Genomic DNA, 249,938 nt, shown 5'->3' on the forward strand with positions numbered 1-249,938 from the left:
TGTTGTACAGATCAACAGGGAAATTGAAGCCGCGTATTTATATCCCCATTATATTCTTGAACGTTCCGCAGATAAAACGATTCGCAAATATTGCCAGTAGTTCGACTCCTTCTCTTATTCAAGAACGTTCCTTCTCGCTCTAGCCCCTTCCAGAGATTTAAAATTACAACGAATCGCCCTACGTGTTGCGCTATCCTTGTTGTGCAGATTCCAAATGCTGACAAGTCTCTACATAGTGTTCAAGTTCGCTGCGACAACACCGAAAGCGCAAAAGAAGCTTACGTGCAATATTATCAACAACAGGGTTATAGAACATTCTCCGTCTTGTCTTGATAAGTATTTCTCTCCTTAAATTATCGTCACATTATTGAAGAAGAAAAAAACTAATTTTATGTAGTGTAAACTTAAAAATTTCTTGATGGGGATGGGGGGGGGCTCGAGCCACCTGATCCCCACCTTGGTTTTGATTGATTAATTGATTTGGAATTTTAAGTCCAGTTTATGCACAGTAAGGCTAATCGAGACTGGACCTACAGTTTTAAGTGGGATCCGAACCACTATGTGCCTCCACCGAGTATCGAACCCGGGACCCCTTGATTACAAGGCGACGACGCCGCTACCACTGCGCCATCGGGGAGGCCCGATCCCCACCTTGGATACGCGCTATTAACAATAACAGGGTTACAGAACATTCTCCGTCTTGTCTAGATAATTATTTATCTTAAATTATCATCACATCATTCAAAAAGCCCAAAACCTACGTAATTGTATCTAGTGTAAACAAAACAATTTCCTGAAGAGGGGGGCCCGAGCCCCTGATCCCCACCTTGGATACGCGCTATTAACAATAACAGGGTTACAGAACATTCTCCGTCTTGCCTCGATAACTATATCTCTCAAATTATCATCACATTATTCAAGAAGCCAAAAACCTAATTTTATCTAGCATAAACTGAAAATTTCTGAAGGGGGCTCAAGCTCCCTTATTCCCACCTTGGATACGAGCTATTAACAATAACAGGGTTATAGAATATTCTCCGTCTTGCCTCGATAATTACTTCTCTCCTTAAATTAACGTCACATTATTTAATTTAACACCACAAGAAACAAAAAATCTCATTTTATCTAGTGTAAACCGAAAACTTTGGGGGGGGGGGGGGAGGCTCGATCCCCCTAAGCTTCCTTGAATACGTGCCTGGTCCTTGCATCTGGATGCAATACTGTACGCGATTCCCCATTGAGTTTCGAATTCTTTCGAACACCCCCCGGTTCATTTCGGAATTGGTCACAAGCATGTACAATTCTCTGTATCCTGTTAGGGTCCCTGGATTAATGACTTGACGTCATATACGAGTACTCGCGATCCATTCTCCTTATGGAGAACTGAGATTTACCTACAATCTGGCGTCGTCTACCAACAGCTGATTCTGGTAATGCAAGAAAAATTACTGTAAGTTTCTTTATTTCAAAGTAAGAATAATAAATTGATGACTAAAAGTGGTAAACGCTATAAGTGCCAAAAGCGAAAGTGTTGGGAAATCGCATCGTTTCGCACATCAGCCCGTAAGAACGTTCACACTAGTGACCTCTTTACACGCCCTTTGAGCTACTTGGAGGGCTACAAAACTGGAGGAGGGGGGGGGGGCAAGGACAGTTTATTGTCTCTTGGTAGATAAGGCAAGGTTGTTAAAGGTCCAGGAACCGATAAATTATAATGGGTTATATTGGGAACATTTTTTCTCGCACAATTTAAATTCAGTTTAAGCTACCTATTGTTTTATTGAAAAAAGGTTCCTGGACCGTAGCCTAATTAAATTTTTGCGAAAAAGAGGTTGGTGGACCGCATTTAAATTGGTCCGGAAAAAAGGTTCCTGGACCGTATTTCAATTCATCCGGAAAAAAGGCTCCTGGACCAAAATGAAATAATTATTTTACAGACAAAAAGGTTTTTTACGGTCCAGAACCCATTTACGGTTGCTGATTTTCTCTCCCGGACCAGAATTCCTGAGATATGATTTATCATAGTGCTGGGGCAAAGGTGGCAAAAAGTGGGGTCAACTGCCCCCACGCCCCCTAATCACCGCCACTGATTACGCCTATGCCTATCCTATGTGTAAAACATCGAATTTGCAGGTTACCGTACGTAATTAGTACGTGTGATGTGTATCGGAGAGCGAGTAACCCTTTGTGTAACTTTAAACATGTTTAACAAAACATTTTGTAGGCATCATTTTTTAAATATTTACATATTTATTAAGTTCGTTTCTTCATCTTTGAAGTAATACCCCAAATTTGGCCATTACATTCAAGACAATTTAAAAAATTAAAGTTTCGTGATGCCCTGTGTTCCATAAGAACCAATGCTATTAGAAGCGCCAACCAAGGATTTTCACCCACAAAATGGCGGTCGCGAGTACATGACGTCAAGTCATAATACATCCAGGGGCTCTACATCCTGTTTTATTACAACGCCACCTCTCGGAAATATTCCGTTTTGTCAACAAAGAGCAAACCTCGGATCACGCAAGGAGTAAGCACTCGGTGTTTACAAAATGCAATCAGTGACGGCTTGTAACCACACATTCGCGCACATTATTAGCACTTAACCAACTAGGACGACGTTTAAAAACAACGAAGTCAGTGGCGTCTTGTAACCACACATTCGGAATTATCTCGGAAACGGCTCGTTTGCGGACGCACGTTTACTGAGACTTTTTTGGTTCTATTGTCGTGTACTTTCAACTGTGCCAGTTTGCGTCATTACGTATGATACACCCTTTATATAAATGTAACATATTAAAAGGAATTTTAAAAATATAGAATCATATTCAAGTTAATCACAAAATAGTGTCTGACAGTATTTCAAGCTAGGCTAGGCTAGGTACACCATAGTGTACAGTACACTCGCATCACATAGTAGTGGAGCAATTCACTTCTTTATACAGTATTTTGGTTCCAATGTACAGTTCAACAGACATTGAACCAGAATGCTGTTGTATAAATAAGTGAATTGTGGTACTGCTAAATGAGGTGAGTTGGCTTGCTAAAATAAGTTATAGCTAAATTGGGTCCCTTACAGAAACTGAGCCAAACTACAGCACTTAAGATGGCCACAGGACGAAACTGTCGCTTGTCATTTGTTTCTTCTCTTGAATCCTTCAAGGAAAATGACTTTAGATAATTATAAGGTCCTATCATCAATTTCATCTAATCATCACTCATTATCATCGTTACGATTAGTAGACAGTTGCATAATAGGGACACAATTAAAAATTACCATTCTATGATTTGTACTTACCTCCAAGTGATACAAAATTGCCTCTTCACCCACATCATTTTGTGCAAATATTTCATAAAACCAGAAAAAAAGCAGAAAGGTTTTTGCACGGCGTCAGTCAACGTGTTTATTAAAGTATGGAAACTTCCAAAATTTGCTTCCCTTAAAAATATTCTAGTGGAACTGATTTGCTGTTTGCTATTCTATTTTGCTGATATTTCCAAGATAATCACGGTTAAAATTAAGTCATCCATATTTTTCCGAATACCCCCTTTTTTAAACCAACGATAGCTTGTACACCACATTTAGAATTGACACATAGTACGTAAACTGCTAATTAATTAATCTATACACAATAACCTAACAAATTATGTACACTGGAACTCTATACCTCTACCACAAAGTTAGCTACAAGAGATGTATGCTTAAAAAGAAACATCACGGCCGCTATATTTGTCGGCAATCCCAAAGGGAACCAAGGCAGGGATTTTCTTCCTTAAACTTTTAATAAACGTAATGGAGGCTACACATATGTAGAACAAATTCAAGTTTCTTTGTGTCATTTCGAGGTTTAAATTCGAAATCTTTCTACGCTACGAGAGGAAAACACATGGAATGTACTCTCTTTATGTACGTATGTATATATTTAACACGAACAATTTATAAATATATTATTTTCTAAACAGAATTGTCATAGCTATTCATTGGGGTTGGTATAAAAAGATTCCTCGTGGTTCTCAATCTGGGTGAAAATGTTCGAAGTCCGAAGTTATCTTGACGTTGCAATGTATGGAATATCGGGCCAAGCCTGCGACTCCTAATTTGGTTTTTAACTTGGGAGTGATGTACGAGTTTGTCATCATGGATTTCGTCCAACTGCTCATTTGCTGAAGGAGCCGAGGTGTAGTTTCGGACTGGGGACTGTAGATTGTATATTGTGGGGGGAAAGAATTCTGCGCCCTAGGCATGGCGTATGTCAGTCTTTTGACTGGTTGAGAGGCTATGCTGCGTAGGTACTACCTGGTTCACATAATTGGGGTAGCAGCCCAGAATCTTTGACATTGGAAATGATTAGTTGTGGTAATAGGGTAAGTATTAAGTATTCGTAGTTACTCAACCGGCGCTTTTGTAGTTCTCCCCGCAGACCTGGAATTCTCCACTGCAAGGCCTCTTTTTGAACGGCAGCTCCCCTGAGAAGCATAGCATATGGGAATCTAATGTCCAGGAAATCATAATCAAATAAGTACGTACATGTACACAAACATGGCAATCACACATAAACACAAATTTTATATTTTTCCCTTTTGTAGCAGATAGCTATTAATGAACATAGCACAAAAGCTAATAGAGATCAATCCGATCTTTACATACTTCTCCCCTTCAAAAGAAACAATAAAAAAGAAACAAACTACACCATACTAATAAAATCTTTTCACACAATTACACAACCCACGAAATAAGAAATTAAACTGATGTAATGTATATGAAATTGAAAATAAAGGGGTCACTAGTTCATTTACACGTAGGGCGCGGATATATAGGCACCGAAAACTTCTCAAATAGGTAGGTAAAAAGGCACCAAAAATGATCAAAATAGGCACTTAAAAACGCGCTATAAAATAAGAGAAGGCACCCGAAAAAAAATAGTCATTGAATGTGAACTTGTTTCAATTTTCTTCTTCTAATGCACAGTTATACGTTATACTCAGGGCGTGTCCAAAAGGGGAATTGGTGATGGTCATTACCCCTCCTGCCTCCTTTGACCCAGTATTCCTAAAAAAAAAATATCATAAAAGGCAGGAAATGGTATATGAAATCCTACCTTTCGTGGCCTGGGCACGCCACTGGTTATACTGTATTAGCATACAGTTTATAGAAAAAGTGCACTAACGATTCGCAAACTATTAACACTATTTTTATCGAAATTCACACTTGCGGGGAATCGTCAGTTGAAGTAATCCTCACATACAGAGCTTGTGCTAACTATTGCATCAATTTGAACAAATGACCCAGTTTTATGTCCAATTCAAAAGTGATGAAATAACACATACACCTTTTTTATCAAAATAATAATAATAAATTAAAGGATGAAACAATTAAAATCTATCTGAAGAAATGAACTTGTGTTACCCATTGCGCTGATTGCGCACAAACGATTCACATGCAATTGACAATAGTTTGAATGAAATAATCATTGTAGGAAGACATAAATAACACAACCTAGTTAATTTTATTAAAGTTTTTGCATTATTTTGAACGAATATGTAAGCTGTTTGTCTGTGAATGGCAATACATTTATTTTAGAATAAATAGCATCGTTTGACTTAGTGTGTTTCTCTGTATCCAAAACACTACGTTTTCACATAACTTCTATTCAGAAGTGAGTAAAGCAAGATGAATGTTCGTCACAGTGTGCATTGTTAAACATTTATCCTTGTTTCCGAATAACGCGAGAGGTAGGAAAACATTTTAAACAGGAGCCGAAAATCACGTCAGCAAATGATCAGCATGCCTGGCCTCTTCCAGGATCTGCACTCTGAGATGTTCCAGTAGATCAGAATATACTTTTCGGTGATGGTGTGACCCCTTTCAGGGCAATCAATCAGCTCATAATGGAAAACCTAGCGAATCCCAAAAAACTGATGCCATCACCTTCTAGGTTGACGGGGTGAACTTGACCTTCATCGATTCTTCTTCTCTTTCCGGCTGATAGTGGTGGAACCAGCACTCATCCATTTTAATGAATCGAGCAAGAAAATTGTCCACATCTGCTTCAAACAGTTCCAAATTTTCTCTTGACATCTGATGATTGCGTTTCCGCTCAGGAGTCGGAATATGTGGGACCCATCGAGGAGCAGAAACGTTTGAGAAGACAAGCTCTTTCTTCAACGTGTAGTCCGCTCTCTCCTATGAGATCCCCAATCTGTCTGCTACTTGACGTGCTGACAATCGGCAATCTTGCATGATGATCTCCAAAACAAGGTCATTGTCTCTTTGGTGACGACAGTTGCTGATCTCCCGAACCTCCTTGCCACTCTTGAACTGTTGTACCCAGCGTTTGACTGTGGCACATCAAGGGGCATTGTCATGTAACCCATTGAGGATATCTTGATGAAGTTCTGATGGTGACGTTCCTTTCAGGTGAAGGTATTTGATCATCACGCGATAATCCACTTCTTCAATTTTCAACAAATCGCTGCACCTTCTTCAATTCAAAACTCTGCAATAAAAAAACGAGAAACGTTAGAAACATGAGCATGGGACATACTAATCAAGGGTGCTGCTATCATAACTATAATTTCGTTCTTAGCTACCCATTTTCTGCGTTAGGCTCAAAACGTTTCAAGCTCCCGTCGTACATTTGAAAAATACGCCATACGTCCCAATCGAATAAACCGCAGCACCTGATAGATATACCTTTGTATGTTACAGCTTATCGTACAAGAATAACAAAACTTTAAATATCTAAGGTTGAAGCTATTTTTTATATTTTCAATTGAAAGACAAAAACGGTTAAAAGCAGCAAGCGCAAACTACAGTGCAAATGACAGATATAAATACACTTTAATCACGTAAGTTTCTAGTGCTCCTTATACAATACCATATATACTACGTGGCTAGTCTTCAGACATGGAAACTGGAATGTAACAATTAAGTTCGGATTTGGTACAAGCACAATACTGCAAAACGGAATTTTCGTTTCGGTGATTCAACTGCAGCAACTACAAAACATATTGTTAAACTAAATGCTATTGTTACTGAATAACTGAAACGTGTCTGTGTGGAATACTCAACCAACACTAATATCAATAAGAATACTTTTGTCTTTACATTCGAACTGCACTATTTATTTTTGTTACGTATATTTTATAGTCTACTACAAAAAGTAACAAAACTTACTTTAACTTCCTGCATTCCTTCATCTGGGAGCCTTCATGGTTGCATGATTAGACGCAGATTCCTGCCCTTAATCTTTTGCATATAAATTGTTTTCCCTTTTGCCATGTCGCCGCGAACTGAAGTTCCACTTTTTGATAGGTTGGTTCCTCAGCCTTAGATGTTTTGGTGAGTCAATCGCACACCCATCCCATCTCCCACCCTAAATCCCTTGAGGGTCCCCCGGCCCCCTTTTAGAGACCCCAGGTCCCTCTGGGGGGAAACCAACACCGAAGAGGAGGTCCTGGCCAATGGGAGACTTCCAGGTCAGAGGGGACGTGGGGGAACTCCGTCTTCCACCCTGCTTCCCACCTGTTCCCTCCCGCCACTTGGGGATGGATCCCCCGGGTTTCCAGACGCTGTATCGGATGGTGCAGTGGTGGAGCGCCCAGAGAATTACCCGCCGTGGCCAGCGCCGCAAGGGGCGAGAGAGGCTAACACCAAGGAAGGATATGAAAGGCTACAGTACTAATAGAATACAGAACGGAAAGTACTAACAGAACAAAGGACGGAAACTACTAATAGAATAAAGACGGAAAGTACTAATAGAATAAAGAGCAGAAAGTACTAATAGAGTAAAGAGCAGAATGTTCTAATAGAATAAAGCCGGAAAGTACTAAGAGAGCAGAGAACTAAGGGAGGAATTGAGAGAACTATGGTGACTCCAACCACCTACTGGCAGTCGAAGAGCATCCTAATGACAAGACATTCCGCTTCACAGAAGAAGTGGTAACACCCAAACTCCCTCGAGTACTCTTAAAGCAAATTTGGACCTAACTCTTTGTCATTGTCCCTTCCCTCTTGTTAGGAGTGACCGTCCCTAACCACGAATAGATACTGGAAAGAATCAGGGTAGAAAGCCATGTACGCCTACAGAAGGAGAATACCTATGTGAACGTCGAATTGACACAAGCTTGACCAATCAAGCCAAACATTCTCATCTGAAGCAGAGGAAATATTGAACTCTTACTTTAAAATTTCTTAACCTAAATGTTGTGAAAAACTATATAATAACATTTTATACTACGTGTAAATAAATGCGGTGGTGGAGTGGTTAGCATAGCGATTCACGAAGCCAAAGATAATATGTTCGAATCCTGGTAAGGACATGAATACCTGATTATGTTAGCCTTATCATCTGTCATGTTATTGAACGCGTAATAACCAAGAAAATTTGCCTAAGAAAGTAACGTACATACAATTGACTGGGGAAATAGGTGGAAGTGATTAAAAATGCAAAAGAGAAATAACTGTCTGGATGCGATAGGAGACAGTATACAAGCAACTCTTCCCCTACGGCGCAGAAGCGGAATGTTTCCTACCATAACTAAGAAGAAAAGAGGATGGAGAACGATTAAAGCGGCGACTGGTGGGTCCGAATTAGATTCAGAGCTAGTAGCTAAATACTACTAGCTCGTCACCTATAAGGGTCAGTCAGTGGAAAACAGGCCACTTCGTATATCTCGACGTGCAGATCCCACGGCTCCACGAAACTCCTGCTGCCACTGGAAGGGGGTTCCGTTGTCGTCCGGAAGATGACAGTGGAGTCGCACGCTTGTGTGGAGCAGTGAGAATGCAAGCTGTGTGAAGTGCAGACATACAGAGACTTGTTTTCCGGCACATCGTGGAGGCCAGTAAGGAAGAGCAGCGAGCAGTCGTGCGTTTCCTGGTGGCGGAAGGCGCTAGTACGCGTGACATTCACCGTCGAATGACGGCGGTGTATGAGGAACATTGTTCATCTCTGTCGCGGGTGGAGGAGTGGAGTCGAGGATCATTCGAGAAGGAAGAACGTCACTTCAGGATGACCAACAACCTGGACCATACGGTCAATGCTGTCCGAGACATGTTACATAGATTTCGATGGGAAATACTCAATCACCCACCTAACAATCCGGACCTGTCCCCGTGCGATTATGCTATCTTTGGTAAGCTGAAACGGGCACTGCAAATTGGCCGGGTTCAACTTGGACACTGAACTCAAGTATGCAGTGAGTGACTGGTTGTTGCAGCAACCGCCTACCTTCTACATGGCTGCCACTGACCTCCTGCCAGGACGTTGAGACATATGCCTCAACGTCTATGGGGATTATCTTTAAGTTGAGAACATAGTTTAATAGTTATACAGTGTGGTCTATTTTCCATTGAATGACCGTTATACATATAAATAAACACTTGATATGCGCATGCTCTTCAAATTGATAATTTAAGAGATTTAAACCCGCGTGGAATTCCTGTTCTCAAATCGGGGATTCCTCAAGTAGCGGATAGAGGAAAGCTCACTAGATATACATGGTACTGGGCAATCAAAATAACCATGGCGGACCAAGACCAGGACTACTGCCTTGTAGTTAGTAGAGGGTTCTACAAAGGCTAGGGGAAGAAAACCCTGAAAACAAATCACATGGCCCTCCAGATTGGGGTTTGAGCATAAGGCTGACGCCATTAACTTGTAAAAGAGCAACTCGTTGAGAAGTCAAGATACGAGCCTCGGAAGAGTGGATTTTTAAGAAGAGGGCCAGAACAGACCAGAAATATGAGACAGGTGAACACGAATGAACAACTACATTGCAACTTGGAATGTACGCATTTTAAGGAAACCAGGTGTACTGAGAATCGTTAAACAACAGGCTGAGAAATATGGGATCAACATTATGACAGTTCGAGAAACAATATAGAAAGGGCAGGATCCCACATAGTGTTTAATAGTGGCGGAAACGGAAGGGCATATGGGGTAGGTTTAATTGTACATAAGATTATGAAGGACGCTGTACTCAATTTCACACCGATAAACAAGAGAATGTGCACCATGAGAGTCAAAGGAAGAATGTTTAACATCACAGTAATCTGTGCATATGCACCAAATGAAGAGATGAGATGAGATCAAAGATCAAAGATGAGTTTTATGATAATTTGCAGTATGTTTATGATACAGCACCACAACATGATGTAAAATATTTACAAGAAATGTAAATACGAAAATAGGAAATGAAGACATTTTCAGAAAAATAATTGGTAATTGAAGCTTACACACTGATAGCAAAGCAAAGAGATGAAAGCAAAAGAATGGTACTTAAAAGTACTCAGTTGCAAAGAAAAAAACATTGAGAAGGAGACATGGATCTCACCAGATAGAACCATAAGACACCAAATAGACCACGTGGTAATAGATGATAGACATTCTTCAGATGTAATAGATGTCAGTAGCTGCAGAGGTGCAGACTGTGGATCTGACCACTTTTTAGAAAGATTGAATCCAGACAAAAATTGATTGTTATAGAAATAGCAAAGTAATGAAACAAGAAATACATGAACATGATACAACAAAGAAATAAAAGATGAAATGTATAGAGAAAGATGTAAAGAGGTATTAAAGAAGATATTGGAACAGAAAGATGAGGAATGGTATTATTCTGATGTAGAGCAAAAATTGAAAACAATAAGAGACAGCATTTAACATACGACAGATAAAGTACTGGGTAAGAAGAAACCAAAAAGAAGAGAAAAATTGTGGGAACAGGAATGTGATAAAGCCATAAGAGAAAGAAAAGAAGCAACGATGAAAATAATATACAGCAACACAAGAGAAAATAGAGAAATGTTTAAGGACAAGAGAAGAGTGGCAGATAAATTATGTAGAAGAAACAGAAGAAAATATGAAACGCAAAACATAGCAGAGATAGAAGACACATGGAAAACAAGGGAAAGGACAGAGTAATTCTGGAAACTGAAGCAAGAAAAGAATGGATTTCAACCCAAGGTTTCCTTATGCAAAGATAAAGAGGGAAATCTGATAGGACACAAGGAAGGCATACTAAATAGATGGCAGAGTATTTTAGTGAACTGTTGAATAAAAGCAATAATGGACAACGAAATGAGTATATTTAAAATAGTGAGGAAGAAAGAAGCTTGACGGTAGAAGAGATAGAAGAAAAGGACATGGAAATTGAGGACAAAGATTAATCAGAACTGATCAAAGCCCTTTCGAGAAAAGAGGTTAAAGAAGCAATTGGAGAACAAAGGTCCAATAATGTCCCAGGAGATGAAAATATAAAGGCTGACCTGCTGAAGGCAGGAGGGAACATCATAATGGAAAAGTTAGAATAACTGTACAAACAAATATGACAAAAATAAAAAAAATATCACAACAATGGGGAAGAGGGATCACATGCCCAATACATAAAAGTAAAGAGAAAACGCTATGTGAAAACTACAGAGGAATTATACTCAATATGGCATATAAAGTATTTGCAAAGATACTAGTCAGGAGACTTTCCCCAGTAGTAGAGAAGATGATCGGAGAATACCAGTGTGGTTTTAGGAGAAACAGGTCGACCACAGATCAAATTTCTTCAATTAGTATAATGGTATAAGTCATATGAATACGATATTGACACTTGCATCACCTCTACATTGACTTCAAAGAAGCACATGACAGAATCAAGAAGAACAAACTGCTAACTATCATGAAAGAGCCGAAAATATCAATGAAACTAGTAAGATTAAAAAGAAGGACATTAAAAGAAACAACAAGTAAAGTAATGATTGATGGAGAATTATCAAGAGAATTCCAAATAGAGAGAGGAGTAAGGCAAGGATATGTCATATCAACCCTCTTATTTAATCTAGCACTAGAAAAGGCTATCAGACATCTGAGTATAAACCCAGGAGGAACAATCTATAATAGGATGTGGCAATGGCTAGCATGTTCAGTGGCATTGAAGAAGTTTTTCTCTTCCAAGAGATAAGAGAAAAAAAATAATATATACAAAACAATTGTACGCCCAGATGTAGCATATTTGTCAAAAACCTAGACCTTAGGGAAAAGGCATGAAGAGGTGTTAAGAAGATAGGAAAGGAAGATCTTGATAAGAATTTTTGGAGCAGGGAGAGAGAACGAAACCTGGAGGATATGAACAATCATAGAAATCCAAGAACTGTATAATAATCAGGACATTGTAACAGAGATTAAGTGTGGACGAATTACATGGTTAGGGCATGTGTAGGGTGAATAGAAAATTGCAGGGTGCCAAAGAAGGTATTAAACGGGGGATCAGGTAGAAGAAGAAGGACAGGAGGACCTTGGAAACAATGGCTCGACGACGTGCGGGAAGACCTGAGAAGACTGGGAGTCCGGAGATGGAGGACGAAGGCAACGGATAGAGACGACTGGAGGCTGGTTGTGAAAGAGGCCAACGCCCTACATGTACTGCAGCACGAAGAAGTAAGTAAGTAAGTAAGTGAGTGGAATAGAGATCAATCATAATGTGTATTTAATTCGTTAAAGTTATGTGTTTTAAAGTTTAACTTTAAAAGTTAAACAACATGAAACTGAGTGCCAAAAGGGCCAGATTTAGAGTGAAATGATACATAGGGTAACTTAGGGTGAATCGGATTATAAGGTGAATAGGGGCACTTTTGAAATTGCCGACCCCTGTGGGGGCATCCCCATCTTCGCAAATTAGCCAAAAGTGGCACAAGAAAGAGAAGGAAAATAGAGCAAATCAAATCAAATCAAATCAAATCAAAAATCAAATCCTTTCAAATTCTCTCTCACTATACAAAACGAAACAAAGTCAAGGATATGTATCGATGTGGCAGTGAAGTTTGGAACTTCTAGCATCTAGTGAACGTAAAAACTACCAGCAAATAATAGTGTATTTGAAACTGCTAAGAAGTACAGAAAATACTCGTGTTAAAGGAAAGTGGAGAAGTAAAACTGTGTTTCAAAAATACATATGTGTATGTATTAGTGTTATACTGTACAATAGCCGGTATTTTAAAGACCATTTCTGCGTAAGATGGTATTTAGTTGTGGTAGAAGAAGTCATGATATTTCCCTTAATTCTTGTCATCGTTACATCCAACTGATGAACAGAAAATTCTTGCGCTTTGGGGGATTAGGCTCAACAGTATACATATGTTGCTGTACTCCACCAATAGTAATGTTTAAAGTAAAGAAAACCACGCATAATGTTCTGTTTCTCCAATGCTTCGTTGACAACGTTCGGACCCACCACGTTCCTGAATTCTGTTTGATTCTTTTGAATGGACATGTGACACACAAGAACTTAAATACATAGAAGTTTTATGAGAAGAACGACATAAACATGATATGTCTACCAAACCATATGACACATCGACTACAGCCTTCGGACTTTCCTTCTCCGAGCGCGATAACTTCATATGCAATACAAGATGGTGAGATAAACAAATACATTAACTTTAAAAGCATTTCGAAGGCAGGATGGCTAATGGTAGCGACTCCAGCGATCGCAGAAAATGGTTTAAGTCCCATATGTGTTTATCCTCTGATTCAACAGTCTGCTGAAGAACTAACAGTGTTCAAATGTGTGCGTGATCAAGGAAGGAAAAAGTTTATTTGTGTAAGGTGTGCGAACAAAAAAAGGTCCTGCACTCTGAATCTAAGATTAGTATTGGAAATTAAAAACTAATATTGCTTATTTCAATGTTAGGTAATTGACCCGTGTATCCCTCACGTGGGACCCAATTCACACAATACTCTTAAGGGTGAATAGGGTCATGCAGGGTTGTAATCTAAATGCTGTGAGCAAAAATAAGTTAAATTAAAAAAATATTAGTTGCTGGAAGTTATTTATTTAAGATCTATTTATAACTATATAGGTATAGAAGTGCGAGGCGTGTTTTGAAAGTAAAACAAAAGGGATATACATCTAAGGAAAAATATCGTCTAAATCTAAAGTTGATTTAGAGGGGATGAACGCTCAGACTATGTGAGAGCCTGGTGTTAGAAATAATGGCTGCGAGAGATACACTTGTACGATATCTAAGACATAAGTTGAAAACACTGACAGTAAACTTGATCCTTAGTCTTTCCGGAAACGTTAATCAGACAGTGCTGCGCTGAGTCTTCAAAAGTCACGCGTGCAGGAAATGGCTGCGGCGATAAAGAATCCAGCCAAATGCGTGGCGCGGGTTGTGATGTTGTTTCTGCAGCAAGCGTAACTCATAAGAAAAGTGTTTACACTTTACGTACGTTAAAATAAGAAAAATAGAAGGTCGTAGTTAATAATATGGAATATTGTTATACTGGTGCTGATGTTGTTTGCTCTCTCTTACAGTGCATCAGTATGTGTATGATAAAAGTTGCTGGAGTCGTATTTTTTATTCTGAACCTGTCCCTTCAAGCACTGAGTTTCATGTTGTTTAACTTTTATGATATTAACAGATAACTTTACCGTAGTAAATGTACATTTTGATATTTGTCTCTAAACCTCTTAAATTCTCAATTAAGGAACATGCGCATATGGAGTGCTTATCTATAATGTATAAGCGTCAGTTATTAAAAAAAACCTGTATAACTATGAAACTAATTGCTCACCTTAAAAGTAATCTCTGTAGAAGTTGAGGATTTTATCCCACCGACCTGGCAGTAGGTCAGTGGCAGCCCTGTAGAAAGTTGGCGGTTGCTGCAACAACCAATCACTCACTGTATTCTCCAATTCAGCGTCCAAGTTGAACCGACAACAACGTAGTGTCCGATGCAGCTCACCAAAGATGGCAGAATCGCACGGGGACATGTCCGGATTATAAGGTGAGTGCTTGAGCGCTTCCCACCCATATCTGAGCAACAGGTCCCGGACAACATTGGCCGTATGGTCAGGATCGTGGATCGTCCTGCAGTAACATTCTTCCTTCGCGAAGGAACCTCCGACTCTACTCCGCTACCCGCGACAGAGATAAAGAATGCTCCTCGTCTACCACCGTCGAATGACGGCAGTGTATGGGGAACATTGTTCATCTTTGTCGCGGATGAAGGAGTGGGTGAAGGAGGTTATTTCGTGAACGAAGATCGTCACTTAAGGACGATCCACCACCTGGACTATACGGCCAATATTGTCCGGGACCTGTTACTCAGATTTCGGTGTGAAGTACTCTAGCATACACCTTACAATCCCGACATGTCCCCGTACGATTATGCCATCTTTGGTGAGCTGAAACTGGCACTGCTGCAAAATCGCTGGTTCAATTGGAACACTGAGCTGAAGGATGCAGTGAATGACTGGTTGTTGCAGCAACCGCCAACCTTCTACAGGCATGCCACTGACCCACTGCCAGGACGTTGGGACAAATGCCTCGACGTCTACGGGGATTACTTTCAAGGTGAGCACATAGTGTCATAGTTATACAGGGTTTTCCATTGACTGACGCTTATACATTATAAATATCGTGTCATTCTATAGAATGAAGGGATCTGAACCAGTTAATTGATGGGGTGATGTAAACTACTCATCATTCATCCTCTTGATGAGACCACTCGTCATTGACATGACGAGTTATTGCTTGGCATGCGAAAGGTACAAATTACACAAAGGAATTAAACTACTGAAAAGACAATGGCAACTCGTTGGATTTTGTGAACCGTTGAACCTGTATCATGGCTGGGTGTAGGATAATTACCTGTCTAACTGAAGTCTCTGAGCTGAATGAAAATAGCGAAGTCCTCTGTAAGCTTCTAACTTGTTGACCAAAGCGTGCTTCCACTATCGACCTCCTGTCTTGCTGACCTCCTCTCTCTACCAACTCAATTCCCAAAGTCCAGTCACTTCCCAGCTTGTCTCACCTCTCTATTCCCTGGCCATCGAGCTCTTCCTCGATGCCGAATCGCCGAATCGTGTTTATTATAATTGCTACCATGCAAACCGCTGACACCAAACCCAGAAGTATTACCTGCTTCCTGAATACTCAGGAGGCTTGCATGGCACAACACAATGCATTGTAAACATGCCTAAGAGGCTTGAGACAGCTGAGAAAAACAAGTGAATGCCCTGGTCAACATGAAGCGTTCAGAGAGACTTAATAAAATAAACATACAATCTTAGGGATTGATACGTTCGCGCCCTCTAGGAAAAATTTTCTTCTTTGAAAATTTAAAAGTCAAATCGCAAAGCTTGACATGACTCAGGTTCGCCAATTCCATATATTTTCTTAAAAAACCCAAATATACAAAAGAAAATCCACCAAAACATACCTTCCCTTGTTTGCCGTAGCCTGAAGGAAAGAAAAATTTTTATTCCCTAAACTCTATAATGAATAATACCCTTAATATTAACAAATTCGTATGTTTATACGATGTAAAAAACAATAATATATACTATTATAGGACTAGAAATCACAAAGGTTCGTGTCGTTAAGCGAAAAACTCTTAATGTACCACATTTTGTGCGTACGTACTGTTTATTATGTATAATTGCTCATCCATTTGCTCCGAGTCAAGAGTCTGTGATGCCTCGCCACGCGGTAACGACTCTGTGTGTTCCGCGAAGCTAACGGCTGGAGGGAGCGTCTTGCAAGATGGAACGGAAATCACAATGTTTGTTTATATTGCCGCTCGATATAAACTCTTCAAACTAAAAAATACCTTGAAAAGGTGCACAAGTAAGTACACGTAAGTAAGCATGTAAAACATTGTCACATCTCACTGTTTTGTCCGTGTAAAAACCTGATCATATCAAAATGCGTATGTTTTACGAACTACGTAGCACTGCACTCCTAACATCGCCAAATATATAAACTTGCATGGCTGTGTTGCACATTCCAATGTATTATTATACAATATTCAAATGCATATAGTGAGTTACACTGAAAACTGTCGCTGGTAAAACTTAAGTATAGCGTTCAATTTTCTTTTCTACGTTTAAACTGTACACTGTATACACAACTATGGCGTGGTGAATACCTTTGTATGACTGCACACAAAATTAATAATCTTCCAAGTGACAAAACTATGTGCTTAAGTTATAAATATCAAAAATGTTTTGCGAACAAATATGTCGCTTTCAATATTCCATGTTGGTGAAAAGAAAGAGATAAAAAAAAAAAAAATAAATAACAATAATACCTGCATGCGACAAACATATGCATAAAATATTGGCACTAAAGCATTCTTTCTAAAATGTTCGAAAGTGCTATAATTATGTTATTTGTATTGCTTGCATGTCCATTTATTATTCGAAGTGCAAAATTTCATCGTAAAAAAAAAATTATGCACTAATTGATGCGAACACTGGTCACTTGACACCACTGGTGCTTGTCGCTTCCTTGTAATATACTGTAAACTTGAATGCATATAAAACTGGTTCTTATGCATGGCACAAAACTGAAAATGTATATAAGGACTATGGAAAAGTACTGTTTCCCATAATGCATGTTAAATAACCAAATAGATACACATGATAGGAGCTCGCATGTGTATGTGTAGAAACACTGTAGCACAATTCTGTAATTATTGTTTGTGACCAGAACTGCTGTTTGTAGAATGTATGTTTTGTCTGCTTCCTCTTCTTTCTGGATTGCTTGTCGTCTTGACTGCATTGGGGCAATGTAAAAATGTAGTAAATTACCCGTAGAACTTAGGAGATGGGGAAAAGTTGTTGTTTGAACTGCAGTGTGGAGGGAAATTTTATCTAGCTCCATCACTAGCTGTTGTTGATAATGTGTAGTCTGTTATACTGGGAAATGTATGGTTGACTACATCCTTCCTGTAAAAGGTAGTCTCCGTGTAGTAATTAGAAATGTCTGCATGTCTCCCTCGTAAAATGGTGGTGACGAGTCTCTTCTTGAAATAGTACTTAAAATGTCTGCATGTCTCCCTCGTAGAATGGTAATCAGTCTTTCTGCCTGGTAATGGACTGCCTGCGGATGTCCGTCACGAAAAATGCCCATAGATGGTGTAGGTATTGCTTGTCCATGGCGCTCCGTATAGACAGGTTAGGTTGAATAAAGGGAAAAGTATGACAAAGAAAGGAAATTGCAATAGGATGGGTATATATAATTCAAGTATGCATGTACACAAAACCAACTAATTTCCACTGCCTTTTCTTTAAAATTAAATTAAATTGTCTCATCAAAAATAAAATATGATTAAAATAAACTGATAAAATAATTGCCATAACTCTTTGAAAATAAATAAGGAAAATTTAAATAAAATATCCAACCGTAATTAAAATATTAAAGTCCATGATTAATGTGTTGCCTTAACCTATTAATTATTACTGCTCTGCTCTGAATTAATCTGTTTCACAAGCTGATGATGCTTATAAAAATAATATCCTACGGTTGCGGTTAACAACACATTCCAAATAACAAAAACTAATATAGACATGGGCAACGGGTTTAGAACTAATTCCTGAAATGAAATGTTTTTACTAATTGATTGATTAAGTTGTTTTAAAGCAAGTTCAAGCGAAGTCCATTGGGGAATAGTGAAATCAGATAAATTCTTGGGGATATTAAGTAATAACTCAATTTCCTGCATTTTGACTTATTCGAAAGCTAAAATTCTTGTGTGTAAAATTTGTTGATCCACAATAATTTGCGAAAAATCCTGATAATTAAAAAATAGAGATTCCCCTTCGTTAAGCTGAATTGATCTGTGCGTGTTCAAATTATTATTCAAATTCTGAATAACAATAAATTGACCTGAACCTGATATTAAAATACCATTACGTGTCCTAATAAACTGGAATAATTTATTGTCAGTAATAGATTTCACTTCAAAATTACAAAATGTAGAATAAATAAACAAAAATAAGTGTTGCAAGCATGTTCTAAAGTCTGTTGAAATTATAAAATAAATTATTATGTTGTGAACCCTTAAAATAAATATATAAAATTTGAGTTGCGCAAAGCAAGCTATTAGAGTGCTAAAAGTTGCTTTGACAAACCTCTAATGGCCTCCTAATAAACGATAGGCCGGTGCAATTTGCTGTGGTTCATATTATGCAATGTAAGACAAAAAATTCAGTAAATGCTACTTCTGAGTTTCGTTGAAACTCCAGGTGGTAACAAAATATAGCATCAGGGAATTAAAAAAGGTGATGTTCAAATTTTAAACACAATAAAAATAATAAAACTTTCTCAATTTCAAATTTTCTTTAAACAAAAGAAATTTATCCACTCAAAACTTCTTGAGTCCGCCGTATACCTCAAATCACTTGGTCGTGTAAACAGACCCGACGCGGAAAAGTATACTTGACCCATATAAAAAAAAGTGTGTCAATCCCTTAGGTATGTTTAAACAAAATAAATAGAGAATAGTTGTGCAATATATTAAAATATAAATAGAAATTACTAGTTATTACCTACTGTACTAACATTAACACGAAGTTAATCAGTAAGAAGTAATGAATTTATTACTGCATTGTCGAATAAGGTGCAAATTGGGTAAGTGAGCTAAATTTCCTAATAATAAATATTAATAATAATAATAAATTCCCAAATTATAACATTTGTGGTAAACCACACTGTTTAAATTTGGAAAGGCTAACGATGCCGTGGCGACTTTTGCTGCACATGCCTGTGCCAATCACCGAGGCTTAGCCTGGCATGTTGCTAATAATCTTGATTACTTTAAGTGCTAAAATTGCCCTTTTGTAGAAATTTCCCTGATTTTATCAAAATTTTCGTTTATCTTTATCCTGATTTAAACCAACTGTACGTCGATTTCCCAAAAAATTTACTTACTATAAATATCTCTATGAAAAACGGGAAAATTTTGCGAGAAAAACGCAAAAAAAAATTCGTCTTGTTGTTCCTTTGAAAAGTATTGGTCGTGATTAGTCTGAAGTGCATAAATGCGACGTTTTACGGAAAAATTTATCTATATAGAACAAAATATCCCTAACATTGTTTACATGAACTTCTATCGTAAAAATCAAATTCTGATGGCTATATGCGTAACTAAACTGATCCCCTAAAATTGTAACGGACGAACGCCACTAACGCAAAAAAAAAAAAAAATATATGCAAAGCCTGTGGTAAGTGTTTCTGAGCTTCTAGCGTGTTCAAAGTACTCGGAAGAGAGCTTGAGTGCAGCAAAGGAATTTGCTGATACGAGACATTCTAAATTGTGCAAGGTTGCATTTGTGGTCGCTGGACGTAACTGAAAATTTCTCTATGGCGACAACGAGAGCTCTGGCAAGTTCGCTGCCGTGATCGGCGACTTCGGGTACGTTCGGGTGCCGTCGGAGAGGTGGAGGGGAAAAGGTCGCTGCTTCGAGCAGCGGGCAAAGGAACGGAGGAAAAAAAATGCAACGCCATGATTCGCTGATACATTGAATGACGCGTAACTGTTTACAAAACTTTAAATTACTACGAACAAAGTCTAGTAAGCGCTGCGGGAGTTCGAAATAAAGTCAAGGACTTTGAAATGACGTAATAAATTGGATGGAAAGGAAAAAAAACTTCGTTGCGCTTACGACAGCGTGTTACTGGAACACTTCCGTGCTGGTAAAATAACAACAGTTGGGAAACTGTTAGCAAACTAAATGACTAATAAACCTTACATAAGGTACAATCAAACGTAAAAAATGAATTATACTTAAAATTTAAATCGTAATGAATATAAAATTCTAGGCGAACATGAAGTCGTAGAAAATATGGTCTGTAAACAATACAACAGGTTCGGGAACCTGAAAATTTAACGTACTTTCTGCTTTTAAAGTAACACTTGAAACTTTCTCAACTTTTACTGGTGACTGATTCGCAAATAACTCTTTAACTTTTACAACTGGCTGAACACAGTGTGGAATAGGCAATTCACTTTCCATTTTGCGATTGTTTTGAACAAAATTAGGACCCTTGCTTACGGCAAATTTCTGAACTCTATCTTTAACGGATAAAATATTCTTCGGCAAATCTATACTGTCGTCTTTAGTGACTAAACTATTTCTGGATACGTCTTGAACTTCTTGTTGTACCCTAGGTTGAATAATAATGGACTGAGGGAGTGGAAGAGGAATTGGCGGGTGACTCGTTTTTAATGGTACCACTTCAATAATCGGTGCAACATCGTCGTAAATCGGATCAATGGACGGTGAATCATTATTAAGTTTGCTCAACGGTAATTCGTTGGTACACTCATGGTCATAAGTAATGGATTTCTTGCGTTGACATTGAAAATAACAGATTATGAAAATTATAAAAATACTAATAATAAATGTTGTTAATAATAAAATTGTAATTATATTATAAGGATAGTCAAAGGATTTGTTCAACAGATAAATAAAATTATAAGCTTTTACGTATGGAAGAAATCCGTTTAAAATAACTAAAATCGCAATGATTTTCATGTTGCTTAGGCAATCAAAACAAACAGTTCTTCAAAGCTAATACGTACTTTAAGCCTGCCTAGTCTAAGTTAATAAATATTTTAACTCAACTTTTAATTATTTCCGACTCTAGGCTCAAATTATCTGCGTGATTTATTTATTTAATATAATTTATTTATTCTCTAAATTTATTAGCACTGGTTAACTTATCTTATTTTAAATTTTACTGCAAACTTCTCTTATCTACTTTCAGGTGTTATTTCTATTCTTAAATACTTGACATCAATTGAACCGTACTGAGGTACAAGGTAAAGGAAAAAATTGAGTCTGATTTACTCCTGACTACCTGAAAAATAATAATTATTATTTATGCGATCTTTAAATGCATTAAAATACTAACATCACTAAAACTTGAAGAATCTTTAATTCTCTCTACTCATTCTAAAATATGCTTAGCATATTATTGTGGCAAAGCTTTAAACTAAAACCGTTGTGGTTTAATCATTATCATTCTGCGATGGCAGAATGGATTTCCAGGATTATCGGTAGCTATCCAATATCCGAAGGAAAATACTTGTTAGTGGAGCGCAATAAAATCTTGACGTCGACGTCTACATATTCATATAATATAAATATTCTCATAACTGGCGCTTAAAAATAAACTTTGCTAATATAAATCATATACCTTCTTCTGAAGAGTAACTATAAAATTCTAGTGATGTATTCGCTGAGCTAGTATTATTACATACTGCAAAAAAAAACTTTTGTGCCTAAAGCACATTATTAAATAATAAGTCTGCTTTTAATCTTTAATATTATTAGTGCTATTCTATTATAAATTATTATTATTATTATGTCATGCAAGTAAAATTAAAATGTTAAACCTGTTACTTATATGAATTTTCAATTTTAGTGACCATTATCCGTGCGTGAGTCCACGTTGTCCTCTTGATGATCTTCATCTTCACCTGCCAAATTCTCTTCGCCTTCACCGTCATCAGGCGCATAATATTTTTTGAGTCTCTGGACGGCAATAGAGTCCACTACTGTCTTTCCGCGCTTGTTTTGGAATTCCACCAGGTATGTATTCGGATTCTCTTCTCGAATAACTGTGGCTGGGCCTTTATAAATACCTGAAAAGCACCGTGCGGTTCCAATTTTCTGGGTGCTGTCAAAAATTAATACTTGATCGCCTGGTTGAAACTTGATCTGTTTCCTCTTCTGATCATAATATTTCTTCACTTCAACATGTCGTTTTGCTAAGTTATCCGTAGCATTGGTTCTTGCTTTCTCCAATACTCGGAACCGTACATCATTCTCCACATTTTCACAGCTTGGTGTGTGTAATGCAAGCTCCCAGGGCAAAGTGGGTTGGAATCCATGTACTAAAAAGAATGGGCTATACCGCAAATTCTGATTCCTGGTAGTATTGTAACTAAATACACTTGGCTGTAAATATTGGACCCAATCTGTGTGTTTTGAATTGACATAACACTTCATTATACTCTGTAAGACCCCGTGGTTACGTTCCGAAAGACCTATCAAATTATGAAGACCGACTGGTGAAAACTTGATGTTGATTCCCAATTTATTGCCAAGTTCCTGGAAAAGCTTAGATTTAAATGCTGATCCGCGATCCGTGTAAATATCCTGTGGGACTCCGTAGCGTAACACTATCTCTTCATACACAAATTCTGCTGCTGTACTGGCCGTGCAATCTGCAACTGGTTTGGCTATTAAATAGCGCGTCCCAAAATCTGTGGCAGCGATTATGTATCGATGACGAAGATTGGATGAAGGAGGATATGGACCTGAAAAGTCCAGGCAAATCCGCTGAAATGGCTTCTGTGCGGGAAAAGTGCACAGTTCCCCTGCTGGTAGACCTGGACGGCGTTTATTCTGCTGGCATGTTATACATTCCCTAATTTTCCTCTGTATAAACAACTTCATATTTGGAAAATAAATTCTTGGTAAGGCCACATTGTAACACTTGGTAAACCCAAGATGAGAACCTCCTATGGGTGAAGCATGGAGTGTCTCAATGACAGAATCACGTAATGTCATTGGAATGCATAATAATTTCTTGGTAGTAGCTCCTAATTTCTGTTGTCTATATAATAATCCATCTTCCAACACATGATGATAAACCTACCTCTGTAGAGGTAATGTTCCATCGTCCCTGTCTGGGTCCTCCAAAACTTTAATAATTGGGCCAAAAAATGAATCCTGTCTCTGATGTTCCGCGACATCTGTGCTTGCATCAAATAAAGTAAGTGTCCTGGGTTCGGGAATGTCCTCTTCAATGTTGCCATCCTCTATGTTTTCTCCACATTCTCTGCTGAGGGGATCGGCGATATTCTCCGTAGTTTTAACATGGATCGGTGTAAATGAAAAATCCTCCAAAAGGTTACTCCATCGAAGAAGCTTTGAGCTCAAATTACGGGATGTCCTAATGTACGTAATTGCTTTGTTGTCCGTATATAAATCAAAATGGCGGCCAACAAGATAAAATCTAAATGATTTGAAAGCATATAAAATTGCTGTTAATTCTTGCTCAATAACACTCAATCTTTTTTCAGTGTCGGTCAACGTTCTACTGCAGTACGCACATGGCAAGTACTCTCCTTCTGCATTGGGCTGCATTAATACGCCACTGACCGCATGAGATGAAGCATCGGTGAAAACTTTGGTGTTCTTCGCTGGATCGTACGGTAACAAAACAGGTGCAGTAATTAGAGCTTCCTTTAATTTCTCAAATGCTGATCGTTGTTCAGGACCCCATGTAAATTTCTTGCCCTTACGAATTAAACCCTGTAATGGTGATGCGATATCAGAAAAATTCTTGACATATTTCCTCACGTAGCTGCACAGACCTAAAAACATTTTAACCTTCTTCGTGGTGGTGGGAACCTTATAATTCTTAATGGATGACAGTATTCTATCACTTATACGATAGCCATATTTGCCCACATTGTGGCCCAAGGCAATTGTCTCATAATATCCAAATGAACATTTAGGTACAGCCAATTTCAATCCGGCAGATCGTAAACATTGAAACATTTTCTCTAAATTGACCAACATATCCTTAAATGTATTGGCAAAAACAAACATGTCATCGATATAAAAGGCGAAATTATTGTCGTTCATCCCCGCTGTAGCGAGCTGAACACATCGGGTCATTGCCGCGGGAGAAGTTACATGTCCCATAGGTGTAAAGTTCATAGCAAATTGTCCCCTGGCTGGTATAGTAAAGGCAGTGTACTTTTTCGATTGTTCTTCTAAAGGTATTTGAAAAAATCCTTGTTTCAAGTCAGCACTACAGTAGTAGCTCTTACCGGCCATATTGTGCAATATCTCTGAGATGTTTCCTATAGAAACTGCATCGAAAACAGACCTAGCATTTAGTAATCGGAAATCCTGCACCATGCGATAAGCTCCTGATTTCTTCTTGACAAGAAAAACTGGTGAATTGTACGGTGATGTTGTAGGACTAATGACCCCTGCTTCTAGCAAGTTGTCAATTTGCTGGTTAATTTCCTTACGCAGGTGAACTGGTATAGGGTAGGCTGGGACGTGAAATTCCGAATCGTCCTTTAACTTTATACGATGCGTATAATTAGTGGCACAACCAATGTCCTGCTCGGACCAAGAAAATACATCTACATATTTCTCTAATAATTGTCTAAGTTGCAACTTCTGATCGGGTTCTAATGCTGGATTTATGTCAAATTTAGTAATGTCATGCACTGGTTTTGTCACGGTGCCAGTCTCCTTGGTCACCATAACGTTAGGTCCTTCGTCGTCTACAATATGACGCGAAGCTGGTACTGGATTTTGCCATGCCTCTGCGGTACCTAAGCGTGCCCCTTTCCTAATTTTAATTTTGTAAGAATTTGGATTAGTAATCCAAATTAAAAATGACTCCGGATTTACAATGGCTCGAGGCACCATTAAGCCTGTGTCCATTTGAAACTGTAAATCTGGTTCCAAATAAGTTAAGTTTTGATTACTAGAATTTGTCAATTTGACAGGAATACACAAATGAGATCTAGGTTTGATTCTAATTTGTCTGGAAGTTACAAATTCCGGCACATACAAATCCCTGATCAGACTAGCAACTTTAATGGAAACGTCAAAGGTCTTTCGGTGTTCCGTCCTTAACTGGTTCCGCGGAGGAGTACCAAATCTCCTCAATGTGAGTCGATTTTGATCAAAATCCAAATTTGCTTTATGAGCTCTTAAGAAATCGTTTCCCAGGATTGTCCCATGTTCAAAATTTGGAATCATCCGAAAAGGATGGGTAAAATTGCGGCCGTTTATTGCAAAAGTTAATAAGACAATCTCTTTAATTTCAATTTGTTCTTTTGCTACTCCCCTTATGGCCGTATGAATTTTAAATCGTTTGGCGGTTGAAGGAATGCCTCGATCACTGGTGACGGATACTTGGCTTCCGGAATCCACGAGAAACCTCTGACGTTGTCCCCCTAATACTGCGTTAATATAAATTAATTCCTCATAGGGGAAAGTAGAGACTGATATCTGTTTGCCAACGAAATCTGCGCATACGTCTCTTCTATGGGCAGTCATTGTTCGTTTAAAGCCTCTGTGTTCTGAAAACAAGTGGCTGCTGTATGATTAGGGTAATTACAAATTGAGCAGCGTGGTCTCCCCCGTTGCTCTTCCCTGTTTTCCTGGTCTCGTCCTGCTGAAGACGAGGAACCCCGCGAGTTCTGTCCGCGGAAATTTCCACGTCCTCGCCATTGTTGGGTATTACGATATCGCCTATTGCGATCTGAGTCGTTGCCATTATTATTACGTCCATTCCTGTACCCCCTATTGAATTGTCGTCTATTATTATTACCCCGATAGGAGCCTCTATAATTATTACTTGACTGATAATTATCCTTATTATAATGTTCTCTAAATTGTTTTGGAGTAGATGAGTCGGTGCCAGGGTTCTGCTTTTGATCCTCCATGCTATCCAATCTCAAAGTGAGACTGGCTAATCTCGCTTCCAGACCAGTTTCCTGAGCCTGGACTTGAGCTTTGGTATTGTGAGGATTGTTAAATAATTTTAGTTGCTCAACCTCCTTTTGCAATGCTTTGAATTTTTCCTCAATGTCTGAAGTGGGTCGCGCTTGCGCTGACTCAGCAGTAGCCAGATTGTTACTCGGCAGTAAAATCTGCTGCTGTTGCGAAAGTGCTGATGGATTATGCAAAGGAGAGAATAAACTCTCTCTTTGATCTTCGTACCTCAATTCCTTCAGCTTGCGTTGTCTCATCAAAAATTGGAGTTTCTCAAAGGATTTTAAATCTTTAAGCAACCCATGCACGGACTCATACTCTTTATGGTGGATATCTTTCATGTAATCCACCTGTAAACCCAATATGATCTGTTTGATCTGTTGTTGAATACTCATTTTAGGGTCTGCCTTGAGTAGAAGTAATTGTTTGTCCCGAACATAATTCGTAACTGGCTCAGTTTCTTTGTGTAATCTATATCGAATTTGCTCCTCGATCTGGAGTTGATCCAAGGACCCTGTAAATTCGTCTTTAAATTTCTTCTGTATCTCCTCGTAAGTAACTTCCTGATTTTCTGTACCATCTTTCCAGGTCTGGTACCATCGTAATGCTGGCCCGGCCAGAAGGGCTGGAAATAATTCCTGTTTACGGGCATTATTCCATCCATTTAATATGGCAAGGCTATCCACTTTATCTAGAAATTTTGAAACGTCCTCCCCGGCTATCCCCTGAAATGGGATACCCTCTAAAATAGTTGGGGGAACAAACTGCGACTGAGCCATTGTTGCGAATTGTGTTTGGTCTAAATCTCTAAAATCCTGATCTTGTTGCTCTAATTGAGGTTCACATTTCTGTTTTTCCAATAATTCTCGCTGAAGGCGTCTAGTTAAAATTGGGCTACGTTTAAACTTGGGAGTGGAACTTGCAGCTGGGCCGCTGACATCTAAATGAAAACTTGTAGTCCCTCGTGCTATATCTAATAATTGATCTAACGTTTCGTCGAGTTCATCAGCAAGGTGAAAGCTCGACATCTATCATGGCACAAGTAAATTCTTCTCCCCCCATTAATTTTAAAACCTTTAAGCCCTATGTATTTTCAAAATTAATATATGGCAAGGCTATACCAAAAAACTAAACAAATGAGCAAAATTTTGGGGTGGGATTTGACCATGTGTCAATATTTGGGGTGGGGTTGAATTTAAACTGGTTAACAAACTCTTTTCTCATTGCATTTCCGAAAAAATGCATGAGAAGCCCAAATCTCCACCACGTGTCAAAATTTTGGGTGGGGTTTAAATTTAATTAAAAACTGGCTAAAAATTTCTTTCCATTTCTGAAAAAAAAATGAAAAGACCAGCTAATCTCCACCACGTGTCAAAATTTGAGGTGGGGTTTAATTTAAACTGGTTAAAAATGAACTGCAACTCTTTTCATTTTCTGTGAAAAAAATGAAAAGGCCTCAAGCACTCCACCACGTGTCATTCTATAGAATGAAGGGATCTGAACCAGTTAATTGATGGGGTGATGTAAACTACTCATCATTCATCCTCTTGATGAGACCACTCGTCATTGACATGACGAGTTATTGCTTGGCATGCGAAAGGTACAAATTACACAAAGGAATTAAACTACTGAAAAGACAATGGCAACTCGTTGGATTTTGTGAACCGTTGAACCTGTATCATGGCTGGGTGTAGGATAATTACCTGTCTAACTGAAGTCTCTGAGCTGAATGAAAATAGCGAAGTCCTCTGTAAGCTTCTAACTTGTTGACCAAAGCGTGCTTCCACTATCGACCTCCTGTCTTGCTGACCTCCTCTCTCTACCAACTCAATTCCCAAAGTCCAGTCACTTCCCAGCTTGTCTCACCTCTCTATTCCCTGGCCATCGAGCTCTTCCTCGATGCCGAATCGCCGAATCGTGTTTATTATAATTGCTACCATGCAAACCGCTGACACCAAACCCAGAAGTATTACCTGCTTCCTGAATACTCAGGAGGTTTGCATGGCACAACACAATGCATTGTAAACATGCCTAAGAGGCTTGAGACAGCTGAGAAAAACAAGTGAATGCCCTGGTCAACATGAAGCGTTCAGAGAGACTTAATAAAATAAACATACAATCTTAGGGATTGATACGATATACACTTTATATGCACATGTTCCTTAATGTAGAATTTGAGAGGCTTAAACATCAATCATGATATACATTTACTACGGTAAAGTTATCTGCTAATCACTAATCTGGGGTTAATCGGGGTCATTTCGGACAATGCTGCATGCACAGAAAAAAAGTTGGAGGACAGAATTATGGAAGCTACGATAAGAAAGATTTGGAGAATATCACAAGAGATGTGAAGGCTGGAAAATCAATACACAACAGAGTACGTAGACAGCAGTGACAAATCAGAAATGCAAGATCAACAAGAGAGAGAGAGAGAGAGAGAGAGAGAGAGAGAGAGAGAGAGAGAGAGAGAGAGAGAGAGAAAGAGAGAAAGAGAGAGGGAACATGTCAGAAACCTACAATCGTGTTCTAGAAGAGGATATGATGTGCTTGTAACATGCGTAATACATACACAGATAACAAAAAAGAGCAAACACGAAATTATGTTGAGGTTGTAACTGGTGGAGCAGCAAGAAATGTTCATGTGAAATTTCTATGTCCTTATAATAACAGTAGAAGAGTTTTTGTGTTTCCTACCGTAGATGAGGATTCCATTGGAAAAGATCAAATCATGCAGCTTCTTTCAAAGCCGAAAGAGAAGAGGGGAAAATTCACATTTGGATATGATATTCTGAGACTTTGTACTGGAAGCATGATTTAATAAAGAACAATTAATCACAAAATGATGTGATTGTCTTGTATAATATGCAGATTATGTAATGGATGTTTGTATCTATGCATGTATTTTGTCTCTATGTAGCCCTTTGCGTTTTTAAAAACTAATTTTTGTCAGAAATCTCCCGTAGAATGGTAAAAAATCAGACAAACTGTTTGTACAATTGTTTGTCCGAAATCATCCCAAAACGTGGGGTGACTTCGGACATCATATATGTTTAATAAAATTTGAAGTATGGCGCTTTCATGGAATATTTTATATTACTGTAGTTGAGTTCCCCATAAATATACCCCTCAATGCAATAGCGTAAGAATTGTCCGTGCTCAAAAGCTTGTATGATATACTTATTAAAAAGTCACCAAAGCGTCCGAATTTACTCTAGATTACGGTAGGTTAAAAGTTAAACAACATGAAACTCATTGCTAGAAAGACCAGATTTAGAATGAGAAGATGCATAGGGTAACTAAGGGTAAATCGGGTTACAGGGTGAAAAGGGTCACTTTTGATATTCTTGATATTCTCTCTCCTTACACAAAACCAAACGAACTAATGGAAATGTTTCGATCTGGCAGTGAAGTTTGGAGCTTCTAGCATCTAGTGAACGTAGAAACTAGCAGGGAGTAGTGTATTTGAAATTGTCAAGAAGTACAGAAAATACTTGTGTTAAAGGAAAACAGAGAAGAAAAACTGTGTTTCAAAAATGCCTATGTGTATTTACTAGTGTTGTACTGTACTATATTCGATATTTTAAAGATCATTTGTGCGTAAGATGGTTTTTAGTTGTCTTAGAAGAAGACATGATATTTCCATTAATATTTGTCGCTATTACAGTGATTCCAACTGATTAACAGATAATTTTTCCGGGGATTAAGCTGAACACCATACGTGGCTGTATTCCACAAATAGTAATGGTTAAAGGAAACGATGGCGCAGTGGTAGTGTAATTAAGGGGACCCAGGTTCGATACCCGGTGGAGGCACATAGTGGTTCGGATCCAACTTTAAACTGTAGGTCTAATCCCGATTAGCCTTACTGTGCATAAAGTGGACTTAAAATACCAACTCAATCATTCAATCAATGGTTAAAGGAAAGAACACCATCCATAATTTTATGACTGTTTCCCCAATGCTTCTTTGACAACTTTCTGACCCAACACGTTTCATGAAACCTGTTTGATTATTTTGGATGGGCATGCGCCACACAAGAACTTAAATACATTGACGTTGTATGAGAAGAACAACAAACACATGATGTGTCTACAAAGCCAGACTACACATCGACTACAGCCTTAGCATTTTTCGTTTTTAATGCCTCCAAATCACATATTTCTCAGAGTGCAACAACTGTAAGCTACATGAGGTGGTGAGAACAAGAAATACATTAACTTTGGAAGCATCTTGAAGGTAGCATGGTTTATGGTAGCAACTCCAGCAATCGCAGAAAATGGTTTGCGTCCCATATGTGTCTATGCTCTGATGGAACAAAGTCTGTTTGAAGAACCACAGGTGTGCTAAAGGAAGAAGAAAGTTTATTTGTTAAGGGTGAATATGGTCATGCAGAGTTGTAATCTAACTGCTGTGGGCAATAGATAAGTGAACTTAAAAAAATATTAGTTGATGGCAGTTATAGTCCAAGGATCTATTTATAACTATATAGGTATAGAAGTACGAGGCGTGTTTGGAAAGTAAAGACGGATATATATCTGGGAGAAAATATGTGAGACATGAGTTGACAACACTGACAGTAAACTTGATCCTCATTTATTCCAGAAATGTTAATTAGACAGTGCTGAGCTGAGTCTTGTACGAGTCATGCGTGCAGAAATGGCTGAGGTGATAAAGAATCCCGCCAAATGTGTAGTGTGATGTGGTTTCTCCAGCACGCGAGACTCACAAGACTAGTCTTTACAGGTTACGTACGTTCAAAAAAGAAAAAAAGGTGGTAGTTAATAATATGGACTGGTGACTAATGTTGTTTGTTCTCTCTTAGAGCTCATCAGCATGTGTACGATGAAAGTTGCTGGAGTCGCATCTTTTCACTCTAAATCTGGCCATTCAACAACCCAGTTTTATGTTTTTTTAACTTTTGTAGTATTAACAGATAACTTTACCGTAGTAAATGTTCATTATGATAATTGATCTCTAAGCCTCTTAAATTCTCAATTTAAGGAGCATGTGCATTTAAGTGTTTATTTTTAATGCATAAAGGTCATTCAGTCGAAAAAGGCCAACCATGTATAACTTTGAAACTATGTGCTCACCTTAAAAGAATCCCCGTAGACGTTGAGGCATTTGTTCTACAGTCCTGGCAGAAGGTCAGTGGCAGTCCTGTAGAACGTGGGCGTTTGCTGCAACAACCAGTCACTCACTGCATGCTTCACCTCAATGTCCAAGTTGAACCGGCAAACATGCAGTGCCGATTAAGACCACCAAAGATGGCATGATTGCACGGTGACATGTCCGGGTTATAAGGTAGGTGCTGGAATGTTTCCCACCGAAATCTGAGCAACAGGTAACGGACAACATTGGCCTTATGTCCAGGTAGTGGATCGTACTGCAGTGACGCTCTTCCTTCGCGAAGGAACGTCCGACTCCACTCCTTCACCCGCGACCTAGATAAACAATGCTCCCCATACACCGCCGTCATCGACGGTGAATGTCTCGCGTACTAGCGCCTTCCACCACCAGAAGACGCACGACTGTTCGATGCTCTTCCTTACTGGCCTCCACGATATGCTGGACGGCAAGTCTCTGCACATCTGCACTTCACACGGCTCACACTAGCACTGCTTCACACAAGCGTGCGACTCGACTGCCATCTACCGGGCGACAACGGATTCCCCTCCCAGTGGCAGCAAGAGTTGCGTGGTGCCGTGGCATCTACATGTTGAAATACGAGGTGGCCTGTTTTCCAACGACAGGCCCTTATAATTCGGACCACCAACCGCCGCTGCCTCCCCGCCCCACACGGCACCAACTGCGACGAGCAACCCCCGGAGCGCCACCACCGCTACACCGTCCAACACGGCGTCCAGTTACCCAAGGGACCCACTCCGTGTGGCACATGAGGGTGGAAGTGTGGAGTTTTCACCAACGAGTGCTGTTCAGCAGCCGCTGGTGCCTACGTCCCCACCGACTTGGGTTACGTATCTCACTGGCCATTCACCCTTCCGCAGTGCTGGTTCTCCCCCGTGTAGGCGTGGATTCCATGAAGCCCATTTTGACCTGTGGCCCGTGTCCGAATCCGCAGGTGCAACCCTCGCTCGAAGTGGGAATTACGATGCTCTGTCCCGGGAGTCTCTGGAGCAAGCAAGCGACAACAAGTCTCTGCGCAAGTAGTGACTCGCTCTCTCCCATTCTCTAACGTTATGGGAGGCCTTGGTCAACAGACAGAGTATAGTTGGGGGATGCTTCTCCGAGTGTATGGATGGTCGTATGGATCAACCTGGAGACAATGAAGCAAGTGGGGAATGCTTCAAATTATCTCAGCCGAGTGGACGCTTCCCTCAGATTTTCTTAACTGGAGGAAAATCATCCCCCGTGTCCCCCCCCCCCCCACTTCGAGCTCTAGGCGCAACACTCCAAAGCACCTTACTACCCGTCGAATCCCCGTACCATTCTTCTCTGAATCTGCGCCACAGGCAGAGTTTGAGAGGACAGGAGGAAGGTGCGACAAGTGCACCCTTAATAAGACTTTTAATGCTCTCCCCGAAATAGGCAATAGTTAGGCTGGATAGTCCAATCAACTAACCGATTCTCTAACTATACACTGGTAATGACAACAGACAAACTGCCTCCGATAGCGAATTGCTATCGACAAGTGCACCCTTGAGTGTGCGGTTGACGTCTAAACTTCCACCTGGCGGGAGAAAGCGGCAACAGTGCTGTTCTTTAGGAGTTAAATCAGGACGCATTGAACGGTAGGGGAAAGCGACGGGAAACAAAACTGATTCGAACACAGATTTAAGTCTTGGGTCAAATGTGAGGACGATAGAGGAAACGTGGGTGGGGGAAATTTACTGATAGGGCAGTCTCATTTGATGTGTCATACAAATTAAATAAATTCCTTTCCAGAGTGCATATTTGAGACAAGGCTCTTTTTGTTGTGGAGCTTTTTTGATTTTCGCTAATGGACACATCGACCGGTGTCGCCCTTCTCCATTCACACCCTTCCCCCAGCCCCTTGTGGCCACGAGCCATAATCCTCCCACGGGGCGATAAGTCGGTTTCGTTTCGAGAGGCAAATGGTTGCAAACTAACTCAAAATCCACCACCTTCAAAGCAGTGGCGTGCTCAGGGTTTTCGGAGGGGAGGGGTTACATAATCACTCTTAGTGGTCATATCTCATTTTGTAATCCTCTCCTCCCTTTAGAGTTTTTTTTAAATACTAAGGCCAAAAGGAGGGTAATGACCCCTACCAACTCCCCTTGGGCACGCCACTGTTATGCAGCAAGGTTCTTGCTTTCGAACATGGAATCTCCATTCTGACTGGCTGGAATTTGTCAGCATTTTGCATCTTTGTTAAGAAAACTCCGCTGTGGGAAGGGCGTTTGTTGATCCAACAGCAAGGTGGATCTATTATTGTCGCTTCCACCAAACCGTATTTTGCTGCCCCGTGGGGTTTGACCCAGGACTTAAACCGAGCTTTAAGCCAAAATAAGCTCCATGGAACCCAGTGCCTTGTGGGATCTGTGGGCCTCACCCTCCCCTGCCCTTCCCTTCCCCCTAAGGCTGAGGAGACCCTTAGAAAATGGAACCCTAGTTTTTCCCTCTGGCCAAGCAGGCCATTCATCGAGGGCGGGTTTTCTTATTATTAAGGGCATCAATCTCTTTATTTTTTTGACGTCTATTTGAACCTGGAAAGAAATGTACTCATTTTAGTTTATGAAAAACGATAATAAACAAAATAGCTATACGAGTTCCACAATGTTTAATGCTTTGTTAATTGGGAATACACGAGAGGAATTCAATAAGGGTTTTTTCCAATCCACTTCCGGTGTGCGTATGGGAATTAGAGTGCCCTTGGGAAAACTCTTTACACGTGATATACTGCCATTTGTAGCCACGAAGTAATAACTGTTGTTGTTTGAGGGATGTAAAGCGTGAGGGTGGAGCTATAGACGACAGAGCAGTTCTCACGTTCTTCTTCCTGAAAAGCAACACACCCCAAAAACTTTCCCAGGAGATGACGACGGTGTATGACCCAGATCCCCTATTCTGTGAGGCCATAAAGCACTGATTGATTAATTTGTTGTTTTAAGTCCACTTTATGCACTGGAAGCCTAATCGGGACTGGACCTACAGTTTAAGTGGGATCCGCACCACTGTGCCATGTGCCTCCACCAGGTATCGAACCCGGGACCCTTTAATTACAAGACGACGACGTTACCACTACGCCATCGGGAGGCCCCTATAAAGCACTGGTATAGGCAATTCTAATGCCTGTGTGGAATGTCCTATTCTCGGGAGACCACTGTCGGCCATTGAAACACCCAGGCTGCGAAATCACTGAAGACTAGTGGACGAGAGGACCTTAATGCACACGCTCGCACCAAAATAATGTCTACATTATTGCGGAGGGTTTTATCTTAGCGTGAACTGGTTTGGTCTCGTTCTCGTTCCAATTTTTACGAAATCGTCTCGGTCTCGGTTCTATCACTCTTTTCCAACACTAACAACGACTTTTATCCTTTCCCTTATAACATATTTTGCTTTCCTGAAAGTGACTATCTCCTGCACGCCTAGAAGGGTGTATCACGTGTCATGTGAATATGAAAATCCACTTCGCCATTTGATTTGCACATTAAATAATTAGAGGAATTATATAAATAAAAATCAATTCTTACCTTCTGCTCATACAGTACTCCTCTTGCAAGGTGCTGTTTCTTCTGTTCTTCTATTTCATTGGCTTCTGAGGAGGCTTCGAAGTCGAACTTCATGCGTCACCACTCTGCCAGTCCTCTATTGGGGGTTCTCTTTCCACTTGTCGAAGCCTTCAACTGTCATCTGAGAAATAAAAATGCATTCGTTTTACTATCCCATTCCTACCACACTGTAATCAACACAAGAAATTGAGCAAAATTGAGCTGTTATTGTAATGTTTTGCATCAGAACATACATTAAATTATATACGCGTTTGGATTATTCAAACAAACATAACTTCCTAATATTTCTTCTTACATATGGTGAGTCTTCAAATTTATTTATTTACTGTCTCAACAGAGGTAAATCCTTCAAATTACGGAAGGGAGATAAGCAATCACACAAAATATAAGTTTATACACAAAAAAATAAGCAGGACCAATACAATTAACGTACGTACATACACAAACCAATAATACAAGTAATCAATTACATAATCATAAATAATCAAATTAACCATCCTTCTATTGTAAGGCTGCTCTCAAAATTTTGATGGCGGACCACGCCTTTTTGGCACCCTTGTCTGAACACCTCGCCAATCATTTAAAGCGCCACAGTAAAAGGAAACGCTTGATCAACGCTTCACCGTTAAAACTGTAAAGAGCCAGATAGGTAAAATGACTTTGTCTTTGTGTATGAGTGACCTTTTGTTAGTAAATACTACAGCGCCTTGAATAACGTAGTGTGGAAAACGACCCAAGGTTCCCGAGACGATGACAACATATATGGCAGTGCGATCAGCACAGCTGCTAATTTTCTAATGAAATTAATGGGGTTCAGTTAGATTTTGGAATATATTGTGTAGATTTGTTTGTCTTGAAAGGCGGTACGTGAATTGATGGAAACAGTTATATTTGTGGAGTGATTTGCAGTCACGAAATGGCATTAATTTGGAAAGAAATGTAAAATAAAATTAATAAATAAATAGCATGCGTAACACAAGAAGAAACATCGCAAATGTGATTGCGGACGTCAGTAGTTGGATTGTGTACTAGAATTTATTATTCTATATTATTAGAATATAAATAGTATCCTAAAGATATTTCATACCGAGGCGACAAGCCACAAGTGTCGCTAGGAAGCGAGCCGTTGGTAATCAATGCAGCCTTTCGAACCGTAGGGACACCCTTAAGAAGATTTTAGATCAAAGCGACACGCGACAAACGATACTGGTATTTCACACTAAAGCAACACGGGTCCTTCTGTCCAAGGCAACTTTCATACCGAAGCGACACGCGACATATGTCACTTGGAAACGAGCCAATCAAGAGCAACATTTCACATCGTAGCGGCATGACGGGCAGCACAGGCTAGCGTTCTGTTGGTGAAATCCTCAAACGATAAGTGTCGCGTGCCGCTTGTCGCTTTGGTGCGCAATCTCCCTAATGCAAGACACTCATTGCATCTCGAATGCGCGAACTACAAATCAAGGCAAAAAGTTGCAAGCTATTGGGGAAAAGGGCCCAGTATGAGCGACACGTGTGGCTTATCGTGTCGCCTAGATCTGTTGTTGTAACATGCGGTTTATCGTGTGGGCTAGATCTGCTGTTCGCATAATTAGCAGCAAACGCTTGCTAATAGACTGAAGGCACCATATCGCTTGTAACTTAGTTGGGAACTCCATTTATTTCCATTATAAGCAGGCGAATACCATGCAGCTGTGCCGATACCAGCTCCTCTAGCGGTATCATATTCGAGTGGAACCAGCCAGAGAACCCAGAACAGTGCAGTTTTCCACACTACGTTATTCAAGGGCGCTATAGTAAGTACTATATAAGTCAACGCAGGAGATGCTAATTTAAACGAATGTCTTATTTGTTTACGAACAAACATGCACGCTTGTAATGATAACCTACATTATGTGCAATTTGAAAGAGGGGCATTCCACGAAAAATGGTCTTGCTCCATGTAAATTACAAAATGAATTAATATGCAAATTATATTTTTGAAAAAATGCATTAAGGTTTTGAGGTTTGTGAATGCATATAGTTTGCACATTCACCAATAAATGTTGCTAGCATCTGCAGCCTGTATGCTTGACAGACAAATGAAGTCAAAATTTGCTACATTTTAAAGCGTCACACACGTAACGCACCTGTGTTAAAGCTTTTCATGCATTCAGACTACGTCAGCATACTAAAGTTCTTTTCATTTGTTAGCAGACACCACAAAGTATTTCATCGGATGGGTCCAAGACAGTCGAATCAGTTGGTTGCGCCTTCGTCCTAGACTCTCAAAGTTCCAGTTTCGCGCTACATCCTGCCTGTTCCATCTTTACGGCAGAGTTGTACGCCATTCTAAAGGCACTGGACTTTGCAGACGTGAATGGGCTGAAGAAAGTCCTTGTGTGCTGCGATTCGACCAGCGTGTTGCAGTCTCTGGATTCGCCGTATTCCCGGCATCCGGTAGCGCAACGCATATTCAGACGGCTTGTGTCCTTATCTGCCAGCACAGATGTACACTTCTGTTGGGTCCCTAGCCACGTGGGCATCCAGGGGAACGAAGCAGCTGATGCTGCCGCCAAGTCTGCTGATGCAGACGGCGACGTTCTCGTCCACCTTTTGCCAGCTAGCGACCTGCAGAATGTGTTCCGTTGTCGCCTTCTTGACACTTGGCAGACCGAGTGGGATGTGGAAACGGGGAACAAGCTTCACTCTGTTAAGCCCACCATAGGTGCTTGGCGTTCCTCGTCTCGTCCCTCTCGGCGAGAAGACGTTATTCTTACCCGCATGCGTCTAGGACACAGCCGTCTCACGCATGGTCACCTACTGCAAGGGCTGGACCCTCCGTTGTGTCGTGCTTGTAATGTTATTTTAAGCATCCGACACATTCTCGTTGAATGTGTCGATCTTGCTTACCTCCGGCAGACTTTTAACCTTTCCGGCTGTTTGTCATCCCTCTTGGGTGATGACAGCAGTATTTTATCACGTGTTTTTAGTTTTTTTGCGAAGAGCTGGACTCTTCCACCGTCTGTAAGGAGGTTTTTAGTTTGTTCTGACTTTTTAATGTGTCGTGTTTGTCTCGTGCAGGTCTCTTTACAACCTTGCACTTTTAGTTTTTCCCAAGGGGCTATCTACACCCCTTTTTTAAATCTCAGTCAGAATTTTAGATAAGGGGACATTTCTCCGTATACACAGAAGGGTGCGAAATGGCCTTAAGTGCCGACGCACCCATAAATTTTAACTCAATCAATCAATCATTCATGATTCTATGAAATCAGTTCATTGTGAATATTTGAATTCAATCTCACGTCTAGAACCCTAAATCTTGTCTAAAATGTCACACACTTAACGCTGAAATGCCCCAATAGCGAATTTTGGCGCTTGTTGTATGCTTTCGTGTTGGTTCTTTATTTTATATATTCATGGACGAAATTATCACAGAACTTCTTATTATTAAAAATTGATCACTAATAACCTTTATCCAATGCAATCGCGAATGTTAAAGTTTGTGAAAAGCACACTTACTTGGTTTTCCTTCATAGATTTTGGCTTTCAACTTCTGCCCGACTGTGAAATTTGTTTTTCAGTCACCGATTTTTTTTTTCATTCATAGCTATTTTGGCAAGACCATCTCTGGGGAAACGGTTAACATGTCGCCATTATTGTTCTGGTATATTGATATAAGACAACAATGTAAATGTTAAGGCTCGGTGGAAGGGTGACGACGTTCTAAATTGTTTGAAATCAGAGTAGCAAGAGAAAATTGTGACAGGCAGTGGGGAAGCGTGGTATCGCTGGAAGGGTAGGCACAGGCGTGTGAACGGGGGGGGGGGGGAGTTCATGTTGTTATTGCTGTGTTTTTTTTAGATGCAGTAATTCCATTGTCCCAGAAAGCTCGATGATAAGTACTGTGTACCGGTGTTTCAAATTTCCGAGATAAATGACTGTCTATGGTTCCAGGAATTTGTGATAAAAACCGTGTGTCCGGGTTAAAAAGAAGACGAGGTATTAGGTGGAGGTAAAAAAAATTACAAAGGTTAATAACAGAAATAAAGTTATAACTACAGTAAAAATTGCATTACATCGAAAACATTTTGGTGTATAATAGAGGAACCAGGTTATATTTTATATTCTACCATTTAATCCAAAGAATAAATGGATCCACAGCTTCCAAAACTTAGTTTTCTTTGTGAGAGGTCACAGAATATAAACTTTATGAGTAAAATTTCCCTATAACTGTTAAAGCCTTTTTTGAACTATTGTGTAAAAGTTAAAATACAATAACTATGGTTTTCAATACACTAAAGCTACGTTTCCATTCTGACAAGTTCCAGGCTCGTGACACCCAACATGCGCCGGCGCATGTTGCTGTTCATTTAGTGCAGTGTTTCCAATTCAAAACTACTTCTGCAAAATACGCCCGCAACAACACTGGAGTGAAGGACCGCAGTGTACAGTTGTGCAGTGCTTTAGAGTAGTCAGTGTTTCTTCTCTTGTACTGTAATAAGTTGGTGGTGATTTAACTTGTGTAAAGATGGACAATACAGTTATGGCGGGTTTTTGTGGTTATGGCAGGCGCGTACCATGAACTTCTGAAAAACAGGCGAAAACGACCTAAATGGTGGATTATTAGAAGTTTTCTAGCGAAAGAAAAACTCGTTCATGAGAGACTTTTGTCTTCAAATTGGATACGAAAACTATGTAAGAATGACTGCAAGTGATTTTGAATTGTTATTAAATCTTGGTGGGCCAGACATTGTAGTCGCGTCGTCTGTTTCTACTCTAGTGCACATGCCCGTGCCCCAGGAACTTGCTGCAGGCTGTTTCCATTGTCCGCGGCGCATGTTGTGCGTCAAAATCGTTTGGGGCAATTTTGTCCCCGTCACCTGCGCCGCGGCATGTTGCAAATTTGTGGTAATGGAAACGGGGCTTTACTGTACAAAATATAAGAAAAATAATGGACAACAATTGTGTTAGATTTTCACTGATACGGTGGATTGAGTAGCAAAATTTCTCCATTTATGTAATTATGACAATAAATTTTAATTGAAATTGGAATATTTTTAATAACATACAATCTTGACCCTCTTGACAAATATTTCTGGTGACGCCCGTGCTGGTAAGGGATAAGCGCCATCCCCCCCGAAATAAAATTCTCGCTACGAGCCTGTGTCAGTTTTCATACTTTATTTATCAATGGACCGACCAATGGCGCCAGCCTGGGAGCTTTTTTGTAACACCTCTTCACCCGACGACATTGAAAAAAAGTAACCAACGGATAGAAATTCAGACCCGTAGTAGGATGCAATTGTTTTAAGGGTAAAATTACTCTTCCAGAATGATTTTAAGTGGTGCTTGTACCATAGCTAGGAAATGAAGGGTTCGGGTGTAAAACATGGTAAGTGACATTTTGGTAATTTTTTAGTTACAAAGTAAAACGTGCCATCATTCAATTTTCGAGTGAAATTGCCATGTCATACAATTTGCATTGGACTCAGTGAAGCCTTTTGAAATTGGTAAACACAATACGGAAACAATTTATCTACAGTATAGCTTCTAATAAACTTATTTCTTAATGAACTCAAAAATGACCAAAATGTCACTTACCATTTTTTACACCCGAGTCCGTTAAATAGTATTCCACATGTTTTCAATTCCACTGGGGGGGGGGGGATAAAAGCATCCCTACAGTTCCAATCTTCTGTTTCGGTATAACAATTTGTATGTGGAGGAAATCCCCGGCACTATGAGTGTCCCCTCGTCCCCTCATTAATTTCATCATATCATCACTCGGCCTCGCGAATAGCCAAAAGGGGCAGAAAAGCAAGTAAAATAAAGCAAATCAATCAATCCTGTTGCTGCTTGTCTGCGGCTCTTCCCACCTAACCACAATTTCTGGTGGTCCTTCCCCTATCCGCAACCCGGGAACGCGCATGGTTGCCTCTGGGAATGTTGTCAAACCCAGAATGCTGATTCTTACATTTTGCATTTTAGCATTTTTAGCTGAATGAACAAAAACTTCCAGAAAAATTGCTATCAAGTGATTATGGGACAAGTGTGGGTGAATTGCGTTCATTGTAGGTATGTGCTTCTTATTTAATACAGTTTATAGTACCTCCACCGGGTATCGAACTAGGGCTTTTCTGGCTTTCATCACAAGGCGACGACGTTACCATAAGGAAGTACCCTCGCGCTTGTGAATCGTTTATTCCTTCAATTCTTGAGTAAGCAAATGCAAATAGAAGTAAAGAATGAAGCCCGTATTTGCGATACAGCCACATTTTAAACCAGTGCACTACTACAGAAAAAGAACAATAAACTGAAAAACATTTGGTAACAATCAATTACACATTATTACTGTGAAAATATGCTGCGAAAACAAAGACAGTTGATTTTCTTCTTACAAAAACAATATGTTCGTTTTTGACAAATACGATGTCATGCCGCCAATCAGTGGCGTCGGTTTCCCCCCTCCCACATTTTGTCAATTTTCCCCCAACATTATTCTAAACCTTATTTACCAAGGGAAAGTAAACTGGCCCCCTTCCGTTTTGGAACCCAATCGCCGCCACTGTCGCCAATTCATGAGACTATCTTTCTAGATTCTGCTCGGCATTTCGAACCTCCGGATATAGAAAAATACTGTTTCAGATGTGCTAGGCTTATTATTATTGTTTGATGGCTTATTTTGAAATTCAATATATGAATATAGTTTCTTAGTGTTATTTCACTGTGTACTAAACGCTTATTTGCTCCAGTTACGTTTTGTGCCACATTTCTCTCTCACATTTAGATTAATTGCATAGAATCTCGCGTTCCCTATTGCTGCAAGTGGCAGATCAGGTTTCATGTAGTATATCTGTCGCGTATTGCAAACTCTATGCATGTCTGAAGCACCTAACGCGAAAGAAATATCTGGCGAATATGGCTAAACTGAAATGAAAAGTTCCTCGTTAAGATCATGCAGCATAAACTCCTCATCTACATGCTTGAAAGCACGAAGAAAACCCTTAATATTGAATTTACAGATGACTGCATGCATGTCAAATAATAGTAACGCTCGACGGAGCGTAAACATTACCCCCCCCCCCTTTTACAGCAACAATGATTTCTGGGTAGAGTATTGTGTTGGATTATAAAGTAAACCATTTTCGTACCATTGAACCAAGCGTGGCGGGCTATAATTATGGGTAAATTTTGGGGATGAAACCTGTCCTGTGGTGTAGTGGTTAGCACAATACCGATAGGTTGATCTCTCATTTCATTCATGACGTGAATTCAATAAAACGACGCAAGGTAACTCAAAACATAAAAATATATATATGTGTTCGATTGAACATATTTCTACTCCAGTTGAATGTTATACATGCCCGCCACCTAGCGGTATTTGTTCGAACTAACATGCTCAATTCGACTTCCCTGTGCAAGGGCATTATTCATTCTGCTCGTTCTCATGAGTTTGTCGATCAATTTCTCATCCATTTGGTCTTCCTGTGCTAAATGCGGGTAATAGTTTCTTACACCCACCTACCTTGCCAAAGGCTTTCCAAGTTTAATGATTCAGATCACGAAGCACGTACTGTATATGAAAGTTCCACTTCGTCCTCTTTACGAGTTCATCAACCACCCCACCTCTTAATCCGAAAGCAAACAAGTTCAGTTTGAATTTGACGGAAATTCTCACGCTAAAACAGTGACAGGAAATGCTTTTTTAAAGTAGGTTTCCACTGGCCTTTCTGGCACGTTAACTCTCAACTGTAACCAGTGGCGTAGCATGGACATTTCGGGTGGCAACGCCAAGTCCGAAGGAAGAGTCGGCCCTTTCTTGCTTAATAATTTACTTATGGTATTAGTAGCCACAGGTATTATTTGCCTGAAGTAAGTTGGGTTTTCAATAAAACATCATCATTGCATGTTTTAGCTAGAAAATTAGATGCCTCACTATGCCACAGATGTTTTGAACTCTGGTGTTCTATACCTTTTTTATATCTTTCTGCATGACGCAAGTCATTAAAAACCTACCTGAATCACAAGCGCCTCTGCACAACAGTAGACGTCATTGTTGTGGGCGATCCAACTACTGATTGATTTGGTTTATTTTACTTCGCTTTTCTACCACTTTTGGTTAATTGCGAATATGAATATGATGAAGATGATGATATTGATGAAGGGACACTGACAAAGAACACCCGTGCTCACGCCGGGATTCGAACCAGGGACCTCTGTCGTCTTGGCGCACTGTGAAAAGCAGAGTGGATGATCCAAATATCGTACACTACTGACGTAACAGTGCCGATTAGTAATTCAGACCACTGCTTATTACATCTTGAGAATGCTGATAAACATTTTAAAATAATTTTCTCCAGAGACCATTCGATGTTAAGAGTTTTCAAATGAATGCTAAACATTTCCATTCACACAATATTAAGTAGTTAGATAATAACGAAAAAATACAATAAAAAATAATATTTTTGCGGGTTAAGTGGTAGAGCAGCCACAGGCTGAATTTCTATCACGAGGACTTCACCAACTTATTTGACAAAAACTGTGTTGATCTTTTAGTTTCTAATACACATCGCTGTTCGTGCGATAAATTATACAATGCAGTGGCCATTAAGAAGCAGTATATTTGAGATTGGTAAAGTTACGTCAGTCAATATTGCGCATTGGAGCATCACACAACACGAGTTGCATGAGCGCGAAGAGCGAAGAACCGGGTAGGAATTCTGCCGCTGTCGTCTGCTTCAGAAGGCAGGAAGGGTCACATGAACCAATCACGGTAGACCTCTCGTACGCTGGCGTATGAGAGCCCATTTACGCGCGTGCTGTAGAAATGGAAGCTTTCCTTCCATAAAGGCAGCAAGGAATATAGGAGTCCTGTACGCCGAACCTGCTCGGCGTCCGGCCGGGAAAGGCATTGAAAAGAGATGCTAGAACGAGTGTTGAGAGTGGAGCGTTGCAAGCGGATCGCGAAAAATAGCCATTATAATGCCATGAAGGTCAAACATATATGAAATTAGTCACGTTTTACTTTATAATCACAGCATTTAAGCATTTTTGAAATTTTAAATCTGGGAACCCCGGGCGTACGGGCGTACTATAACGCTACGCCACTGATGTAACACTTTAGAAGTAAAAAACAGCTTTCTTCCGTTGTGACTTTGTTCATAGGCGCCGACTCCATGGCGCTTGGGGGGCTCGAGCCCCCTCAATATTAACGATGTGGGGGCGGAGCCCCCAAATAATTTTGCTTAAGAGGATCTAATGTATTATTTTTCTTCTCTTGTAAAGTTTACTCTGAACTGTGCCACATGAACTTAACTTTAAATACACATTTGAAATGTTCTAGACCATCAACTTTGGGGGCCTTTAACCGGAGACTGCAAAACACATGACTTATTACTATATACTAAGTATATAATTATTATTTACTATTATACATATATTAATCAGAGACATAATGAATTTAGCCAAAGACTTGTTAAAGACTGTTTGGGAATCCCCTAAAAGAATGTAAAGATTTAGGAATATTTTTGATGTGAATGAGAAGGCTGGCCATACTGGACTGCGACCACTTTGTCCTCGTGGGTGGACGTTGAGAACCTCCAGTATGCAACAGATCTTAAGGAACTATGAAAACCTTCTCAATTTTCTTGAGAAATTTTCTGAACAAGATTCTACTGACGCAGCATCAAAATGTGCTGGATGATTTCACGACAAATGCGGACAGAGGAAATTCCGCGTCAAAAGCGGACAGAGGAGGGGGGAGAGGGAAGAGCGGAGACGATACTCAAATTTTCACCTAAGACATAAGCGGACAACACCTGCACATGCCAAGATCACAAACAACTTGCTCGCGTATTCGCGAGGATCAGTCAGTTGAAGACACAGCTTCTATTGCAATGAAAGTTATCAACACTAGCAAGGGGAAACCATCAGCACATTACATGGGATATGCTTATAGGAAACATGGTGAAAATACAAAAGGAGTTATTTCCTGGGCATGCCTGAAAAAAAAATCTCGGAACTGTAAAGCAAGAATGAAAAGTTCTGGTAATATCGTTTTGGAAACCACCGATCATCAGTGTGGACCACCGGAAGAAGCTCAATTGGATGTCAAGAAACAAATTTTCAAGGTACGTTGTACAATCAGTACTTATCGATTTATTTTCAAGTTTTCAAAGAGTAGATTAATTGTTGTTCAGGACGGGATCATTTGTGTGTTTTATCGTGGTCTGTTCTGACAATTACAAGTTGTTTTTTTAAAAACTGTACCTTGTAATATTATATTATAATATATAATATTGTAATATTATATACTTATATCATATATTTGCAGGTAAAGAAGAGAGCACGGGAGGAATCCACCCTGTGCTGAAGAAATTGTTGATGTGCATAATAGAGGTTACGACTTTGTTACTGAAATTTCATCACTTCTCCACATTAGGAGAACCTTGCAGAGGAACAGGTGCGCTGCCAGAGGTAACCAGAAGGAACCGACAACACGCGACGAAGTTGTTCTGGACGATGAATGTTTGAGAATGACTGATGGCAGCAGATTTCTTTTGAGTGATGACTCCTCGGATGAAAGGATTTTAATTTTCAGTGGCGAGAAAGGTAGAGAATGTCTGAAGCAATCGACGGTATTTTTAATGGATGGAACGTTCAAGAGCTGCAGCAAGCAATTTGAACAGATCTATACAATACATGCGGACTTCGAAAGTACGAAGGAAGAAACAAACGTTTATCCAGTGGCGTTTGCCCTTTTGCCGAACAAGAGAAAGGAAACTTACGTCCGTATGTTTCGTCTTATCTTGGAAGTCATTCCTGAGTGGAAGCCACTGAAGATCAATATTGACTTCGAATCAGCAGCAATATAGGCTATTCGACAAGTGTTCCCTCTCACAGATATCAATGGTTGCCACTTCCATATGAAGAAATGCTTGTGGAGGAAAGTGCAGGAACTAGGACTCAGTACTGACTACCGCGAAGATCAAAGACGTCAGTGTTCACGTTAGGATGTGTGCAGCCCTTGCCTTTCTACGGTCTGAACACGTAGAAGAAGGTTTCGTCGAGATTCACTCCACAGCTCCGTGTAATGAGAATCTCACGAAATTTTTTGACTATTTTGTCGATCAATGGGTAGAAAATGCAGATATACCTATATCGATTTGTACATGTTATGAAAGGAGACACAGAACTACCAGTGCTGTAGAGGGTTGGCACAACAAAATTAACATTTTTTTTCATTCAAAACCTAAAGTAAAAGACGTCGTTCAGTGTTTGAAGACAGAAGCTGAGGCCACAAATTATATGTACATGAGAATGGAATTGGCCATGGACGGCAAGAAGAGGAAGAGAAAGTACGTTAAGCTGAATGACAGGATTGGAAGAATTGTTGCAAAGTATGAGTAAACAGGCGACATCAGATCATGCTTGAAAGCAATTTCTTATATTCAAAAACTAGATGTGTGAAAAACAAACTTTGAAGTGACGAAACATTTTATGATGAATTTGTAAATAGTTCATTATTTTATTGACGAAACAATTTTGTGTTGAATATGACGAGGCAAAAATCTGATTTTAAACACGCCAAAATGTTTGTCAGTATAATGGTAATCATTTTGTCTGTCCAAAGCCAGGAGAAAGTGTTATGGGAATCAGTTAGAGTCCAGCGCAGATAATTCTGCCGTGCAATGCGCGACAGAACTAAAGAAGCAGTGTTGCTAATGGAGCAGATAGAAAAATCGCTGCGGTGCGCCGATGCACAGCTGTTACGTACAACAATAAAATTAGAGAATTCAGGTCTATCTAACGTTGAGTTTTAAACGTCATGCATTATACCAGGACTAGGATTAATATGTACTAACAAGTGACTATGTATGTAGCTACATACATATGGACTAAAAATTCGCAAAATATGAACTAACACATACGTAAAAATTACCAAAAATGCTGCAAAGAAGACTTCTTCATACGATTCCTTATTTGAGTGATTTCAAACAAAATAAAAAAATATATATATTATTTTTCATTGCATTAATGCACTGGTGGCGTTCTAACTTTTCACTCCCAAAACCCGTATACACTGGTATGGAACTGCAACGGCAGATAATAACATGGCAACGTGTTAAACCGCTTCAATTGCACCATAACACTCCTCCTGAAGCAGTATTATTATTTCCTCTCTGAGATCGGCGACAGTCGGTTGCCTTTGTTGTACATTTACAAAGGATGCCGGCTTCCACAACAATAACAAGTACATATACTGCCACTAGACGATAAGCTGCGCGGCTTTTTCTTTTGTTATGAACCAGGGCCGGCGCTAGTCATTTTGCCTCCCTGGGAGGTGGCGGCAGATGCCGCTCTATTTCGACCCCCCCCCCCGGTCATTACGCAGCAAGGGAAAATTGAAAATCAATATATTCCTAACTAAAACATCAAAATATAAAATAAATAATGAGACTTCTTATGCTATTTCAATACTATTCAGCGCAAAAGAATATCTCGCTCGATCACAGTTTTCAATAGGCTTATTTTTTTCTTCTCTTCAAATTTTGCCGCTCTGGGCGATGGGACGGTTCGCCCTCCCCTTCCGCCGGCCCTGCTATGAACTTGGTCACCCATCAAAGCATGGCAATTTTAACACAGAAAACAATATGTATCGCATTAAGCAGCAAAAATGACAGCCTCCTCTATGCAATTTCTACAAGAACACGTGCCGGAGCCAGAGTTGAAATGATGTTGGAGCCACATAATTTATTTATTTTGAATAATTCCAAAATTATGAAATATGAACAATTTGTTGCTGCTGTTCGCTGCTCTCTTGCCAAAATGCTTTATTGGGATGCTAACACCATGACTGGCTTCCTCCTTCATGAACTCGTGCACGTTGCTTAGAATTTCCCGAGCTTGGCTATGCAAGGTTTTTGATTTCAACTTCGACAGAACTGGAGGCATTATGGAATTTAACGTTCATTAGCAAACACACACTTTTACATACACACACGCAATACACGCACACAACGTCAAACCGGTCAAATACTTAGTATAAAATAAAAATATGGTGCTTCCAATCCAACAAAACTCACTGCTACTTTACCTGCCTTTTCCCCTTCCGTGACAGAAATAGTGCTTCATTATTACAGTTGGCAACACTAGTTACTAGCTAGCCAATGAACATGCACTGCATAAAAGAAGCAAGCACTACGCCGTGCTATATTGCCACATTAGCGTCCCTACCGAACGGTGGGAACCGCGAGCTGAAGCGCTATTCAATTGTTTTCAATGATGTTTGCGCGAGTGTGTCCAGGAATGGAATGACAATGTGGCAACAATAGCGAAGGTTTTCGAGCAGGGTAGAACACATAATGCTAAGAGAGAGGGAGACGAAACGAAAATTCGTTTCTACGCAACGGCAAATTTACGTGTGTGGCACTCTAACATAAATATATGTTTGCAACATTGGCACATGCAGGTGTTGTCAGCTTACATAGCATGTTAAAATTTGAGTGACGTTTCGCTCTTTCCCCTGCGGCCCTATACCGAAGCATTGTCCGCTTTTGTCGCGGAATTTCCTCTTGTCCGCATATGTCGCTGTCCGCATTTATCGCGACTCCGTACCTGGAGACAATGCTTCACTTCAAGACATTTTTCTTTCTCTCCCTCTACTGCCAATAGAAGAGGTAAACTGTAAGATTCAGTTTCCACGCTTTGGTGCTACAGAAGTAGAATCAAAACCAAAATACTTGACTGACATCTTTCAATAAAAGCGAATGGGTTTTGAACAGTTCTGGCAGAAATGCACAGAGGGCAAACCCATCGTCGTTGATGAGCCAGAATTGCCCCGGCAACGTCACGTCCCTAAGAGACTTGAAAATCCTGATGCTGGCAAAACTCACAAGTTCTACACTCCAAAATAGCATTATAAATCGATATACACTGACGTCTGTGACACAGCAAAATCATGTGTTAAACAAGGACATGAATCTACAGGACTACAAAAAGTAACAGCCGTAGAGAAAGAATGCATCTCAGCTATGAACAGTTGCACAAGAAACTTTCAGCAAACGCGAGAATCCTTTCGCCAAGATTTGGATGCCATAGGCTCTTCTTACACATGTCCATGCTTGGTGATATCGCCAAACAGAAGAAAGTGGTTCTAACTACCATGCGTGACATAAGGAAGTTTCTTTTGGAAGACAACACCCTCCAGGAGCTTCTGCCTGAAGTTGCCAAATTCATGATGGTCCTCCGCACTGTGCCAGTGACGACAGCCACAGCCGAAAAGTCATTCAGTGCTATTCGCCGACAAAAGACATATTTGAGATCTACAATGGGGCAGAAGAGGTTAAGCAGCTTAGCGGTAGTCCACATACATCAAACCGTGCTTGATAATTTGGACCTGAAACCGCTCGTTATTGAGTTCATAAAAAAATAACCCAGTGCGTAGAGCAACTTTTGCTTTATTTTTAAATCATGTTCATATGTTTTTGTTGTGTATGTCACTTTATATCTTAGTGTACATGCTAATTTTTTTATTATTGCAAAATTCAATTTAAAAAGTAGCAAGAACAAAATAGTAAATCTATTTTCCTGCGATTTCTGTTAGCATTTATGTTAATAATTAAATAAAACTGTTAAATTGTAAATATTCGTTATTTTATGAGTACCTCAACACTAAGGTTATTTTCAACCCGTCACATGTCTGATGCGGACATTAAAACATACACCCATGCCCTCACCGGAACTCGAACCCGAGACCACTGGATAAAAGCGAGTTGAGTCGACGAACCAACACACTCGTCTACCGAGGCCGGCATAAAACTGTTAGGTTGTCCTCGTAATGTAAATACATACTTTTCAATAAAAATGTTAATTATCTAAAAAACAAATGAGCAGACACAAAAGACATAAAAATACTTTGAAACATTTTCTAAACGTTTTTCAAGTTACATTTCATTTGCATGAGGAATATAATAGCTGCTTAAAAACTCCTATAAGAAGACGTAACTTTTATTTTTATAAAAGAGAGGGAGTTAGTGATTCATTCATTTATTTCAGTGATCAGAGCCCTCCCCAATAATTTTGACAAGTCGGCGCCCCTGACCTTGTTTTCTATGAGGCATGGTTGATAATAGTCGCAGGAGAGGGAGGCACCTGTAATTACGTCATGGAATGGCGTGTTTGCGTCGAACATTATCTCTCGCCTCCAAACATTTTTGTTGGTGTGAGGGGGAGGAGTACGATTGATATTCAATGTTGGAATCAAGTGTAACGAATAAAATCATATACACGGAGTCTAAAGAGTATTTGCACGCTGTGATTTTTTAAAATTTAAAATGGTATTTTTAGCAGGAAACTCGGCGACAATATCAAATAATTTTTTAAAGTATTATGCCTGTAGAAGTCAAAGTTATGATTTGATTCGCATAAAATAGTCGCGCCCAGTGTGCGAACTAACCGGGGGGGGGGGGGGGGAGGTGCCGAGGACCCCCACAAAAATGTTATCCCGGTAAAAGAAAACTATTTTCATCCCTGCCAGGGATGTTTTCATCCTCCTCAAAGAAATGAGATGGAACAAAATAGTATACAATTTCTTAACTATGTGACAAACACAATTTAAAAATCATTCCTGTCATATTTCAGCCACCAAAGATTTCTCTGCCGAAAAGTATGCAGAATTATTCCCGATTTCCCTTTCTTCATACTTGATGTACACATGTACGTGGTACCATTTGAAAGCCTGTTCTATTCTGAAGAGAAAGACATATGAACCATTATACTCGGGTGAATTGTGCTGAAGCAGTAGCTACTTAAAAATATTACTACGCAAACTCAGGAAAAAAATACGCAGAGCGGGAAAGCATTTTGTCAGAAAATTAGACTGGGAAGAGTGTTCACAAGAAACTTGTAGGTGAGTTAGATGGACGTAAAAGTTTGAACTTCGCAATTTAAATTTGGTGCAGCTTTCGATTCTACTAACACAATAGCTACAGGGTTTCTCAAAAGTAATAGCGCAAACTGACACAGGTGAAAGTACACGATAATAGAAGCAAAAAAAGTCTCAGTAAACATGAGTCTGCAAACGAGCCGTTTTCGAGATAATCGCGAATGTGTGGTTACAAGCCGCCACTGACTTCATTGTTTGTAATCGTCGTCCTAGTTGGTAAAATGCTAATAATGTGTGCGAATGTGCGGGTACAAGCCGTCACTGACTTCATTGTTTGTAAATGTCGTCCTAGTTGATAAAATACCAAGAATACAGTATGAAAAATCAGGAGATCTCTTTGTAAACAAAGAACAAACCTCGGACCGCGCAAGGAGTAAAGCATCGATGTTTACAAAATGCAATCAATGACGGCTTCTAACCACACATTCACACACAGTATTAGCATTTTACCAACTAAGACGACGTTTACAAACAATGAAGTCAGTGGCGGCTTGTAACCACACATTCGCAATTATCTCGAAAACTTGTCGTTTGCGGACCCATGTTTTCTGAGACATTTTTGCTTCTATTATTGTGTATTTTCACCTGTGTCAGTTTGCGCTATTACTTATGTGTATGTGTTTCTATGTGTTTAGGTTTTGTTAGAGTGTAGGCCACCCCGATGTCGCAGTGGTAGCGTCGTCGCCTTGTAAACAAGGGGTCCCGGGTTCGTTACCCCGTGAAGACACAAGTGGTTCGGATCCCACTTTAAACTGTAGGTCCAGTCCCGATTAGCCTTACTGTGCATAAAGTGGACTTAAAACAACAAAATCAATCAATCAATCAATCAATGTTAGACTGTAAATATACTGTTTCATGTAAATGTGTAACTAATTAGGTGGGTAGTTAAATAATACGTAAAAGAGAAGACGTGAACTGAGGCCGTGGAATCAAAATTAAACTCACCCCAACCAAATTGTTACAATAGTTATTTTGTTTGAAGCTAGTGACGTGTTTTTTGCACAGTCGCCTCAGTCTCGTAAGAGAACCACAAATCGGGACAACCCAATTGATTGAACATAAAAAGAATGCCACCAGTATTAATGCAAGGAGATGCTAGTTTCTCTAAAAAGGCACTGTAATCTAGAACAGAAGTTGAGGGTTCGTTCCGTGTACAATTCTAATAACCCAAGTTTGATCAAGAGTATAGTTTCTAGAACAAATAGGTAACACAATTTATGATTTGCGACACGTGGGCAAATTTTATTATAATAGTCCCGCAACGAAGAATGACTATTATTTTCCCAACATCAAATACAATATAACAACAATTAGACGAACCGGCGTCCATTGAATAGTTTAACCTTTCACGAAATTATAACAATAGATTGATCTATTTCTTAAAATTACTTCCAGGTGAAATGACATCAACGTGTTCCTTATTAAACCATTACTAAATTTGACGATTCATTAGATTATCAGCGATTTCTATAAAAAAAATTCTTCTTATAAACTATGAAGACCTAATCATGAATCTTTGGCCTTTAAACGACGTTATACAAATATATATTCTTTGATGCTCTTACAAGGTATTTCTAAGGTACGTTGCGTATCAGTTTCCTACCAATACATCGGCGTGAAATTACGTAAGTGCATTTTAATTCCTTTTAGATACTCGTAGCGAACATGTTTCTTCAATAATTATAAAGCGTAACACTACGATAATACTGTACACGTGTAGGTCGCCAAATTAGGCAAAAGTGGGCAAAAAAAAGGGGAGCAAAAAGTCGCACCTCGTCACTCTGGGCCAATCGTGACGTTCCTCTTGACAGTTGCGAAGAGAAAAATGTAACCCTTTCGTTTACACTCTTTACAATATTTCTTGATAATTCACACGTGCAAATAATCCACCATGACTATGTACGTTCCACGATGACACTTCGTTATTCACTACCGACTACCACAAAAAAGTACATACCTCAACGACAAGTCGTTCGACTCCGTGGTTCCTTGAACAATTGTAACGTCAAAAGTCAATCATCCTCTCCCTAAGCGTTGTTTTGACCAAACACGTCCCTTCTCAAAACGACGCCCACACTTTGCACCAGTGAAGAAAAGGCGAATAGTTCAAACTTGTAATCGCTCCAACGTCAGCATTCTAACCAGACTTCACGCGATGTAACTTGCTGGCGACAGCTTCTACCCTTCCCTCGAACATCGTCGATTACGCTCGCCTCGTGCGTAAACTTCGAGAAAACAGGAATCAAAGTGGGCAACAGTCAAACACTTCGTATCATGGACGTCCGCAGGATTTTTTCCAGGGAGGGGCAAGGAAGGTATTTTTTTCCAGGGGGGCCAACATGGCATATTTTCCTCAAAAATAGTGTTCATCCCTCAAAAAACATTGCTTAAATTTGAATTTATCATGTTCGTGCAATATTTAACACACATTATTTTGGCTGAAATTAAATTATATGTGTGAAATATGTAATTTTTGGTTAACTTTCATTTTCCAGGGGGGGCCACGGCCCCCCCTGCCCCCCTTTCGGACGCCCATGCTTCGTATAGTCCCAATACCTCGTTGATTCCTTCTAAACAGCAGCAACTCTCTCAGGTATTCGTCACAATACAGTTTCGAAAGAACTTCTTTGACGTGATCCGAAAGTGGGAGTTAAACGTAGGCACTGTTCTCGAAGGTCGAACAAGAGGAGGAGGAAGTATATCGTGACCAACGTGTCCTGTGTTCTTTCGAGTCGAGACTGCTGTGTCTATGCTGTGTCTATGCGTACTCTTCTTCTTCTTCTTCTTGATTATGTCCCTTATCACCTGAACTAAGGCGATCTTGGACAACGGTGCTGAAGGGTTAGGACAGACAATGTCTGACAACCCGCACGAAATAATCGTTTCAAAGACCTTCACCTGAGTATTCCAAGATCCGTATCCATCCTCTCCCGGAGGACACGCACCGGACGTCTGCGCTATTTTCGATACTCACTTGACCTTGAGGGTAGACAATGTTGATCAACAAAAGCGTGTTTACAACCAGGTATTGTGTTTACGGAGAAATCCGTATAGAAACCACAGGACAGCAGGGCCGGGATTATGGAGTAAAGTCGAAATGGACAAAGGAAATGGTGTTCCTATTCTAGTAAGGCACTGATAAAGTGTGGTTCTAACTTGCTCCCGTAACGGGCACTGGAAGAAAATATGATTGATCGTTTGGGTATCTGCACCGCAACCGCACGAAGGATTAGATGCTAGGTGCAATCGTGCCAGGTGTTGACGAGTTTGTACATGGCCTGTGCGTAGGCGAATTGCAAGGGTTATAACTTCACGAGGCAAGTGCAGAGAACGAAACCAGGGTTCCCTGGTGCCGAGTTGCGCAACCCATTTATAGGTTGTGGTATGGGCAAGTTCGTGAACAGACCAATTTGATTGGATTTTTTCCGTACTGGTGGGAGTAGATCGGTGTATGGCAATCGCAGTGGTATAACATGCTCTGCCACTCGAGCCCTTTTCGCATAGGCGTCAACTCGATCGTGAAGGACTTTAAGATCGTTATGTCCTTTGATAAACGTAAAGGTCACCCTACGACCATGTAGACAGATTTTTGAGACTTGCTGTACTATTAAGAAAATAAAGACAGTCATACGAAAAGACGCTGCTCCCGTACGTGCCAGAGTTTGGAGGACACTTAGAGCGTCCGTCAGAATAAGAGTATGAGGGAAACCCTTGTTGTAGGCATAAATCAAGGCCCGAAATATGGCATAACTCTCCGCCGAAAATATTGAAATATCGGGTGGCAAGCGATATTGATGAACGTCATCCGTCTCCACTACATAATAAGCGCAGCCCACTTCATTGCCGATCTTAGAACCGTCTGTATAGATAAAATTTGCTGTGGGCCATCGTTCCCGATAAGAATGATGTGGTCCTCTATCTATGTAATGAATATCCGGGGGTGTGACAAGGGGAAATGACAGCTGATAAAGCAATGGTTGTGTATATGTAAACAATGTATGATAAGCCGCCCGATCTATGTTGTAACAATACAGGAAGTAATAGGAAGGATCAGCGGAAGTGAGAACCTGAGCGGTTTCCCATTGACGCTGTATTGCAAATGCCTTGTTGAATGGATGAACGTGATTTTCCCATGTTTTTAATAAGAAATGGGTAGTAAGCGATTGACGACGTTGCGTTAGGGAAACTTCGTGGCTTTCCATATAGACACTAATGTTAGGACTAGATTTCATTATGCCAAGACAAATTCTTAGAGATTGTCGTTGCAAAGCATCCAGTCGTTGAAGATGTCGGACATGAGCCCCACCATATGCGGCCGCGGCGTAATCAAAGAGCGACCGAAAACAATGTTTGTAGAATAAAAGCATCACATAGGGGTGGCTCCCCCATCGAGTAGTGGCAAGGCATCTTAAAATATTATTGATTTGGCGTCCTTTTTGGGCAAGGTAGTTGATATGAACTTTCCAATTCAATTTCCGATCAAACCGGACCCCCAAGTATGTACCGGTTTCTACGGTTGGTATGTCCCCGATCTGAGTTATGGTGTTTGGATAACAAGATCGAGATCGTAAGTTAAATAGAATGATATGGGATTTGGTACGGGAAAAGGTCAAGCCCAGGATGCGAAATTTGTTGTCTAGGGTTCGAAGTAAATGTTGAGTGGCCAATAAGTCCTGTGTGGCGTCAGGAATAGTTAAATAAAAACAAAAATCATCAGCAAATTGAAGGATTTGGAAATGCCCAAGTATCGTAGTGTGGAATCGTTGAGTGTAAATATTAAAAAGTAATGGAATGAGGGGAGATCCCTGAGGTAACCCGTGACTTTGTTGTCGGGGGCCAACCAGTCTGTCCTCAAACCAATAGACTAAAATGCGTGCATGATATAATTGCCATAAAATGTGGGCGAGATTGGGTTGAATGTGAAGTTGGTCAATGTGAGTGCAGAGGAGATCAATGGGAACGGAATCATAAGCTTTTTCAATGTCAAGAAAAATACCGAAACAGTAATCACGTGTCACATGACTATTCTGGACGGCCACCGTTAGTGTAGAAATGGCATCCTGGCTGCCCAATCCCAGCCGGAAGCCCATTTGAGTAGGGGGAAAATATTGACGTTTTTCTAAGTTCCAAGTAATTCTGGAATGTAGAGTTTTCTCGAATAATTTCGCGAGGACTGGTATAAGGACAATAGGTCTATATGATGTAGCTTCATTCTTGGGTTTGTTGGGTTTGGGAAGAGGTATGACAAGATGTTTAGTCCAGTCCACCGGAACCTGTTCTCCGCGGTATATATCGTTATATATGTTAGCTATGATTTCCAGGCCAAAATCAGGGATATGACGAATAATATCATATGTAATTCCATCATAGCCAGGAGCAGTATTTTTGACCGATTGAAGTATAGAGCGAAGTTCCGAAATTGTTACTGCAGGAAATTCTGTTGTGAAGTTAGCATCAGGGGATGCGCGGAAGATAGGTCGCGAGGCCACAAAAGGTGGTGTAATAATATCCATGAATTCCGCTTCCCACTCATGTGTGAGATTGTGCTGTTTGACAATTTTAGGTTTGCGAAAGTTGTTGAATTTTCGCCAAATTGTTCCTATGGATTCACGGCGATCGAGCGATTGACAGAAGCGTTTCCACTCTTCTCGTTTCGCTTTCAAATATGTTTTTTGTGCTCGTGCTTGTAATCGTTTTAGCTCTATCCACTTGTCTTGCGTTGGGGCCCGACCATAATTTTGCCACCGGAATTTTTTCAAATTTTTTATTTGAGCGCAAGCGCTGTTCCACCATCGAATAGCAGGAAATGTATCTTGTTTAATAAACGATTGACGCTTCCCACAGAGATCGAGAGTGGTAGTAAGCAAGTTGATAAAGTGAACATAAGATATGTCAGATTCTGAAGAATCACCGTCATGGAGATAAAGATGCTCAAACGTTGGAGCGAATAAATCCCACTGAATGGTGGCTGGTCGCCAACTTTTCACCGGGACATTGGTGCGCTGCTGGACTGGGTTATGCGTGGAGCTCTGAGAAGTGAGCAGAAAATTTGGGGTATGATCACTGTCCCGAAGGTCAGGATCTTTATACCAGAGAAAATGGGAAAATAATTCCGGGGATGAAAGGGTTAAATCGATACTGGAAGGCCGATTGCCATTTCTCGGGTAGTGCGTGGGAGTACGATCATTGTAAACAATAAAGTCATTCTGTTGAATCCAGGTACGCACAGCGACCCCAAGGTGATCCTCTTTGTCCCCTCCCCCCCATAGATGGGAGTGGACATTGAAATCGCCCATGATGATGATGGGGCCCGGTAAGGCGTTCACAAGTTCTTGTAAAATACCTGGCGTGATGCGTTGGGAATAATAATGCGAGGGAATATATATGGAAACTATAGTTATGTATAGATGCCAGGCCTGGACGCGAACTACTGAAATATCAACATGAAATTCTGTAATTAACTTTAACCGAGGAGGAAGTCGTACGGGCGCGTGACAAACGCTTTCGTGCACATAGATAATGGTGCCGGTGTTCGTAATGGGGGAACCGTACATAGTATAGTGTCCCAACCGATAAGTTTCTGAGTGCGTACCTTTCACTTCTTGGAGGCAAAGGATCTTTGGATGAAAATCCGCTAGGAGATCCAGTAATTCTAATTTTCGCGTGGAAAAAACTGAGAACGTTCCATTGTAGTAAATCCATAATGCCGAGAGGGGAAAAAAAATAAAAATAAATACGAAAGTTGTTAGGAACACCAAGCTGGAATAGGATGGGAAATCAACCTGATAGTATTGATAACAAATGAGCAGTAAGTACTTGGATTCGCTGTATGATGATCGCTTGTTCACGTATATTGGATATTTGTTTCACTGATGCCCATAAATTCGGGATAAGATCCAATAAAGATTTGTATATCGTTTGGTGGTCGGAGTGCAGAGTTTGAAGTGTGTCCGAGGGCGGAGATGAGACCGTGTCCGGGGGGACCCGCTGGGCCGGTTGAGCTTTGCGCCCAATGGGAGGAGAAGTGGTAAATTCTTCGTCCGAAGTCGTAGAACTGGAGATTGCACGTGCATTTCCAACGGAGGTTCTTGTTGCAGCCTCTTGTGGTTCCGCATGTTGCTCCATCGAGTTGGAAGGGGGTACGGGAGTAGCAAGCTTTGCAGTCCGGCGGCGAAGATGGTTGTTGTGTCTTGGACGAACTGTCTCCACTGCCTGGGGCATATCTTTATGTCGAACGCCTGAGATTGAGGGTTCTGGAGAAAGATTGGTCTGTAACTTGTGAAAAGGGTTATCCCATACACCAGGGTGACGTGCTCCAATCTGTGGGGTCAGTAATGGCTTAGGTGACAATGTGGGAAAGTCTCGTTTGTTGATCGTTCCGAGTTAATGGAGGAAGGAAGGTGCCAAGAAGTTTGGCCTTGGCTTCGTAGTAAGAAATGTTTTCTTCTGCCATACGGGTTTGAATTTTTTGTTCACGTTGCCAAATGTCGCATGTACGGTCACGTGCCCCATGGGGGACCTTACAATTAATGCAGTAAGAAGGGTTGGAGCACCCTTCCCCATGTCGTTCTTTGCCACAATTTGCACACTGGGGTTTAGACCTGCACTGGGACTGGGAGTGGTTGTACCTGAAACAAGCGGTGCACTGTAAGACCGATCGAACTCGCGGTTGAACCGTTAAAATTTCCCTATTGATCAACACTTTTTCTGGCAAATATTTGCCATGGAAAGTTAGGCAAATCAACTTCGTGTCCACTAGTTTGAATGTTCCATCCCCTTGCCAGATTTTTTTCTTGAGACGTTTGGCACACGTAACACGAAAGGGTGAATCTATTCCATCGAGAATGTCCTGTTCCGTCACATCGAAGTCGATCCCGTACACAAGTCCTTCCCTTTGAATCAAACTATGCAGAATTTTCGCTCGGACACCAAGGGAGTCCAAAAATGAAGTGTTCCGAACAAAAGTGTTAGCGTGATCTGCAGTTTGGAAAGTGGCCCGAACCCTATTTTTACCGCATTGCTCCACTAAGCACACGGGAATATCAGCCTTCCTGAATTTGTTTCCCAGGCTACCACTGGAAAGTTTTCCGATGTTTTGATTCAGTCCTTCTAAATGGTCTACATAAGGGCCGGGGACCTCGGCCGAGTACCAAAGGTTTGGGGGTCGGTGTTCCGGTTGTGAGGGGCGAAACATTTTATCTTGAGTACGGTCGGCGTCACTCACCTCGTCCATGGACCTTTTACCTGTCCGTTGCGCGAATTCAGTCATTGAAACGTCATCATCGTGTTGGGATAAAGAAAACTCCGTTGTGGCAAGGTCAACTAAACCTTCCGCTGCCGTTCTCTCCCTCTGTTCGAACATATCTGCATCATGGGTTGGAACCGGCTGCCCGCCGGAATCCACGACGATCTAATGGGGCAATGTCAAGAACGAACACAAAAGTGAAAGGAATAACAAATCGAAGCACTACACACAATGTTATATTAAAGGTGATAATAAGCACTAATAATCTGATCCTATCACTCGCGAATATCAGCTCCGTCGGATATGTATCACTTTTCCTAGGGAACCTATCTCCAAGAGAGCTCGTACGCGACTTTTCTACGTGATTATATACAAAGGAAGAATTAAAAGAAGAATTGAAATTTATCTTCGCCTCTCAGCTCAAACATCGATAACGAACGGAAACGATACCTCTCTTTCGAGCTCGAACATCGATAACGAACAAAAACGATACCTCCCTTTCGAGCTCAAACATCGATAATCGTGTCTATGCGTAATAGCGGAAACAAGTGATGAAGCTGAGGACCTCTAGCGGCGATTCAGATAACTATAAACTTTACAAAAGAGTGACGCAATGCGTACCGAAGCAATGAGGAAAAAAGAGGATTTTTCACGCGGTAATATAACGTAATGCTTTTATTATTAATCCGCGTAGAAAAATGTCACAAATGTTATCATTGACCTAGCTTAAAACTAATGTTCTAAGTACTCATAACAGAACCGCGAGGTAATAGTTTAGTTTGCTAACTGGTAACGTATACAAATTTGCACATCCAATAAACCTACCTCCCGAAATGAAATCACAATTACGCCAATGACTGGGTTTCCGCCCCCCCCAAAGCAAACAGGTCAATTCGCACAGTGGTGGCGCCAATGCAAATACACATAGAGAAATAAAATATTCAAGAATGGCGCGGAAATTAAGTTAAATTAATTAAGGAATTTATTCCTCTTGTTTAGTCAATTGTTTTCCGTAACGTGGGATTCAAGGCTTCAAGCATTGCAACGAAAAGTACGAATAAGCAATTCCATTCCCCAAAAGCCTCCCCGATGGCACAGTGGTACCGTCGTCGCCTTGTAATCAAGGGGTCCCGGGTTCGATACCCTGTTAAGGCGTCGTTCGCATCCCACTTAAAACTGTAGGTCCAGTCCCGATTAGCCTTTCTGTGCATAAAGTGGACTTCACATGTGCATAAAGTGGACATAACACAACAATTAATTCATCACCATTCCCCAAAAACAATCACAGGATGAAGAAGAGAAGGAACTAAAATAGCGATGGACAATTTACCTTTTCTGTGAACTTTGCGGTTGGCTGTACTCCTTAATTCAAGGTTCCAATTTGACGAATGATGAAAGGAAATGCATTTCCGATCTGGGTTTAAATGTATGTGGTTGTAATAAGGATAATGCTAGGCAATAGTTGTTTAACAACCTATCGTAAATGACAATCGTTTTATATTATAAACATGTGGCCGCGGTGGCTCAGTCGGTAACGCGTCTGACTACCATGCTCAAGGTCCCGGGTTCGATCCCCGGCCGGTTCAAATCCGGGAACTTTTCTAACGGTGGAAGCGGCCCCGGCGCCCACCCAGCGTAGAATAACATGGGTACCTGGGGGAAACCCTGGGGGGTAAAGGCGGTCAGGGGCGTGATGCTGATCACATCACCCCCACTCACGACCGGATCAAGAAAGTATGGGGCGTTACCCCCACACCCCCTATACGCCTTCATGGCGTGGTGCTATGCACAGGGGAACACTTTACCTTTTACCTTTTTTATTATAAATCATTACATACAAGCTGACCTACATCAACATTACCAAGGAAACAATAAAATGATACATCTTGGTTCGAGTTTTGATTATTTCCTCTTTTAAAGGTAGCAATCATTGCATATATCCGTGTCATTCAAACTTCATATTTTTTAGTGGTAAAATTTATTGTGAATGCGTACAAATAATAAAAATGAAAAAAATTGTTGTCTTGTTACAGTTATACGTGCTAATTATGCGAAGATAATAGCGGGTAAGAAAGTTATGACAATAAAACTGAACATGCTCGTCAAATTCGCATTGTATGTGTGTGTCTAATTTCCGAACGTGTTTGCCAACAATGCAGTTCCTTGCGAAGTGTAGTAACAACATACTATTGTGACACTCGAGAAAATTGTGAACAGCGTTTACGATCTAGAAAGATAAAAAAACATGACCGTTCCATTTTTCGATGCAAGTCGTGGATAAGTGTATTTTTCTATCTCAGTACTAACTTTCAGAAAACCATATAAAGGAAGCATGGGAAAGTAATGCAAATGCGAACGCCTCAATTACGTAATTTCACATTTCCACAAAATGTGTTGCTTCAGCAATGTAGAGTTTTATGAAAACCGTGGAGGTGAGAATCATTCAAGTGCACGATTTATGATTTTCAATTTACACTTACATGTTCGATTTGATGGTTTAACGTTGATGGCATAATAAACGCATCATTAATAATGGCACGTGACACAAAATTATATTTAAAATTAGCGTTTGTAATTAATTAGCCAGAACCAGAAAAGTTCATTCCAATACTGTTACTACAACTAACTTGCTGCACATTGTGCTATATTTAAAATGTGCAGCGTCTTAGAAATGCAGTCTTTTTTAAGTGTAAGCATAATTTTTACCTTCTACGGTCACTCATTACTTTACCTGTGTTGAAGTATTCATTCTTTGCATTTACCGACATTTTTTAGTTCGGAAATTTCTGTGTGGATTACTCTGTAGTTCTCCAAAACTTGCATAAAAGGATTGTTCTGAGATGAATTAAAAGCTTTCCAAGGATTATTTAACGCAAATTAACGCATATGTAAGTAATGAATGGGAGAAAACTGAATATTATTCTTCAGTAAGCAAGAGCCTGATCGTGATGTCATCCATCAGTGTTCGGCGAATATGTCATTGTATTTACAGCACACGGAAACTGAATTCTATGCCACGTCAGCAAAACAATATGAGCAGCTGCATCATTAGCCTGTAAATACAGATATATATTAGGATTCAGTGGTCTTGCCACCTGACTGTAAGAGAGAAACACAGCAGCTCTGATTTGTCATGTGGTCTTACGGCAGCGGTTTTCAACCTTTCCGAGACTGAGTTCTGGTAAATTCATTTTTTAAAACAATTGTACTCGCAACTACCTTTCTAATACTTTAACCTATTATGGCACAATCAAAAAGGGTAATAGTTCGATTAATATCTAGGCTTATTGAAATGGCCGTATATAAGGTGACGGTTTCAACCCATCGCAGTGATTTAGTAAACATTTTACACTAATTTTATAACTAAATAAACAACATTCCAAAATTTCTTTAAAAACCACATACAATCAATATTGTTGAAGTTAGTACATTAAGCCAATATTTACAACCAAATTGTTTTAAAAAATAATTATTTATAATTCAAGCATGATCATTAATATCGACAAATATGTAATGATAATTACTATTAAAATTGTACTATCCCTGGGCTAATGTAAGTCGAACCCCGCCAATTACTGCAGTGTACATATAAAGTCCGACCGGCCAAAGAACAAACTTAGGAAACCCAGACTTCTCGCCTCCAGTTGTGGGAATTTCAAGAGGGTAAAAGCGGTGTTGCTACACACCTCAATTTTGTCCAGTCGTACACGACACCTTATGCTGTCAACATGTTCCCTTCGCTCGCATTTCAGGGAAAGGCAGGGAATCGGAGACCCATTCGCTTGCTACGCTGTGGCAACCATTAGGCTTCGCCGTGCTTGACCTTCTTGAGGGTGCAACCTGTTTCGAAAACGACTCGAAACGAAAAATATGGCAACGCAGAATACCACGAGAATTTCCCCTCATCACCGCAACTTGACCAAGCCGATTGGTTCAGCGGTTCATGTGACTATCTCTGATAAAGTCCATAAAAGTTAAGAAAGGAAGCATAGTACTGTAGAAGAAAGTTTAATTTTGTTTGAACGACTGTTTTCGGCTGGCGAATGGTACTGAGCTTGGCACTCTACAGTTTGCTTAGGCTACCTGTCGTGTCAAATTTTCATCGAAAAGTTTTGTTGCCACACAAGGACATCTTTAACAATAGCAAATGGCTGCACGCAAGTGCCAAATAGAAGGTGAGACCGGTGGTTCCGAGAAGTACAGTCATGGAAAAAAGTTCTTCCCCATAAGGCTTTAATAGGAGCAAGTAATGCAGGAGGGTAGGCAACACATATTGCACCCTTCGATGATCGGGTGATTTTGCCTGTCTTAACACCGAGAAATGTGTTCCACGCGAAGGTCAACATGACAGGAAAGCAAAGAGGGTCACGTGACTATTGGTTACGTGGAGTGTTGTGCTTCTCCACGTCCCCAGTTCTTGATCCACATTGCAGAAAAAGTAGAGATGCATGCAATATATGAAAATAGGTTGTTTTCAACTACACGCTTAATTATGATTTTCCCAATTGTAAATCTATCAGACGTGTCTCCCGATTTAGTCGGGACAGTCTTTTACTTTGAATTCCTGTTTGTCATAGGCGTAACTTGACGGGAGCAGAAAGGGCATTTGTAACCCCCCCCCCCAAATCAGGTTTCTTAAAGCTGCTAAAACAGGAATTAAATACTATGATTTGACGCGTCCAAAAAAAGTATTATATTGAAAGATTTTTCCCAAATACGTAGATAGCAATTTAATACTTTGAAAGTGTCTCAGATTTGTTTATTGTCACATCTTAGTGTGGCACAGGTCTACTACAAAAGTGGAATTTAGTAACAGAAATATGAACCCACTCCTTTTATTTCGTAGCCGATTTAACCTTGAAACTGAAATTAAGAATATTAGTTAACAATGTCATTGGTAAACAATAAAAAAATGTGTTACACCCAATTCTTTAATACCTTATCATAATCTTTATCGCAAATTAAAATTTTCTTGTAAGTCCACTTTATGCAAAAAAAAAAAAATAATAATAATAATAAAGTTCTTACCTGTGCTTGGCGCTATGCCATGAAGGCGTATAGTGGGTGTGGGGGTAACGCCCCACACTTTCTTGATTCGTTCGTGAGTGGGGGTGATGTGATCAGCATCACGCCGCCCCACACTTTCTTGATTCGTTCGTGAGTGGGGGTGATGTGATCAGCATCACACCCCTGACCGCTTTTACCCCCAGGGTTTCCCCCAGGTACCCATGTCATTCGACGCTGGGTGGGCGCTGGGGCCGCTTCCAACGTTAGAAAAGTTCCCGGGCTTGAACCGGCCGGGAATCGAACCCGGGGCCTATAGCATGGTAGTCAGACGCGTTACCGACTGAGTCACCGGCACAGATAGACTAATCTGAAGTGCATACAGTTTAAAGTGGGATCCGAACCACTATGTGCGATCACCTGGTATCGTACCCGAGACCCCTTGATTACAAGGCCTTACCACTACGCCATCAGTGAGGCGCACACAATCTTTGTATTTCGACATTTTTAAACCTATATGTATCATATAAGAGGTTGTTTAACGTTGCTATGCCTCTATGGATTATATTTAGCCAGTATTCGAGCACATAGCGTCAGGTTTCATAGAATATAAGCTTCTCTACCATGTTTATGGTTTCCTGTCTGCAATAGAAAAACTGGCAGGTTCCCATAGCTTTTCTTTCAATAGTCTCCCAATGGTTGCATATCATATCACTCAAATTTGATTAATTCGTTTCGAACACAATCCCCGATGGTGCAGTGGGATCGTGGGCGCCTTGTAATTAAGGGATCCCGGGTTCGATACTCGGTGTAGGAACATAGTGGTTCGGTTCCCCTTTAAACTGTAGGTCCATTCACGATTAGCCTAACAGGACATAAAGTGGACTTAAGACACCAAATCAAGCAACCAACACAATCCCGTTGTTGTCCAGATTATCGAATCCAGAACCTTCGTCGCGAATAACATAAGCAGAAAGATAATGTGAAATTACCGAACAGAAACAGAACCTAAAACCCACATCGGATAGATTGGATTAAGTCGACGATACAGCACGGGTTCTGAAATGAAAAAGAATACGAAAGTTGAAGGACCTCTATACGCACCCACTTTTCCTCCACTCAATGGGGAAGATATCCTTCTAGATGAGAAGCCTTTACGTAGGAGTGCCCTGAGGGAACTTCAAGGCCACGACGATAAAGTGTTCTACGTGCAATGACGGGACCAAAACATACGTCAGATAGCTGTGTTCCTCCTTATTTTGTACGCCATTGATAACTGGAACACGTGACCTCGTCTTTGGTAGAGCAGAAGCCTGCTTGCTTGCCACCACCCTTTAGTTCAGTGACCTTCGTCCGTAGTCAGCAAGAGTGAATGACTCACCATATACTTGTTGTCTGTGAGGCTACACAAGAATAGATATTTCGTTAGTGGCTGTAAGTATTGTTTCATCTGCAGTTATATCAGTTAACATTTCAATAGTTTCCTTCCTAATGGTTACGTTAGTGATAAACATGTAAATTAGTTCTCGAGAGTGAACGTTTTATCTACCTAGGTATTTGAACGGGGGATTTTTATACAGCCTGCATGTATTATTTTTTCCTGAAACAAGAAGAAATTCGAAGACGCAAAAAGAGTTGTATAAGAGTAGTTAACAAAAGGAAAAAAGAAGAAGAAAACGAAAATGTAAATGCTGAAATAAATTATGGTAGAGATCGAGTGAATAACATTTTGTCATGGGTCCTCCTCGATGGCGTAGTGATAACGTCGTCGCCTTGTAATCAGTGGATCCCGGGTTTGATACACGGTGGATGCACATAGTGGTTAGTATCCCACTTTAAACTAAAGGTCGAGTCCAGATTAGCATATCTGTGCACCAAACCAAAACTAAGAAAGAAATTGTCACAGTGCAAGAAAATTTCATGTTCAACCAGATACGAAACAAAAGGGAATAATATATTGCAGGTTGGAGTTCACATCTGTAGCATCTAACCAGCACAATTATGAATCGCAACATATCGTATCAGATCCATTTTTATTATACATGTATGATAATATAAGAGAAGTAGAGGAAAGAGAAAACCAAGCGAAACACGGACGCCTTCTCCAGAATTTCAAATCTCGTTACATAAGGTTCTGGGTTGGAGTCTAGAACAAGCATGACTTTCTTGTTCTTGCCCTTTTATCTGCTTCATTTCATCATAATTCATCGTTATGGTTTACCTGCAGGGGAAGAATGATGACAATAATTGTCAATACAAAGCCAATGACAAACAGAACAACTCGATTACGGAGGTGCCAAGAAGAAACGAGACTTTACAGTTTCTCCGTCTCTCGGTTTGTCGAATTGAAAATTGCTCTCCCGTTCTCGGTCTCGATTAGTTAAATATAGAAATCGAAAATGTATGTGAATGAATATACATGTATTTTATATATTCCGGTTTTGTAGGAGACTTCGTGAGAGATGAAATAAGTACTCTTCCATCGTATTTATTTTTATAATTTTTATTCCCTGTTCGATGATCGCGACGATAAGGACGAGTGACCATTACATGAAATTGATGACGAAATAATCAAACACGCCCGACAAGGACGGTACTCAAACCCGGGAACTTTTGCGACGATATCGAATGTCAATCACTTAATGAGCTTGACTACCGAGCCTGCTTAATGTTGTTTCTGTCAGGTAATTCGTAATAATATCCCACATTCACTATCATTTGCTTCATAATTTATCTTATTGTTGTGATTAACCTGAATTCAAAGAATTAGTTGAAAGGCAAAAATGCAAGATTGTATGTCTCTGATGTTACTTCGTGCCGAATAATATGACGTGGTATTATGATATGAATTTATTAATCATATAATATGCCTATTCATTCCATTGATTGATCCCAATTGAGCACACAAAATATGCTATAATGTCCACTCCATGGAGGAGTGGTTAGCACAGCGCGCTACGATGCCATGGGTCCCTGGTTAGAATCTCGACTTGGGCGTGGGTGTCCTTGGTGAGTGTCCCTTCATCAATTTCATCATAGCATCACTCATCTTCATCGTCGCTATTTGCCAAAAGTGAAAGAATAGCAAATCTAAATAACAAACATCCAATCAAATCGAACATCTCTACCGATTTAATTCTATACGGTACCGAATTCCCACTTTATTACTGCATCTTAAGTCATTTTACAGCATCTCAATTGTTTTCCGATTCGAAAACATTTGGAATGTTGTTTTGTGCAGTTGATTGTGCATTGTTTCGTTGTTTGGATTGTTTAATTAACGTCGCATTAATTAGTTTTAGACCAATCGTGACGGGGGAAGCAAGAGCACACAGAAAGCGAAACAAGGAAGAGACCACGGCTTTCTTTAAAGATAGCATCCCGTGAATACAACTCAAGTGACTGCAGAATATTATGAATAAAATTTATTTCGCTTTTTCCTTTTATTTCTGTTTCAGTTATTTTACTTCGCTTTTCTTCTACCACTCGCGTTACTTGTGTCGGCGAGGAAGAATTATAAACTCGTGAAATGGACGATGGTACAAAAAAATATATGCCTCTCCCACGGTTCGAAGCTGTCAGTACAAAATATTGTCTTATTTTTAAAATTTACGGGCAAATATGGTTTGTCACGTAGCAATTTTCGCTTATCTCTACTCAAGGGGTTCCATTACCTCTCTGATGTCGTAGTGGTAACGTCTTCGCCATGTAATGAAAGGCTTCCGAATTCAATACCAAATAGAGAGGCATTTGGTTCGGATCGCATTTTAATCTGTAGGTCCAGTGCATGAACTGGACTCAAACAATTAACGTGTGGCATGTGGTCTGTGATGAGAACCATCATTTCAGCGAACCTTCTTGACGATGACTCTAATATCACTGGAAAGAATAGTATTTCCTTACGAGTAGCTCTTGTCAAGAAACCAGTTCCTGAAATTTTCTTCTGGAGGCATCGTAGCACCCAGCTGTTTGTTGTGGCTGGGGCACGAGTCTTGTGACTCATGCTATCAAAACGTGCCCCATACAGACGCCTTGCAGCACGGCTATTACAGTCCGGCCATGGGAGACGAAACCATCTGGGATGGATTATTCCAAACGCGAGAGGGGAAGCAGGTAGAAGCACGCTGTAAACAATGCTGCGGTATTTCGTTTGAATGCGTTCGCTTGTTTAGTTTATTTTCGCTTGCTGTATTGTGTTCGCGATTTGTGAATTGTGATGGCTCTTTCACCTGGTAACAAACCGTTTCGAAGTGGAACTAAAACAATTCTGCAGAACGTAATTGATTTTTGTGACAGAGAAGCAGAAAACGGTGAAGTTTTGGTTCCTGTTACTCACTCTTCGAAACGGGCAAGTCAGATTGCTGGTGTGTCATTGTCGGCAATAAAGAAGATTCGTCGTGAAGCAGGCAAACAAGAGGTTCCCGAATTTAGTTCTCCCAAAAAACGACGAAAGAAGGATATTCTGGAGACAACAGGAATAGATGAATTCGATTGCGACATAATTAGGCGTACGGTGCATGACTTCTATGTCCGAGAAAGAAAGGTTCCGTCCTTAAACAAATTGCTGCCAGTTTTAAAGGACAAAATCAACTTTACCTGGAAAAAAGAGACGCTAAGAAAAATTCTGCATAAAATCGGTTTTAAATGGAAACGATGCCAAAATAAGAGGAAAGTCTTGATTGAGCGGGATGATATCGTTTTAAAGAGGATCCAATTTCTGAGAAACATAAAACGATTCCGAGAAGAAAGAAGACCTCTTGTCTACATCGATGAAACTTGGGTCGACAGTAACCTGACGTTTGGTAAATGCTGGCAATCAGATGAAACTGATGGAATTCTACAAACGGGAAACGCTTCACGCAGAGTCATTGTTTTGTGTGCGGGCGGGCTGATGGGATTTATACCTAACACCAATCTCGTGTACAAGGCAAACACGACCACAGGAGACTATCATGGGCAGATGAACGCTAATATTTACGAGAAATGGGCAAAAGAAAAACTCATCCCAAATTTACCACAAAATGCCGTCGTTATAATAGACAATGCTCCATATCATTCCGTTCAGATTAATAAGACACCAAATTCAAGCAGCACCAAAAAACAATCACAGACTGGCTTGCTACGAATAACATCCCCTATTCACCTGATTCCCTTAAAGTTGAGCTGATGGAACTCGTGAAATTACACGCTCCGAAAGTGAAAACATTTCGATTTGATACCATGTTATCAGAGCATGGATTTACTACACTTCGGCTTCCACCATACCACTGTGATATAAATGCTATAGAATATGTGTGGGCAGAAATAGAAAGATACGTCCGCAATATTAACCCCACAGGTGACATAAATATGGAAAAACTTTTTAAAGTGACAGAAGATGCCATACGCAGCATATCAGTTGAAAAATGGCGCAAATGCTGCGAACATGTAATTAAACTTGAAACCAGCTACCGGGAGAAGGACGTAATTATAGAAGAAGTGTGTGAACCAATCCACATTTTATTGAATGACAGTGAAAGTGAAAGTGACTGCAGTTCGACAGCTGATTCTAACATTGATGAGGACACTTTTTAGAGGTATGCCAAATTCCTTACAGATATTTTCCTACATTTTCTTTAATTTGCGATATTTATAGTGCTTAGATATTATTAGTGAATACTATTCTGATTAATGACACATTAGGTTGTTCTATTATAGCCTACTATTTGTCAAGGAGACCAGTTTAATTGAATTATCTCAAATAAAGTTACTGGTTTACATACAATGTAAACTTCTAATGTGAAGCTATGAATACTTCCCAGACATATTCCGTTTGCTGGTGTAGTATACGGTTAGCTTTTATTTCATTCTGAAGCCTTCCACTATACGTGAACGTCTCTACTTATTTTGCCGACGATATTATTGCGCTTGAAACTTCATTGTTGTTTCCGCAGCAGACGATTTTCCCGCAGCCCGCTTCTTGCGCCGAACATACTTTCTGCCGTCACCCCTATTTTGCCACTGAACACGTCCAGTTGGCGCATGCGCACTTCCGTCCATGGTCTCAGCTAACGTAGCCAGACAGTACCTCCAGCCTCCCCATCAATCAGATGCATGTCCGCCAGTTCTTTGGGACGTGTATGCAGCCATCCATTATTATTATTATTATTATTATTATTATTATTATTATTTATTTATTATTAAAGTAGGGTTACAATTAAGCTTACATTTTTTTACATTAATTCCGAACTACAAAACCAGATTTTTGCCCTACATGAATTAGTATACAGTTATGCTATTTGTTTATAAGTATACATAAAATGGAATATTATACATTTATATAATTGAAAAATATAAAAAATAGACTAAAATAAACATTTTTTGCAGCTACGTTTTATGAAGGAAGGAATGAGGTAGAATAGGCACAGTGTCAGTATTCATAAATTAATGTCCTAATCTGTTGTTTAAATGTGGCCAAATTTCTCTCCTTTCTGCAATTTACAGGCAGTTGATTCCACGCTTTACTTGCCAGTGATGACAGGGATTTTGATCCGTATCTTGCCTTGTTACATTTTGGTACTCGGATACTGTTGGTGTTGTTGGATCGCAGATTGGGATAATGTATATTACTAGATATCATTACTTTGTCCTTTAATAAGTGGTGGTGCGTGTTAATTGCCTGGTGAATTTTTAGTAGAAATGCATTTTTTCGTCTGGATTGCAGCGTGGGTAATTGGAGTTCTTCACTGCTTGCACGTGAGGTCGTGTGCGCTGTATTTCTTATGCTACAAATAGCCCAAATTTGCATTTTCTCTAGTTTCGTGGTGTTATTTCTATTAATCCCATAAAGTACAGAGGAACAGTATTCAAGTAACGGCCTAATAAATGCTTTGTAGAACGCTAATTTGTGGACAAGGTGTACATATTTGCAGACAAATTGAAACTGCTTGATTCTAGTAGCTGCGCGTGAACACATTCTTTTTACATGTTGTGAAAAGGATAAACTTTTATCTAGGTGCATACCGAGATATTTCAGAGATTCACATGGTTTTATATTGAAATTTCCTATTTTAATGTTGTCAATTAGCGTATTGTTATTATTTTCACTGGATAGTATTAATACTTGCGTCTTAGATTCGTTCACTTTCAACATGTTAGATTGATACCACTCAAGAACTTCGGGCATGTTTTTCTCAATATTTGCAATTACTTTTTCTAATTTGCTTGACGCGCAGTACAGGAGACAGTCATCTGCGTACAAATATAATTCAAACCCAAATTCCCTGTCTGCGATGTCATTCACGAACATGTTAAACAGTTTAGGACCTAGAATAGATATCTGTGGTACACCGAAAGATACATTTAAAATGTTTGAAATCGAGTTGCCTACTTTTGTGTCGATACTCCTATTCCATAAATAACTTTCGATCCAGTTGCATGCAAGGGCAGAGAAATTAAATTGCTGATGCAATTTCTGTATTAATAAATTTGGATGAACACTGTCGAATGCTTTACTGATGTCTAGAGAAATAATGCCAATGTATTGCTTTCCTTTACGATCTAATATATTTCTCCAGTTATGTATCAGTTCAAGCACGAGTAATTCTGTCGAACGATTTTTTCTAAAAGCGAACTGTCTGTCTGTCAGTAGATTGTTAGAATGTAAGTATTGTTCTAATTGCTTGTCTATTACCTTTTCAAGAATCCTGCTTAATGAGGAAGTTATTGATATGGGGCGATAATTATTTACTGCGTCGGGGACATCCCTTTGAATATAGGCGTGACCCTCGCGTGTTTCCAAGTGTTAGGAAAGATTCCTGTTTTTAAGGATGAATTAATTATATCTGTGAGAGGTTCGACAATCCACGGGGCGAGTAGATATATTATGCGATTACTTATTTCATTGAAATCTGGACCTTTTCTGAGGTTAAGTTTTTGAAGAATTTTCATAACGTCATCTCTTGAGACGGGCTTAAAACTGAAGCTGGTTTCTTGATATTTAGCGTCTTTTTAATTTAGTTTGTTACTTTCATTTTTCTTCGCCCTTAAATTTTTAGTGAATGTGTTGGATATTGACGAGCCGACGTATTGACGTTCGACACCTTCGCATCTTCCGTAATTGTTTCATTGTTATGTTCAATAGATGCGATGGATTGGCTTTTCCAATCATTTCCAGTTAAGAACCTGAAAATCTTGAATTTGTTATTGCCTGAATATTTATCGGAATAGGTCTGCGTAAGGATATAATTTCTTTTTGCATTTTTAACTGTTTTTGTTACGTAGTTCCTTAAGGTCTTATATTATTCCCACGTGTAATTATTATTATTTGGACTACGTGCGCGCTTAAACATCCGGTTCTTGAGTGATATCAATCTAAGAAGACCGCCAGTGATCCAGGGACGATTGTTGGCCCTAACACGAAATGTTTTTATTGGCACATAGACATCCAGAGCTTCGGTTATTAATGACTGCAAATATGTCACCTTATTGTTTATATCCGGCATCATTGTTGTTTTGTGAAAGGGTAGATAAGAACAATGATCAACGAACTGTTGTTCAGGGAAATTTTTAAAAGAACGCTTAGATACGAGTAGGCCTATTCTTGGAGATCTTTGTGGCCTTAGGTTAATTGAGGTGTATATCAGAAAATGATCGCTTAAATCATGCATTACTACGGCGGATTTATCATGCAATTCTTTCTTGTTGGTAAAAATGTGGTCCATGAGACTCTCACTCGTGTCGGTGACGCGTGTCGGCAAGCGAACGAGCTGCTTGTACCCCCTGATTCCATCGTATCGAAAAATGCATTGTCCGCTGCAGTTGGTTTCATGACGTCATGATTTGTATCCCCGACGACAACCGAAGCGTGGCAAGCCGGAAATGACTGCAAGATATTTTCTAGTTTTTCATTAAAAGTGACGGGGGCCTTGGGATGTCTATATACGCATCCTAGAATTAAAGGTTTGTCGTTCTGTTTGAGTTTTAAAGACACCCACAATCCTTCAATATCTACAGATGGGGGACAAAATAATACGAACACCTGTGAAAAAGTATGCCACATTTCACACCGGCAGTACAGCAGCACCACCTGGCACTGAATTCTGCCACTTAGTGGCTATGAAGGGGAAGGTATTAGTTTGCCAACAGCAGTCATTGGTGGTGCATTCGTCTATCATACGCTCTCAAGAGACACTGCAATGTCAGACCTGACAGAGTTCCAAAGAGGCATGATTGTTGGAGCACGTTCAGCTGGAGCCACGGTGACTGAAACCTCAAAGCTTGTTGGGTGTGCAAGGAGCACAGTATCGGCCGTTATGACAGCGTACACAACACAAGGTAAGATGGCATCTTCAAAGCACAACAGTGGACGAAAGACAAAGCTTGCTGCTCGGGATAGGAGGGTGTTGAAGCGCATAGTGGCCCGAAAGCACAAGCAATCGTTATCCGAGATAACATCTGAAATGAACAGGCATCTCCAGGACCCCAGTTCAACCAAAACTGTCAAAAGGGAACTCCATGCTGCAAACATTCATGGCCGAGTGGCAATTCGTAAGCCATTGGTGACATCACGTAATGCTGTCAAGCGACGCCAATGGTGCAGAGCTCACAGAAGTTGGTCCCCACAGCAGTGGCAACAAGTCATCTGGTCTGATGAATCAACATTCACGTTATTTCAGACCACGGGGCGCGTTTATGTGTGGAGAACGCCTCGAGATGCATTTCATCCTGACTGCCTCTTGCCGACTGTGAAGCATGGAGGTGGGTCCATTATGGTATGGGGCGCGATATCTTGGCATGGTGTGGGACCACTTGTTTTTCTGCATGGGAAGATCAATGCCAGTCACTATCGCAGCATTCTGGGGGATCATCTCCATCCTTTTGTCCAGATTTTATTTCCTGGGGACCGACCGCTTTTTCAAGACGACAACGCTCCTATCCACACTGCTGGGTCTGTCCAAACATGGTTTGAAGAACATGACGATGAAGTAGGACATCTTGAATGGCCCCCACAGTCTCCTGACCTGAACATTATAGAACATTTGTGGGGATATTTGGAGTCCAAACTTCGTGCTCGAAGTCCGCCTCCAGCCACACTTTCGGAATTGGAGACTGCTCTGGAGGAAGAATGGCTCCATATTCCCTTAAACATTGTGCATGACCTCTATGCATCCATCCCACGTCGCATACAAAGTGTACTTCAGTCACAGGGTGGTCCAACCCCCTATTAATAAAGATTTTCTCTACATTCACAGGTGTTCGTATTATTTTGTTCCCCATCTGTACATCTGACACAGAATAAATAAGTTCCGATATTACAGCTGTTTTTACGTAAACAATAATACCTCCCCCTTGCTTAGGATAGTCTCGATCAAGTCTGTACATTTTAAACCCTTCAATTTCAACGTGTCTGTCTGGAACGGAATCATCGAGCCAAGTCTCGGTGATTGCAACGCATGTGAAGTTTATTATATGTGAAGCTGCGATTTCATCTATTTTATTCTTTATGCGGTTAATATTGATGTGGCCCACCGTGATATTTTCTGTGTTTTCGGGGAACGTGCGGATACAAGTTTGCAAGGAATCTGCGGTTTGCCACGCTCAGCTTGTGTAACGTCGCGGGGGGGGGGGGGGTTGGCGGCACATTGCCAGGCGGGGAGGGAGCAAAACGGGCTACAAGTGTTTATGGCCGTTAACACTAGTACACTTCACAGAACACGATGGGCTGTGTGGCTCAGAATTAACACGAACACTGCTAGGTCAAATGTTAGCCCAACACTACTATCCAAGAACCTCACGTCTTTCTATTCAACCGTGAATGTTTAACAACCTGCTGCTAGCACAGCACCTGAAGCAAGAATGGCACAGACACGTGCGCTCCTTCATGAGGAAACCTACACTGTTGGAAATGTGGTACTTAACGTCAGATCACACGGACACCCATCTGCCCTTCAGGGTATGCAACCTATGGCAGTTCATTTTTTTCGTTTTTACGTCATGGTGCCCTTCGCTCAGGAAATTTTCTTTGTTTTTTGGGGCCATTCAACACATGCCAATTTTCGTGGATACCAGCTCACGCAGAACGCACACTCACCCCACTCCCGTCAACATCTTCGTTCGCGTCCTTTGGGGAATCCCTTGCACCGACATTGCACAACATTGCCGCGTGAATTTTTGACAAGAGCGTACCCAATATCTTAGTGGACCGCCCAACACCGACGACTTCTCTCCATCCGTTTTGCCATTATTCACTTCGGAAAATCATTTTCCCACGTTTTCAAACGTCAATAACTCGTCAACAAAGCCATTTCCGGAATTTCGTTAAATGAATTTCCACCTTATTTTCACTCCCTTCACTTATTTTACAATCACCTCCCAAGCGTTGTAAACGATCTTACAAAACACCCTGTATATACGCTACATATATTAAAATATAAACACATACATACACACAAACACCCCCACACACACACACTCACCCCCACTCACACACACACACACACACACACACACACACACACACACACACACACACACACACCCACACACACACACACATATATATATATATATGGCTAATGTAATATAAATTTGGAAAAATACTGAATCATAAGTCACCATATTAATGCTAAACTCAGTCTCACTTTCGTACGTTTTTTGGACTGTTCAAATTTTGCACTGCATGAGAAAACGCGAAGACTATAGCACAGCACATATATTTATTTTACTTCATTCTTATAACCTTGTACTCAGTGTTGTAGTCCCAAAATTTCCAAAGTTCCGTGAAGCATTAAGCGGAGACCAAATTTCCATCGACTTTGGTTTATGTCTTTCCATTAAATATGGATAAAATTATTTCGCTCTTGAAAAAAACAGTTATTGATGGTAGACTACTGATGATGATTGTTGGCATAAAAAGAGGCCTTATTAACCCGCCGTCAATTGTTGCGGGAAAGAGAGACATGACAATTGTTGAGACATTCGCTTCTTTACATTGGTTCTGATAACTTGTAGTATTAATACTCACGACCTGAACAGAAAAAACCAACCTAGAAAAAGTTCTGCAAAAATTAACTGTACACCTTGTGCGCATTTATACAAAATTATTATAGTAGTCAAATGATGGAGATAAAACGCTGACGGACATCATGTATTCATACCCCCTTTTCAACATTATTTTCTCGATCACGTGAAGCCAGAAATAAGTATTTGGTCGGAATAAACTCAATGAAGTAATGGCCAAACTACGTAAATAAATATAAGAAGAATGAAATAGAAGGTATGTGCATTCTAGCAGAAGGTTATCGAGTAAGCGTATATCGCCGTATACCCTCCGCTTGTACTGTCAAACAGCAATTTTGCAGAATACAGTAGAGCGTCGATTATCCGAACGTCGGTCAACCGAACGACCGCTTAACCGAACTGTGTACTCGCTCACTTTCAGATATCTGTAATGAAAAAAGTACGTGACTTAGCTGCTCGTAAGCGTGTAGGCTTGCTTAGACAGACCAAAATAAAGGATTTTTTTAAACGTTAATTTTGTGTACTGTGTGTATTGTTCATGCAAAATGCGTATGTAATATGTACATATTTTTGTTTAATAAACTGTACCACATACTATATATTCCTACTAAAGTTGCCTTTGTACGTTACTTTGTAATACATACTTAAAGAGATGCCTGTTTTTATGAATAAATTTACTGTACAGTACTTCTTTTTGGCAAATAAACATGTACAGTTCGATTATCCGAACAAACCAGTTTTCCGAACACCCATGTCCCCCAATTACTTCGGATAATCGACGCTCTACTGTACTTTTATAGCTATTTTGAAGATATATATATTTTTAACACGTGTCAAAAACAGATTAAATTCCGAAGTAGATAAAAGTATAGGCCTCGTTCTGGGCTCCTTGATATTGAATGGAACATAAAATCGGAAATTTTAAATATCAAAGTTGGATTTCAACACAGAATGGTAGCGAGACAAGACATGACTTGTATGAAGAGGTTTATCGATTCGTAAAGACCAATCTCGGTCTCAAAGGGCAAGTCTAGGTTTGTTTCGAAATACAGGGTACAAGAAATATATACAGCGTATCAACATTTTCAAAGTAAATCAAACATCCTTTCGGCATAACGTTTTCTTGTCTGTTTTAAGACTCGTCTCGCTGCGAACTCTCTGAAAACTTAATTTTATCCTGAATATTTCCAACCATATTGCAGAAGTTCACAATTGCCACACTTTGTAATTCCGATAATAAATAGAAGACTAAAATTGGTAAACGCTGTAAGTGCCAAAATAATTCAAACACCGTTTTACACGTTAAACTGTGAAATGTGCCATCCTTTATAATGTGGTAAACGTATATTGAGGCTGGTAGCCCTCTAAGTAGTTCAAAGGGCGTGTAAAGAGGTCACTAGTCTGCACGTTCTTACGGGCCTATGTGCTGAACGATGAGATTTCGCAACACTTTCTCTTTTGGCACTTAAAACGTTTACCACTTTTAGTCCTCAATATACACGTATGATCAGTATATCCGCTTGGTATGCATGAATAAATAGGATAGTAATTTGAATTCGATTTAGATAAATTTTTCAAATATCATACTAAAGTCGCGAAGAGACCTAGAGGCTTGGACACTGAGTATCGTCTCGTCTTTATTTTACAATGATTTGTCTCGCTCTTGGCGTCTTCTCGGCAAGTATTGAAGGGTCTGGTCTCATTCGCATTTCCACTTCCGAAAGGGTGAACTTCCGGTTTCGTCTCGGATGACAGAAACTTGTCTCGTCTAGTACCATCTCTGTTAAAAAATGTTGTTTTCGTGTGTTTCACCTCAGGCTATCACACTACGGCACTTTTAACGACAATGGAGAAATATGTTCGAGAATAACCAACTAAAACGTCTGTTAGTGACACGTGACAGCAACAGTGTTGCCAGTGTCCCTCGTAATATTGTGGAAACATCGATTTTTGGAACAGCCCATTTATTCCAGTGTGCAATGTTTTTGAAACTTCATCAAAGTTATTTTTCTGTCAAATTCAATAGATGGCCATCCAAGTTGTTCGTTGGTATTGTGAAATGTTGCAATAATTTAGCTCAGTGAGTTCTGTGCATCAATACACACGATTTGCAAAATTATTTTTTTCCGCCTTTGGCAACACTTTGCTTATTTATTATTAAAACATACATGTTCTTATATAGTTTGTGTCTCTAAATTTTCCCAATATACAGGGCTACTCGAGGACCAAACCGAAATCCCCGAGGCCACGTTCGCGACTGCACCTACCCCTGCAGCCAACACTGTCCCATCGGCACGTGCAAGTCACACCTTGGGATAGGTTTTTTTTATCGAGGTTGTCTCCTCTAGCAGGACCCTTAGTTATAGGGAGGTCAAAGATATGGAGATGAATGACGTGATGGAATGGTGAAAACATGAGATATGGATGTGAAGAATGAGTGAAATGATGAGATGAAAATGGCCTCCCTACCATACTTATAGGGAGGTCAAAGATATGGAGATGAATGACGTGATGGAATGGTGAAAACGTGAGATATGGATGTGAAGAATGGGTGAAATGATGAGATGAAAATGGCCTCCCTATTAAGCCCCCTCGCTTCGTCAAGGCAGTCCTACATGGAGGGGGAGTTAATTTTATAATTTTGCTTGACTTTGTTATTGTTCATGTTATAATTATTAATAAACTTGTTATATCAAATTAATTGTTTTGGGAGAAAGCAACAGTAGCTGTAAACTCAGTAATAAATAAATGCAATGTTTACAAATCTGCATATTTGCATAGTACTTATCCTAGTTGCCTCAAAAAGAAACTTCTGCCCAGTAATAATCGTCAGTTATTTTGAATCTATTATTCTGAGAATCTCCACTCAAGTGTTGACATGTAAGCTGATTTGAGCTTTCACGTCAACCAAACTTTACAAATTCATCTGTTCATTCTCGAACCTTGCCACAAAGAAGGTGAAAAGCGCACATGTCATTATAATCAGCAACTTATTGTATGGCTGCCTGTCTGCAACACCTGTTCCTCTCAACCTGTTACGGAAAAGCTAACAATTGTCGACCTAAGTACATTTTTGTTGCGCCATTCCAGATTTTACAAGAGGTAATTTTCATCTGATTTTCAAGCAATGTGTTTTTAATTTTTTTAAAGTAATTTTCCGGAAGCACACTGACACCGTAGCTTGCAGAAGTATACGTTCTTTATCATAACATATCTGCAGAACTTGAATCTTATAATAGAATTGCTTAAACATAATTAGTTGTGTTACTTAACATCTTCTGTATATTCCAAGTTAAATGAAAGATTGATTTCGCTTGGGGAGAGAGTTAGAGAAACTACAGTAAGCATATCTAAATACATTCTACAACATCTATAACCAGGTATGTATCGAGTATATTATTATAATTAATATTTAGATTATCATAACAAATAACAACCATTTTCATTTTACAGCTGAACACTACGTTGTAAAAACATAGAAAACTAATAACAATACACTTTTCAAGACTAATCTTTCAACGAATACTACTTCAATATTTTAACCAAGCTAAAACTTTGTCTGTCCTCTCTCTTGTAACGCAGTACAGCAGAAGATAAGATTAGCTAACATTGAAAGATGTTGAGTAAATGAACGAATGAGTTAATTTTTTTGGGTACGCGGGTAACATTTTGAACCCTTCAAAGTACACTAGAAAAATCCTCCTATCTGACTGCAGATTGAGGGAAATATTTTAAACTTCCATGATACGCAAAAAAAATAATCTGGACTATATTCGAACTTGTTCAGGCTTAGGGATCTACGCATTCTTTGAATCGTCCAGAATGATTTATTGATTGAGTCCACTTTATGCACAGAAAATCTAATAGGGACTGGATCTACAGTTTAAAGTGGGATCCGAACCACTATGTGCCTCCACCGGGTATCGTCCAGAAAGAGGAATGCTAACACCACTCGTCAGTAGTCAGTAACACCCCTAGTGGTTGCTCCCAGATGTCCATTTATGAAATACTGCATGTTCCCCAGAAAGTTTTTCACATGAGAGTTACCACTCTGGGAGTCGAACCTGGGTTCTGCGTGGTAGTCAGACGCCCCCTGTGGAACCTAAAATTCTGTGATAGAAATTTCACAAAAATTGAAAAATGTCTAAAATGAATAATAATAATAAAAAATACGAATAGTGTACAAAAAGACTATCTTAAAAAGACATTCAACATATCTTGTCGTACAAATACAGATGATGCAACCATCAACTATGATGCTTTGCAATGAAAATTGTCCACTATTTTATCGGGAGTGACGTCGAAATCTTGGTGAATGTGGTCGATCAGTCGATCCTGATCGTTCCAGCAGCTTCACACTCGACATTTCAATCGCGATATACGACAATGAGATATGAAATATAAAATAAAAACTGTTGCGGAATTGTAGTTTTTCATGAATCTAACTTAAATGTTTGAACAATATAGACGAAAGTAAATACTGTAGGCAGCGAAACATTGACTTTGATAATGAACTACATGAACAGTTTGGTGTACGTTCCATATCCAGCGCCCCAAATGTCCCATACACACATTGACGGCGCCAGGTGAAAGTGATGGTGGGGGGGGGAGCAGAAGGGGGAAAATATCGTAGAGGGGCAGTTACATTACTTGCACACAATGTATACGTGTGCATGTACGATCTCTCGTTGAGCTAATGCAGCCTGCAAAGTATATTAATACTAAAAGGACTAACATATTCAAGCAAACTTAGTATTTCATTAGGCCTACAGGGGGTTGAACTGAACCTCTTGATTGTCGGTGTTAACTTAGCATCACGAGGTAAATTGGAATATACTAGATAGAAAGATTTCGATTGATTGATTTGGTGTTTTAAGTAAACTTTATGCACAGTAAGGCTAATTGGGACTGGGCCTACAGTTTAAAGTGGAATCCGAACCTCTATATGCTTCCATCGGGTATCGAACCCAGGACCCCTAGATAGAAATGGAGTTGCGATGGAACTCAATTTACTGTTCATGTGTCACTCAATGAATAGCCATTAAAAATATACTCTGGGTCAAGGACTTGACCCATAATTTACTTTTAATGTTAGTGGGCCTTGATATTTCTAATTATAATTTTAACATGTATTTCCGATATATCCTGAATATACCGGGTATACAAAAAAAGAATGTCCTAGTTTTGAACGTCTGTTATTTCATACATATTTGGCGTACGACAATGATATATATATTAAACGAAAGAGTAACACTCACAGTTTTTTTGGTTCACAAATGTTCAATGTGTGACCCTTTTGTGACCCGGCACACATCCAAACGATAAGACAGCTCTTCCCACATTCTAACAAGCATGTCTGTTGTGATTGAGGTTACAGCTGTTCGTATTCGTTTCAAATTGTTTATACCAACGTCTTGTGTTCTTCGGAAGTGGAGCTTCAACATGGAACTTCGCACGGAAAGCAGGCTGCACAGATATCACTGATTCACATTTTGCAAAGTTCAGAACTCAGAAGGACTTCTGCTTGGGACTCGCCATCTCGCCTATTCTATTCCTTTGCTACCCCAGCGCCGCCAACCTGGAAAACGGAGAACTAATGAACACCAACAAAATTTCAAACATTCAAGTCATGAATGAACACTGAATCAACACTGTTCACGTATTCTACAAGAAGTTATAATAATTTGAAACTAGGACATTCTTTTTGTACACACTGTACATTTCTTAGACTTCCTCATGAAACAAGGTTCTTTCTTTAATAGATCATAATCAAAAAACACCCGTAACACACAGGAGAAGAAAACTGGTTTGACAGAAATGTCAATACAATCTTTACTATGGAAGAAAAATAGACTTCCCAAAATTCTCCAAAAATGATGGTAATATTTAACTCTAGAACATGCAACTTATTATCAATGTTTCTTAGGGAAGGTAGGAACCTCCACTGGATCAACCTCCTCCAAGTTTTTGGGTCCCTTACAAGTGTTAAACAGAAATCAACTACTTTGTCATAGTGTAGCTAAAAATTGAAAATAATATGTAACACATAACAGGTGTGAACCAGTAGCGTAGCCACCGCTTCCGAACAGCAGCAATGTGTGTGGGGGAGGGGGGTGGTTAGAAGCCCTGCAATGTTCTTCATATGCTTATACAATTAATAATAATTCAAGAAATTCTACGGCCAGTGTCTTATGTAGAAAATGTAGAAAGTTTGATTTACAAAACAGATATAGGCCATCAATGACACAATTCCAATTGGAAATTCTTTGAGGTTAGCACTAAATGGAAAGACTCGCTTTTGTTGTTTACTGTTGGTGAACAGTGGCGGCGATTGGGTGCCAAAACTGGGGGGGAGGGGCAACGACACTTTATCTTGGTAGACAAGTCTTAGCATTGAGGCCATAGTGCGGAGGAAAAATTGACAAAATTTTTGGCGGCGACCCCCAAATTGCTGCCACTGTATGAATTTAGTCGCACTTTTGGTTCGAGGTAAAATTTTCGTCCTATTATTGATTCTCATTTACTACAGTATCGAACGAGACTCTAGCTTTTGTTTCGAGAAGTCTCGAAAAGCCTGCTCTCGATTTTTGAACGCTTATCTAGACCTCGTTTCAATTTCGAGACCAGAATGATACTCTTCTCGATACCGTATACTGTTATACCAATGCCAAAACCACAAATGTGCAAATTTTGACTTTTCACTTAAGTTAAGATTCTGACTATTTTTGGTTGATAGATTCCTATCCTAACGTAGGTTATATGACCTAATAAACATCCATAAGTTGGGACATATTTTACCTATTACATCATTTATCCATATGCAAAACTTTTTTCAAAATCATTTTTTAGGAAACTAAACTGGAATATTAAAATGATTTTATATCTAAAGCAAGATTTACCAGGTTCGTGGGTCTGGAATTGGTGCGACGATATATCTAATGGTAGTGCGAACAATTGTTAAGAGTATATTATACAAATGAAAGATATTTAGATTAAGTCTGATATTAAGAAATTGAGTGTAGTATCTGCGTTATTCTGTATTGCTGACTCCGAAATAAACCAATCTTTTTCTGTGCAAGACATATTTTCATTATACAATAAGAGAGAGTAATTTGAGTTCTCCTTATCGATAACCTTCACACCGAAGTTCAAAAAGATTCCAAAGGTTAGCAGTATCGTTGAGGAGATGTGAGTAATTTTACAAACTTCGAATGTATAAACTTGGCGTTTAAATGAGTGTAATTTTGCTTTTATTTTGAGTTTTGTAATGGAATTCAAAGGGACATTTTTAAGGATTTGAATTGAAAATCATGTATGACTTACAATGTTTATTTTTACATACGCGTCAGTATGTATCACGTTTACATTTTTACAATGTTTACATTATTTAATTACACTCTACAGAAATATTTACATTTACACAGGTATTTACACGATTTACAAAGTCCATATTTACAAGTATTCACATTTCTCGGAACATATTTACAGATATTTACAAGAGTACAATGTCTATTTACAACGGAACAGACAGCTAACGATGTCAAACTTGCAGGAACCACGATTTCCGTCGTATTGCAAAGTTCTTGGCAGGGCTGGAGGAAACTCGTGACTACCACCGGCGTTTGTTCAGGCTCCCGCCAAGAGCCCTTCCCCTCGGACCTGCAGCTTCCAAGGGATGAGTGTTGGAGTCGATGAGACAGTGTCCGGTGCCGAACTCCGGCCCACGGAGTAGAAAACGTCTTCTTCTCTCGCGCAGCATCTAGCCAAGGTGTTCGGGAGTCCGCCGGCATGTTGCTTTGCACGGGGAATGCGGCCAAAGGAATCACCCCGGCCTCTCGATCGTTTCCACGATCCGCAGACGTTGTGCTACCTCCTACACTGAAGTGCGGGGTCCAACTTTGCACAGACATCCTCGCCTCCGGCGCTGACGAACGTAGTTGCAATGTTTGGTACGTCAGCTGGCTGCTTTCACAATTTTCGCCATGTTGGCGACGTTGCTTAGCGACGAACACCAAATTTGATTATTAGAAAAAAAGCAATTATTGCTATCCAAAACATTTTGTAGGTTCGGTAGCTATAGTACCGGTACAAGGAAAGATGAATCTCGTGAATAAAACCACCTGCCTAGTTCACAGTCTCGTCACCAGTTGCAAATCTTATTCTGGACTTAGCCCCGTCTCCATTTTCGAAGAATTTTGTTGTTAATTTTACTTCAGGAGTACATTAAGAAAACATAAAACGTATCTGTCGAGGAGTCTCAAAGGCGCTCAATTTTAATAGGTAGGTTAACCAGTAGTTCTATTACGTTCCGAACATCCCCATCCTGCCCAAGTCAGGTTGGCGAGCCTACCAACAGAGTAGAGCGTGAGCAAAAGTTTAGCGATAGGTGCTGTGTCATAGGCTCACCTGCTGCTTGTTGGCTTCGGGAGTGTTGACTCCCTCCCAAGCTGCCAATGCAGAACAGCAACAATAATCTCGTCGTACTAAAATTTTGGGAGAAAAGGCGATGCCATAGAGGACAAGGATGTACTGAGGATTGAGGAGAGGTTCAGTAATCTTGGTTCCTAATATTAAACCCAAGGTGTGTTTCTATTCAGACATGAGAACTTGAGGAGATATCTATGATAAAAATAAATGATATGCATGACATAGAATTTAAAATTATAAAATACAAGAATAACATAAAAGAAAAATTATAAGAATAAGAATATAATATAATAGAGTAAAAGAAGAAAGAAAGATAATATACTTATATGTTTTAAGGTCCTTAGACCACGAATTTTTTGAAACCAGCAGGTTAGCTTGTGTACAATACAATTATTGATGTAGATATGAATTTCACAAATGTACATTCAGTAAGAAGTATATATGTCAGAATAACTTTTAGATGAAGCGAGATTATTTTAGTGAGACAGTCTTTAGACTAGTTGTTTCCAAAATAAAAGGGGAATCTTTTTAAGAGCAGGACATCCGAAAATGGATGTTCCTTAGTTTCTTCTTCTTACCGCAGAATTGGAACTGGAGCAGGGACCTGGCATCTTCTTCTTTGTCTTGTATCAGACATGAGATGATCCCAGTTACTTTCTTCTCATCTTGGGTAAGATCCTTGGTGACTCTCTACATCCTATGGGTATTCAGTCCTACTCAATATCTTCTTATGGCTTCTTCTTCTTTCACTAAATATACTCACTCAACACTGTATCCTTTGTGTGATGTATCCTTATAAGTTCAGATAGGAATACATTTCATTTTGCACTATCACAGGTTTCCGACAAGTTTTACTTGTCCTCCAAATCCAGGGAGATTAGGATCATGAGGGTCTCCCAAGATTCCTTAGAGACGTAATATAATACCGTCTTCTGTTTATGGACGTTGGACCTTCTTCATAAAACTACAGATCCTGTTATTTCTCTTTTACATCACTCACACCACCAATCACTTCACTACATCTTGTTGGTTTTGGTCTCGAGCTTCGCCTAACACAGGTATCCTCCAAGTCTGGTGTTGAAACCTCAGGTGGAGTAAGAGTCCTCGGGTTGGGACTATAAAGTTCATACTCACTCTTGGAGATTAATTCAGGAAGTCTATTGAAGGTTTCAAAGTACCATAATAGACACTAAACAAAAAAAAAACAAAAAAAAAAAAACGGTTGAGGTACATGGAAGAAATGCAAGATCGTCGTATACCCGGGGCTTAAAGCGTAGGTGCTGCAGAGCGAAATTTATTTCAATATCTTCAGAATGGCACTGCTACTAAAAAAGAGACCCGACAATACAAGAGAGTATCAATTTTTCCCCATGTTGCAAGTGGGAACGGTTTTTTCAGTTCATTATTAAGCAAGACACGATGCATGTAAATTGTAATGAATAAGAATTTACAGAATCCCATCCATTCCTTGTGAAGGAAAAAAAAAGCAACAACTTCAACTTCAAGTTGCGGCTAATCAAATGTGAGTTTCGACTTTTCCTTACGACAAGTAAAATCTTCAACGTGCAATCTTTCCGTTCATGTAAAATAATACTGCCATAATCGTAATGATAAATTTTCTCCCCCTCCCCTCCTACAAGGTCGGTGAGACTGTTTAAAACATCGCGTCTGGCTGGACATTGAAACTGATTCTCGTGCCCTTAAGTGAGCCGGAATGCATTTGAACTCAATTACGGCAAATCAGTTTGGTGCCGGAACTCAGTTTCTGCTGCCATACTGGACATACATGATATTTGCATAATACACTACACAAAAGTCCATCCTGTGTTACGTTAAATCTTGTAAACACTATATTAAATGGAAAAGATAAAGTTCTTCTACTAAATTTGTCTCCTGTTAGTGGGCGGCCCGCAAATTTAGAAACTATAATACCTATATTACGATTGATGCCTTTCGTTTAAGATGTAAATGAGAACCTAATATCCTCAAATGACAGACGTGATAGAATTTGTATTCATATCTTTACATTATATGCTACAATAATAATAATAATATTTGAGTGATTTTTTGGCGGTATTTTTTATAGATGAAAAAAATCCTAAAAATATTTTATTTTAACGAAATAAATATTTGTTCGCAGTGGCGGCGATTGCATTTCAAAACTGAGGGGCAAGGTGCCCAAACTGAGGGGCAAGAACAGTTAATACATACAGTTTAGTATAGTGCGGGAACAAAAGTGGTAAGAAGTAGGGGGCAACTGGCCCCCTAATCGTCGAAACTGTGTGTGTGTGTGTGTGTGTGTTAATATTTTTGGCTTTGGTATTTATATAAAATTTCTTGGGGTTCAAATCAAAACTCTATACTGGATAAAAAATATCAGTTGGGTTCAGCAGTGTGATTTGTGTGTGAGTGTGTGTATATGTGTGTGTGTGTGTGTGTGTGTGTATGTGTGTATGTGTGTTAATATTTTTGGCTTTGGTATTTATATAAAATTTCTTGGGGTTCATATCAAAACTTTATACTGGATAAAAAATATCAGTTGGGTTCAGCAGTGTGATTTGTGTATGAGTGTGTGTATATATGTGTGTATGTGATTTGTGTGTGTGTGTGTATATGTGTATGTGTATGTGTAAAGTACATTAATGCAAGCCAACTTGAAAAGTGCCGAACCCTTTCTTCTCAGAAAAAAGCACTATTAATATTATTAATAATATAAAGTAGCATTGTTATTTTAATAGGCATTGTTGTTATTATTATTATTATTATTATTATTATTATTAGTAGTAGTAGTAGTAGTCAGTGGCGGCTGGTGGTCTGCGTCTTAGCACCTCAGCACGTCACCTCAGGGTGAAATTTTTTCTTAGCTCTTAAGTTATTATCGTAAAGGTTTAAGGAGGCCCTTTCAAAATATTTGGTCGAATCCACATTTTAAAATACTACATGTAAAATTAGTATTAGTGGTAAAAATTCGTGAATTACCACGTTTGTTTGTTTATTATGTGGCAGTATGATAAGGAACTGAATCATCCCCCTGGATCCATAACTGTAGAAAATTTACACTCTGTAAGATCACAACAAACAGAGCACAAAAGTATGACATGATATTTTCGTCTCTCTGTGAACCAACACATTCTCGATCTAGGCTATTTTGGAGGTGATGTAATCAGTACCACTCTCCAGCCGCCTTTACCCCCTATGGTTGCTCCCAAGTACCCATTTATTTAAGGATGGGTGAGTTCCAGAACCGCTCTATGCGAGTACAAGACCGGAAATATTCTGAACTTAGATCACTCATCCCGGGAATGGAACCCGGGTCTCCGGCGTAGCAGTCAGATTTCATACCGACTATTAAAATATATTATATACTCTATGTTCTCCATGGAGAAAATCAGGTACACGAAGATACGCAACAACTTCCAAATGAAAAACTGGTTCTGCACATTATGCACATAGAAATGCTCCACTATTTCATACCTTGGTGCATTGACCGGATCACCACCATAGGTTCAGAGAATGTATCATAGTACCAAGAGGATCGGACCCACACTCCGTATGGTTTGATTGATTGATTGATTTGTTGTTTTAAGTCCACTTTATACACAGTAAGGCTAATCGGGACTGGACCTACAGTTTAAAGTGGGATCTGGTCCACTATGTGTCTCCACCGGGTCACGAACCCGGGACCCCTTGATTACAAGGCGACGACGCTACCACTGCGCCAGTGGGGAGGCCCACATTCTGTATGGAAACTACCAACTTGACCATCCGAATTATGGCTGTTTCCTGAAATAAAGGTCTCTATTGTCATAGATCATTGTGTATCATATGTACTAATGTGAAGTTCTTTTTCAGCAGGGAGAAACTCATGTTCGTGTCAGTTGTCAATAACTGATTGCTTGTAGGAAGGTATAATCACTTTGATCTGGGTAAATTTAATGAAGGATAAAGGGGTAGTCATATTACATTGACCTTTTGTGGTGATGTCATGCTGAATTAAAATGCAATGTGATTGTGTGCCAAATCCAATCCAGTTTGAATTTGTGGGAACCAGTATTCATCATACCTTTCAGTGCTACTCACCTCGGTCAGCTGTTCTGTGTGAGGGGCGTTCAACAAGTTAGCATCCTATTTAAAGTTAATTATTTGGTCATCTTTAAATATTGGAATTTGATTCATTATACAAAGACCAGTTGCCGGAATTGAGTTAATTGAAGTAAAACAGGGGAACAGATAGGAAGAGCTCAGGATTTATTCGAGGGTTGTTCAATGAGTACTCATATGTCAACCACACAATAAATCAGCTGCAATTTCCTCGTTTTGGATGTATTTTTATAGAATCAGTTTTTAAGGTGTTTATTTTCAATTTCTACACCGGTGAGTCTCCTCCAATTCTGCTACTAGCGCTGTAGGCGAGACACGCAAAGACCGTGATAGATAAGTGGAATTTTAAAGGTTTCATTAGGGGAATGAGTTGGCGATAGGGTTTGTGATCTTTGTGGTGCGGGTGGTTGGCAAGGCGAACACACTGTCAGCACACCGTCTCATTGAGATAACGAGACTCTAGGATTGAGCGCTTGCTGGTTGATTTTGAGAATTTGTAATTAAAAAAAGGGGATAACAGTTTTTCTTCTTATTTTTTCTTCCATTGACAAAATGGGTTCGGGTCAATAGACAGTCACATTAGAAGCACTCTTGCTTTAATTGTTCAGAGTAAACAATAGTCTAAGGAGAGACTTGATGCTCTCGGCATTGCTCAGTTACAGTCTTGTGAAGATCTCAAGTCAGAGTTCAGCGCTGAACTCGAGGGAAGTCATGAAAAGACTGATGAGAGACTGCGAGCTCTTTTTCGATGCTCAAGAACAGTCTTGCTTACAGCTCAAAAGGGAGCTGAGAAACGATGTTTCTGAAATAAAAAGGGAGATGGCAGAGGGTGTTTCTGACCTTAGGCTTGAAACGGAGAAACTTCGTCTCTGCGTTTCGCAATATCGCGTTGAATTCATGTACAGGTTTGGAACAGTCGGAAGAAGAAATGAAGCCTTGTCAAGTAAGCTAAGTGTTGAGGTACAAGGTGGGATACAGCGACTGGGTGATCTTTCCTCATTTCCAATTGTTATGGCTAATGGTGTCTTACCAGATGCTTCACCTCGCTCTACTCTTGACCATGGCAATTTACTGATAAAAGTAGATCCTGGTTCAGTGACTAACGATGAGCAGGAACTCAGTACAACATGCGGCAATAGTAATGGGGTTGAACCTAATATGGTCCTGCTTGACGAGTTGGGTGATCATAACGTACGAAACACTTCAGGAAATATGGACGGGTGGGGCAAAATGGCAGTCAACTGTAAATCTCCTGAAGGTTTGTCGGTTCATGTCTGTACTGAAGCGATAGTAGCAGACAAAGGGATTTCGGCATTGTCGGAACCTAACAATGACCTTTCAGTGAAAAAGGTGACAAATGCGTCAAAAATACTTACCTACCCAACCTCCATTCTTGGAAAAGGCTGTAGCATGATCCGTGTGATCTTTCAAATATGCTTTCGGGTTTGAATCGTTTACGGTACCCATGTCGATCAAAAAGATCAAGGAAAAGACCTCCACGCAGAAAAAGAGGCGGGAAGAAGTCGGCTTACATCTTCTCGGTAACAGTAGTATAAGCCGGAGACACATTAAACTCGTTTGTTTTCAAATAAAAATCATTGCTACTTACCTCATATACATAGCGGAAGATTTTTCAAGCTGGGGATCACTTTTTCCCCATGAAAAAAGCGTTATTTTTAACATTATAATCATTTATTGGTCGTTGCTAATTCGGCGGGCAAAATTTGACTCACGTTGTCTATCGTCAGCTGATATGCAGTATCGTCAGCTGATGTGCAGTGTTTCGAAACTTATGAACCGATAAATGCCGCACAAACTATTCACAAAAGGTTTTTAAGCGAAAATTGAGGCTAGACTCTACTTTACGTCCTTATCTGCATGGTGATTGCTTCTTTGCGTTCGCGGTGCGCGATCGTGGTGCGCACCCGGCATCTCTTTGGATAAGTACCATTTTTCTTTTTACACTTTCTGTTCACGATAGCCCCACTATCCATTCACGGGGTCGAGGTATGCCTACGAGGTTAGTTTAGGCCTGTTAGGTTAGGTTCCATTAGCACTCATTTCACCCCTAAATATGTGCTTCATCATCTAAAAATATTCCTCAGTACGTTCAATTGCGCATATCCGGACAACATTGGTTTTTCTCCTTCAGGAAATTTTTGCTCGCTTTGGGATTTACGTTGTTGAATTCCTTATAAAATAAGCTTTCCAACGATATATGACACGTATTCCTTATGAAAAGGACGTAAACTAGAGTCTTACCTTAAATTGAAAAAAAAAACCGCTCACACGTTATCTTGTCAAACTTCCGCGTGGTTGCTACACTGTGAGGGGGTTACATAACCGAACGCACGGAACATTTGATTCACGTAGTCGACGGTAATGGCGGCACGAGCTATCGTACAACGGAGATGCATGATTGACGAAAAATACCTTATTTACAGGCAAAATACGTTGCACGATTCTAAAAAACAATTTCCCCGGCTTCAGAAAGTCCTCAAGAACGCAATTCCGTAAGTACTTTCTCGTCTTTTCTCCTGTAAATTTTAAGAAATCCGTCTCCGGCTTACACTATCGTTACCCACATTTTCAACCTTTTCTGCCAAAGTGTTTCTGCATCCTAGCCTTGTAAGAAAACGACATGCAGTATCAGGGTCTCGGAAAGTAATAAGTGACTCAAGTGATTGTATCGCTGTCAAGCATTTTTCGAACATTGTAAGGTTACCATTGTTTCTTCTCTGGCTAGTTTTGCACATAACTCACGTGAAAAGAAAAGCACGTGAGCAAAAGGTAGTTGTATATACTGACTCGACAGTAAACCCTTACGGGAAGGGTGGAGCAACGAAGTTTGAAGGGAAAGCAGCTACTTTGTTCTGTATAAAATGTAAATAGTTAAGTAATTAGTACGATTTTAGCATAGGCAAAGAGTGTGTGATATAAAATGCTATTTTCCTCATAATGTTAATTGGATGTTTATGGAGATCCATACTAACTATGGTACAACTGAAAATTGGTTGAACATATATAATTGTGAGGATATCACTGTTGAGTTCTACGTACGAAAAATGTACTGGAACTTGAAATCTTGTATTCATCAAATAGGAACGGGGGTTATGAATGCACGGTTATGATGCAAAAATTTAAAGACTTGTTAGAAAACTCTGGTGAATGTTGGGAATGTTAGAGAGCTGTCAGTCTGTAGTTTGAATTTTGCGATAGATGATTTTACAGATTTTGAACGGTAAATCATGGTGTAATATTCTCTGGGAAGCATTCTCCTTTGATGTATTTGCTAAATAACTAGTGAATAGATGAATAGTTTTATAGCGACGTAGATGATGCCATCATATTCTATGGGAACGAGTTGCTTGCGGAATTATCTCAAAGAAAGTGCTATTTATTTAATTGAACGAAAGTGTCTCCGATACATGCATAGGTGCATTGTGACAAACTCATGCTCGAGAAGGGAAGCATGAAACCAAAGTTACGGTTCTTCCTGACATGGGAATGTCTCGCAACAATTTTCTTTGTACGATAGTAGGTGGGTAACTGGCATGAAATGGGATACATGGTGAATCAACGCGTCGTCTTCCTGGAATGCATTATAGGTTGCTTTTAACTACGTTTCGCAAATCATTTACGGGAATTTGCTGTTGACTTGTCGGTTTATTTGCATGTGGTTTAACAGGGACAAAAAATTGCATACAGTCTCAGGTTTTTCTGTATCTTTCCATCTATCATTTTCATGGGTTGAGATGATCACTACGTTTAAAAACATGATGACGGTCTGAAGTAAAATTTTCCATATATCGAGTAGTGTGTTTATTTCATACGATATAACTTATACTGCAACTTACCATCCATGTTCTAATTTAGTAGAACGCTAAAACAGTGAGTTAAATAGACTCATGAGAGTCCTGTGTTCCTCAGATCATGCGAAGTGGCCGGACAGAATTGAACCAGCCCTTTTTCGTTTGAACTGTTCGGTGTCCTTTCAAACGGGCTTTGCTCCTTCTGAATTAAGATTGAACATGTCTAGAAGGTTATTGGACTTTTAACCATTGATGGATCATTCAGAGGATAGGTCGTGGGACTCGAAATTGTTAATGACTGATCTGTTAAGTTCTTCGAAAAGGTGAGCTAAAGTAAACAGAATCAATGATAAAAGGCTCAGTAGACCTGTTATTAAGAGAGGAAGCTTAGTCTTTATCAAAAATCATACGCCGGGAAAGTTACCCAATAAAATCATCAAAATGTACTGCGAGCTTTATTTGGGTCCATATATTTGTATAGGTAATGAACACAACTAGACTGTAACTTTGGTTGATTGCATTACAGGGGAAATATTAGTTAATCATTCCATTGAGAATTGCAAGCTATGGGGCTGTACCAAGGACAGATTGAAATATTGGAGTCAAAGGGTGCTGCAAATGGAATTGGAGGAAGTTGAGGATATAAAGCCAAAACTTTTGGAGCTATGTGAATCAAGAAATCCCGGGAATCTAACTGTTTGATTGTGTTGGAGGCTTAATTGGGATATAATCTATCTGGTCATGGGCCAAGTAAAAGATTACCAGCGGCGGACCGCTGTGTCTAGTGGGTATGACTTTGCGGCGGGACGACACGTGGCTAGTAAACTATTCTCAAGTAGGGGTGCTTGGATTGCTAAGTGTGGGAGTATCTGAGTGAACACAAATTGTTCCTCTAGTGGTAAGAAGGGTATTGGTAAAGTTAAATAAGCTTTGACTGTATATTGTAAACGGTCAAACTTGCATCATAATTTGTGGATTCAACCTTGTTGAGGGGAACTAGTACACTAGTGTTGTCAACGAGACGAGACTTTGGCCTGTCTCGTCTCGTGGAAATGCTGTCTCGTCTCAAAAATATTCGTTTGTCTTGGGACACATGATCAATCTCGTCTCGTCTCGAATTTTTAAAAGCCTGTCCCGTCTCGTCCCGTGGGCAACACTGTAGTACACAGATTGACGCTCCGTGAATTTGTAGGAAAAGAAATGTAAATAGTAAACAATGGCAAAATATTGTGTTTGTAAATATTGGTATTTCAGTAATTTAAGTTGGTGATGTCTAATATATGTGACTAGATGTAAGATGTATATTGTTAAAGGTGGTCAATATGTGAATGAGTCAGCCCCTGTTGGGCGACATTTATGAAGTTAGTCGTCATAAGAGTCCATTTGTTTGTAACAATTCATTTTAGATGGCATCAGCTTACTACTGAGTATAGTTTTAACCACTATGATTTATGAAATACTCACTACATGTCTCCTTCGTAGCAAATCAGTGATATTACATTTGTGTTACACGGTTTTGGAGGGAGCGGAAGCGCTCGATACATGGAAGACAGAGAACATGGTTGCGGTGGTTTATCGAGGCGAGAAAAAAATACTAGCTGCGATATCTCTCGTGCGGGTACAAGTTGATAGCTACTCTAAAATAGACAACAGTTGCCAGAGAATGGATCCGGGTATTCTTTCCGTTGGAAGTGCTACGGCGGAGGGTAAAAAAGTGAAGTTTTCCCAGTCCTTAATGACCTTGTGTTGACGCCTACTCCGAGATTGTATGTACAAAGCTTCGTTCTTTGAGTGCTCTCGAGAGACATTTCGTAACGAAACCTCAGTAGTACTACTGTATACCGTACTTAGCTAGTTTTTCGTGTGCCGTGTAAAGCGAGAAATAAGTCGTATTTGAACTACTCAGACCTTGTGCAGGTAACAAAGAGAAACGCGACGCCATATTGGAAATAAGTTGTAAATGTACTGAAATCTCGCAAATTTCAAGCTCATATCGTTACATGGATTTACATAAGTAATAAAAAGATCGTACGATCACCACGTATAGGTGGATAATGAGTAATATGGTTATTTCGGTAGGTGTAACGTGACTAAAATAAAAATAAAGAAAATACTTGTTATATGCCATGCATGAATGGTAATTGAACTCTTCTACCCAGGGCATTCTAATCCAATGTAAACAGGTCAATTGAATCTCTTTTCAGGGAAATATGTTATATTTGAAATCCCTCCAATTTATTTTGTAGTTTGTGCATATGAGATGCGTGAAATGTTGTGGTGAAGGAATGTAAATATAACGCTGCTGTAATTAGTTTTTTGGGCACATCTGTTATTAAAAACAAATCTCTTTGAAAGGTCGTGCCAGAAAAAGGAGTTTATTCACGTGTTATTCTTGAAACTTTGAGGCCTCCCCGATGGCGCAGTGGTAGCATCGTTGCATTGAAATCAAGGGGTCCTGGATTCGATACCCGGTGGAGGCACATAGTGATTCGGATCCCACTTTAAATCTCTTTGAATGTGTTGTATTACCAACCACCTCAATATGATATAAAATATCATGGGGGTTCGATTTTACAAAATAATAATTTAATCCATAACTAAGAATATACAACATGGCTAACTCCATGCTTTACAAACCAAGACAACAAAACAATTGAACATCTATATTCAAATATATAATAACATCATAGATGTTTCACAATCTAACTACTGCATCTTTCCCCTTCTTCCAAATGACAGCTGCAGCCTGTCAGACGGTTTCCTCCTTCTAAGAGATCGTCGTGAACTGTTCACGGAGGAGACGGTAACAAGTTCCTCTCGGCCAGTCTGCGGTCTCTCCTCACCAGCCCTGTGAGACACGGAACCATCGAAGATCCAAAAATCCGCTCTGTCCACATCCTACGTATTTGATTTAAACTTCACTTGATGCAGGTGTACCCTTCTCGTTGTTCCACCGACATTGACCAATAACAAACGTCTTCTTACATGACCCGTAACTGTAGCTCGTACGTATTTTGGAAATCTGGATGTATAATTTCCTGTCCACACTTTACTTCCGATTGATGGCAATTCTTCGTTCTTATTGATCTCACTTCTCACCACTTCCTTCTCCATTATTTGCGACCAGCTCCAATTATAGATATTACGATGTTCATATGACAACAACAACTCTGCAGGAGTCTTCCCCGTAGCATGGCAAGGTGTAAACCTGGCTACTCTTAACGTACCTTCCACCGCTTCTCTGTAGCTTCTTCCCAGGTGGCAATCTTCCAACCACCTCTTCTTCAGAGTACTTTTTACGTTTTGGATCCACTTTTCGGATAAACCATTGCTAGGTGGATGATATGGTGGTGAATGAATAATTCGTATTCCTAACTTATTGCAAAATTCTTTAAGCTTTCTTTCCGAAAATGGAGGTCCATTATCACATAATGGATAATCACATGCGATTACACTAGGATATCCATTTCTTTCAAAAAATTCATTGAGACAATTTATCGTTTTTTCACTTGATGTGGACTTAACTTTCCAAACCTCTATCCATCGTGTGCATGAATCAACTAACAATAAACATGTGCGACCAGCGAAATGAAAGAAATCCAAATGAACTCTTTGAAATGGCTTATCTGTTTGCTCCCAAGATACATATTTATTTTGCGGAGCATTGTTCTGAAGTGCTTTACACTGTGGACAGTTAATAACTTCTCTTTCTAAGTCAATATCAATTTGCGGCCACCAATACATAGATCTTGGTAATTGTTGTAATTTCCACAAACCTAGATGATTTGCGTGCAGTTTTTTCAAGACTGTATCATGCAACGATCGTGGAATAATTAACCTGTTGCCCCATATCAAACATTATTTTACGAGCACTATTTCGTGTCTTCTCCGGAAAAAATGTGCAAATGGTGAAGCTTGTTGATCTGTATTTAGCTTTGCTGGCCATACTTCAGTAACATAAAAAAAATTTTACAACTTTATCTGCTGTAACAACAAGTTTTGGCTGTTTCTTCCTTAATACTTTGTAACAAGACTGGTTCACATTCATCTGCTACTTCCACATGCTTAATGTACTCAATTTTAAAATCATAGGTAGATAAAAGCAAAGCCCATCTTTGAAGTCTACTGTTACCCGTAGAAGAAATTTTAAAGGAAATCGGTAACGATGGAAAATATAGAATTGATGGTGTGCAGGTTAGGGACCAATGTAAGGCTGATGTTGCTGTAACCTTAAACCTTCAGGTTTAAGAATGCTAGAGAGTATGGTATGGCATTGATAACAAAAATGCATCACCGTTGATTTGGTGCATTTCAAGTTCTATGTGAATCTTATATCAAACAATACTGTTACCTTATAATTATATATACAGGGTGTATCATAAGTAATAGCGCAATCTGACACAGTTGAAAGTACACGATAATAGAAGCAAAAAAGTATAGTAAACATGGGTCTGCAAACATGCCGTTTCAGAGATAATTGCGAATGTGTGGTTGCAAGCCGCCACTGACTTCATTGTTTGTAAACGTCGTCCTAGTTGGTAAAATGCTAATAATGTGTTCGAATGTGTGGTTAGAAGCCGTCATTGATTGCATTTTGTAAACACCGAGTGCTTTACTTCTTGCGCGTTCAAAGGTTTGCTCTTTGTTTACAAAACAGAACATTTCCTGGAGGTGGCGTTGTAATCAAACAGGATGGATACAATCAGTACACAGTCTAATCGTACTGTGGGAGTCACGTCAGTTGTTCTGTACTGCGTAGTGAAAATGGTACCTTACAGCAACGAACAGTGGCGCAGGAACGTTTTTCATTTTGGAGGTTACAAAATTCAGCCTCCCATATATATATATATATATACGTATATATTATATATACACACGTATATATTATATATACTCACACACACACGCGCGCGCGCATATATACTACTCATATACTACTTCAAAGGTAGCTATAGGCTACCACTATAGGTATAATGTGAAGGCATCGGAAATATTCCATTTTAGAACAGCACACGAATTTCATCTTTTTTTAATTAAAAATTGGCATCAATAATTTTTTATTTCTTTGTTTTCCTTAGTATTTATGGTCATTTTAAAAACAGATTTTAACCAGATAACAATTCCGAAAAATATAAAGCTCTGGACCTTGTTCATGGGCTCATTTTTAATTTAATGTGAAAATTGCGAACAAAGATATATCTATTGATCATTAATGCAGGGTGATATTAAAGAGGGTGAGGAGGATTCCCCCCTCTCCTCTATCTTCAGCCACCCCAAACAGGAATAATCGTCTCTCACCAACTGGATATAGAAACCATATTATTGACTATATCATACTTATAGAGTCCACATCAGTTCAGTTCATTTTAATTTTAAAGTCCCATAGCTAAGCATAAAAATATCTTTAAACAATTTATGGCAGATGTGTACCACATCCAAGGCCTTTTAGAAGCCATGTATTCGGTATTTCCTCAGACATCTATAGGATGTTGTATTTTTTAAAAAAAATATTGAGTTGAGATGCTTCCCGATCAAGTCGTAAGAGGTCTAATTAAGTTTGGAATATTTGTAAAACATTTGACAAATCATTTATTTGTAACATAATTATTTTTACATAACGACGTTCTTCAAGCACTGAAAGTACTATCATTACATATACAAAACCGAAATCCTTCAGATCTCAGAGGAAGGAAGGAAAGCCAAAAGTTCGAAAGTTGTTTTATTTCCCGTTTCAATCTTCGGTGGATAATATGAAGAGCAGGCCAAGGTTTCTTTTCGTATTTAGTAGTATTAAATGTGTATACATGCATGTTTTAAGGTGACTTGTCAATTCCTCGTTTACGTGAAAAGGTGAACTTTAATGTAAGCAAAAGCATGTGCGCATCACAGTTAAAGATTCTCGCATCTACAAAGAAAATTCAAAACACATTTCCATCTCACCAGCCCCCGTGGCGGAGTGATTAGCATAGCGTTCTACGACGCCAGAGGTCCCCGGTTCGAATCCCGGCCTGGGCATGGGTGTTATTTGTGAGTGTCCCTTCATCAATTTCGTCATATCATCACTCATCCTCATCTTCGCGATTAGCCAGCAGTGGCAGAAATGCGAAGTAAAATTAAACAAATCATTCAATCAAACATTCCCACCTTGCTCAAAGACCTTGTGAATCCAATCCAAAATCTACCAGCCGAATGTGAAATGTCATAAACCTAACCTTAACTGATTAGAAAAATAATTTAGAAGTTTTAAACATACTTTAACTTTCCTTATACTCCAGTGCATTGCTTTCATGCAGAAAAATTTGCAAGAAATTGAATGAAGTCTAGTTTAGATAACACAGTAGCCTTGGCAAGCCAACTGGCAAATCATAGGACCTGCAGTGAGTCTCATTTATCCCGTGCATTCATTTGACTAATGCATTTTACTTCCAGTTTGACTTTAGGGTTTAACTTCGAATGGCGTTGTGTTTGTGTTTCATTCAATATAAAAATTAGATTTTAAGCGATTAATGTCCAATTCTAAGTACTATATCTAATACTTTGGTAAAAGTAAGTTGTCGTCCTCTGATAAAATTACAAATTGCACCCTGTTCTAATGTCTAGGATAGGGAAACCTATCATTTCACCTAGGAATGACATCCAGATTTGACGAGTCGAGAATTGTCACAGTCTTATCTCGTCTCCTGTGTGGTGAGTTTGATTGCGTTGGTGTTTTAAGTCCACTTTATGCACAGTAAGGCTAATCGAGGCTGGACCTACGGTTTAAAGTGGGATCCGAACCACTGTGCCATGTGCTTCCACCGGGTATCGAACCCGGGACCCCTTGATTACAAGGCGACGACGCTATCACTGCGCCATCGGAGAGGCCTTCCTGTGTGGTGAGGTCCTTCTCGTTCTTGTTTGTGTCTTTTGTTTCGGTGTCCACTAAGAAGATGTTAAAACTTATTCTGTGTATATTCACTTCATCGGCTAATCGGGACTGAATCTGCAGTTTAAAGTGGAATCCAAAGCTCTGTGCATGTTGGACCCTTCAATTACAAAGCAAGATATCTCGTCCTGGCCCACGAAATGTTTAGTATAAGCAACACGTATATTGTGTCACCACTCAAAGTTTCACAATGTAGGCCTATATGTCAATAAAGCAAAACTTTTCTTAATAACGTTTTTTAGCTTTATATCTTGTTTCGATGCTGTGAACTGTCGAAATACGGAATTATATTATAAATAGATTAAACCGGGCAGCACAGGCTCGCAATTGTTACTAATGCATTAACTTTGCAATTACAGTAAACAAAATACACGACATTTTGAAAAGAAGAAGTCAATACATTACGCTTGGTATGTCTGATAAGACACAGTAATTTAAATTTATTTTTACCAATTTCTTCAAATATGATACCAGAGTTTCGAACGAGATCATCTCGGACATCAAGTATCGCCTCGCTTTGATTTTGAAGATTTGTTTCAGTCTCGTTTCGAAATTTGAGAGGAAACAGACTTTTCTTGTCTCAGTATCATCTCTATGTTCAAACATCTCTTAATATATAGGTTTAAGTATAGTTTTTCCCTCTTACAAAGTTATGAAGTACAGGAGTACATTGTACCCCCCAATGTCTCGTCTCATTTGCGTAAGTATTTCGTTTCGGAAAATTCCATTTGAAAAATTCAAATGAATAGGTCAGTCATATACTCTTCTGATGAAGTTTATATATTATCTTTGAATCAACGCAACCACTTTTTTTAGAAAAGTGTAACCCCCCATCCCCCTTACGCAAAGGAACATTCATCTGGAGCGTGATTTTCTGAGAGTAAACTTTATCTGATTCCATCGTTTCACAGACATTTTACTCAATTTTCATCTCCTTAAAGAGGTTTCCAAGAACACAGGTCAATGAACTAACTACATAGTAGCAAGCACAATGTAGTAGAATAAGTTTACAATGGTTTGAATTTCTGTGGTAGCTAAGTAAGATAAATTAGATAATGCTTGTAAGTTATAAACAATATATCTAATCCTTTTTTTTTGAGCGAATTGAAAATATATTCCTTTAACAGTAGCACCTTGCGTCTGTCAAATTATCTAAGAGGGGTCCAGGGGGTACAACGGTATTTACGGATTTAGGGGGGTACAGTACCCCCTTCAAAAATTTGAGGGGGTACAATGTACCCCTGTACCTGCGCCACTGGCAACGAAGAGTATGCGGATATGCATTTCATGTATGGTTTGGCTAACGGCAATGCACGGGAGGCTGCACGCTTGTACCAAGAAAAATACCCTGCTCGAAGGAACCCCGAGAGTCGCACATTTACATCAGTGCCTCAGAGAATATTATTATTATTATTATTATTATTATTATTATTACTGTATTATTAACATTTTACCAACTAGGACAACGTTTACAAGCAATGGAGTCAGTGGCGGCTTGTAACCACACATTCGCAATTATCCCGACAACGGCTCGTTTGCAGTCTCATGTTTAATAATAATAATAATAATAATAATAATAATAAAATCGCCTTTATTGGAGCGGGCGTGTTTCGGCCTCTAGAGACTTTTTTGCTTCTATTATCGTGTACTGTGTCAGTTTGCGCTATTACTTATGATACACCCTGTATATATATATATATATATATATATATATATATATATATATATATATATATATATATATATATATATATATTGCATTTTAACTGTGTTCCCAAACTATATTTCTTAATCATTGCCATGTCAATTGGACTTCGACTAGTTGTGTGGTACTGGCTCACCTGCTAGTTTTCGCTTCACACGATACGTGTTACCATACTTGTCGGTATACTTTTGTTCCCACAAGACATTGCGCAGAGTAGCTACACAATCTAAAAAGATGGACGAGCGATTTGAAGAACGTTGTAGAATAGCTACTGCTGTTATTAAAAATTAAATAATTAAAAGGAAAGAATGAGCTATAAATTGACTAGATAAAAAAAATACGGTAATCAATGTATAGTCACAAGCTCTTTCATGAACTCGGGTATATGTGTGTATTCATTCATACAAGAGATTCGCAGGATTCGTTCATAATAAAAAAATATTTTGTTCACTAAATATGTTAAACTTTTATTACACTGGTAACAATAAGGATTTTCTTTATCAGCTAATCACATTTGTCATGTACAAATCTCATGGGTTTGGATAAATTAATAAATATTAATGAACACGAATGCACATAATATTTATTACGTTTTCTTTCATCCAGCTGTGAACCAAAACAACCAACTCACGGAAACCACAGACAAAAAAAATCCTTCACCAAACACACAGAGTATCTTCACATGGTCAAACTTTAGCTCCGATTGGCTGTTCCACAGCAGAGAAAGCCAGTTGCAATTAGAACCAGTCCAGCAGCCAGCATGGCAGCCATCATTTCCAACCAGGTAGCCAGTCCAGCCCCAATCAGGGCATTCCTACTGAAAATCTAGTTCTGTGTGATTCGGCTTTGTATAATATCTGTCCCTCTAGGTGATGGGGGGGGGGGGGGGGGGGGACAGTATGTGTCTTGTCCTCTCAAATTCGGGGGCTCAAGAGCACAAAAACAGTAAATGTGGCCCGCTTGGCTTGCAATATATCATTTCTGTTAGACAAACTTCAAAATTGATTTTTTTTAAAAAAGTTATTAATGATGACAAATATCATGCACATACGTACATGAGAAGATCTGTATGCTCCTAGGAGTAAAAGGAAATAAGTCAAAGCAGACCAATAGTAGATGCAGAGGTATTGTCAAGATCGGGAAGAGAACTTATTGATTGTATGTTATGTTGAGAAACATCAAAATATTATCTGTAGTATTTGCAATTTAAAAAAATATTACTGCACCATGGTGTTATATTGTGTAAAACACATGCGGTTATTATTGCATTCAATATACTGCATAGTAAAGCATTCTAAACTATATATAGAACAGAGACAGAAATAATGGTAAATGCACACGTCCATCTTTCTGTCAGGAAAAATAAACTTTCTTCCAGTTACAGTGACAGCAGCAGAAAAAAATTAGCAGAAAGACAGAGTGGGTTTATTTTCTGGGCGGGTGGTTGGTGTGAATTGCTGCATCAAAATAAACAAGAAAAATGTAAAAAATATTTTCCAGGTTTCAAATGAAGGTACAAACATCGAAAAGGGCCTTAATGTAAATTACAAATTCAGAAGATTTTTATTAAAAAATATTCCAGATACAGACTTCAATCATTTGATAATATGTTGTGTATATTTTCATAAGAATTTCTGCCTCTGAATGACTTAATCCAAACACTTTCAAAAATGTTCAACGGTAAATGGAAAGGTACATTTTTGTGTACACAAAAATATTTTTATGTGCATAATATGGCCGAAACCAATTATGGTGCTGTTCAGACTTTAACATGATACTCCTAAATTGATTCTTACTTTTCGACGATACTCCTAAATTGATTCTTACTTTTCGACGATAATTTGCCAAGTACTACAAAAATGTTGGTATAGTTCAGTAGTTCAAAATAGTAATGTAAAGTGCCCGAAATCCGTGCCCTGCCCTAAATTTGTCCCCCTCTTTAACTTCCATGGAAAATGTTGCCATCTTGCAAGAGCAGCAGGAAAATCTTCAGAACCATTTGGTTGCCTACTGGCAGTGACGCATTTGCTTTGTTCTGTTCATTCACGCTTTAATTTTTCAAACATAGTTTGTCTGAAAGCTTGCTACAGTGTGAAATCAACTTGAAACAGTTATATTGACGCCTCGCGGTAAGTTTTCATCATTTAGCGATTGATAATTATAGACCAGTACTTGAATATTGCGTTCCAGTTGTCACAGCCATGTAGCTGTAGTCGTTGGTCAGGAGCAGTCACCATTGTTGTTATAACTGGAGTCCTAAACCCGTCCCCTTTGATATTCTCAAATCCGTCCCGGGAACGGATTTAGTAGGCCCCATTATGTATTTTTCTTGTGATATATTTTATTTTTTGCTGACCACTTAGACTAGTTTTGATTGATGTATGATCACTTATCGACCTTTTTATAATGTGTTTAACACTTCTAGGCCTTATTCTTGAAAATAAAATTAATGCTAATTAATAAAAAGTATATATTAAACTTAAAGTGATATGAAGAAAATAACAAATTTAAGAATTACATCAATGGTGGCGCCAGCAGTGGTCTGAGTGGGCACGTGCCCCCCCCCCCCACGTGAAAACCTGTATGTCAGCTGCAGGCCAATATATTCCCCTTCTACTAATATTTCCACAGAAAAGGTGGCAGGAAGAACTGCTTGACGGTTGATTGATTGATTGATTTAGTTTATTTTACTTCACGTTTTGTGCATCTTGGCTAATTTGCGAATATGGGGATGAGTGATGAAATTGATGAATGGAGATTCACAAACAACCAAGCCCGAGCGGGATTCAAACCCGGGACCCTTGGCGTCGCAGCGCGATGTGCTAACCACTCGGCCACAGGGTCCAGCAACTGCTTGACGGAGCTCCTCCAGGGTCGATAGGGGGATGCTAGGATTAAGATTGGGTCACAGGTCCATTGTTTCTCAAGTAGTTTCAACATTTCATTTCCACTGTCAAGCCCTCAAATGAGAAGCCAGTAGTGCTCATCCTTGATGGTCACTATTCCCACACAAGAAATCTAGAGCTTATTGACCGAGCAAGAGAGGCAGGAGTATCTATAGTTTGCTTTCCTTCTCACTCAACAGACAAGCTACAGCCTTTGGATGTAGCATTTATGTTTCCTCTGAAAACTCTATATGCAAAGGCTATAGAGCAATGGTTGGCCTCTAACCCAAACAGAAATATGAGGAAACTACAAGTATCCAGTTTGTTCTGTAAAGCGTACGTACCTTCGTGCTACTACTCTTGAAACTGTCGTCAATGGATTTAGGAAAACTGGAATTCATTCGTTTCATCCCGATGTCTTTCAAGATCATGACTTCATAGCTAGACAACTTGAAGAGCCAGAGGTGCCTGACAATGGAGGGAATGATGACAACCAGAATGCTCCAGCTCCACCTCAAGTGGTCAGTCCAAGAGACATCCAGGAAGTTCCAGTAATCCAGCCTTCCACATCTTCTAGAGCCGGGACTTCATTCTTGGTAACAGGAAGTCCACATAAGATGTCTCTAAAAGCCTCTATGGAAAATAAAGAAATGGCGGAAGAGCGTCAGAAGAAACAATCCCCATCAAAGGCCAAGAAACCAAGATAAAGATCAGCTTGGTACATCATCGACAAAAGCTCCCAAAAAGAAACAAAGAAATATGACTCAAGTTCAAGCGAATCTGAGGATGCAACACAAGTTCCACTGGTGTCCACCAATGACGAGGAGAGTTCAAGCGATGAAGATGCGTCATGTCCTATTTGGCGAAAGCGTTTTTCCCAAGACAAGCGAGGAGAGAAATGGGCAAAGTGTTCGAATTGCTTCCAGTGGTGCCACGAGATGTGTTCATCTTCAACAAAGTAAAAAAAAAATTTTGGGATTTTTGTCTGGATGGGTAATAAGATGTAACTTAAGTATAAAAATGTATAAACATGTTATATAAACATAAATTTATCATAAGAGATTTTAACACTGTTTTAATCAAATTTCCCATAAAAATAAATGAGTAGATAATAACTGTAAAGGGGGACGGAATTAGGACACCTTTTTTGAAAAATCAAAATTTGCGTTCCTTTGATTATTATTTTTTTTTTAGCTAAGAAAGATTTATTTAGTAGAATCACACCAGTAGCAATAATAAGTATGGAGTTGAGTTGCTTCAATCAGTTGTTTACTATTTTTAACTTTAAACAAATTTTCAGAATTGAAGATTTGGCGTAGGGGGACGGTATTTGGGCACTTTAACCTCCATATTTTACAAGAGTTTCACATGGTACAAAAATATATGATTACAAAGCACATTTCTTTTTCCTGGCTCCTTCTGATGGATAAAAAATGTTAAATAGTGATACAAATTAGTACAAAAATAGTACGATATTTTCGTTTCTGGTTAGCACAACAGAAACCAAGGATAAGATTCAGACGTCACCCTGTAAAATAAGGTTTGTGTAAAAAGTAGGCTATAGCCCATGCTTTCTGACTCATCCTACGTAAAAGCTATGTGTGCTCTAGTTTTAAAGTCTGTGGCGTTAGTATGAAGTCTGCAGGATGAGTAGAAAGTCACTTAACACACCCTACAAAATGTAAAGGTTAGGTACGTTCTGGGTTGGTTATGATAGAAACGCATTAGACCCAGAGGTAACAATAGTTGTGTGTGTCAAGCGGAGGTCCGCTATATTGTTGGCTACAATATTGAATTAAACTCAAAAATTTTAAATGGGTAGAAGGTAATGCGACAAGTGTAGAATTTCACGATAAATTCAGTGGTGAAGGTTTTTTCAACGTATCTTCAACCAGGAATGCATGTTTTTAACCGTTTTCTCTTTTCAAGTTAGAGAAAAAGCATCAGAATACCTCTAACTAGAGAGTAAGGCATCGATATCGTAGTAACGTCTACGGAGAGAAGCTCAGTTGTCATTGCACATGATTTTAATCAGCGACATCCCCAAAGAGTTGAATACTGTGAATGGTGTCTCAAACAATTACAATTTGACGCTTCCTTTGGAGTGAATGTCCTTCATAGTTTAGAGGTTAATTTTTATGTTCACGGTGAAGTTAATAAGCAGAGTATGCGATACTTGTAATCTGATAACTAGAGCCCGGAAGTTCAGGCATTTATTTTCGTTAAAATAGGCAGGCAAAAAGGCATTTATAATGTGGCAAATAGGCACTAAAAATGAAAAAAAAGGCAAAATAAACCGAAAAAATGCACATTTAGAAGTCGCTTACTTTTATCTATAATTTCTGGCAAAATGTTAAAATCTAAATTGGGAAGAGCATTTCAATTTTCTCCGTCTTGATTGCACATAACTACAAGATGCTTTTTAAGTTCTCAACATTTATTGATAGTCGTCTGTCAGAGAGAATGTTTTTCATAATAGAAAATGATCTTTCTACTTCGACAGAAGTTATTGGAGCATACATATAACAAGCTAATGTAGCTGGACTCATTTTGGTAACAGCATTTTCACCTTTTAGAATATCACAAATTGTTTTCAATTGTTTCAAGTCCTCATTTGCACTCACTACCCGTTAGCACTTTTCCGCAACAGCTGACCCCTTTTCTCCTGGCACTTCCATCATCTGCTGCATAGATTCCTCGAAGATTTTCATGGATGCTACGTTGCACTATGTTCTGCATGAGTGGTATACAGGAACATGAAGAACATATTGAGCAAATCACATAAGTGGAATATTCGCATAAAATTTTACTGTTAAAGATACGTCGAGAAACGTTTAGCACTGTATTTTTCGAGAAATTCTAGCCTGATCTGATACATCACATCATCCCCTTCCAATTTATAATGTTTGAGTTGAATTCAATAAGGCGGCCAACAATATAGCAGACTCTATAGCCAAACGTTTCCGGACACCCAGTGCTGTTCATTCCAAAGACACCAGCTAGGTAAGTATGTAATAAGATGTCAGACCTCCCTTCGCTATTATTACAGCATTTACTCTTCGGGGCAGGCTTTCCACTAAGTTCTGGTATATTGCTGATGGATTTTTTTTATTCGTCCTGTAGCCTCGTGAATAGTTCAAGGGTGGGTTTTGGTCTAGTGGGTCTGGTACGCAACCGACGTTCTAGTTCATCCCAAATATGTTCTGTGGACTTCAAATCGGGGATTTTGAGGGGGCCAGCTAAGTACATAGTGTCCCTTTCTCTCATGACAATTGTGCCAAGGATAATTCCTTTTATGTGAGATTCTAAGGGACTTTTCACTCACATTGTGCTTTGAACATGAATGGGTTGGTTGCTTTAGTGTGTGGTCTGGTTTCTATATCTGAAGCGTTGTTGTGCCGTCTGTTGGATTCCTTGAAGATTTAGTGACTTCCTCTGACAGCAGGTTTCCTGGTTCCATGGTCGGCCAATGAATACTTTCCTTAGCGTCTTCTGGATGTCCTTCATCTTCTCTAGTTCCATTAAATTGCAGCTTATTCTTAAGAGGTACCCGCTATGTTGCTCTCAAGGATTTCTCGTAGGTGTTATGCGACGTGTTTCGACTGCAGCCTGTCTGCCAAGAGAAACGACATATGATCGTCTTACACTAAGAAGTTCTTATACATCTCTACGTTGGTGTCTAATTCTGCGTCTGAGTGTTCGTATTACGTTGGTTTTGTGTTTGTCGTCTGTTATTTTGTGGTCTTGGATATATTTTTGTGTCTTTGTCTTGTGACTGACTGAAAGATCGTCATTTTTTAAGTTCACTGTTCATTGTTTAATTGTGTGCTTAATATGCACGATGATATATTTATGTTATGAATTCTGCTATATTTCGTGAAAATGTTATGTTGACCAATGGAATACTTTCCTTGTCGTCTTCCGGATGCCCTTCATCTTCTCCAGTTCCATTAAATGTATAATTAATTATGATCACGTAATGTAAAATTATGCTGTTTAAAATTACATAAATTTTAAGCATGACAACGGAAAAGAAACCAGTTACTCTAGATCAATAAGTGACTAATGTATGGAGATTTTAAATAGTGACGTCCGAGTTTGCTTTGAATTTATCAAACTCTAAGCAGATTTGGAAAAGTGAAATACAGTAGGATGTTTCGTTGAACTTTAAGTAATAAGGCTTCCTTCAGTCTCGTGCTACATTTTCAAGTGCGTTTTGTCTTGGTATCTTCGGCTGGTTTATAAATTATACTTGTTCTAGGTTTGAGATTATGTCTGCAAGTTCGTTAAGCGTACCAAGTTCATCTGTCTTCCACCTATCCTGTTCGTTATAATGATGTTCAGACGTTACCATGAGACCCAAAAATTGATTCATACTTTTAGGCGGTATATTAACAAGCAATACAAAAAAAATGGTATTTTCGAGTAGTACAAATATAATACCATATTTTACAAAAATATAGGGTTACAAAATACAAATATTTCCCTCCTTTTCACTGGCTCTTTCTAATGGGTACACAACTTTTAATTAGTGGTACAAAATAGTACAAAAATGGGTCAGTATTAGAAGCAATTTTTTAACTTTGCTAATGGTACTACTTCCAGTTTTAACCAAAACAACCTTTTATATTATACAGTAAGGATTGAAATGTGGCAATATTTTGCGGGTTAAGTGGTAGAGCAACCACTGGCTGAACTTCGCCCCTGAATAATGAATTTCTAATAATTATTACATAATCTACCTCTCATACTGTCAAACAACTACGCACATGAAGCAAGGCAAATGACTTTACATACTGTAATATTACTAATTATAACCGATAAAATATATAGTATAAAGTTAGTTGATTGTTTTAATTGATAAGGCGATATTCATTTGAGAAGATAAAACTTACCTTCTAAAAGAGAAAAGTAGGCCCACCATCCCGTCTTACGTGACATAAATATAAACTATTTTCTTATTTCTATAATAAACAATGGTATGTTACCTAAAACAACACCATTCTTACATTTTCCACAAGGAGGATCTCCGTGGCTGGCTCATTCACTCTCACAGTCGTTGGAAGGAACCTGTGAATCGCCGGACTCAGGAGATCGCGGTGGACTTCTGTAGGGTTGTTTGGTCCAGTCAAAAAGCTCACACAGACTCCAACGATTAGAAGCGGGAAGAAGCCCAGCAGCGTATTCCACAAATACGATAAGCGATACAGGACAAAAACATCGTCACTGCAAGATATAGGCAAAAAATATTGGAAGTTATACCTTCTATAATTAACTGAAAATTTTTAACAAATGAAAATAATGATAGCATTGTCAGTATTGTCAAGAGGTTATCATTCAGGTATTTTTCATCATCGTTTAATAATATGAACTTTAAAACACAGTACCCCTATATAATAATGCATATAGCCCCTAGATATGGGGAATGAAATAAAATAGAATTTCGTTTAAGCAGGCGTGTTTCGATCTCATGGGCCGTTCATACAACCAACCCTTGTCACAGATACCATGAATTAATAAAAAAAATAATAATAAAAAAAGAAAGCGAGAAAACACAAAATGATCGTGATAATACAATAACGATAACAAAAGGTTATTCAATGATAGAATCATACATCGAATTGATTAGTATGGATACTGTTGAGTAAAGATATGTAATAAGTCATTAGTAGTGTATTGTGTGGGAGGAAGGGTGATAGGTATGTTTTACGTGATGTGTAAGTTCAGGTTCAAATATTAAGATTGATCTATATTAATGTAAATATTTGGACAATAGTAAGTTTTATTAGTTTTTTTTCTTAAAATTATGATAGCAAATAATATTAGTCAATGGTGCATGCAGTTTGCTCCATTTGCTAATCCATGTAACAGTGAAGGACTTGTTATAGGTGGAGGTTTTGTGTTTATGGATTTTTAGATTCTGTTTCTTACGGATCGAACACGATCGATGTTCTGATATCGGAAAGTATTTTAAGGATCAGTTCTTAACAATTTTGTGCATCAAGTGTACTCATCTCGATGCAACTTCTATTGTTAATGCTTAGCCAATAAAGTTGTTTTTTCAATACAAGGATACATGTTATTTTAGTATTTGCAGTTCAGGCCCTGGAAGATGTTACTGTATACTGGAGCGCAATAGCCTAATGTGGGTAGGACGAGTGCTTGCATAAGGTGATCCTTAACATAAGCGTCCAGAGTGTGTTTTAAATGATACAAAAATCTAAATTTCCCAACACAACTTTTCACAATAAATTCGTCTTGTCCCTCCAAATTTAAGTGTTTAGGGAACACAATCCCAAGGTATTTGCTTGAATCCACTTCGCTTAGCGTTATACCACATAGAGTTGGAGAAGGAAGCTGTTTTCTATGAAGTTTTTTAAGAGTACCATGAGTTCATATAGTCACGAAACAAGATTTTGTTGGATTTAATTGAAAGGAGTTTCTCCGTGACCAATTTGTTATAGCGTCAAGATCGAGTTGGGGTTTAGTTATCACATTGCGATAGCCTTCTGTGTTACACCGAATAAAGATTTGAGAATCGTCAGCATACTGGTGGTAGTGGCAATATTGAACAGCACGTTCGAAATCAGCTATATAAATCATATGTAGTAGTGGACCTAATGTATTTCCTTGAGGGACGCCTTGTTGAACTGCCAAACCAACCAATTAGAATATGTAACTTCCGGTTCCCGATATTTGACACTTTGTTTTCTGTTGACGAGATATGACCGAAACCCATTTAGCGCGTTTCCAGTAATTCCATGGTGATACAGTTTGGTCAATAGCAATTCATGATTCGTCGAGTCGAAAGCTCTTGAATAGTCCAAGAAGACTAGAAGTTTAACTTTATTTTCATCTATTCCTTTGTATATTGTCTATGATATCTACCAGTGCAGTGCAAGTTCTAGGCCTATGCATTTTTCTAAAGCCAGATTGAAAGTGTGGTAGGAAACCTTGAATATGTGGAAGTATTTGTTCATAAATTACTTTTTCGAGTATTTTGGACATTGTGGAAAGAATGCTAATAGGGCTTAGATCTTTAATTTCTGCGATACTATGTTTTTTGGTATAGTTGTTACTTCCCATTTTTCAAGGTTAATAATGTGTGTAATAGCAATAGGGGAACCTGTTTATTTAGTGTAAAATAGTGTATACGGGGATTACGCCGCAGACCAACCAGACAATAGCAGTGGCGTCGAGAGACAGGATGTGGCGGGAAAAAGTACTACGTGAACCTCTTGCTGCGTTTCTTATCGCTCTGGATTGGTCGCTTCTTCGCTCCCCACTTACTTTGCCAGCTTATAGGGCGCCAGCCGTAAGACAGGAAAAGAGCTATAGCCATTCCTTAGCACTGTAACTATACCCTGTTCCAGGCATCTCTGGAACAAGGGCCGCGACAGCGTCAGAGAAGGGCAGAAAATCGAGTGGGCAGAGAGAAGCAGTACACGCTGCTTCGAAAGCTCGTAAGTGCAGTCGCTTTCTCCTCCTCAACTCAATCCTGTTACTCTCACATGTTCATTGGTGGAGCCGTCTCGCGTCACTTGTTTTCGTTCGCCTGCTCCAGAGATACGTGGTACAGGGCGCAGCAACTGACATAGATATTCGAGCGAGCCTTCAGAGCAGGGATGCCAAGTACAAAAACGAAATAATTCCCAACCGTCCAATTTTCAACACGGTCGGAACAGGATACATGCAAGTAGAGTCACGGGGACTTCTTGGGCATAGTATAGTTCGGGGTAATAGAACTTTGCATTTCTTAGTTAATTATACTTTAGATACATTTCGTGTTTCCCTAGTCACCCATTTTCAACATAGATTACTTGTAAGATATGTTTGGTGAGCAGGTGTTGGATCCTCTTTCCCCCTTGCGGCACACTAGTGTTTGTCGACGTCCTACAATTACACTCTCATTGGATGTTGAGCATTCCATGTAAAAGTGCCCCTGAATTTCAACTTCTGAAATTAAATGAAATGCTGTAACTTTATTCTATCTTGTGAGTCAACAATCTAGACTTGTCATTTGGATAAAAATTCAAGTATTATACATAATTTAGTTAGCAAGTAGATTGTAATTTACATACTGTTCGTTCATTTTAACTTTTGGATTTACTTTATTTTGTATTATGTCCTACCCTTGACACCAAAAACAATCAATTTCTTCTTTAAATGTTGCATTTCCCGTTCAAGTCTACTATAATATTGACACGTCCTTTCCCATTGCACTAATATTTATGGTTATTAATTACCTTTCTCGTTGCACAAATGTTTATTGTTATTACACTTAATCTCTGCTATCCATTTTGTGATTCTTGTGGTATTTAATATTTTAAACCTATCACTGATAATGTGAGGATAGTGACTGACCTTTATGTACATATTTTGTATGAGCTGTTGTCATGGGAATTACGATTGTGTTTTATCTTTACTTTGAGTTCGGGCTTTGAGATTTAAAGAGTGGTCAAATTTAATTATAAGAAGCTGTTATTTCTTTGAGTGAAATGCAGTTTATGCACATAAGTGAGCCTGTGGTTGATGGAAACTGAGCTTTGTGTAATATTGTGGTAGTATTAATAGTTGTTAATTTAGTGAGTACTATATTTAAAGAGAGAATTTTGTGACTGGAATTGAGTTAAACCAATATACTTATTTAAGTTGAAGTTTCAACTACGGAAAAAGGAAATATACACATTAATGTGAATTAAAGTAGAAATTATAACGAATTTGGTAGAAGACAATGAAATTGTTATAGAAGAAAACGTTATGGAAGAAACATCTAGGAAACAAGCTAAAAGAGTCAGATCTCCTGAAGATGATCAAGTTCCAGCAAAAGCGGCAAGGATGGACAGGTTAGATAATAGAGATAAAGTAAACAAGTTTGGAGAAGGTCGAAGAGAAAATAATGTAGATGAGTGTAAAATACACCTAATGGGCCATATTTAGTAATAATGACTAGTACAAAAGGTGCAGAAAAGAAATTTAACTCTATGAAAATAGGAAATGAATTGCGAAAGAAAGATATATGGGTCTGATATATCCAACCAAGTGGCTTATATAGAGAAAAGATTTGTTTTTACACCGGGAATGAAGCTAACAATTTCATGAAAAATATGCATATTCATAAAGAGAATAATATTGATGTGTTCATCCCAGAATCATTATTGATGAGGAAAGGATTGATATATGGTGTGCCCATTGAATTTGAAGAGGAGGAAATTAAGGAAAGTATTGAAGACCCGACAGTGGAAAGAATGAAATAGAGAATTCGAAAAGATGATGGATCATATTATTTTGTTCCTACTTAGCTAATATCAATCACGTTTAGATATTTAGTCACATTTTTGATGTTACTCCTAAAGTTAGAAATGTGATGCAATGTAAGAAATGTTATAGATTTGCACATTCAGCAGCCATATGAAAGGATAAAGATAAGTGTGCTAGATGGGGAAGAGAGGAACATGAAAATTGTAATGAAACTCCGAAGTGTTTAAATTGAGGAGGATAACATGTTGCTACTGATATGTCATATGTAAAATGGAAAATGGAAAGAGAAATCATTAGAGTTATGGCATATGATAATTTATCCCTCCAAGAAGCAATGGATAAAGTATTAACAGGTAATGTTCCAAGCAATTATGTTGTACAAGACAACTCATATGCTGATCAAATAAAAAACCATATAAACAAAAGTCAAGTAAGTGAAATTAACACAAGAAAGAATGGTGTTGTAGAAAATAGCATAACAATACAAAACAGATTTGAAGCCTTAAGTGATTGGATTGAAAGAAAATGAGATACATACTTGGAAAATGTTTCATGGGAAAGAGTTCCTCCAGAAGGTCATAGAGACTTTTCCAAATTTGATAATAAGTTTGGAAAAAAAATCATACTAAATTCCTATTCCTATTCCAAATTTGATAATAAGTTTGGAAAAAAAATCATACTAAATTCCTATTCCTATTCCAAACAAAGAATTATAATGGTGCAAATTCTCAGGGAGAATCAAGTAAAGGTTCTCTAAAGAAATTACAAACTAATCAAAAAGAATTAAATGAAAAGTCTACAGGAACTGTAATTCAGACAAGGAATAATGAGGAAGATGTGGATTGTACAAACAGAAGCATGTAGGAGGTGAACATCGGAATCTACAACAATGAAGAACAGAAAAATATCGTGTACTTTCCTCACATAACATCTCAGAAGGATCTTATGTATAATTTGTTACAATTAATGGTGAAGCTTATGGCGACATTAACTAAAAATTCTTACTTATTAAGCATAAATGAAATACTAACAGAATGGTCACAAATAAAGGGCCAGGTGCAGAAAATTATTCAGGATTTGGAAATTTTTGGAGACACACCTTAGTGTGTGGAAGAAAAATAATGGAAAACATTCGTGGGGGTACACTGGAATGTAAGATCACTGAAAGCAAGAAAGCAAAATCTGGTGAAATTAATAGATGAATATAGACCTGAATTTTTATGTTTATCGGAAATATCTGTGAACCCATCAAACATAAATTATTTTAAAGTAAATCATTATCACATAATTTATGAAAAGGTTAAAGATGATAGTAAAGGAGTTGCAATTACGATTCATGAAAGCATTCCATTTGAACCTATATCTTTTGATTATACATTGCCTATATACGACACATACAAAATTGAAGTTGTAGGAATTAAAATTGCTTTTATGAATCAAAAAGTTAGTATTATATCTATATATATACCTACAGGTGCAGAGTCACAGAAATGAACGGCAAATACATTATCGCAAATGTTTCAATGCATAGAAAAACCTTTTATTATAGCAGGCGATTTCAATTGCCATCACACAATATGGGGAGATCAATTTCAATTTCAATTTTCAATTTCCTTTCCTTTATTAAAGGGCGAGGTTCAGCCTGTGGCTGTTCTACCACCTAACCCCGATGGATACATATACATACTAAATACATTCTACCTACTAAATGTTTGTACAATAACAAACAAGGAAGAAAGAGAGAAACATAAAGAAGACACAAAAAGAACAAATACAAAATTGAGAACAAAGGCTCGTCTACACACTAAAAATAATAATAATAATAAAAAGATTGAAAACAAATACACAAGGATACACAAATTAATTGACACAATTGTGCTTGGTGTGATATGGTTAAGAATAGTACAAATTAATATTAATGTTATGTGTAAAAAACATATAAATGTTCTTAATATGCGAGAGAGGACAAAATATTGTTAAGGGTTGGCAACATGTAAGGGGAAAAGTAAACAAGCAAAATGAAGATGAAAATACTTGTTATTAGGAAGTTGGTTCAGATATGCGAGCTATTATTCGTGAGTGCTGGAACACAGATATTGTTCATTTAACAATAGAGTTTTTAATTTGTCTTTGAAGTTGTTGCGATTAGTGAGGGACGTCATGGAAGGAGGAAGTTCATTCCACGCTCTTGCAGCTGAATACGTAAATGATGATTCGAAAAGCACTAGTGTGTGCTTTGGAAGTTCAATTTTCGATTTTCCCCTTGTTTTGTAATCATGTATTTCCCTTCTTGTAAAAGATTATGAATAAAACAACACAGATGTAATTTTCGGCGTCTGGTCATGTTCAACATTTTGTTTGCGTTTAGGGTTGGGAGGATATGATCGTATTTTCTTATATGGTACACGAAACGGTAACATGAATTTTGGACTTTCTGGATTTTGGTTTTGTTTCGAACGGATAGATTTGGTCCGAAAATTACGTCGCAGTAGTCCAGTAAAGGAAAGATAAGTGATTGGATTAGTCTCATTTTAATCTCTGTTTTTAGGCATTCTTTAAAGCTGTACAGCGATCTTAGCACGGCGTAAGCTTTTTTAATTTGTTCTTGTACATGAATATCCCAGTTAAGGTGTTCATCGAAAATGACGCCTAGATTTTTCACATTTGTTGAATAAGGGATTATAGCTGTGTCTAGTTTGATGCATATCTCGTTAGGATTTATCAGAGAGAGACTATTTCGGGAACCAATAAGAGAGAAAGTTGATTTTTGTGGGTTTATTTTTAGACCGTTACTTTTACACCAGGTATTTATGTTGGATAAATCATCATTGAGCAAAGCTAAGGCTGTATCCGGCGATTTCGGTGGAAAAGGAATTTGTAGTTGAGTGTCATCTGCGTAAAAATGAACTTTACTGTGATTGATTACGGTAGGTAAGTCGGCTGTAAAAATGGTATAGAGGAGAGGGGCTAGAATGGATCCCTGTGGGACACCAGTTTCCAATGGCAGGGTGCGAGAGAGAGGGGGCGTGGCAGCATTTATGAATACTCTCTGTTGTCTGTTGTTCAGATACGATCTAAACCATCGGAGAGCGGGAGGTGAAAAATTGTAGTATTTTAATTTGCTCAAGAGCAGGTCATGATGGACACTGTCAAAGGCTTTAGTGAGATCCAGTAATACTAACGCTACTGCCATTCTCTTGTCGATTGATCGTAATAAATCGTCAGTTACTTTAAGTAAAGCCGTTGCCGTGCTGTGTGAGGGACGGAAACCGGATTGACATTTCGGAAGCAGATCTAGGTCATTAACGTGTTTACGAGTTTGCTTGTTAACAATTTTTTCAGTGATTTTGGAAAATATAGGTAAGAGACTTATTGGCCGAAGGTCATTCAGGGACGTTATTACTTTTTTCTTTGGTATCGGAACAACACGTGCTATCTTCCAGCTGGTCGGGTATTGTCCAGTCCGGAATGAGAAATTTACGATGTGCGTCAGAGGACGTAAGATGTGCGGTAATAACAGTTTAATCATTTTTATAGATATTCCATCATTACCAAATGCATTGGATGATATTTCGTTTATAGCTTTCATTGTTTCGGCTTCGTTTATTTCTTGCAGGTGGAAAGTTTGAGCGCTTTCGTTAAAAGTGTTGCCATCAAAGAACTCTCGAGTTTTGTTAACGGCATCTTCTAAGACATTCGCTTTGCTGCATACGCTAGAAAAATGCCGGTTAATTGAATCTACGTTTCTCAGGTCGTAAGGTATCTCGTTGTTCATATTTTCACTATATACACCCCACGTTTTTATTTTTTTCCACAACTCTTTGCTGTTATTGCTGCATCGGAGGTGATGATTAAAATATGCTTTCTTTTCTTGCCGTTGGACCGAGGTGGTGAAGTTTCTCAGTTCTTTGTAATAGTCCCAGTTTGCCTGGGATTTTGTGCGCTTATATTTTATTAGGGCATTGTCACGGAGTTTCATGAGCAGTTTTGTATTTTCGGATATCCACGGAGAGTTTTTTGATTTTATTAATTTAGTTTCAAGGGGCGCATGCTTGTCGAAGAGATTTATTACGTTTTGAGTAACGAAGTGAACTTTATCATCGATGTTGTCGAAGTTATCAATTTGCATCCATTCAATTGTTGATGATGATGATACCCTATCGAATATCTCTTTGTCGAGGGTAGAGAAGTTTCTAGATTTGATAAACTGTTTAATTAATTTTGGTTTTTCGATGGCAAGTGTCGCGTTTACTAGACAGTGGTCGGACGTTCCGACGGGAGCGGTTACGTTAAATGAGCGTACAAGATCCGGGTCATCCGTTATTACCACATCGAGGAGTGATCGGGTGGTTGCCGTTATTCTGGTTGGTCGGTTAATGATCTGGACCATGCCGAAAGAGTCGATTATTGATTGTAAATATACTGTTTCTGGTTTATGGGGAGAAAGGAAATCTGCGTTTACGTCGCCTAAAATAAGTAATTTGTGAACGAGTGGAAAAACTTCCGAGATCGTCGTTTCTAGGCGCGATAATTTTGTATACGATATATTAGGGGCTTTGTACACACCAATTATTCCCAGAGTTAGATGCTGGAGCTTCACAGTTACGCTAATCATTTCGACTTCGTCGTCATTTTCGTTGCAAGAGGGAATGATCTTGACATTTAGGTCTTTACGGTAATACAAGATTAGGCCACCCCCACCCTTTGTTGTTCTATCTTTTTTTATTGCTGCATAACCCGGTATGGAAAAAGTCGAGGCGAGGGCTTCGCGGAAAGACCAGCTCTCGGTGACCAGGAAGATATCGAAACCCGACTCGAGCACCGTGGTCGCCAACTCCTCTAATTTTGGTGACGACAAGGACCTGACGTTCGCTTGAGCGAGGGTCAGGAAGGGTGGCCTTGGGGGGCGATGACCGGGAGGGAGGAAACCGTTAGTTGCAGGAATTTCAGGCGGTGGAGTCGACATCAGGGAGAAAACAAAGACAGGGGTACCATTTGTTGCGAGCTTGAAGGAAATCGAACCTTCCCTTCCATAACGTCGTAGCGTATTTTAGCATTATTTCAAATATGAATGTAGGTGCAAATTGGGAGAAGAAAGACATAAGGAAATTCGGGTACTTACATGTTGCCTTCTTGTGAAGTCTTGGATGTTCGTGAATCACAGGTATATTTGACGCTAAAACATCACTCAAAGAAAAATTTATGAAATAATCACTTGCACACGTAATCATAATCACACGCAGAGAAACATAAACATTCGCATAAAGGGTTATGGTTGACACACAAGACACACACAATGGACATAATAGGGAAACGATTTCAAACACACGTTCATAATACATATAACTAAGAAATAAAATGAGGATGGTCATCACGGATATACACTTTGATTATACACTTAAGTTTGTGGGAAAAAAAACTAATAATAATAATAATAATAAAAAGATATAGAATGATAAAAATAAAAGAAATATTAAAAGTATTTCAATGTAAACCGGTTACTAATGTTAAAATGGTTAAGGAGTCCGAGCAGTCTTGTTTGTGGGTCTAGTCTTTTGAGGGGTAAGGCTCAGGGGCCAATCGGGATAGTTCCTTCATTCATTCATCCTTATCAGGATGAAGATAAGTTGGGAAAAGTGTTAGTAGATTGTATGGATTTGTGCAACTTTACTGTAATTAATGACGGGTCTGCTACGTATATAGGAAGATTAGGTACTCAGCCAACAGCTATAGATTTAACGTTAATGTCAGATGATAAATGTGGTCAATTTCAGTGGGAAACAGACAGTGATCAAAGAACCAGTGACCATTATCCATGTTTCTTTTATACTGATACTAATTCAGTGAGATCTTTCACTTTTCCGCTCAGAAAATGAAATGTTAACGAAGCTGATTGGAATAAATATTCTAAATTACTTACAATATTATTTAATAATACAGATTTAAATAATATTGATGAGAGTACATATGATTATTTTGTAGATTCTGTTAGTATTGTTATGGACAGATCATGTACAAGGGCAAAAGAGGAAGTTGTAAAAATGTATCCAATAGTACACTGGTGGAATAAAGATTGCCAAAATTTTAAAATATAGAGAATTGAAGCTACAAAAGTTTATAAAAAATACCAAATCAGGAAACTTGAATTAATTATAAGAAAGCAATAGCGCAGGCCAAGAAAAGTTATATCAGTGCAAAAAGACAATCGTGGGCAAAGTATTGTGAAGACATAAATAACAAAGAGTGTATCAGTACCGTGTGGGCAAAATTTAAATCAATCAACCCCTCGATTAATACCACTCAAAGAAACCTGGAAAGATGAATTTATTATGAAGGTAACATATTATAATAAACACGAACCTGCAATGCCCCTGATGAAATTTTCTCTTTCAGTCCTAAAGATAGACATTCACAAGGATTATACACCAATATCATGATCGATGAAATAAGAGACATAATAATTAGAGCCAATGACACAACTCCAGGAAAAGATGGAATATCATACTCGATGATTCAAAATTTGCCGGAATTTGGTATAATTTATATCATATATCTTTGTAACATCTACAACTATATAATGAATTCAGGAAATGTTCCGGGGGTGTAAGGGGTGACCTTCCACGTAGTACAACAAAATGTCAACCTCACTTCCACGGTAGTACACCCTGGACTGAAGACTAACGAGGCTCTGCCGACTGGCCCCATGGCCAGTATAATTTTGTTTGATTTTGTCCTTATGTGTGCTGAGTGCCCGTTTACAGCCTCAGTTTTTAATAGAAGTCAGAACATTTTAAGATTTTTAATTATGCAACGTTAGCGTTGTTCTTTGGAATGATAAGGGGCTGGCCCCCACATAATGTGACGGGAGCAAAATAGCCTAAGTGCTGACGCTCCCACAATTTTAAAATCAAATTCAAAGGAAATGTTCCGCAATCGTGGTACACTCAAATGATTTTACCAATATTGAAACCTTGCAAAAGCCCACATAATGGAGAATCTTATAGAGAGATAGCTTTGTCTTCAGTACTGGGGAAAATTTTTGAAAAATTAATAGTAAAGAGAATTAGTTGGCATATAGTGGGACAGGGTTCATTTTCAAGGCTTCAAGTTGGATTTAGGAAGGACATGGGGTGTACAGATGCGTTGGCAATGTTATCATCAAAAATTTATGATACAATAAAAAGGAAAATTATTATTGCTGCTTTTTTTAGATATTAAAGGGGCATATGATAATGTAAATATAAATAAATTATTAAATATTCTACAAAATCTGAAAATACCTTATATGCATCTAAAAACAATTTGGAATCTATTAAAAAATCGTTGTTTATATTTTTACTTTCACAATAAAGTTGAGGGTCCTAGATGGATAACAAGGGGACTTTCACAGGGAAGCCCTTTAAAAACTTTACTCTTTAATATACAGGGTGTATCAGAAGTCCCTTACCACCCCTTGTAAAATCCGCAGTGAGATATTTTCATGGAATTTGATATGGGCGATACAAAATAGGCCTAGGGGGACACCTTTTGGAGTATGTCACGGGAACTACCGCCATCTTGGTTCCGCCATCTTGAATTCAACTTTTTATTTAAAATGATAGTTGGGTCATGTGATACATGACCATAGGCTAGAATTTCGTCAGGATGTCAAATCTGAAATCAGATTTCATGTAACTTCATTTGGTGAAAAGTTATTGGCAACTGAAAGTGATGATTACCTGTTTGTTGCAGGTGCTGAACCATGCCGTTAACAACTGAGGAACGCATCCAGATCGTCAAACTGTAGGGTGGGAGAAGTGCCCGTGCAGTGGCTGCCGATTTCAACCTGCGTCATCCAGAACGTCACCCTGTGTCACATGTTGCAGTGGCACAGTTATTAACCAAATTCGAGGAGACCAAAACGGTCTTGGACAGACCGCGTAGTGGACGACATCGGACAGTCACGGATGAAGCAACAGCTACGGAAGTGCTGGCCTCCTTCTCGACGTCACCGCAGCGAAGCACACGTCGTATAGCAATGCAATGTGCTATGAGTCACAATTCAGTGTACAGGGTGCTACAGAGGCACAAGTGGCATCCGTATAAGGTGCAAATGCAGCAAGCAACACCTCTCCGAGGACGATCCAGATCGCCGCGTGCAGTTTTGCGAGTGGGCTATCGCGCAATTACGGCTAAATCCAAACGTCGCTATGCAGATACTCCATTCCGATGAAGCGAACTTCTACGTAAATGGGGAGGTGAATAGGCAAAACATGCGCTATTGGTCGCATGGCAACAGTTGAATGGCCTGCCCGATCACGAGACCTAACTCCAATGGACTTCTACCTTTGGGAACACGTTAAGGCTATGGTGTATGGTGTAAAAATTAGTGATCTTCGTCGTCTGGAACAGCGTATCACGGATGCATTTGAGCAAATTTCACCAGATAGCTTGCTCGTTGTCCACATACATTGGGAGAAGCGTCTGCAGACGTGCATTGCCCAGCAAGGACAACATGTGGAGCACATTCTGTAACAGGTAAACATCACTTTCAGTTGCCAATAACTTTTCACCAAATGAAGTTACATGAAATCTGATTTCAGATTTGACATCCTGACGAAATTCTAGCCTATGGTCATGTATCACATGACCCACCTATCTTTTTAAATAAGAAAGTTGAATTCAAGATGGCGGAACCAAGATGGCGGCCGTCCCCGTGACATACTCCAAAAGGTGTCCCCCTAGGCCTATTTTGTACCGCCCATATCAAATTCCATGAAAATACATCATTGCGGATTTTACAAGGGGTGGTAAGGGACTTCTGATACCCCCTGTATATTTAATGAATGTTCAAAGAATATGTCCTGAGCCATTTGGATTTATACAATATGCAGATGATTTATGTATATGTGAGAGTCTCAAGCAAGTAGATAAGGAGTCACCAACATGGAAGCGAAAATAATAGAGATGAAGACATTTCTTGAGAATATATCGTCAGAAAAATCAAAGCTGATTATATTTACTAAAATAGGAGCTCCGAAAAATGTGAATCAATACACAAAAGAAGTTACAATTTTCCCATAGAAAATACAGTAAAATATTTAGGCGTTATATTTGATAATAAATTAACATGGAAACCTCATGTAAAAATGTTAGTGAAAAAGACAGAAGTAATTTACAAGGTTTTTCGTTCTATGGCCACAACAAAATGGGGAAGTCATCCAAGTACCATGATGGATTTTTACAAAAAACTATTACAAACCAACAATAGAATACGGGATTATAGTCTTTAATACAGTTTCGGAACGTGTATTTCAACCTTTGGAAGTAATGCAGAGGAAAGTTCTTCGACAGTGTCTAGGACTGATGAAGAGTACTCTCAATGTTGCAGTATACATGGAAGCATGCGAATGGAACTTAAGTTATAGGAAAAGAGAAATGTCTATTAAATATCTGTTAAAAACAATGTCAGAAGTTAATCATCCATTTAACGACATTCTATTCGACTTGGTTGAATTATATGATACAGGCAAAATTAACAAGTGTGAAGATATAGGATGGGTGAAATTATATAATGAGTACTATGAGGATCATCAAAAATTATTGAAAGTAAGGAGTAAGCCCATATAAACTCTAGATTTTCCTGTTTGTGAATATAGAGATATTTATTTTCCCTGAACAATATACAAAATATACAATATACAGACGGTTCAAAAAGTAGTCAAAATGTAGGATGTTTTGTTTATGATGTACAGAAGAAGAAATCAATTATGATACATTTACCGGAAGATTTTTTCCATTTTTACAGCTGAAGCTTATGCAATTTGCCAAGCACTAATTTATACATATAAATTGCAAGAAAAATATATTAATATTAATGGATTCCAAAAAGTGTATTATATTCAATTCAGTCCAATTACGATTTATTATTTAAATGCTCCCCATACATTATTAACTGTGTAAAAACTTTACAAAATTTAAGGAGCAGGGGAAAGATAATTAATTTAACCTGGGTTAAAGCACATTGTCAAAATTTAGGAAATGATATGGCAGATTTGTATGAAAAAAAAGCTAGGGTAATTCAACCTGTACTGGAGCTGAAAACCTGGTACACAGACCTTCTACCGAGGGTGAAGAAAAAGTTTAAGGAAAACTGGAAGGAATGGTGCAAAGGTGAATTTCAAAATGCAGGCAGCTTTTATCAGATGATAGCTAATTTCAATAAAATCAAGTTTTGGTTTACAAAAGTTCAAGGTACAAGGAATGTGATAGTATTACTAAATCGTATTAGGTCAGGACATACAACTCCTAAAATTCATTTACAACAGATCCGGATTGTACAAAACCCAAACTGTACATGTGGCAACAAGGAAGATTTACACCATATCATATTTGAGCGTAATAGATACACACAAGAAAGAGAGACATTCTATAAAACTCTTATAAACTGTGAAAGTCCTCTTCCTCAGTGTTTGTAATCTTTGATTTGTGAACCTAACCTTACAGTTGGATATATATTGTTATCTTTTTTTTTTTTAGAAAATGTGGCTTAACTATTTAGTAGATTTTTTTATTGATAATGTCTTTTAATAATAGTGTACTAAAAAATTAAGTTTATGTACTACAGTACATTTATAGATATGGGAAAAACTGCTTAGTAAATCACAAGTAAAATTTCATCAAAAATAAATAAAAAAATGCACATAATCTTTCTCTTAGTGAAAACTTGACTTTTATTCTTATTTGACGAACGGAGATATTATTACCCAATACCCCGAGAGGCATCACGTGAATGCTACGACTCTTCATGTGTTCATTTTTATTGTGTTTTAGTTAAATAATCATGTTATTTTCACTGAAAGAGCGTGTCAATATTCAAATGTCAAACACCTTCTATCTTTGTCTTAAATAATTGCCTTTTCATAACATAAAAATTCACAGAAATTAAAATAAATTTCTTATTAAGTAAAGAGGCAGTATTTTATGTCTCACCCGTGACACAAAATTGTTCACTTTTAGCTATAAATCTGGGAAAGTATATATTAAGGGAAGTTATGTTTAATCAACAGTGTTTAATTTCGTAATTCATTGCACAGAAACTGCAAGAAAAAAGGTTGCTTAACTATCAGTAGAATAGTTACTTTAATGCCAAAAAATGTAGTCTGTGTTCCACCCGTGACAATGGATTGCCACATGTGTTTCTAAGTCTCTATGTCAATCGTTTATCTCACTCTGTCGTTTCCCTTTATCGCACTCAATTATTATTATTATTAATTTGTTCAGCACAGGATACATTCCCAATTATGTTGAACATAATACACTGTGAATAAATAACAAGAGAGAGAGAAAAAGAATAAATGGAAGTATGAACGTCTATGTACACAATATTTACATAAATGTTTGAACGTATTGTTGTGATTATCTCTTTGTCAGCACACTACGTGAGTCTGTGAACATATCGAAGTCTACAGTTCATTCATTTTCGGTTTCTTGCACTGTGTCGGCCTACATTACAGTTTATACAACCTTGGTGACAATGAAGTTCGACCAGAAAGGAATACGTGATTAAAGGCACAGAGGCATAGGCGGTGGAATGGGTGACCCGCAGAAGTGACGCATGTGTGTAAGAGGAGGCGTGTGAGCAGGCAAGAATCGTGATCCCAGCATGTTGCACCCAATGTCACGTAAAGAACGAAAACGGGGAACTATACGCGTGACATTGAACTTCGACCAGGCACCAGACCCATACGGCAAATTCCAGATAGTGGCGCATTCGACGGAAGCATGACGTACGGACACGATAAGGGAGTCCGCCGTATATAAGCGCGTGCTGTGCACCGAGGAACCGCAGTGCATCATCACCATGGCCAGAGGCAAACCTATTGACAACACCGAGAGGAGAAGAGTGGTGGAGTTGCAACGGGATGGACTCAGTGAACGGGAAATAGGGCGCCAACTGAACTTACCCAAGTCAACCGTCCACTGCATCATCAAACACCACCAAAATACGGGTACTACAGAGCCAGGTAAGGCCCCCGGTCGAAAACGCCTGCTGAGCGTGCGTGACCTACGGATATTTAGGCGCTATATCCAGACCAACAATCATGTTTCTGTGGCCGAATTACGACTGTGGACTCGAGAACGCTTTCACATTGAAGTGTCAACCAGAACCATTCGCCGTTACCTACAGCGATGCGGTTACCGAGTGTACAAGGCGAAACGTAAACCCTTCCTTTCCATGTTGAACAAAGGCAATCGACTACGGTGGGCACGAATGTACCGGGGATGGACATTTCGGCAGTGGAACAGGGTTTTCTGGACGGACGAATCCATTTTCAATGTTGTGTACGGGAAAATACGAAAAAAACAGAATGAAGCAAAATGTTATGCACGTCGGGTACAGAAACCTGCGTCAGTGATGGTATGGGGATGCATGACGTCATCTGGGGTTGGCCCACTACACGTCTGTGAGGGCATTGTGAATGCACACGCCTATACACGCATACCGGAGCGACATCTTCCCACAGTGCGAAGGCACCTGTTCCACAGGCGGCGTCTCATCTTTCAACACGACAATGCCAGGCCTCATACAGCGCGGCTGACAAGAGGATGGTTGACTCGCCATCACGTGCGAACTCTGCCATGGCCACCATCGAGTCCCGACCTCTCGCCCATTGAGAATGTGTGGTGTGTTCTTAAGCGACGTGTGCAACAGAGGGGACACACGACAGTGGCTGCTCTTATCGCCTGCCTGCAGGAGGAATGGTACCGCATCGATGTGGAATACCTTGAACGACTCGTACGCAGCATGCCCGGACGCATTGCCACAGTTATTCGCCGACGGGGCGGCGTCACACCATGGTAAACAGGATCCCCTCTAACAGTGGTCGAACTTCAATGTCACGTGTGGATGGACGAAAATGTTTTATTTTGTGTGGACACCATACATTGCTGCGTTGCAGCGGAAATTTATGTTTTCCTTTGTTCCATGTAGCCTGCTGAATAAAATATGTTCAGCATATGCATGTGTTCTCCTTCTTTCACAACGCACTCCTATATTTGTAACTGGTCGAACTTCATTGTCACTAAGATTGTACTTTCTAACAGTGCAGAACACTCACAGCCATGATTAATCAATTTCTGTAAAAAAAGTACATCACTGACGACTCTTCTGTTGAACTAAGTTTCCGGGCCGAAATGCTTGCATAAGGATGTATAGTTCTTTTTGTAATATTCAGTATTCACCTTGTAGCACAGCCATTTCACAAACTGCATTTGGAAGCACTATCCACTTCCTCTTGCCATGTTTTGTACTGTGGATTCCATATGGGACTGCAGTATTCCAGTATTGGACGAACGAGGGTGACGTATATTTTTATAACCGTAGGCACAGAAAAGTTAAACAGAAAATTTCTTCTAACGAAACCAACTAGCTTTTTACACTTTTCACCAAGCCTTGATAATGGGTGTTGAACGACAGGTCAGATGTGAAGTAGACACCGAGTTCAACGGCAACTCTCGTACGCGTCACCGTCGAGCTGCCAATTTTATACTCATGTGTAATGGTTGTTTTGTTTTTTTTGGTGAATGACATTACGTTGCACTTATTCACATTTATGATCATTCCCGTCTGCTTGCACTAGTTTTTGAAGGAGTTTAGGCCTTCCTGCAGCGTGTGGCAGTCATTCAATGAGCTGATTGGATAGTACAGTTTCATACGTCTGCGTACATTAGAATATTGACTTTTTGCAGGTGGCTCAAAATATCTTGACGAACAGAAGGAAAAGGTATGGGCCTAAATTTGATCGCTGGGGGACTCCCGACGCAACTCTTCTCTCGGCCGAGGAGAACCCGCTGTGTGCAATCAGAAAGATAGCTTGTTAGTAATTTGTGCAAGTTATCGGAGATTCCAACACTAACTAGTTTCTGGAGAAGGATGGAGGGGTTTAGTTATCGAATGCTTTGCTGAGGTCTGTGTAAATTATGTCCAACTGTCCTTTGTTGATTATACAGTCCGCTATGCTTCATGTTATCACTGCTAAGTTCGTGGTTGTGGATCTGCCTTGCACGAAACCATGCTGCTGAGTGGCTATGATAGTTCTTAGATTCCATCTGAGGTGATCGAAAATGAGTGATTCGAATACTTTGGAGAATATTGGCAGAAGGGAGATTGGACGGTAATTGCTGATATTGTGTTTGTCTCCTGATTTAAAAATTGGGGTCACGAGAGCTTTTTTCCATCGGCGGCGGAAGAAACCTGTTTCCAGGATTTTAATGTAGAGGATTACTAACGGGGGAGTGAGTTCATTTGCACAAGCAGAGATCAAGTGTGAGGGAAGAAGATCTGAACCTGTGGATTTGCCTTCCTGTACGCCCTTAAGCTTTGATGTAATTTCCCCACTTGTCAGTGTGAGTTGCGGTATCGCGAGCAGATTGTTAGTTTCCAGCGTGTTATCTATCAGCTATCATTATTAATATTACATATTTTTCTTTCTTTATTTCGCTCCATCCTATAATAGGGGAATGTAGACTATAATGACACACTCAGGTAAATTGACATAGTGCTTATTTCTCGGATGTGGAGGTCTACAGGCGAGGGCAATTCAGTCCTTCCGATCCACAGTGTGAAGAAATTGGAACCTGTGAAATGGCCAATGTGTACAACGAATGTGCTGTTGTTGACAAGTGATTTTGTGAAAAAGTAGGTGGAGAAGTTTTCTCTTGCAAGTAACGGGAAATGTATTTGCACATATTAAACTGTACACTATCAGATTAACAATAGGGATTTCTGTGCATAGTGTTCAATGGCTTAAACGAGAATGTACTGTCGCGTGGAATGTTCCATTTTCGTCTGAGAAAAGCAGTTCATAACATCTTTTCATGTTGCCGGGTAAAACGACACATAACTGATAAGCCTAAAATTACAGTATGTAATTTTACCCTAATAGTGAAAATGTGGAAACATTTATCTTTTACTTACCGTCGTCGCCTTGAAATCAAGGCGTCCCGGGTTCAATACCCGGTGGAGCCACATAGTGGTTCGAATACCACTTTAAATTGTAGGTCGAGTCCCGATTAGCCTTTCTGCGCATAAAGTGGACTTATTCAATCAAAATTACACAGTATGTAATTTTACCATCACTTACTATGTCATTTTAGGCGTACTATTTCAGTACTTGAAAAATTGCATCTTGCACTTCAAACGATTATTACTATTTTGTTCTTTGAGCATATATCGTTCTAATTATTTTTATATTGTAGCTAAATAATGTAACAATGGGTTACAATAAAATCAGCTTTCTAACCTGTAGTCTTGTCCTATTTTTAGGCGTTCTACAAAAAGTATGTCATTTTAGAACAATTTCTCCTATACATAATTCCACATGTATATAATTTGGTAAAGTCATGGAATAGGACCGCCTTAACAAACCTAAATATCAATAAATCGACAATTAATAAAGAGTAATGATTGGCCCCTCTATTCCCCATCTAAAAATATGATCGTTTCTCTTATAGTATAAAATTATGCAACTACCTAGAGACACTTAAAGCCTACCAGTAAGCGTTTATAAAACCTAACTGCTCGTAGCAGGTACAAAAATTATCCGCCTAAGCATGACCACCATGGTAAATTCGTCACCTGTTAAGAATGCTAATGATATTTCTTCCTTAACAAGCTGCGTGTGAAGATAAATCATGTAGTTTCTCAAGAAACGAAATAGCGATGAAAACGGAAATTGCCACCAGTGACGGATCTACAAATCTTGCCACCCCCGCAAAATATTACCAAAGGCCCCCTCTACCTTTACACACACACACACACACACATACACACATACACACAAACAAACATATACCGGGTGATCCAAAGTCCAGGAACGGTCACATATCGTGAGAAATACACATCGAATCTGAAAACGAAAAAATACTTGTTTAATAAAGTGAAAGAAAGCTATTCAATCATATAACACTTGATTTCCCACCCCCGCCCCATGGGGGTGGGGAGGGGGCAACTGTGAAATTTTAAATAGAAACCCCCATTTTGTATTGTAGAATCGGAAAGAGGGCTTCATTCCGAGTCCAACGAGCTATCAACCATTCTCCTAGCTCAATTAGGAAAGGAGATATGGTAATTAAAAAAAAAAGGTGAAAATTTCATAAAACCCCAAACATTTTCGGAATCTGCACGTCAAGACCTTTCAGTGGAGTGTATGGAAGGGGGTAGACTCTATTGAAAGGTTTGACGTGCAGATTCCAAATCTGCAATCGCTTTCACTCTACCTCAATTAGAGACAGAGCGCCCCCTGTTTTTTTTTGGGGGGGGCGAGAATTTAAAATCGCCATATCGCCGTTCCTAATTGAGCTAGGAGGATGGTTGATAGCTCGTTGGACTCAGAATGAAGTCCTCCTTTCGATTCTACAATACAAAATGGGGGTTTCCATTTAAAACTTCACAGTTGCCCAGGAGGCGGGAGTGGGGAATCAAGTGTGATATCATTGAATAGCTTTTTTTCACTTATTAAACACGTATTTTTTCTTTTTCCGATTCAATGTGTATTTCTCACGACATGTGACCGTTCCTGGACTTTTGGACCACCCGGTATATTGTATATACGTATATACAGGGTGGGCCAAAAGTCAGGTGACAGCATTGTCATAGGAAAGACTGGTGTGTTGGAGGTCCACTTTGGCTACATATGATGTTTGGGGGGAGGGGCAAACCCAAGGACACATGTGACAACCCCGGGCGCCATCTTGGAATCCGCCATCTTGAACGCAACTTAGGTTTCTTAAATGGAACCATAGGCATGTGGCATATCATTTCCAATTGTTTTCTCGTCAGGAGTTCAATGCCGCAAACCGTTTTGTCCTATCGGGACCCTTTTCTTAATTATGGCCTGTTTTATCTATGCAGGTATCACCGACTGAATGATGGTGCTGACGACCGAAGAACGTGTGGGGATCATCCTCATGTGCGGAAATCGGAGCTCGCGTGTGGTGGCTGCAGAGTTTAATGCATTACACCGCGATAATGAGCCCATTTCCCACAATGGTGTGGCCAAACTCATCAGCATATTCCGAAAGACGGGATCTGTGGCCGATAAAGCACGCAGTGGTCGGCCGAAAACTTCAACAGATGAGGCAACCACTATCGCTGCCCTCGCATCCTTCTCCAAAAGCCCCCAACGTAGCACCAGACGTATCGCCCTTGAATCTGGAGTTAGCCGAACGTCCATACGGAGGATACTTGCCGTTAACAAGTGGCACCCATACAAAATTCAGATGCACCAGCATCTGACAGAGAGCGATCCTGATCGTCGGGTACAGTTTGCCGAATGGGCGACGGAGGAACTGGAGACCAACCCGGATCTCCCTATGCAAGTGTTGTTCTCCGATGAGGCACTTTTTTACGTAAACGGAGAAGTGAACAAACAAAAGCACAGTTACTGGAGTGACAACAACCCACACTGGATTGATGCATCGTGGATCGTTGGTTCCGAGAAGGTTATGGTATGGTATGGTATTTTCGGCACGATGAACATTGGCCCATTTTTCATCTTCGGCACGCTGAACGCCTACCACTACCAACGACTGTTGGATGAGGAGACTTTTCCGTCGGTTTTGTCGGAGGACGGTTCATACCCAATGTTCTTCCAGCAGGATGGAGCTCCTCCCCACTACGGACATTGTGTACGGGACTACCTGGACCAGCAGTTCCCTGGGAAGTGGGTCGGGCGTCGGGGACCGGTAGAATGGCCCCCACGGTCACTGGACCTCACGCCTCTCGACTTCTACATGTGGGGCAGCAACAAGGCCATGGTTTACGCCGTGAAAATCCAGAATTTACAGAATCTGGTGCAGCGGATTGTGAATGCCTGTGCTGCTGTGCGTCCAGAGACATTGCTGGCTGTGCATGAGGACTAGAAGAGGCGTGTGGCACAAACCATTGTGCACGAGGGTGGTCATTTCAAGCATGTGTTGTGAGGAGACACAAAGAGGGAGACAGGCCATAATTAGGAAAAGGTTCACGATAGGACAAAACGGTTTGCGGCATTGAACTCCTGACGAAAAAACAATTGGAAATCATATGTCACATGCCTATGTTTCCATTTAAGAAACCTAAGTTGCGTTCAAGATGGCGGATTCCAAGATGGCGCCCGGGATGGTCACATGTGTTCTTGGGTTGGCCCCACCCCTCAAACATCACACGTGGCCAAAGTGGACCTCCAACACACCAGCCTTTCCTATGACAATGCTGTCACCTGACTTTTGGCCCACCCTGTACATACACATTTATAATGTCATTTATAATGTATGTTTGTGTGTGTGTGTAATTCTTGATCTCATGTTGACAAAGTCACATACAAGGACCTAGAGGGTGATTCAGAAGTCCTTTAACACCCCTATAAGAAGTAAAGGAGTTAGGCTGGGTTCAATTGGTCATGATAGGAACAGGTTAGGCTTAAGGGGAACCACATTAGTGAGTTCCAAGCGGACGTCCGCCATATTGAATTCAACTCATTTTTTTTTTTAAATGGGATGGGATGATGTGATTTAGATCTATCTGAATATGACATTGTTTTCTCGCACCTGGAAAATGATACATTTGTTACAATCATGCAGTCATAACTTTTCCCTGTTTAAAGATAGGTTGAAGAAACCATCAACACTGCAATTCTCGTGAAATTCTAGACTGATTTGATTCTAGTCTGAATGCCACGCGGGAGACCTGGGGTGGGTGATCTAAGGTCGTACCAAGATGGTCGACATCGAAAATATGTGGAGCCCTACCCCCATATACCCCTAATGTGCATCCATGGCGCTGTGCCATTCACAGGAACTTTAACTTTACCTTTACCTGTATATAATGTATTCTTTTCTGTATCCCTGAGTAACTAAGTTTATTTCTTACATACGCACATACGAATGGCAGAGGGCCCCTAAAGACTTACTTATCTCCGCCCCCCCCCCCCCCGCATTGCGGGATTTTTCAAAGCTTGTAAAAAGCGGCACTGATTGTCACAAATTATTGTGTGTAGCGGAAAAGGTTGTTGGTATGCAACTGAATAGTGGAAATAATAATAATAATAATCAAAAGACATTAATGCAAATAAAAGCTTACTTTATTATCAAATAATAATTATTATTATTATCTATCCTTGGATATACTCTTGAATTCAGTACACCAGATGAGTGAATACTTGCTCACCCTCATTAGTACTTTTACATTTCACATTATTTATGAACTGAAATGTATTATTATTCCATTTTGTTATTAACCTTATGCAAGGAAAATTTTCGAAAATTTAGAGGAATTTTGGTCCTGCAAATTACGTTTTTTGACGTCTCACTAAAAACTTCATTTCTTTAATTCGGAAAACACGTGGAACCATTTATTCTGTTTGAATTTTCCATACACATTTTCGAGCTATTTTTTCGCTTTAGTTATTATACTGGAGTACTAACCAATAGGCCTACTTGTTTATTTAAATATTGGCCATTCTCCAGGGAGGGTGAGGGAGGGGGTCAACACTAACCTGTCAAACCCTTTGGCGACACCCATAGTGATGGATATAATAACAATCACACATAGTGAAATATGCAATAATTATTCGAGTAATGACATGTAAGAAGCAGAATTCAACCGACCCTTATAGGTTGTTGCGCCTCTCCGATGCCGCAGTGGTAGCGTCTTCGGCTTGTAATAAAGAGGTCCCGGGTTCGATTCCCGGTGGAGGAACATAGTGGTTCGGATCCCACTTTAAACTGTAGGTCCAATCCCAATTAGGCTTACTGTGCATAAAGTGGACTTAAAACACCAAATCAATCAGTCAATCAATAAATTATAGGTTGTTGTCTAAACAAACAAGTCCAATAAGAACTGGAATAAATCACAATCACGAACATCGTCATAGCAACAAGAGAATGCATGCACATGAATAGTAACGGAAAAGATTGGAGAAGGAGGTAATTCCAAAATAAATAAATAAAATTAAACTTTTTGCATAGTAATGGGAAATAGCATAACCTATATTTTCAAAATTGTTAGGAGGTCTTTTCTAACGTAACGGCGGCCGATCTCCATGGTGGCAAGGGAAGCGGGGAGCGGGGAAGCGACCAATCCAGTACGATAAGAAACGCAGCAGCCTGTAGAACGAGGTTCACGTAACACTTCCTCCCGCCGTGTCGTAATTTTCGGCGCCACCGCTGCTGTCTGGTTGGTGTGCGGCGTAATCCCCGCTCCCCACTTCCCTTGCCAGCATGAGGACCGGCCGCCGTAACAGATAGAAAAGACCCATATTATATACTTCTTTGATCACATAGGAAAAGCATACATATATCTTTTAATATGCTAGTGCCTGAAATAATCTAAAAACACTTACTGAAATATTGGTATTGTTGTGTTTGCTAGTGTATCATTATAAACCAATGTTTCATGAAGACACTCATCTGCTGATGTCGGCTTCTTTTCATAGTTTATTTTTCCCGAAGCAATTGCCGTCTCGGTTCCCATTGACACCCAGGCAACCACAGCAAGTCCTGTTAAACCTCCAACCACTGCTCCCTGAAAATACAATAAACACTTTTTGTGTATTTAGTGCACAACAACGTTGCTTGACCACGAGAACAGATGCATTAAAAGTAGCTGCGTTAAGTTCCCCACAAACCACAAACAAACCCTTAGGTGTGTGTTAATTTATTTAGCAAACATCCTTCATACGGGTGTTTGATAAATCTAATTATTCAAATGGCGGCGTTGGTAGGGTGTGACGAAGTAACGCTGGTATATTCAGCATACAAGGTTGCCTCTATGGAACATAAGTGACATTGTCAAAGAAATAGTTGAATCCGAAACACTGCGCATGCTGTTCCCCTTTATGACATGGCGAGATATCTCTTCCTAAGCCACGAAACATGTGCGCGGTGCCACCATGCAAACTTTCACAACGTACGGATGACATTAAGGCAAAAGACGTATCTTAATAAAATTTTCCTGCTTGACATGTCGTCTCGACTGTGCAGATCTCGAAATATATCCTGAATATATGAAACCAGGAAGCACATGCTCACTTGAAAAGTCAATAAGATAACCGCTTGTTATGTCTAAATATGTCGCAAAGTAATGTAAATTTATTTTAAATAAATTCCTCAAATGTGATACCAAAGTTTGGAAGGAGATCAAGTGTTTCGGACATAAAGTATGGTGTTGTTTATGTTTTACAGACTTGTCTGGTCTCAGTTTCATACTTAATCACAAGAATACCTACGAATAATGTATCTGGTAAAATTAAATGAAATATCAATTCATGCATGAAATGGAGAAAATATATACATTCTGCTTAGAGTGATGAAATATTAAAAGTTATAAAATATATAATTTCATGGGTAGAAAAATTCCCCCAATTTATTTTCTGTCAATTGTGGAAATATTTAGTTTCGGAAAATTCCATTTGAAAACTTGAAAAGGTAAGAAAGTCAGTCCCATAGTCTTCAGATGCAGATTTATATATTATCTTCCAATTCACTATTTCTTAAGAAAAATGTACCCCTCCCGCACTCTACACATAGGGGTATTAGTCTGCAGCGCGATTTCTTGAAACTAAACTTGATCTGAATCCCCTTTTTAACCTACATTAAAACAAAAATCTTGAAAAAGGTTTCCAAAAACGCAGATTAAGTTTTTCAAGGATCAGTTTTCAGCTTTTTGTGCGATTCCTCAAAATATCCAGATTTTCTTGGGTTATTTTTTAATTAAAACCTGATTTGTAAAGTATATGAATATTCAACAGACTTAGTAAGTACATATGTATTTTCAACAGAATCTGATATTTACACTGATGTACGATATACCGCTTTCCGATATATTCCTAATGCCAAAGGATAGGGGCAAGTGGGGTGATGTAACCGTTTAACCAGTCCATCGACCGTATATTTGGTGAAGTTAGGAGGCGACAGGCGTTATGTATAACGGGAATTTCGACGTACCTTCGATGGTTTCCTACACTTGAGAGTTTTTGTTTAAAATCTACCTTATTAAAGATAAGATAATTCGAACTCGACCTACAGCTTAAAGGGGGATCCGAACCACTATGTGTCTCCGACAGGTATCGAACCTGGGATCCCCTGGTTTCCTGTTTTTGTTCACATCGTTTCGCCACTGGTAACGAGAGTCCTCCCCAGGATTTCATATCAGGTATCCATTAAAATGTCAGAATTGACAAGAAAGCGCAGGCGAATACACATTAAAAAGGCGTAATTACCATGGTCTGATTTGATTGTTATTACTTAGCGACGATTGTCTATCACTTGTAGCTAGGATGAGGATGAGTGACGATATGATGAAATTGATGAAGGTACGCTCATCCGTTCTATCCCTGCGCAGGCTGGAATTCAAATCTGTGTCTCTTATACCATCCACTCTACCGCGGGGGGGGGGGGGGGGGGGTGAACATATTGTTTTACTATCTTAATAAGCTCTCAGATGTTTACCAATAGCTCGATGAAAAATTATTCGTGTAATGCGTTTTCTTTAATTTAAAACTGGCATGCAGTACTATTTTTTACTACATATGCTTACAACTGAAGACCAAATTTCTAATTTTCTGTATCAAGTAGATCGCAGATCAACATCATACTAATTAATGGCTAAAATCCAACTCTAAGAGAATTAATATTTTCAGTGACATATAGATTAGAAAAAGAAGGAAGTATATTTATTTTCATTGCTAACGTGAATAAGATTGGAGTAATAATTAAAACTGGTTAGCATTAATAACACATTTTAACTGATTAACTGACTTTTGCCTATTGTAACATTATAAGGGGTGTTTCAGAAATATTTTCATTTTTGAATCCGCCCTCTTTGCACATTACCGAGAAATGAGATAGATCGCAAACGCTTGGCAACATTGTTAATATTTAGTTGCCATGGAGTGCTTTAAGGGGCAGCAACGTGCTTTTTGTGTTCGTGCGTTTTATAAAAATAATGATTCTTAGGTTATTGTGCGTCGTTTGTACCGGCATCATTATAACCTGGCAGAAATGAGAGACGTCCCAAGCGCAAATTTAATTAAATATTGGGTGAGAAAGTTTGGAAGCAGTATGACGAGTAAACTGATGTCCAAGGTCATTAAGATCGAACAGGAACGTTGACCGTTTGTGCCGTTGGCCCTTATTCTTTTGAAGATGATCATGGTAATGCTCAAACTATAACTTCTGAGCGCTACTGCCAAATGATTAGGACTTTTTTAACTCCTGCAATTCATAACCATGATGGCTACAACAGAAACATGTTTTTCCAACCACTTCTCACGTCATCAATGATTCACTGAATGTTCTTCATCAGTTATTCCCAGAAAGGGTCATCCATCACAGAGGGGACATTAACTGGCCACCGAGAAGCCCCGATTTGACACCAGCAGATTTTTTCTTGTGGGGTTACCTTAAGAGTAAGGTATAGACCCCAGTGACACAAAATTTGAGAGAATTGAAGCAAGGAATTACAGATGAAATCAATGCTATTTCTCGTGCAATGCTTCAGCGAGTGATCGAAAACTTTAGTTCAAGAATAATTGAATGCAAAAACATGAACGGTCATAATTTGTTCAATACTCTGTCCCACCCACAAATACAAGTTTAATGTTTAAGCTTTCTTTTGGTAATACATTTATCTTTATACAAAAATATTAAGTATTCACTTTAATAGTTTCAAAAACGAAAATATTTCTGAGACATTCTTTATAAACAATCGTAGTATATTGAACAAAAATCAAAGTTTTCTGCATTCAGATTGTATGTATTTTTTAAAGTTCAATAGCGTATAGTTGGCAACTCAAAAACAAAATAAGAATGGACAGAAACGTGTCAGTGTTACCCACAATTAATGAGCAGAATTATACATAAAAAATGCTTAACGATATATTTTGTGTATAACTATTAGGCTCTAAAATTAACTGAACTGAACTGCAACTCTATAAGCATGATATAGTAAATAATACAATTTACATATCCGGAATGTGAGAAATAATTATTTCTGGATGTGTAGTTCATAACCAGAGGGTGGGATGGCATATCGCATTAAATCGCACAATGAAATTAGTAATGTTAAAGAATGTAACTTCTACAATTCGTTGGGTTTTGTCTAGAGTAAATTGAAAACTTGATTCGACTGAGAATAGGAAGTAACAAACGAAATATAGGGAAATTGTTTTTCAAGTTTGTCTGTGATGTAACAGTAAAGTTGAATATAACGTAATATGTAATGAGGTAGTTCATCCTTGGCAATAGGTCTTTTGTGCATAATCCGGCCTCCGATTGTTAACCTTATGCTTGATAATTGGTGTTGAAATAACTTACTTTAGAATTCGCCCATGGGAAGAGCATTCCAAGTGTAAATAAACCAAGCATAGGACCAGCAGTAATCCCGTTCAGGCTGTCACAGATCTGAAAGTAAATAATATTAATTCAATGTACGTCAAATATGTACATTATCAATTGTCCTTTATTTACATTACACAAATATACTTCACTTAAAAGTCATATGTTGAACACATTTCTACAAATAAATTCATATTAGTAACTTCATTGTTTATAATGAGTTAATAAGGAACATGTTATTGAAATCAGTTAATTCAATAATAAATAAATGTGATGTTCATCGGTTTGTGTAATTCTGTTCAGGAAGTATTTCGATTGATTTCAATAAACTTTATTTATCATACTTTTAAAGATATGTCTATTTCTATAAATTGTTCAAATTTTCCCTCAATATTTTTTCACTCGTATATTTGAAGGTATTGTAGCCCCTTCAGTCCGCTCTTGAGTGTGTGTGTTGGGGGGGGGGGGAGTTTCACAGTTCTATTTATGCACGACAGAATTCAGAATGCTTAACCCTACATATTGTAAAATCGTCAATTGTGCTTGTAAGGAGAATATCTTCTCATATTTGCCTCAGGAACTGTATGAAAATGTAAATAAATGTTAATCGACTGAATCCTAAATTTAAAGTTGATATTTGAAGGGTTCAGGTGTAAAACATCGTAAGTGACATTTTGGTCATTTCTGAATTCATTAAGAAAAAATATTATTAGAAGGTATACTGTGGATAAATTGTTTTCGTGTTGTGTTTACGAATTTCACAAGGCTTCACTGAGGCCAATGCAAATTGTATGACATGGCAATTTCACTCGAAAATTGAAGGATGGCACGTTTTACTTTGTAACTAAAAAATGACCAAAATGTCACTTACCATGTTTTACACTCGAGTCCTTCATTTGGCTTTTTATCTGTCTTATCCAATATATATATATAGCCCCAATCCCACTGACTCACTGACATAAATATTCTCCATGAAGGAAGCCCCGAAGGCGAAAAATGCCCGATTACGACTCCCCATGAAATCGTCCCAAAAGGCCGAGAAAATTCAAAAATCGCTCAATTGGCCCTTCCTTAAGAGTGGCCTGGAGGTTGGCATGAAAAAAGTTTTCCTGCCCCGGCGCGATACAGAGACACCTAGCGACATATCAGGGAACTAGCAATTGTGTCCTAAACTAGACGAAGAGCACAGGCCGGGGGGCAGAGGACTTCCCCCCATGGTGGAAAGACTTGCCACCATGTCTCCCACTTGCCTTCACCACCCCCTCCCCTTCGTGACCGCTGCGAAAGGGCACCACCTGTTTCATTTCATTCTGGTTCCGGCTTCTTTCAAGATTTCTCCACTGGCAAAATATTCACTGCATGGGAAGTGGCCACGGCAAACAGTCAGAAACTTCACAAATGAGATTTTGATTGAATAAATTTTGTTGATTACTGTGGCTGCTATAATTATGTAGAATTTCTCTTTGTGCGGTTGAGATTATAAATTGAAAGTAAAGAAGGAGGTAGAGATTATCAATCAATCAATCAATCTTCGAAGAGAGTGCAAAAGGCCAGGGCTTTTTGAAGCGGAAGAAAGCGACGGTAAATAAAAAGTGCAAATACTCCAGTACATAGAACCTTATCGTTTTCCACACTACACTCATTTTGCGACCCGTGCGTTGGTTATGCTGGACATTTACTGTGCGAGGCGTTCGTTATGCAAGGTACCACTGTGTCAGTTTTAAATGTTTTGATAGAAGAACGTCTTACATTTGTCTCCCTCAAACTTATCAATATACAGGATGTGCCAAAAATATGTATACACACTTCAAGAGATGATATGTGTGTCAGGCCCAAGAACATATTTTAATAGTATTTGCAATTCGATAACAACGTCAACGGATGTGTGTGTGTGGGGGGGGGGGGAGGATATGCAGCAGAATCTCCAACAATTGCAAGCATTTGTGATAAATTTGGAACTAATGGTACTGCGTGTGATTGCACAAGCACAAATTGGTATGCCTCGCACAGCAACAAGTTCTGCTTCTTCTGCTGTTTTGTTGCAACAGTTTAAGCGCTCGTCACATAAGATCTACCAAACAATGTGAGATAGCAGTTAGCAGAACAAGCATACAATAGATTCTTAAAATGGAAAGGTTTCATCTCAAGATGATTACATGCAGAGAATGAAGACGAGTCGACACCAGACGTTGAAGCTCGGTAAATCGACTTCCTTTTCTACATGAGCGTGTGGATTTTTGGAGCCCAATATGCACAATTATGTCGGTTCAATGTTCCGTTCAATTCATACCGTGTTTCATCAGGCCCAAACAATTTCCACTACGAACTCCTCATCCTCTCGTATCGTGTTTTGGAATCACTCACAATACTGAGCTCCTTGGATTACGTGTGTCGAGTGCACGTGTATGGAGCGCACGGTATTTGGATGGCACACAGAAGAGAAGCCATTTATGGAGCGCACATGAAGGTCACATAACTGAGTCACCCTAGCATATCCAAAGTGCAGGCAAGGAGGAGATTGAAATTTGTAAAGTGAGTTCATTCTTGCAAAGAATTTGCAGTGAGAAAGTCGTGGTTTAGAGCGCTTTGTTTTTGTGTAGTTTTTTCAAATAGAAGTAATCACCACTTACAAGAGTAAACCTAGTCTTCTGCTAGACGGATATCGACCGTGTTGGCCGTCAAGCTGAGAACATTATCCACTGGCGGTGTGTGAAGGAACGGCAAGTCAAGTGTAATTATCTGTGCATAAAGTGGGCATAAAACAACAACTCAACAATCTTTCAGTCTGAGTTCCTAGCTCTGCTGTTGTGACGCACCTGATAGTGGTTCGTGTTTGTTCGGGTTCGTTTGCAACTTCGTGCTTACAATCAGTGGTTCGTTGTCATAGTACAATACGCTGTAACTCCTGAAGTGTTGGCTCCTTCTGTAACATGGAGAGGCCCACGACTCGCTGTGACGTCCTCATGCTTCTCATTCTACAAAATATGGCGTGGAAAATTGCATTACATTATGACCAATAGTTTGACTTTCATAAGAGAAAATCACGGGCCGAGAGCGAGTGAAACATCGTGTATAACTTACCTGCAATATTCCTCCCAAGCGTTCCACCACGAACACAAGTCCCACGCAGAGGAACCCGAGGGCCACCACCAAGCACTTCATAATTAGACTGGCCCTGGAGTCTGGCAAGGGCTGCCTCAGACACGATTTGATGAAGTCTTCATATATGCAGCCAGACACCGCGTTAAGGCTGGTAGACATAGTGCTGCAACAACAGTGAGTGTACTCAGAAATTATTGTAGGTAGACGTTAGAAAAACAAAATATAAACGTGAAGATCTGGACTAATAATTTTCCTTAATTTCTACGGATCCTGTATACCCTTTCTATTTTTTTTTCGTATGAATTTCACATTTTTAAAACGATATAAAAATGTTAGTAATTTAGTTTAGTGATAGTAATTTCCATGATTCGTAAATTAAATTGAATTACTCACACGGAACCGTAAAGAATGTGTCGCCGGAAAAATTAAAACCATTAATAAGAAAATACTGTTTCTAGGATGCAAACCTAGGGGTTCCTAGACTTTCTGAGTCCCCACCGCAGTTGACATGACATATTTCCCGTGCGACACCCTACTACCCGCACTAAAGAAAAGAAATGGATCGGATTTGGTTGTGTTTTCAAAAAATAAAATAGTAGAGTCCAGCGCAGATATTTCTGCCGTGCGATGCGCGAAACAACTAAAGAAGCAGTGTTGCTAATGGAGCAGATAGAAAAATCGCTGCAGTGCGCCGATGCACAGCTGTTACGTACAACAATAAAATTAGAGAATTCAGGTCTATCTAACGTTGAGTTTTAAACGTCATGCATTATACCAGGACTAGGATTAATATGTACTAACAAGTGGCTTTGTATGTAGCTACATACATATGGACTAAAAATTCGCAAAATATGAACTAACCCATAAGTAAAATTACCAAAAATGCTGCAAAGAAGACTTCTTCATACGATTCCTTATTTGAGTGATTTCAAACAAAATAAAAAATATATATATATTATTTTTCATTGCATTAATGCACTGGTGGCGTTCTAACTTTTCACTCCCAAAACCCGTATACACTGGTATGGAACTGCAACGGCAGATAATAACATGCCAACGTGTTAAACCGCTACAATTGCACCATAACACTCCTCCTCAAGCAGTATTATTATTTTCTCTCTGAGATCGGCGACAGTCGGTTGCCTTTGTTGTACATTTACAAAGGATGCCGGCTTCCACAACAATAACAAGTACATATACTGCCACTAGACGATAAGCTGCGCGGCTTTTTCTTTTGTTATGAACCAGGGCCGGCGCTAGTCATTTTGCCTCCCTGGGAGGTGGCGGCAGATGCCGCTCTATTTCGACCCCCCCCCCCCCCGGTCATTACGCAGCAACGGAAAATTGAAAATCAATATATTCCTAACTAAAACATCAAAATATAAAATAAATAATGAGACTTCTTATGCTATTTCAATACTATTCAGCGCAAAAGAATATCTCGCTCGATCACAGTTTTCAATAGGCTTATTTTTTTCTTCTCTTCAAATTTTGTCACTCTGGGCGATGGCACGGTTCGCCCTCCCCTTCCGCCGGCCCTGCTATGAACTTGGTCACCCATCAAAGCATGGCAATTTTAACACAGAAAACAATATGTATCGCATCAGTAGCGTACGCAGGATTTCGTCAAGGGGGGGTTATTTCTAAAACTTTCTCCAAATTCACATTACCTTTGATTTATTATACTTTAATTAAATAATAATAATCACAATTAATTAATAATACTTATAATTAATTAATTAGCTGAATTACTACTAATAATACTGCTAATACCACTACTACTAATATGTAGTAGAGATCTACATAACTATACCATTTATGAAAACAATAGAAAGAAATTACTTTCTAATCATTCAATTTTTATCAAATCGTGGGAGCATTTTTTTGTTTTTGTTGTTTTTTGTCTGGTCAACGAGGTGAGACATTTTAAGGGTGAAGAAAATCTATAAAACAAGAAAATATATTAAAATAAATTGAAATAATTAAAGTATGGAACTCATCCAAGAAGCTGCGGTGGTCTGGTCGGTAGAGCATCTGACAACCACGCGGGAGATCCGGATGAGATTCCCGAAATTGGTTGAAATTTTTCCGGCTTCTTCCCCGCATAAATGTCCCCGATAATTCACATCTGGATTGTCTCACTGTTCTTGTAAAATTTTCACTTTTTGAGAAATTGTGTTGATTTGAGTCAAATCATTTGACATGGAATGACCCAACTATATATATATAATCTTTAAATAACGGCCCTAATAACGGGTACACAGAAATATTCAGTTATGTCAAGGGGGACTCTCAGGCAAAAAGTTTGAGAAACACTGCCTTAATGGCATTTCGGATCTTATCTATTTCCAAACTTTCGGATCTGGCACCCCTCCCAAAATACCAAAATTGTTCACTACGAAGTTTTATTCCTGTATAGAGCAGTCCATTTTTGCTTTTCAAATATTTACAGCAAAATTAATCAATTTTCCGTGAATTGCATAACACACAGGATACTTCAGACTTCAGAAAGTGTCGCGTAGGTATATAAAAGGTAAATTTCGTGTTTAAGAGTCTATTTCGCATTTTGCAGTTCATTTCGCATCATTTCGTGACAAAACAGGGTAGGAAAATGCACCTCACACCTTTCACAAACCTTAAAAATTAACATTGCAATGTGTTATTTCAAATTTCGTTTTCTTTTTGTCAAAAACGAAATATGCATGCCTCTACCGATGATGCTACAGCCCCTACCAAAATTTTGAGAAAATCAGAATTTTGAAATAAAAATCCGTTAAGAACTTTAAAAAATCAAAATGTATAAATATGAAACCTCTTTTAAAGTGAGTCCCGATTACCATTTTTGTCTTTGAATACAATTTTAATAGACTGAAAAGCTTCAAAAATACGAAATATTTTATTATGCATCCTGCCCTCCAAAACGAAGCCATGTGTTATCCACATTTACTATTCCGCCCCCTCCCCCCCCCAAAACTGCGTACGCCAGAGTATTGAACATTGTTGCAACTGAAATACAAAACATTTTATTTCTCTTTTAAATCATAGTTACCCTCATATTTCACTTTCAAGAACTTGTGCTTATTTTCAAGGCATCACTCTGAAAGACGCGTGTGCTTGGAATGCTGTGCTTTTCCCCATGCTACATATAAATAATTATTCAAATTATTATTATTATTATTATTAGTGGTAGTAGTAGTAGTAGTAGTAGTAGTAGTAGTAGTAGTAGTAGTAGTAGTAGTAGTAGTAGTAGTAGATGTAGTAATAGTAATAGTATTGCCCCAGATCTTTGACTGTGGTAAATTCACCATTTAATTTTTTTTTCCACAGCATTTTTCATAATATTTCACAAGCTCAAGGGGGGGGGGTTAAACCCCGTAACCCCCCTTGCGTACGCCACTGTATCGAATTAAGCAGCAATAATGACAGCCTCCTCTATGCAATTTCTACAAGAACACATGCCGGAGCCAGAGTTGAAATGATGTTGGAGCCACATAATTTATTTATTTTGAATAATTCTAAAATTATGAAATATGAACAATTTGTGAATTAAACCTGTTGAAATATGTAAAATTAAGTATATTTTCCTTAAATATGTAAAAGTAAGTATTTATTAAAGTTATTGGGATGCTAACACCATGACTGGCTTCCTCCTTCATGAACTCGTGCAAGTTGCTTAGAATTTTCCGAGCTTGGCTATGCAAGGTTTTTGATTTCAACTTCGACAGAACTGGAGACATTATGGAATTTAACGTTCATTAGCAAACACACACTTTTACATAAACACACGCAATACACGCACACAACGTCAAACCGGTCAAATACTTAGTATAAAATAAAAATATGGTGCTTCCAATCCAACAAAACTCACCGCCACTTTACCTGCCTCTCCCCTTCCGTGACAGAAATAGTGCTACATTATTACAGTTGGCAACACTAGTTACTAGCTAGCCAATGAACATGCACTGCATAAAAGAAGCAACCACTACGCCGTGCTATATTGCCACATTACCGTCCCTGCCGAACGGTGGGAACCGCGAGCTGGAGCGCTATTCAATTGTTTTCAATGATGTTTGAAAGAGTGTGTCCAGGAATGGAATGACAATATGGCAACAATAGCGAAGGTTTTCGAGCAGGGTAGCACACGTGATGCTAAGAGAGAGGGAGACGAAACGAAAATTCGTTTCTACGCAACGGCAAATTTATGTGTAATGCACTCTAACTTATATTACTGGATTGTATTGTTTTCAATTTAAAAATAAGAAATCAGAATAAATTTTCATAACGGCATAAAAATTGAATGAGACAGGCATGAGATATAGGGATTGTTATGAGATGTGGAAACAACAATTCATGAATTATTCCATTCTTTAAAAATAGACATTGGCGAAAATTGGGTGACGACACTAGGGGGGAAGGCAAGGACAGTTTACTTTCTTTTGGTAGTCAAGGCTTAGCATAAAGAGATTACATTGTCGTATCTCAGTTCTAGTGTTGTGCAATATGTTTTATTCGTGTTGTTTGCTTTGTTGTTGTTGTATGATGTATGTGATAGTAATGCTATCTCAGACGATGATCCGGACAGAAGAGTTCAATTTTGTAAATGGTTTATTAGAAAATGTGAAGAAGAAGACACTTTCCATACAACATCTTTTTGACTAATGAGGCAACCTTTAAAATAAATTGTCGTGTTAACAGACATACTGTATCAGCGTTTACTGGACGCATTCTAAGCCTCATGAGATTATCGAGAAAGAAATGAACACTCTCGGAGTTTATGTGTTAGTTGCAATTTGTGCAACGTGACTCGTCGAAGCCTTCTTTTTTCAAGGAACAGCAGCAGAAGAAAGTTATGGGGAGATGCTCTATACAGTCTTCCTCCCATGTGCTGTTAATTGAGAAAACATTAATGATGTGTGGTTCCAACGCTACGGGGCACCACCGCACTACAGCATCCTAGCACGCAATTGGCTGAATGAACATTTTCCTAATCGTTGGATTGGAAAACTGAATACCCCCTTCGCTCTCCAGATCTTACGACTCCAGACTTTTTCCCGTGGGGTGTTCTGAAGAATGAGATATATTGCGAGATTGATGAACTGAAACGTAACGTCGTAGAATCATGTGCTTCCTGTGGATCGGTGTACCAAAGTGTGCTTATCAGTTCGTCACAGAGCTAATAATTGTCTGGAAAGCAATGGTGCTCTATTTGAACACTTGCTATGAACTACGTACTAAACTCTCAATGTGGTAATACTGATCATACTGTCCCTTCAAACTATTTCCATTTCTATTTCTGTGTATCAAGTTCAATATACTTAGATCAATAAATCACACACAGTTGGCCCCTTACTTCTAGGACACCCTGTATATAATTCTCGAAATGGAAGCACGAGGAGACGTGAAAGAACCGAAGACTTAATGGTAGTTATCAGTGATCACAAACATAACTTGCTAGTAATTGTACCTTGTCACAGTATATTGAAAACGGGGATCGTTCCAGGGGCGTAGAGAGCTATTATTTTTAGTTAAAGCCAAACGTTGTTTTAAAAAACAGTATTTTTGAACAATTCTTAGTTTAAAATAATACGGAAATAACATTTTTCTTCTTGGTTTAAAATAATATACTGAAATAATTTTTTTCAGTGTACCAGGGATTATGTATATTAATTGTGACTACTGTATTCATTTACCTGTCACGCAAATTACACTAACTTTGTTCGTTTGTTCAATAAGTACCGGAAACACAATAGGCTACATTTGTAAGAAAATATATTTAAAAAAAAAAAAGAAATTGTAAACTTTATTGTCCCTTCAATATTCCCATTTCTGCAAGGGCCTGTGGAATGCTCCATTTTCTGACTGACTCTTCGCAATCCAAAAATATACCCTTGTTAAAGTAATTTTCAGTCGATTTGTAAGATAATTTTGCATGTTGATCTATCGAAATTTCAGCTTCTTCTGCCTGAAACGTTAAATATCACGGAAAAATATGCTTATTTTTTGTTGCTATTCAAAGACGTATAGATTGCTTGTCTTTTAGTGTTTTTGGTACCATACATATAGAAAACGACCCTGTAAGATATTTGAAGATTTTGATTAAAGAAAATTAAAATTAAGTGCAAATATACATTTTTCTGTTTCTGATACTGTGTATATGAATTTACTATGGAAATGTTTGTTGAGTGTGTTAATGAAACTATAACAATTTCAGTAACTTTTCTTCCAGTGAAAATACAACATTCTGAATGATCTATGTAATCGTAACTTAAAATATTGTTATAGTCTTTATAGCTGAATTTTGGAAATTTCTTTATTAATAGTTTGCAAAATATAAGCTGCCATGATTATTTACAGTTTAATGATATTAACGCTATTTAAGGTTTAACATGATTAGTATTTTGTATAATATTCTACATAAAATATTAGCTATTATTTCCTACAAAAATTATTGCATTTTAAATCAAGATAAATTTCAATGTATTTACTAACTCTAACTCCCTAGCCTTCTTAAACCCAAAGGTTCATGGCTGCAGCAACACAGGTCCATCTCAACGTTGTCCCTCCATCTTCGTCTTGGTCTTCCTACAGGTCTCTTACCATCAGGTTTCCCAACAAGAATCCTGTAAACTCCTCTTTCCTCTCCCATTCGTGCCACATGGCCTGCCCACACAAGTCTTCTTGATTTAATTATTCTAATAATATCTGGACATGAATACAAATTATGTAGTTCTAAATTATGTAACCTTCTCCACTCGCCTGTCTCCTCATCCCTTTTAGGTCCAAAGATTTTCCTAAGGATCTTATTTTCAAATACTCTCAATTTATGTTCCTCTCTCAATGTAAAGGACCAAGTTTCACATCCATATAATACTACAGGCAAAATTACGGTTTTGTATATTTTAACTTTTAGTTTCTTAGATATTAAACGAGAAGACAAAAGTTTATGAAGAGAGAAGTAACATGCATTTCCTGAATTAAGCCTACTTTTTATTTCCTCTTTAATATAATTTTCATTTGTTAATATTACTCCTAAGTATTTGAATTTGGAAACTGGTTCAAACGAGTTGTTATCAATAATTAGATTTTGATTATTACCTAACACTTGGTTTCGGCCTGTAAGCATATATTTAGTTTTATCTTTGTTAACTTCCAAACCTATCTCTTTAGCAGTTTTGAAAAATATTTTAGCATTATTCTTAATTGTATTCACATCATCCCCCAGTAAGTCTACATCATCTGCATATGCTAACAACTGAGTCACACCATTTAATTTCAGTCCTTCTTTAGTTTCTTTTAGCTTCCTAACAGCATATTCTAAGGCAAAATTAAAGAGCAATGGAGATAATGCATCTCCTTGTTTTAACCCATCATGAATTGTAAATTTGTCAGACATATTAATACCCACACGAATTTTACTTTCTGTTTCACTGGTGCATACTTTTATCATACTAACAAGCTCCTTAGGTATTCCAAACTCTATATAATATATTAGAGTGATAAAATGAACTGTAATAATTACCGTGGAATTTCTCTACTCTCAACAACATATAAAATATTATCTAACATTCTTTTAACAAGACTAACCCCATATGCTAATGAAATTATAGGTGATTATCAATGTGGATTTAAACGTAACAGATCAACTACAGATCAAATTTTTCACATCAGACAGACACTTGAAAAAAAGTGGGAATATAATCAAAATGCATATGATTCGGTCAAAAGAGCTAAATTATATAAATTTAGCTCTTTTGACCGAATCATATGCATTTTGATTATATTCCCACTTTTTTTCAAGTGTCTGTCTGATGTGAAAAATTTGATCTGTAGTTGATCTGTTACGTTTAAATCCACATTGATAATCACCTATAATTTCATTAGCATATGGGGTTAGTCTTGTTAAAAGAATGTTAGATAATATTTTATATGTTGTTGAGAGTAGAGAAATTCCACGGTAATTATTACAGTTCATTTTATCACTTTTTTAAACACAGGAACAATTATGGATTCTTTCCACTGTTGAGGGATTTCTTCTTTATTCCATATTAAACAAATTAATTTATAAATTTGACATATTAATGAATTTCCACCATATTTAATTAACTCAGCTGGTATTAAATCAATGCCAGGTGCTTTGTTATTCTTTAGCCTTTTAATAGCATCTTTAACTTCAGTCAAGTTAGGTTCTGGAACTAAAGGTTCTGCTGTGTGGACTTCATTGTATTTACAGTTTACGTATTACATTTCCTTTCGTATGAGCTTCACCCCATCAGCACAGCTATTTTCTTTCGTTTCTTTTCTTTTCTTAGAGCCTAATGAACACCATTAAATGATTACGAGATTAATGTACTTTCACAAAAAGTAGCCTTTTCTACAAAAATCTTTATGTACATATGAATTATTTATTTAAATCTTGATTTAAATCAATCCGCCTTGGTCCTAACCAACCTGAGTGCAGCGCTGAATATCCCTGCCACGAAGAGACCAGGGAGACCCCGAATGTGTCCTGCCTTCTCCATGACAAAGTACGGGAGCAGCTGATCACTTGCTTTGATTTGCTGAAGAAAAAATAAAATAGTTACAGTCAAGGACGCATTTAGGGGGTGCAGCGGATCCGGATCCCCCGAAAACTTAACAAGAACTAAAATTAAATAATGATAATGTACTTATTTAACATTTGTTGTGTAATCAATGTTTATTTATTTCTTCTAGGTTGGCCGCGGTGGCTCAGTCGGTAACACGTCTGACTACCATGCTAAAGGCCCCGGGTTCGATCCCCGGCCGGTTCAAATCCGGGAACTTTTCTAACGATGGAAGCGGCCCCGGTTCCCACCCAGCGTCGAATAACATGGGTACCTGGGGGAAACCCTGGGGGTTAAAGGCGGTCAGGGGCGTGATGCTGATCACATCTCCCCCACTCACGACCGGATCAAGAAAGTGTGGGGCGTTACCCCCACACCCCCTATACGCCTTCATGGCGTGGTGCTAAGCACAGGGGAGCACTTTACCTTTTTTATTTCTTCTAAACTTATTGGAAAGCAAGGATTATATTGGGATTATGAGGCTTTGAAGGGCAGTACTAAACAAGATATATGCACACTACTACTTATGATAATATGTATAAATATTAATCAGGAATTTAACTTTTCGTCAACTGGATATAACCATTTTTCATTGTTCCATAAATATTCAATGTCCTCCTCCGTGGCCGTGCGGTCTAAGATGCTGTGCTTTAGGCTCCGACTGTGGGAAGGCATGGGTTCTAGTCCGCCTGCGTTTTCAGCCTCTGTATAAGACCGGTGGCAACCCACCATCGTGAGGAAATTGTGGAGCTACGAGTGAGTAGCGAAACCCGGTCTCGGATATCTCCTACAACGGCTGGGCGTTCGACGTGCTGACAACACGTCACCCCATTACTGGTTGAAGGTCTCCACATCTCGGGAGGGAGACTGGCAGTCGGGAGATAGGCCGAGGCCAGTGGTTCTCCACCTTTTTCAGTCCGGGACCCAGCTTGAAGGATATTACACTTAATGGGACCCATAATCATGGTCACCGGCAGACTTACCTGTAGGGGTGTGCACCCAGTTTATAATCATATTTAAGCTAACATTTTGTACATTCCAAAAGTCTTAACGAAACGAACGCATTCAACGAATATAACTGGGCTCGTGAATCTGGTGAAACCAGTTATTTTACAGACTTATGGGACACTCTAGGCGAAAGCGCAGGCGCAGCGTTTTGTTTAGATAAAGTTTCCGCATGGCGTCAGCGGAAGGAATGTCCTTATGGCAAAAATAAACTCTACTGTGGACACTCTTACTCGTTTTAATCACATTCTAAAAGCGGTCAAGTCATACTCATCTTATGCACGTTGCTTCATATCACTCTGTGTTAAAATTATAATACATTTTCCGAACTAGTGCAGTTTGAATCCATCAGCACGCGCTTTGTCTGCAAGAAGCAGACGATTCTCACCGAACGAACCAACCTCCTGGCCCGTGCGTTTGGTGAATCTCGTTCTTGCACGAAACGCACGGAATGCGACTTTTGGGACAGTCAGTTACCATAACTCGTTTAACGCGTTAAACGCGTGCGACTTTCGGAACGGGCCCATTGAGTACTTTAAGAAGCCCGGCCGAACCCTGTGGCCGAGTGGTTAGCACATTGCGCTACGACGCCAAGGGTCCCGGGTTCGGGCTTTGTTGTTTGTGAATGTCCATTCATCCATTTCATCACTCATCCCCATCTTCGCAAATTAGCCAAGAGGCACAAAACGCGAAGTAAAATAAACTAAATCAATCAATCAATCATTTAAGAAACCCTCTTTTACGCTTGCTTAAAGAAATTACACATACTTAATTCTAGAGAAGTAAATATGTAATTTAAGACTAATTTACTCTAGTCTAACACCTAACTAAACACCGGTTATGTTTTACCGAGATGCCAATGAGAAGCAATGGTAGAACGCGAATAACAAAAATGTAGAGTTTAGACTACGTACAGCACGAGTTGAATTTAAATTGTTAAAACAATATATCTTAGTAATTTAAATTTAATAGGTTTTTAAGACACCGTAAATACATTTTCGAGCCCAACTTAGCGACCCACCAAGCGCTCCCTCGGGACCCACAAGTTGTTGAGAAACGATGGTCTAGGCCCTTCGAGGACTGTTGAGCTTCGGGTTACTATTACTACCAACGGTAATATGCCTAAAATAGTAATAAAGAACTTTACTCTTCTTGAACTGGATCCAACATCCTTTTTAAATTATTCAAGATATATTCAGTTCTTATCTATTTGACATTAACTTCCTTGCCAGGACACTTCATTCTGTACAAACATTGCCGATCTTAAGTACACGCAAGCTAGATAATGGACACGTGCTGTTGTATTCCTATTCTTATATCGCCGATTTACCTATTCATGGAATAATACAAATTAACTAACTAACTAACTAACTAACTAACTAACTAACTAACTCTCTAGCCTTCTTAGACCCGAAGGTTCATGGCTGCAGCAACACAGGCCTTCCATCTTTCTCTATCTTGAGCAAGATCTATATACTCTTTTCCATCCCTACCGATTTTCTATAGGTCCATCTCAACGTTGTCCCTCCATCTTCGTCTTGGCCTTCCTACAGGTCTCTTACCATCAGGTTTCCCAACAAGAATCCTGTAAACTCCTCTTTCCTCTCCCATTCGTGCCACATGGCCTGCCCACCTAAGTCTTCTTGATTTAATTATTCTAATAATGTCTGAATAATAAAAATACAATATTAATTAATTTATATCTTATAATTAATATTTAATTTAATTACGCGTATAATTTAATGATTTTAATTTAAGCATTTATATTATTATTATTATTATTATTATTATTATTACTATTATTATTATTATTACTATTATTATTCCTGAGACACTTGATTCAAACCTCCCCACCCGCCGAAATATATTTCTAGATACGTGCCTTGTTACAGTTGAACAAAATGTGGGTAATGTTTGTTCTCATTCGGTTATGAAGAGAAAAGGCGATTTTCTATTTTCCTCTGGATCTTTTGAAAAATATCACAGACTATACCATTTTCAGCATATTTGACTAAATCCCAGGAAGTAGGAACAATATATGTCTGATGGAGCTATACAATCATTTCAACAAGATTTTTTTAAATAAAATGTACACTATTACCTGCTTTTCCGTCAAAATAAATTATTACCTTAGTAACGAGGGGATCACACTGGTGGTAAGTGGCATATATGAGTAAACCAGTGTAGCAACTCATCAGTATGATCGCTAAAAACCCAATGCAAAAAATTGCAACCGTTCTGTAAGAGAAGAAATATAATTGTAAGATGTCATAGTACCTTGTAAATTTACTTGTGATATTATTCTTATAAACATTGTTTTTTTGTTTACTGGAGTGTATAAATTTAATATTAAAGTATTTTTGTCAAAAGTAGATAAAATATTTATGTTTCTCTTGTAGTTTTTGTTCAATCTTTTTATAGACATATACAGCGTGTCCACAAAATCATTCCGTGATTATAAAAACATATAGCATCGCTCTCGGTACTCATATTTATATAAAATTTGTGCCATTAGAAACAGAAACTCAAAAATTTTAAAACTTAACTACCTACCTCAGTGGCCCCGTCTAGTTGGCTGCACTTTTTGACTCGATTTGACTCTCTTTGCATCGAAGCGTCTAGTTTGTTGCACGGTGCAACACTGAGTGGTCTAGTTCGTTGATTTCGAGTCAAGTAGTGTAGTTGGTGTCTGCACCGTCTGCACTACCTTCCGGACCGGTATATGCATGGTGTATGGTCACGTGGTGCGTGCTAACTATTCAAATGACCGTTTAAAGCAACAGACAGGCATTTGTTGAATATTCTGAACTTGAACACCGCTTTCCGTCTAGTTGGTTCAATGTCATTTCCTTGCACCACCCTTGCACCACCCTTGCACCACCCTTGCACCACCCTGACACTGGATACACCTGCACTGTACCGAGTGTCAAAAAGTGCAGCCAACTAGACGGGGCTAACGTGTGCTCCTCGTATCACGCTGCAACCATGAAGGCGATATTCTACTCATGCCACACGCGTTCCAACGTATCTACAGTGACGGTTTCGATGGCGGCAATGACACGACGTTTCAGATCTTCCAGATCTTGAGGCAGTGGAGATACGTATACAAGATATTTTATGTGACCCATAAGAAGAAGTCATAGACAGTCAAGTCAGGGGACCTCGGTGGCCATTTTCAGAACACAGCATCTTTGTTTCCGGAGTGCCCAATCCATCTTCCTTCAAGTTTCTCATTTAGAAAATTCCGAACATCGAGATGGATTTTGGACACTTAGGATTTAGGGATGTTTAACTCTACACAATTTGCTTCTAACAACAATGTCATTTACCATAACACATTAAAAATCGAAATAAATTTTTCTTTTCATTTTTTCATCCTTTTATTGTTATGCCATCTATTGTTGTAGTTAACGCCAACAATTACACATCAGCTAAAATTCTTTGAGCTGTTCTTTCGAATGGTATCGGCATAAATTTCGTAATATACATAATTGAAATTTTGTGGTAGTTTATAATCACGGAATGTTTTTGTAGACACGCTGTAGTACTAAGAATAAAATAAGCTACATGAAAACATGACTTTTCATAATATATAATTATGATGCGTACAGTTTTGCTTTCCGCAGCGAAGGCAGTGCTAAGAAGCGTTGAACCATTCCCTGGTTGACGGCACACAAACTAAGCCACAGGAAGTACGTGCCGAAGGTTACAGACCACACCGAGTGACGGACAGTTGGGTCCGGGTTTATGCTGGAAGAAAATAATTCAATAAAGACGGTAACTAAAAACCCTGATTTTAGGAAATAGGTGTACATGGTTGTTCCTTTGTGAGTGTCCCATAGGCAATATCATCGTTCATCTCCATCCATATGATTAGCCCAAAATGGTAAAAAACGAACACAAAATATGAAAAATACAAATATATTCTGCATAGACTCCCAAAACTTATGAATATATATACAATATATGCAATAATTCCCAAAAGTTGGACAAACATTTCTAATAGTAAAACTATCTACATTATGAATATTACATATAAATTATATACTTTCAATAGAATTTTTAAATATCGTTATATTTTCTAGCATAAACAGCAAATAAATTATAAATGAGGTCGTGGCAGCATAATCTCATATGGTTACGACGCACGTAGTTACAGTATACTATCATACACCAAAGAGTAGGTACTGTATATTTACATTAATTTGCCTATGACACCGGTCGACATGAGTTTGGATGTATCGCAGATGACTGTTATTTCTGAATAATTTTAGCATGCTGATTCAAAAAATGAAATCCATTTTTACCCATTACGTCTAGTCCTTTCAGAAAACAGCAATATGCTAACTGCCTTAATTTGACAAATTTGTAGTTTCATCATTTTCCCAACAGGTGGTAAAATATTGGTTATATTACAATGCAAATCCTCCAATTTTGAACTATAAATGCATATTTAATCGTAAGTTTCATTTTCGAAATTCCTAAAAAAAAATCATTCAGAAATACCCAAAACTCGTTGTTATAATATGGTGGGTTGATTGAACTAGTAATGTGGAGGAAAATCCTGACCTAGAGAAACATTCTGACGTGATGGGAAGAAATTTATGTCATTTCCGTGATGAGCATTCAAAATACTCCCAGAATCACCTGTTGGTTTGTAGACAACAGAACTTTTCCCTGTATAAATTTATTATGTTGCGTTCTGTAATAGGTGTAAAGGAATGGCGAATATGATAATTTTGATTGTAAAATTGTGAAAAATCCTGGCGTGATGAAAAATATGGATGTCATTTCCGTGATCAGCATTCAAAATACTTGCAAAATCACCTATTGATTTGAAAACATCCAATTTTCTTCCAAAATGCAGGGCAGTGTTATAAGTAGATTTCTGTTTAGTTGGTTCGCCATTGTGATGGCACCATTACGCAAGAATAGGAAGGTGACGAATGGTCACCTAAGTTTTCCTGGCTTCAAATGTATCTCTAAAAGTAATCTCAAAGAAATTTCATACTTGCAGTAACTTTTGAATAATATAAATTGATTTTATTTGTTTAGCATCATTATTTCCCAACCTTGTATAACTTGATAACACAATAAAGCCTTGTTTACATATTAAATACACTAAAATTGCTGAGCAAGACAGCTTATTAAAAACTTAAATCACTTTACACGTTACGTTTCTACACTACCGTATATCAGGTTCTTCCTCAGACAGAGAATTAAACTAAAACTAAAGATTTTAGTTTAGTTCTCCTAACGTAACGAGGAAAGTTCTTTCAATTATTAATAAACTGCCTTTTTCAGCAACTTTAGTTTATTTATTAATTATATAACTTGTACGCCTTTCTTTCAAATGATCTTAAAAAACTAAATGCACACATTGATTGTCCATCATAGTAAGTTATCACTAGACCCCGGATTTTTATGTAATATCGAAGTAGAAAATATGGATGTAACAGTAATTGATAAATTATGTACCTAAATATGTATTATCAAGAGGATATGTAGCTAAATATGTAGTATCAAAGAAAATGTAATATTAATAACATTAAGTATCCAAGCAATTTTAAGAATTCTGTTAGATATTTATATTATTTGAAAACATTCAACATAATTTTAAGAACATAAGTTGTTCAAATTAAAATTTGTATCAAATTTATAAACTCAAAAAAGCACAACAATGTGTACATATTTAAGAAACCAATTTTGTCAACTATTAATTACTTTTCACATCGCAAATTATTGTAGCCTATAATATGTAAATATGCGAGAGAGCTCTTCTTAACTTTCGGAACAAATTGTAAAAAGAAGCATCTACAGAAAGAACAGTCGAATGAAAATACATAGCTACTTTGTACGTTTTGTACAAGGGAACATATTATATAACTCGCTACGTACAGGAAAGTAGCGTTCTTGTTCAGTGATACCAAGTTTGCTTTGCCTAAACCTAAAAGCGAAACGAAAACATATAATCGGAATGTGAGGGGGGGGGGGGAGACTCCAGCATCTTTGATATTATATAACAATTCTCGTTTATTTTCTTTTTTTGTTTTTTCTTTGTCTTGAGCCTGTCTATCGACTTGGCAGTCATAGTAGGGTGGAACTAGGATGGAACTCAGGGTAACTAATAGCCAGAATGCCAAAACCGTATGCCTTGTGCAAATTTACATATCTAAGGGACAATAATAGGGACTAAATGGGTTATTGCGTATCAATATATGATATATCAGGAGCTGAAATGTGTTACATTTCAATGTATGAAGCAGGTCCGTAGCTAGAGGGGGGCAGGGAGGCAACTGTCCCCCCTGAGAGCCTCCTTTGCCCCCCCTGTGAAAGATACAGAACATATTCCTACCTGGAATTCTCACTAATCTTTACAATTATATCCTCTATTATTGTAGCAACATAACAAAGACACTTATTGATTTTGTGATTTATTAAGGTGTGTGGGATTAAGGTGTCGTACTAGGATTACGGGGAGAAAATCCCTTCCTGATTCAGACTTCGGGGAATGATTTCGTAATTTTCAGTATCTAGAACAGTTGTGTCTTGTATGAAATGTGCCTAATGCGTTTGATGTTTTTCTTGGATGCGTTGCTATGAAGTTTGAACTGCTTAATCTTTTGTTTCCGAAGTCTACTACCTATTGGTAATAGTGATCCATGTGGTAGAGAGAGGGAGTGGATATTTGAATTTTGTTACTTAGCGTTGCCTTTCTGCCACTTCGAGCTAATTGTGACAAATGAGTGATGACGTGAAATTGATGAAGAGACACTCACAAACAGTGCTGCAACCACAGAAGGGGGTAGGGGCATTACCCCCCCCCCCCCAATTTTGGTCGGAAGTCCAATCTAGGGGGGCCAAACATTGAAGTAAAGAAACATGACTGGCAGAATCTAAGAATAGCAGTACAAATGGATACTCAAGATGGAATTAGTTTTCACGTTTTTCTTGCATTTTTCTTCCAGACAGCCAAGGGCAGATGCAGGGGGCACAGAGGGGTAATTGTCCCCTCGCTTTCAAGTGCGAGTTCTGCTATTTTTATAGTCCTAAGTCCTGGGAGCTAAAACGATCTAAATGAAAAAAAAAATGTTAAAGAGAATGCCATGGCACCCCGTGAAATTATTTGCGCCCTATTAAATCAATATTGTTTTCAGTTTGCAAATATTTGGATCTAAAGATTTTCCTGCTCGCTTCGATCCCAATATGATTATTTTCTGTAATGCATTCTAAATTAGCCGAGAGAGAAGTAAGGCCAGATATGTACTTCAGATTGTTGCTGCTTAAATGCAACAACAATTCTTTTGAGGAAAAGCAGCGCGCACATTTGAGAGACAATTTGGCGTATGAATTGATCATATAATGTATTTAAATAATATATATATATATATTAAATAAACTTTAAATACGTACACAATTTAGCGTTAACATGTTGCATATGCATTTTCTTATTTTACGTCGCTCCATGTTGCATAGGCTATGTGTAAAATATATGTTGTACATGAAAGTTATGTGTCATAGGTACAAGAAAATAAGTTCGTCATGCATATTCTGTCTTTCAAAAATACAGTTTGTGTGCTTGTTTTCCATTATTAGCTAATTTAAAATTGAACAAGTTGGAAAAATACCGGGTGATCCGTTTGAGATGTCAGAAAAGTAAACCTTTATACACAAGAGGTTAATGTACGTATCTCCGAGCAACGTGTTGTAATATAAGCAGAAAGGATGTAAGTTTCGAATTCAGCCACATGGTGGCGCTAATGTGCATGGTAACAACAAAGGTGGTGATCACGTCACAACAGCGCATACAGTATGTCGTATGATATGCGAAATTTTCGAGTATTAAATGCATGCTACTGCCGCCACGCAGCTGAAGTCCGTAAACCTCCACTTATTCGAAACTTACACCCTTTCTGCTTATATTACAACAAGCTGCTCGGAGATACGTACCTTAACCTCTTGTAATACAAAAAATGTATTACAAATTTTTACACAATTCATCAAAGTGTAGATGTAATGTAATCATTATTATTTAATTAATTCGATTTTTCTTGCACGTAACACAACACAATGGTGGTGGTGGATTCTCGTTAGATTCCTTTGTGCGTAAAAATTAGTGTTGCCCACGGGACGAGACGGGACAGGCTTTTAAAAATTCGAGACGAGACGAGATTGACCATGTGTCATAAGACAAACGAATATTTTCGAGACAAGACAGCATTTCCACGAGACTCCACGAGACGAGACAGGCCAAAGTCTCGTCTCGTGGGCAACACTAGTAAAAATCTTGCATACTGGAAACTAGAGGGAAACATTATGAAGCACGATTTATAAAAGACTTCCTTAATCAGTTCTGCAGAGAAGCCCAAAGCTGTTGGTACGTATTATTCGTCTATTAACATTTTCGACCTGTAAATATAAAGTAGATACAGTCGCTATTTATGTTAAACTTTATCTTTGTATTCTTTGGTATTCCAAAAAGTCATTATAGAAATATTTTTATTTGATGTTGCTCGAAATTTTTTTGTTCGTTGGAGTTTCAAGATATCATCTCTTTCCTGTTACATATCACTTTTGGAGGAGGGGGACAAGTGCCCCTCTGTACCCTGCTATATCTGACAATGTAACACAATATATTAAAAATTTGCCCCCTCTAGGATTGACTTTGCCCTCCCTAATAAGAATTCCTGGCTACGGGCCTGGTGTGAAGGTATAATGGAGAGTAAAATTCGAATTGTAGCAGAGGGTGGCGCGTAAGTCACCTTACATATTGCACATGGAACTAATGACGGAATGAGGAAACAATGATCGAAAGAGTTCGCTGATAGTGATATTTCTTGATCACTGATAGGTTGGGGGTGTCATGCGATTGTGCCTTGTGGGGAATGGTTAAGTGCATGCTGTACTTCTTCACAACCGACAGATTGTGACTTATTGGGTAAGCTGAAATTGAGGCCACTCTGCATTAAAGTGAATAAATATAGTCGAAACTTGTATGCTGTTACGTTGTAACATGAATGTTTTGAAATGTTTGAAATCTATAAGGAAATATAAATGTCTATGAGCATAGGCGTAGCTTGGCGGTAGAGGGGGGAACTTGACCCTCCCCCCCAAGAAAAATGTTCAGGTTTGTGAAAATTTAGGAGTTAATGGTAATTTTGTTAACCTTCCTGGAACCTGACGTAACGAGTACTTTTTAATATATATATAATATATAATATATATATATATATATATATATATATATATATATATATATATATATATATATATAAAATTTTTCAAATGTAACAGTTATTTATCAAAATAGTCATGGATGATATTTTTATGGGTTCGAAAAAAAATTGAATCTGCCCTAGATTGTTAAGCGTACTACATGAAACAAACTGTGTGGTGCCGGTGGTTCAACAGTTCTAGCCTCGTTAAGATGCTGTCTTTGTGTCCAGCCCCATGTTACTGGGTCTCACTTGCTAGTTGATCATTTTTTCTACTGTTATACTTGTATGTTCATCTTCAGACAAAGTACTCCACTTAATGAATGATTCAGATGCATTCCATGGACTTAGAAACCACCCGCCATCAACTGCGGGTAAACTATGATAACGAATTGTTCTGGGTGATGGAGATGAAACGTTGGAGGACATTAAAACCTGCACATTCCATAAGAATGTGCCGAACATTCAAAATAACATTAAATACACGGAAGAGCGGAGGGTCCAGCTCTTGCCGCAAATGACTATGGATGAGACGGCCGTCCAATGAGAAGCCGATTTAGTATTATCCTTCTCTGCCGGAGGGACCGTGTGAGTAACGACATGCACCAATGATGGGTGTGACAGGGTGGAGCTTGTTCTCCGTTACCCCATCCTGCCAAATCCCAAAGAGGAAAGAACTGAACACATTCTGAAGGTCCCTGGCCGATACAAGGTGGGAAGCACTTTGCTCTTTCCATCAGCAGACTTTGGCCGCATCAGCAGCTGCTTCGTTGCCTTTGAAGCCCACACTGACAGAGAAGGACGCTAACCGTCGAAAATTCACTGCAGTGTAGGGTGTCAGGAAGAGAGTGATTCAAGGCTCTAGAACACCCTGAAGGAATACGAATAAATGAGGACTTTCTGTAAAGTGTGAAAATCAGCAGAGTACAACGCCTTTAGTATTGCACAGAGTTTTGCCATGTAGATGGAACAAGCAATTTGCAATGTAAAGCAAAGCTGTAACTGTGCGAGTTGACAACCGGGCACAACTCACTGATTCAACCGATATGGACTCATCCGTAAAAGAAACAGTAAAATTGGGGTATTGTGATCGAAATTGTAAAAATCCTTAGGTTTCCCTGCCTTTGGGAGAGCAGTTATGAGACAGGTTAATGGAATATGCAAACAATTCCCAGGTAGAGAGAGGCGGGAAGGCAGATGGTCACCAGGCAGGTCGCTATCAACACCAAGTGCTGAGCTCATCTGCACGAACACAGAGTGGCCTTGTGGCACGAGGATGTAGGTGGTACACAGTCAACTCTCTCTCGTCAGAGACTGTGCTAAGATGGATGGGATGGCATCAATGGCATCAAGCGCTGATGGTCGCAATAATGAAGAATAAATTGCCTTTGTAGAGACAACGAGGGCTCCGATACCTCCATAAACGAGTAGATGACTGGACCGGTACGAAATGCACCGGAACACAGAGGAATACCAGCACGACGAATAGCTTTGAGGATGCGAAGTTGAGAAACATCGGCAGTGGAATGCACAACAAATTCACAATCGAGCTTCGACCTAATGAGAGAACAAAAAAGTCGAAAGGGAGGAATGCGATCAGAACCCCAAGATGTGTGACTTAACACGTGGGAAAAGATGAAAACTCGTAGATAAAGTACTTCAGCTGGCAGAGATGAGATGGCCAGGGGCCGACATCTGGGAAGTGCTAACCACGACAAAGTATGTTCGAATGGATTGAGAAGTTCAAAAACTGTCTGACGTGTTAAGCGCGAAGGAGCAGCAGAATGGCCATTCACATCCACTACTCACGACAACATTGAGCAAGACCATGCCATGATTCTGACCCACAAGTAACTATCGATGAAGTGGCAACTTATCTGCAACATTAGTCGTGTATATTATGATTCAAGTCTTCGGCAAATTTCGGTCCCTGATACGCCTTCAGACCACAAAAGAGACGTTACTCGTCACTGTTCTCCTTTGGTATAAATGGAGGGTTGCGCGGCCATTTTTACCCTGTAAACACTACAAGACAAGAAAACAATAATTGTGAATCTCAAAAATACACTAAATCAATGACAAATGCACACTTCATTGATATGTCTACGCAGAAAGCATTGTGGATAACCTAAAGAAAATTACGGCAAGAGTGCAGATAATTATTGACCGACCCTAGTATGTAGAATGATTCTCCCAAGATTCCATCATTTGGCATTTTGGATTTGTCCTAATATTGGGTAACATTCCTATATAAAATCTTCTGTGTAGTAGCGGTCGCTGTTTTTATTTGGTATAAATGGATGATGCTTAGGTCATTTTTACCCTGTAAACACAACCAGAAAAGAAAAAGATGATTGTGAAGCTCAAATATACACTACGTCAATGACAAATAAACACTCCATTTACATACCCGCACAGGAATCAGTGTAGCCAACCTATAGAAAATTACAACGAAAGTGCAGATACTTATTGACCGACCCTCGTATGTAGAATGATTTCCCCAAGCTTGCATGCTTTGACATTTTGGATTTGAGTTGTCCTCCTAACATTGAACAACATTCCTGCAAAAAATCTTTTCTGTAGTATTTAATTCCGGGTTGAAGCAAAATTTTAGCTAATTCCACCCTACTATCAATTTTATGTGACCGTAAACACTAAGCATCTCATTGATTAGAAAATATGAAATCACATGAGCTACACATTTTCTTCATCATGTTTCAGAGTTCGAAAAAATAGGAAAAAGTATCAAGATAGGAAAAAATACTGAAATATGTTGTTTTATGCAAAGTAAATTAGCAAATATGTAAAATATGTAATATCCTGGCAAACATGTAAGAATATGTAACATAAAACTTATACAAAATCATGTCAGTTATATAATTCGATGACATTTTCCTGTTCAAGGGATGTATCTAGAAAGGAGTAGAATATGTAATAAGAACATGCAAATCCGGGCTCTAGTTATCACAAAAGAGTTTCATAAGGTACTAACTTGAAGAATTCTATCCTTCCACTGGCATTGCTTCTTTCCCATACTTCAGCAAACCCACCTACGTCAATAGTTCCTTTAACCATAACTACAAGCATTGCTAACACCATGACAATCGCTTGTAACGTGTCAACCCACACAACTGCCTTCAGTCCTCCCTGCAGGAGAAATAATATTAGCAATTATAAAAAATTGACAATAAACACACTACAGAATAGTTTAAGGTAATATTTTCAAAAACTGAACATGATTTGCAATGCAATTATGAAAATGGAAAAATTGTTGGAATTAATTCTATTGTCCGATTAACTTTGGTAATGTGGAGTCAAAATGGGAAGGTAAGATACAGTCCCCGCAATAACGTGCATCCAGAGGGTCCTTTAAATTGACCAGTGTTGTGCCACATAAAATCTGGAAATTTTTAAGTGGTCATAATTCTCGTTATCATATTACATTTGATTTGATTGTTGTTATTTAGAGTCGCATCTCTACTACTTTTGGCTAATCGTGACGATGAGTGATGATATGATGAAATTGATGAAGGGACACTCACAAAGAACAGTCACACACAGCCAGGGATCCGAACCCGGGACCCTTGACGTCGTAGCGCGCTGCGCTAATCACTCCACGCCGGAGACCGGCTCGTTGTTATATTTGCCTACATATGACACACATTCATGTGTAAATTTTCTACGTTGAAGACAAAAATATGCTTAAATCTCATGAGCAGCAACGGGAGCTAGACCAAATAGGCAGACCAGTGTGAAAGTTCATTCGAATGAATGACCCATGATCATTCTCTCGCAATAAGTATCATATTAAAGTAAATACTTACCAAAGCTGTGTAGAAGATGCAAACCAAGCAGACAAATGGTGTCACCAGATGCACATTCACTCCAGTAACTGGAAAAAAAATGAAAGTCATACGTATAGATGCGCATTGATAATTGTAGTAAAGTGTAGCGACTTTTAAATATCCCTTTTACTATATATGAATGGCTTATTGCAGAAAGGGACCTGAGTCACTTTTGCACAATTCTGAGAAAAACAATGAAAAATCGTATAATATTAATAGTGTAAGAAAGAAATGTGCCGTTGTTGGCTCAAATATTCAACATAATGAATAGTTAATTTTGCAAACCTCAATGCACCCCCCTGCAGTATGCTGCTAGACACAGTGGAGATGAAAAAATTAACTCCGATACCTCAAAAATGTGACTCAGGTCCCTTTCTGCAATAAGCCATTCATATATAGATGTATGTACGCGTATATATGTATGTATGTATGTATGTATGTTTGTGGGGGAATTTGTGTGTGTGTGTGTATAATGTATAATCCTACATAATTTAAAAAGTTGATGGCTTTGTTAGAATGTGTTTACGAAATTTCCAAGTAAAAACTATTCATATCAACAACGTTAATTTTTTAATAATATTGTTTTTGTTATTAATGATGGCAGAGAAAACTAGAAGGAAATATGAATTTGCACATTAAATTAATATTGATTAATTATTAATTAATTATCAATTAATTATTGATTAATATTAAATTAATATTCCAATGGACTAAAGACAATTAGATCCAAGGTTCAGAGTGAGAATATTTAGAAATACGTCATAGATTATACATTAAAAATATATCTTTACACGAAAGTTGTGTAACACTTGTCACCTGGGAGTGGCTAAGAAGATGGGTGTTCTGCAAGTAAGAAGCTTTAATGATAGGATGGGAAACAGAAGATTGTCAAACGTAACTGATGTACAAATAATAGAGACACTGCAATTTTTCCATTTTACAATACAAGAATAAATATCTTACCTAGTGCTGCTCAAAATACATTAATTACCTATTAAACGTTTATCATTTTCAATAGAATTATGTTCAAATATCTTACCTTGATTGAACGCCAGTGCTGGAATGTATATTACAATTGGGATGTATACTATCTGGAAGAGGAAAACGTATGGTGTAGAATTTCAGCATAATTTCAATGCTGCATTAGAATTAAGTCTTAATGTCTTAATTCACTATTGATGAAATTATATATTTTTATTCTATTTTAATATTATTATTTATATATAAATTTATTAGTATTACTATGTATTATTTGAACTAGGGTTACACTGAAACATACAGTCTACTTTACATTGATTTTGTAACTATAAAAATAGATTTTTACCGTACATGAATTAATGTACTAGTAGTGCAAATTGGTTGTTTCTAAGTCGTACTTGGTACGAGCCCTTTTTTTTCCTTTTTTTTTATCAATTGAATATAAGTTTTTGACATATTTTGACAATTTTTGGTCCATGTTTTAGCGTTTAGCGATGTTTTAGTGCAATTTTCAATTTTTCCCACCTCGTACTTGGTACGAATGCCACGATCTTACGTGATATAACTTAACCTATCCTTTTTTCTTACGATTTTTTTTTCGATCTTGAGTGATATAACTTAACCTATCATTTTTTTTATTTGCGCACCGAACTAACTTACATTGGACTCCGTTTGTTTTAATATTTTAAAGTTTTTTCACATATTTTTTATATAACCTAAAAAATGTGTTGATTTTTTTTTAGTATGTGGCAATATTTTTTACGAATTTTTTAAAACTGTTCCGTCACCCTCTCGTTCTTCACGTCGTACGCGAAGGACTTCTCTGCGACCAGGATGACGCTGCACACGGTATCCTCGGGCAGCGCGTCGTGGAACTCGCAAACGATCTTGATGTTGGTTCGATCGTTGACCACCACCTGCTTCCTCTTCGTCGTGTTGATGACGAACATCGGCCTTTGTGTTTTGAATTCGCTGGGCGTGTAGTACATGTCCACGTTTCCCTCTCTTACCCTCTTGTAAGCGGTGTAAGCTTCGTAAAGTTTTAGATAATCATCTTTGGTCATGTCGAGGTTGTAATTCTCGCGCGGGAACACTTCGTTCCTGCCGTTCTTGAGATAAACATTTTTGATCTTGGAGTCGTCGAACTTGCTGGAATCTTTTTCCTGATTGTTATCGCGTCCGGTCTGAAAGAGTACAATGACGAAATCTGGCATGTCGAACTGTATATTGTTGAACTGCGTCGTCACGTCAAATTCCAGATGACTTCCGGACGCTATTTTCTGCACGCACTGGTAACCGTGAAAGTGAATGGGCACCTGTGGACTTTTCAAGATCTCCGCTTTGTACTTGAGGGCGTAGTTCGTTTCGTATTCCACGATCGGCATTCTCAACTCCATGCTCCGGATGACGCATTTGGCTGCTTCGGGTAATGTGTTGGGCAGCGGCGTGATACCGTCTGCGTTCAAGTTGCTGTATCGCATCAGTGCGTCGTTATCGTTGGCCACTCTTCGAAATGTGATTCTCAGTCCTCCCTTCCACATGATCTCCTTGTAGTCCGAGAAGAATCCCGGAAGCAGACGCATGGGAAAGAGCACCGTGTGACTTCTCGTCGATATTTTGGTTCCCGCTTCGAAACCCCCCGCTTGATAGTATGCTGCGTCCGTTTTGGATAATTTCAATGTTCCCACTGCCGTTGACGTGATGCCTGGATAATCGATTCTGTCGATGACCGTACCGTGTTTCCTCACCTCCACCTGCGAGAACAGGTGAGGCACGAAGTTGTCCACGAGTATCAAATTTGCTGCTGCGGGGAACGCGTCTCCGCTTTCTTTCTTCACCACGTCGAATTGAAGGTAAAGGTCCGCTCTGTGAGGATGAACGAACCCATCGCCTACGTCCACGTCGTATTCGATCTCCCGGTTCGCTTCGTTCAAATTTGCGAACGTGCGACGGTTCGGAGGGAAAGATTGCAATTCGTAACTTTCGATTTGCTCCATTTTTTTTCACTATGTGTTATTTATTATACGTTGATCTCCAGGACGGCAGTCGTCCTGGCACCTGCGAAATCCACCACGTCGCCTTTCTCGTTCGTCACCACCAACTCTATGTTGTCTATGCGGTTGCGACATACTGGAAAATAGATCGGCGAAGAGGGTGTGTAGATGATCGGTTCCAAGAATTCGGAACTTGGTTTGAACGTGGCTATGATTCCCGTCTGCTTGTGACTTACTAACAATCCGTCGGATTTCGTGATCATGCCTTCTGCCACGTTTCAGTGTACGTTCAGAGTCTCTATGGCCAAGAATTGAGGAATGTTTGCTCCCGTGTGCTTGATGCCAGCTTCGAGTTTGGTGTTGTTCTCGAAACCTAAAAGTTCTCCTATTCTGCCCAGGTCCACGGTCTCCGTCGCGGACACGATTTCGACTCTGTGCGTGACCGAATTTTGAGAAAGGTACGTGCCTTTGGGTAAGTGAGCTTGCAAAGTAGAAAGATTGTATTGACCTGGCGTGACGACGATATGTTCGCTTCCGACGCTAATTTTGTTGTTGTGCTGCGTGACGTTAGGTATGAGGTACATGCTGTAGAATGCACGCAAAGCTATGGATTTAGGATAGACGATGTCGTCGTGCAGCGTGAGTTTCAAGATCGAAGATTCGCTCGTGAGATGGAACACGCCCATCGTGATGCTTTAGGTTCCACAATGCTTTCTGGAAATCTTCCACCTGCGGCTTATTTATTTTAGAGAGAAACGCGAGCATGGAGAGACAGAGATGACCGCAGTTCACGTCTCCGAAATTTTGAATGCGTTCGTCGTTGTAGTATATAGGTTTGTTTGTTTTCAGATAATGAACTAAATTTGTAGGTGGAACACCTCCGAAAGAATCGAAAACGAATGCTTTATTGTTATTTGCATTTTTGTGGTAACATATCCAATGCGTGACTGGATTTTCTTGACTGTCCAAGTTGACTACTCCACATTCTCTTTTTTTAACGGTTGAAGGTAACGAGTCGGACATGAAAACGCCTCTGAAGTGTTTGATTTGTAATGGTTTGATCAGAGATTCAATGTCTCGGTTGGTGAGTGCTGTTTCTTTTTTTTAAACTTCCTCATGACGCCCTTCCCCTTCTTCTCCATGGCCAGGTTGTGACGTTTCTGTTCTTCCAATTCCGCCTTGTTCTTCTTCGCGTCGATGACGGTTTTCGCGATGGCGGCGCTACCCCCAGCCAAACTTCCAACGGCCCCCAATGCTGCCAGGATGGCCGGGATGCTGAATATGAACCCCCCTGTCTTTTGCTGTTTCCGCGAACGCTGCAACCGTCTCAATTGTGGAGTGCTGAGCAGCAATTTCATTCCATGTCCTTTCGTCAAGCAAGAACGTTTCTTCTCGCGTTGTTTCTTGGTGAGTAACCCATCGAGGGCACCCAGTGTTTTCAGATTCGAATATGGTATCTGGTACACGACACCCTTGGGCTTCATGTTGTTTTCACGGTATGTTATTTATATATATATTTATGTTCTGAGATTTTTTTTTGTTTCCCTCTCGTGTAATTTTTGTTTTCCGAGGTATGTTATTTTATATACTCCGCAGCCGTTACACAAATTCTATTACGTGCTTTGTTTTCTTACCAAGAAGTTCCTTTGTCCCGTTGTACACGATTCGAGTTTTGTTCTCGATTAAAGTAGATAGCTTCTCTTCGGATAACATGTTAGCGTATCGATCTGGTAAAAATAGACTGTATTGTCCGTTGAGCAACAGACATACTTTGGGACCATACTGGGTAGAAACAATTGAACCGGAAGTTATCGTGTAAGGTTTGTCGACTTCCAATTCCTGAATTTTTATATACTCGACTGACAAATTTAGCATTTGTTTTAATGCTTGGAGGTCACTCATTTTTTCAGTCATATCGAAGAGAAATTCAGGTTGTGTGTGTGTTAGAGAATTTTAATTTTTCACAATGTGTGTTATTTATATACCGAAGAATTTTTTTGATCTCCAAGATAACCCCACTTCCGGTCGCCATTTTCGATTTCCGAACATAGGTTCTATTCATACTTTTTCTCACGTATAGGTGTACATGATGAATCCGCAAACAGATTTTTCCCAAGTCTTACCGTTTCCAAGATAACCAGTACTTCCGGTCGCCATTTTCGATTTCCGAGCATAGGTTCTATTCATACTTTTTCTCACGTATAGGTGTACATGATGAATCCGCAAACAGATTTTTCCCAAGTCTTACCGTTTCCAAGATAACCCCACTTCCGGTCGCGATTTTCGATTTCCGAGCATAGGTTCTATTCATACTTTTTCTCACGTATAGGTGTACATGATGAATCCGCAAACAGATTTTTCCCAAGTCTTACCGTTTCCAAGATAACCCCACTTCCGGTCGCCATTTTCGATTTCCGAACATAGGTTCTATTCATACTTTTTCTCACGTATAGGTGTACATGATGAATCCGCAAACAGATTTTTCCCAAGTCTTACCGTTTCCAAGATAACCCTACTTCCGGTCGCCATTTTCAATTTCCGAGCATAGGTTCTATTCATACTTTTTCTCACGTATAGGTGTACATGATGAATCCGCAAACAGATTTTTTGCTAAGTCATGAATTGGAGAGTTCTATGACAACCTATATTAATTCTCGTAAGAGAACAGAAAACACACACAAAAAAAAAAAACAATACTGTGGTCACTACAACAAATAGTCTTCTTCAACCCCTATCCAACAAACCAAAAATCATCACCCTAACTAGAGCCATGTAACTATCTACCATCTGTTAGATGTTTTGTGAACTAAGTGGTGCTTTGTTTGTGTGTAAAAAAAATGCAATGCTTTTTGCACTTGGTTATCATCACCTAACATGTATTTAATTGTTTTCTTAAAATTAATTACAACTAAAAACTAATAATTAATATTATCTAAAGTTACTAATTAATAGTATACAAGTAATTGATATAATTTTTTTTGTTCTTGTTGCTAGTGTTGGGTAATTATAGTTGTTGCAAAATATAGCTCTCGCGTATGACAGTTTCTGAGTTTTAAAAAAAAAGCGACCTCGAAGATTAAACTTTTATCTTGTTTAGTCTAGTTTAACCGATTTTCAATTTGAGAATTTTTTTTAATTATTATTTTGCCTTTCGCGACACGTTCGACTATTTGTGACAATACATTTCAACCTTTCTGTATAAACGTCTCAACGTTTACCGGAACGTTTGAACGTTCAACTTGCTCAGTCAAGAAAATCCAGTCACGCATTGGATATGTTACCACAAAAATGCAAATAACAATAAAGCATTCGTTTTCGATTCTTTCGGAGGTGTTCCACCTACAAATTTAGTTCATTATCTGAAAACAAACAAACCTATATACTACAACGACGAACGCATTCAAAATTTCGGAGACGAGAACTGCGGTCATCTCTGTCTCTCCATGCTCGCGTTTCTCTCTAAAATAAATAAGCCGCAGGTGGAAGATTTCCAGAAAGCATTGTGGAACCTAAAGCATCACGATGGGCGTGTTCCATCTCACGAGCGAATCTTCGATCTTGAAACTCACGCTGCACGACGACATCGTCTATCCTAAATCCATAGCTTTGCGTGCATTCTACAGCATGTACCTCATACCTAACGTCACGCAGCACAACAACAAAATTAGCGTCGGAAGCGAACATATCGTCGTCACGCCAGGTCAATACAATCTTTCTACTTTGCAAGCTCACTTACCCAAAGACACGTACCTTTCTCAAAATTCGGTCACGCACAGAGTCGAAATCGTGTCCACGACGGAGACCGTGGACCTGGGCAGAATAGGAGAACTTTTAGGTTTCGAGAACAACACCAAACTCGAAGCTGGCATCAAGCACACGGGAGCAAACATTCCTCAATTCTTGGCCATAGAGACTCTGAACGTACACTGAAACGTGGCAGAAGGCATGATCACGAAATCCGACGGATTGTTAGTAAGTCACAAGCGGACGGGAATCATAGCCACGTTCAAACCAAGTTCCGAATTCATGGAACCGATCATCTACACACCCTCTTCGCCGATCTATTTTCCAGTATGTCGCAACCGCATAGACAACATAGAGTTGGTGGTGACGAACGAGAAAGGCGACGTGGTGGATTTCGCAGGTGCCAGGACGACTGCCGTCCTGGAGATCAACGTATAATAAATAACACATAGTGAAAAAAAATGGAGCAAATCGAAAGTTACGAATTGCAATCTTTCCCTCCGAACCGTCGCACGTTCGCAAATTTGAACGAAGCGATCCGGGAGATCGAATACGACGTGGACGTAGGCGATGGGTTCGTTCATCCTCACAGAGCGGACCTTTACCTTCAATTCGACGTGGTGAAGAAAGAAAGCGGAGACGCGTTCCCCGCAGCAGCAAATTTGATACTCGTGGACAACTTCGTGCCTCACCTGTTCTCGCAGGTGGAGGTGAGGAAACACGGTACGGTCATCGACAGAATCGATTATCCAGGCATCACGTCAACGGCAGTGGGAACATTGAAATTATCCAAAACGGACGCAGCATACTATCAAGCGGGGGGTTTCGAAGCGGGAACCAAAATATCGACGAGAAGTCACACGGTGCTCTTTCCCATGCGTCTGCTTCCGGGATTCTTCTCGGACTACAAGGAGATCATGTGGAAGGGAGGACTGAGAATCACATTTCGAAGAGTGGCCAACGATAACGACGCACTGATGCGATACAGCAGCTTGAACGCAGACGGTATCACGCCGCTGCCCAACACATTACCCGAAGCAGCCAAATGCGTCATCCGGAGCATGGAGTTGAGAATGTCGATCGTGGAATACGAAACGAACTACGCCCTCAAGTACAAAGCGGAGATCTTGAAAAGTCCACAGGTGCCCATTCACTTTCACGGTTACCAGTGCGTGCAGAAAATAGCGTCCGGAAGTCATCTGGAATTTGACGTGACGACGCAGTTCAACAATATACAGTTCGACATGCCAGATTTCGTCATTGTACTCTTTCAGACCGGACGCGATAACAATCAGGAAAAAGATTCCAGCAAGTTTGACGACTCCAAAAAAAAAAAAGGTAAAGTGTTCCCCTGTGCATAGCACCACGCCATGAAGGCGTATAGGGGGTGTGGGGGTAACGCCCCACACTTTCTTGATCCGGTCGTGAGTGAGGGTGATGTGATCAGCATCACGCCCCTGACCGCCTTTACCCCCCAGGGTTTCCCCCAGGTACCCATGTTATTCGACGCTGGGTTGGCGCCGGGGCCGCTTCCACCGTTAGAAAAGTTCCCGGATTTGAACCGGCCGGGGATCGAACCCGGGACCTTGAGCATGGTAGTCAGACGCGTTACCGACTGATCCACCGCGGCCACTCCAAGATCAAAAATGTTTATCTCAAGAACGGCAGGAACGAAGTGTTCCCGCGCGAGAATTACAACCTCGACATGACCAAAGATGATTATCTAAAACTTTACGAAGCTTACACCGCTTACAAGAGGGTAAGAGAGGGAAACGTGGACATGTACTACACGCCCAGCGAATTCAAAACACAAAGGCCGATGTTCGTCATCAACACGACGAAGAGGAAGCAGGTGGTGGTCAACGATCGAACCAACATCAAGATCGTTTGCGAGTTCCACGACGCGCTGCCCGAGGATACCGTGTGCAGCGTCATCCTGGTCGCAGAGAAGTCCTTCGCGTACGACGTGAAGAACGAGAGGGTGACGGAACAGTTTTAAAAAATTCGTAAAAAATATTGCCACATACTAAAAAAAATCAACACATTTTTTAGGTTATATAAAAAATATGTGAAAAAACTTTAAAATATTAAAACAAACGGAGTCCAATGTAAGTTAGTTCGGTGCGCAAATAAAAAAAATGATAGGTTAAGTTATATCACTGAAGATCGAAAAAAAATCGTAAGAAAAAAGGATAGGTTAAGTTATATCACGTAAGATCGTGGCATTCGTACCAATTACGAGGTGGGAAAAATTGAAAATTGCACTAAAACATCGCTAAACGCTAAAACATCGACAAAAATTGTCAAAATATGTCAAAAACTGATATTCAATTGATAAAAAAAAGGAAAAAAAAGGGCTCGTACCAAGTACGACTTAGAAACAATCAATTTACACTACTTGTACTTGTTTATAAATATACATAATATGGAATATTACAAATCTATATAATTGAGAAACATAAGATATAAAGGAAAATAAATAGTTTTGCAACTACCTTATCTGAAGGAGGCAACGAGGTAGATGGTAATAAGTAGGGAACGGACCTTTATGTGCTAATAAACTCAGAAATGTTTATTTTTTATGGTGTCATATTGTTGAAAATATGTGATAAAAACAGGAAAATATGTGACAAAAATAAAAAAAAAACATTTGGTAACAAAAACAAAATATTACATGCATTTTAAACAGCTGAAATCAGTTTTTAAATGCTTATCCTTAGTGAGCTATTTTTTTTTTTTTGGAAAAGTAGAAGGATTACCATAGTTTTTCTAAATTCTCCATTCTAAATTTGTGACGATTATCTCTCAAAAGCATCTTATATTGTGAGAAAGATGACTCCACGTCACAAGAAACAATTCTTGCATATTTCAAGCACGAAATGTCACTAACGCTGAAGTTTTCCAAAGCTTCCTCTTTCTCTACTTCACCTTCCAAAACACGTGCAATTGGGCACAAAGTGTGAAAACCTTGTTTTTTTCCCAAAAAATTATGTACATTTGGATATTAGCACTTGTGATTTAGATCCAGTGGGGGAAATATTTTCCCCAATACGATCGTAGGCGAGGCGCCAGAAGTCGGCCAGCGAGTGTGTTTAAAGACAAAACAAACCTAACACACTCGATGAAAGAGGTGCGGAGAATAAACATTTTTCCTTCGAGGATTTTGAGGTAGCGGAAGTCAATGAGCGATTTTATGTATTTAAATGAAAAATCGCAAAATATGTATTTACATACGGAAAACTGGAAAATATATGTTTTTATGTAAAATATAATTTGCTGTGTTCACATACACGTATAAGGCTATGATCAGAATTATGGCAAACACGAGGGTCTCTATCGTGTCACAGAAAAAAACATTTATTTACCTAAAGTTCCGTTCCCTAATAATACATAAGAATATATAAATTATATAAATACTGGCTGATTGCCCGGCGTTCCACTCTTTGTATTTATACCAATCTTTTATTAGACAGGAAAATAATGAATTCTAACTATAGTGTAAAATGAACTTGGAGTTGAACGGCATTGGGAGTGTCACTATTCATCTTAGCGACCAAAACAACTATGGATTCTACACTAATACCGGTCGTTTACGATTATTTTTACATGTCACTCCCTTCCCACCCTCAACCCTAGGGGTGCCAGAGGTGTCTTGGAGTAGAAAGGCATTGGGAGTGTCATTATTCATCATAGCGACCCCGGAAACTATGGATTCGACACTAATATCGGTCGTTTTCGGTTATTTTTACATGTCACCCCTTCCCACCCCCACCCCTAGGGGTGGCTGGGGTGTTTTACCCCCACAGAATTTCTTTCCAGATTCTAAGTCATATCTGTACCAAGTTTGATCATCGTGAATATCACCAATTAGCTTAGCGACTCCGAAAACTATGAATTTGACACTAATCTAGGTAATTTTTTTAGATTTCATATTTCACCGTCTCTCACCCCCCTCCATTCCGATAGGTGATGAACTTTGAGTTGAAGGGCATTGAGAGTGTTCACTATTCATCTTAGCGACCCAGAAAACTATGGATTCCACACTAATATCTGTCGTTTTCGATTATTTTTTCATGTCACCCCCTTCCCACCCCCGTCCCTTGGGGTGCCGGGAGTGTCTTACCCCACGGCATTTCTTTCCAGATTGTAAATGATACGTGTACCAAGTTTGGTTTAAAATGCTCCAGGCGTTCGAGAGTTATGTCGGAACAAACACACATACATAATACGTACATACATACCCCTTCTTTACTAAATCATTGGAGGAATGACAAATTGGCCTCTAACTGTTTAAAAATTTCATTATCCCTTCTGAGGTTGTTGTTAAATAATTAAATTCCACTCGTGTGTATCTTTCTGTTTGTTTCGGAAAGAAAAGTCACGGAACGAAGAAAACAAAAATTCGCTTTCTTGCTAAATAAAATTAAGAGGAATTGTTTTCGAAAGTTCTCTTCGTTTAATATCCTGACTCCTCTGATAAACTACATTTTATCTTCATTTAGTCCCAAGTTGTACCAAAAACCCAATCAATATCATGTGACTTATCCATTTGTAAGTAAATTTGTACATACAAGTTTTGTGTGCTATTAGTATGCCGAACAATTTATTTGTACAAGGTGGCGCAAAAGTCATCACCTATTTTCTAAGCCTATTAGCTTCGGTTTTAAATAAAACAAAGTAGTTTTTTTGTGTTAAATTTCTATTGATACATGTAAGTTTTATGTCCTCAATTTTTAAATATAACATCCAATAAATGACTGCCATTCGAATTGATGCAAATTTGGGCCCTTTTCATTGCGTTTTCCATGGAGTTGGAAATCTGCGGGGAAATGTTTTCAATTTCATGCTGAATATTGTCCTTTAGTTGCTGTAACGTCTCTGGCTTATTCACATAAACCAATGACTTCATATATCTCCAAAGGAAAAAATCTGGAGAGGTCAAATCGGGGACCTGGCCGGCCATCGCAAATCACCAAAACAGGATATTACTCTTACTTGAAGAGTGTCAAGCAAAAGTGTCACAATTTTTCCATGTTCTTGTGGGTTAAACTAATTAATTTTCGCACACAATAAATTTCGTGAGTATCTTCTATTTAACTGACAAAACACTACTGATATGAACAACAAGATGTCAAAATAAAGGTCAGTTCAAATAGGATGATGACTTTTGCGCCACCTTAGGTATGTCGTTTTAGGCATATGGACACGTAATACTTGCTTTTCCAACATACGTATTGATAAATTGTTAAACTAGTTTGTGCATCTGCGACGCTATTTCCGATATTATGTTGTAATGGAACAAAAATCACTTATGCTAATGATAGGAATATTATGTACTTATCTGTGCTTATACATAGTTCGGTGCGTTAATTTAACGTTGTAGTTTAATGTACAAGAGATTCTACACTATGAAAAAATGGAAAATAACCTACTTACAGGTAACTTACAGGTAATTTATTCATTAGCACTTTATAAACTCATTAATTCCCGAATCCCCCTTCTTATAACTAATGCAACCTTAACATTTGAGAAACAAAACTCTATTAGTAAATATAACATGTGTTCAATTTAGGTTCGGCAGTATTGCAACACTTGTATATATATACATACATACATAGCTGGCCCCCGTGGCGAAGTGTTTACCTCGCTATGACCCCAGGGGTCCCGGGTTCGAATCCCGGCATGGGCATGGATATTTGTGTGTGTCCATTCATTAATTTCATCACATGATCACACATTCTCATCTTCGTAATTTAGCCAGAAGTGGCACAAAAGGCGAAGTAAAATAAAACAAATCAGTTAATCAATCAATAAATTAATATATATCTAAAGCGATTGATTAAATCATTTCGCTGGGTCGTTACCTTACCGTAGCAAGAAGGTAAAGAAACGATCCAAATTTCCGTACGTTGCTTCCGAAACGTTTTTCCAAATACTGTAAAGCAAGAAAGAAAATATGATTCCAGAAATCAATGCTCATGTTTTTCTTATTTCTAGAAAACAATTACATATATATTGCACAAATAGGTGTGCTCATTCCCTCAAGGCCAATGACCCGTCCCCCAAAATCATATCATAATGCCCATAAAGTCTTTAATTAGGACAGCGTATCTACTGAAAGTATTTTTTTTAAAGCTTTACTTAAGACTATACTTGATCTGCCTCTCCCCTAAGCATCGTAACGCAATTTTATTGTTGCGTCGGGATCGAACTAGAGACCCTGAATCTTCTCTTGGGTGGCGTAGCTATTCATTATTCATCTTCCGAAAGTCATCACTCGCTTGGCCTAGAATTATGATGCGCGAGAGGTCGCACTCGAGAAGAATGGCAAGAATTGACATGTACGTTCCATAAATGGGTGTTATACTCTCCACGACAGAACCGATATGGACATTGTTAGGAAAAGGATCTTACTTGCCTCTAGTCTGGATGAAGGTTATTTCCTTTCTCTGCTTCCTGCTTTTTTAAGGATAATAGCAAACTTGTCACTTTTACCCAACGCCTTGGGTACGATACTGCATGGTTGCTCCCCACCAGGGCCGTGGACGCATTGCCCTCAAAATCTTTTATCATAACCCTTCCCCCCAAATAGTTTGGATGAATACGTAATAATTACATTTTTATTTGAATACAAATTGACTGTTAAACTGTCCATATTTTTTAAAAAATCTTCTAATATTCGGAAAAATGTAAAGGTAGCACCTTGATTGCTTAAATGCTTAAGTTAATATCATATGTCATAACGTAAATTATATAAATGTGCATGTAAATAGTGCTTGTGTGTACAGAATAAGATTTTATAAACCCACAATTTCAGTATGTAACATGAACTGCAATGCAACTTACGATAGAAAATTCAACCTAGGCAATAACGTGCTCCACTTGTGTGTTAAAAAAACGAGTTGTTCCTGAGACCGATTCTATTATTATTTGAAGAGACATATTCAGATCCTTAGCTAGTAATTCCTAAGGCATGCGCGAGATTATAAAATAATTCCTTTAAAGAACTCATTTGGTAAATATAACGAGTTTAGTAATCCATAGCAATAATTACATGGATATTTATCTTAAGTGGAAACATCCCTTGTTAAAGTAAAATTGTCCTGTGTCAAGTAGTTAGATATGTGAATTTCACATTTCTTGTTTTATCGAGTAATGTGCAAGGTGTTACTATGAAGTACACTTACTACAACTATTACTGCACACAGGGAATCAAGAATACAATTGTATTGCTAAGAGAACTGCATCATCAAAATGACACATCTGCTTTAAATGACGTATTATACTAACAGTAAGCATTGTATTTTTAAGAAATGATATTATTAACCAATATCGAGAATATCGTTTATGTCCTTGTAATGCAGCTACGTAATAAGTCTTCACAAGACGCCAAATTAGCATTTTTGTCAAACATATTTCCGAGCGAAGCGAACAAGATTTTTTTTTCATTCATGTCTTTTCAAGCTAGCAAGAATATTAACTTAATGGGGTCTTGTCAATAGTTTGATAGGATCCTGCGATATTTTACTTTTCCAGCTTCTCTTTTTGTACGTTCGGCGCAGAAAACTTGTGGATACCATATCGCTAAACATAGTCCATAAAATATAATATTCGAACTCTCCCTCCACTACACTCCGCCCCTTAAATTTCCATTTCAATTTTCGATTTTCGGTTGATGGATATAATTTCCGTCATGATCTAGACTAAACACTGACATTCACAGTTTGGATATTGCCCCCTTCCCCCAACGTTTCATTTTCAATCGTTCAACAGAATGCAAGTATTTATTTAAATACTAATATATAAGAGTTGGATACTACCCCACTCACCTCGATAATACATATTACCCATTACAATTTTCTTGGCAGTCTAAAAAATTACAATTTATATAACAACAATTATAAAGTAATATAGCTTGAATCCTAGGGCCTCCCCGATGGCGCAGTGGTAACGTCTTCACCTTGTAAGCAAGGGGTCGCGGATTCTATACCCTGTGAAGGCACATAGTGGTTCGGATCCCACTTTGATCTGTAGGTCCAGACCCGATTAGCCTATCTGTGTATAAAGTGGACTTAAAGCAACAATTAAATCAATTCAACTTTTATAAAAATATATAAATGTTGAATTTATATTATTTTAAGGGAAAATCCACCTCCCAAGCTTAGATGGCGCAGTCTGTGCCATAATCCCCCTGTAGGAACCCCTGTGTACAAAACTGGAATAATTAAAGCAATCAACGGAAGAGAAACAAGCACTGGAAAGCATATTGGAAGTAATGTGTTTAGTTACGAAAACTGGCGACAAGTTGTGTAAGAAATCATAATAGCTTCGACAGTAGAGAGTGTTCTACGGAGAACACTTATGCCAAGGTTGTAAAAAACTTTCCAAAATGGCTCAAAATAGAAAGGTGACATATCAGATGAATAGTGTGGATATCCCGTAAGCCTTCAACAATTCCTGCACTAGCGCCAATGTTTGTATAATACGTTAATAGCTGACCTTGGCAGATCTACATTGCGGCGATCGAGAACTCTTGCCGACCCTTTTAAAACGACAAAACAAACCTCTTCACTGCTAACAATGGCAAAGCTTTAACTAATATGTTACACTTAAAAGTAGGGATGTGCCAAAGCCGATTACAGATGTATGAAAATTGGCCGAAATTGACATATCGGCATCGGTATCGGAATCGGCAAAAATCCGATATTTAAACCGGTAGAGATTATACTAGAGTTTTACCTTCTAATAAGTTCTAGTTTTGTAAGATTTATTGAAAATTTGGTTATGATTCGTCATTATTGTAGAGTTTTTGTAATAAAATTATTGCAAACTCTCATTCAGAGGATCAACTTAACTATAAACTGGAAATAAAACAGTACATTGCTGAACCAGGATCTGCTGTTGTATTGGAAATTCAAAAATGAGTATTCAAACCTGAAGCAACTGCTGAGAAAATACTTGAGCAAACCTGCTGCATCAGTATTCAGCGATTGAGTGTTCAGTGTTGCTGAACAGATTTGAGATAAGAGAAGAAGTAGGTTACTTCCTGAAGTGCATCCAAATCTCGTATTTCTGAAGTTGAATCTGGCAGAACAGGAATTCATTTTACATTTCAAAGAACTGCTTGTGTACTAATGTTAAATCTCTAGGTTCACATAACCTTTTGTAGATGCAAATGTACATTCGCATCTCTTGAGAATACATATGTATATACATATGATATGCAATAGAAATGTACATACCAAATTAGTTTTGTCATGCAGAAAATAACATCCCATTTCTGTTTAATAATTTATGTATCGGAATCGGTTATATATCGCAATCGGTATCGGTTCCAAAAATTATCGGTGAGTACATCGGCATCGGTAAATTTTCAGCTTCGTCACATCCCTACTTAAAAGGTAACTAGAGTATACAGTATATATGACAGATTGCATGTTTAAATAGTATCCCTGCAATTATGATGAAATGATGAAATTAAGAATGGAAATGTTGAAAATTTTACCAGGTTTCTACAAGACGTAAAAGTTTTATATAGCTGTTGATATCTGGTTGAAACAAATTATTTTTGTGAATATTGTGTTGTGCCTCAGTGCTGAAGATATGTTCCGTGATGATTATTCGTGTACATGCATGAAAAAAATTATGTGACGTGGCGCAAATAATTGTGAAAACGTACCAAAAAAGTTCTCTCTCCGTACAGCAAGTGCATGTATGAAGTTGATTCTCTTTGATCAACATTACAACCTAACAGCATCCTTTTTTAATAATGTACATTTGAATTTTTTTAGAGGTAAATGCAGTGTGCTAATTAACGGGAAAGACTCCTCGCTCCAAAAATGTTTATCTCCGGCAAAAGAGAATTATTTTTATCTCTTCCAGGAATGTTCGTACCCACGTCAAAGAAAATTGAATTGAAAGCATTTCATAGCTTTTCTTAACTAATGTAAACAACGCAATTGAAAATCATTCGTGACCATTAATGATCCAGTCATCAAAGAAAAGTGTACAGCCTTGTGGATTAAAGGACACCATTCTGACACAGAACAACCTCACCCAGCCGAGACAACTGCAAGCTGTTTTCCACTTAAGTTTTCATGACATAGTGTCAGCCATGTGTTCACAAGAAACTCGTAGTTACGTTAAGTTTGAACTTGGCAATAGAAATTTGGTGATGTTTTCCGTGTTATTATTTCGAAAGCTCCTTTCATGTATCAGTTTGGGTTTTCTTAATGTAAATATACAAAGTGTTTCGAAATTACGTATAATTGGTTAGAACTGATTGATAACATATATAACATATATTCAAATTTGCATATCAAAAGAAAAAAGAAAGGAAAATAAAGAAACCTACCTCCCAAAATGACATCCCGAATACGCCACTGAGTGGACATCCCCCCAAAGCAAAAGCCTTAATTCGCATAGGGGGTAAATGTGACATTTTTTAAAAACATCTTACCATATTTACAATGGTTGTGGAAGATTGTGGCTATTGTGGATAATGAATCACAGAATGGTATGCAGGCAATCACCAACCCACATTAAAGTTACTTAAGATAACTTTCTATTTTTTTAAATATTCTTCATGCAGTGATTTGCCCGTTAAAATACTGTAACTAAGTATGTACAAACACCAAAATACGTACAATCCTTCAATTTAACATCTTAAAGACAAAATATATGTTCTTTTTTGTCATGTATAGTTTTAATCATTACATTATTATTTGTACTTCTATTACATATGTCTCCTTTTGGGTTCACATACCTCATAAGATGAGTTTAAGTTGAGTGTATAGAACACAGGCAGGTAGACTGTAGCTATAGTCAGGGAAATTCCAACAGCCGAAATGACAGAAATCCCATACTGTGTTCCGTAAACATACATTTCAGCTGGAAATCCTAACACTGTAATACCTGAAATAAAACTATAAAATAATTCATAAGAAATATGGCTTGCACACTTTCGACGTGACCTGTGGCCACGTTTTGTGTGCTCTCATGTTTGAGGTTCTTCGATGCTCTTAATGTATTTGCAAATGTCGCTTATTTGAAAAGTTTAGAACACAAAGTTATGTGTGTACGTGCTCAAATATTGTAGAAATACTAAAAGTATCATTGTCTATTTTCATGATAATAAACTGTGTAAGTAATGTCTGTTTCAAGATAGTTTACATAAACAAATTCAATAGCGACATTAAATTGGAAATGCAATATTGACTTATTTTCTTCCCTTTTTACATTAAATACAATTGAAAAATAATTGTTTTCCGTCTTTCCCACAAATTATTACCTTACCAGTAGTGGGAAAGTACCTATTATAAACCCAAGAAAGGAAGAGCCCCCCTCAAGCAGAATTGCCTACACTTAAAACAAGCTCAACATGCCCATATGAGCTTTTTGCTCAAGTGTGGAACCCTGTCTAATCCAAGATTTTTGTAAAAAAGCCCTCATGGATTCCATGAGAAAGGAAGAGCCCCCTCAGATTGATTTGCATACACTTATAAAAGGCACTTCTGTGAGATTGTTGTCCATAAACTTGTCAAAAATATGCCCCTCTTGATATTTTTTTTGGCCACACTTAAAACTAGGCCAAGACACACACACATACATACATATACACACACACATACACACATATTTACTTCTGGTTTAAGTTCAATTTGTTTATCTAATATTAAAACAATGCAATATGCAGAGACCCTCTAGAATTGCTCCGTGACTCTCTCATTTCTTACATCATAAACATATGATTTTTCACCTATGAGAATAACACTACATATAGTGTCATCAGGTAATGCCTCATGAAATTCATAGATAATTTTAATATTTGTTCTGTCATTCACCACAACCTGTTTCCTTTTTGAAGTGTTGATTACAAACATGGGTCTCTGTGCTTTGAATTCATCTGGTGTGTAATACATGTCAGTATTGCCAGTAGTGACCCTTTTGTATGATGTAAATGCCTCATATAATTTGAGGAAATCATCCTTGGACATGTCTAAATTATAATTTTCTCTAGGAAATACCTCATTTCTGCCATTTTTAAGATATATGTTCTTGATGTTGCAGCTATCAAATTTACTTGAATTTTTTTCCTGATTGTTGTGTCTCCCAGTCTGAAACAATACCACTACAAAATCAGGCATGTCATATTGAATACTGGAGAATGAATTTGTGGCATCAAATTCATAATAAGAACCAGATGCGGGCTTCTGTACACATTGATATGTATAAAATTGCAAAGGAATCTGTGGATTTTTTATTATATCTGCTTTGGATTTAAGAGCATAACTGGCCTCATATTCAACAACAGCGATTCTTAACTCCATAGTCTGAATAATGCATTTGCCTGCATCAGGTAGGGTATTAGGCAGAGCTTCTCCTGTGGGGTTTATTGTACTGTACCTCATCAAAGCATTGTTATCATTTGCAGCTCTTCTAAATGTGATTCTTAACCCACCCTTCCACATAATATCTTTGAAATCTGAGAAGAATCCTGGCAATAGGCGCATGGGGAACAGCACTGTGTGGTTTTTAGATAATATCTTGTCACCAGCCTCAAATCCACCGATTTTGTAGTATGAAGCCTCGGTTTTGGATAATTTTAGTGTGGCCAAAGCTGTGGAGGTAATGCCGGGATAATCCACTCTGTTTATAACAACGCCATGCTTTCTGATCTCAATTTCAGAGAAGAGATGTGGCACAAAATTATCTACAAGTCTTATATTAGAATTTGCCGGATAATCGGTACCATCGAGCTTTACAACATCAAATTTGATGTATAAATCTGCTCTGTGGGGGTGTATAAATCCATCCCCTACATCAAGATCAACCTCAACCTCTGTGTTGGGTTGATTTAAATTTGCAAATGTCCTCCTGTTTGGGGGAAATGATTGTAGCACATAACTCTCAATATTTTCCATTTTCTTCTTGTATGTATTTTTATTTAAATATTAATCTCTATGATTGCAGTTGTTGTGGCTCCAGCAAAATCAACTAATTCTTCTTTTTCATTAGTGACCATCAATTCAATATTATCTATTCTATTATGACACACAGGAAAATATAATGTTGGGGATGGATTGTAGATAATAGGCTCCATAAATTCAGAATTAGGTTTGAATGTTGCAATAATGCCGGTTTGTTTGTGAGTGCCTATGCCATTTGATTTGGTGATCATACCCTCAGCCACATTACAGTGAATATTTAGAGTCTCTATGGCTAAGAATTTAGGTATATTCATAGCAGTGTGTTTGATGGCTGGTTCAAGTTTTGTGTTGTTCTCAAAGCCTAACAGCTCTCCTATAGTACCCAGATCTATTGTTTCTGTAGCAGATACAATTTCTACTCTGTGAGTGACAGAATTTTGACTTAACACTACACCTCTGGGTAATTGAGCATTTAGAGTGGATAGATTATATTGCCCTGGAGTGATGACAATTTTTTCATCCCCTACTGCAATTGTGTTGTTGTGGTGTGTAATATTAGGGATTAGGTACATGCCATAAAATGCTCTGAGAGCTATTGTTTTGGGATACACTATGTCATCATGCAATTTGAGTTTCAATATTGAATTTTGGCTGGTGAGATGAAATACCCCCATGATGTTTCAGATACCACAAGGCTTTTTGAAAATCTTCAATTGATGGTTTATTTATTTGAGACATATATCTAAGAACAGATAAACACAGATGTCCGCAATTAACATCTTTGAAGTTTTGAACACGGGCATTATTGTAATAAAGATTAGCTGAATTTAAATATTTTATTAAATTTTCAGGTGGAACACCTCCAAATGAATCAAATACAAATGCCTCATCTTTTAAATATTTAAGATAGCAGATCCAGTGAGTGCCCTGATTTTTGTACTCATCCAAATTAACAATGCCACACTCTTTGTTGAGTGGTTGTTCTGGTAAAGAATCAGACATGTACACACCTCTAAAATGTTTGATGCCCAGTGGCTTGATTAAAGCTTCAATATCTTGGTTTGTAAGCGGCTCTTGTTTTTTTTAAACTTATTCATGGCTCTTTTAACACCTTTGCCCTGTTTCTCCATTGCCAGGTTATGGCGCCTCTGCTCATCTAATTCTGCCCTATTTTTCTTGGCATCTATTACTGTTTTTGCTATGGCAGCTGATCCCCCAGCCAAGCTCCCCACAGCCCCGAGAGCAGCTAAGATGGCAGGGATGGTAAATATAAATCCCCCCACATGTGATTTTTTTCTTGATTGCTGTAATTTTTTTAATTGGGGGGGTACTAAGCACCAATTTCATACCATGCCCCTTTGCAATACAAGAATTGTTTTTCTTGCGCTGCTTTTTGGTCAAAAGACTGTCAATAGTTTTAAGAGATTTGAGACCTGCATAAGGTATTTGATACATAACACCCTTGGCCTTCATTATAGGTTTATTATATACATATTCACAACCCCCACCCCAATTTTTGTTTGGTGCTCATAGCTATGGTGGTTCCCAATGCTGCTATTTTTTCACTCAAAGAAGCATCTTTGCTTACAAATCTGCCAAATGCAGCCTCTTCTAATTTCTTGTCTGCAACATGTCTCTTGTCAAGATCAGAATGTGTGTTGTATGCAATATCATGGTCTCTACAAGCAGCATCTAAGGGATTAACACCAGGATCCCCTCTGTTTAATCTATGATCCAATTTTGTGCCTGGACCACAATATTGATAGCCTGGAATATGTAGTTCAAATGGCAGCTTGTTTATAATGTCATTAACAAGGCCCCGACCCTCAGAAATATTCCAAAATTTAGGTGGTAGAGTATTAATAATTTTTATAAGATATCCAATCCCCTTAGTGTCATTCACTATAAAATTAGACAATTTGGTGCTTATCATGTCCATAATTCCAACCTTTTCATTGTAAAAATTGTTGTTCCCAGCATTTTCCTCCCCAGCTATCACCAATAACCTATCTACAAGTTTCCTGACATCATCAACCCATACAAATTCTTTAGGCAGGGTGTTGTATTGTTTGATTCCACTGCCAGTCTTAATTTGTGACCATATGGGCTTGATTAAATTGTTGTATTTTGCCCCACTGCTCGACTTGACTCTTTTTTGTGTGGGATCATTGTTCTGGTATAGAGCATCTGATTTTATTAATATTTCTTTGTAATCCTCATAATCTTGATCTGTATAGCTGCCAGGCCTTTTCCTGGTCATGAGTTCCCACAATCCAGGTGTTCCGGCATATTTAACAAAAGCACCTTTTTCTCCAAGTCGAGATTCTGAATATACAATTATATCATCTCCCATAAATGTTACTCTGAAATTGCCAATTCTATGTATGATGCTGCCATCAAGCTCTGTGTCAGCATATAAGCCAAACACCTCATCTTTATTGTCTTTAGGTGTGGTTAAATATTTTTGAGCAAGAAGCCCCAATTCAATAGGATCCTGACTAGCCTCAATTCTTCTAGGAGCAATAGGACTAGGTGTATGAATACTGGAAAGTGGGGTGAATGGATAATCTAATATGTTCCTTGCAGCTACAGGTACAAGCTCTGTGAGCAAATTTTGATTTTGCTCTGTAACAGTTTTGATATTCTTACCTAAATTATTAATAGCATCAATTACAGGCTGTTCTGTTTGTTTGTGTTTTTCATAAATTCCACGGTTCTCTGATTTCCATCCCTTAAATCTTTTTACAAGATAATCTCTTAACTTAAGATCATCATTGATTGGCCTTTTCATGTTTATTTATATATGTTTCAATGTCTAGAAAATTGTTGATTTTATTTCTGTATTTGCCACTATTGGGTGTTCTTGTCATATCAATTGTGACAAACCCATAACTGTCCTGGTTCCAGCACTTGCTGCAAATCTTGGAAAAATTATTGTAGCTCAGGTCCCCACCTACATATTCATCATGTATGTGTTTGAGGTTGGTATGATCCTGATGAAACACACAAATAAAATTGCTATTGTCCCGGATCAGCTGCTTGGGTATTTTTGAAAAAGTCTGTGCCAGGTAGAAGCAATCAATGTTTTTGTGCCGGCCCTGTGTAAAGAAATTTCTAACCTTGTTTTGATTATCCAATATAATATCATCAAACGCAACAACAGAATTATCGAGACATTCATGAAGTGGCTTAACATCTGGTTCAAAAGTGGCAATATCCAATCCATCATATAGCTTCATCAGCTGCTGATATTTTAATTGTTCCAAGCTCTTAGAAAAAACATACAAGTGCCTGTTTTTCCAGTCTAACCAGTTGGGTGCCAATAAAAAATTATCAACCATTAGTGTAGTTTTACCACAAGCAGATGGCCCAACAATAAGACACCTAATATTATCAGGTAGCAATTTGCCATTTCTCTTATTCTGTTGTTCAGGTTCTGGCAGCCTTTTTATAACATCCCAGGTGCTCATATTATTATTTTGTTTGCATCGATCCAGCTGTGTTCTGGAAGTCCTAGCCATTTGACAAATAACTTGTTGCCTTTTCTGCGGATAATTCTTTCTATGAGATATGTGTCAGGCTGTTTAGTTTTGCTGAGCTCTTGTTCATAGAACCGGCCTTTGAGAATTCTCCTCGGTGATCCTTTATTATATATGTGTTAAGGGTCCCGGGTTTAACCTGAACCACTGTAAATAATTCAGTGCTCCAGTTTCTTGTAAAGCCTCTCTTGAACAAGTGCTTATATTTGCTGATTCTTACTTGATCACGAATCTTGTATTTGGCCTTTCTTGTTGTTGGCTGATATCTAGGATAATAAACAGTGCTGATCAATTTTTGCTCATCAGATGAAGTTACTTCATAGGGTTTCATGTTGATTGTGGAATGGACCGAGTTGTTATATTTATGTAGAAGTTCTGGAAGAATATTAATCCATTTATAATTACCCTGCAGTGTAAATTGTTTATACATAAGATTTTTTAAGGTTCTGTTGAATCTCTCTACAATTGAGGCTTTGAGATCACTGTAACTCGAGTAATGTTTTATTGCCTGGCTTTTAATAAATTGTTGAAACACTGAATTATAAAATTCTTTGCCATTATCTGTTTGCAAATAGCGCGGGGATCTTCCACTCTGATTAATGATTATCCTGAGGGCTTCTGTAACACATTTTCCAGTCTTGGATTTGAGTGGCACAGCCCAAGCAAATTTTGAAAATGTATCTATGATAGTGAGAAGATATTTGTATCTCTTGTTGATTTTGTCTAAGTTTTTCAACTGCCCACTTGCCATTTCAATCAAGTCGCTTTGCCATAAATCATCTATGCTTTTTGTGACTACTGGGAGTCTCTTAAAATTATGTCTGGCCTGTCTGTGTAATTCATCAACAATAATTTCTCTAGACATAATATGTAAACAAGAATATTGCAACTATGGGGTGTTCAGCAGCTGAGACTGCAGGATTTTCTAAATATAATTTGTCTCCAATATGTATTTTAAATTCCAAAGAGCCATCATCTTCAGTATAGGCTGTTTCTAATGTATTGGGATCTGTAAAATCCTCTAATTCTAGACTGGTGATTTTTACTTTGTTATCAGCATTTGTTATTGATAAGGTGGGGTAGTGGTGTGCCTGTGGCTGTAGCCAATATTTGATCTTGATTGGTCTCAATGTGCCCCCAACAAAAAATTGGTAATAAAATTGTGCAGGGGACAGCATATATATTTTGCCACCTGGTGTAAATGGAGAATCATATTCTTTGTTGGGGATGCTGTACAATTCAAGAATTACTGAATGTTTTGGATTCTCGATTATGCCTGTTATTTCCTTTTCTGCTGTGAGCAATCTGCTTGTTACAGATTCAAGATGCTCATTGATGGTCCTAACAACATCATCATGGCCTGGCTTGATTTTTATGTCCACAACAAGTTTTTTGTATTGTTGCACAATTTCTTGTAGCTGGGTGGCAAAAACAGACAGAGCATTTGCTTGATTGGATTCCATGGTCCCTAGCTGCTGCTTGATATTAGCTACAATTTGTTGCAAATTTTCAACAATTGCCAATTTTGAATTTTGAGCTGTAAGATCATGGATCTGTCTTCTGATATCCTCAAACAGGGCATGCAGTTCATTAATATGTTGATTGGTTGGTAGAGTGGCCACTGTCTGAGTGAGATGTTTGATCTCTGCCTGGATATTCTTGATATCTTCTGATTTCAATATGCGATTCACTGCCCTCTTTATATTTTTAAGTTCCTGTGATGTAGGAAGATTTGATACTGTATTTTGCAAAAATTCAAGTGCCAATTTCACATCATTTAATTCAGAAGCATGAGTCACATTTTGCATGGCATCTTGGAGCAGGGCTATATCTGCCTGAGAGGGTGTGGATTGTTGTAAAATTTCAAGTTTTGTTTGGATATCATCTATCAAGTGATGAAAATGAGATAGTTCAGATTCAGTGTTGAGGTTTTCAAGCTTTGTGATTTGTTGCTGGACACTGACAAGGGTATCTACAATACCGGGCAATCTGGATTCTAGTACATTTGCCAAATCACTTTGCACTGCTGCTATTGTACCTTCAAGATGGGTTATGGAACTTTGAATTTTTCCAAAATCTTCATATGTTTCAAGTTGCAGCTTAATATTTGCTACACTGCGAGTTATTGCATTCAAAGCATCAGAAGAGGGCAAGTTGTTCATAAAATTTTCAAGTGTCTCAATTTTTTCTTTAACCTCGGCTATGGCATTGTTCAGAGGGTCCAGATTAGGTATTTGGAGTGACTGAATCTGTTCCTTTAGAGTGGAAATCACTAGATCAAAATCTTCTTGTGATTTTATGCTTTTGACAATTGTTTGGAGTTGTGTCTGGACATTATTTATTTGCTCTTCCAATTGTTGTTTCAATTGCTCAGAATTGGTGGCCTGGGTCTTAAATTTGGCTTGAAGAGCTGCAACAGCTTCTTCCAAACTTTGAAAATTATCCAATGTGGCCAGGTCAGTATATTTCTGAAGCAGCAATTTGAGTTCAGAATCAATTTTAAGAAGAGGGTCCATGCATTGTGATTGTAAGTTTGTAACTTCTAATTGAAGACTGGCATTGAGTGTGGTTTGTAAAGCTTGTAAATCACTTCTTAATTTCTTGACTCTGACATCAAGCATCAGAATCTCATCACTGTGATCTTCATGTCTTGTATGGCCAAAAATATCATTAGGCATTTTGTTTAGTAGTTATTTATTATAGAGTATCTGATTCTTAATTCTATAAAAAAGGGTATAAGCTTATCATAAGATCCAGGGACTTCAATATATAAGCAGTCACCAGCAGAAACAGTATATACAGTGCCAGAAATCATGTTTGAGTGCTTAATTCTATAAATATTTTTCCCTACTGAAATTTTAACATCACCCTCAGGGGTTGTAATAAATTGCAATTGCCCACCTACAGGTAATTGGTAATGATTTAAATTGTTGTTAAATATGTACAATATTTTGCCTGTTTCATCATCAATATCTGTAAATATGCTGTTCAGATGATAAATTAACAAGGCACTCAGTTTAGACTGCATATCAGAAGAGGGTTGTGGTGTCGGCAGGTCCATAATACCTTGTTTTTTAAACCCAAATAAGTTCATAGGCATGTTTATTTATTTCAAATCATGCTCTGTGCTTGTGCATTGATCCCCATTTTTCAAATCACAATGACCCCATGGTAGAGTATGTATGCCACATGACAAAATGCATCTCTTATCATCATGTGGGTCCAGAGCCACTTTTCTTACAACATTTGAAGTCAATAAGTGATCCACACTCTGAATTCTGGATTCTGATGTTTTGATTAAACTCTGGGATTTGAGGCAATTTTTATAATCTTCAAATTCAAGCTCTTTTTCCACAGCTACTTTGCCAATACCCTTGGCCTTTTTAGCAGCAACACCACTACATGTTTTAAAACTGTACATCTTGGCACTTAACCCAGCAAATTCCACAATAACATCACCAAGTGTCTCATCTTTTAACTTGCCGGGCACCTTTTTGTTGTGGGGTTGAATATTCAAATGGCCTGGCAATTCACTGGTATCAAAATATTTAAACAATTCAGGCTGTGCCATATCTTGATAAACATTTTCTGTTTTAATATCAAGAACAAAACTATCCGTGTCCATGTACATCAATTTTATATTATCACCATAAAAAGGTTTCAACACATCATAATACAATATTAACATATGTAATTTGGCCAATTCCAATATTGCAGCCCCTACATAAATAGGTTTATCAAACTTAATTTTTGTTTTTTTCATGTTGAAAAGTGCCATATTTTCATCATAAATTCTTCTATAATTGAAATTAGGCTTTGCAACCAATTTTTTGCTCAGGCTGGGGTCAGTAATTACTTTAACATCGGTATGTTTTCTGACATTTTCAATTGTTTTGCCATATACAGAATTGACCATCAATTTAAACAAGGCCTTATCAAATTGGCTCTTTGCAGATGTTCGAAGCTCTGTGTTTGTATCAATGTATGGTTTCAACCATCTTGAGTGCCTGAACCTCAAAACTTTTCCAACTTTGGTCACTTGACACCATGTTTCATCAGGAACTGGAGGTTTTTGTAATATATGACATAGCCTTGTTTTGGCTCCAGTGTCATCATCAATTTCTTCTGTTTAGAGCCAGGTGAGCACTTAACCTCAGGAATTGGGGGAGATCAGAAAAGTCCTGAAGATCCTCAATATTAAAATCTTCAACCCATTCAAGCCCTGCATATGGCAGTTTTTGCATGATAGCATAGCCATACAGGCTGTTTGCATCTACATACTGTATATAATTTGATGGCCGTGCTGGATCATAATCAGGAATATATTTGTTATTTGCTCTGGCATATCTCTGAGAACATTGCACCATCCCCCCTCTTATACCTTCCTCCATAAACAGATACATGTTCTGATCTTGGATCAGATCCAATGGCATTTTGGTGTTTAAAAACATTGCATCCCATGCTAGACCCGGGGCACTGAAAAAATATATTGGGTCCAGTCCATAATTTTGCATTGATGATTTTCTGAATGCCTGCAATATATCAGCTAAGAGGGTTACATCAAGTTTCAAATAAGCCATGTGATAATCACCAAATGTCTGGCATTTTAAATTGTTCCACATCAATTGGGCATGGTGATAATCATCATCAGTGATTCCAGATCCTCTGATTTTGCTGTAAAACTCTTGTTGTGGTGGCAAAGAACATTCATCAAATTTAGAAAAATCTGTAACATAATCATATGGATATACACCCTTCCGCCTAATTAATTTCAGGTCCTGATTTGGAAACAAAGCACGTGTGATTTTGAATTGATCATCAGATAATTGAGTGGCCAGTGTGGCCAGGCTAGCAGATAAAATTCTGTAAGAATCAAGAAATCTTATGTGAATAGGAGCACCATTAACTTTAATTATTTTGCTTATGGATATATATTTTTCATCATTTTCAGCTAAAATATTTAAATTCTGCTTGTCAAACCCCTCATATCTGATCAAATGATGGAAATCATAATTGGATGCTCCATGGCAAAATATAGGGACAAATTTTGGTCTCTTGATCTTAATATTACAGCTATTACACAGGGCCATTTTGAATTTACCATCTGTATGAGAATGGTGTTTCACCTTGATATTTGTATCTGAAAATTCAGAATCACATACCGGGCATTTTTCTGCATTGTTGAAATCTTCAATCTGTTTCTCTGTTAAAGGCAACATGGGTTTTGATTTCAACAAAATATTAGATGCTATGTCACGGCACTCATTTTCTATTCTATGTGCAAATATTTTGATGGCATCTGGCCCCAAGTATGAATCTTTTTTAGTAACAACACCATCCTGTACAATCACATAACAAAAGCTGGAAGGTTCATGTAGCTGGTATGGTGTAATTGAAGATTCTTCAGGATCTGGATTGCAGAATGCAAGAGGTTTGGGGTTTGATTCAAAATCACAGACAATATATGCTGGGTGTTCCAACAAGGCTTCAAATTTTTTGAATTTGCAATTTTCACTTGGATTAGGCATCACCATATGAACAGGTTTATGGTTCCCACAGTATTTCAGATGCTCAATTAACTTGTTTTTGGCAATTTCTGCATTCACTTTACAAACCCCTTTTATTATTTTTTACCATCAAATACACTTAAACATCTTCTGCACAACTTGAATATTGTATTGGATTTGTCTATTTGCTTTCTCACTAAAGCTTCAAGATTATGTATCAGAGTGTAATGATACAATTAATTAAGAGCAGATCAATCGGAACAGCAGAATCATCATCAAATGTACTGATTCTGAGAGGTTCTATCAAGCAATTGCCACGGCCAGTGGAACAAATAAATACATTAATAGATAATTGTTTGCCATTGATATTCCTGGCCTTTTTTTCAAATTTATCAATATTCTGAACAGACATTGGATATTCTAAACCCTTCATTGCTTCATCAAAATCATGTTCATGTTGTTTGTAATAAGTTATTCTCTCAGGATGCCTTGAAACTGGATACAAAGCAGCTAATATACACCACAAAAAGCATTTGTGGTCGGTATTTTCAATATTAACCACGGCTCTTTTGTTTTTAATATTGTCAGGTAATGGCAGATATGTAGATCCTTGTAATGGGCTGAATTCAGAAATATTAACATATAACTTGTGTGGAGAGCCGCATAGGCTCCATCCAGACTCTTTTGCTGCAAATTCAGAGTGTTTAATATTCAATTGATCCATCAAACTGCTTATTATTCTGTCTGAATTTGCATTTGAATATACAGGTACAGTTTCTGTTATGTGGGGCTGTGTAAATTTTGTGCCATTTGGTTTCTTATATTGTGTAAACAATTTGAGGGAGAGCTTATAAGAGCCATTTTGTGCATTTAGAATTGCCTGCACATCAGGATTTACACTGTTCAAAAAATTCTTAATGCCACATCTTGGCTCTGATACAAACCGATAATCCCTAAGTTGGGCATTAAAACTGCTATGGATAGGTGCATAGCATGGCTGCTTTGCAGGTCCAGCATTAACAGGTGCTTCATGCTTCCTTTTCAGACCAGTTGTGGATGGTTGTGGGGGCAATATTGATGACTGTACAGAACAAGTATCTTTATGTGTATATGTGAAGTATTGCATGCTGTATTTTCTATTGCATTTGGGGCAAATTTTTGTGGGAGTTTTGCATTTGTTTGGATTACAAATCTTTTGGTGTCTGGCCCAATTAGAGCTAAATATATTTTTATTGCATTGATTACAATGTTTTTGATTTGGCATTTTTGTTGTTGTTTATTATATATATTTCCTGGGCTTCAATTCAAAACTTTATACTGAATAAAAAATATAAGTTGGGTTCAGCAGTGTGATTTGTGTGTGTGTGTGTATATATATATGTGTGTGTGTGTGTGTGTGTGTGTTAATATTTTTTGGCTTTGGTATTTATATAATATTTCTTGGGAATCAAATCAAAATTCTATGCTTAATCAGTTTGGTTCAGTGCAGACAAAAAAACTGCATAGCTCTATGTTAATTAGTTCTTGAGATATTGTATTTATTAACCACTTTGGCAGGAATAGAACTGCCCGGGCGGGGAGTATTAATCCCACAGCTCCGCGGGGCGGGAATCTGAGAAACTGCCCCGAATATTGATCCCACAACTCCGCGGCGCGGAAATAGAACTGCCCGGGCGGGGAATATTGATCCCACAACTCCTCGGTGCGGGAATCTGAGGAACTGCCCCGAGTATTGATCCGTGCAGAGGAACTGGCCGTGCCGCAGCTCCTCGGTGCGGGAATTTGAGGAACTGCCCCGAGTATTGATCCGTGCAGTGGAACTGGCCGTGCCGCAGCTCCTCGGTGCGGGAATTTGAGGAACTGCCCCGAGTATTGATCCGTGCAGTGGAACTGGCCGTGCCGCAGCTCCTCGGTGCGGGAATTTGAGGAACTGCCCCGAGTATTGATCCGTGCAGTGGAACTGGCCGTGCCGCAGCTCCTCGGTGCGGGAATTTGAGGAACTGCCCCGAGTATTGATCCGTGCAGTGGAACTGGCCGTGCCACAGGCCCTTTCCCCCCCCCTTTCCCTCTTTTTGCCAAAAATTGGTTTTTATTGTAATAGTGTATATTGTTTCTATGACCTTACTTGGGTTATTCCGCCAAATTATATGCTTCAATTCTCCTATACTTTGGTGGAGCCTGTTCAGGTTCTGCCCCCCACTTGTGGGTTCCACTGCCGATCCAGCAATGGTGAAGAATCTGCACTGTGCCCTGGCTTATATAGATTTACAGAGCCAATAGGAGCCCTGCTTATTTAAACCAATCAGAAAACACCACATCATCACATTATGTCATAACTATTTAATCAATTAATATTGCACAACATGATGCAATAGAAGTGTGCCGGGAAGTAAATATGTATGGATGTGGGTGGGTGGGGATGTGGGTAGGGGTGGATGTGGGTGGGTGGGGGTGGGGGTGGGTGGGGGTGGGGGTGGGTGGGGGTGCATCTTGACTTAGTTTTAAGTGCTGTGTTCAAAATAAAAATATAATAGCTGGTAGCTGTATCCAAGCCCTATTATAATTTTTGTTTCTCTATTCTGTCACTAATTTTGATCCTAGAATAATTATATTTATGGGGGTGACTCTGCATGGCCCCCAGAGCAACATATTGAAATTTTGAAAAAATCGATTATTTTTTTTTTTCAATTTTCACTAGTTTTGATCCTAGGCCAATTATATTTATGGGGGTGATTCTGCATGGCCCCCAGAGCAACATACTCAAATTTTGAAAAAATCGATAATTTTTTGAATTTTGATTATCTCTGGAACCATAAATCCTAGAGACATGGGGTTTGTTGCTTTGGCCTGGGCATTTCAAGATGCAACTTTTTGATCTCTATAAATTTTTCAAAATATCTTGTTGTTCTCTAGATCTTGAATAACTTGCCTATTTTTCAAGATGGGAGCATGGGGGTTGCATATTTGAAATCTAGAAGCTGTTTAGAAGTTTTGTTAAAAAATCGATAATTTTTTGAATTTGAGATTTTTCAAAAACTATCAGTACTAGAGACTTGAAATTTTGTAGGCATATTCTAGGCATGATTCTCTATATTTTTTGTCTCTATAATTTTCCTGATATATGCAATATTTAAGCTGTAAATGCCTAATTTTTATAAATAGAATTTTCTGAAAAATGCAATATTAACAAAATTGTTAATATTTTGAAATCTATACATGCTAGGGCACTATAGCAGTTACTATACTTAAGATATCATACAATATCAAAAAAAGCATATTTTTGACAGAATTATGGACAACAATCTCACAGAAGTGCCTTTTATAAGTGTATGCAAATCAATCTGAGGGGGCTCTTCATTTCTGAGGAACTTCTCGAGAGCATTTTTACAAAAATCTTGGATTAGGCAGGGTTCCACACTTGAGCAAAAAGCTCATATGGGCATGTTGAGCTTGTTTTAAGTGTAGGCAATTCTGCTTGAGGGGGGCTCTTCCTTTCTTGGGTTTATAATAGGTACTTTCCCACTACTCTTACCTCTCTAAAAAATTCTGACACTCATACTTTGAAATAAGAACGTTCAAGTATTACTACCTTACCGTAGTTTTCGGGGTGAAAATAACCCTTATTTAGGTTCCCTAGCAACGTATGTTTTCATGGCCAACAACAAACATTGCAAACACGACATTGTTACATCTCCAAACATTTCATCAAAACAGCCATGATGTAGCTATTTTCCTATTTTGAGTACTAAGCTGTACATAACTGTTCATGTAATTTCTGAGCTGAATTTTCTGACAGTGCCGTGCAAAAGTTTATCAACATCGTGTTTTTCTGCGATCACTTTTTTCAAACTTCATAGATTCAAGTGAATTTTTTATACGAGTGTGCAGCTAGGTAGGTACATCCGTATCAACAGGAGTTAGACCAGAGAGGACTCTACAAGATTATAAGAATTATTTTTTCAATTTTTTCAATCTGGCAAAAAATGACACTTTTATTCTTATCACCGTAATGCATGAATGCTAAATAACTAACTCTCTAGCCTTCTTAAACCCGAAGGTTCATGGCTGCAGCAACACAGGCCTTCCATCTGTCTCTATCCTGAGCAAGATCTATATACTCTTTTCCATCCCTACCGATTTCCTTTAGGTCCATCTCAACGTTGTCCCTCCATCTTCGTCTTGGCCATCCTACAGGTCTGTTACCATCAGGTTTCCCAACAAGAATCCTGTAAACTCCTCTTTCCTCTTCCATTCGTGCCACATGGCCTGCCCACCTAAGTCTTCTTGATTTAATTATTCTAATAATATCTGGACATGAATACAAATTGTGTAGTTCTAAATCCAAATATTTTCCTAAGGATATTATTTTCAAATACTCTCAATTTATGTTATTCTTTCAATGTAAGAGACCAAATTTCACACCCATATAATACTACAGGCAAAATTACTGTTTTGTATATATTAACTTTTAGTTTCTTAGTTATTAAACGAGAAGACAAAAGTTTATGAAGAGAGAAGTAACATGCATTTCCTGAATTAAGCCTGCTTATTATTTCCTCTTTAATATAATTTTCATTTGTTAATATTACTCCTAAATATTTGAATTTGGAAACTGTTTCAAATGAGTTGTTATCAATAATTAGATTTTGATTATTATCTAACACTTGGTTTCGGTTTGTAAGCATATATTTAGTTTTCTCTTTTCTAACTTCCAAATGCATCCAACGCTTCTAGGAACAATCCCGAATCTAGTCACGAGTATGAACCCACTCTAGTACTTGGTTTTAAAGCCCTTACCATCAATCACAGCCTGGCACCAACGTGGTATGGAGTCGATCGATGTGTCGTTCAACGACTGAGTGATCTTGCCCCATTCTTCCTTCAGCTTGGTGAACTTCTCGTGGGCATTCTTGGATGTATTGTGCTTGAGGCGTCGCTGCAGCTCATCCCACATGTGATTTATGGGATTGAAGTCCGGACTCCTGCTTAACCACTACATGCGAGTCATGTAATGGTGGTCTATTTACTCCTGGCTGACCCAGATCAATGTTTCGGGTCATTGTCCTCCTGCAGGATGAAATCGTCTTATGAGAAGTGAATGAGTACATGTCATTTGCGGAAATGTCCCTGTACACGTATCGGTCCATGTTGCCCTCGATACGTTGAAGGGGGACCCATCCAAAGAGCACAGAAACATCCTCACACAATCACATTCCCACAGCCATACTTGATGGTGTGCAGTTTGTACTGGGGGGAGGGTACCTTTTGCCTTTGAGACGTCACACTCACTCCCACCGTCTGTTCCAAAGAGAAGGTACTTGCTCTCATCCTTCTACGTGCAACACATTGTTCCACTGGCTTCGTATCCACACGAGGTGCTCCTTCACACACTTCAGTCTGGCCTTCCTGTTCTTGAGTCAAGTCAATGGATTTTTCACAGGCCGACATCCGAACAGTCGCCCGTCCTCATCCACCTTTTCACAGCGTCCAAGGATGGTGGCTTTACTCCTGCTGCCGTTATTTCTCGAGTAATGTCCCTAGAAGACGGACGGGGATTAGCACGGGTAGCACGCACAGTGCTCCGAATGTACAGGGAATCCGTCACACATGGCTGTCTGGACATGGTCATCTTGACACCTGCTCCCTGTTTTCTCGCAGATGGTCGATCTCGAGATGCCAATCAGCCTCCAGAGCTGAAGAAAGAATAGGAAACAAACCCTCCTTCGGTCATCGACTCCATGTCACGCTGGTGGTGATGGTGTGATTGATGCTAAGGGCTTTGAAAGAAAGTACTTGAGTGGGTTTATACTCGTGACTAGTTCTGCGATTATTCCTCGAAGCATTCATGCATTACGACGATAAGAATGAAAGTGTCATTTTTTAACAGGTTGAAAGATCGAATAAAGATTAATAATAATCTTGTAAATAGCCCGACCTGGTCTGACATATGTTGATACGGATGTATCTACATTGCTGCCAAAAATATAAAAGTTGCACTTCAATCTATGAAGTTTGAAAAACGTTATGGCAGAAAAACATGATGTTGTTAAACTTTTGCTCCGCACCGTATGTAGATGTCACTCTTGTTCGATGCACGTTTTCTAACTTTTAATTGAATCATCTGCATTATTTTTTTCTCGAGGATAAAACATGAGAAGAAAATGTTGGATTTCGCACCTGCACACGAATGTTGCTGGGACGTAAGAAGTGGCACTTTCGCCCTTAAAAATGAAGTAAGTATTCCCTCATTTTTTTATTTCTCTAGATCTCTTGAGACCATTTCGTGGGAGGTCGTAATGGAGGATTTTTTGTATCATATCCACTGGAATGCACCCCCATGGCCGAGACTCTCGACTGGTGCATATATTCTCAGGCATTTGGCACAATAATATATTTTTGATTGTAATCATTTCGTTAGTGTTTTGCATAAAAACATAAAGTCATACCTGGTAGTTAATGACATAGACACCGGAAATACTCCCATGTTGCGTCCGCCCATCAGATAATCCATAGTTGTGTTTTGTTTGTTGAAAAATCCATAATAAACACCAATAACCATAGACATGAGCAGCATCGCGACAAACACCAAGTAGTCCAACCAATTGAAAAACTGAATGTCAGGTCCATCTGGGACGGAGGTTAAATTCATCTCTAGAAAAGAAAGAAATGACAATTAACTAACTTATGAGAGTTTGCCTGTGTCAAGTATCTCAGTACATACGAAACTGGCAGTGTTGTGTTGACAGGATTAATTTTGTTATGTCTTTCAGCGCAACAAAAGTGAACATGATTTTATATACTATGAAGAGTCTTTAGAAATTAGGACTCGTGGTATTCTCTCAGCAGATACAGTTAACCTTGGATATTATTTTTTTATCGTTTCATTTTTCTTACTTGGAGGCTATAATTTGGTTTGATTAAGTATTTTTCAGACTAATTTGTGATTTATTTTTATTGCTATTCCTTTATCTTTAGCTTGATTAAGTTCTTGTCTGTCCGAAAAAAATTGAACGTGATTTGATTTTGCGGAGGGGGAGTCTGAGCTTGTTTCTCGGTTTAATGTTGAATATAGTGCCTGAATAGGCTAGTATATTATTTAAAAGTGTTTTATTTAGAATTATTTTATTAAGGTGTGATGGTTTTTCTTAATTATTATTTTAGGGGTTGTTCTTTTAGGATATACTTAAGTTTGGGTACGTGGAGCCTTACCTCAATTTCGCTATGATAAATTAATATATTTGGCTTAAAGGAGATATCTTCTTCCTATTTATATAAATTATTTCCTTGTTGGTTGTAACGTTTTTATTGTATCAATATATGTTCAATTTCTTAATAGTTAGAATATGAAGATTTCTTATGTTTTCAGGACACGCTTAATATTTGACCAAGGAATCATCTTTTAAAATAATTTATCTCATATTATTAGTGTTGTTGGGAATATGATGAAATATGTAAAACATATAATTGCTAGCGTTTGTCCAGTTACAATATATGGGTCCCAATATATATGGGTTCCACTGGTCGGGTCCCAATTCATGTTAGTAGGAGGGTGGTTGCTAACATTATTCAGAATTATGTTTGGTTAATTTGGTAGAACTGTAGTCCTCAAAAATTTCTTTTGACGTGTATTGGTATAATTAATAAAATTATAACAGATATTATTAATGCCAATAACCCCATAGCTTGTTTGGAATTGATCGTAGAATTTCATGTGGAAAAATATAATATTATTCTGGCTGGATGTGTACGGGGGTGACTAGTAGGGTTGCAAGGGTAAAATTTTCGGTCTCCTAAGGTTGTGTGGAATATTAATGAAAGTTTTATTAATATTAAAAGTGTGATAAGAAATCCTAATGTATCCTTAATCCTTAACGGAAAAATATGCGTGAAATGGGATTTTGTTTATATTTCTATTAATAGAAATTGTTTTCTTAGGCCCTGTTTGGTGAAGAAATAATAAGTAAGTATACTATTGATATTGCTCTTAAAATGAGTGATAATAGAAAATGAAACTATACGAAATTGGACTGGGATGGATCTGGGAGGGGGAACACGTCGACCAGGGGACATTTCAATTAGTGAAACAAAGATTAGAGGATATAGATAGGCAGGAAATAATAGCGGAATGTGAAACTAAGAGATCGCCCGAGCTCCAAAGAAGGGGACCGCGAGAATGGGGACAAGTAGCGTACATCAAGAAGGTGAGCATGGTGGCAAGAAAGGGGTTGGCATGGATGAGGCTAGGGGCATGGAGACACGATACAGTAAAAATGAGGAAGGGAGATATAAATGCGTATTATGCAATGGTGATGATGGGACAGAACATTTATTCTTATGTCAGGACACGCGCGTTCTGCAGAAGGAGAAGCTACGCAACATAAGCTTGGAAAGAGTGTTCGAATCAATTGTAGTGCAAAGGAGCATGGAACTATTGGAAAAATTGGGGGTGTATTTACAAACATTTAGGGGGAAAGAAGTGCTGTAAAGAGACGGGATAAGGAAGAGGAATAAGTGTTAATTTACTAGAACTGCTATGTTAACATCTATACGGAATGTAACGGATAGTGTAGTCTGTAGGGAATCATAGTTATGTAATAAGAATAGATGTAGTGCGCACAGCCGATGGCTCGCACACGAGATGAGCAATAAATACTTATACAATGCGTTTCCTACTTCCTAATAACATTCACTTCTGTACATCCTTCGATGTAAAAATTAAATAATAATAATAAACCCTATCCGTCGGTCCGTTTATTTCCAACCTATAGAGCTGAGACTATGTTTACAAGATAAATCTCGGACTCAGATACTCCAAGATGTTTTGGCCCCTCCTTCCACCTTCTCTACCTGCCCTTTTACTTCATGTTATTCAGAATTGTTTTAGTGTGTAGATTGCCATCGTAACATCAAATTATTAACCTGGAATAATTTGAAAAAAAAAAGGGTAGTAACGCTGTGTTTCGAAAGAGTATTGAAAATAAGTTTAGGTATTCAATTCATTCTTGCACCTACAAGTGCGCTCGGATATAACAATGCACTGGGGAGGGGCAAAGAGGACATTTTAACTTTAAATCTTCCGGTGCACTTTCCGAACACAAGCTTTCTTTAGGGACCCCTTACTGTCAAAAAGGTCATCGGCCATGAGAAAAGGTGCACCTTCTAAGTTCTTGAAAATTCAAGCCTAGGCTAATCTCCCCTTCCTTTTCCAAATTTAGACTTGGTCAGACAACCCGGTTTATTAAAATTTGCAAGTTAGGGAACTTCATTTTCTTCATGGTGCTTCAAAGCATCTTTTCAGAGTTCTGGTTGGAACGTAGTAGTATTCTTAAGAGCAGTCTAATATGTTTGTTTTGTCTTGCGTAGTAGTTATGCTGTCTAATTTGTTTGTGTTTGTCTTGTGTAGTAGTTGTGGTGTGTAGTTTGTTTATGTTTATATTGTGTAGTAGTTGTGGTGTTTTTGTGTTTATATTGTGTTATAGTTGTGATGTGTTTGTGTGTGTCTTGTGTAGTAGTTGTGCTGTCTAATGTGTTTGTGTTCATCTTGTGTAGTAATTGTGCTGTCTAATGTGTTTGTGTTTGTCTTGTGTAGTAGTTCCTCCATTCATATTGGGGGTTAGGCGTAGAGCTGACAACTCTGCACTGTAAAAAACAATGTCAAGAAACAGCAATATAAGGCCATGGATGTTCCCAAGGTAAAATATTCCGGAGGTAAAATAGTCCCCCGTTCGGATCTCCGGGTGGGGACTACTTTGGGAGGTCCCTGGACTAAGGATAAGATCTACGTTAGGAATAAGGATATTAAATTAGGCACCTGGAATGTTCTGAGCCTTTACCAGCCTGGGGCATTTCAGTGTACAGTTAATGAGATAGTTAAGTATAAATTAGATGTAGTAGCTGTCCAGGAAGTTAGGTGGCCAGAAGAAGGGAATTGTAAAACTAAAAATTATACTTTTTTCTATGGTGGTACTGAAAATCATAATTTTGGAACAGGCTTTTTCATAAATAATAGAATTATCTCTGCTCTTAAAACAGTAGAATTTATTAATGATAGGATATCATATGCAGTTTTACAGGGTAGGTGGTGTAAAATTATTTTAATAAACATACATGCACCAACGGAAGATAAAGATGATAATACTAAAGACGATTTTTATACAGAGTTAGAACAGGTCTTTGATAAATTTTCTCAGTATGATATGAAAATTCTGTTAGGTGACTGTAATGCACAGATTGGCAAAGAAGAGACATTTAAACCCACGATTGGTAAAGAAAGTCTTCATGAATTAAGTAATGATAATGGTATAAGATTAATTACTTTTGCAACCTCAAAGAATTTAATTGTGAAAAGTACCACTTTTAAACATAAAGATATCCATAAATATACCTGGTCTTCTCCAGATGGTAAAACTCATAATCAGATAGATCATATTCTCATTGATAAGAGAAGGCATACTAGTATTATTGACGTTCGTACGCATAGAGGTGCTGACTGTGCCAGTGACCATTATTTAGTAATTGCTAAATTAAGAGAAAGACTCTCAGTGATAAATCATAAACAACAAAATCTAAAAGTTCTAAAATTTGATACAGGAAAGTTTACTGATGAAAGAATTAAGAAAGATTACCAAATTAAACTGTCAAATAGATTTGATGTTTTGCAGGATTTAAATGATGATGAAAATATAAATGAAACAGACGTAAATAAGAAATGGGAGCACATACGTAATGCAATAGAATCAGCAGCTTAAGAAAGTATAGGATACCATAAACCGAGAAAAAGTAAGCCATGGTTTGATAATGAATGTCATAATCTAATAGAAATAAGAAATCAGGCTAGACTTAGGTGGTTAAATAACTCTGATGATACAAATCTAAACAATTATAATAGAGTAAAGCGAGAAGTTAACCGCACGTTTAGAAGTAAAAAAAGAGATTACTTGAAAAGCAAAATTAACGAAATTGAAACAAACAGCAAAAATAAAAATATCAGAGATTTATATAAAGGTGTAAATGAGTTTAGAAAGGGGTGGCAACCTAAAGTAAACTTGATAAAAGATAAGGACGGTGATTTTCTAGCTGACCCAAGCGATATTCTAAATAGATGGAATAACTACTTTAATGACCTTTTAAATGTCCATGTAGGAGATAAATCAGAAGTAAATGAAGTACACACAGCAGAACCTTTAGTTCCAGAACCTAACTTGACTGAAGTTAAAGATGCTATTAAAATGTTAAAGAATAACAAAGCACCTGGCATTGATTTAATACCAGCTGAGTTAATTAAATATGGTGGAAATTCATTAATATGTCAAATTCATAAATTAATTTGTTTAATATGGAATAAAGAAGAAATCCCTCAACAGTGGAAAGAATCCATAATTGTTCCTGTGTTTAAAAAAGGTGATAAAATGAACTGCAATAATTACCGTGGAATTTCTCTACTCTCAACAACATATAAAATATTATCAAACATTCTTTTAACAAGACTAACCCCATATGCTAAGGAAATTATAGGTGATTATCAATGTGGATTTAAACGTAACAGATCAACTACAGATCAAATTTTTCACATCAGACAGACACTTGAGAAAAAGTGGGAATATAATCAAAATGTCCATCAGCTATTCATTGATTTCAAAAAAGCATATGATTCTGTCAAAAGAGATAAATTATATAATATATTAGTAAAGTTTGGAATACCTAAGAAGCTTGTTAGTATGATAAAAATATGCAGCAGTGAAACAGAAAGTAAAATTCGTGTGGGTATTAAAATGTCTGACAAATTTACAATTCATGATGGGTTAAAACAAGGAGATGCATTATCTCCATTGCTCTTAAATTTTGCCTTAGAATATGCTGTTAGGAAGGTAAAAGAAACTAAAGAAGGACTAAAATTAAATGGTGTGACTCAGTTGTTAGCATATGCAGACGATGTAGACTTACTGAGGGATGATGTGAATACAATAAAGAATAATGCTAAAATATTTTTCAAAACTGCTAAAGAGATAGGTTTGGAAGTTAACAAAGAGAAAACTAAATATATGCTTACAGGCCGAAACCAAGTGTTAGGTAATAATCAAAATCTAATTATTGATAACAACTTGTTTGAACCAGTTTCCAAATTCAAATACTTAGGAGTAATATTAACAAATGAAAATTATATTAAAGAGGAAATAAAAAGTAGGCTTAATTCAGGAAATGCATGTTACTTCTCTCTTCATAAACTTTTGTCTTCTCGTTTAATATCTAAGAAACTAAAAGTTAAAATATACAAAACCGTAATTTTACCTGTAGTATTATATGGGTGTGAAACTTGGTCCCTTACATTGAGAGAGGAACATAAATTGAGAGTATTTGAAAATAAGATCCTTAGGAAAATCTTTGGACCTAAAAGGGATGAGGAGACAGATGAGTGGAGAAGGTTACATAATTTAGAACTACATAATTTGTATGCATGTCCAGATATTATTAGAATAATTAAATCAAGAAGACTTAGGTGGGCAGGCCATGTGGCACGAATGGGAGAGGAAAGAGGAGTTTATAGGATTCTTGTTGGGAAACCTGATGGTAAGAGACCTGTAGGAAGGCCAAGACGAAGATGGAGGGACAACGTTGAGATGGACCTAAGGGAAATCGGTAGGGATGGAAAAGAGTATATAGAACTTGCTCAAGATAGGGAAAGATGGAAGGCCTGTGTTGCTGCAGCCATGAACCTTCGGGTTTAAGAAGGCTAGGGAGTTAGTTAATAGAAAATGAAATACAAGGAATCGAGTTAGTGTGGCGATATCTCCTGCAAATACTCCTCAAATTCATTGTACTAATATATTGCCTAAATAAAGAATAGCAGACAGTAAGTTAGTAATTACTGTTGTTTCACAAAATGACTTATTTGGAAACACTTATTCGCAAATTAAATTCAACCAACGTCGGTGATATGTCTAATCGTTTTCGGCAATACAGTTGCGAGAAGCCGACACAGTGACAAAGCGACGAATATTAATATTGTCATCAAAAATACAAATTATTCACATATTCTATCATCCCTTCATGTATTACGCACACCACATTCCCAAAACGCATGTTTGGTGCTGCTGCATTGTTACTAATAAAACTCAACCTTCTTCCGTCTTCTTGCGTTGTAGCAACCTGCACAGAAATTATTAAAAAGATTAGGGTGAAATGGCCGTAATTAAAAATACCATTTCAGAATTGGGTAATTGCAAATAAAGTACGCGTAATAGGCTATTGGTAAACATACTTAACAATAATGAAAAGGTAAACGCAACAAGTTACTTTCTTATCATCTCTAGTTTCAAAATCAAAGTTTATATGCAATCGTTAATTCGGAATCCCACAAGAAGAAATTACACGGGTCAGGGGAACCTAGTGGCCACCGCTGATGTGCATGATCTCTAGCGACTATGGATGTTGATTTGACTGTGAAGGTTAATTTTGGGTGTGGCACCATCAGTTGAAAGGTGAAGTCTGTGATACAATTTTTCTTCTGGGAACAGGTGTTGTTCCAGGATGTCAAGGAGGGAATTTCTTGTGAAAACGTCTTCATGAAAGAAGCATGTTCCGTCAGTGGCGTACGCAGGATTTTTTTTTCTGGAGGGGGTGGAATTGTAAAGGTGGATATTACATAGCTGCGTTCTAGGAGTCGGGATACACAATGAAATATTTTGAATATTTGTGGCATTCTAGTCTATTAAAATTGTACCCAAAGACAAAACTGGTAATCGGGACTCACTTTAACCCTTAACGCCCAAATATAAAATATTATTTATAATATATTGAAATTCATATGCAAAAGGTAAAAGGTAAAGTGCTCCCCTGTGCATAGCACCACGCCGTGAAGGCGTATAGGGGGTGTGGGGGTAACGCCCCACACTTTCTTGATCCGGTCGTGAGTGCGGGTGTTGTGATCAGCATCACGCCCCTGACCGCCTTTACCCCCCAGGGTTTCCCCCAGGTACCCATGTTATTCGACGCTGGGTGGGCGCCCGGATTTGAACCGGCCGGAGATCGAACCCGGGACCTTTAGCATGGTAGTCAGACGCGTTACCGACTGAGCCACCGCTGTGATACAATTTTTTTGTATTTGTATTTGTATTTGTATTACAATAAATTCATATGCGCCAAATATAATTTTTATGTGATTAAATTTACTATTTCCAACAACTTAGAGTAGTTTTTAAATATATAAATTCTAGCAATTAATTGTAAACCAAATAGAGAGAGATACATTCTATAGGATGTTCCGTATAGGACGCCGAATTAAAAAATTAAATGAAAATATGGAAATTATTTCATATATTTCACATATATGTAAGCAGTAACATCTCCCATTTACGTATGAAAGACAATGTCAGGCATATGTCCACTCCTACTGAGTCTCCCCAAAATTATTGATAAGCCTCTCGCAGATGTCTGTTCGGATGCCTCCAATCACGCGTATGGTTTCCGCCTTCAGTTCCAAAAGGGTTGGTGGTTTGTTGGCGTACACCTGTGATTTTACAAACCCTCATAAGAATAAAATGACTGGGTGTAAGATCACACTCCACCTGCCAAAACCCACACCACACAGTCGTTCTCAGCGGATGGATGGATTTCACGCTCCTGGATTATTCGAGGATTTTCGGAAGGAAACCACAACAAACGAGTCAAATCAATTGAGGCTCCATTAATCGGCGTGACAACAGATACCAACATTGGTAAGAACAGGTATGCCAACCTCGAAACAAAACAATAACACTCGATTCAAATTCGGCGTCCTATACAGAACATCCTTTATTTTCACCATTACGCAATCTTTCCTTGCAGTAGTGAAATAAAATGATAATTATAAGAAAAATATGGAATAGGAAATAGAAGAATGATTATTTTTGTTGAGCATACCCTTCAAATAATTGTGTAAATTTAACAATGTCAAATTTTTGGAAAATATACATCTTTTTTTGAGAACCTTTTTCATTGAAATAAATTGTAGTTCGAATACATATACATTTTCACAATCTCTTTTGCTTTACACGATTTATCTAATAGTGACCATTGTATTATTTTCCTATTTCATATATGATGTCACACAAATTTGATCTGCTATTTTTCCTTTTTCTTTACTACTGCTTCAATGATCAATTTGGCATAGTGTCTTTCCCTTACAAATTATCTCAGTATTATTTGTATGTACCTATTGATAATTTCCACAATTATCCTCACAGTAGTGTGAGCTATAAAGGTCTGGATAGCAGACGTTTGGAGCTGCACATAGTTCACAGTGACGTGCACTGCAGAGATAGATCAATCAAACTCATATCTCTAATTACTTTCAAATCACAATATTTATTGTCTTGTTAAAGCGGCAGCTCATATGCAACACTTTTTTTTTCACGCGCTTCTCGTCCCTCGGTGCGATCCGCGGGTAAAGTTGTGTTAGCCTCACCACTTCCAGGTAGAAACTGCCGCCCGAAGGGAAAGGGAGGATTTCTGCCTCTATTTCCCTTGCCCCCTCGCCCCCCCGCTGTAATGGTTGAAAGCCCTTGCTTTCAGGTCCCCCAGTCTATCTCCTATAGGAACAGATAGGGATTGGTTTCCCTTCGATTTCTTTATAAATCCTCTATAGAACTTCGGGGAAAATTTTCTGCACTACTTATGTTCTCTGTATTTACACCACAACTTTTTACACGTTGTACAATGTATGCATAATTAGGGATGTAGTTTTATTATTTATGAAATGAGAACGTATTATGTGCAGACAATAACGTTATGATTTCTTCTTTTTCTTTTTCCAAATATGAAATATATATTGATTAAATTAGGTGGCCGCGGTGGCTCAGTCGGTAACGCGTCTGACTACCATGCTCAAGGTCCCGGGTTCGATCCCCGGCCGGTTCAAATCCGGGAACTTTTCTAACGATGGAAGCGGCCCCGGCGCCCACCCAGCGTCGAATAACATGGGTACCTGGGGGAAACCCTGGGGGGGTAAAGGCGGTCAGGGGCGTGATGCTGATCACATCACTCCCACTCACGACCGGATCAAGAAAGTGTGGGGCGTTACCCCCACACCCCCTATACGCCTTCATGGCGTGGTGATATGCACAGGGGAGCACTTTACCTTTACCTTTTTATTGATTAAATTACAACTAATTCCTCAGGCTCTCTCTCGCTCTCGTTTTAGTAGTGTTTTGATTAAATATACTAATATTTTGGCCTCTAATAAAAAAGTGGGTAAGCTAAACAGTTATAAATAAGAATGTACTTATTTGGGCAAGAGAAAGCACGTTCATATTTTGTTTGGTTTGGTTTATTTTACTTCACTTTTCCTCCACATTTTGTTAACGCAAAAATGAGGATGAGTGATGATATGATGAAATTGATGAAGGGACCTCACAAAGCACAATTCAGGCCGGGATTCGATCCCGTGACGAGCACGCATTATTGTTCCTATGTGTTGTACTCTGCAGTGAATACTGAAATAATTTGGATTGAATGGCCACTCTCTCCCTTCCCCCAGAGGCCAAGGTCGAGATCACAATGCTGGGGCTGTAAATAGTTTTCCTCCCTCCCCGCCTGGCAATGAGCCGCCACCCCCCTGACGTTACACAGGCTGAGCGTTGCAAACCGGAGATTCCGTGCAAACTTGTATCCGCACGTAGAAGACCTTGCTTTCCCCGAAAACGCAGAAAATATCACGGTGGGCCATATCAATATTTACCGCATAAAGAACAAAATAGATGAAATCGCAGCTTCACATATAATAAACTTCACATGCGTTGCAATCACCGAGACTTGGCTCGATGATTCCATTCCAGACAGACACGTTGAAATTGAAGGGTTCAAAATGTACAGACTTGATCGAGGCTATCCTAAGCAAGGGGGAGGTATTATTCAGTGACGTGCGATGACGTCGACACTTGGGGTAGCAGTCAGTGGCGTGCTCAAGGGAGTTGGGGGTTGGTGTGGGTCACACCCCTCCCCCCTTTATGGCCCAGTATTCCTAAAAAAAGAAGTATGTCAATAACAGGAAAAGATTGCAAAATGATGAATGAGTACTAAAAGAAGTACACGTAACCCCCACCCACATTCGAAAATAAAAAAACGATTTGATTTGACTCCTGGGTTCGAATCTCGGCTTGGCCATGGGTATTCTTTGTGTGTGTCCCTTCATCAATTTTATCGTACCAAAAGTGGCGGAAAAGCGAAGTAAAATAAACCAAATTGAGCAATCAATCTATGTTTTGATTTCATTTTTGTTACTTAGCGTCGCTTTTTTGTCACATTTGGTTAATTGCGAAGATGATGCGATAAAATTAATGAAGGGACAAACACAAAGAACACCCATGCCGAGGTCAGGGTTCGAACCCGGAACTCCTGGTGTCGTAGCGCGCTGTGATAACCACTCCCCCACGATTGGTTGATTTGGTGTTTTAAGTACACTTTGTGCACAGAAACAAAACAAGTAACAAAACACAACACACTTTTTTGTAGTTTCTTCAATGATATTCATTTGACTTTTTGAGTTCTGAGATACATTTTTCATTCCAAATTATTTCATTATTCACTGCAACACATAGGACAAGAATGAGCACTCATCACGGGTTCGAATCCTGGCCTGGATTGTTCATATGAGGTCCCTTCATCAATTTCATCTATCATCACTCATCCTCATTTTCGCGATAACCAAATGTGACAAAAAAGCGAAGTAAAATAAACCAAACCAACAACAATATGAACACGCGTTCTCTTGCCCAAATAAATACATCCGTATTTATGACTGTTAGAGGCCAAGAGTAGTATATTTAAATAAAACTACTAAAACGAGAGTGAGAGAGAACCTGAGCACATATTTGTAATTTAATCATTATATATTCCATATTTGAAAAAAAAGAAGAAAGAAAGCATAACATTATTGTCTGCACATAACACGTTCCCATTTCATAAATAAAAAAACTACATCCCATTTTATACATACGTACATATTGTACAACGTGTAAAAGTTTGTGTAAATACAGAGAACATAAGTACTGCAGAAATTTTTACCCTGCGTTCTTTAGAGAATTTACAAAAAATCTATGAGAAACCAATCCCCTATCTGTCACATAGGAGATAGACTGGGGGACCTGAAAGCCTGGGCTTTCAATCATTGCAGCGGGTGGCGAGGAGGCAAGGGAGGTAGAGGTAGAAATCTTTCTTTTCCTTGGGCCGGCCGTTTCTACCTGGAAACTGGTCAGGCGGAAGAAGAGCGAGCTAGGGTATCCAACCAGCTTTGCCCGCGGAGAACAGCGATGGACGAGAAGCGCGTGGAAAAGAAGGTGTTGCATATGAACTGTGGCTTTAACAAGATAATAAATATTGTGATTTGAATATAATTCGAGATGTGAGATTGATTGATCTATCTCTGCTAGACTAGCTACTCCTCAGTGCACGTCACTGGAATTATTGTTTACGTAAAAACAGCTGTAATATCGGAACTTATATATTCTGTGTCGGATATAGATATTGAAGGATTGTGGGTGTCTTGAAAACTCAAACAGAACGACAAACCTTTAATTCTAGGATGCGTATATAGACATCCCAAGGCCCCCGACACTTTTAATGAAAAACTAGAAAATATTTTGCAGTCATTTCCGGCTTGCCACGCTTCGGTTCTCGTCGGGGATACAAATCATGACGTCATGAAACCAACTGCAGCGAACAATGCATTTTTCGATACGATGGAATCAGGGGGGTACAAGCAGCTCGTTAGCCTGCCGACACGCGTCACCGACACGAGTGAGAGTCTCATAGATCACATTTTTACCAACAAGAAAGAATTGCATGACAAATCCGCTGTAGTAATGCATGATTTAAGCGATCATTTTCTGATATATACCTCAATTAACATAAGGCCACAAAGATCTCCAAGAATACTCGTAACTAAGTGTTCTTTTAAAAATTTCCCTGAACAACAGTTCGTTGATCATTGTTCTTATCTACCCTTTCACAAAACAACAATAATGCCGGATATAAACGATAAGGTGACATATTTGCAGTCATTAATAACCGAAGCTCTGGATGTCTATGCGCCAATAAAAACGTTTCGTGTTAGAGGCAACAAGCGTCCCTGGATCACTGGCGGTCTTCTTAGATTGATATCACTCAAGAACCGGATGTTTAAGCTCGCACGTAGTCCAAATAATAATAATTACACGTGGGAATAATATAAGACCTTAAGGAACTACGTAACAAAAACAGTTAAAGATGCAAAAAGAAATTATATCCTTACGCAGATCTATTCCGATAAATATTCAGGCAATAACAAATTCCAGATTTTCAGGTTGTTAACTGGAAATGATAGCAAAAGCCAATCCATCGCATCTATTGAACATAACAATGAAACAATTACGGAAGATGCGAGGGTGTCGAACGTCCTTAATGACCACTTTGCTAACGTCGGCTCGTCAATATCCAACACATTCACTAACAATTTAAGGGCGAAGAAAAACGAAAGTAACAAACAAAATGAAAAAGACGCTAAATATCAAGAAACCAGCTTCAGTTTTAAGCCCGTCTCAAGAGATTACGTTATGAAAATTCTTCAAAAACTTAACCTCAGAAAAGGTCCAGATTTCAATGAAATAAGTAATCGCATAATATATCTACTCGCCCCATGGATTGTCGAACCTCTCACAGATATAATTAATTCATCCTTAAAATGCGGAATCTTTCCTAACACTTGGAAACACGCAAGGGTTACACCTATATTTAAAGGGGGGTCCCCGACGCAAGTAAATAATTATCGCCCCATATCAATAACGTCCTCATTAAGCAGGATTCTTGAAAAGGTAATAGACAAGCATTTAGAACAATACTTACATTCTAACAATCTACTGACAGATAGACAGTTTGCTTTTAGAAAAAATCGCTGGACAGAATTACTCGTGCATGAACTGTTACATAACTGGCGAAATATATTAGATCGTAAAGGAAAGCAATACATTGGCATTATTTCTCTAGACATCAGTAAAGCATTCGACAGTGTTCAACCAAATTTATTAATACAGAAAGTACATCAGCAATTTAATTTCTCTGCCCTTGCATGCAACTGGATCGAAAGTTATTTATGGAATAGAAGTATCGACACGAAAGTAGGCAACTCGATTTCAAACAGTTTAAATGTATCTTTCGGTGTACCACAGGGATCTATTCTAGGTCCTAAACTGTTTAACATGTTTGTGAATGACATCGCAGACAGGGAATTTGGGTTGGAATTATATTTGTACTCAGATGACTGTCTCCTGTACTGCGCGTCAAGCAAATTAGAAAAAGTAATTTCAAATATTGAGGAAAATATGCCCGAAGTTCTTGAGTGGTATCAATCTAACATGTTGAAAGTGAACGAGTCTAAGACGCAAGTATTAATACTATCCAGTGAAAATAATAACAATACGCTAATTGACAACATTAAAATAGGAAATTTCAATATAAAACCATGTGAATCTCTGAAATATCTCGGTATGCACCTAGATAAAAGTTTATCCTTTTCACATGTAAAAATAATGTGTTCACGCGCAGCACCCAGAATCAAGCAGTTTCAATTTGTCTGCAAATATGTACACCTTGCCCACAAATTAGCGTTCTACAAAGCATTTATTAGGCCGTTACTTGAATACTGTTCCTCTGTACTTTATGGGATTAATAGAAATAACACCACGAAACTAGAGAAAATGCAAATTTGGGCTATTCGTAGCATAAGAAATTCAGCGCACACGACCTCACGTGCAAGCAGAGAAGAGCTCCAATTACCCACGCTGGAATCCAGACGAAAATATGCATTTCTACTAAAAATTCACCAGGCAATTAACACGCACCACCACTTATTAAAGGACAAAGTAATGATATCTAGTAATATACATTATCCCAATCTGCGATCCAACAACACCAACAGTATCCGAGTACCAAAATGTAACAAGGCAAGATACGGATCAAAATCCCTGTCATCTCTGGCAAGTAAAGCGTGGAATCAACTACCTGTAAATTGCAGAAAGGAGAGAAATTTGGCTAAATTTAAACAAGAGATTATTAGGACATTAATCTATGAATACTGACACTGTACCTATTTTACCTCATTTCCTCCTTCATAAAACGTAGCTGCAAAAAATGTTTATTTTAGTCTATTTCTGATATTTTTCAATTATATAAATTTATAATATTCCATTTTATGTATACTTATAAACAAATAGCGTAACTGTATATTAATTCATGTAGGGCAAAAAGCTGTTTTTGTAGTTCGGAATCAATGTAAAAAAAATGTAAGCTTAATTGTAACCCTACTTTAATAATAGAATAGAATAGAATGGTCTTTATTTAAGCAGGCGTGTTTCGGCCTCATGGGCCGAATAATAATAATAATAATAATAATAATAATAATAATAAAATGTATCCCAGAACTCAAAAAGCCAAATGAATATTATTGAAGAAAATACAAAAAAGTGCGTTTTGTTACCTGCTTTCTTTCTGTACATAAAGTGTACTTAAAACACCAAATCGACCAACAAATCAACCAACCGTGGGGGAGTGGTTATCACAACGCGCTACGACACCAGAGTACCGGGTTCGAACCCAGAACTTTAAATGGGTGTTCTTTGTGTGTAGTCCTTCATTAATTTTATCGTATCACCTTCGCGATTAACTAAATGTGACAAAAAAGTGACGTTAAGTAACAAAAATCAAATCAAATCATTGATTGATTTCGTTTATTTTGCTTCGTTTTTCCGCCACTTTTGGCTAATCGCGAACATGATACGATACAATTGCTGAAGGGACACATGCAAAGAACACCCATGGCCAAGCCGAGATTCGAACCCGCGATCTCTGACTTAGTAGTCAAATCAAATCTTTTTTAAATTATTTTCGAAAGGGGATGGGAGTTACATGTACTTTTTTTAGTACTCATTCATCATTTTGCAATTTTTTCCTGCTTTTGACGTTCTTTTTTTAGGAATACTGGGCCCTAAAGGGGGCCGGAGTATGACCCACACCAACCCCCCATTGAGCACGCCACTGATTGCTACTCAAAGTGTCGACGTCACCGCACGTCACTGATTTTTCAGGAAGGCATAAAAATATTCATACTTCTTGTGCGAACATTTGGACATGAGTGGGCAATGGCAACTTTTTTCTATCGAGTTATCTCATCTTTTCTCAAGAAATAATTTCCATCATCTTCTGGGATATTATTCTCTTCATCTTCATTTGTCATTTAATTAGTTCATGTTATGCTCACATGATCCTCATGATCTGCTTCTTGAGAAAATTCTTCATCTCGAAGCATTTTAGATGAAATAGTGTTGATCTCTAATGAAACGTCCTCCAACATCCACCCTACCCGTTATATACTACATGTTTTGAATGATTTCTTCAAAAATAGAAACGTTCACTTTAAAATCTGATCACACACTACCCTCTACGTACGCCAGTGTGTTCCGTAGATTTTCGATGCGAAACGACAAGGAAACATTAAGTTGGGGGGAAATGGTCGAGTTCCAAAAAAAAATGCCATACTTATTTTCTGTGAAACTCTCGCATAAGGTTAATCTATGCTACTTTTTGTACCTAGAATGTTGTGACGTTCCTTTAGTTGTGAACAACAGGATTACTACGTCACGGTATTTTCACCATCCCCTTGGGCGGCAGAGTTATGAGACTCCTTTATATTTGGGCTACAACAGACCCTGTCAGGACGTGATAGCGGAAGAATTAAAATATAATTGTCTTACCTTTACTAACGTGTATGTTGTTCTATCACTAAAGAACACTCACAGTTACTTAACACCAGGTACATACATACAGCATCACAATTCAAAGAAACTTTCTGTAAGAGTTGCTTAAAAAAGAGGACTGTTGTCGTGGCAAATCATCAACAACCAATATATCTGTGCCAGACTGGAGAGTTTTACAAATGTATAGAAACCGGAAATGATTTCCGCTTCCGGTATCACTTGTAATAATACATTAAACCAGAACGTATAAAGTTGCTAACACTAACAACTATATGAACCAGGGACGTCGTTAAGGGGGGAGCGCGGGGGCACTGCCCCCCAAAAAACGTTCATGTGGCCCCGGCAAACTGTTCTACATTTGCTGAAAATTTTACTTTGATGACAAATATTGCAAAATATTATTAAATTTTGCTTTCAGTTTGAAACACTATTCTTCAATTTGAGTTTCACGAACCCCCAAGCAATACCTTTCTTTCCCATTTGACTGCTACAGTGATTCCGGCCAAAGAATGGACTTGGAAATTATATTTTTATCTTTTCCGTCGAAAGTCAAGGAGGGTTACGCGAACAGCTGAACCAATCGGCTTGACTCACTTGCCGTGCTGAGGCGAAATTCTCGTGGTACTCTGCGTTCATGGGCGTCCGGAAGGGGGGGCAAGGGAAGGGGGGCGTGGCCCCACCCTGGAAAATGAAAGTCATCAGAAAATTATGTATTTCTCACATATAATTTCATTTTAGCCACAATAATGTGTGTTAATTATTGCATTAACACCATAAATTCAAATTTAAGCAATGTTTTTTTTTTAGGGAACTACACTCTTTTGGGGGAAAATGTGACTTGTTTGCCCCCCCTTGGAAAAAATACCTTCCTTGCCCCTCCCTGGAAAAAATCCTGCGGACGTCCATGTCTGCGTTGCCAAATTTTTAGTTTCGATTCGTTTCCGAAATAGGTGGCACCCTCAACAAGGCCAAGCGCGGCGAAGCCTAAGGATAAAAATACAGTGAAGCACAGAACAAGTCTCACATTGCCAGAAACTCGTGAGGAGAAGTTTCAGGCAATTCAAACCCATGGAGTTAAATGGAGAACAGCATAGTGGAGCACCGCTCCTGTGCGAGAGGTTCCCTTTTTCCAAGTAGCAGCTCTGTGATTGGTCCCCTCAAGGTTACTCCCCCTCCCTCGAAGCCCTTTCCTGCCCTTTTCACGTGCTGCTGTGACATAAATAGGAACTGAAAATATTTTAATATGAATGAAACAAAAGCTCAATTCATCAATATGCAATAAATTGCATGGAATTTTGATTGAATGATTGATTGATTCGCTTTATTTTACTTTGCTTTTTGTGCTACTTTTGGCTAATTTGCAAAGATAGGGATGTGTGATGATAGCATGAAATTGATGAATGGACACTCTCGAACATCCATGCCCAGGCCGAGATTCGAATCCGGGACCCCTAACGTCGTATTGCAATATGTTAACCATTCCGCCACGGGGGCCGGCAAATTGCATTAAATACCATCTTGCAAATGTTGGAAGCACGTTGCTCCATTGATCGGCAAATTAAATGTTTAAGTGCCCTTTTTTACGGATATATAGAAACATTCATAGAGACCGATATATCCCAACAATATTCCTAATTAATCATTTTAACTGTATCTCTATTTTTCAGTGGCGTACGAAAGGGGGGGTTACCGGGTTTAAACCCCCCCCCCCTTGAGCTTTTGAAATATTATGGAAAATGCTGTAGAAAAAAATTAAAAATGGCTAATTTATCACAGTCAAAGATCTGCGACAGTAATAATAATAATAATAATAATAATAATAATAATAATAATAATAATAATAATTTGAATTATTATTTCCATGCAGCATGAAGGAAAACACAACATTCCAAACACAATCTAAGCAGCCGCAAAGTTCAATTTTGCAATTTTTTTTGCAAAAACTCGCGCAGTGACTTTCGCGAGAATTGTGAAAATTCCTTGCTTCGTCCTCATTGCAAACGTTCTTCCCGGTACTGATTTCACATCCCCTTGTGAACTCTCAAGTGATGCTGAGTCTATATCCACATCATTAAATAATGTTGAAGAAGTGCTTTGTGAATCACCTAGAAGTGATAAATGTGTTGGAATGTCTATAAACTTACTTTTCAACGAAAACATAGACTCAGTGGAATTTAGCAACATGTATTCTCGCGCTTCATCATCATCCTGGGCGAGTTCCATAGGTAAAGGTAATGTATATTCCCCCGTGCATATAGCACCGTGCCATGAAGGCACACGTAGTGGTGTGGTGGGCCCCAAAGATTCTCGATCTCGAACTATTTTGCAGGTGATGTGATCAGCACATGCTCTGGCAGCCTTCATCCCCCAGGGTTGCTCTCAGGTACCCATTGCTATGAGGCTGGGTGCGGAGACAAGGCTGGATAAATTCCAACCAATTCCGGGAATCGAACCCGGATCTCCCACGAAGTTGTAAGACTAGACCAGCGCGGCTCCTTGAATGAGTTTCATATTTCGATTATTTCAATAAATTTAATATATTTGCTTGTTTTTATGGATTTTCTTCACACTTAAAATGTCTCACTTATCATATACAAATAACCGTTGACTAGAGAATTATTTTGTAACAAAGAAACAAAATAAATGTAATTTTGTTCTATTTCTTTCATAAATAGCAGCTGCATTAGTAGTAATTATTAGTAGTAATTAAACTAATTAATTAATTAATTCTAAGAATTATTAATTAATTTATTATTATTATTATTAATTAATTAAAGTATAATAAAACAATGGTAATGTGAATTTGTAGAAAGTTTTCGAAATAACACCCCCCTTGATGAAATCCTGCGTACGCTACTGCTATTTTTAGTTATTCGACGTTCCTTTCCTGCCACTTTGGCTAATGGCGACGAAGAGGTTGAGTGATGATTAGATGTAATTGATGAAGGGGCACTCAAAAAGAATACTTGGACTCGTGGCACATGCTAACCACTCCGCCACAGAAATATACATTACTCTCGTAATCACCACCATAATGGCTCCATTAGTATTCGACCCATATGTGTCACAGAAGAATGTGTAACTTTTAAATCAATTTGTGGTATTCTCAGGTGGAATACTAGTTTTATTTATTTACACATCAAGCCTTACACCACAGGAAATATTTAAATTAAGAGTAAAAATATTAATAATAAATATAATTCCAATACTACTCGTATTAGCAACACTGTATGTATTTGTAGACCGTATGTATTTGTAGACCCATTGTTATTTCATCCAAATAGAATTATTTACAGTAATTATTTTATTTGTTACATGTTTATGTCTCGTTTCAACCTTCGTGGCGGAGTGGTTAGCGCAGAGCACCACAACGTCAGGGATTCCGGGTTCGAATCCGGGCATGGGCATGAATGTTTTTTGTGAGTGTCCCTCCATCAATTTCGTATCATCAATCGTCCTCATCTTCGCGATTAGCCGAAGGTGACAGAAAAACGAAGTAAAATAAAACAAATCATTCAACCACTATTATTACTCGATTCGCTCGTTCCACACGCAATATATTGTGCTACGTGTTTTTACGTGAACAATTTTACTTTGTACAATGCGATAGGTGGGATTATAACAGGACTCTCAAATAGGAGGCTGCTTATATTTAAGTGGGTAGAGGGGCGATCATATTTTACTCCTAAGCTTCGTAATTGATAATTTACTTTTAGTTTTAGGCATCTTGGGAAGCAGTGTCGAATTTATGCAAATGCAGAGAAGGAGTAAGGGTGTTTCAAGACTTGGTACCAGAGGTAGCAGGTTCGGACCTTGGACAGTTATGGTTGCATCCTGTCTGTCCCATCGCCATTTCATCGTGTCATCATTCAATCTCATCATTGCATTTAACCCAAGAGGTAGAAAAATGGTACATTATATTAATAGCTTGTTAATGGTTTGATAGAAAAAAATCTTACATTTTGGTTTCCCCCCCCCCAAACTGATCAACCTAGCTACGTGCCTGATATGAACACAAACAAATAAATCAAAGATATTACTGCAGAAATTACAAATAAAACATATACATCGTAAAAATAAACAAGGCGTATCAATGTCATAGAAAAGTTTTTATGAAGTAAATGCACGTTGGTGAACAAAAATTACAACAAAATGGGGAAATCAATACACTATAACACATAATAATATACTTTTACTGAATGGAAGTCAATTAAATCACTTCGAACTTCTTTTAAAAAACAATTAAAATATGGAATTCCAAAATTGAGCGAAACATATGATCTGAATTAAAATTAAAAGTTATATTGTAATTCAGAACAAAAATGTCATATTTCCCATTTAGTGAAACTTTCGTACCTAATGTTCGTCTCTTATTATTTCTTCCCCTGTAATTTCCCTTTGATAGAAATTGTACATTTTCTTCTGCCATTAAGTTATGAGTTTGTGACTTCTTGCTGCTACAAGACAAGCATTTATTCTCAGAAAAGTACACACATGCCGGCAATCAGCAAGGATATTTCCGTAGCCTCTACGCAGACATTACACAATCTCGTTTAAACAATAACGATAACCGTAATAATACGTTTAGCCGTCAGCCATTTTCTTTCGTGTAACTTTGGATATATAATGTACAGATTTTTCTATGTAGATATTAAAACAAACACACAGCTATATACAGGGTGTACATAAAATAATATAGCAGTTTCAACAATTTTTATGTCTCGTAGAGAGAGGGTGTGAGAACAAATGTCACAATGGATGAAACAAGAACTGTGAAATATTTTTTTTAAACATAACCGCAAACTTTTACTTTCCCTCTCTGCCGCAAGTGACGTCACTGTCGAAAAATGGCGACTTCCCTGCAGAAAGCATTCTGCTTATCTACCGCGGCCGCCACGTTCCCCCTACCGCACATCATGAGATTTCTTTCTTTAGGGATTTGTGAAATACCATGTTTATGTGCCACCATTACCGACCGATGTGCCTGAATTGAGAAACCAGATTGTTTAAGCCATTCAGTCCATCACATCAGACGTGCTGATATGAATGTGGCAGGAAATGGGCTTCCGAGCGATGTATGCCGTGTTCCAAGGGATCGTACATTGAGCACTTGCAATGTAAGTTGCACATACTTGGACAGTTCTTCTTTCATCCAATGTAACATTTGTTCTCATACCCTGTCTTTACGAGAAATAAGAAACTGAAACTGCTATGTTATTTTATGTACATCCTGTATAATATTCACATCAAGACAAGTACAACAGTTAGTTTTAGGTTATAGTTTGTCAAAGTGGAATTCCAACCACTGTTCAATGTAACTCAACCAGGAAACGAACCAAGGACCATTTGATCACAAGATGACAGCAGATTTTTGTGATATGGAAGTAGTTGTACGTAGTACGTTTATTTATATTAGCAATGGTTACAGAAAGAAAGAGGCCAATTTGAGATTTAATTGCCTGAGAGGAAACTGTCACAAACTTTGGAAATGTTTGACCTAGATTAAGGTGTGACATGTTCTATTTGGATTCTCTGGTGTTTAAAATATGTCTTAGGAATTGGATTATTTTATATTACTGTTTATAGTTTTATACGTTTCCTCTTCTTGTCAAATATTTGTATTTCATTCTTATGCTAATTTTCTCCTTTACTTTGTGATATGTGCTTGTGAGTTTATGTATAAAGGTGCTGTACTTTGGGATTTCCTGTACCGCACTATAGCCTAAATACTGTTTGAAATAAATAAATGAGGAGCAAATGCAGAAAGAAATACTTACCTACTGATTTTATTCTTCCGTCAAAGAGTTCACAGAGATTTGTAATCTCTCGTTTCACAATATGTGGTTGAACACTTATACAAAGAAGTATTTTTCTCGCCTGTGTGTCTAATAAACTAGAGCTGTTCTACCTTATGAACTTTATGATCATCTTATCGTAGCAATTTGGCTGTTTTTCCCAATAACTGGTTCTTTTATGTTTATATTGCATTGCGTTCGTGGTACAGAAATCTGAAACAGATACTGGCATATGAAGCGGAATCAGAGAAAGCACCATGACCTCGTGGAAAACTGTAAGAGATAACTGTGGGTACTGATAAACTATAATTATACGTATTGTGGTGAAGTCGGTTGTGGGTCATTCCATGCGAAATCAACCCATAACAATTATTTTTTAACCATTAGGATTAAAATTTTATTGAATGTTTTGTTTATACATTGTACCTAGCAGCAGGTACAGAATGAAGGTTCAGTACGAAGATGATTGTTTAAATCAAGGGAAAGCGTACTAAATTAACAGATTAGCTGATCGATCTTCTGTTTCACTGCCTCAATTGCGACGGAAACTGGCCTCCCACTCCGATGTCCATCACTGACATTTCGTCTTCCTTCTATAAATCTTTCCACCCATTCATACACTCTCCCCTGAGTTAAACAATTGTCTCCGTACTGAACCTTCATTCTGATGTAGATTTCCAAATGTTTCACTCCCTCTGACAAAACAAGAAACTAATAACACTTCGTTGCTCTTTTACGGTGCAAGTCAACAGTGTACGTGTACACGCTAATGCACAAGCGCATACTGTTCGATCGTCACACCTTTATGGCGTGTTGCTAAGGAACCTTTTTGAGTGCCGAAACAGACATTTTCGTTGTGCATAAATCTCCATGAAGTTTAGAATAAAATTCCTGTTATTTAATGACTTTCCCTCGTACATATTTCAATTTGCTTACCTGATATTAAAAGTGATAAATTTTATTTTAGGTATTTTCATGTTATTTGTAGTCAAAAAATTATAAAATGAGCTAATATTAAGACTTCAACATAAAAAACTCAGCATATAGTTGTTGTTTTAACATGCAAGACAAAAATTTAGCAAATTTCGCACACATTGCACTACAAAAAAAATAATTTTCATATGAACTCATTGTCATTCCATTATGAAAGTTTGCAACACTCGCGTTGCATTTCAAATTAACGCTCATTAAAAGCAGAAGAGAATGACATCAATTTGATCTCTCTAGGTCAAATAGTTTTTGATCTACAGCTGTTTAAAGTTTTCAAAATGTCTTTAAATTTTTGGATTTTTGCTTTTTTTGAAAGTCAATAACTCAAAAACTAAAAGCCGAAAAAATCTGAAATTAGACAGTTTTCGTCAACTTTACCGCTACTACCACTGCACCGAAAATTATCTATTTCTGAGATGTAAAGGTTCAGACCCCGGTTGATTTGACATGGAATGATTCTTGTATCACTATATTTTAACACTATTCTAATAAATGTATGTAAAGTTGCATTGTTTCACTGGTGTCAGTATCGTTGCCAGATTTTTTTTTGTTTGTTTGGGCTCTGTATTAGAATTACTCATTTGAGAAATTAACTCAGTTAAAGTTACCATAAATTAAGAACCTTGTTTCTGTTTTTGGAGTTTTATTTAGATTATGTATAAATAACTCGTAAGACGTGTTGCGTTCATGAAGAACAGCCGCGCTGTCCTTTTATTTACTAATGTCTGGTTTTCGGAAAATGAAGTTTATGTGTTAAGGGACGGTTTTCAATGTACGATAAAGGTAACTGGAAGTTTGTGAAAATTTCGGTTTCTCAATGTATATACAGTTAGCTCGTAACTAGAAGTGTAATGGGGAATTATTTTAACGGCTACTCCATTCTTAAGGGCCAGTTTTTCAATGTCCTGTTAATCTTTCTGTTAGCTAACTGTCAGTTGGAGATAACAGAAAGTCCTAACCAGCACCGGGTTTTTCAATGTGAAAGTAACTGCCAGTTAATTAAACCATGGTTCGTTCTCCGAAACAGTGTGTTGGCAATTCTGAAGCACGGAAATTACAGGAAATCGACTTGCGCGCCATCTGTTAGTATAGTTTCAAACCGCGTCGACTGGCACACAGCCTGGCGTTTAAATGTAGAACTACAAGCACGGCGCGCTCGAAAGCACGTTATTCCATTGTGAAACGATATGAACAATGGCAGCGCATCCATTTTGTATGCTTACGAAATAAATTAACGAAAGACAGCACTACAAATTTGGTTTTCTTCTAATAAAGGCTAATTCCACGTGGGGGAAATGATGTTATGAGGCGCAAGCGCAGATACTTTCTTGTAGAAGAAGCGTGAAGAACTCGAAAGTCGAGACATTAATATCTGTTTGTTTATATGAACACTATTATTATTAATCCTATAATAATCCTTAGCGCGACAGCCCATGAAGGGCCTTGGCTTACCTACCGACTGCCGGTCTCCCTCCCACGCTTTCTTTCGTCACCTCTAAGCGTGGAGATCTTCAACCAGTATTGGAATAGTCGGGGGGTCGGCCCGACGTATCCCCAGCCGTTATAGTAGGTCATGTAAATATTGTACATTTGACTGCTTGCTTTGTACCTCTCTATGCATGGTGTTGAGCGAAAAAACAACATGTGAATAGTAAGCATGCTTTCTAAACTTCTAAAAATATGAAGGTACGTGTAAAAATAATTTTAAAATTTACTGTAATCATTCAACAATAAAGCGTGAATTGAATGCAACACACGTAATAAATAATTGATAAGAAAAACAATAGCCGTGACCAGGACTCGAACTCGTATCACAAAACACAACACGCTCCGAAAGGTGGTGCCGCTAACCACTACGCCAAAATTACTGTTTGAAGCATGTCCCGCCACAAATTCTCTAAGGGCCGGTTTTTCAATGTCCAGTTAAGGTTCATGTTAGCACGTAACTGGAAGTTAGTGAAAATTTCGGTTTTTCAATGTACAGTTAGCTCGTAACTGCAACTCTGGTGGCGATTATCTTTACTGGTGCTTCTTCTTGCAGTTACCAGCCTAACTGGAAGTTGCGAACCAACATGGATGCCTCGTGCAGCTATCGAAGTTCCACACTCGCAACTTCAATGTCAGATTAAACAAGATATGATTCATAAAACTTTCAAATTGGTACAGAAAAAGACTTGTTTTGTTTGGCAGAGCTTACCAGCGTCCATGCAAATATGGAAATTAAGCAGCGTAGTTGCTAGAATTCGAGGGCAAGGTTGTGTTAGAGAATTTGTGGCTAGGATATCCGGTCTACTAGGCGTGATAATCTCCAATCGGTAATTTGGTGTAGTTGTTAGCGGCACCAGCTTTCGGAGCGTGTTGTGTTTTGTAATACGAGTTCCAGTCCTGGTCACGGGTATTTTTTTTCTTGTCAATTATTTATTACGTGTGTTGCATTCAATTCACGCTTTATTGTTGAATGATCTTCTGGGATAAATATTACAGTAACTTTTAAAATTATTTTTACTCGTACCTTCATATTTTTAGAAGTTTAGAAAGCATGCTTACTATTAACATGTTGTTTTTTCGCTCAACAACAAGCGTAGAGAGGTACAAAGCATGCAGTCAAATATACAATATTTACATATTAATAATAATAATAGTGTTTATATCAACAAACAGTTATTATTAATGTCTCGACTTTCGAATTCTTCACGTTTCTTCTACAAGAAAGTATCTGCGCTTGCGCCTCATAACATCATTTCCCCCACGTGGAATTAGCCTTTATTAGAAGAAAACCAAATTTGTAGTGCTGTCTTTCGTTAATTTATTTCGTAAGCATACAAAATGGATGCGCTGCCATTGTTCATATCGTTTCACAATGGAATAACGTGCTTTCGAGCGCGCCGTGCTTGTAGTTCTACATTTAAACGCCAGGCTGTGTGCCAGTCGACGCGGTTTGAAACTATACTAACAGATGGCGCGCAAGTCGATTTCCTGTAATTTCCGTGCTTCAGAATTGCCAACACACTTTCGGAGAACGAACCATGGTTTAGTTAACTGGTAGTTACTTTCACATTGAAAAACCCGGTGCTGGTTAGGACTGGCTGTTATCTCCAACTGGCAGTTAGTTAACAGAAAGATTAACAGGACATTGAAAAACTGGCCCTAACACAACCTTGCCAAGCGAATTCTAGCAACTACGCTTTTTGATTTCCATATTTGCATGGATGTTGGTAAGCTCTGCCAAGCGAAATAAGTTTTTTTCTGTACGAATTTAAAAGTTTTATGAATCATATCTTGTTTAATCTGACAGTGAAGTTGCGAGTGTGGAACTTCGATAGTTGCACGAAGCATCCATGTTGCTTCGTAACTTCCAGTTAGGCTGGTAACTGGAAGAAGAAGTACCAGTAAAGATAATCGCCACCAGAGTTCCAGTTACGAGCTAACTGTACATTGAAAAACCGAAATTTTGACTAACTTCCAGTTACGTGCTAACATGAACCTTAACTGAACATTGAAAAACCGGCCCTAAGCTTACCAACTTAACTGGAAGTTGTGAAGCAACATGGCGCCTATGGCCATCTTTATTCCGAGGAAGGCAGGAGTCTTTAATTTGGCAACCTTGTATTACGTCACATCAGCCAGCCGATGTTACTCGGGAGAAACATTACAGAATGACCGTACAGACGTAGAAAACATATTACATTCGGTAACTTATTCATCCTGTAATGGTGTCATGCGCCTGCATTGTATTGCTGTTGGATTCAACGTATTTTTATTAGAGTAAATAAGTAGATTATAAAGTTTTTAAATAAGCAATGGACTTTTGGAGCCGAAAGAGAAACAAAATTTAATGAACTTACAAACTTTCCAGATAATATCTTAAACGATGCAAAATTATATCGATCACGACGCCTATCAATCCGCGTCGATAAAATGTATAAATATTTTCAGCATTCGACTTTAAATAACCTTTCGTAACAAAAGACGAAATTTTGTAGGCTGAGAGACTAATAAGTAACACTATAATGTCACATACCATGTCGATTGTTTCATTCATTTATCTGTACGGGTTAATAATAGACTATGTCATATCAGGATATTATGGAAAACAGATTGCGTATTTAAGAAAACAAGTTACTATCATACTCGAAAATTATTCTATACCCTGAAGCAAGGCCGAGCATAGCAACAGAGAAGGGGAGGAAATCGAGTGGGTTGAGCGAAGGGAAGGTTGGTAACTACAGTCACTCCCCCCCCCCCCCTCGCGTGACCATTGGGGGAGCCGTCTCGGGTCACAACTTGCGCAGAGTCTTGATTTCGTTCGCCTGCTACAGAGTGTAGGCTCTTCGGGAAAACTGTGCTTATGTGAAAAATGCATGTTTTACAGTAGACATTTGTGTTTACCCTTTTAACAGCAGATATTACAGACATGATATACGTGTTGGATCATGACTGTTTAGTTTAGAATATTTACACATGCCCAATATGGTCAACGTTTTCTCCAACATCCTAGAATTCTAGGGTGTTCGCGGAAAGACACATAAGTCACAAACTGTGAATTTCTCTTGCATCCATTAAAGTCACGCTGAATCAATCAAAGAAAATATTCCTGGTATAATTTTATGTCGGTCATGTGTAAATATTCTCAACAGTTTGGATCTAACTTGTATATCATGTCTGTAATGATGCTGTTAGAAGAATGAACTTATAGAAATTTCAGCGAAAAAGGGTCTCTAGCATGCCGTGACTTTGCTTTAATGCCTCTTTTCTTTAAGGATAACCCCTACTCGGTAGTTATTCCCATATACCTGGGATTCGAACCAGGGACCACCGGCTTAGTAGTGCGATGTGATAACCACATCGCGATGGAGATTGACATCTGAGCTACCGAGCCAGCTCTGACTTTGCCTGATTTTTCGCTGTCGAGCCTACACAGGCAATACAGCGATAGCGAAAAATCAGGCGAAGCCAGAGTTGACTCGGTAGCTCAGTTGGTGCGCATCTTTGTGTTTGTCCTCAACCCGAGAATTGAGTAAAAACTTAAATATACGAAAGACAAGGGGAGAAGTTGGTAGAGGAATGGCACGGTGCGCAGAGACCCTGGTTCGAGTCCTTGTCGATCCTGCATATTCCGCTGGAATTTCTACATTTCTCGTGCCAAATCTTAATGCAAATAACTGTCTCCTGTAAAATTGCATTTTTTGACTTGTACTTTTCCACGAACATCCTAGAGTTCATCTCACTTGTTTCTTCTCTACACGGATACCATCCACATGAAGGCTGATTGGCTTGGGTTTTCGATAGGATTGAGTTTGTTAGTCTCGATTGTCAATTGCCAATAATAATAAAAAATCACAGACTTACTTGAAATAAACTCCTCTTCCCTTTCACTAATAATTCCAAGGCGTTTCGGAGTTTTGCTTGGTTCCTTGGAATTTTGCTTTAGCATGCGTGTAGATAAGATCTGCTTTTGTTTGTTTGCCGTTGGAACACACTCATAAAATAATCATGTTTTATCAAAAAGACTCCATGACCTACAGAAAGTTTAGTTTTTATTACTACTAGCAATGTATTTCCCTTGCCCCCTGATGCAGCACAGACTTGTTGCTCGAGTTCCCTGTGTCTCTGTTTTAAAACAAAAATACTAATGATAAAACACAATATATCATCATTGACTTACGAGTATTACTAGTTGATTGCCACTTACCTTATCTCTGTCTTTGATGGGGGTTTAAGTAGTGACCTTCTGAAAAGGCACCTGGAAGTCAACCACACTTCCCTGAAAACTCCTCCTTGCAGGTAAACGAGACTATTAGTCATTAGCACTATTAGAGTCACTCATGGTAATAGTAGCAAACCACTTTACCAAATCATTGACATGAAAAAGGCACCCGTTAGTGTGCATTTGAGCATCGCCATTCATTTGTATCTATTACCGTTTTCTAGGAAACGTTTTTCCTCTCGGTTCAATAGTAATCAGCTTTTCAAAAGGTGAAGTGATACATTGTTTACATCTCACGCGGACCCGATTACATCTGTACTCGTGACCTCGAGCTCGCTTCTGATTGGTTATGCTACGAAAAATGCTACGGAAATAGAACGGATCCTATCCTTGAAAAATGCAATGAAATTAGGGTTACCAGACGTCTTCGGGTTTTTAGGAAATGAGGAAATGTCCTCTTCTTTGGCGGGGTGTGGACTAGGGATGGCCAAACGTATCCGGATTCGAAAGTTTCGGATCTGGATCCGGATCCAAAAGTTTCGGATCTGGATCCGGATCCGAATGTTCCGAATCTGGATCCGGATCCAGATCCGAGAGTTTCGTATCTCAATCCCATTATAATATTACCACACCTTAAAAGGTATTATGATCTTCCATTACAAAGAAATTTTTCATTAGTTAGTCCTTCAAGATTTTTTTCAAGTGTTGTTCCTAAAATACTTTGTTTCGCATCGGCTAAAACACTCGTGCACAAAAATAATCTTACTTGTTTAACATAAAATGTCAGCGGTGATTTTGTAAATGCCATTGAAACGAATATGTATTCATTCGAATGTATTGGAAATGGATACATACATAAATGTGAGACATTCCATTCCAGGATAAAACCTTTAACACATTTAACAAGATAGAAATGTTATACAAAAATTATACAATTGTTCTACAGTTAAAGTTTTACAAATTAAAATAAAACATTATAAAATATGCAGTGTTATATAATTACAAAGTGTAAGACTAACAAGGGAGGTTATCTAAGTGTCCCCCTCTGATTTCTTGAAACTTGACAGGTGTATAGAGCCGCAAAATACCCTCAAATGTCAAGATGAGGACAAATTGAAGTAAGGAGCTGACCCCTGTGTCCCCCTTCCGATTTCCATGAAACTTGGCAGATGTATAAAGGGACCCAAAGGAAGAAATAAGTGTTTTGTTTTGTTTCAGCTAAAAAACTGTTCTAGCGGGCGACCCTCCCCCTCAAATGTCTAGATGAGGACAAATTGAAGTGGGGATCTGATCCCTGTGTCCCCTCAAATTCTATGAAATTTGGCAGGTTTATAGAGGGGCCCAAAGGAAGAAATACGTGTTTTTTTGTTTCGGCTAAAAAACTGTATTAGGGGCAACCCCCCCCCCCAAATATCAAAATGAGTACAAATTGAAGTGGGCATTTGACCCCTGTGTTCCCTTCCGATTTCCATGAAACTTGGCAGGTGTATAGAGGGGCCCAAAGGATATGTGTTTTTTTTTTGTTTCGGCTAAAAAACTGTTTTAGGGGGCAAAACCAGCGTCAAATGTCATGATGAGGACAAATTGACGTGGGGATCATGTGACCCCTGTGTCCCCCTCCGATTTCCATGAAATTTGGCAGGTGTATAGAGAGGCCCTATGCCCCCTGTTTCTTCCTATGCCATATTTACGTGGTTTCGGGGTCAGATCCCCACTTCAATTTCTCCTCATCTTGACATTTGAGAGGGGGGGGGGGGTTGCCACCTAAAACTGTTTTTTAGCTGAAACACAAAAACACGTATTTCTTCCTTTGGGCCCCTCTATACACTTACACAATACAATTCTGTCCTCCTCTTTTAAAGTTTGTCATCTGGCAACCCTACATGACATATGCCATGGCATCTGAAAGTCCAAAAAAAAATAATTGACTTTACACGGTAGCATTTTAGTCATGGCATAAATGCTAAGAAACACGCTTTCGTCTAAAGGGAAGAGACGAAGCTACAACGCGCCAGTGCGAGGGTCTCAGAGGGGAACGGGGAGACAGTTGACCTTGAAACTGCCATTTTCAAAGTTGCAATGGAAAGAACTCATCAGTAGAGTAACTTATGTTAGTGGTCGAAGTTTTATTGTCAGTTCAAGGTAAAACTGGAGGACGGGCTCACACAACTGGTTTTAATTCTCCGTGCCTCAGCTGAAGTGCAATACGAGGGTCACTATTTATATTTTGAGCCTTGGCAACAATGATTGAAGTTAGGCGCGATTTGACGTTTGCACGGAATCGTCTGGCATTATTGACCATAACGTACTTCAAATGTTTTGTCAATAGCTTCATTTGTGTTGTTTATGTTGCCTTGGAGATTGAGCGACAACAATAAAATGGAATTAACTCGTGAACATTTTCGTCCGATGATTTTTTTACGATTTTCGACGTGGATTATCAAGACAAGAGTGCATCGATCAACTTACTTCCACATTTGGCGATGAAGTCCCATCCTTTGCCACTGTGAAACGCTGGTACAACGAATTTAATCGTGGCCGCCATTCGCTCACCGACGAGATTCGCGAAGGTCGTCCAAAATCAGTTGTTGTTCAAGAAAACATTGATGCTGTGCAAAACCTAATACTGCAAGATCGTCATGTGACATACTGTGAGATTGAGGCAACCATAGGCATTAGTTCCACCAGCATATATAAAATATTACATGATCATTTAGCTGTGAGAAAGGTATGTTCTCGTTGGATCCCACACAATTTGACAAAAACTCAAAAAGACGCTCGCGTCAATTGGTGCAAACAAATGCTCAATAAATACAATCGTGGTGCTTCAAAAGACGTATATAAGATTGTAACAGTTGACGAATTTAACCATTTAATCCTTCGCCCTGCACGTGAACAATATTTCAAAGAACCTTATCAGGACAGTGTGTAACACTGTAAAAAAAAAAAAAAAAAAAAAAAAAGTGTTCCCCGTGCATAGGATCACGCCATGAAGGCGTATAGGGGGTGTGGGGGTAACGCCCCACACTTTCTTGATCCGGTCGTGAGTGGGGGTGATGTGATCAGCATCACGCCCCTGACCGCCTTTACCCCCAGGGTTTCCCCCAGGTACCCATGTTATTCGACGCTGGGCGGGCGCCGGGGCCGCTTCTACCGTTAGAAAAGTTCCCGGATTTGAACCGGCCGGGGATCGAACCCGGGAACTTGAGTATGGTAGTCAGACGCGTTACCGACTGAGCCACCGCGGCCACTGTAAGACAAGTAAATTTGCTTAGTCACAGAAAATGTTGCTCACGTAATATCATGGCATTAGTGCATATTTAAACAAGCGTTGAAGTTTGCTAAGGATAAAAAAATCCAATTTTTATTCGTTTCTGGTAGGGTATCTGACTGCCAAGCGATTCCCAGGGTGCGAGATCTAAGGTCTGAATTTTTCCTTCCTTGTCCTCGCATAAAGCGGGCTCTGGGGCTATCAGAGGGTACCTGGGGGCAACCCTGGAGGAGTAATGGCATCCGGAGCGTGGTGCTGATCTCATCACCTCCAAAATGACTGGGATCGAGATGCCTCCATTGCACGGGGAACTTTATCTTACCTTGAAATAATTATTGAAGCTTCCCTCGGGCAATCAACTAGGTGATTTCCGGATAGGCATTCGACCTTTCGACAGCTAACGTCACTCTCATCTTCAGGGATTGAAGTGAAGATTGCATCCTTCTGAACCTCCAATTTACAATCGAATCGATGTTCAAATTATCATTTGATCTATAACTGACGTCTGGACCTATGACCAATACGATAACAATCCTCAATTTTGTTATCTTCAAGGCCTCCCAGATGGCGTATTAATTACGTCATCGCCTTGTAATTAAGGGGTACCGGGTTCTATACCCGGTGGAGACATAAATGGTTCGCATCCCACTTTAAACTCTAGGTACAGTCAATGGCGCAACCAAAGGGGCAGGGAAGGGATTGCCCCCCAAACTTTGGCTGAAACAAAATCTAGGGGGCAAGGGGGGGGGGCCAACATTGAAAATCAAGGCTAGCAAAATCTAAGAGTAGCTGAACAATATGAAACTCAATGGAATTATATTTCATATATATTTCTTGAATTTTTCTTCCAGACAGCCAAGAGCAACTCCAAAGGGCACAAAGAGGCAATCGTCCTCCTTGATTTCAAGCTTTATGCAAACAAGAATAGATTTCGTAAAATTTTCTTGCTCGCTTTGCTCGCAATACCTGCTTTTTCCCTACAGCCTCATCAAGTTCAGAGCTGTAGCTAGGGGGCGGCAGGAGTCGGGCCTGGAAACCGAACGATCTAAATGAAAAACGTGGTAAAGGAGAGAATATCATGGCTTCCCGTGAAATTATTTGCGCCCTATTAAATCAAATTTGTTTTTAATTTGCAAAAAAATTGAATTTAAAAATGTTCTTGCTCGTTCGCTTGCAATGTGTTTATTTTCTGTAATGTGTAAATTACTAGAGAGAGAATTAAGAACATATACGTACTTCAGATTGTTGATGGTAAACAGTTTTGTATTAAATGAATGTACAATTGTTTTGAGGAAAAGGAGCACACACATGTGAGAGACAATTTATATCATTTTCCAAGTTGATTTGTTACGAGGTGGAATATTGAATACATGCCCAATTTAGTGTCAACATGTAAAACTAACTAACTTCTTAGCCTTCTTAAACCCGAAAGTTCATGGCTGCAGCAACACAGGCCTTCCATCTTTCCCTATCTTGAGCAAGTTCTATATACTCTTTTCCATCCCTACCGATTTCCTTTAGGTCCATCTCAATGTTGTCCCTCCATCTTCGTCATGGCCTTCCTACAGGTCTCTTACCATCAAGTTTCCCAACAAGAATCCTGTAAACTCCTCTTTCCTCTCCCATTCGTGCCACATGGCCTGCCCACCTAAGTCTTCTTGATTTAATCATTCTAATAATATCTGGACATGAATACAAATTATGTAGTTCTAAATTATGTAACCTTCACCACTCACCTGTCTCCTCATCCGTTTTAGGTCCAAATATTTTCCTAACGATCATATTTTCAAATACTCTCAATTTATGTTCTTCTTTCAATGTAAGGGACCAAGTCTCACACCCATATAATAATACAGAAAATTACTGTTTTGTATATATTAACTTTTAGTTTCTTAGATATTAAACGAGAAGACAAACGTTTATGAACAGAAAAGTAACATGCATTTCCTGAATTAAGCCTGCTTTTTATTTCCTCCTTAATATCATTTTCATTTGTTAATATTACTTTTAAGTACTTGAATTTGGAAACTGGTTCATACGAGTTGTTATCAATAATTAGATTTTGATTATTACCTAACACTTGGTTTCGGCCTGTAAGCATACATTTAGTTTGTTTTTTTTAACTTCCAAACCTATTTCTTTAGCAGTTTTGAAAAATATTTTAGTATTATTTTTAATTGTATTTATATTATTCCCTATTAAATCTACATCATCTGCATATGCTAACAACTGCGTCACACCGTTTAATTTTAGTCCTTCGTTAGTTTCTTTTACCTTCCTAACAGCATATTCTAAGGCAAAATTAAAGAGCAATGGAGATAATGCATCTCTTTGTTTTAATCCATCATGAATTGTAAATTTGTCAGACACATTAATACCCACACGAATTTTACTTTCTGTTTCACTGGTGCATACTTTTATCATACTAACAGCTTCTTAGGTATTCCAAACTCTACTAATAGATTATATAATTTATCTTCTTTGACCGAATCATATGCTTTTTGAATTCAGTGAATAGCTGATGGACATTTTGATTATATTCCCAATTTTTCTCAAGTGTCTGTCTGATGTGAAAAAATTGATCTGTAGTTCATGTGTTACGTTTAAATCCACATTGATAATCACCTATAATTTCATTAAAATATGGGGTTAGTCTTTGTTATTCTTTAGCCTTTTAATAGCATCTTTAACTTCAGTCAAGTTATATTCTGGAACTAAAAGTTCTGCTGTGTGTACTTTATTTACTTCTGATTTATCTCCTACACGAACATTTAGAAGGTCATTAAAGTAGTTCTTCCATCTATTTAGAATATCACTTGGGTCAGCTAGAAAATCACAATCTTTATCTTTTATCAAGTTTACTTTAGGTTGCCACCCCTTTCTAAATTCATTTACACCTTTATATAAATCTCTGATATTTTTGTTTTTGCTGTTTGTTTCAATTTCGTTAATTTTGCTTTTCAAGTAATCCCTTTTTTTACTTCTAAACGTGCGGTTAACTTCTCGCTTTATTCTATTATAATTGTTTAGATTTGTATCATCAGAGTTATTTAACCACCTAAGTCTAGCCTCATTTTTTATTTCTATTAGATTATGACATTCATTATCAAACCATGGCTTACTTTCTCGTGGTTTGGTGTCCTATACTTTCTTTAGCTGCTGATTCTATTGCATTACGTATGTGCTCCCAATTCTTATTTATGTCTGTTTCATTTATATTTTCATCATCATTTAAATCCTGCAAAACATCTATTTGACAGTTTAATTTGGTAATATTTCTTAATTCTTTCATCAGAAAATTTTCCTGTATTAAATGTTAGAACATTTAGATTTTGTTGCTTATGATTTATTACTGCGAGTCTTTCTCTAATTTAGCAATTACTAAATAATGGCCACTGGCACAGTCAGCACCTCTATGTGTACGAATGTCAATTATACTAGTATGCCTTCTCTTATCAATGAGAATATGATCTATCTGATTATGAGTTTTACCATCTGGAGAAGACCAGGTATATTTATGGATATCTTTATGTTTAAAAGTGGTACTTTTCACAATTAAATTCTTTGAGGTTGCAAAAGTAATCAATCTTATACCATTATCATTACTTAATTTATGAAGACTTTCTTTACCAATCGGGGGTTTAAATGTCTCTTCTTTGCCAATCTGTGCATTACAATCACCTAACAGAATTTTCATATCATACTGAGAAAATATATCAAAGATCTGTTCTAACTCTGTATAAAAATCATCTTTAGTGTTATCATCTTTATCTTCCGTTGGTGCATGTATGTTTATTAAAATAATTTTACATCACCTACCCTGTAAATCTGCATATGATATCCTATCATTAATAAATTCTACTGTTTTAAGAGCCGAGATAATTCTATTATTTATGAAAAAGCCTGTTCCAAAATTATGATTTTCAGTACCACCATAGGAAAAAAGTATAATTTTTAGTTTTACAATTCGAATTCTCCTGGCCACCTAACTTCCTGGACAGCTACTACATCTAATTTATACTTAGCTATCTCATTAACTGTACACTGAAATGCCCCAGGCCGGTAAAGGCTCAGAACATTCCAAATGCGTAATTTAATATCCTTATTCCTAATGTAGATCTTATCCTTAGTCCAGGGACCTCCAAAAGTAGTCACCGCCCAAAGATCCGAATGGGGACTATTTTACCTCCGGAATATTTTACCTTGGGAACATCCATGGCCTCATATTGCTGTTTCTTGACATGTCTTTTTACAGTGCAGAGTTGTCAGCTCTACGCCTAACCCCCAATATGAATGGAGGACCGCACCCGTCGTTGGTCAGCGGATCCCTCGGATCTAGCTGGGAGGATCACATTGTAGTCCACCAACCACACCCTAATTCTGCCGATTGCGGGACACCCATAGAGCCATTACAGGACAACTCTGTAAATCCCAACAGAGCAAAATGTTGACCATTTCACTCTGTTGGTTGACTAACTGCAGTGAACAAGTCAATGGACGATGAGGTCGTCACATACCTACGCCACATCGTTGAACGTCGTTCAGTATTATATTATTATAAAGTGCCGTAAATATTACAAGATAACCATCATACAAAGTAACCTAATAAATTATTCAATTTTATCGGTGTGACTATTTGACATGTATTTTCTTATTTTGCGTCGCTCCATGTTGCATATGTGTAAAACATATGTTCTGCATGAAATTTACACATCTCAAATGTACAAAGGTAATTATATTCGTCATTTCTGTCTTTCAAAAATACAGTTTGTGTGCTTGTTTTCCATTATTAGCTAATGTGACATTGAAAAAGAATACCAGAAAAAATGCCAATTATAGTAATGATATTATTATTCCTATTATTACTTAATAGATCGTAACTTATACTATGATCTTAATAGTGACATAAATTGTATGCAAATTAATTTAGCTAAATGCAAACTATTGAGGTGTTCAAGATAAACAAACTGTATTGTCTCTGAATATGTTATTAAATCTAATAAGATTTCTATTTGCTATAGTCATAAGGACCGTTGTATAATTAGAGATTATAAACTGTCATTTGAGGAATATATAATTGAAGTTTGTAAAAGAGCTAAAAAGGTTTTTGGTTTTACATTTTTAAATTGTACTTCTTTTAATAAAATGTAAACTTTTAGATTTCTATTTGTAGTGTTGGTTCGTTCATTATTGGAATATGGAAGTGAATTATGGAACAAAGCAGCAAAGTCACACCGAGAAAATTGAATCAATTCAGAAATTATTTATTAGGTTACTTTGTATGAAAATAAAGAAAAGTTACATGTCACTAACATATATGGAGTGGTTGGAAATTTTTAATTTAACAACCTTGAACTTAAGAAGAAAAGATAAAATCAAAGTATTTATACAAAACATCTTGTCAAATAGGACTGATAGTGAATACTTTAGAAATACAATAGTTTATAACGTCCCAAAATATAAAACAAGAAAAAATGCATTATTATCAGTAAAATTGAAAAATGGTGGTGAATTTATAAAAATATTAATCGATGATTTCGATTATGACTTCCCTTAAAATATTATATTTAGGTATAGCATGTGATTTTATGTAAAAACCATAATGAGTTAATCCTTTTATATTATTCTTTCTGCCCGACCCTGTGGCCGAGAGGTTAGCACATCGCGCTACGACGCCAAGGGTCCCGGGTTCGAATCCCAGTCGGGCTGGGTTGTTTGTGAATGTCCATTCATCAATTTCATCATTTCATCACTCATCCCCATCTTCGCAAATTAGCCAAGAGGCACAAAACGCGAAGTAAAATAGACTAAATCAATCAATCAATCAATTATTCTTTCTGACATAGTGCTGTATGAGGTTTTTGTAACTGTTCTCAGTACTTTAAATAAATAAACTATTATTATTATTATTGCGAAGTTTATCATCCACCCCCAGACCAAAATGCGTGGTTGCGCCTCTCCGTCCAGTATCGGTTAGCTTTCCGGTGCATAAAGTGGACTAAAAACCAAACTCAATCGTCGTCTTCAAATAAGTATTTAACGTGAAAATAAACAAGAAACATAACAGAAAGAAGAGCAAAAAACCTTTATAATTACAAAAGGATCGGTAACACAACGCAGTATGCAGTGCAACGGAAATGTTAAATTTATAATACACTAGCTGATTGTCCGGCGTTGCTCGGGTATTTATTTATTCCAATCTTCTATTAGACAGGAAAATAATGAAATATAACTATAGTGTAAAATGAACTTGGAGTTGATTGGTATTGGGAGTGTCACTATTCATCTTAGCAATACCGAAAATGATGGATTCCACACTAATATCGGTCGTTTTCGATTATTTTTACATGTCACCCCCTTCCACCACACCCAGTGCCGGATCTACAAGTCGCAAAACCCCGCAGTGCGGGGGGGCCCGGAGACAAGTAAGTCTCTAGGAGCCCCTCAGCCATTGACATAGTACAGGGTTCGGGTATGCAATTTAAAAAATAAACTTAGTTACTCAGGGGTACAGAAAGAATACAATATATACAGGTAAAGTTAAAGTCAGAGTTCGCTGTGTTCATAGCACCGTGCCATGAAGGCATATTTAGGGTGTGTGGGGTACAAACACACATATTTTCGATTTCGGACATCTTGGAGGTGATGTGATCAGCACCACGCCTCGGCCGCCTTTACCCCATCCCCCACCGTATACCATTTGATTTGAGGTTGGGTGGACCCTGGAGCCGCTTTATGCGGGAACAAAGATGGAAAAAGATCACCCATCTCGGGTCTCTCGCGTGGGAGTCAGTTAGAATCAAATGAGGCTAGAATTTCACGAGAAATGCAGTGGTGAAGTTTCTTCAACATATTTTTAATCAGGAAAAAGTTATGACAATGATTGTAACAAATGTATCATTTTCCAGGTGTGAGAAAACAGTGTGTATATATATATATCACCACGGGCGCCGAAACCGAGGGGGGCCCGAGCCACACCAGTTCTCGTTTGGCACCCACCTATAGAGGGCCCAATGTATATCTTTTAACACATTACATACGTTTTGCACACAGAAACTTCGCACATAACAGGTGGGAAATTGCGCAGAATTATGATCAGATATGGACGAAATCAATGGGGGTTCAGGGAGTTAAGGGACTTCTGAATCACCCTGTAGGCCCTTGTATGCGAGTGTGTGTGAAGGCTGGTAGGTAGTTTGGACCTTTGGTAATATTTTTCAAGGGGATCCAAGATTTGTAGATCCGGCACTGACCCCAACCCTAGGTGCCAGGGGTTTCTTGGAGTTGAGCGGCATCGGGAGTGTCACTAATCATCTGAGCGACCCCGAAAACTATGGATTCCACACTAATATCGGTCGTTTTGAATTAATTTTACATGTTACCCCTTCCCACCCCACCCCTAGGGGTACCAGAGGTGTCTTGGAGTTGATCGGCATTGGGAGTGTCACTATTCATCTTAGAGACCCCGAACACTATATTAACCACACTAATATCGGTCGTTTTCGATTATTTTTACATTTCACCCCCTTCCCACCCCCTCCCCTAGGGCTACCAGAAGTGTCATGAAGTTGAACGGCAATGGTATATCATTATTCATCTTAACGACCCGAAAACTATGGATTCCACACTAATAACGGTCGTTTTCCATTATTTTTACGTCACCCCTTCCACCCCCACCCCCAGGGGTGGGAGGGGTGTCTTACCCCCACAGTATTTCTTTTCAGGTTACAAGTCGTATGTGTTCGAAGTTTGGTTTAAATCGCTATAGGCGTTCGAGAGTTATGCCGGAACACATACACACACACATACACCCCCCCCCCACACACACACACACACTCAATTGCATCCATTTTTATATATTATACACGCGTACATTTAAAACCAGGATTGGTAAAGAAAGTCTACATGAATTAAGTAATGATAATGGTATAAGATTAAATACGTTTGCAACCTCAAAGAATTTAATTGTGAAAAGTACCACTTTTAAACATAAAGATATCCATAAATATACACCTGGTCTTCTCCAGATTGTGAAACTCATAATCAGATAGATCATATTCTCATTGATAAGAGAAGGCATACTAGTATAATTGACGTTCGTTCACATAGAGGTGCTGACTGTGCCAGTGACCATTAGTTAGTAATTGCTCAATTAAGAGAAAAACTCGCACTGATAAATCATAAGCAACAAAATCTAAAAGTTCTAAAATTTAATACAGGAAAATTTTCTGATGAAAGAATTAAGAAATATTACCAAATTAAACTGTCAAATAGATTCGATGTTTTGCAGGATTGAAATGATGATGAAAATATGAAACAGACGTAAATAAGACTTGGGAGCACATACATAATGCAATAGAATCAGCAACTAAAGAAAGTATAGGATACCATAAACCAAGGAAAAGTAAGCAATGGTTTGATAGCGAATGTTATAATCTAATAGAAATAAGAAATCTGGCTAGACTTAGATGGTTAAATAACCCTGATGATACAAATCTAAGCAATTATAATAGAATAAAGCGAGAAGTTAACCGCACATTTAGAAGTAAAAAAGAGATTACTTGAAAAGCAAAATTAACTAAATTGAAACAAACCGCAAAAACAAAAATATCAGAGATTTATATAAAGGTGTAAATGAATTTAGAAAGGGGTGGCAATCTAAAGTAAACTTGATAAAAGATAAAAACGGTGACTTTTTGGCCGATCCAAGCGAAATTCTAAATAGATGGGAGTACTACTTTAATGACCATTTAAATGTTCATGTAGGAGATAAATCAGAAGTAAATGAAGTACACACAGCAGAACCTTTAGTTCCAGAATCTAACTTGACTCAAGTTAAAGATGCTATTAAAATGTTAAAGAATAACAAAGCACCTTGCATTGATTTAATACCAGCTGAGTTAATTACGTATGGTGGAAATTCATTAATATGTCAAATTCATAAATTAATTTGTTTAATATGAAATAAAGAAGAAATCCCTCAACAGTGGAAAGAATCCATAATTGTTTCTGTGTTTAAAAAAAGTGATAAAATGAACTGCAATAATTACCGTGGAATTTCTCTACTCTCAACAACATATAAAATATTATCAAACATTCTTTTAACAAGACTAACCCCATATTTTAATGAAATTATAGGTGATTATCAATGTGAATTTAAACGTAACAGATCAACTACAGATCAAATTTTTCACATCAGACAGACACTTGAAACAAAAGTGGGAATATAACCAAATTGTCCATCAGCTATTCATTGATTTCAAAAAACATATGATTCGGTCAAAGAAGATAAATTATATAATATATTAGTCGAGTTTGGAATACCTAAGAAACTTGTTAGTATTATAAAAGTATGCACCAGTGAAACAGAAAGTAAAATTCGTGTGGGTATTAATGTGTCTGACAAATTTACAATTCACGATGGGTTAAAACAGGGAGATGCATTATCTCCATTGCTCTTTAACTTTGCCTTAGAATGTGCTGTTAGGAAGGTAAAAGAAACTAACGAAGGACTAAAATTAAACGGTGTGACGCAGTTGTTAGCATATGCAGATGATGTAGATTTATTAGGGGATGATATAAATACAATTAAGAATAATACTAAAATATTTATCTAGCAGCTAAAGAGATAGGTTGGGAAGTCAGTAAGGAGAAAACTAAATGTATGCTTACAGGCCGAAAACAAGTGTTAGGTAATAATCAAAATCTAATTATTGATAACAACTCGTATGAACCAGTTTCCAAATTCAATTACTTAGGAGTAACACTAACAAATGAAAATTATATTAAAGAGAGAATAAAAAGCAGACTTCATTCAGGAAATGCTTGTTACTTCTCTCTTCATAAACGTTTGTCTTCTCGTTTAATATCTAAGAAACTAAAAGTTAAAATATACTTAACAGTAATTTTGCCTGTTTTATTATATGGATGCGAAAGTTGGTATCTTACATTGAGAGAGGAACATAAATTGAGAGTATTTGAAAATAAGATCGTTAGAAAAATATTTGGACCTAAATGGGATGAGAAGACAGGTGAGTGGAGAAGGTTACATAATTTAGAACTACATAATTTGTATTCATGTCCAGATATTATTAGAATGATTAAATCAAGAAGACTTAGGTGGGCAGGCCATGTGGCACGAATGGGAGAGGAAAGAAGAGTTTACAGGATTCAAGTTGGGAAACCTGATGGTAAGAGACCTGTAGGAAGGCAAAGACGAAGGTGGAGGGATAACGTTGAGATGGACCTAAAGGAAATCGGTAGGGATGGAAAAGAGTATATAGATCTTGCTCAGGATAGGGACAGATGGAAGGCCTTTGTTGCTGCAGCTTCGGGTTTGAGAAGGCTAGAGAGTTAGTTAGTTAGTTAGACGCGCGTACTTTCGACGTGGCTTTTGGCCACGTCTTGTACGCTCGCATGCGTGACCTTCGGCCACGTTGTGGGCGCAATCATGTTATAGATGGGGTTCCTCAATGATCTTAATGACTTTGAAAATGTCTGTATGATGTATTGGATGATGGGGAACATGTGTATAAGTTTGCTAATTTGAAAAGTTTAGAAAGTAACTTTATGTGTGTATGGGCTCTAATAAGGTACAAATATTAAAAATATTAATGTCTATTTTCTTAATAATGAACTGTTTCTTAATAATAAGCTGAGTAAGTAATAACCGTTTCAAGATAATTAGTTGGATATTTTGCATAAACGAATTCAATAGTGACTTAATTGAAAATGAATATTTACGTCTTTTGTCATTTTCACATTTTTGAACGTATTTGGATAATAGCTGTTTTCCTTCATTCCCATCAAATTCCTACCTCTCGTCTGTAATAAATTCTGATGCTCGTATTTTGAAATTCGAAAAGTCTAGCATAATTCTCTTACAGTAGTTTTCGGAGTTAATATAAACTTTCTTTAAGTTCCCTAGCAACGTCCGTTTCCATGGACAACAACAAGCACGGCAATCTCTACAGAATTTTTTGTTATCATGCCTCTAAACATTTAGTTAAAACAAGCACAATGTAGATATTTTCGCATTGAGTATAACAATATATACGTAATTGTATCTGGGCTGAATCTTCTGCTTATGTAGATGTCACCCTTGTTTGAGACACCTTTTCTAACCAGGAGTTCATTCATCTGTGTGTTACTGATCTGTGAGAAATATAATGTATCTCGACAAATAAGAATTGAAGCAAACAATGTGTGCTGCAAAAAATGGCCGTGGCAGCGGGTTTCTAAGGACGTGAAAAAAGGGCATTTTCACCCTTAAGGAAGACAAAGTGAGCGATTTTTTAATTTTCTCGCCCTTTGGGACGATTTCATGGGGGTGGTAATCGGACATTTTTCACCTCCGGGGCTTCCTTCATGGAGAACATTTATGTAAGTGAGTCAGTCAGTCAGTGGTGGGATTGGGGCTTTATAGTTATTGGACTCGCGTACTTTCGACGTGGCCTCTGGCTACGTTTTGTTCGCTCACATACGTGACCTTCGGCCACGTTGTGGGCGTAATCATATTATAGATGGGATAAAATGTCTGCATGTTGTATTGGATGAAGGGGAACAAGTGAATAAGTTCGAAAATTTGAAAAGTTTAGGAAGTAACTTTATGTGTGTATGGGCTCTAATAAGGTACAAATATTCAGAATATTATTGTATATTTTCTTAATAATAAGCTGAGTACGTAATAACCGTTTCAAGATAATTAGTTGGATGTCTTGCATAAACGAATTCAATAGCGAAACTAAACTGGAAATGTAATATTTACATATTTTGTCATTTTCACATTTTTAAACGTAATTAGAAAATAATTGTTTTCCGTCATTCCCCTAAAATTCCTACCTTGCCTCTGTAATACATTCTGACGCTCGTATTTTGAAATACGAAAAGTCTGGCAACGGTTGCTAAGGACTTGAAAAGGGGCATTTTCACCCTTAAGGAAGGGCCGATTCAGCGATTTTTTAATTTTCTCGACCATTTGGGACGATTTCATGGGGGGTTGTAATCGGGCATTTTTCGCCTCCGGGGCTTCCTTCATGGAGAACATTTATGTCAGTGAGTCGGTCAAGTCAGTGAGTGAGTGGTGGGAGGCTTTATAGGGGCTATCCACCGGAAGGAAGTGCCTTCGCGCGGACGCCATACTTGTAGCACAACAACTTCCGGTTCGTAGGCTCACAACATGCCGCTAAAGGGAGCTGAGATTGTGTCATATATCAAAGGAACGAATGGCTGTGTACGAGGAGGATGTAAACTACGATCAGGGCTAAATAATCTTTCACGGATCTTTATTCATCCATTTCCTCGAGATCTAGGCGCCAAAATTATTTTATTCAAGTTGTCAGGCGTGAAAATTGGAAGCCCATTAGCAGGAGTAGACTCAAACGGATGTGCAGGAACCCAAAAAGTCGGGACCTGAAAAACAATCCCGTTCCGATCCAGACTTCGGAAAAAATGATATAGTTTAAAAGTAGTTTATTCCCTGCATATTTTTTTTGTACTAAATGTCCTAAATTTATTGAAATTTACAGTTTTTATTCCAGAAATGCAAAATAAATCACCCGAGGTTGAAATTGTGTGCATAATTAACATTTTTTTTAGTATCGGGTAATGTTGAACATTTTCCGTTCCTATAATTTCCCAAATTAGTCGGGAAATAACATTATTTTTCCCGTTTTGAACATCAGGACTTTAAAAATACCCCGTCCTGTTTCCTTCCCAAACAAAAATTTTGCGTCCCGCACCCCTTGCACTTCATTAAAGGTAGAAGAGATATCATTCAAATCTCGTTTTTCTCTCTGTTTTAGTGATATGAGCATTCGAAAGATGCTCTCTCATACTCAGATAGGTTACACGTTACGTTCTTGAAGTACACACGAACTGTATTAAATTTTTGTGTAACCAGATTTTTTTTGTGCAGCAACCAGAGGAAATATTTTTTTTTGTGTAGCCAGAAAATTAAGTGCGGGTACTATTATTAATTTTCGTCTTTTGCAATGGAAATATTTTCAACATTGATATATAGAGTGCCTCCCCGATGGCGCAGTGGTAGCGTCATTGTCTTGTAATCAAGGTGTCCCAGGTTCGATTCCCGGTGGAGGCATATAGTAGTTCGGATCCCACTTTAAACTGTAGGTCCAGTCCCGATTAGCCTTACTGTGCACAAAGTGGACTTAAAACACCAACTAACTCAATCAATCAAATCAACATTGATAGAGAAGAGGTCCTAGGTTTTGAACACCATGGTGAGGCAATGGTGTGTCATTGTGTGTGTCCCATCATTAATTTTTCCAGTTTATTATTTATCTTCATCGTCATGTTTAACACAAATAGCAGCAAATTGACTTAAAATAACAATGAGCGTTTTGTATTTCTGCGTTCAAACGGGAACGAAACCAGCAAGTGTGCATTACCGCACCCCTCTGACTCGCCCTGACTGAAGAAAGAAGATTGATTGATTGATATTTTGTTTTAAGTCCACTTTATGCACAGTAAGGCTAATCGGGACTGGACCTACAGTTTAAAGTGGGATCTAAACCACTGGTGCCCCCATCGGGTATCGAACCCCTTGATTACACTGCGCCATTGGGGAGGCCCCTGAAGAAAGAAGAAGAAGAAAAAAGCTCCTTTTTCCGTTTTTTATATGTCCGTTTTTCACTTAAAACTTAAATGTATGCCTTTAAGCTCTCTCGCTCTGTAGGAAACATTACTTTCTATTAAATATGTAGGGTACAAATATCGCCAATGAAACGACGATCAGCAAATGGATCTCATCCTGGAATAATGCCGTATTACTTCCTATTTGCTCATCCAATTGATATGCAAAGGCCTCTACTTTGCCCTGATATCTCTTATTCTCCTCGTCGTCAAGTGCTTTTATATGATCCATTTGATCCGGTATACAAAACAAGAAGAAAGGCCACAAGTACGCGCTTGAATTACCCGGCCGCCGTGAACCGGAAGTTGTTGTGTTAAAGTTCCACAATCGATTGTGCCGTTCGATATGTTTTTGTTTACTCGTGGATAGCCCCTATATGTATTGGATTAGATTTTACCATCAGAATTTCTAAATTTATTTTCAAAAGTTTTTATAATTTTGTAGTTATAACGTTCACCGTCTTGAAACTGGTTAATCGATTTTGATTGAATACAGGGTTGTCCATATGAATGGGATACATATTATTTTGTATTTTCAGAGAGTAGGAATATTAGGTAGAAATTTTTAGCGAAAAATGCAGGCTCGACCAGGACTCGAACCCGGGTCTCTGGCATATCGTGCCATTGCTCTAACTACTGAGCTACAGAGCCGGTCTGGCTTCGCCTGATTTTCGATAAAACAGCGACAGCGAAAAATCAGGCCAGACCAGGCCAGGCTCGGTAGCTCAGTGGTAACTGTTTAAGTCCCGGATTCGAATCCCGGCTCGGACATGGATGTTTGTGATTGTCTGTCCTGAAAGGTCATGAAATAGAATTGAGTGAAATGATATGAGTGAATAAAATGTGATGGGGGAAACTTCCGCTTAGCGGCTTTCCTTTAATGAAGAAAAAAGTGGTTAGAGCAATGCCACGGTATGCCAGAGACCCGGGTTCGAGTCCTGGTCGAGCCTGTATTTTTCGCTGAAAATTTCTACGTAGCACATCTCCTGTGTGTGCCTAATCTTCAATAGTAGGATTATTCTAACATTTTTCAAATGCAATGTGTATTTGAAAGCTAGAGTTAATGTTAATTCATTTTTCATTTTATTGTTGCACTGAATTATTGTTTATCTTTTACCATGAAGATTAGAGTGATGTTAACTCTCGAAAGCTTGGAATATTTTCCACAACTCACCTGGTCGATAGCCCGAGAGATTCTTTTCATCAGTTCATTTAGTTTCCGAAAAAATTAATCAAATTTTTAACAGCTTTTACCATCGTGACAGCTAATTGTCAAAAGGAAGTTACTAAACCAGTGACATTCAATAGTTATAAGGAGTTGTCCCCGAGTAAAAGTTGGGATAGCAATATATTTGTCAAGATAATTTAAATTATATACCCAGTCCCACTATCTCTGGAGCAAGGCCGTGCATACCGACAGAGAAAGGGGGGGGGGGGTCAAGTGTGCAGAGAGAAGCAGTACAACTGCAGTTGCTTCCTCCTCCACTCAATCTCGTTTCCTCTCACGTGTTCATTTGTAGCCGTCTTGCGTCACTACTTGCACAGAGACTTGATTTCGTTCGCCTGCTCCAGACATAACTGGGACAGAGTGTACTTTATTCTAAGATACACTAACCGGCACTAAACATACAGTTTAAAGTGACTTCCGAACCACTCTTCAATGCACCTTCATTCGGAAATTAACCCAAGAGTACTTGATTCAAGGACACTATACTGCTGGGAATTGTTAGTGTAAGAAAGTAAAATAAATTTTGAAGCAATAGAACAATAATAAGTTCATTTTTTAAGATGGAATCTTTTTCGGTTTACCAAACTAAACTACCTTGTACCCAAGTTTTTAAAGTTAATTGACTTTCAAGGTTGGCTTACGACTACGACGTAACAGCAATCATACTTGCTTCTCATATCTACAACTTTCCAAACAACCTGACTGTAGCCTAGGTAAAGACCTTCAGAGATTGCAACTAATCTCTAAAATATTACTAAGAAAAAAAATAATAATACTGAGATACGTATCCAATTACCTAACTCTGAAATAGGCCACATAACGAGGTCACTGAGAAACATATAATATTGTCTGTACGTGTTCTTTCAACTATTTCAGCACTTACTACAGGGCCTGAAAAGAAAAGTAAGAACTGTCTGCAGAGATCCATCGAATAGGTCTCAAACTACCAAAACAAGGAAGATGTAGTATGTGTCTACACTCTAGGGACAGAAAGTACAAAATTGAATGCAAAATGTTCAAGGGGATTATATAGATGATACACCTCATGCCATTTTATAAACTGTGCGGGTGAACGTGGGTCCGATTAACGATGCCACTAACTAATGAAAGTGACTATGTACATTTCTTAATTCAACATTTCATATATCCCTGATATGTATTCTTCAGAATTTTTTATAATTCTTTTGGTTATTTACTGTTATTACTTGTCACATGAAGAGAGACAAAATTACTTTCTTCATTTAAAGGTTTTGACTATGTCATGGAGTATTATTTTGTTTACTCTACAACATGCAGACAGATACTTTCTTCTAATAAAACCAAGTCGAATGTAATTTACAACTAAATAAATGTATCATAAACAAATAGTTATATGTTGATCAGATACATAATGGGGTATGTCACACCCCACCCGAATCCTTACGCAACTTCATGAAACCTGAGTCCTGAAGGGTTAATGTAAATCGTTATTATGTAGGTAGGTCTATTGGTTAATTTTTATTTGGAGTTCAAACTCGAGTATCTATAATTTTCGATCCGACAGTAAATGCACTGGTGACGCATAAACAATACATCCATAAACAAAACAATGACGATTCAAACTGTTGCTTTCCAAAGATTACAGAGTATATAACAATTCAGTATCTATCGAGGCTTTAACATTTCACTGATATTTACCATGTTGACAACAGTCCAAACCATGTCCTTGAAATATTTAACGTTGGTATTAAGATATGAGTGAACCCATTTGAATTTCTTCGCAAAATGATATTGCTAGTAGGTACAACAGTCAAAAGTTACTAACACACGAACGTCATAGTTTATCAAAACGTGATAACCGACAACTTTTTTTGTAACGCGTAGTGTAGGCAGAGGGTCGTTTGGTATTTCTGGTAACTATTTCATAATTTACAGTTTGGTTAATGTTCGACGAAAATGGTTTTTTGTCGGTACGTGGTTGTGCTTTAACAATATACTTATCTCAAACAACTTTCTCTCAACTGGTTCACTTGCCAACTGTCAGGTGGGAAAGCTCAAGGCCATGTGTTAGAAGTATATATTTGCAGCTGACATCAAAGTGACGAAGGATTTTAAGTAAACTGATTGAAAGGGTAAGTTTTGTATGTTGAATGAAACAATATTTCAACCTGAATTACGTTGAACTATGCTTTATTTGTTTTTACTTTTTTCTTCTCAGTTTCTACCTGGAATATTATTACAAATAAGGGGGAGGAGAAAACCAATGCTCACGTATTTCTTTTGATGAACAAAAGTTATATGAATAGTGCTCGGAAGTTGATGACCTAAAAAATCATAAAAAATGACCTATACAATGACTTCAAAATCATTAAACAATGACCTCAAAATATAAAAAGAAATGATTTTCGCTCTTAAAATGAAAGCTTAATTTTTTTCATGAATTACAATAGACTAGTTGAAAACTTTGATTAAATCTGTTGTTTGGTGGTTTGAACTACCGAAGTAATGGAAAAACAAAACAATTCAATGCTAATGTAGGTTTCTAAAGGGTGTTTCATAAGTAACTGAGGAGTTACAAAAAATTATTGCAAGTAAACTATTGAACTTAACGTTAATGAAACCAGAACAGAACGATCGAAGATCGCAAATAGTTTGTACGTGTATGTTTGGTTAAGTTGAGAGTTCACATCCCTGCCGCTAGGCTCTCAAATCACCCACATCTCACATCACTCACAGTGTTTTGTACAATGTTTTGGTTCTGAAGATCACTGGCATAGGCGTAGCTAGAACTTTATATTTGGGTGTGCACAAAGAAAAAAAAATAAGGTCTTGTACCTTTTTAATAGCATATTTTGCAAAACAATCACTTGGCTCTTAACTGCACTGATGTTTGTAATATAGTGATGTTTGATGTAGTGAATATAAATTCACTAAATGACAGTGTTGAAAATTTCTGAATATACTGTATGTAGTAGAAAAAATCAAATTGCATAGAAATTACACACACACAAAATGTTCATAAATGTTACAAACAAATACATCAAAATACACGTCATCTATAACAAGAGACGTCTGTCAAAAGGTACAATGTTCTTAAACTCATCAATAACTTCATTTACATCAATAGACTAAGCTTTTTCCTGTTCCACAAATAGCAAGAGCAGGGCTTCCAATTTATCCTGCTTCTGAGTTGCTCTTAATTTAGTTTTAACTTGGGTAAGCTTGGAGAAAGCTCTCTCACACGTGCAGCTTGTGACAGGTATAGAAGAAAAGCGCTGTAGTACAGAGTAGAATGCAGTAAATATCTTCTTTCTCCAATGACATCAAAATATCGAAAAACTATAGACACTCGTTTCATCAGCGATAATGCACACGTTTGTACCAAGTAATGACATTTTCAACTTCTTGTAACCGATCTTGACGCACCCCTTATAAAAGTTGATCCGCCCTCGCTGGGGAAAAAAGGGCGGCAAGAGAAGTTAACGTCTTTGCTGGGGAACGGTTGATGTGCGTTGCGGAGAAGACAGTCCGAGTCAAGCATTGATACGGTTAGGATCCGTGTTACGTTGGTTATTGGTTTCGCGGGCTGTGAAAAACTGTAAGTGAACTATCGGCCATAATCTCAGCCGGAAAGAGAGATAGTGTCTAAAGAATAATCTGTGAGTGAACTATCGACCTGTGCAGTATCTCTACCAGAACCTGAGGAAAGGTCACTAAAGAAGAGAGGCTACATGTTTATTATGAACCAACGACAGGAGGATTAGAAGATTGAAAACGTCGAACTCTGTATCATCAAAATTTGTGCTTTCCCCCCAACTCCCCCTAAGTGTTCACCGTTAGAGTTTTTCAGCGTGTTTATCGCCAAGTGAATTGAATACCTAAGTTATTACATCGAAGACGTAAGTACTCAGTGAAGTAACCACTAAGTTTGGTCTAATATCTCAACAATTTCACACCGGAAACTGACTAATCTGTGTATTCCGGAATCGTTTGTAAACCGCAGAAGTCAGGTGCCTGGGCCTTTAATAAATATTAATACTGTATTTTGTGGTGTATGAATACTTAAATACTTAAATATAAAAATTCACTGCTAGTCTCCTTTTGTGTTATTGACGTTGTTCGACGGCAGAATAAAAATTGCACTAGTAAAACCAAAGAAAAAACGATATATTCTTACAAACTGCCGCTTATTTTCTCTCTTATTGAAATATCTGTCTTTAATTCTCTTTGATAAAGCAGCCCATTTGGGTGTGCCTAGGCACACCCGGCACACCCCGTAGCTACGCCTATGATCACTGGGCCTTACACCGTGACCCCTTAATTATAAGACAACGACGCTACCACTGCGCCATTGGCGAGCCCCAATACACAGATTAAGTGTTATGTGATCATTGAAGGTCTATTTTATTTCTAA

General features: G+C 38.5%; 1 protein-coding gene across 1 annotated transcript; it reads right to left on the bottom strand.

Moving 5' to 3' along the window:
• Positions 1-107,351: 107,351 nt before the first annotated feature.
• LOC145978436 (sodium-coupled monocarboxylate transporter 2-like) lies at positions 107,352-215,002 on the bottom strand. The gene is made up of 15 exons (XM_083111076.1): positions 214,899-215,002; positions 198,588-198,792; positions 180,932-181,091; positions 176,036-176,101; positions 164,490-164,541; positions 163,430-163,497; positions 162,598-162,752; positions 154,000-154,140; positions 152,520-152,628; positions 149,252-149,361; positions 140,783-140,966; positions 137,681-137,767; positions 133,708-133,889; positions 109,093-109,309; positions 107,352-107,696 (listed from the first exon to the last, which is right to left on the bottom strand). The coding sequence occupies exons 2-15, from the start codon at positions 198,788-198,790 to the stop codon at positions 107,637-107,639; spliced, it is 1,794 nt and encodes a 597-aa protein (XP_082967202.1). The 5' UTR covers positions 198,791-198,792; positions 214,899-215,002; the 3' UTR covers positions 107,352-107,636.
• Between the last annotated feature and the right edge of the window lie 34,936 nt (positions 215,003-249,938).

The sequence above is a fragment of the Lepisma saccharinum genome, chromosome 24 (genome assembly GCF_977018435.1).
Source record: "Lepisma saccharinum chromosome 24, izLepSacc3.1, whole genome shotgun sequence".
NCBI classification, from domain to species: Eukaryota; Metazoa; Arthropoda; class Insecta; order Zygentoma; family Lepismatidae; genus Lepisma; species Lepisma saccharinum.

Excerpts from the sequence above, each read along its gene's own strand:
- LOC145978436 (XM_083111076.1), bottom strand. The coding sequence starts at position 198,790 with ATGAATTTAACCTCCGTCCCAGATGGACCTGACATTCAGTTTTTCAAT. Across the intron at positions 163,498-164,489 it reads AGCACTGGCGTTCAATCAAG|TTACTGGAGTGAATGTGCAT; the intron begins GTAAGATATTTG and ends TTTTTTTTCCAG. Across the intron at positions 162,753-163,429 it reads GCATCTTCTACACAGCTTTG|GGAGGACTGAAGGCAGTTGT; the intron begins GTAAGTATTTAC and ends TTTCTCCTGCAG.